The sequence below is a fragment of the Eurosta solidaginis genome, chromosome 1 (genome assembly GCF_040869045.1).
Source record: "Eurosta solidaginis isolate ZX-2024a chromosome 1, ASM4086904v1, whole genome shotgun sequence".
Lineage (NCBI taxonomy): Eukaryota > Metazoa > Arthropoda > Insecta > Diptera > Tephritidae > Eurosta > Eurosta solidaginis.
The window spans coordinates 352,487,684-352,746,402 of NC_090319.1; the positions used below are offsets into that span (position 1 = coordinate 352,487,684).

General features: G+C 37.1%; 1 protein-coding gene and 1 pseudogene across 1 annotated transcript; both read left to right on the plus strand.

The window, feature by feature from the left end:
• Window positions 1-24,027: 24,027 nt before the first annotated feature.
• On the plus strand, window positions 24,028-26,190 carry LOC137244701 (phosphate-regulating neutral endopeptidase PHEX-like). Its single transcript, XM_067774099.1, has one exon. The coding sequence runs from the start codon at window positions 24,128-24,130 to the stop codon at window positions 26,150-26,152; it is 2,025 nt and encodes a 674-aa protein (XP_067630200.1). The 5' UTR covers window positions 24,028-24,127; the 3' UTR covers window positions 26,153-26,190.
• Window positions 26,191-95,407: 69,217 nt separating this feature from the next.
• LOC137241028 (uncharacterized) lies at window positions 95,408-232,182 on the plus strand (annotated as a pseudogene).
• The last annotated feature ends 26,537 nt before the right edge of the window (window positions 232,183-258,719 follow it).

The window sequence follows — 258,719 nt, forward strand, 5'->3', positions numbered from 1 at the left end:
CAGAAAATTACAATTCAAGTTCAGAATTTCCAAATTAAATTCAGAAATTTACAACTCAAAATCAGAAGATTACAATTCAAGTTCAGAAATTCTAACTTAAGGATTCAGAAAATTACATTTCAATTTCAGAAAATTACAATTCAAGTTCAGGAAACTACGATTCCATTTCAGAAAGTTTGTCGGGAGTTTGTTGTTTCATGCAATGGAAATAAAACTATGTAAGATGGTAAACGTTAGCGCTAATAATTTGATACAAAGAAATGAAGGACTATTATCTGTTAAGGAAGCATTGAACTTCTTACTCACTTAAATCAATTTTGCTCACATGAGATAGCGAAAAACCCGCTTCCTCTCACAAGCATTGATCTGCATTGAGTATGACAGCAGTGATGACGAAATCAACGGAGCGTCCACAATCCCGCAAGTAACTTTCAAGTACTGTGTGCACAGATCAAGTCTTTCTCCACCTGTTTCTCGCAACTCTGTGCAGGGCTCTCGTTTGATTTCTTAGCTCGGGATGTACACGCTTTGGAGAAAACTTGAGGTACAGTATATCCAATCCACCATTGTCAACGAAGCATCAACACTTCCGAAAATAACATATAAGTATTACATTACGTAGTATAAATTAGAATAACTTTTGAAAAATAACACCCTACTTATAATTTTCTGCATAAAATTGTAATTTTCTAAACATGAAATACAATTTTCTTAATTTGAGTTGTAATTTTCTGAACTTGAATTATAATTTTCTGAACGTGAAATGAAAATTCTGAACTTGAGATGTAATTTTCTGCACTTGAATTTTAATTTTCTGAATTCAAATTGGAATTCCTGAACTTGATTTGTAATTTTCTGAACTTGAATTATAGGTATCTGAAGTTTAAATGAAAATTCTGAACTTGAATTGTAATTTTCTGAACTTGAATTTTAATTTTCTGAATTTTAATTGGAATTTCTGAACTTGAGTTGTAAATTTCTGAATTTAAACTGGAAAAGGTGTAGAGGAAAACAGCCGAAATACATGAGTCTTATGATTCGAAATATTTTCCACATAATCTGGTGGATAAAAGAAGAGTAGTCTACCGAATGATTATGAGGAAGTGGCTGTGGGGAAAGTGGTTGAGATGTTCAAACACACAAGTGTAAAGTTGCTATCAATTAAATGTGGTGAACCGAGTACCTGCCTGTTCAACGTCAAGTTGCAGTTAGCGTAATATATGACGGCCCTGGAATACTATCAACTAGACTTTCATGTTACTCCAAAGCCCAAATCCTTCGTCTCTTTGTTCATTTTTCTGAGAAGCTTTTCATGGCAAGAAGACATTCTAATTGCCAAACTATTGCTAAGGGGCAACGCCGTTTCTTGAACCTTACACACAGGTTAAGCTATTGTAACGAATTTACTTGCAAATCCTCTTATTTGCCCTTTTGCTAAGTTCGAATCACTAAACTGTTGAATAAATAACTCCAATATTTAATAATGTAAAAATGGCCTTTTTTAAAGTACTTCACAATAACCCTTATACTTTGCAATTAGCTGGCATAATAACCAAACTGACTGATAGCTTAAATGAAACTGACTTTCAAAATAATACTGCTATTGCTCGCTAGATAGCGTCTTAATCGAAACTGCTTGACAGCTCAAATCAAACTGAGTTCCAGCGCCTCTACATTTGCTGCCTTTTATACTCTCTGATTTCAACGTTGCATCTTCTAGCACCCCCTAGTTTTGCTAATATTCGTAACACTATGTTACATTGAGCGCATAGAAATTTCTCACACTGCTTCTGGGAGACTTTTGCTCTACTTTGTACACCTTCGGTGGGAGAAAATTTGTTCAACCAGGTACTTCTAAATAAGTGTTCAGCAAAGATCCAGCTTCGCAAGCCTCTGTCTAATTGTCGAAGAACAGCGTGCCTAAATATCTGGGCCCGTATTACGTTTTACGATCCGTGATTGAAACTCATGTTTTAAATCACAGTAGCTCTGAAATGGTGGATCAGATTAACAGCATTTTCGAGCTAGCGACAAATAGTACTCGTTAGATCCTAACCGATTATAATTTTTAGAAATAATTTCACAGTTGCATAGTTATCGCTTGAGTGAAGATGGATTTCAGTCACTGATCGTAACACGTAAAACGGACCCTGAGTTTTTTTATTGGTTATCAAGGGCATCGGCAGTGAAAGTGGTGATTGGACTCATATTCCTCCTCATAGAGTCAGCCCTTTCAGAGATAGTTTTTTGACATACAGTATTAAAGTGACCCGTGATGACGTCTGTAGGATTTCTTACTGCAGATTTGTTAAGCTCTCGAAGGTATCTTTTTCTCTCCTTACCCAAACATGGATTTAGGAACATTGAGATTTTACTGCAAATAAATAAATACAAGGCGCAATATACATCCGAAGAGAATTAAGGCCGAGGTTCTCTTCCAATTTGCGCCGTTCTCCTTTTAATTTTTCCTACACAGTGTTGAGACGGAACCTACATGTTTTATGCCAACTCCGAATCGCATCTACAAATCAAATGACCTTTCACTGAGAATCTTTTCATGGCAAAAATACACTCGAAGTGTTAGCCAAATCTTGTTTCTAAATGTTTGATGTTGCTTTGCCCGGGACCTTAACCCAGGATCTTCGGTGTGATACTATAGTAGTGGCAGTGGCCAATAAACTGGATCTGCTCCAAGCATATTTTAATGACGCCGTGCGAAGAATAAAGCAATATCTGATGAAAATGGGGCTTGAGATGGCTTGCAATAAAACAGAAATGGTTTTGGTATACTCAAAGCGAAATGTGAATGAGTTAGTCCTAACTGTAGAAGATTGCCGAATAAATTGGAAGTTTATTTTTAATATTAAGGACTAAATACTCAAAATTAACTTATAAGGGGTACTTTAGTGCGGTGGCAGAGAAAGTTTTCAAAGTTATCGGAGTCCTTATGCTAATGATGCCCAACGTCGGAAGCCCAAGTGACGCTACCCATCAGCTATTCTCCAACGAAACCAGCTCCGACGACGCGATCCTTGTTTTATCACGGAAAATCCCAGTAGATCTGATATCGAGAGAATTGGACGATCTGTATGACATTGCAATCGGGCGACCATCGAGAGATGCCAAGTATAGCGCAATGTCACGAACAAAATCTAAGCGACAAAAGCGATGGGAAGAAATGAGGAAAGAGCGCTGAACCTTCATGTTGATCGGGAATATGGAGGAGTTGCATGAGCAAAATAAACTATGACCTGACGAAGATATTGAACCCAGGATCTTCAGTGTGGAAGACGGAGCACAGTTCCACCATTCCGTAGCGGCCACGACACTATGGTTAATACCCAGCAGCTTCGTTGCCCTCGTTCCTTTCCTTGCAGAAATTGCACGGTTATATCAGATGGCGTTAACCATCAGATCTGTCTAACCTATTTTTTAAACGAAGTTTTCTAACTGTCCGTATTATGACGCGGTTTAATATGATTTCCGAAACTTTATGCTGGAGAAGATAATTGTAACAGCACAGCCAAATCTTAGGATTTCTCTGAACAGGATGAAAAGCTCAAACAAGTGGCTTTGTTCTCAAATATTCACCACTGTCTTCAAAATAGAGTAGACGCATTTGCATATTATTAAAATGTTTAGCCCAGATATCCAACGAATAATCACTTTTGCTTATAACAGCTGGTTAAGACTGAGCAGGCCATTGACAAGATAACGGCTCGGCTTACGAACAAATACCATCTCGGTAAGAATTTTATATGACCACATTGAACCTTCGAGGCCGTCCCGCCCTCGGACTTCGATTTTTCAATATGTGTCAGTTATTACAGCGAAGAAGACTCCTTGCGGACTTTCTTTCGAAACCTCGGAAATTACCTTATTGGATAAAGTTGTTTAAAAAAGAAGAAGACAGAAGTTCCCCTTATAATAAGATATAAATATTATAACGAATATTAGCAGCACCGATAATATCATCTTTAAGCCGATGCTAAGCAGTGACTTGATGCACATCAATAATTCAATCATTATGCCTACACGTATGTACATACATACACGCAGCAGAGAAGCAACGCACAAACACATGCATATATCTTATCTGAGTTGCTCACAAGAGAGGGCAATCATTTGTGCAAGTATTACTCACGTAGTTGCGTCTGGTGATTTTGTATCTGATAACTAACTAGTAAGTTCTGGAATGGAAAAGCCTAGAAGTATGCAACGAGAAATCAAAAAGTATAAAAGGCGCGACAGTAGAGGCGAAAGAAATCAGTTTCATTTAAGCTATCAATCAGTTGAGTTAAGCAACATATCAGTAAGCGAAGTATAAGTGTTATTGTGAAGTACTTTAATAAAGGCCATTTTTGCATTATTGATAATTGGAGTTAATTATTCAACAATTTAGTGATTCGAACTTAGCAGAAGGTTGCAAATAAGAGCACTTGCAGTAAATTCGTTACAATATCATAACACTTTGTGACTACCTTTTCTTTCAACATTTCAATCCTTTGTTTTCAACCGGAGACACTGATAGACTCAACACATTTTTTTGCAGGGTGGATATGCATTAACGTGTGGCGATTTTTTGTAGAAATGTTTACGCTGAAATAATAAAAAAAGCTGTGATAATGCTTATCATAGGATTTCCTTTATGGCTTTTCCAAGAGGGGTGATTCACTGAAAGCGAATTAGCTACATACGAATTGAATAGGAATTGAAGGCAAAGTTGCTTAGTTGTTTTTGACGTACCATATATATGTATTGGGTTGGGTCGAATTGTATGGACGAAAGTTAGCCGATATCGCGCCATCGATTTTTCGATAGGATTTGGGCTCAGGAAAAAAAAAAAAGTTCCACTACGTATAGCCAAAAGAATAATTTTCGCTGGACTACGTTGATATCTGCGTATAGCTCGTACAGCTCATCGTTAAATCTTCTTCGGAACTCACCATCACCAACGCGTAGAGGTCAATAAATCTTTCGAAGAACTTTTCTCCCGAACACTCCCAGAGCCGCTTCATATGCTCTTGTCATGGTCCATGCTTCTGCGTGTATCGAAAATCAAGATCCACGATAGCTTGCCTGCACAAAAGAATTGCTAGTTATTTTATCGACAGAGTACTTTCCTTTGATATGGACGAGGGACCAAGAAAGCACAACATTACCAGCAGCGTCCCTCAAGGATATGTTCTAAGGCCAACGCTCTGGAATGAGATATCTGAAGGTGTGTTACAAACCTACCTTCCCGCAGGCACGCATATTTTCGGATTTGCAGATGATACTATAGTAGTAGCAGTGGCCAAGAAACTGGATCTGCTCCAAGCATTATGTAATGACGTCATAGGAAGAATAAGGCAAGGGCTGACGAAAATGGGGCTTGCGATGGCTTGCAATAAAACAGAAGTGGATGAGTTAGTTCCAACCGTAGAAGATTACCGAATAAATTGGAAGTCTTTATTTTAGTAGTAAATATTGACACAAAACTAACTTTTAAGGGCACTTTAGGGCGGTGGCAGAGAAAGTTTTCAAATCTATTGGAGTCCTTATGCTAATGATGGCCAACATCGGCGGCCCAAGTGAAGTCATCTGTCAGCCATCATCCAACGAAACCAGCTCGATAATATTAAATGCTCCCATACCAGTGTGGCGCGGATTTAAGTGCTTATCGGACGCTATCCGACGACGCGATCCTTGTTATATCACGGAAAATCCCAGTAGATCTGATGTCAAGAGAAATGGCAAATCTGCTTGACATTTAAATCGGGCATCGTGAGATGCCAAGTAGAGCGCAAAAGCTAGGTGAAGAGAGGGATGGGAAGAATTAAAGAAAGGGCGCTGGAACTTCACGATACTCCGTAATATAGAGGAGTCGCATGAGCTAAAGTATTGCGAAATAAACTATGACCTCACGCAGATATCGAGCAGGCACGGCGTTTTGAAGGAGTAGGATCCTTTCTGTCCACACTGTCTTACCTAATTGGCAAATAGGTTGTTGGACCGCTGTGAGCAAAATGGCCTTTATAGTAATGGCGCAATTGCAGGAGAGTTAACCTAGAACAGCCTGATCTTTCAAACCATCCTTTAAAGAAGACCCACTGGCACGAATGTTACCTTGGAAAGATGTAACATTTCTTAGGCCAATGTAAGATAACAAATTTACCAGAAGCAAGAAAGTGGGGAGAAGTGTAGCTGAAGAAGTTTCGCCGGGAATGACAATTAAAATTAGATTAGACTGGTAATATATTTGGTTGTCACTTTTAATCTCAAATAAAAAATTTTGCACAAAACAATGCAACAGAAAAATGTGACCATAAGGCAGATATGAAAATCGATTTATAATTAAGATAAATGCGCTTTCTGTAGTCAAGAATACGTAGTACGTCGAATATAAACTCTCCTTTCCTTCCATTTTGTTTTGTGGAACTCTCCGTCTTACAATTATAACTTTTTTAAAACATAAAATAGGGCGTTTCGATTTCTGCAAGAATTATTGGATTTGCTTTATTTGCTAACACCCAATATTTAGATGTAATCACAAATGCCTAGCGGCGAAGTGTCAACCCTTTCAGACGGAGCAAGCAAAACAATATGAGATATTTTATACCCAGATGTTTGTTTTAACAGAAGATTACTTACAATAGATAAACAGTAAGCGTGGGATATTTAGTTATATGTCACAAAAAGGATCAAAACTGTATGGCGTTTACGTAAGATTCGTTAAATATTGTTATAAAAATGTTCCACTTCGTAGGTGCTTGAAATTTGGCCATATCTAGCGCAAGGTTCATACATACAAGCTACATGGCTATCCTACCATCGATGCGCGCAATAAGATCGACCCTACATCGCCTCGGCTCTGTGCGGTTAAACGCAATGAACAACAATTAAGGAAGACTAAGTTCGGGTGTAACCGAATATTACATACTAAGCTGAGAGCTTAGCTGCGTTGGTTTCGTAGGGTTTCGTAGATGGTTTATAAGTGGTTTTTAATTTCATATCACATACGTTTGGGAAATATCGACCAAATTGTAGACCAAGGGTGACCTTTTTTGGAACTATTTTCCTTGATCATTTGTCAAATAAGGGAAAATAACCATGTGGGAAAATTAACCTATGGTAACCCTGGAATGTGTTTGTATGACATGGGTATCAAATGAAAGGTATTAAAGATTATTTTAAAAGGGAGTGGGCCTTAGTTCTATAGGTGGACGCCTTTTCGATATCGCCATAAAGGTGGACCAGGGGTAACTCTAGAATGTGTTTGTACGATATGGGTATCAAATTAAAGGTATTAATGAGGGTTTTAAAAGGGAGTGGCACTTGTTGTATATGTGAAGGTGTTTTCGTGATATCAACTAAAATGTGGACCAGGATGACCCAGAACATCATCTGTCCTTTACCGCTACTTCAATTATGCATGTAATACCACGAACAGAATACCTACCATGATTGCAAGGGCTTTTGATTTCGCCCTGCAGAACTTTTTAATTTTCTTCTACTTAATATGGTAGGTGTCACACCCATTTTACAAAGTTTTTTTCTTAAGTTATATTTTGCGTCAAAAAACCAATCCAATCACCATATTTCATCCCTTTTTTGGTATATGGTATAGAATTATGGCAGTTTTTTCGTTTTTCGAAATTTTCGATATCGAAAGAATGGACGTGGTCATAGTCGGATTTCGCCCATTTTAAATTCCAAGATAAAGTGAGTTGAGATAGGTAGCTAGGTAGGTGAAATGGCTGCGAGCCTGGTCGCCCAAGTAGCTATTTAAAGCCTTTTTGATGCCATGTAACTCGTCTAAAAACCTACGGATTATTACGGTCAATGTATTACAACCAGCCAGAGTTGTTGATAAAATTAAGAATATTCGGGATTGCTATCATAGATAACCCTCTGAGGTCTTCTAGAAGCGGGATTCCAAGGAACCTTAGCCGGGCTCTAGCTAGAGCCGGGCATTTACACATAAAGTGTTATACTCTCTCCCTGGCATTTGGATCTTTGCAGCTTCTGCAGTATTCGTTATACGGAAAGCCCATCTTTTCCGCATGCGCACCTACTGCACAATGAGCGGTGCAGACTGCTATCAGTTTGCGTGTGTTAGCCCTGGATTTGTTCAGAAGACTTTTCGTCCTCTTTCCATCATAATTTGGCCAAATAGATTTTGATATTGCACAGGTGGTGATGTTATTCCACTTTGTTTGTGCTTGCGTCAAGTAGAAGCTTTGAATATTCCCCTTGGCTACTGCTAAGGGCATGCCTATTTGGACACTGGTTATTTCCTCGTTCATCTCCGATGAGCCCCTGCGAGCTAGCTCGTCGGCCTTCTCGTTACCCTCTATCCCCCTATGACCCGGGACCTAGATAACGCGTAGTTCTAGATGGGTGGATAACTGGGATATGAGTCGCTTACAAGCCCACACTAATTTTGAGTTAAAGTGTGGCGAGGAAAGTGCTTTTATCGCTGCTTGGCTATCCGACAGGATGCAAACTTTACCAACTATATTCAATCCCCCAAGGAATTTGCAGGCTTGCGAAATCGCGAGGATTTCTGCTTGAAACACGCTGCAATGCTATGGGAGTCTGAATGATGAAAAAGAATCTAGGGACTCAGAGAAGACTCCGGCCCCACTCCCGATTCCATCTTGGAGCCGTCAGTGTAGATTTGGATGTCATCGACCCTTATGCCCGGGTTTCTCTTCCACTCGTTCCTGCTTGGAATGATAGTATTACAACCGTACTCAAACTTCAGTTTGCGGGGGTAGTAATCTGTCTCGGTACTACATGTACCATCCGGATGTTTATTTAGGATACTACTATGCCCTTGCTCTGTATCTTCCCAACACCTAGACTCCCTGAATCTCAGTGCGGTTTATGACGATGTACAAAGTATATGCAAGTCGATCGGAAGCAGGTGCAAAATGGGGTCTAAAGCAGCTGTGGGGCAAGTGCGTCCAGCCCCTATGGCCCCAACACACGCAGGGCGCTAAGTACAACTAATTTTAGTAAAGATATGTCGATATTTGCTCAAGTTATCGTGTTAACAGCCGAGCGGAAGGACAGACGGTCGACTGTGTATAAAAACTGGGCGTGGCTTCAATCGAGTTCGCCCATTTTCACCTTACCAAATTTCACAAGGATTTTTGTTAGACTTATGGCATTAAAGGTATTCTAGACAAATTAAATGAAAAAGGGCGGAGCCACGCCCATTTTGAACTTTTCTTTTATTTTTACTTATATACTGTAAATATATACAATTTTTTGTTAAAATTTGACTTAAATATTTGTTTTTTAAAGTGGCGTGTTCGTCATCCGATTTTGCTAGTTTTTATTAAGCATACGTATTGTAATAGGAGTAACGTTCCTGCCAAATTTCATAATGCTATCTTCAACGACTACGAAATTACAGCTTGCAAAACTTTTAAATTACCTTCTTTTAAAAATGGGCGGTGCCACGCCCATTGTCCAAAATTTTACTAATTTTCTACTCCGCGTCATAAGGTCAATCCACCTGCCAAGTTTCATTGCTTTATCCGTCTTTGGTAATGAATTATCGCACTTTTTCGGTTTTTCGAAATTTTCTATATCGAAAAAGTAGGCGTGGTTATAGTCCGACGTCGAAAGGCTGCACTAGAAAACGACCAATGATTTCGCTACTCGACTCTCATACCTGTGATCTCAGAGGGACACAAGTCAAGCCGACGGAATAAAGGAGCAGTGGGAGCATATTTCTAAAGAATTTCGTACCGTTACCGAGGAAAAAATTGGTTACCAGTGGGCACGGAAAAGCAGCTGGAAAGAAAAGATACTGCATAGAGGCCTACGTCAAAAATGAGAGCAAACAGAAGAGCGTGTGAACGCTACGGTGAGTTGGAAAGGGAAGCAAAGGGCGAAACAGGCAGAGGCAGAAAGACGTGAGTGCGAGGAGATTGAGCTGACTGCTATCGCCAGCAGTATTTAGGTTATGAAGGGAATATTACCCTGATCTCCTAAACGGGGCAAATGGAGCTAGCAGTGTACGCTCCCAGGGATGATGAACCCGATCCCACTGTCAATGATAATGGAATTAATGTCTTTTCTTCCGATTACAACGAAGTCAGAATAGCAATATCCAGATAAAAAACTAAAAGGCTTCGGGTACTGATGGATTGCCTGCGGAGCTATTTAAATACGGCGGTGAGGAGTTGGTAAGGCCCAAGCATCAGCTTCTTTGCAAAATATGGTCGGACGAGTGCATGCCTGACAATTAGAACCTAAGTGTTATTCCCCATTCCACAAGAGGGGAGATCCTGCAAATTGCGCCAACTATTGCGGAATCAGGGCTGACTCGTTACATACGATCCGTGACCGAATGCCATTTTATAAATCACTATAGCTCCGAAACGTTGCATTATAATAATGAAATATCTTAACTAAGGACAACGCGCACTCACTAGATCCATAATATATTTTTATTTTTTTAAATAGTTGATTAGCCTTATTTTTATCGCTTGTGTGAAACCCGTTTTCGATCCGTGATCGTATGTTACGATTCCATAGCAGCTTTCTTAATATTGCATATAAGGTTCAGATTGAATCGGCTGATTGGGCCTTATCAGTACGGTTTCAAAACTCTTCGTCGATTTCAAAGCTGCTTTCAACGGCACGAAAAGGCAAAACCATGAGCTCAATCAGAATAAGAAAGGACCTTCACGAACCATTCAGAGCTATACGTGCTCAGCGTGATTTTCTAAAGATTTATTGGCCTCTACTCGTCGGCTTTTTAAGTTTATACAGAAAGCCATATTTTCTAGGACACCATAGTAGTAACTTGAGACCTGCTTATCTTGGTTTTACTAATGATCATTGATACATTTTTTCGAATTTTACTTCTAACTTTGCTCAACGCCAACTAAAATGTTTATTTCAAAAGCTTCTGGTAAAAGTGGGCATGGCTACTTGGTGCCTTAACCAACCGATTTTTATCATGGGGACCGACTAATGTTATTGTGCCGTAGCAAACCACTGTAATGGGGCAGAGTTTCAATATTCTTAATATGCTACACTCTATGGCAACTGGGTATAGAAAAACCATGGAAATGCAAATGATGCTTTGATTGCATATAGGTTCAAAACATGGTAAATTTGTATAGCGGAATCAATTTGGGAATGCATACATATTTATACATAAGTATATTTGTAACGACACCAATTAATCAAACTTCGCCCTTACAATAAATTTACAAAAACGCAAATGTTACTAACGATTCATGTAAACAGACAGCCTTGAGCGTTGAAATAATGAAAAATGAAATTAATAAACTTTGAAGAGGGCGAATACAAATTTGAATGCATGAAAATTAAATATGGAAACAGTTCACAGAGTGATCCATATATTCAGGCGTTTTTTATTTTAAAAATATTTAACGAAAGTGTGACTTGATATTGGTCGTTGAAGTTATTTCGACCACTGACACAACTCCAATATACATATATCCAAGGTTACCAATTCGGTCCATTTGGACGAAAAATGATTATTTTTGATTAGATTTGGTTCGGTGGTCCCTTTTTTCCGATGTAGTCTTTATTATGAAAGTGTTTGAGATTATTGTTTTTAGCTATTGCCATTGAATTTTTGTGCCCTCTTCAGTGTAATTTTTTGTTCAATCACTTTGTCCACAATTTTATAATTCTTCTATGAAACTCACCGAAAACCGTAGCCATAACAATATAGCCAGTGTAGCCAGGTATTTCGATATTAGGGCTTTGTAGAGATTGATACTAACTGAACATAGTTATATAACAGAGTAAAAGGCTCATAATATTTTAAAATTGTTTATCCTTTTGTCATAGTTTTGGCTTTTTTCATGCTGAATTTTGATCCCGAAAAAAAGGTATTTTGGCAATCATATATGATACTGATTTTTGTAAAGATTTTCAACTGAAAAATCTATCACTACCAAAATAACATTACATAGGAAATAAATACACTACCCTTAAATATGTATTACAATTGAAATTATATGGGCAATTTCCAGAAAATGGCAATGTGTTAAACCGAAATTGTCTAAAATACATAAATGCTTTTTAAGCTTGAAATACACTTTACTCTGTGGGGTTAAGTGTTTTAAGAAGTCAATATCAAAGGCTAAGTCAATATCGAAGGCTGGTACCACTGGCACTTAAGTAAAACTACCAACTACACTTTCTTTTACAAACTTTGTCTCACCTTCATTAATATCTTATTACTTATATCTTAGTATTCAAGTGATATGGTTTACAAATGAACACTGCCTTGTAGTTTTGCAGATCTGCCACTTGGCATGAGAATTCTCATGCCCGTTGTAGTAGGAGCAACCCCCATCTATACACATCATAATCCCTTTTAACATTGGCATGTCATTAGAAGTGTCGTCTCGCCACACATTGAAAATAAAAAAACCTTTAGAAATATCACGCCCCGCGGCGTTCTGCCACTCAATGTAAACTTTGGCGTACACTTTTTCTCACAATCTCCTATATTTTGACCTTAATGCTTTGAAAAATATCCACCGAAGAGGTTTAAGAATGGACATGGTAACAGGTTAATGAGAAATTGCTTATAGAAACAGGTATCTTCCCATTCCTAGAACAACAGGGTGGTTGAGGCACACAAAAAAACTTTGGTGTCGAAACGAAACTTTGTGGTGGTTTTCTTTATTAAAGCTTAAAAAGGTGTTTTTAGTTCCCAAAAAGTGCTGGAAAAAAACTATTCCAAAATAATATAATAATATAATTTTAATTTGGGAGTTCGGTTTAAAAGACGGTTCGCGCTACCACCACACACAGCACAGCGGTTTGCTATTCACATCTGGCATTACTCAATACAGCAAGCAACTTCGTTGACTACAAAATTGATAAAGTATAACACTGTTCAATTACACCAAACTTTTTTACATTGCACTATTTTTGCGCTTAATTTGAAATTGCCCCAAATTCAGTTTCAATATTACTACAAACTTTACTTTTTGTGTGTTAATATTATCTCAAAATAATTCTAAAAGCAATCCCAAAGTGACCCTTACATTGTTACAGATTAGTTCTGAAAGTCTACAAAAAATCCCGAGGTGCTCCTGTAACTGTTCTGAAGTTTTTCCGTGTTGGTTTTCAAATAATCTCGAAATGATTCCAAAAATAATCCAGGGTGTACCCGAATTAATGCTTAAACTGTTCCAAAACAGTCTCGAAATGGTATCGGAGTTTTTTCGAAATTATATCTTAAATTATCCCAAATCGTTCCCCAATTAGTTTCGAAATTATTCTGAACTGATCTTGTAAATGTCCCGAAATGGTCCTGATATAGTCTCGAAATGAATCAGAAATCATCCAGAAACGGTGCCGAAGTAGTCCCAGGTAGAATGGTGAGGTAGCAATTAGCTCCATATAAGTTGATATGTAGCGCACTTTCTGGAAAAATTAAGAATCCAACTCTTCTGGTTTACTTTAACAAGGACATAAAGGTTAAACTGGTCACATATGTAATGTGAGCGGAATTCTGCAGAGTTTAAGCTTTAACTTTTCATAAAAACATTTGGAAATACTACCACTTGACCTTCTACCACGTCTTGCGTTTTCCCGTAGAAAGTGGCTACATGTTGATGCAACATGTTGCAAAGGCTTTACTTGGCATTTTCATTTATGGGATAAAAAAAAAACAACAAAAGGATGAATAGTATAGAGTTGAAGTGTAAGTAAGAAATCTTAAGCTTTGGGAATGCAGCTTTATTTTCTAGGATACTAAAGCCAAAATTAAAAAAAAAAAAAAATGACCGAAGATCCCCGGCCATTTCCTAATTCTTAAGTGCAAAAAAAAAAGCTCAGACGTGCTACACTATAACTAGTTCAGCGACAATGATCTGCACGAAGTTAATTTTTTTTAAGTACCATGGTTACTATGTTGCAAAAAAATGTTTTTTAATTCAACAAGACCCCGAATAAACCACTCACTACGTGGCGCAATTTTTAAAATTTTCAAAAAGTTTTAACAAAAATTGCACTGCACTTTTGTGGCGAACAGTAAAACATTGGAGACGCTGGACTTGCCCAGAAGGTAGAGTTAGTAGAGTTGAGAATGCCTTAAAGGGTGGATATTTAGAGCGGTTCCAGTTTGTACCTCGCCTTAAGCTATTTATACCAAAATAAGAAAAACGAAACATATCTCAATGAAGTTATCAATAACAAAGCGTTGAAAATTTAGAAAATTTTAAAAACGAAATTGGAAGGAGAAAAGCTAAAGGGGGCGTAAATTGTGCAAATTGCCAAACATCAAACAGCAATCCGATTTGGGGGTTGATGAAATTCAGCAGCAACGCAGCACTCTCAATGCTTATGTCGATAGTGGTAAGAGGTTGTTATTGTTTTGGCAATTTTTTGTTCGTTTGTATAATAGCTTCATGGATGAAGGGGTGTGCACTAAGCACCCTTCATGTAAACATGTTGCAGCATTGATTTCTTGGTTTTTTTTTTTTACAGCACTTTCCCTTTGCTTAGTATTTCACTCTTCGCTTTCATTTCAATGCATTTGAAAGCGTTTGCTTTCGAAATTCAAAGCATTACCTAATCTATTTGCACTTAATCGACATATTTATCACGCTACAGTGCAATTAGATTTCAAAATATTGAAACTTCTAAATGTGAGGGGGTGCAAATTTTGGAAAAGCAAAATAGATTTAATGAAGTTCTTTACGTGTTTATAAATGTTTTGTACGTATTGATGTGAAAATATTTACATATTTCAGTTACGTAGCTCATTGTTTCAAATTTGAAGTGTTGCAAGCGCAATTGGTGTTGACTTAAGCACAATTCATGTAAACGAGGCAGTCAACATAGTTTGAAAATCATTATTACATTTTGGGTGGAGTAAAAAAACATTTAGACGGCTACCATTATCTTTTACCTTGGTCGCGGTATTGAAAATATATTAAACTAATTAATTGTTAACTTGACTGTTCTCTCTTCTCTGTAAGAATTCGTGCGGTGCTTTTTCTGCTATTTTTGCTTACTGAAGTGTGTGCTGATGTTTTGTTGCAGTTGTCCACTATTATGTTGGTAAAACGGATAGCTAGTGCAAACGATTCCTAATTGTTGTAACTACAAGAATCTGCCTGGAAGGTTTTGGGAAATATTACTGATATGGGCAGTGTTCAATGTTCTGGTACTAGCCCGACTGCAGCGGCAGCAAGTTTTATTGCGTCTGTGAATTTTAGCCGCCTGTTGCGACCAGAATGCTGGGGATCATCGAGACGCCTGTATTATCAATTAATCCTTCCACTCAAAATTTAAACAACTTGTTCTATGAAATCAGCTTGCGGATGTCGAAAAATCTTCCATTCTCGCCTCTTACCGCGTGTAAAGGTCCATAAACTTTACTTCCCTTTGTTATTCCAAAACGCCTGTATTTATCTTCTTCACCGAAAGGTGATTTAACTTCATTTATAATCAGTCAACAGTTGTAATAGTTTGCAAATGTGGTTCTGCGTTACAATTCTGACTGCAACCATTCACGCTGATAACTTTGCTTCTCTATCAGAAGAAGTCCAGAAAATCTATATTAATAACTTATGCGGTTCTAGCAAATGATTTTTATCAGTCCGTAAAGGGTTAATGCATTTGTTTAAAATTTTATAAAATAAGAATTCCTATACAACCTTTACCCCAGTCATTCCCACGAGAGAGGAGTGTGGAACTTGTTCACAGATGGCTGGAAGTTAGACGGAAAGTTTGGTGGGAGGTCTTCTGTTAAGAGCTAAATGTAAACCGCAAGTTTAAGTTGGCTGATCAGTGTATTCCAAGCGGAAGTTGCTGCGATTAAGGTTGCGGTGAATGAAATGCAATCCAGTGCTAACTATTTTATAATTAAGATTATCTGTGTCCCGGGCCATAGTGATATCACGGGCAACTGTCATACCCGCATCGGTACAACTGAACTGGATGAAGATGGCTGTAGGGATTTCGGGACTCTGCTGGCCACCTGCGGTTTGCTCCTCCATAGCTGGGCCTCGAGTCAGCTCGGAAAACGTTGGGCCAACACCACCCCTTGCGCGGTAGCAAGATCTTTCTGGCCGAAAATGGATGTCAGGAGATCTGCCGAAATAATTTGGTTCACTAAGGCTCGCCTATCGGGGTTTTGACAAGGCACTGTCCCATGGGAATCCATACGGTACGTCTCAATATACTGGAAACTCTATCCTGCTGCAGCTGTATGGAGGATCATGAGGCGGAATCATTAAATCACTTTATGCTTGATTGCCCAGCTTTTGCCAGAACTAGGCGAAAGCACTGCGGTCGCGACTCACTTGGATCTCCCGAGGATTTATCCAAGATTAAGGTCGATATCATTCGGAACTTTATCGTTGCTACCTAACGATTCTCTAAGTAGCTATATCTACGTCACCGTTATTTTACTGTATGTGGTATCACAACGGACCTTCGTGTTGTCAAATTGAGCTTCCCTTATCAGGAATGAAGGGATGAAGGGGTGTGCACTACCACCTAACCTAACCTAAGAATTCCTATAAAATCAAAATATTGTAGTTGACAATTCTACGTTGTTTGATTTGCACTGGCGGTAGTTTACCAAATAGCACCGCGCTATATGCAAAACCCGACAGGTGAATTCAATCATATATATTATTTCTAATTTCTGTTTTTATGTACGGGTCCTTTTTTCGCTCTTATTTGGAATCCAAATCTATAAATAAAGTTTTGGTTGTAAAGATGGAGATTCGGGCTATTAGCGAGCTTTGGGTAGTGTTGGTCGTAGTGCTTTTGTTTAGCTATATTTTATTAAAATAATTGGTTAAAAATAAACGATTGCGAGCACACAAAGAAATCTATTTGTACTATGGCACTATTGTGAATATTTGCACTGCATTACCGACAGTTGCTACCAGATGCCAGCTCAAGCTGTAAGTTTTAATTGGTTGATACAACAGCTGATTTCTGTTGATATTTGATAAGAGACTTTTATATTGGTTGCGCAAGATGCGCACGGGTTCGGCTGGTATTACAAAATGTGAGAGGTCTTATTTCCTTTTCCTCGAGGAAATGGAACAGTTTTAGTGAACTGAACAGCGAAGGAATATGAAAACATACTAAGTACTTACGTCAATGAAATTATTGACGATCTGGATGTTGCGGATGAGTATCTGAAAGGCTTGTTAAAGGGTTTGTGTTCCCAGGATTTTGCCATTTATTTTATCTGGGATTGTAGTTGAGACACTATTGAAAATATTTATTTATTTATAATGTTATTTAATAAAATTTGCAGTGATAAGCTAGTGGTAGGTAAGGAGTGTTCCTGTTATGAGTCTGACATGCGATCGCTGTGATTTGGTCACAGGACTTAGGCAAGAGGTCTTGTTAAGGGCTGTGAGGCGATACTTGCTGAATATTGCAAAATAATGCGTATATGCCTTTTTTTTTGTGATTGATTGTGATTGTGGTTTATATTTTGAAAAGTTCAAAAACTATTTAAGTAATGACTTTTTATTCCACCCTCCTATTATGCCCATTTGACTTCCTACAGCCAAAGCGTAGTTACGTGAAGGTTTAAATTTGACAGCTGCAATGATGACTGATGACAGCCAAATTAGTAACAAACATCTAAATAAAAAGGAATACTTATCATATCCTATGTTTGAATATACTCCACTCATATGAGCTTCAACTATACATATTTGCATAAAGAAAGGAGCGGATCACTTGAAATCCATTTTGTCTAAAGGAAGTAAGGTGCAGAGTTTTAAATATGTTATATTGAAATAAACTTGCTGGCTTACATACATGCATTTGTACATCCATAATTTTTATGAGACGTGCAGGGTGACTTTTACAGATCAAAATCAATTATTATTCGAAAACTTTACTTATTAAATTTAGAAATATCTAAGAGTACGTGAAAGCACTTAATGATACAGAACATTTTATTGAGTGCATATTTTTGACTGGATGTAAGCTCACAAATATGCTTAAATATATTTCTTTAGATTGTTAATTTCAGTTATTATTAAGTTATAAAAACTGCAAAGCTACGTTCCTCCCTAGCTATTGTATAAGTGTATGCGGTTCGTCATACCTTATCAAATTTTGTTCCGAGATAAACCGATTTCGGCGGTGTGCCATCATCAGCGTCGACTTTCGTTCTGATCTGTTGTTCTCGTTCGTTGTCTTGTATTTATAGTTCGTAGGTACATGATCAGGTATATTTATGTGTATGTGCTGTGTGTTCATTCAGAACCGAATTTGGTTTTTACTGATCGATTTGTGTGGCTGACTGAGGCAGGTAAAAGTCAGTAATTTTATTCGTTTGACCTTCTTTGTGGGTTTGTTGCTTTGGTGCATTTATTGCTTTGAGATTATTTATTGTTGTGTATTTTTCTGTTGTACCTTTGTGATTTTTTGTTTGTCGTAAACAAGTTTTAAAAGCTCAAATATTGTGTCTGAAATTGTGTTTATCTGTTCGTTTATTATTCTACCCTCGGATGTTTTCGGTTTGTAGATTTCCATGGTTTCGTGTACGTTCAGACATCGGCCTTTTGCTTGTACGTGCTAACTGTTTTATTAATGTTTGCTGGGGAACATTCATTCTTGACCATGCGAACTTAGACTATGGTATAATGTTTGGATTCTGTGTTTTTTATTGTAATCTCTAATGTGTTCTCTGAACTTCGTTCTTATTTTCAGTCCTGTTTAACCTATTTAACTGTGTTGGCATCCGCAGGTAAGCTAGTGGTGGTTCTTAGTTTTCACCCTAGACCGAAGAACTATCGTAATAAGGTCGGTATTACTTGCATGCTTGCACGACCCTGCAAATTTGGAACTAAGCTTTCCTTAATAAACTGCGTTAGTCTTACCCGCAAACAACTGAAATGTGTTAATCTTCCACGCGAATAACTTAAATGTGAGAGAAGCTGAAACGCTCAAGTCTTTCACGCGATCAACTGAAATGTATTTTGCTTCCACGCGAACAACTGAGACGTGTTAGTCTTCGTTGGGACCGATGAAGAGAAGGCGAGTATTGCACAAAATCAACAAAGCAGAAAAGGCGTAAACCCAGGCGGAGTGCTGTAAAGCCTTAAAGATAATGTATAGGTCTTACAACCTTAGACTAACAAAACTACTGTTATCGTTAAAAAGAGTGTCTATTATTCTGACTGCATACTGCCCTCTGTCGTCACATGCTTTCTCCTGTGCTATCATCTTGTAAGTGCTCAGCTATTACGAGTGATGCAGTTATCAGATGTAGAAGCGATATGTGGCATATGTCCTAGAAAGCTTCTGGTATTTGCCAAAGAGGACGGAGTTATTTTAAACCATAGGTCGTGGGTTTTAATGAGATTTGTAGTATGGTCGTTAGACAAACTTCTGGTAACACCATTGCGTCAGTCAGCCAATGTAAGGTCCCTACAGACCGCCTAGTTCAACCTAACCTAACCATCCATAATTTTTGATGATCCCCCCATAGATTTTACCCAGGGTGATCTAATATATTTTCAATGATGGAATCTATTATTTTATTTGCAACAAAAAGTATTTATGCCAGCATTTATGTGTACGCATTACACCCAGTGCGTGGTGTCAAAGCGGCAGACGTTATGGCGCGGTCGGATTGTAACTGCTAAGCTCTTTAGCATGGAGAAAACGGGTATTTCGTTAATTTAAAGAGAAGTAACTAATTGAAGATGGTGAAAACTGTCCCAAGAGCTTTTGATATTGGCCATTCAGGCATATTGATCAAAAAGTTACAATCACTGTAACATTTTAAGCAAAACTTCCAACTTTCCAACAGTCGCTCGCTAAGCCACATTCCTTTTAAAATACACTTCATTTGAACAACTAACCACACATTATATAAACAATGCAAAATTGCTTACTATTTTTGTTTCTATTTTACTTAGTATGTAATGAGTTAAGGAAACCTCAAGTACCGAACATTGTAAGACGACACTTGGATATAAACATTAACCGCAACTGTGATGCGCTTGAATTGCGCATTTATGCAACAGACATAAGAGAATTTTGTTGAGTTGTTTGTATGGCTAAAAAGTGTTGCAGACAGAAAGTTGCAAGTGCAGAACGACATACATACATACATGCGTACATTTGCACAAACTTTTCATAAGTATGTATGAAATTCTTCGTGTTGGCAAGAACTTATGCACTCGTATGCCACAGACGTTGCATAAATACTCTTGCTTTCCACTTGCCACTTGCTCTTGCACTTGCATGCCATTGCAGCATCTACAAGTATGTGCATTGCTTCTTTTGTCTTAACTAAATACGTAGATTCAAAACTCTACAATGTGCATGAAGTTGCTTGTTAAGCAGCATAAATACTTATGTAAAAATATGTAGATGACGGACATAAAAAGATATGTTTATGCGGCACATGGGAGCAAAAATGAAATCTTTTTATTTATTTAATGAAGGTAAAAAATGGAACGCAAAACTGTTTTCTAAAGTCGTCTACATATACATATTTACATTTAAAACAGCGCCGCGGATAATGTTTTAACTGACAAAATTTTAATTTTACAGTAAAGCAGAAAAACTAAATGAGTCCGTGGTGTTACTAGAAGTTTAAATATGTTTATATATAACTCCGCTCTCTTGTCTGCATCGCTCGTAATATCTGCGATCTTAGCCTAGCGAGCGCAGGACAGGAGCACAGCACTGCTTGTGCAGATCATGTACAAATTTCACCTTATTTGAATCCAACATATATTTACGGTACAAGCTTCGAGTATACATGCTTTTTAGCTGGTTCATTCGCTTTTTTAACAAAATTTTTTCCCATATGCCGGAAGATCCAATAGAGATGTATATTTCCAGCCCTACCCAGTTTATTTTAAAGGGATTGCTTACACCTGCATCTGCTGCGCAAATCTTCCATATTTATAGTTGATCTAGACTGACAAGCAGCAGTCTTTTAGATGCATAAAGTGCCGTTGAAGCCTTCTTAACTCTGCCCTCCATGTTTAGCTTCCACGACAGCTTACTAGCTAGAATAAAAGTCCAATGTGGGAGCTTACAACTTTTAGTAACTATGATGCGTACGTCGTAAGTCTGCCGGGTCTCTCGTCGAACTGCCTGAAAAGTTGGTTGATAACCATACAGCCGATCCATCTATTCAAGGCTATATGTAACTATAAATAATAAACAAATAAATGCAAGGCGTGATAACCTCGGCTTCTTTTCCAATTGCCGCCGTGCGAATTGTCAGGACGGGACCTACAAATTTTACGCCGACTCCAAATGGCATGAAAGGTAGTTGAGTTTTCACTGAGAAGCTTTTCATGGCGCAAATACACTTCGAGTCTTTGTCAATTCACTGCTGAGGGGCGATCCCACTTAGAAGCATTTTTTTCTAATTGAAAATAACTTGTTTCTAGATTTTTATTGTTGCTTAGCCCAGGAATTGAATGCTGGGTCTTTCGTTTGGTAGGCGAATCACGCTACCACCACACCACCGCGGCCGCCTTTAACTACTTAAATGTAACTAAGACCAGTCGTAATCGCCCATTTAAAGACATTGTTAAAAAGTTTATAACTACCCCCTGCAGTGGCCCAGCGGGTTAGGGAGCTTAAAATATACCCGCGGTAGGTATGCCTGTCGTAAGCGGCGACTAAAATACCAAATAAAATACCAAATTGATTCAAGGGGTTGTGTAGTGCAACCTTCTGAAGGGGTTGCCAGCGCAATATATAACTTCTCCAACCCAATTGTCAACCTCACCTACCCGTGGCGAATCCTGTTTCATTGACAGCCGAGACTCTGGCGACCCCAAGTTCCACATGGAACTAGGGGAGAGGGGGGATGGCCTAGAAGGTTTAATGTGAACATATAAATGGTTCCCGAGATGGTGCTTTGTTACCGGAAAGTACCAGGTCTATATCCGGTAAATGACCATCAACATCGATAACACGCCCCAAATATCGTTAATACAACAACAACCCTATGTAGTGCGGTGTCTATTGACTTGCCAACGGCATGCTCGATGGGAATTTAACAATGAGCTTTACGAACTTTATGTATATACAAATATAATACTACGAATAAAATTCCAAAGTTTTCTCTAACTTTGTCATTTTATGCGGATTGATGACGAGAATCTGGTCCAGAAAATACTTCTTTCAACAACCGAATTGTTTGTAGCAGTTTTGAAAAACCTCGATTGTTCGTGATAATCTCAGCTATTAGGAAGCTCTAGTAGGCAGACATGGCCACCTTGAGGATTATAAAGGCACCATGAGATTATAAAGGCACCAAAAATTCTAGCAATTTGTAGATGAAGTTGAAGGGATAGAATTTGAAAAGAGACTTGTCCTTCTTGCTATTGTAGTCCGATCCAAACCATTCTCTCCATTCTTCCTTGCAAATCAAATAGCCTAGACGAAGTCAACTTTTCGAATTGCATATTGTAGACTGAGGCTATTTTGATTTCGAGCACTGTAAAATATAGTTACCAACGACAATCTGTAAAAACATTGCTCTTGTAACATTTTTCGTGGCTAAGCCTCGCATTTTTATATACAGGAGTAAATGTGATTATGTAAAATTTTAGAGCTTTCAATATATGTTGACGCTTTGCTTTTAATTTATACTTATGATAATGAAATTCAATATTTTTTATTTGCATGCGCTTTATTCCTTTTGAGATATAAAGCTATTTAAATATTTCAGCGGCATTTCAGGCGTTCTGGAAACCTCCTGCAGCTTTTATTGAAAGCTATCGAGGTCCCTTTCTAACTGCTTCGGTCTTAAGTATTACTTCGCTGAATAGAGGGATGGAGGTGGCTTGCTCGGACAGGTGGACGTATGACCAGGATAAATTACTGAGAATATGAGAAGCTATGGAAGATGGACACGTTACAAGCGACGAGTCGGACTTGGAGAGGGAAGGCGAGTTCGATTATAAATGAAGACAGGAGAAGGGTATGAAATATAGTAATAAAGCCTTTGCACAGCACGCCGGAGCAATAAAAAAGGTCCCAGCCCACTGGAAGCATAAACGCTTACTATGAGGCCCTAGAAGTCGGTCGACTGGTTCGCTGACACAAGAGCTAAGTCACGAGAAACCCTCCAGTTTACATAAATCTTCACATTTTTCGCAACATTTGGAAAAGGAAATTATATATAATTATACACTATATTTAAAAAACAAAACAATTTCCATAGATTTACGGCATTTCTCTCCTTTCTTTGCGTCGGGTAATGAAAAGCTCTCAGTAAAAACTCATCTGCCTTGCAGATGCCGTTCGGAGTCGGCATAAAATAAGTAGGTCCAGTCCAGTCAATTTGTAGGAAAAATTAAAAAGGAGCACCACGCAAACTGGAAAACAAGCTCGGCCTAAAAACCCTTCGGAGGTTTTTGCGCCTTGTAAATTGTTTTTTTTTTTTTTTTATCTTTAAAATAAGCTCACTGGATCTGCTCATGCAAATGGTTCGAAGTTTTTTTTGTAAACTGAGCAACTATAAAAATGTTATATTTAAATACTTCTCATACAATACTTAATGCATATGTAGACTGGCCATGTACAAGGTTAAGATACCAAAATAAAACTAAAGAGCTGTATTTTGAATAGGCTTACGTTAGGTTAGGTCGAACTGGCCGGTCAATAAATACGTCACATATACTGAATGTACCCATAGTGTTACCAGATCCCCAATCATGTGTCAACAGATCGCACTTCGGTTTACGTTAAAAACATACATAGTTTTAAATACATAACTATCAGTATTTTGCATTAGTTTCCTGCATTGTTGTACTATAAAAGATCTATAATCTTGTTGTACCAATACTTCTGGTCAAAAACCTAAATATAAACATTGTCTGTGGTGATCGCTATTATAAATTTTTGTTTTTGTTTTTCAAGTGAAGCTTTGACCTAGAACAATTTTGTTTAAATAATAAAAACAAAAATATAACAACACGTTTTATATGAAATTAGATGAAGAAAGATAAGAATATTGAGTTGATCATATTTCTAGCAAATAAGTTTCAAGCTTTGTTTAGTGACTTTAGTTAATTTTATGTTTTGATTGTTGCTATACGCAGTATAAATAGAGCTCTATAATTTTGTGCGCGTTTTTTGCCAAGTTTAATACGAAATGATATTATTTTACAAGTTTTTACTAACAAGTCTTCTGCTACTACAAATACATAGTGAATTTACTTTAGCCAAGCCAACTACGCGTAAGTATAACAATGCGACACTACAATTAGCCAAAGGCACACAAATGGCGACATATATGAATTTGGATGCTGATCCTTGTGATGATTTTTACGACTGGGCATGTGGAAAATGGCCACTTAGCCATCCAGCGAGTGCAACAAAAGACAAAACATCATTCGTCAAACTATTGGAAGATTTGTATAAACAAAAATGTGTTGACGCCTTAGAACAGAGCAGTGACAATATCACATCTGATGATGCTGCTGTTTTCTTCTTGGATAACATGCTGAAAACAATATACGCATCCTGTCAAAATACATTTGCTATGAAGATCGCCGGGTTTGCACCCATTTGGCATGCCTTAGAATTTCACTCTAATTGGCCACTTATATCCGATACGGATTGGTTTGATATCGAATATGATTGGTTGAAACTTGTTGCGCTTGCGAAACGTAAATTTAATACAGAAGTTTTCGTTGGATTCAATGTAGTTAACAACCTGCAACACCCTGAAAGCAAACGCATACAATTAGGGGCACCAAAATTGACATTAAATGATACGCGAATGTACTTGGCTGCAGAGCATGCAGCGGCAAGAGACGACTATCGCAGCTATATTGAACGTAAGCTAGAGTTATTCTTTCCTGCTATGTCCAAAGTATGGTCACATGAGATTGCATCGCAAGTGCTGCAAGTTGAAACTAAATTAGCGCAGGCTATAACAAATAGAACCAATGAAGTGACTCCGCTCGAGCGTTATGTTGCCGAGCTGAAGGTTTCATACGGCAACTATGTGGACCTAAGTCGTTATCTGCAGCTACTGCTAGATCGTCAAATTAATGATAAGGTGTATGAAACGCCCAAGGGGTACTTCAAAAGCTTAGTTGACATCGTTAAACTTACACCCAAGCTGACGCTCGCTAATTACACGCTATGGAAAGTTCTCGATCAATTCGATATGGGTGGTGATAAATTATTTTGTTTACATAAATTAATGAATATCTTCCCACATGAAATTGAATACCTTTTCTATCGCAGTTATAAGGATACAGATTTAGAACAAGCATTGCAAACAACATTCGTTAATATAAAAAACAAACTTTATGATGAACTACAATATTCGAAACGATTTCAATGGATATTGCAACAAAGCTTAAAGCACATAAGAGACAAGCTGCGTTCTATGCGTTTGGAGATCGCGCAACCGCAAGATCATATAATATTTTTCCATGGTGCTGTTAGGCCCAGCCACATGAGAGCAGATCAATATTTCAATAATATTATTAACATACTAGAGTGGCAAAATATGATGCAACTTTTAAAATTACATCCAACTGTAACGGTGCTAAGCACACCACCAAACAGTCAACTATTACCAAGCTACAATTCACAAACGAATACAATACAAATACCTGTGATCTTTATGCAACCGTATTTTTTCACTGATCCTACATATCCATCGGGCATTGAGCATGGCACTTTCACATTTCTATTGGCTCAACAAATTTTCTATGGCCTCAGTTATGACGATAGCGATACGGATGCGAACAAAATTTGGGATATTGCCTCAGAGCTACGTTTCACTAAACGTTCTAGTTGCTTTGCACAACAGTCACATTATTCAGCAAAAGAGTTTCGCAAAAGTAATGTAACTGATCGCCAACGTCTAAAAAAGGCAATCATAGATAATGGTGGACTTGCTCTAGCTTATCGTATGTATGAGCAGCAAAATGATTTCAAAATGCTGCCAAGGTTACCCAACTCACCCATGCAACAATTTTTCCTCGCTTATGCACAATTGTTTTGTGCAGATTACGCTGATGTAGTGGCGGAGTATGCAGATTTACCGGAAGCTTTGCGCGTAAATGGGGCAGTGTCGAATTTGAAAGAGTTCTCCAAGGAATTCAAATGTAGTGATACAAGCAATTTAAATCCTAAGGAAACATGTCTTATATTTTAATTTTAAGGGGAATAAATAAGTATTTAGTGTTATGCTGATCGGTGTTGCCATATTTGTTATTTTTGGAATCGTCAACAGCTGTCTTAAATATCACTTTTGTTCTCGAAATGGCGTCACAAAAATTACTAATTAAACTTTATGTGTATACGAAGAAACACTTGCACTAATGAACACTCGTGGTATACAGAAATCTAGTAATGGAACTGTTTTCAAGGTCAAAGGAATGATATTTAAGAAATTCCTCTCAGAGTTTTTTTCAATGATTTGTGGGTTATATTGTAACGACCGAGAAGATTAAATGGTAAGGTATTCGAGATGCTTTAAAAAATATTAATTTGAAAAAAAAAATTTAAAAAAGTAAAACATTCCAAAGCCTACTTTGTTCATTGTTTCATAACTGCCGCTGCTCGTCGCTCAAAAAAACAAAAACAAAAATTCTCAAGATCAAAGGAACCCCAATGCTTACACTCTCTTCAAATGCTGCAATGATTCCCTTCAATAATAATCGTGTATTTTTATATCTTTCATGAAAATGAAATGGTATATTAATTTCGTCACGAAACCGAAAATTGTAAGTCCTTAAAGGAAAATAGATAGACCCACCATTAAGTATACCGAAATAATCAGGTTGAAGAGCTGAGTTGATTTAGCCATGTCCGTCTGTCCGTCTGTCCGTCTGTCTCTTTGTATGCAAACTAGGTCCTCAATTTTTGAGATATCTTGATAAAATTTGGTGAGCGGGTGTATTTGGGTGTCCGATTAGACATTTGTCGGAACCGACCGGATCGGACCATTATAGCATATATCCTCCATACAACCGATTTTTCAGAAAAAGAGGATTTTTGTAATATCTTATCCAATTTAACAGATTGAAGCTTCAAACTTCACCATATACTTTCGTATATTGCACATATTGTTGCCTGAAAAAATTGATGAGATCGGTCGTATATAGAGGATATATCCCCCACAACCGATTGTTCAGATAAGGAACTTTTCGTAATTACTGCCCCATTTTAAGAGCTAGAGGTTTCAAATTTCAACGAATGCTTAGGTATATAGCATATATTGTTGTCTGAAAAAATCATAAAGATCAGTGGTATATATAGTATATATATGGTGGTATATATAGTATATATATATAGAATATATATATATATATTTTCGCAAATTTTAGCCCCATTTTAACATCTAGAAGCTTCAAATTTCACCGAATACTTACGTATATAGCATATATTGTTGTCTGAAAAAATCATAGAGATCGGTTGTATATATAGTATATATCTCATACAACCGATTGTTCAGATAAGAAACTTTTCGCAATTTCTACCCCATTTTAACAGCTATAAGCTTCAAATTTCACCGATTGCTTACGTATATACCATATATTGTTGTCTGAAAAAATCATAGAAATCGGTTGTATATATAGTATATATCTCATACAACCGATTGTTCAGATAAGAAACTTTTCGCAATTTCTACCCCATTTTAACAGCTATAAGCTTCAAATTTCACCGATTGCTTACGTATATACCATATATTGTTGTCTGAAAAAATCATAGAAATCGGTTGTATATATAGTATATATCTCATACAACCGATTGTTCAGATAAGAAACTTTTCGCAATTTCTACCCCATTTTAACAGCTATAAGCTTCAAATTTCACCGATTGCTTACGTATATACCATATATTGTTGTCTGAAAAAATCATAGAGATCGGTTCTATATATAGTATATATCTCATACAACCGATTGTTCAGATAAGAAACTTTTCGCAATTTCTACCCCATTTTAACAGCTAGAAGCTTAAAATTTCACCAAATGCTTACGTATATAGCATATATTGTTGTCTGAAAAAATCATAGAGATCGGTTGTATATATAGTATATATCTCATACAACCTATTGTTCAGATACGAAACTTTGCGCAATTTCTGCCCCGTTTTAACAGCTAGAAGCTTCAAATTTCACAAAATGCTTACGTATATAGCATATATTGTTGTCTGAAAAAATCATAGAGATCGGGGTGTATATTATATAGTTCATATAAACTGTCATTTTTGCCCCTTTTTTACGGCTAGAAGCTTCAAAATTCATCAAATTTCATCAAATAGTTACGTTTACGTCATATATTTTTGAAATACGTGATTCGTAGTCATAGTTTTTACATGCAGACCACAAAAAACGTGAAGCTTTGCATCCTCACACAGATTACCTACCTATTTTTATACTCAGTTGAGCAGAGCTCACAGAGTATATTAAGTTTGATTGGATAACGGTTGGTTGTACATATATAAAGGAGTCGAGATAGATATAGACTTCCATATATCAAAATAATCAGGATCGAAAAAAAATTTGATTGAGCCATGTCCGTCCGTCCGTCCGTCCGTCCGTCCGTTAACACGATAACTTGAGTAAATTTTGAGGTATCTTGATGAAATTTGATATGTAGGTTCCTGAGCACTCATCTCAGGTCGCTATTTAAAATGAACGATATCGGACTATAACCACGCCCACTTTTTCGATATCGAAAATTTCGAAAAACAGAAAAAGTGCGATAACTCATTACAAAAGACAGATAAAGCGACGAAGCTTGGTAGGTGGGTTGACGTTATGACGCAGAATAGAAAATTGGTAAGATTTTGGACAATGGGCGTGGCACCGCCCACTTTTACAAGAAGGTAATTTAAAAGTTTTGCAAGCTGTAATTTGGCAGTCGTTGAAGATATCATGATTAAATTTGGCAGGAACGTTACTACTATTACTCTATATGTGCTAAATAAAAATTAGCAAAATTGGATGAAGAACACGCCCACTTTTTAAAAAAAAATTTTTTAAAATTCAAATTTTAACAAAAAATTTAATATCTTTACTGTGTATAAGTAAATTAAGTCAAAATTCAACTCCAGTAATGATATGATGCAACAAAATACAAAAATAAAAGAAAATTTCAAAATGGGCGTGGCTCCGCCCATTTTCATTTAGTTTGTCTAGAATACTTTTATTGCCATAAGTCGAACAAAAATTTACCAATCCTTCTAAAATTTGGTAGGAGCATAGATTCTATGACGGTAACTGTTCTCTGTTAAAATGGGCGAAATCGGTGGAAGCCACGCCCAGTTTTTATACACAGTCCACCGTCTGTCCTTCCGCTCGGCCATTAACACAATAACTTGAGCAAAATCCGATATATCTTTACTAAACTTAGCCCACGTACTTACCTGAGCTCACTTTTTCTTGGTATAAAAAATGGGCGAAATCTGACCATAACCACGCCCACTTTATCGATATCGAAAATTACGAAAAATGAAAAAAATGCCATAATTCTATACCAAATACGAAAAAAGGGATGAAACATGGTAACTGGATTGGCTTATTAACGCAAAATATAACTTTGGAAAAAACTTTGTAAAATGGGTGTGATACCTACCATATTAAGTAGAAGAAAATGAATAAGTTCTAAAGGCGAAATCAACAGCGTTTGGAATCTTGGCAGGAATACTGTTAGTGGTATTGCATATATAAATAAATTAGCAGTACCCGACAGATGATTTTCTGGATCACCTGGTCCACATTTTGGTCGATATCGCGAGAACGCCTTCACATATACATCTAAGGGCCACTCGCTTTTAAAACCCTCATTAATACCTTTAATTTGATATCCATATCGTACAAAAACATACCAGAGTTACCCCTGTCCCACCCTAATGGCGATATCTCGAAAAGGCGTCCACCTATAGACCTAATGCCCCCTCCCTCTTAAAATGCTCAGTAACACCTTTCGTTTGATACCCATATCGTACAAACATTCTAGAGTCACCCCTGGCCCACCCTAATGGCGATATCTCGAAAAGGCGTCCACCTATAGACCTAGTGTCCACTCCCTCTTAAAATGCTCAGTAACACCTTTCGTTTGATACCCATATCGTACAAACATTCTAGAGTCACACCTGGCCCACCCTAATGGCGATATCTCGAAAAGGCGTCCACCTATAGAACTAAGGATTACTCCCTTTTAAAATACTCATTACCACCTTTCATTTGATACCCATATCGTACAAACACATTCTAGAGTCACCCTGTCCCACCCTAATGGCGATATCTCGAAAAGGCGTCCACCTATAGACCTAATGCCCACTCCCTCTTAAAATGCTCAGTAACACCTTTCGTTTGATACCCATATCGTACAAACATTCTAGAGTCACCCCTGTCCCACCCTAATGGCGATATCTCGAAAAGGCGTCCACCTATAGACCTAATGTCCACTCCCTCTTAAAATGCTCAGTAACACCTTTCGTTTGATACCCATATCGTACAAACATTCTAGAGTCACCCCTGGCCCACCCTAATGGCGATATCTCGAAAAGGCGTCCACCTATAGACCTAATGTCCACTCCCTCTTAAAATGCTCAGTAACACCTTTCGTTTGATACCCATATCGTACAAACATTCTAGAGTCACCCCTGTCCCACCCTAATGGCGATATCTCGAAAAGGCGTCCACCTATAGACCTAATGCCCACTCCCTCTTAAAATGCTCAGTAACACCTTTCGTTTGATACCCATATCGTACAAACATTCTAGAGTCACACCTGGCCCACCCTAATGGCGATATCTCGAAAAGGCGTCCACCTATAGAACTAAGGATTACTCCCTTTTAAAATACTCATTACCACCTTTCATTTGATACCCATATCGTACAAACACATTCTAGAGTCACCCTGTCCCACCCTAATGGCGATATCTCGAAAAGGCGTCCACCTATAGACCTAATGCCCACTCCCTCTTAAAATGCTCAGTAACACCTTTCGTTTGATACCCATACCGTACAAACATTCTAGAGTCACCCTTGGTCCAGCTTTATGGCGATATCTCGAAAAGGCGTCCACCTATAGAACTAAGGATTACTCCCTTTTAAAATACTCATTACCACCTTTTATTTGATACCCATATCGTACAAACACATTCTAGAGTCACCCTGGCCCACCTTAATGGCGATATCTCGAAAAGGCGTCCACCTATAGACCTAATGCCCACTCCCTCTTAAAATGCTCAGTAACACCTTTCGTTGGATACCCATATCGTACAAACATTCAAGAGTCACCCTTGGTCCACCTTTATGGCGATATCTCGAAAAGGCGTCCACCTATAGAACTAAGGATTACTCCCTTTTAAAATACTCCTTACCACCTTTCATTTGATACCCATATCGTACAAACACATTCTAGAGTCACCCCTGGCCCACCCTAATGGCGATATCTCGAAAAGGCGTCCACCTATAGACCTAATGCCCACTCCCTCTTAAAATGCTCAGTAACACCTTTCGTTTGATACCCATATCGTACAAACATTCTAGAGTCACCCCTGGCCCACCCTAATGGCGATATCTCGAAAGGGCGTCCACCTATAGACCTAATGCCCACTCCCTCTTAAAATGCTCAGTAACACCTTTCGTTTGATGCACATATCGTACAAACACATTCTAGAGTCACCCCTGGCCCACCCTAATGACGATATCTCGAAAAGGCGTCCACCTATAGACCTCATGCCCACTCCCTCTTAAAATGCTCAGTAACACCTTTCGTTTGATACCCATACCGTACAAACATTCTAGAGTCACCCCTGGCCCACCCTAATGGCGATATCTCGAAAAGGCGTCCACCTATAGACCTAATGCCCACTCCCTCTTAAAATGCTCAGTAACACCTTTCATTTGATTCCCATATCGTACAAACACATTCTAGAGACACCCCTGGTCCACCTTTATGGCGATATCTCGAAACGGCGTCCACCTACGGAACTAAGGATCACTCCTTTTCAAAATACTCATTAACAGCTTTCATTTGATACCCATATCGTACAAACACATTATAGAATCACCCCTGGTCCACCTTAATGGGGACATCTCGAAAAGGCGTCCACCGATAGACCTAAGGCCCACTCCCTCTTAAAATGCTCAGTAACACCTTTCATTTGATACCCATATCGTACAAACAAATTCTAGAGTCAGCCCTGGTGTACCTTTATGGCGATATCCCTAAATGGCGTTCATCCATAGAACTATGGCCTACTCTCTCTTAAAATACTCTTTAATACCTTTCATTTGATACACATGTTATACAACCACATTCCAGGGTTACCCCAGACTGATTTTCCTTATTTTCTCCATAGCTCTCAACTGAGTATGTTATGTTCGGTTACACCCGAACTTAGCCTTCCTTACTTGTTTATTTTATATTTATCTTAAAAATCGTTTAGATATGTTCAAATTTCACTAAATGCTTACGCGTATAGCATATATTTTTGTCTGATAAAATCATAGATACCGGTGGTATATATAGTATATATCCCATACAACCGATTGTTCAGATAAGAAACTTTGCACAATTTCTTCCCCATTTTAACAGCTAGAAACTTCAACTCTCACCAAATGCTTACGTGTATAGCATATATTGTTGTCTGAAAAAATCATTGAGATCGATGGTATATATAATATATATCTCATACAACCGATTGTTCAGTTAAGAAACTTTGCGCAATTTCTGCCCCTTTTTAACAGCTAGACGCTTCAAATTTCACCATATGCTTACGTATATAGCATATATTGTTGTCTGAAAAAATCATAGAGATCGGTTGTATATATAGTATACATCTCATACAACCGATTGTTTAGATAAGAAACTTTTCGCAATTTCTACCCCATTTTGACAGCTATAAGCTTCAAATTTCACCGATTGCTTACGTATATAGTATGTATTGTTGTGTCAAAAAATCATAGAGACCGGTGATATATGTAATATATATATGATGGTATATATACATAGTATATATATATTTTTTTTACGATTTCGGCCCCATTTTAACAGCTAGAAGCTTCCAATTTCACCAAATGCTTAGGTGTATAGCATATATTGATGTCTGAAAAAATCATTGAGATCGGTGGTATACATAGTATATATCTCATACAACCGATTGTTCAGATAAGAAACTTTGCGCAATTTCTGCCCCGTTTTAACAGCTAGAAGCTTCAAATTTGACAAAATGCTTACGTATATAGCATATATTGTTGTCTGAAAAAATCATAGAGATCGGTGGTATATATATTATATACCCCATATAAACTCTAATTTTTGCCCCCTTTTTACGGCTAGAAGCTTCACAATTATCAAATTTCATCAAATAGTTACGCTTACGTCATATATTGTTGAAATACGTGATTCGCAGTCATAGTTTTTACACGCAGACCACAAAAAACCAGAAACTTTGCATCCTCACACAGATTACCTACCTGTTTTTTATTTTATATTTATCTTAAAAATCGTTAATGTATGCAGATCTGTTCACTATATATTTCTTATCTTATACATCCGATTATTCGGAGATTACGAACGGGATAAGATTATTGTTCAGCCCCATTCATGAAAGGTATGAAGTCTTCAGCACAGCCGAAGACAGTCCCGTTCTTACTTGTTTTTTTTTTGTCTAGGGGTCAAGCTGTCATAAAGATATGAGTCATTATCCACTATTTTTTAATAAAAAAATGCATGTTTTACTGTATTCTGAATAGATATGTATGCACATAAATCGTGCTAAAGCATATTATTGACCATTGCGTTTTCATCCTGAAGGAAATTTCCATGCAGAAAACCATAATTTCGCCTCAAACAATGATGGTATGGCAACGCTTCTAGCAAAACAACAAACACTATGAATGCCCAAAAATTCCCAAATACAAATTTTAAGTGGAACTACCTTCTTTTTTATACAATGGCGCTCCTACCATTTCTAAATTCATAGATGACAGATGTTTTTTGAAAATTTTCCTGTTTATATTTTTGTTCTATATTCTAAAAGTCATCACACATAAATTTTGTGGAATAACAAAGATAGCTTGGCGACCATGTCCACTTAAAAAAATTGATATCGAAATTTCGATAAATGAGAAATTCATACCCAAAGCCAGATAAAGCGATGAAACTTGAAATGTGTGTCGATTTCATAACGCAAAATAAAAATTTTGAATTGGATTAAGAAAATTTAAAATGTTCATACCATAAGGCCCTAGTATTCAGTAGGAGTTTAAACTACATTTAAATGTAAATATTTTTATACAAAACTAGCAGAACCGGCAGACGTTGTTCTTCCCTAAATTTGGTTTTTCTGCATACATTTTAATAAGCTTTTTCAATCTAACTCTGCCCTCCCCCCTCTACACTTTTTCCTATATAATAAAAGGATATTTACTCCACCCTCTGTCTTTTTCGCTTCATCTACTTCGTCTCATTCTATCTCTTTCTCAGTCTCCTCCTCTCCTTTCTCTTCTGTCTTCTCTCAAGTTCTTCTTATTCTTCTTCATCCCTTATTTCCAGTCCCAGAGGGTGGTATGTATTTTGTTCCAATCCCCTTCCGAGTCTCAGTCCCAGTCCCACTCCGAATCTCAGTCCCAGTCCTAGTCCTAATCCCAGTCACAGTCCGTCTCTGGTCTACTTCCCGAAAAAAACGATCGTAAATACTAATATGGGCAAATTTATATACCAAACTAAAAATTTCATGGCAATTTTTCTATCCGTTCTCGAGTTATGGAGTGACAATCAAAATGTACACTTCTTTTTATTTATTTTTTTTTTCAAATTTTGAATTTTTTCTAAAAAAAATCATAACTCAAGAATGGCGATTTGGGGTTTCAACTAACCATCATCTCTCCTTCTTCTATCTTTCCTCAAAATTTCATGGCAATCTTTCTATCCGTTCTTGAGTTATGGAGTGACAATCAAAATGTACACTTCTTTTTATATATATAGATACGGATACCAAAATAAAAAGGTAAGAACCAACCACTTAATGGAGATTTCACGGATGTTATGTGACAAATCATACGAATTTTTAGAGTTTTTTCCTTACTTAAAGACAAGCCGTAACTCAAACAAAGTATTAAGTTGAATTTGTTTAGTCACTTCAATAGACGAGAAGCTTACGCTCATGTTGTTCACTACTTTGTTCGTATGAACATGGTGCTGCAGATATCTCTATCATCTGTCATATCAACAGCCTTTACTATTATTCTTTTATACTGAAGAAAACCCATTATTTTTAATATTTGTTAATTTAAAAGAGCTATTGCTTACGAATGATGCAATTTTTATACCCAGCTGAGCAGAGCTCATAGAGTATATTAACTTTGTTGGCAAAACGATAATCCGTAACGGCATAAACTAATCGATATAGATATAGACTTCTATATATCAAAATGATCTGGGCGAAAAAATAAATTCATTTAGCCATGTCCGTCCGTCCTTCCGCCCGTAAACACGATAACTTGAGTAAATTTTGAGGTATCTTGATGAAATTTGGTATGTAGGTTCCTGGGTGCTCATCTCAGACCGCTGTTTCAAATTAACGACATCGGACTACAACCACGCCCACTTTTTCGATATCGAAAAAGTGCGATAATTCATTAACAAAGACGGCTAATGCGATTGGTAGGTGCATTCGCCTTATGACGCAAAATAGAAAATTAGAAAAATTTTGGACACTGGGCGTGGCACCGCCCACTTTTAAAGGAAGGTAATTTAAAAGTTTTGCAAGCTGTAATTTGGCAGTCGTTGAAGATATCATGATGAAATTTGGCAGCAACGTTACCCCTATTACTATATGTGTGCTAAATAAAAACTAGAAAAATCGGATGACGAACACGCCCACTTAAAAACAAAAAAATTTAAGTCAAATTTTAACAAAAAGTTGAATATCTTTACAGTATATAAGTAAATTATGTCAACATTCAACTCCAGTAATGATATAAAAATAAAATAAATGTAAGGCGCGATAACCTCCGAAGAGATCTAAGGCCGAGCTTCTCTTCCAATTTGCGTCGTGCTCCTCTTGATTTTCCCTACAAATTGGCCGGACGGGACCTACATGTTTTATGCCGACTCCGAACGGCATCTGCAAGGCAGATGAGTTTTCACTGAGAGCTTTTCATGGCAGAAATACACTCGGAGCGCTTGCCAGTCACTGGCGAGGGGCGACCCCGCTTAGAAAAATTTTCTTCTAATTGAAAAACCTTATTTCTAAAATTTTGATGTTGCTTTGCCCGGGAGTTGAACCCAGGGCATACGGTGTGATAGGCGGAGCACGCTACCATCACACCACGGTGGTCGCCAGTAATGATATGGTGCAACAAAATACAAAAATAATAGAAAATTTCAAAATGGGCGCGGCTACGCCCCTTTCATTTAATTCGTCTAGAATACTTTTACTGCCTTAAGTCGAACAAAAATTTAGCAATCCTTGTGAAATTTGGTAGGGGCATAGATTCTATGACTAGAACTGTTTTCTGTGAAAATGGGCGAAATCTGTTGAAGACACGCCCAGTTTTTATACACAGTCGACAGTCTGTCCTTCCGCTTGGCCCTTAACACGATAACTTGAGCAAAACTCGATATATCATTACTAAACTTAGTTCACGTACTTATCTCAACTCACTTTATCTTGGTATAAAAAATGGCCGACTGTGGCCACGCCCACTTTTTCGTTATCGAAAATTACGAAAAATGAAAAAAATGCCATAATTCTATACCAAATGTGAAAAAAGAGATGAAACATTGTAATTGGATTGGTTTATTGACGCAAAATATAACTATAGAAAAACTTTGTAAAATATGTGTGACACCTACCATATTAAGTAAAAGAAAATGAAAAATTTCTGCAAGGCGAAATCAAAAGCCCTCGGAATCTTGGCAGGAATACTGTACTTGGTATTACATATATAAATAAATTAGCGGTACCCGACATATGATGTTCTAGAGTCACCCCTGGTCCACCTTTATGGCGATATCTCGAAATAGCGTCCACCTATAGAACTATGGCCCACTCCCTTTTAAAATACTCTTTAATACCTTCCATTTGATACCCATGTCATACAAACACATTCCAGGGTTACCCTAGGTTCATTTTCCTACATGATGATTTTCCCTTATTTTGTCTCCAAAGCTCTCAGCTGAGTATGTAAAGTTCGGTTACACCCAAACTTAGGCTTCCTTACTTGTTCTTTTTTAATTTGGCTGCTGAAACGGTTCATGCAAAAACAAAATTTTTTAGCGAAGTTGGTTCAACAGCTTTTTGCGTTGATGAAAATCTGCAGAAAGTTCGGTTGAATTGAACCGTAATTTAGTTGATTTTACCAGCTTATTTCTTTCAGTGTACCTACATCCGTTATCAATTTAGCGCATAACATCTACTGATAATAAGTAGTGACAAATAGGTTTTATGAAAAGCGAAACTGAAGGTTGTTGTTTTAAATTTAAGCTTCCCACACTACGCTACGACAATAGATTTGACCATGGTCAGTAAGGAAGTTGATGCCAGTGACCTATCAGGGTAGAGCCTTGGACATTCCAAGTTTTAATTAATTAGATTTTACAATATCAAGCCCGATCACATTACCATTTGATATGAAGCCATTACAAAATCTTCCCAAAAAGTGCGTTGAAAGCAAATAAGAAAATTTCCAAACCTTGTAAAAATTGTAGTGGTTGTTAAGAGAAATATTTTCATAATGTTATAGTAAATAAAAGTTTAGATTTTGGCATGTATTTTTAACGAAAAGAGCTATTTGCTAAATTTAATAGCGTTTCCTTTTCTGACAAAATTGTTGCCTAATCAAATATCAAAACCTTAATAGAGTTATTCCTTTAAGCTTTTCAATCTTTTTAAATACACAATACACGCATTCTATTATTAAATTTTGGACCTCCATGAAGAATCATATGGAAAGGATATTCCTTGTGAAAGGACTGCGTTGTCTGAGTGTTGTATATTCTGTCTAGAAAACTGATAAAGTGGTGAAATTTAGCGAGTGAATTAGTTTTATAATACAAAATAGAAATTAAGTAAAATTTTAGAAAAGGGCGTGACACCTCCTACATTTACCTGAGGAAAACTTGAAAGTTTTGAAAGCCATAAATCGTGTAGGGCCGCTTTTAGCTCACCTTCACTTAACGGCTGCACATCGTGGTCTTCATGAGCGACGTTGTCACCTTCTCTGTTTGTGCGAATGAGGAACGGGGCATCTATTATACTTCGCATCTTTTGCTCATCCATCCTTTGGGTTGAAGGGTGGAATTTCCCCATTACTATTTTATACACTTGATCCCAAGGATCATGAATTTCCCCATTACTATTTTATACACTTGATCCCAAGGATCATGAACAACTTCTTTCCAAAGCTTTTTCCAGCTATTAAGTCTGCTTTGCTTTATGGCGACACCGATGACATGTTAGCTCTTTTGTATGCCTCCGCATGCTTTAGCGCGTCAGGCCTGCTGCGCGCGAGTTGCCAGCCTGCGCTTCTCTGGCATACCCTAGGTAGTTCGTTGTTTTTATCCTAGTACAGCTTTCAAAACAGTTAATATTCGTAATATTTCTATATATGTAAATGTATTCTTATTATAATTGGAAGAGACACAGCTGGGTATACAATTTTCTGTTTCGCCCAAACTTTGATTATTTGTTTTAGTTATGGTTTTGCCTGGTGACATTTTTGGCACAAACACAAGTACGGCTTGTTATTCTCAGCTCAGCAGAGCTCACAGAGTATACTAATTTTGTTCGCATAACGGTACCCCGTAACGGCATAAACTAATCGATATAGATATAGACTCGTATATATCAAAATGATCTGGGCGAAAAGAGATATTCATTTAGCCATATCCGTCCGTCCGTCTATCAGTAAACACGATAACTTGAGTAAATTTTTAGTTATCTTAATGAAATTTGGTATGTAAGTTCCTGGACACATGTTATTTAAAATGAATGATATCGGACTACAACCACGCCCACTTTTTTGATGTCGTAAATTTCGAAAAACTGAATAAGTGCGATAATTCATTACCAAAGACGGATAAAGCGATGAAACTTGGTAGGTGTGTTGACCTTATGACGCAGAATAGAAAATTAGTAAAATTTTGCACTATGGGCGTGGCACCGCCCACTTTTAAAAGAAGGCAATTTAAAAGTTGTGCAAGCTGTAATTTGGCAGCTGAGTATGTAATGTTCGGTTTCACCCGAACTTAGCCTTCCTTACTTGTTTTTCCATCAAACTTGTATAATGTGACGCACAAGATTTTTGTTTTGTCTGTGAATGTGAAAAATTTCCTCGTAGATTTCGAGCGATTTCAATGATGAGTCGTACGCAACAAGTAAACTCAGAGGGAAGCTGTACGAGAATCTCTTCAATGTTGCGTACTTCTTGCAATAACGAAGTGAAAAATGTAAAGCTATCTCTCTCTAAAGTATAAGCTGTTATAAAACATCAAACAACGTGTTTAAATCCTCAATAATGAGGAGTGTGATTTTATTTAGTTCTCCTAACAGATTTTTGTACAATTTGATGTGGCAACGAAAACACACAACATTCAATGGTTTTAAAGCAATTACGTTAAAGTTTGCAGCCACATTTCTATGCTCTAAGCTCATCCTACTTTAATTCATAATAAATGGATATGCTTGGTCGTTCATTCGTTTAAAATAACTGCATTTGGTATGAATCCAATGAGCGTTTAGGAATCGCAGTTAAGAGAATTAAAAGATATAAACACTAACCTGAAACTAAAACCTTAATGCATTACCTACGATGTATTGGTAGACATAAATACATTTGACAGAAAGCAGGTAAAACTTGAGGAAAGTCCTGAGCACCTATATAAAAGGTGTAGTATTTTAATCACGTACCGACAGCAGCATTGATTGCCAATATAACATTAACAACTGCAGGTAGCAGGTCGACTACAGGCCTTACAGCCATATCAGTATGTCGTTGTCTTATATAGGGCATATAAACTACATGGTTCCGCTGCTGAGCTTCGAAAAGGGTCATGGAGTCACAATAGAGGCGGAGAGGTTGTGCAAGTGTGCGGAAATGGCAAAACATACCCTACACATGTATACCGACGGTTCTAATTTAACGCAATGGGACGGGTGTGCCGCAGAAATTCTGCTTCGTGCTTAACCTGCAATTGTGTCCATATGTGTATATACTGATTGTCAGGTGGTCATCAAGAAGTGTCACAAGTGTCGATAAGTAAAATCTTCTTTTGCCGATTAACAATCACACTAAATTCTTGTCGTACCTATGTAGGTGAGCACTTTTGATGATGCACTTTCGGCTGCTGCTTTAACATCATAGGCGAGTAAACTACTTCTTAAGGAACGAAGCTAAAACTCCGTAGAGTTGAGAATCAAATGCTCAAAATATTTCCTTTTATCCTCTTATTGACAAAAAAACTTCCTTTTCACGCATTTAGCAAGTGACACTTTTCCGCACTGTGTACGTCTCTTCGTAGGAATTGTGTGCGACTAGATCAAGCTTCAAAAGGTTAGCTGGGACACAACTGACCACATACAGAATTCCTAAATTCCTACTAGAGTGATGAAATGTTTGCCGATGTTTTAGCCTAAAGCTATCATTACCATATTTTACACACACATGCATGTCATACATACAGTTATGTGTAGGCTAAAGATGTACTGACGTGAACAAAAACAAATAACCACAACTACACATTCACATATGTAAATATGTTCAAATTGACTGGAGCTTCATTAACAGCTGAGGTTATTTGTACAGGGTAGAGTACTCAACTCGGAACTCTCGTGCTACATTTCTTGTTACTGTTGTTGCTTTTACTATAACCAGCACAACTACTACCAACATAAGCGCTTCCAAAGGCGTTGTTATCCTTACGTAATATTTGTTATGTATGTATATCCAGATGGTCACGATTGTCGTAATCACCATCGGTTTGTTCATTATTGCATTAGCTCTCCTCGAAAGGCGAAAGTGACCAGAATAGCGTAAAATAAAAAGCATCAAATGGCTAAGTTTATAGAACGAGACTTGCTGCTGCAGCTAAATATATTCCCACAAGCAGCATGTCGATCGGCGAGCTGCAAGTCAAAGTAGCAGATGAGACGTTTTACCAATGTCTATCTGTCCGCCTATTAAGAGTTCCACTGCAATGAGAGTAAAAGCTATTAAGTTTATACTTGTTGGACAAGTGAAGCGCCATGATGGCCTGGCTAAGATTAAACTGATTTACCCGAGAGGCCTTACCGTATAGAAGAAATATAATTACGATGCAAAACTCATTAACTTGCTTTGTCAGTTTTCTACACCGCATAGGTTGACACAAGTCATCACTTAATCCCTTTAATCTAAGCTAAGTGCTAAGACTGAAATTAGTTCTGGTACAGGCAAGTGATAAGGTTAAACAGCGCGATGGCTAAAATAAATTAGGGAAAACAAATTATAACAAAATTCAAAGTAAAATAATTCCTTCACCAGGAAATTACCCCGCTCTTACTTATTAACTTTACATCAGAAACATACTAACTAGATAGAAAAACTAGTTAAAACAAGTAAGGAAGGTTAAGTTCGGGTGTAACCGAACATTACATATTCAGTTGAGAGCTATGGTGACAACATAAGGGAAAATAACCATGTAGGAAAATGAACCGAGGGAAACCCTGGAATGTATTTGTATGGCATGTGTATCAAATGAAAGGCATTAAAGAGTATTTTATGAGGGAGTGGGCCATAGTTCTATAGGTGGACGCCATTTAGGGATATAACCATAAAGGTGGGTGAGGGTGACTCTAGAATGAGTTTGTACGATAGAGGTATCAAATTAAAGGTATTAATGAGAGTTTTAAAAGGGAGTGGTGTGAAGGCGTTTTCCAGATATCGACCAAAATGTGGACCAGGGTGACCCAGAACATCATCTGTTGGATACCGCTAATTTATTTATATATGTAATACCTGCCAAGATTTTAAGGGTTTTTTATTTCGTCCTGCAGAACTTTTTCATTTTCTTCTACTTAATATGGTAGGTGTCACAACCATTTTATAAAGTTTTTTCTAAACTTATATTTCGCGTCAATAAAACAATCCAATTACATTACCATGTTTCATCCCTTTTTTCGTATTTGGTATAGAATTATGGCATTTTTTTCATTTTTCGTAATTTTCGATATCGAAAAAGTGGGCGTGGTCATAGTCGGATTTCGTTCATTTTTCATACCAAGATAAAGTGAGTTCAAGTAAGCACGTGAACTAAGTTCATTAAATATATGTCGATTTTTGCTCAAGTTATCGTGTTAACGGCCATGCGGAAGGACAGACGGACGACTGTGTATAAAAACGGGGTGTGGCATCAACCGATTTCGCCCATTTTCACAGAAAACAGTTAGCGTCATAAAATCTAAGCCCCTACCAAATGTCAAAAGGATTGATTAATTTTTGTTCGACTTATGGCGTTAAAAGTATCCTAGACAAATTAAATGAAAAAGGGCGGAGCCACGCCCATTTTGAAATTTTCTTTTATTTTTGTATTTTGTTGCACCATATCATTACTGGAGTTGAATGTTGACATAATTTACTTATATACTGTAAAGATATTAAATTTTTTGTTAAAATTTTACTTTAAAAAAAATTTTTTTTCAAAAGTGGGCGTGGTCCTTCTCCGATTTTGCTAATTTTTATCAAGCGTACATACTGTAATAGGAGTAACGTTCGTGCCAAATTTCATCATGATATCTTCAACGACTGCCAAATTACAGCTTACAAAATTTTAAATTACCTTCTTTTAAAAGTGGGCGGTGCCACGCCCATTGTCCAAACTTTGACTAATTTTCTATTCTGCGTCATAAGTTCAACTCATCTACCAAGTTTCGTCGCTTTAGCTGTCTTTTGTAATGAATTATTGCACTTTTTCGGTTTTTCGAAATTTTCGATATCGAAAAAGTGGGCGTGGTTATAGTCCGATATCGTTTATTTTAAATAGCAACCTGAGATGACTACTCAGGAACCTACATGCCAAATTTCATCAAGATACCTCAAAATTTACTCAAGTTATCGTGTTAACGGACGGACGGACGGACGGACATGGTTCAATCAAATTTTTTTTCGATCCTGATTATTTTGATATATGGAAGTCTATATCTATCTCTATTCCTTTATATATGTACAACCAACCGTTATCCAATCAAACTTAATATACTCTGTGAGCTCTGCTCAACTGTGTATAATAACCACTTAACTACCCTAATCCTCCTAAATCGCCACACCGAAATGATTATCTTCTGTAATCCTGCAGTTAATCCCTATTAAACAGTTATTTACGGCCTAGTGTGTTATGTACCAACCCTTTAAAAGATTTGGCTTACCTTGGGAAAAGCCCTAACATCGCTTCTAAAGACCTAAGACCAATCAGGCCATCCTTGTTTCAATGAAAAACGCAGGAACACCCTATCGATCATCACATAAGAAGCAATGCTCCTAGAGAGCGATTTTCGGCAACTTTACAGACCAACGGGGCAGGTCTAGGGAAAAAGCTCTGCATTATGTTGTGCAACTTATAAAGGAGTCCTTCGAGAAAAAGGAATTTGTGCTGGGTAACTTTATTGAAACTTGGACCTTAACGCGTTGCCGACGGCAAGTACGGAAGAAGATTTTATGATGAACTGTACGAGCTTTACGCAGACATTAACATAGTCCATCGATTTAAAATCCAGCTGCTAGGCTCTAGGCCATGTTATGCGAGTTAAAGATCATGCTCTAGCTAAGAAAGTATTTTTATGGGAACCTGCCTATGGAAGCAGAGGAAAATGGCAGCCCTACTACGCTGGGATCACCAGGTTAACTCAGTGAGGAAGCGACTGGCGTGCCTTGTTGGACGGTCATAACCGTTTAAACGGTTCAGCGACATTTAGATAGGTAAGTAAGTAAATAAGACTTTATCGGCATAGAAGGAGTTTTCAGCTATGTCCTGCCGGTGGCAATTGAAACGGCCTCTCAAAATTGGCAGTGGAGTCGACTCTGATAGAATTCATAAGCAGACTGTTGAGTGACAGACCATTTAGAACAACCTCTATTGGGAAAGTACCTCTGGTGTTAGGCGAGGGGATTAAAAAATTTGAGATTACTTCTAACAGAAAGCTTCGGTTGCTTTGTACTGCTCTCCAGGGGCAATTGGAAAAACGCTGGAGGCTCACTCCAAAGGTGGTACATTGGCTGTACGACGTGGTGGTCAAACCGATTCTCTTCTATGGTGTTCTGGTCGTACAACACCCACACTGCCACTAAACGTGATGCTGAATCTTTACCCGGTTCACATCTTAGGTAATATGGTTAAGATTTAAGTTAGTAAATTACGGGCGCTCCAGCATTCTGACTGATTTCAATTTCATTACTGACAGGACAGGAGTTTGTACGTCTGCTTACACTCCTGTTTTTATATTCACCACTCATGTTCCCTCAAGGGATGAAAGTAGTGTGGTATTAAAATGGGACGAATGTCTGGAGAACCTGTGCAAGGATGGACCAAGAACTATTCTGCCATGAGCGCGGTGCAAGAAGGAAATTTAAGCTGGCCTATCACTACACCGTGTTCTAAGCGGTGATCGCCGTTATTGTTAGGAAATTTAACATTTACTCACATAGTCAGTCAGTTATCCTAGCGCTAAGCTTTGCCACGGTGAAGTCGAGGGCTGTTTCCCAAACTCACTTGTGGTGTCATCTAAGTATTTTTTGATACAAAATGTCTGGGTGCTAGAGCATAAGGACATCCCAGGCAACTGTCAGATTGGTCTCTTGGGGCGGTATGGCACAGCCGACTTGAAGGTGTTTGTCATTGGATACTGTGGGACTCCGCTTGCTAGCTTCGGAAACGCTGGGATGACGCTACCAAGAAATTTAATCGATGTCCCGGCCCCGTATGTACTGTGGCGGCGAACGTACCAGTGACGGGATATATGAACTGAGCTCATACACGCCCGCTTTCGGATCATTTCAAAAGAGGTCGACAACCGAATTAACCAACCGGGTTGTCAAAAGTTGAGGGTCGTGTAGGTTATCAACGAAATGTCCAGCATTTTTAGTCAGAGCTCCTGGACAAACAATGATGTGAATCACAATCAATGATGATAGCTTATTGAAGCTTCATGAAGCGTATTTGATTGTATGCATATGTTTGTAGGTATGTAAAAATAGAAGTGTGGCAAGCTGACAAATTGAAAGAATAAAATGTGCAGCAAATGACGACAACTTGCTCAATATCAAACCCGATAGCACAAGGCTATTGAAATTGCAAAAGAATTCTAAAAAATCTGCTAGATACGCTACAATGACCAACATTACCAGCCATCGAATTACATGCGTTCATACAAGCAAACATAACTTTAATACAGTCCTCGAAGTCGACAAAACATTTGAAGCAGACACCACAGACAACTTAAGATGAACATTAGTTTACGTTGATGGGTTTTGCGTGACCGAAATTCAGAGGCTCTTCAGCATAAAGGAACGGGCTGGGCTACTAGGGGCAATATTTGTGAGTGTTAAAATAAAAAAGAACATAGAATCCAAACAAAGATTTTGATAGGAGGGCGAATAAGTATTCAGTGCATGGTCTACAATAAAAATTTGTTGGCTAAGATAATTCGAGGGTTAGAAACTGCCAATATGAGCTCTACCATTAAGACGCAGTGCACGAAATGAGGCAAATAGACTTAAAAGATGTACAATGTACATGAAATTTTGTTACTCCTAACTACAGTTGTTGTGTTTTTTTACTGAATGGATTTTCAGTGGGCAGGTATGCAATAAAAATAAATTTGAAAATTTCAAAAAAAAAATATGTACAATAGGGTGGCCCTTATTTTCCAAAGTGTTCCGATTCTCGATCTCACCCCCTAGAAATATGCGAATAGCCTAAAAACTGGAATATACGATTTTAAGTCAACCGAAAAAGGGTTAGAGGTGGCGCAAAGAGCTTGAAGTCCTGAAAATTACGAATTTTACAATTTCTTAAATTTGGCCAACTCTACTTCATTTGTTATGGGCGAAACGTAATTTATCGTGTTATTAGTAAGTTCTAGAGATATTTGACTTTCAAATAAATCTAAAAGAACAAAAATTAGTAAAATAATAATAAAGTTATTAAATAAATTATGCCTTAAACCCCGTGTCATTACTTCAAGAATGTGTATATAATGAATATACGTAAATGTGTTTGTTTCAAACTTTTTTCGAAATACATTTTTAAAACATATACATATATCTTGTGAAACTTTAGCTGACACGTATATAATATGACAGTATTTCCTAGGATCTAATTAATGATGATTTATTATGTGATTCAAATTGTTTTTTGTAATCAGTTACAACTTGTAATAAATATTGTTGTTCTTGTTCGTCATTTGTAAGTATTCTATTATTTTATTCTCTAAGTTTTACTCCCCGTTCTGCTGTGTCGTTAACTACTTTTATATTTATAACAGTATCCTTAGCCTTTTTATAGGTTTTTGTATCTCCTTTTCTCTTTTTCTTCATGGTACAAGAGACGTCATCATCGAACAATGCCAATGCAATACATTCTTCAGACAGGTACCATTAGGTGGTTACAAAACTTTTTTATTGCAATGTCAGATATTTTTATACTCAGTTGAGCAGAGCTCACAGAGTATATTAAATTTGATTGGATAACGGTTGGTTGTACAGGTATAAAGGAATCGAGATAGATATAGGCTTCCATATACAAAATCATCAGTATCGAAAAAAAATTCGATTGAGCCATGTCCGTCCGTCCGTCAGACCGTTAACACGATAACTTGAGTAAATTTTGAGGTATCTTGATGAAATTTGGTATGTAGGTTCATGGACACTCATCTTAGATCGCTATTTAAAATGAAAGATATCGGACTATAACCACGCCCACTTTTTCGATATCGAAAATTTCGAAAAATCGAAAAAGTGCGATAATTCATTACCAAATACGGATTAAGCGATGAAACTTGGTAGGTGAGTTGAACTTATGACGCAGAATAGAAAACTGGTAAAATTTTGGAAAATGGGCGTGGCACCGTCCACTTTTAAAAGAAGGTAATTTAGAAGTTTTGCAAGCTGTAATTTGGCAGTCGTTGAAGATATCATGATGAAATTTGGCAAGAACGTTACTCCTATTACTATATGTCTGCTTAATAAAAATTAGCAAAATCGGAGAACGACCACGCCCACTTTTAAAAAAAAAATTCTTTTTAAATTCAAATTTTAAAGAAAAGTTAATATCTTTACCGTATATAAGTAAATTATGTCAACATTCAACTCCAGTAATGATATGGTGCAACAAAATACAAAAATAGAAGAAAATTTCAAAATGGGCGTGGCTCCGCCCTTTTTCATTTAATTTGTCTAGGATACTTTTAATGCCATAAGTCGAACAAAAATTTACCAATCCTTGTGAAATTTGGTAGAGGCTTAGATTCTAGGACGATAACTGTTTTCTGTGAAAAAGGGCGAAATCGGTTGAAGTCACGCCCATTTTTTATACACAGTCGACCGTCTGTCCTTCCGCCCGGCCGTTAACACGGAAACTTGAGCAAAAATCGATATATCTTTACTAAACTCAGTTCACGTACTTATCTGAACTCACTTTGTATTGGTGTAAAAAATGGCAGAAATCCGACTATGACCACGCCCACTTTTTCGATATCGAAAATTACGAAAAAGGAAAAAAATGCCATAATTATATACCAACTACGAAAAAAGGGATGAAACATGGTAATTGTATTCGTCTATTGACGCAAAATATAACTTTAGAAAAAAAACTTGGTAAAATGAGTGTGACACCTACCATATTAAGTAGAAGAAAATGAAAAACTTTTGCAGGGCGAAATCAAAAGCCATTGGAATCTTGGAAGGAATACTGTTCGTGGTATTACATATATAAATAAATTAGCGGTACACGACCGATGACGGTCTGGATCCCCCTGGTCGATATCTCGAAAACGCCTTCACATATACAACTAAGGGCCACTCCCTTTTAAAACCCTCATTAACACCTTTCATTTGATACCCATATCGTACAAAAAAATTCTAGAGTCACTCCTGGTCCACCTTTATGGCGATATCTCGAAAAGGCGTCCACCTATAGAACCAAGGCCCACGCCCTTTTAAAATACTCATTAACACCTTTCATTTGATACCCATATCGTACAAACAAATTCAGGAGTCACCCCTGGCCCACCTCTATGGCGATATCTCGAAAAGGCATCCACCTATAGAACTACGGCCCACTCCCTTTTAAAATACTCATTAACACCTTTCATTTGATACCCATATAGTACAAACAAATTCTAGAGTCACCTCTGGTCCACCTTTATGGCGATATCTCGAAAAGGCGTCCACATGTAGAACTAAGGTCCACACCCTCTTAAAATACTCATTAACACCTTTCACTTGATACTCATATCGTACAAACCAATTCTAGAGTCCCCCCTGGTCCACGTTTATGGCGTTATCCCGAAAAGGCGTCTACCCATAGAACTAAGGCCCACTCCCTTTTAAAACACTTATTAACACCTTTCGTTTGATACCCGTATTGTACAAGCGCATTCTAGAGTCAACCCTGGTCCACTTTTATAACGATATGCCCAAAAGGCGTCCACCTATAAAACTAGGGCCCACTCCCTTTTAAAATACTCACTAACACCTTTCGTTTGATACCCATATAGTACAAACAAATTCTAGAGTCACCTCTGGTGCACCTTTATGGCGATATCTCGAAAAGGCGTCCACCTCTAGATCTTAGGCCCACTCCCTTTTAAAATTATTATTAACACATTTCATTTGATACCCATATTGTACAAACAAATTCTAGAGTCAGGCCTGGTCCAGCTTTATGGCGATATCCCTTAATGGCGTCCATCTATAGAACTATGGCCCACTTCCTCTTAAAATACTCTTTAATACCTTCCATTTGATACACATGTCATACAAACACATTCCAGGGTTACCCTAGGTTCTGTTTACAACATGGTGATTTTCCCTTACTTTGTCTCCACAGCTCTCAACTGAGTATGTAATGTTCGGTTACACCCGAACTTAGCCTTCCTTACTTGTTTTATTAACATTTCAATATTTATAAATTTTTTTAATAAAAGATAAGTCTTGAAGAGCCAAAGCTTAACATCGAATTGTATAATAAACGCGCATATACTTGCTATCGAATTCTCTTCATACTCCGCTAGTTTAAACTGTTCACGAAATAAATAGATTTTTAAGCAATACAATGCCTTAGACATCCACCGAGCATGAGTGGAACCTGGTACACGAAACTTTATGCCATCACTTGCTCCTAGACATATAGACGTTAATTCCAACAATTCCCTATAGTCATCTCTTACTATTTTCTTTTTCAACTCTTCCTTAGAGAAATTTAGAATAGTATCTTTGCTATCGCTTAAACGTAATTTCAATTCGTTATTTTGTAGCAAATCTCTAAAACTATTTTTGACGATGTTTCTACAATTTTCTTGAAATCGCTGAAATAACTGGACGTCCTTACTAGTATTTACTGGAAAATAACTCTCAGCAAAACTTCATAAATATGATGACAACAAGGTAGATACAAAAGTTTTCGCTCAAGTTTTTTTTCTAATAACATTGCAGCTCCTTTTATAACGCCTGTGTTAAGTAACAAACACTGGAAGGCGTTCCACCTTTTCACGACTTCTTATTTCTGGAAGTGGTTTTCCATCCCAATGCAAAGTGCCTCAATTTATCTATTTAAAAAAACATACTTTTCAAAATTTATCCATTCAAGAGCAGTATTGTTTTAATAAGAAAACGTCAAAGAAATTTTTTGTAGTTGTTTGCAATTTTAAAATATATATTTTCATTTGAGCGTTTTTTACCCGAATACCACGATTCACTGATAAACACATTTGCACAGACTTATGCTTTGTTTTCACTATGTCAAAATCACTGACATCAAATACTGGCATAACTGTCACCATGGTGATTTGGTGTCAAATGTGTTTTCATTACATATTAAAAACTGGCATGAAGTCGTGCCAAAGACTGTCATCAAATTGTGGTTTCAGTCGACTGACATCCAGTTTTCACCACTGACGTCAAACGTTAAGTAAATATTTTTGACAGCGACGGGGTCATTTCGGGATCATTTGGGGTACCTACCGGCATCATTTCTGGTTGTTTTTCGGGTTCCGTCCGGGATCCCATCGGGGTCATTTCGGGACTTTTTCGGGATCATTTGGGGTACGTTCCGGCATCTTTTCTAGATGATTTTGGGTATCCGTCCGAGCTCCCGTCGGGGCCATTTGGGGACTTTTTCTCGACTAATACGGGATCATTTGTGGGGTACATTCCGGCTTCATTTCTAGATGGTTTTGGGTATCCGTCCGGGATCCCGTCGGGGTTATTTCGAGACTTTTTCGCGACTAATACGGGATCATTTGGGGACCCTTTCGGCATCATTTCTGGAGGGTTTTAGGGATCCGTCCGGGATACCATCAGGGTCATTTTGGGACTTTTTCGGGATCATTTGGGGTACCTTCCGGCATCATTTCTAGATGGTTTTGGGTATCCGTCCGGGATCCCGTCAGGGTCATTTCGGGACTTATTCGCGACTAATGCGGGATCATTTGGGGACCCTTTCGGCATCATTTCTGGAGGGTTTTAGGGATCCGTCCGGGATCCCATCAGGGTCATTTCGGAACTTTTTCGGGATCATTTGGGGTACCTTCCGGCATAATTTCTAGATGGTTTTGGGTATCCGTCCGGGATCCCATCGGATTCATTTCGGGACTTTTTCTCGACTAATACGGGATCATTTGGGGTACCTTCCGGAATCATTTCTAGATGGTTTTGGGTATCCGTCCGGGATCCCGTCGGGGTCATATCGTGACTTTTTCTCGACTGATACGGGATCACTTGGGGACCCCTTCGGCATCATTTCTGGAGGGTTTTCGGGATCTGTACGGGATCGTTTGGGGACCATTTCGGCATCATTTCTGTGTGGTTCTCTGGATAAGTCTAGAATCGTGTCGTTGTCATTTCGGGTTTTTTTTTTTTTACTATTCCGGGAACTTTTGGAGACCCTTCCGGCGCATTTTTGGATGGTTTTCGGGATCTGTACGGGATCGTTTGGGGACCCTTCCGGCATCATTTCTGTGTGGTTCTCTGGATAAGTGTAGAATCGTGTCGTTGTCATTTCAGGTTTTTTTTTTTTTTTTGACTATTCCGGGAACTTTTGGAGACCCTTCCGGGGCATTTCTGGATGGTTTCCGGGATCCGTCGCGATATCGTCGGGGTAATTTTGTGGCCTTTTCTGGATACATTCGGGATCATTTGTTGGATCCTATCAGGTTATCAGCTCATATAGATCTTTTTTTACTCATTTACAAAAACAAAATGCATTAGACAGAAAAAAATGTTTAAACAGATAACTTGATAAGCAGGCTAACGTGAATAGCCCATATATTTCATTTTCTCCTTTCGGACGGGGCCGCGGGTAAAGGCTAGCATATTTATAAAGAAAAAAAGAGCTCACGCGGAAAGAGCAGCGCAGGCTGTTCCACTTGGCAGATACCTCAAATCGCGACATCTTTAAAATATTCGCCACACCTTGCCATTGAGCCTCCCTCAAATTCCGGTCCCTGTATTGAGGCGAAAGAAAATTCAAGGTCCCCTCCCTGACCTCTACTTCCTGCAATAGCCTCTCCGTTTGCTCGGGTGTCCATTTTTCAGTCAATTTTCTCACCCGCTTACTTTTTTCAGTGGTACTACAGACTGGGTAAACGAAAATTGCAGAATTTGAAGCTGACTCATCCATTACGTCCTCCAACTACACCAACCCCAAACGGCAACCCTACTAAAAAATATTCCTATTGTAATGCGGAGTGAAATACCTTTCGTTTGGTACCCATATCGGCATATCTCATGCAATTTTTTTTTAGTTTCGAATAGGTGGCAACCCTTAATGGCAACCCTACTCAAAAATTCTGCTATTGTAATGCGGAGGGAAATACCTTTCGTTTGATACCCATATCGGCATATCTCATGCAATTTTTTTAAATTTAGAATAGGTGGCAACCCTAAATGGCAACCCTACTCAAAAATTTCTCTATTGTAATGCGGAGTGAAATACCTTTCGTTTGGTGCCCATATCGGCATATCTCATGCAATTTTTTTTATTTCGAATAGGTGGCAACCCTAAATGGCAACCCTACTCAAAAATTTTCCTATTGTAATGCGGAGTGAAATACCTTTCGCTTGATACCCATATCGGCATATCTCACAATTTTTTTAAATTTCGAATAGGTGGCAACCCTGCTCAAAACGTTCCCTATTGTAATGCGGAGTGAAATACCTTTCGTTTGATACCCACATCGGCATATCTCATGCATTTTTTTTATTTCGAATAGGTGGCAACCCTAAATGGCAACCCTACTCAAAAATTTCCCTATTGTAATGCGGAGTGAAATACCTTTCGTTGATACCCATATCGGCATATCTCATGCAATTTTTTTTTTTTTAATTTCGAATAGGTGGCAACCCTAAACGGCAACCCTACTCAAAAATATTCCTATTGTAATGCGGAGTGAAATACCTTTCGTTTGATACCCATATCGGTATATGTCATGCAATTTTTTTTTTAATTTCGAATAGGTGGCAACCTTGTGAAACATTCTGAGTGGCAACACCTAAGCAGGAAGTCTTAGAAGGTGTTGCGTTATCTCTGTGCCGAATTTCATTTAAATCGGTTGAGCCGTTCCCGAGATCGTTCGGCTATACAAACAAACAAGAATTGCTCGTCTAATGACAGATTTGCCAGCATGTTGGCAAATCTGTTTTGTGTGTCAAACGTTTCCAACTGCGCTGGCAAACTGAAATTTGGTCGTTTTCACTTGGTTGCCATTTTGTCTGACAGTGAGCTGTCAAACCTGACTGCAAACGGAACTGACACTATTTGGCAGCCCGTTTTCATTATTTTGACAACATTTGACAACATATATGCCATAATGAAAACGAGGCTTTAGGCTGTGTGCGAGTTGACCTAAATTTCTACCTAAATAAAGAAAAACCCTAAATCACTGGAAACTGTCGGCAAGGCAGTGCAAAATAAAAATTTAGAATTTTTATGAGCATACTTTTCAACCTAAATTCAAATGTCAAATTTCAAAAACAAAAATATTGATTTTTCAATATTGTATATGTAAATAAATGGCTCTTGTCCATTCAACTTAAATAAATCATAGATCATAGAACGATGATCCCTGCTGCGATTACGGTCTGATCGATTGTACGTGACGGTAAGATCAATTTTGTTCAAGCTGATGTTGGCGACATAAGAATTGGATCCTTCTCAAATATGGACCGCGATCTGAACAGCAGCCAAGCGCAGCCAAGTGCATTAATTGGCATAAAGAAGTTATGGGAGGCGTACCAACCTCACAGTATTGAATTTGAGATTGTGGAAAAGGTCGTTGTGCACGTGCTCCACTATGTCCGAAAAAAGCCTTATAAAACGAAGCAACTCCATTTTCTTGAACTGCTATCTTGGGATAGGTACTTACCGCGGACCCTAATTGACCTTTGTTCTTTATAAGCGTGAAAGCACATAAAAAATAACAAATTTCCTGTTTTATTATTATTTTCTTAGCAGAAATAAACAATTTAGGTTTTCAAATCAACTCGCACAGTTTTGAAAGCTTTTTCCTAAGTTATTGCAGTGCTGGAAAGTTCCAGTGGATTATTAGTTTAGGTACCTAAAATTTAGGCGAACTCGTACCCAGCCTTAATTTACTTTTCATATTTGTTTGTCGAAAGCAATATATATTTTGCCCTGTAACTCTGTTATCGATAGACCGATTTTGAAGATTTTGACCATTTTAGAAAAGTAAAGAAATACAGATCTTATTACGGTATGGAAAAGCAGTAAATTTTCGTAGGGTTTAGAAATATGGAAGCCTGAAACACGAAATTGTAAAAATGCGTCATTTTTCAGGGTTTCAAGCCCTTTGCGCCACCTCTAAATCTTTTTTGATTGGCCTAAACTTTGTATATATTCGGTTTTGAGCTATTCGCATATTTTTAGGGAGTGATATCAAGTATCCAAACACTTTTTTCCCCTCCATACAACGAAGGGCCACCCTAATGTACATATGTATGTATCAAAGTAAGCGAGTTGGGATCTCTTAGTGCGAGATACCTGAACTTTATATATCTAATTTCAGTTTTAAATATAGTGCTAGAGAATTCAACTTTCAAGACGACTGCGGTAGACTTCGGAAGGCTCCCTGTCATTTTGCATGGAGGTGGCACCCTGAAATATAGTCTTTAAAATCTTTGCCGCAGTTTCCATCAAAAAACGAAATGTCACCCGAGGTTGTAGGAATTTTTTTATTTGTTGGGTTTTAAAGGTGGGGGTTCTCAAGCACAACGCTCAGTTCGTTTGACGAATTTGATTTTGTTTCATCTTAATGCCGGTTCTGCTAAATATCACATAGTTACTGGTAAAAGAAAGTGATTTCCACAATTTACCGGGATCATGTACCCACAGCGGGGAGCATAAATGAGTACAAGTTTGTGCTTCGTGCATTAATAACTGCATAACGAAGAAAATTAAAATTTGTTTGTTTCATTGTATTTTATGTTCAATTCAAAACAGAACGGTCCATAACACAAGATAGAGAACAAGAAGTTATATTAAAAAAAATATATATATTGATGGTCCTTTGCCCGATTTAGATCTGGTACGGTCCGGTAACAAGCACCATTAAGCTACTAGCCCGACCATCTCGAAAACATTACATTAAACCTTCTAGGTGATCCCGCCCCCACCGCATAGTTCCATTAAAAGCTTGGGGACACTAGAGCCTTGGTTGCTAGATATATGTATGGTACATTCATCTTTGTACTAGGATTACCCTCTCGTAGGTGAGGTTGACAATCGGGTTGTGGAAGCTTTGAAGCTTATCAACCCTTTAAATCTCCTCTTCCGGATTTGTTAAGGTTGACCGGTGCTGTTCTAGAGAGATTTTAACAATGGACCATATATTCCCCAACGGGTTGAGTTCAAATTGTGCGCTGGCTACTGTATCAATAAGAATTTTTGTTCCGAAAGCCATTTCTTACCGATTTTGGACACATGCTTTGGCTCGCCATCCTGTTGAAATAGGAGTTCTTCCACAGGATAGGCGATCCTTTTCACAAAATCGGGTAAAAGGGTCTGGAATATATACAATTAGCCTCCTTTCTTCATTACTCCATCGATTTCTTGCAGTGGTCGAACATGCCACAATGTGAAGCAAACCGATATCATGACAGAGCCTCCACCGCCCTTCACTGTAAGAGAGGGATTTGATTGCCTTCTCCCCTCTTTCGAAGTCTGGTTGAACGAATGCAAGAACACCTATGTCTTTACCTTTCAGGAGCTTATCAGACCAACGTTTTCGCTTAGTATAAACTTATTGGGCAAACGCGCCTAGAGTGTATAAAGTGTAAAACGGAAATAAACAAAATGAAGATAGAGTGTTTTGTAAATGTGTCCATCCACCCACATTTTTTTGCTATCCTTTGTCGTTATTCTTTTATTGAGTCAAACGACGTGCCGAGATTTAAAGCGTTGCAGTTGAATAAGTTGAGAGCTGCCTGAGTAGAGTGAATGCGTTGATGGATCATTTTTGCATCATTTGTGGCATATTCCAGTCAACGCTTCTGCTCTACTTTCAATATATGTACAGCTGTGGCAGTAAAAATGGTACTTGAAGGTAAAGCGAATTATATATATTTTTGATAATTTTCATTTCAGCATATTTGAAGAGGTAAAAAGGCTGAACAAAGTGTAATGGTGATGAATTTTGATTATATAATTTTAATAATAGCACTTGTAAATACACTCAGAGAAAAACGACGTTCTAAAATCCAGCACCACCGGACTCAACTCAAGCTTTTCATGTTCTTACTTTTTTGTTCTTGAAAAACGAACGACCTGTTCTTAAAACAACAACCTTGTTCTTGAACTGACACCATTTTCTTGAAAAAAGAACGGCCGGTCTTAAAATATGAACAAATGTTCTATTAATGAGAACGATGTTCTTAAATCAAGCCCAAGAAAAAAAAACGGTACAATTCGTGTGCACTACAATGTTAAATACACCGTTTGGCACCAGCTATCAAGCAGTTGTAGTGGCCCAGCGGCTATGATGTTGCGCTTGCGATCGTGTTGCGCGAGTTCGATCACCGCCAAACTCTGAATTTTTTAAAACAGTTTTTTTTTGTTCTATTTTTTTAACTCTTATTTTTCGTTCAGTTCCATTCACATATCCACAGGTAATTCTCAAACTTGTTATGAAATGTTTTAAGTATATATGCAGATTACATCTTTAAATAAGAATAATTTCTCAATAAGAGAAAGGTATGAGAAAATGCTTATTATGGATTTTTTCTTAAACTTTTGAATTTTAATAACAATTTTTTTGTTGTAAATATTCTTTATTTATGACAAAAATATTATTATTAATAAAAATTAAATAAATATATTTAAAAAATACTTTCCCTCCCACCAAAGATCAAGCACGAACCGTTCTTAAATTGAGACCGAAAAATGTTAAATCGGCCCCAAATCGTTCTCGAAGCATGAGAACGAAAAATCCTAAATCAAGCCCAAGTAGTGCTTGAAATGAGCACAGAAGGTTCACACATCAATACCAAAGTGGTCATAAAATACGAACGGTGTGCTTGGAAAAACTGTTCTTAAAACAAGCCCATCGGTCACAAGTTAAGAAAAAACGTACTTAACAGACTTTTGTCAACGAATGTTCTTAATTTTGAACTTGTTTCGTTCGTTTTAGAACGATTTTTTCTCTGAGTGTAGCTTATCAGAAACAAAGCAATGAAGGTAAAGCGCAATAATCGAACTTGGGTGAACAATTACTTAAAGCCCACCTCCCTAACTAGGGTAGGCATCTTGACGATGCTGTGAGGGCTTGGCCGAACTCAATCGCACCTAACTATGCTACTAACAATTTTGTAACTGATCGCAATATTCCCCCGTGTAGTAAAATTTTAAAATATCTCGCTATAACCGTTGTTGTTGTTGTAGCGATAAGGATAAAGTTTTGAATGGGAACGAAAATGGAGCCTTCTAGGCCATACCGTCCTCCCACCCCCTAGTTCCATGACGAGCTTGGAGTCGCCAGAACTTCGACTGCTGAAGAAACAGGATATTCGATGAGTAGGTGTGGTTGACAATTGGGTTGGAGAAGCCTTAAACTGCGAAGAAAACCCGTTGCGCTACACAACCCCTTGAATCGTTATTTATTCGCCTCTTTCGACAGGCATACCTGCCGCCGGTATATTCTAAACTCCCTTACCCGCTGGGGGTCACCTATAAAAGTTTTCTCCCTTATTAAATGCATTGTCATCGGGATTTCAATCAAGTGTGCCTCTCAAAAATTTATTGCAAGATTACATCCCTTTCATATGATTTTCTAAAAATAATATTTTCTTAAATTTAATCGGCTTAAAAGCCGATTCCAATACTCATATGGCGGATAGGAATCTCGTGAATTGTGTAATAATTTTCAAGCAATAACATTTCTAACGACGGTGTTGTTTTTCAGCCGCCACTGTATCTATTTACGAATAGGCAGTGCAATGGGCTTGGATGTCGTTGATGGTAGCAAATTCATATGCAAGTGCAAGTTTTTTTTTTTTTCATAGACATCTCTGTCATAGTGACAGTTACGCCATTATTGTTAAATTACGTTTTTAAGTTGCAGCAGATAACAGCTTTTATTTACAAAGCTTTTACTTTTTTTATAACGGAAGAACATTCATGGTGAACAATTATTGCATACAACTATTAAAATGCGTGACCTTGGATTGACCGTGATCTAGTCGTTAAGTTGTCATATGGAACCTAAGATAGAGATTAAAAACGTCAAACAGTCTTGAAAATTCATATCTGTTTATCATAACTTTAATATATTGTTTTTTTTTTTTTCACTGGAGGAAGCTGCAGGTCAGTCAAAACACTGCGCTCGGAACTACCACGGAATGTCTTCTTATTTCCCCAGAACATCACTCACACAGTGACGCGAGAATACTTCCCATAGAGTAGAGAAGTGAAATGCTGAACAAACAGTTTTTTCTAAATGGCCAGAAACCTGGGTGTCCCAACAGATATCTGATTGAAGAGGATGTGCCTCTCAGGAACATAAGACGTAGTCTCCATAAACATTATGTATGAAAAATATAAGCATAACAGAAACATCCTTCAGAAACATCCATAAAATGTGTCGAAGCGCTATGCCTAGGATTAACCGGTAAAATCTGTTCTTAAAGACAAATTTCCTAAATTACAGTTGAGTAAAGCAACCTCCACAGGTGTACATGTGAGACTCTAGATCAACTTCGATTTGAATACTATAATAGTTTATTCTCTCACTTATCCAGAATCAATCGTGAAACGATGGTCTTAAGAATTTAGTGACTCTTATGTAACCAAAGCACTTTTTACCACATTAGTTAGATTGATACTAGAATACGTATCAATAGTCTGGAATCCACGGTATCAAGTTCATGCAGATAGACTTGTGTCAATACAGTAGCAATTTTTACTTTTCTCTATAAGGAATTTCCGTTGGGCCTCTGCGTATAATCTTCCACCTTATACTAGTAGGTTAAAGCTTATAAGTTTTCCAACTCTTGCTTTTTCTCGCTATTATTTATGGCTAAACTACTGAATGGACTGATTTCTAGCCCCTTTCTTTTGAACGAAGTAAACCTCAATGTCCCGACACGAGCGTCAAGACAAACCTCTTCTTTTGAGTCAGTTCAGAACTAGTTTCGAACTAAATGAATTCTTCGTTGTTTGTATCATGATTTTAACTCTCATTCGAGTTCATTTGGTATAACGGATTTACTTTTTACTATAAAGAAAACTGTCCTATTCTATCTTAACTCGTAAAAAAATTAAAACAAAAATCTTTATATACTAAAAGTGTTCACTTATTTAACAATATATATAATTTCCTACTGTTGTGTATATTACTCAGGTGATGACTTTTATTCTGTAGCTGAGCAGTTTTAGATCTTGACGCTTAACAAACCTCCTCTCGAGTCGGTTGGGCGGGCTTTGGAGGGTACTAATCTGTTGGGTTTATTATTATTATTATACTCGTTGTATGTTCCGCATGTAAAGTGTCGCCACATTACAGGAAACATCTTTTCAATTGCAATGTGGAATCAATGCCTCTAACACCCTTATAACTTTGAACCAACTCTGTTGAAACTGCAAGTTCCCTCGGACTACCGTTAGAGGCTAGTAATGACAATTTATGAGTGGTCGCATCTATTGGATGGTGCGTAGCACTTCTGCAATAACCATAACAACAATAAAACGCCTTGCCGCTTTCTACGATTTGAAGCGACCAAAGCGTTAATTTAAATCCGGCATTCCAACTGAATATAAATACCTTTAACCACTTTAAGTTATCGCCAATTTGCGTTCATTTATTCAGGTCTAGGGACTGCCATTATAATTCACCTGTCCTCGCTAAGAGAGCTTTTCATGACATAAATTTTTTTGCTTCCTGCAATACTAACTCGTATTTTGTGCTAAATGCTAAGGAAAGTTTTAAATAACTACATAGACATAAATTGCTACTAATACCTTAAGGGATAGAAAATGGAAAGAACATACTCGCAATTACTACATTAGGTATAAATATTGCACAATACGCTTGTATTTATGTATTAACGATTATAAGCCTTTACTGTGAATGACAATCATGCCATTGTTGAAGTGTTAAATACCGCTATTCAGAGCATAGAAATCAATTGGAATTTATGGCAATTGCAAACTCGTCTGCAACTAGCAAGGACAATGAAAGCCGTTATTCCACTTCCTGATTTACACACTTGAATGCAGTTGCCACTCAAGATGGTCATGAACATTAGACTGGTTATATAAAAACTGGGGCCAAATCGTAACATCCGTGATCGTATAACTCGTCACATAAGAACATGATTTTCGGATTACGACATACGTGAACGTACTAATTCGATCGTAATTTTGGATGGCAACATACGTGACTACGGCCGCAGAGAGCCGAGCCGGCCCCCCTAAAAAATAAACTCAATCCAGTAAAAAAAAATAAAAATAGCATAACATACATATGTACATTTTTCAATTCACATTGTCAGTTTTATTACATATAAAATAAGATTTACTGGAGCACTTACATAAATGAAATATTAGATTTCATTATTTGTTTTGCTTACATTAACTTTTTATAAATATGTACATTTAAAAAGCTTGAATCAGCCAAGGAAAACCTTCCGTGCTTTTTGGTCTGCGTATATGGAAATTGCCGATACAAAACTAATGCTGCGAGCACGGCTGGACTCCAACGCCAATGTTCCAAGGCTTGTCAAGCGATTTTGGCTCATAGTAGAACATAAAAAATTTTTAACGCGAGACAATAGACTAAAAGAACTCTCCCCTTCAGCCACTCTGTTCAAAATATTATTAATTCTATGCAGATGTTAGGAAATAATACTTCCATCTTCAAGTCATGAAACTTGTTCTGAAGTTGAAATGGTGGCAGCGAATCACATCCTAAACTTGCTAAGTGGATGGCTTTGAGATGAAAGATATCCTATATTAGATCCGTAGAAATATCGATGCCATAAATCGAGCAGAATGCCGCTGCCTTTTTTCAGAGCTCTTCCTCCGTCAGATCTTTATACTTCCACAAAAAACTAAATTTAATCTCCATGTCATTTACGGCTTGGAAACGTCTTGTCATGTTACCAATCAAGCAGTCCAAAAGAAAGTGAAAAGCTTGCTGTTTGAATTGAGTTTCGGAATCACACTCACGTGATTCGCCAGTTAATTTATCGAACTGTCGCTTTTTTATCTTCCTTCTTTTCTCTGCGAAGGTATTCACAACTCCTATACTCCCTGCCAGAACCTTACATTCTTGAAGTATGATCGACCATTGATCGCTAAACTTCTTCAGCTCATCAATTAGGCTACGTATATTTTTGGTTTCCACGTCCAGTGTGGCATTTCGAGCTTGCAGTACCAGATTTCGATGTTTGATTACCGTCAACACTTTGAGCCAAATGGAGGCTAAGAGGACACACTCAAATTTCCCCATATATGCTTCAATACCTTTCAAATCCGTTACTGTCTCTGAACTCAGATTCAAAAGCTTGATTTCACCAATAGCTTTCAATATTTGGGGAATGTGAGTTGCGAAAGGTTCACACTATCCACACGAGCAGACCATCGTATTTGTGACATGCTGTGCAGGGACCAATTAGTTTTTTCCTTGAGAATTTCCCATCTCTGAGAGCTTGCGGTAAAGATATTATACAATTTCTGCATAATACCGAAAAACGTGCTGACTTCTGCACAACATTCAGCAGCTTGCACTCCACATAAATTTAAACTATGACAAGCACAAGGTGCAAATATGGCCAGGGAGTTATCTCTCAGGATATGACTCTGCGCTCCTTTGTAATGACCGCTCATATTACTGCCATTATCATACCCTTGCCCACGGCAGTCATCCAGTGGAATATTGTGCTTTTTTAGAGTGCTGCGAATTAGCTAAGCGATAGCTTCTCCTGTTTTTGCATTACAATCGACAAACCCTAAGAAGCGTTCTTGGATTTTCCATTTTCCGGAGTCCCTGTCTAATAAAACAGAAGGCAATATAAAAACGGTCTGCTCAATATGCGCCGAATCAGGTGTTGCATCCAGTATTAATGTGTAATACTTGACTGACTTTCTCTCGCTTTCTATATGTATGTATCTATGAAATCCTAGTTAGAGTACTGTCAATACTACTTTGCCTTGTCGGGCCCCAAAAACCTTCCGGGCCCCAGGGAAATTGCCCTGGCTGCCCCCTCCCCCCTCTCCGCGGCCCTGTACGTGACGAGTGACTGAACGTACACGTTACGTTCCACTTCCATTCGAACACAAACTGGCGATCGTATACACACATATTTCATTGACAATGTAAAACAATTTTTAAAATAGATGAATAAATAAAATATAATAATACATTTCAAACTCTTATTTTTAACAAAGGTCGAATTCAAAGAAGCTTAATCCAAGCCAAAAGGAAATATTGGCGGAATTCATGGAGAGACCCCCGCTTTGGTATCGGCTTTCTTCAAACTTAACTTCTCCAGAAAGTAACTAAAAGCTTCTTATTTCTCTAAAAGAAACTGCAATAATTTTTTGTTACAAAGAAATAATACATAAATGATGTGCTTACGCCAGCAATTGTACACTCTTGGAAAAGTGGAAAGAGCTTTTTCGTGGCAGGTCGCAAGGTAATTTGGATTTTAGTTGCCTTTTATAACCAGCATACCAGTCACTCTTACATTCTAAGTCCCCTTAGCCTCTAACTGGCAGGGGTAGTAAATAGGTTGAAATTTATTTACACTGTCGTTATTTTTTTATAAAAGCATCTTAAAGCTCACGCTGGTTGTTTCAACAACTTGCCAATCGTATCCTTAGCACTTCGAATTCTCGTCCAAAAAACTTAAGAATGAGTTAATCAAAGGAGAAAGACATTGTCTAGATGCCGAAATTCTCTTATCATCATAAGCTTCACAAATAGGTTTCAAGTTTTTTCACCAGTTTTATAATTTTTGTTTACTTATTTTGTTTGGGTATTCAGAATTACCCAGTCTAATGTCGTTGTTCCTCAATGGTAATCAATGGTAATATATCGCGATTAGGTGGAAGAGTTTTATGAAAGGGTGAATCAAGCGGAGTGAAATATAGCAAATCTCTAGATTACACTAGGGTGGTTCTTATAATATTAGGGGGGTTAATATAATATTCTTTCCAGTTATACCCCTTCAAACGGTAACACTAACATCCAAAATATTACATGTTAATTTCGTGGTTAAGGGGTGTCACAAAGCCATGAAAGTTAAGATATCTGTACGGATACAAAAAAGGAATTTAAGATTTGCCTTTTCGAATACCCAAACTCGATAATAATATACTGACGTACATAAAAGCCTTGGAACACCAAGAATATGTCCTAGGTTGGCTCCTGGTCCACATGCCAGAAAAAAAGTTTTCTAAATATTAATCTTGTCGAAAAGGAACGCCTGTGCGAGTAAATCGCACCATGAATAAAATGTTTTCAAGTAGGTCGGTCACTGGCCCCTTATGTTGTTGTTATTATTGTTCTTGTTGCGGCAGCGATAAAAACAACGTTTTGGAGAGTATTATCGATGTTTATGATATTTTGCCGTATATAGAACCGGTCGTTTCGTTACCAAGCACCATTAGGCTACAAGCCTGACCATCTCGGGAACAATTTTTAATGACCACATTGAGCCCTCTTGGCCATCCTGCCCCTACCCTTTATTTCATGAGGAACTTGGGGTCGCCAAATCCTCGCCTGCTAAATATGTGTATGATACATTCATATTCGTAAGAGGATCCCATCCGTAAATCGCAACATAAGTCTGATTTTTTAGAACATGTTGGCCGCTGGTCCACTTCCCGGATAGAAAAGTTTCTCAGAAAACAGACCACATGGCAAATCTAAAGCACCCTTAAATCCCTTTGAATACACAGACAAAATTTCATAGAAATAGCTCCAGTCGTTTAAGATATATCACGCTCCGCGAAAATGGGCCACAAACTCGAAAAAAAAATTTTTGTACGATAAATTAGAAATGAAAGTTTATTCTAGAAATTGGCAAAAGTCCTGCTTTGTGGGCTCACTGTAAACTTATGATGTAAGAATGAATGGTGCGTAATGAGAGAGAAATATGCTCTTAGTATTCGGTCACATCTTTATGTCGAAGATCGCTCTCAGTTAGCCGGTTTGAGAGGCGAGTGGAATAAACATAAACTTTTTATTTCGTGAGCAGCTTTTTGACGGCAAACTTTCATTGTGTGACTACGCGCTTGTTCTTTACTATAAAGAGTCGTGTTCTTACATTGTCTGCCACAAGGTCGTAATTTGAGCCGATATTTGGACCTCGTAAGGTGGGCACATCCATTTCACTGGAACTATGCCCGTCGTCGAACACGGCGTAATCGATTTGATTTCCTGTTCTGCATTCAGGAGACAGTCAAATAGCTTAGTGTACCTTGTGGTGCTGGAACCTGATAAGCAAATGAGCATACTTCGAACCGCGGCGAAGTCAATAAGCCTTAACATGTTGTGATATGTTCCATTGTGGAGGCCACATTTCCCGACTATAAGGCCAAATACCCCTTTTTTGCCTACGCTGACGTTAGAGCCGCTCAGAATGATTTTAATATCATGGCGTATTTTCGTATCATCATAGTCACAGCAGAAAAATAAGACCTCGTAAGTATTGGCCGTCTTGTCTTAGACATCGGAAAAAATGAAAAAGTGCGCTCGCTTATAAACATAAACAAGTAAGGAAGGCTAAGTTCGGGTGTAACCGAACATTACATACTCAGCTGAAAAATTTGGAGACAAAATAAGGGAAAATCACCATTTAGCAAAATTAACTTAGGGTAACCCTGGAATGTGTTTGTATGACATAGGTTTCAAATGAAAGGTATTAAAGAGTATTTTAAAAGGGAGTGGGCCATAGTTTTATAGGTGGATACCATTTAAGGATATCGCCATAAAGGTGGACCAGAGGTGACACTAGAATGTGTTTGTACGACATGGGTATCAAACGAAAGGTGTTAATGAGTATTTTAAAAGGGAGTGGCCCTTAGTTGTATATGTGAAGGCGTTTTCGAGATATCGACCAAAATGTGGACCAGGGTGACCCAGAACATCATCTCTCGGGTACCGCAAATTTATTTATATATGTAGTACCACGAACAGTATTCCTGCCAAGATTCCAAGGGCGTTTGATTTCGCCCTGCAGAACTTTTTGCTTTTCTTCTACTTAATACCCACCCATTTTATAACGTCTTTTCTAAAGTATATTTTGCGTCAATAAACCAATCCATTTACCATGTTTCATCTCTTTTTTCATATTTGGTATAGAATTATGGCATTTTTTTCATTTTTCGTACTTTTAGGTATCGAAAAAGTGGACGTGGTCACAGTCGGATTTCGGCCATTTTTTATACCAAGATAAAGTGAGTTGAGATAAGTACGTGAACTAGGGTTAGTAATGATATATCGAGTTTTGCTCAAGTTATCGTGTTAAGGGCCGAGCGGAAGGACAGACGGTCGACTGTGTATAAAAACTGGGCGTGTCTTCAACAGATTTCGCCCATTTTCACAAAAAGCAGTTCACGTCATAGAATCTATGTCCCTACCAAATTTCACAAGGATTGGTAAATTTTTGTTCGACTTATGGCACTATAAGTATTCTAGACGAATTAAATGAAAAAGGGCGGAGCCACGCCCATTTTTAAATTTTCTATTATTTTTGTATTTTGTTGCACCATACCATGACTGGAGTTGAATTTTGACATAATTTACTTATATACTGTAAAGATATTTAACTTTTTGTTAAAATTTGACTTACAAAAATTTTTTTTTAAAGTGGGCGAGTTCGTCATCCGATTTTTCTAATTTTTATTTAGCGCACATATAGTAATAGTGGTAACGTTGATGCCAAATTTCATCATGATATCTTCAACGACTGCCAAATTACAGCTTGCAAAACTTTGAAATTACCTTATTTTAAAAGTGGGCAGTGCCACGCCCATTGTCCAAAATTTTACTAATTTTCTATTTCGCGTCATAAGTTCAACCCACCTACCAAGTGTCATTGCTTTAGGCGTCTTTGGTAATGAATTATCGCACTTTTTCTGTTTTTCGAAATTTTCGATATCGAAAAAGTGGGCGTGGTTATGGTCCGATTTCGTTCAAATTAAGTAGCGATCTGAGATGAGTGCTCAGAAACATACATACCAAATTTTATCAAGATACCTCAAAATTTACTCAAGTTATCGTGTTTACGGACCGACGGACGGACGGACTGGCTAAATGAATTTCTTTTTTCGCCCAGATCATTTTGATATATAGAAGTCTATATCTATCTCGATTAGTTTATGCCGTTACGAATTACCGTTATGCGAACAAAGTTAATATACTCTGTGAGCTCTGCTCAGCTGAGTATAAAAAGTGGGCTGAAAATAATAACAATGATGAAATCGATTTGGTTTCTTGTGAGTGCACGTGAATTATTGCGTTGGCGTTGCTTTTTGCCATTCGCGTTTCCAATATCTCGGTTGTAAAAAGAAGTTCAAGTGAAATGTTCTTCTCTTCCGTAAAGCGCCTTTCATACATACATACATACTTGTATAAAAAAATGCTATTAATGGCAACATTCCAAACAACGCAGCAATAAAAAGGTAGAAATTCAATTTACAAATTGCAAGTCTGAATTCACCTGAACACACACACATATTCGCACCGATATTCATGAATAAATTTGTTGCCTTCATTCACCTGCTACTGTAAAACCATTCCAATTCGCTTTGCACTTTCCCTTTACTGCCTTTACAGTCTACAATTTGTTATCGACGGCCGTATTTCTTTGCTTATTTTATGCATTCAACCAATTGTAGCAGTTATCTTAATGTGACACTGGCACAATGCCGTTATTCCCCTAAAGTAATGCGCGCATAAACATACATATGTAGATAGTATATAACTGTTAAGGTTCACATCAGACTTTTGCACTTGCATTGATTTCTTTAGCATCGTTGCACTTAAAAACGTACCTACAGTAAGCTAAAACTAAATTTATATATACGCAAGTACCTACTGATTGTCGCTTTGCTGATGATAAGATTAGGATTAAATTGATTTAATTTGTGGCATTGAAGTGGCGTCAGCTTGAGGTTTTTAACACTGATTTTCTAAGTTAACTTCCATTATGCTATCTGTGCTTTGCTGCCATTGCAAGAAGAAAATCTAACGAGAAGTGTATCAACATACATATCTTTTGTATATAATGTGTTTAGAAATCATGGTCGTTGATTTGTTGTAACTTAAATCAATTGCAATAAATGGAATTATTGCATACATCACTCTTGAAGAATTAAAGCTTCTATATAATGCATAGGAGATAAAAGTATTGAGAATGAGCTAGACGCACTGATGGGCTCAGGTTAGATTGGGTTAAACTGCAGATCAAAAAAGACATCACATATAGATACTGAGGGTGTCCATAGTGTTATCAGATTTTTTTGACGATCAACCCCAAAAACCCCCAATTAAGTAGCAGGACGTATGTAATGTTATGAATAATTTCGTCCACTTGGCAAGTACTAGATGTTTTCTTGGACTTAATTGAAATTCTAGGACTTAGTTGAACTGGCGCACAGTGGACCGAAATTGAAAAGTTGGGAGTTAGGACTTTAAATGTACATTTTCGTATTCTGTGATCTTTTCCCATAATTTATTGTTATATAACATTTTTTCGTAAAACCTAATTTAAAAAAGTTATGAAACTTTTAGTAACCGGGTTTCATATCGATATACCCTAACGAGCATATGTGTACATCTAGGTATTTTTTCCAATTTCCAGCAATTTTGGCTTCACTGAAATAATTTGTACTATTTCTCAATAAAAATATGTATCAAGGTCTAACCCAGAAGCTTTCAATTTTGTTTTAAAATGTGTGCAAAATTCGCGAAAACTCGACGAATCTTAGAAGCTATACAGAGTTAATAGTTGGCCATGAAATCAAAGTGGCGGATAGATTTAGTTGCTATAAAACAGGTGGCAAAGAGTTGATAGTAGGCCATGAAACAAAACTTGAGAAAATTATTGAAGTTTTTTTTTGGTCATATACCTATATGCATGTTTGGAGAGATTTCATGGACTATTGACCGATCGAATAATCTTTTGGTACTAACGAACAAACTGTAATAGTAAGCATCATATAAAGGAAAAAAAAAAAAACAAAAAAATTTACGAACAAGCTGGAATAGCTAAATTTTTGATTTGAACCTTTTTTGGATTGTTAAATGTAAATTCAATATAAAAAAAATTAAATGTATAGTATGAATTATCAAATATCTTTGTTTTTAAATATTACCCAGAATTAAAAGTGATTCGCAATACTAACATATAAAAAAAACAAAAAAAAAAAAAAAACAATATTTTTGTTTTCAAATTCTACCCAAAATTAGAAAGTAATTCTCAATGCAAAAAAAAAGAAAAAACAAAAAAAACGCGAACTTTTCGAACCATGAAACCGAGTACATTGCATAGTATATAACCCTAACTATATAAATAAATTAATCAATTTTTGAGGAAATGTGAGGAAAATGAGTTAACGGTAAAAATGTGATTTTTCACATATATAAAAAAATTTTTTATTTGCTATAACTTTTTTGTTTAAGACTTTATGAAAAAATACTCATATATAAAACGTCATGTAATGAGACTTAAAATCGATCCCCATCAAAGTTTTTGTGTTATTAACTAATATTTTTTTCATTTCTCTAAGTCCACTGAAAGCCAAATCCAGACCACTGTGTGGCGGCCGCCGTGGTGTGATGGTTGCGTGTTTCGCCATTCAAACCGAAGATCCTGGGTTCACGCCCCGAGAAAAGCAATATGTTTACATGCTGGGTCATCCCTGGGCATTGTTTGGCAAGCACCCCCTGTGTATTTCTGCCATGAAAAGCTCTCAGTGAAAACTCATCTGCCTTGCGATGCCGTTCGGAGTCGGCATAAAACTAGTAGGTCCTCTGCCCCCAATTTGTAAGAAAAATTTGAAGGAGCACGGCGCAAATTGGAAAAGAAGCTTGGCCTAAAATCTCTTCGGAGGTTATCACGCCTTACATTTATTTATTTATTTATTTTTAGTTGAAATGAATTGACAACACTCCCGCTCATAGTATCTGGAGCCTTGACCTCGCGAGCGTATGCCTTAAGTCTTCTCTCTTTAGAGAAGTTAGTAAATTTGTGAGTCTAATGACGTAGGATTTTTAGGATAAGAGAAGAGAATGAAAGGAAAACGTTGAGAAGGAAGGGAAAGAAGTACGGTATTTTGCAGAAGGATCGTTATCTAAAATTTCTGCGAAACTGGTAGCAATCTGTTAATTCGCAAACACACGTTCCGTATTTGCTAAAAGAATTATTAATTAAATAAAATGAAAGCCCATGTTAATTATTATAGAATACATATTTAGTTCTCATGATTTTCATCACAGTTATAGTAGTTTATTAAATCAGAAAACAAGCAAGTACGTGCGGGTATATGCATTTATTTGGCAACAAATATTCTTCTGAAAGTTATCCCCAAATTTCCTTTTAATTAAAATTCATAAGAGGTGGCCTTCTTTGCAGAACTTTATTGAGAAGAGTCTATAATTGCAATTATAAAGTTTGTTAAGGAAATATGTTCGGTAAGGAGTAGAATAAGCAACAAAAATGCCGTGGCCAACGTTTTTTAGAGAGTGAGCAAATAACTTTTAATTGTAGCCAAAAAGTGCTTAATTGCAACTAATGAATACGAACCAACCGAATATGTAATGCAATGTGTACTATGCGATCCTTTGTGTGAGTGTAAATGGTTGGGAAATTGCAGTTTCTATAATTTTGTATGCAACGTTCAAACAAAAATGAGGAACGAGTAAGAAGTAAGCACGTGTAATAATGCACAATTCCACTAAAATTGTAGTAGAAGTGAACTGTTCTAATTCAATGAATTATTCAAACAACAGTGTTGAGTTACCATCAGAGCTGGGTAAGTTCAATTGCATTACATTACCCATTACATTCATCAGTAATTGGAAAATGTAATCAATTCCTGTTCTGCACAGCAAAGGAATTGATTACATTTCAAGTCCCCAAAAAAAAATATTAAAAGTAATTTCGTTTTTTGGGGATCAATTACAAAAATTTTTTGTTTGTAATTAAAAATAAAATAATTAAAAAAATTTGTTAAGTTAACCGGTTTTATTGAAAACAATACTTACATGAAGTAATAATAATACTAAAAGCTAGAAAATAATTAGATAGGTCCTAGGTATTAGTCATCATACCCCTCATCAATCTAATAATTAGGTAGGTCCTAGGTACTAGTCATCATACTCCTCATCAATCTAGGGGGTTGATCAGATAATTAAATAAAAGCGTTGGACGCGGAAATTTCTAAAAATGTGATTGGGTTTCAGTTGGCCTTATATATGACTATCAATAGTAATCAATGTAAGTATTGTTTTCAGTAAAACCGTTTAACTTAAAATTTTTTTTAAATTATTTTATTTTCAAGTTTTTAGTCTTTATTTAATTGCCTATTATTTCTCGATCTATTTAGTTCATTTAGAGACTCATTAATGCAAGGACTTTCCTGAAAATTTGTTACAATCTAATTCCTCAATACATAATCCTTCCAAAGATTTTACTCGACTCTGCGCCACGTATGCTTGTCCCTCCTCCAACTCCAAGATATTTTGATGTCATTTCTACCAGACTATATGTAATATTTGTTCCAAATATGAGCCAAATCGGACATCATGGTCGCTTTATATTCATGTATGTATAGTGTGTTTCAAATATGGACCAAATCGGACCACAAATACGACTTTTTGTATATCTCGATCTTTGCGCCACCTAGCGGCGATTTTTTTTCTAAGGTCGGTTTCTATTCTTGTATTTATTATGTGTTCCAAATATGAGCCAAATGGGACCACAAATATGATTTTTGTGAATATCTCGATCCTTGCGCCACCTATCGGCAATTTTTTTCTTATTATTGCATTGTCATCGGGTTCTGAACTATATTCCAAGTTTCAAGCTTGTAGCTTATCAGGAAGTTACTTATATTTCAATTACAAAATTCGTGCCAGCCATCCAACCAGCCAGCCTTTCAAGTCAACCTGATAACACCGGTTAAAAATACTTTTCGGAATTGTAATTTCTTTCCCAGTACTTTCGGAAGGAATGGGTAATGTAATCGAAATTTCTATCAATTACATGACAAGGAATGGAAAAAGTACTTTCGATTTTCCCATTCCATTCAAAGAAATTGAGAAAGTAACTGAAAAACTACAAGTTAGCCAGTGTATAAAAACTTACTCGGGTAATGTGGGTCACTTTTCGGGTTGATAAATTCTCTGATAAATTCTTTCTGAAAAATCGGTTGTAGGGGGGATACATGCTATAGTGGTCCGATCTGGTCGGTTCCGAAAAATGTATAATCGGGCACTAAAAAATACCATTTCGTCAAATTTCATCAAGATATCTCAAAAATTTAGGGACTAGTTTCTTTCAAACAAACAGACGGATATGGGCAAATTAAAGAGATTTTCAACATGATCAATGCAGTATACTTGTTGGGGGGTCTCTCTCTCTTCTCCTATAAGGACTTACAATTGCAAGATTCGTGACACAGACTTAATATACCATTTCATTATCATAAAAGGTTTAAATGTGTATTTAAACAAAAAGCAAAAACTTTTCTTCTAATTTCTTTCTTAACGGAAGGGTTATATGTGTGTCATAAATTTTATATTGAAGTTTTTAAGGTATTTGTTTCGTAACAAAGCGAAGAGTGTACGTAAATAACTCTCTAATATGGTGAAGAAAAAGTGGTAGCACTCATATAAGAAATGGATAACTTTTCGGTAACATATCGATACATTTCTGGTAATAATAAAAAAGATAAAATTTTTCGTTAACACGTCGATATCAAATTACTAACACTCTGCTATCAAATCTTCAAGTTTACAAAAATATATTGATATTTTTTCGATAACAAACTGATAGCGGCTTTAATTCAATTATTGCGTTTTCTTCTCTGAAAAAAATTGTTGTCTCAATAAATGGTAAAACCTTAATACAATTACTCCTACCCTGGAAAAGTGTCAACTGAAGTCAACTGAGTGCATGAAAAGAACACAAATGGCTACCAGGTGTGTCAGCTGATTCACACAAGCGCGTTTTCAATAATAATACAAACTTATTAGCAATTATTGCCTTCGTTTAAATTTTCTTTGCTAAAACAACTGTTTTTTTAATTTAAAAGTATTTAAAAATATCAATTAAATTTTATTTTATTTCATTTCGCTTAATTTTATTTAAACATTTATTTTTATTTTTTGTATTTCCTTTTTTTATTTCTCTTTTTATTTACTTTTATTTCTTCTTAATTATTATCTATTTTATTTTCTTTTTCAATTATTATTGCATAAAAATCCAACCAAGTAATATAGAAAGATGTTACAACCAACAAGGTTCTAGAGAGAAACAAATTCCAACTTACACCTCATACACAGCTCAGTGCTCTGTTTTTGAAAAACACTTTGTACATCAGTCAAAGAAGTCAGGCATTTGCTCATATTTGCCAATGTCTCTCGGGTTTATTTCCAACATAAGAGCAGTGTATATACCTCTTGAACTTGCATGCACAAAAATTGTGTATATGTTCAATGACTTTAATATATGTATATGTATGCATGTATGTATGTATGTAGGTGACGTCCCTGCCAAAAATATGATTAGTCTAGGCTGAGTCCGGGATGAGTCGCAAAGGGTTGTGTAGCTAATGCCAGTTTTGATCTCCTTGTATGCGTTGAACTGTTCCTTTTTGTTTTCACCATGTCCTATGAAGAGACTAATTGTACCCATTTATACCCGAACGGGAAACATAGGACCAATAAATACCCTTTGTACCCTTATGGGTACGAATGACGACTAATCTCTTTTCTCATCAAAAAGTGTTAGTGTTCGTATGGTACACGGTTATGTACTTTTTAAACGCAATATTAAAACTTGCAAAAATGGTTATATACTATATATAAATGGTTATGGATATATATGTAAAAAAAATTTTAAGTCGCCAACTCATTTCGAGAGATATGGGTCCACGATACTGAAACATATCATCCAAGTAATTTAAGTCCGGTATAGGGCTCCGCATTGTTCTTAAATAATTCAACCATATATATAACCATTTTTATTTAACTCACTTCGTTGCCGTTTTTTTTTTATGTTTGTTAAAATGGGCTACAACCTGGGCTTTCAACCTGACTAATCACAACTGTACCCGAAAGGGACTAGAGGGGAGCATGCCCTAATGTAGAAAAAGTGATCATTCGGAGGCCGTAATCTTTAGAGTTAGTCGCACGATTTTTTGCAGGGGTTTTGGCTTGAGTTTTTGTGTGATTTCAATCATATCAAGTCTATCATGTACTATGTTCCAACATTACGCTGCAGTGTAGTAGCTGCACTTACGCTTCCATTTTTATTACTCCATATAGCATACTAATATCACACCGAATGCCTTAATTTCTTCCTCCCGCTAACAACAAACTACGCTAGTCTTCTACGCTAACAACGGATTTGCTATTTTTCCCACGCGAACATGAAATGTTTTCCATGGGAGTATAAGACGTGCAAGTCTTCCATGAGACCGACGAGATAATGCCAAGCTTTTAAAACGCGAGTTTCATTCTAAATCTTTTATGTAAATATTTCCATGAATTAACTATTTCTCATTTCAAAAGTATAAACAAACAAGAAAGGAGCAATCTTACATACATGAGGAAAATGACGACCGTAATGAAGCAAGAACATTTGAACGAGTACGCGAAGCATACGAATAGTATGAGGTTCTCTATTTAAAAACACTTATTCGACATTTTATTCTTAACAAATAATTAAAATTTCAAAAACCTGCCATGTCAGACAGCCGAATAAAAACGTTGAGCAAATGTTGCGAAAAAAAGTTCTGCTCACTAATTTGACATAAATTCCCGACCGTTGCGTGGGTGAAAAATACTGAACAGTGCGTTCAGTGCGTACTCATCGACTGATCAGTAGTTGTGTTTGTTTAACCTTCGATAGACACACTGGGTTGTGAGTCACCCCACAAAATGTTTGCTGGGTTATTGTTTGCTTATTTTTAACATCTGGAAATATACCGTTTGCTGTATTTTAGCAACGAAGATTTTACTCTTCGAATTCAGGAAGTTAGTCGTCAGAAGTTTGTGAGCACCAAATTTATGCAGATCTAAAAAAGTGAGCGGGTGAAATTTACCCCAGTGTGTTGTTTTTTCTATAAGGTGAATTTTTATCTTTTTTCAATTCCTTTTCTATAGGGAAAGATTTTGTTTTAGATCAATAATGGCAATGTGGTCTAGAAGCCGTCCTCTAAACGAAATCGAGGTGGAACGTTTGTTATCGGAGCGTTAAAAGAGCGCTTAGTATGCGTATAACTGCGTATTCAAATACAGCAAATATTATCAGTGCAGGAAATTTGCTCAACTCGTAACACAATACCTCCAAAACTTGTTAGATGTGAGTTTTGTGACAGAAAAAAAAGACCGGGAGACGCCAAGGCCTGTGCTAGCTGCCACTTACCTATGTGTGAGGAACATAGAGCTACGACTTGCTACCAATGCGCGGAAGAAGATTGAATAAATTTTATAACCTCAAATTGTCTTACTTGTTAGAGCGTTTAGCTAAGCTAAGTAAACTTACCAATTTTTATGAATTCGCTATTCTTTTGTATATTTACTTACTTGTTTCTAAATTACAAAGTTTTTTGTAGTCCAAGATAGTTTCCTCATATTCTTTTTTCTTCAGAACGCAAAACCTATTTCTGATAGAAATTTTCTTTATGTCAATAAAAACAAAGTATGTTATTATATTATTTTATTTCCCTGAATTAATTAAATTAAACTTACTTACAAACAAAAATTGAAATAAAAACTTTAACTCTGTTTGTGGAAACATGTTAATGAATTGGGGTAAAACTTACCCAGTATGTCGTTTACGTAAAAAAAAAAAGGTGTTTCTACCGAAGGTTAAAGCACCATATATTGCAACTATAAGAGTAACGTTTTCTGATCTGCTGACACCAAACGACATTCGAGTGAATTAAGGTGCGATATGTGGATAAGGAATTTCGGGGTGAAAGTAGTGAATTTATTCGAGCATCAATTAGTTATTATTTATTTATCTTTTTGTTTTATTTTCAGTCTTCAAGTATCCAGGACTTGAATTCCCTGGAATTTACAACACACAAATAGAATATTGCGTATACTTAATAATCTTATCCCGTTTGTAATCTCCAAATAATCGGATGTAAAAATAAGAAATATACTTATACCTAAACGATTTTTAAGATAAATATAAAATAAAAAATGGCAAAAAACCCCTTATCTGAACGATCGGTTGTATGGGATATATATTATATATAGCTCCGATCGAAATGATTTTTTCATGAAATCTTTTATGATATATTAGAATAAATATCACCAAGTTTAATGTTTTTATATTGGAAATTAAGGGACAAATTGCCAAAAATCTTTCTATCTGAACGATCCGTTGTATGGGATATATACTATACATAGCTCCGATCAAAGTGATTTTTTCAGGATATCTTCTATGATACATTACAATATATGTCACCGATTTTCACGTTTATACTTTCCAAATTCCGGCAGGAATGACCAAAATCGTCTAATCTGAACGATCGGTTGTATGGGAGATATATGTTATAGTGGTCCGATCCTACCGGATCCGACAAATGTCTAATATAATACAAATATACATTCTTGTGCCAAATTTCATTCAGATATCTCAAAATTTTAGGGACTAGTTTGCGTTCAAACAGACAGACGGACGGACGGACGGACAGACGGACATGGCTATATCAACTCAGTTCGTTGCCCTGATCAATTCGGTATACTTAATGGTGAGCCTATCTTCTATATTTATCAATTTTACAAACATCGGACCAAAGTTAATATACCATTTCATGTTCATGAAAGGTATAAAAATTTAAAAACCCATGCCAATAACAAATATTTAACGAATTAATATATGTACCTACTTAGGTTATTGAATATAAGCCGGTGTTATGTAATGGAATTTATTCTTTGTAATATTCCGACTTAATCTGCAACATAAAATTTTGCGACCTTTGAGATAACATTGACACTTTCGCTCAAATTGGATTAAATTTTTTTACGGTTTGGCATTTTAAATTTTATTCAATATCAATGAACAATAAAGCATGCAAGCATGTTTTGACTGAATTCCAACACACCCCGTTACTTTTGTCACCACAGATATTGTATTGGTTTGAGTAGCAAACAGTTTTTACAAATTAGCACGAATTTTGCTGAAGTCGTGTTCACTTATTTCGTTCGTTTTTAACGATAGAGCCCCTTTCAACATTTCACTTAGAGAGGAGATTGGAAAATTTTGTAGTGAATATTTTATACAGCCAAATCTTTCAAAAACAACGAACGTGAAATTATATAGGCTTGGTGGTGAACAAAGCATGACCTACGTGCAGAGTATCCCCTATTAAGTAGAAGTCATTGGAAACTTTGAACTTAGGTCACTAAGATTTTTATTCCACTGAGAAATGAAGGTTTCTTTGCTCTTAAAATTTGACAACATCTTATACACTTCCTGTTAGACTCGGTCGCCCAAAATATCTGCAGTTTGAATAGATCATGCCTAAGAATATTTTTTAAGACACTTCTTTTAACATATTAAAACACCTGTGTATTTTTATTGTAATAGCAAGGACTTCCTATGTGTCACATACACAGAGATTATGTGCTAGTAAAGAGTCAAAGAAAGCATTTATTCTGTAATTTATTCAATTGGGCAAACTGTTTTATAATTATAGGGCCGGACTTATATCTGTCCTTAAAAAGGCTCGAGTTTACTTTTATTCGCGTTTTTTTTTTTTTTTTTTGTTTTTTTTTTTTTTTTTGAAAAATCCCGAAAAATAAAAAAGATGCATGATTCAAAATGAAAATACTATGGGTATCTCCAGAAACATATAGACTGTCACGTAGGACAACTTTTTGTCCGGACTTTATCGACACAAAAAAAAATTTATAAATATTGAAATGGGTTTTCGAAAAAAAAATTAAAAATGGTTGATGTGTAAGCTAATTAAAAAAAAATTAAGTACTTATCTAACCTGATTTTCTTCACCTTCTGATTTATTCTTCTGCCACTTCTAAAAATTTAAGTTCATTTTCCAAGTGATTTTATTTAGCCATTTTCACATCACTTACCTTACACATTCACATACATTTTTCCCTCTACCTCAAATGATGCAACTGCATTACTGGCTAATATTTTATTTAATAGAAAAACGTTGAATATATGTTGTCTCTCTAACTTTACAGAAAAACACTTTTTAACGGATTCGAACATTTTTATATAGACAAAAGTATGTATGTATTGTGACGAATATTAGCAGCACTAAGGGATACTATCATCTCTAAGCCGATGCTAAGCAATGACTTGAATGCACATCAATAATTCAATCATTATGTCTACACATACATATGTACGTACACGCAGCAATGCACAACCACATGCATATTTCTGAGATACTCCCGAAAGTATGCAATGGTTGTGCAAGTGTCGCTCACATATAAAAGCACATGGGTTTGAGAGAAGCTATAAAATCATGCATCTGTAGTTACAGCTGAGTAATTTTATAGCTTATAACTAACTGGTAAATTCTAGAATAGAAAAGACTAGAAGTATGCAACGAGGAAACCAGACAGTATAAAAGGCAGCAACAGTAGAGGCACGACAATCAGTTTGATTTAAGACGCTATCTGGCGAGCAATAGTAATGTTATTGTGAAGTACTTTAATAAAGGCCATTTTGTATTATTGAAAAGTGGAGTTATTTATTCAACAGTTTAGTGATTCGAACGTTAGCAGAAGGTTGCAAATAAGAGGAATTGCAGTAAATTCGTTACAATTGGTGTCAGAAGAGGAATTGTTGAATAAATTCCAAAGACTTCGAATACAACTTGGACATGGCCAAGTGGAGTGAATTTAAGATCCAGCAACAGAAGAAGGAGTTGGAGAGCCGTGGATTGAATACAACTGGCAATATACTCGAACTTCAGGCGCGATTACGAAAGGCAATGGAATTAGAGGGAATTAACGTGGAATAGTATGTCTCTTCATCGCAGACAGTTACAAGCACAGACTTTAACGCGATTTTGGTTGCAATATCTGATCAAACATCGACAATGGCATCTCAACTGGAATCACAGGAGGCACGTATAACATCAAAGATGGAAACACAACTAGAATCACAGGAGACACGTATAACATCCAAGATGGGACCTCAACTGGAAGAACAAAAGACATATACAGCATCGCAACTGGAATCACAGGAGGCACGTATTTCAGAAATGACGTCGCAAGTGTCATCTCAACTGGAAGACCAAAATACATATATGGTATCTCTATTAGAAGCGCAAGAGGAACGTATATCTCAAATGTCGGCAGAAATTTTGGAACAGGTATCATAAAAAGCGCAGGATGCAAAAATGGCTCAATTTCAGGCAGAAGTAGATGAATTAAAGGGTCGTATGGAGCAGTTACACCTAAATCGCCCAGCTGTTTCAGCAAGCAATCCGAAGGTAAAAACTCCATCTTTTGACGGTTCTGTTCCTTTCCAGGTCTTTAAGCTTCAATTTGAGAAGACATCAGCAGTGAACAACTGGAATACTGAAGATAAATTTGATGCACTGTTCATGGCATTGAAAGGGCCAGCAGCTGAGATCTTACAAACCATTCCAGAGGGCGAACGGAACTGTTGTGAAGCATTGATCGGCGCTCTAGAGAGACGGTACGGAACTGAGAATAGGAGACAGATATACCAAATGGAGTTACTGAACCGCTTCCATATGCCTGGTGAAACATTGCAAGAGTATACGTATTCGGTCAAGCTAGTAAACTATTTTCAATTCGAAAAGGCCTCAAAAGAGTTCCAATAATGTAAAATCACTGAAAAAGTTAGTCGCAAATATATCTACTTTGTGATACAAGAAAAAATTATTAACAAGAAAGAAAATAAGGAAAATTTTAACATTGCTTAAAAGACAGTCTAATGCACGTACATGCATGCATCCATACTAGAGATGTACGCTACCACCGCCGCCGATTTCATCGTTTTTCGCACGCCGCCACCGAATGTCAAAAATATCGGCGCGGAGGCGGCGGCGTTCGGCGCGTTACTATATTTTCTACTCTTTTTAGACTGTCTAGGCCATTTATTGCTCATGTCGAAAATTGGCCGGATATGGTCGAAAGGGGTATCAACGGATGCGCATCACTACCAGTTATAAGAATCCATATGCGAAATTTAACTCTTTCCACCCATTCAAAAGTTATTTAAAGAAACAGCCGCGTTTAATTCCAGCTTAACAGTTTTGCATCACCCAATTCACAAAGTTATAAAACAAAGTATTAAAAGAAACGTTATATAAAAAATTTAAATGCTCTCTTTATATAATTTTTTCAAAAAATTAATAAGGAACAATGAATTCAAATAAAATGACCAAAGTCGAGCATGTTTTTAAATTGCCCTTAAGTTGGTCAAAAGCAAGTTACCCGAAATAGTGCAGATTTTTTCAAAAAATTTTTATTCCGATTGGCTAATATAATTTTACGAAATCAGTGATGCAAAATCCTTTCGTAGGTTTCAGGGGTTTAAACACTCCTTTGAAATGTTTTCCGCCTCATACTTAAGTTGAAGATATAAGTACGTATGCGAAGGCCTTATACTGAAACATCTCTTGTTTATTTGCAAAACATTAAAATATCGTCTGAAAAGTTAATTTTGATTTTCATACTTCATCATTCAATACCCAAGCCTCTTGATTTGACACATCTTAAAGTTGGCGGCCATATCCCCCCAACTAGTCCACACAGCTCACATGGTTTATAGCCTACCAACCAAGTTTAAATATAACCTACGCGTTACAGCTCCTGTTAAATATGTGAATACGTATGCACATACATTTACCAGTTGCGGCTTTGTCCTTCGCAAGAACACTCAACTGGGTGAAGCTAAAGCTTTCCCAAGACAGTCGCGCAATTGACCGAGTGTGCTACTAACCTAACGTATTGGCAGTCAAACTAGGCTGAAAACTGAAGCTACGCGGTTATTTATAATGAATTCTGGTATCAAAAGGCATGAAAACAATAGTTCGGACTGAGCCTAACATTAAGATCCTTCAACTTAAAATCGGTCGACTTTCATTCTTAAATATCGTTTTGGTTTAACGAAGATTACTGAAATCAATGTTTCGAGCACAAACGTCTGCAAATTTTGGTCTACATTTAAAAAAATTATCCAGGGTCTTTGTAAAATATGAGAAAAACAAAGCGAAAAGGGTCCCTAAATGAGCTTAACGTAACAGAGGAGCTAGGCATTACATCCGAAAATTTTCTTTTGTTATAAACGATATTCGTAGACTTCCATCCAATCGAAATAAAAATATTTTCCGAAAGGGATACACAGCTTCTTTATATTGATCTAAAGTAGCTGTTTGGATGTTTCGAAAACGTACCTCATATTCGGAGTGACATAAAATTTTTTTAGAATATTGCGAAAGGTTTTATGCTGCATGAAAATGTTATAGGAATGATAAATAAAGAAACATACAAAGATTATATCTGCATTACTTTCATACCATCTTTTTTTTTTTTGTTGGTGAAAACCCAAATATAACCTCTTCGGATATTGCTTTATTTCGTCGTAAATGTGCAAAGCTATGCCAAAAATCGCATTGAATCTATAAAATTAAAATTTCAACTTGCATTTTCAATTCGAATATGTTACTTTTAACTTAGTTTATTTTAATGCATTGCTGAATCTGTTTTGCAGGAAAGGGACGCCGCTATATAGAGAATAAAGAGATAGAGGATATAAGAAATTTTCTTGAGCCTTTTCTTATCACGTGGATACCGAGCTTAACATTGAAAGTATGTTATAGGTAATCTTTCTTCTGATTTTTCGCCAAAAAATTTACCAAATTGAGATATTGCTTTGACGATTATGTATACAAAAATTTCGTTTCATTTGGATGAGTTATTTCATGGTTATAGGACCGGACTTTTATTCTGTCATTAAAAAATATTTATTTTCGGAGTTATAAAGTACTAAGCCTTTACACGCGACCCCGGCCGCAAGTAGAAAATAAAATTTGTGCGCTATTCACGTTAGCCTGCTTATCCCGGACGGATCCCATAAACCATTCAGAAGTGATTTCGGGAGGGTCTCTAGATGATCTCGGAATAGTCCCGCGAAATGAATCCGACGCATTCCGGGACGGCTAGCGAAGACCTTCAAGAAATGATCTTTGAAAGGTCCGCAAATGACCCCGAAAAAATCCCGAAATGACCCTGACGGGGTTCCGAACGGATCCCGGAGACCATCCAGAAATTATTCTGGAAGGGACTCAAATTATCCCGAAAAATTCCCTAAATTCCCCTGACGGGGTCCCGGACGGATACCAAAAACCATCCAGAAATGATGACGGAGGAGTCCCGAAATGATCCCGAAATGATCCTATCGGGATCCCGAAAACCATACAGAAATGATCCCGGAATAGTCCAGAAATAACTCTGACGGATCCCAAAAATCTTCCAGAAATTATCCCTGAAGAATCCCAAAATAATTGACGGATCCCGAAACCCATCCGGAAATGATCCCATAAGATCGTAAACCACGATACGGGCCCTGCAGTATTCGAACTTTACATTTGAGTCTAATTAGAGCATCGCGTTTGAGAACTATCGTGTTTCCGCATTCACAAACAGCACTTTTTCCATATAAAAATGCCTTCTTTGTTCAGAACCAGATGATTCCTAAGTTGGGCCATTGTTGAGTAGCAAGGCTTGATATGTACGTTGCTCCGCTTCTTGAGCTCCAATGTAACTAAATCCTAAATTTTAACTGGGATTGCTCGAAATTGTATTAAGTTATAACAGTCCCAATTCTGTGCTACCTATGCAATTCTTTTTTTTTTTTTTCACAACTTATAGAACTTTGTTCATCGCTGCCTAAAAGGTCAATTGCAAAAGAATTGCTGATATATCTATCGTCCAAAGGGCGTAAAGGTATGGAGAATAGCCAAAAACGATTAGCAATGGGAGGTGTCATCACATTTCCTGCATAAATATCATAAAAAAGCTTGGGTACTAAGGTGTACGTCTGGAAACTATTTTTTTTTTTGGGATTCGCAGTGTATCTTGACGGAATGATGTCTGGAACATTGAGGTATCAGTGGGGATATCTTCGCAGTAATAATGTTTCTATGGTTTTGTGATTTGTTTGAGATATTTTTAGAAAAACGTTGATACAATTTTCTAAAGCGACGTTTCGGTGCAATCTCAGTTATACTTGGGAAACTTTTCGGAATTAGTTCCGGACATACCAGAATAATTTTTGGACTTTTTCGGTACGATTTCGGGACTATCTTCGAAGGATGCAATCAGCATGATATCTGCGATAATCGATATTAAAGAGCTTTCAATTTGTTAACGCCTTGCTATCGGCGTGTTACAGATTTGTAATATGTTTGTTATCATGAAATGGTATGAGCTTGCTGGCGACTGCCGTAGTTTTGGGCTGGCAACACCTTGAATTGCGCTACACAACCCCTTGAATATATTTGGTATTTTAGTTGCCTCTCACGACAGGAATACCTACCGCCGATATATTCTAACCCCCTAACCCGCCTTTTTCTCTTCTAAAGTCATTGGGGTTTTCACATAAAAACTAAATTTAAACAACGTGTACCGTGTCGAGGACCTTGATGTTATTTAAAACACAATTTTTTTTAATTTTTGCTTCAAGAACAAAAAAAGACTAAATATAATTATGTGTAAACACAATACTTATTTTTTTGTAAAGTCATGGCAACAAATTTCCTTAATACTTTCCTGGTTTTGCGTACATATTAACGAAACAAATAAATGTGGATTTATATACGTAATAAATTTTGTGCTTATGCAAAATTAACAATTACACTTATCAAATACTTTAAAAGATCAATTTTCGGGAGTACTAACTCAAATTTCGCTTCTTTATCAACCAAAATGCCTCGTGCGCGTATAGTGCAGCTTATTTAACGAATGTTGTGGGCTGGTATGTTGATGTTGTAAATGGTATTGACCTAGGGAGAACGGATATGAAATGGAATGTGGCTGATATGTGAGGAAGTTGTGAGGGCGTCGAAATACTTTATGCACAATCGTCTTAACAATGGGTACCTGTACGGGATAAGGATAGTAGATAGGTTTCGCTACTTGCTTTTCAACCATATAGGGAACACGACGCTCCACAACGAATGGTACAGGTCGTTCAACCGGATACGTTTTCACCCTCTCCACTGGTATACGCACATCCTGCACCTTTGGTATGGCAATTGTTTTTGTTACAGGCACATGTATGGCATATGGACGCGGTATAGCTGTAACAATGGTTTGTGGAATTTGAATAGGTACACTCTGGTTATAAGGCACGTGAATGCGTTGGTAATCCGTAATGACGGGAATATGCTTGGTCACCTCAACGTGACGTGAGAGTGGTATGCCAGCAAGCGCCGCAGAACTAGCTGGCGTATGTCTGATAGTCGAAGTGATGGGTGGCAATGTATATTGGGGCACCAGTGTGCTGCTGTGTTGCTGCCACGGCATTATTTCTTTGTGTTCTTGAGTATGTGTCGTTGTCATGAAATACTTATGTTGGTCATGGCTATTGTTGGTGGTGGTGGTAGTGGTGGCGGCATCATCATTGTTGCTACTGCTGCTGCCCGTTTCGTCGATATTGTTATGCTTGTCATCAATTTCGTTTACGCTGTCATCGCCGAGCTGTGACGATGATGGTTGTGTGTGTGCGTATGCCTGTGTGTATGCATAATGGTATTGTGATGGTGAATTCGTGCTGTCGGCAAAATTATCGCTGATGCTACTATTTTCATTGCTGTCACTGAAGCTGCTGCCGCTTTTACTGCTGCTTTGGTTGTCACTGTCAATATTAAAATTCAACTTTGTTGGTTGCAAACGACGTCGCGCTACATTGCCAATCACCTGCAACGACGACACAGCGTCACGGTTCTGATGTTGTAATTGATGTTGTTGGCGACGGCGCGCGGATAGAATGGTTTTGTCATTTGGTCGTTGGTTGGTTGCTTGTAAATTTGCTGGCGCTAGTCGATGTTGTGGATGCTGCTGAATATTCAGATTTTGCATTGAAAATTGCATCAACTGTGGAAATTCACGTAGCTGATGTGACAATTGTAGTTGTTGTTGTTGCTGATGTTGTTGTTGCTCTCTTACTTGTTGTTGTTGCTGATGTTGGCGTTCGCGCTCTAGTTGTTGTTGTTGTTGCGGTGGTTGTTTTACGTAGTAACGCAATTTTTCCCTGTCATTTGCATAATTCTCAATATTCTCGCCATTATTAAATTGCTGCAATATTGCATTGCTGTCATCGCCACCAGCGCCACCGCCTCCATCGAACAAAGCCAATGGCCGTATTTGTTGTTGCTCATGCACTTTTTCTCGATTTGATTTTTGCTGTTGCTCCGCTTCTTGCTGCCCCTCTGCTATTGAGGGCGCGTGCTCTGCTTGATTATGGTAATTGGAAAATTGTTCAATCTGGTAAGTGGGCATAAAATAATTTTGCAAGCCCGACAAACGATTTTCGAAATATGAGCCACCTCCTTGATTGCTACTGTCAACGTCAGTTGTCGCTTCATCATAACTCCCCTCCGAACTGTCGGCCGCACTTTCAGCGATGGCGCGTTGCATTTCCTTCGCATATTCATTCATGTGATACTTATGCAGCTCATATACATCAGCTGTGCTCATTTTAATGTTGGCGTCGCTCTCACTGAAGGCTTCTCTGCCGCTATTAGTTACAGTGCGCTCGTAATTATCTTCATTGATTTCGTAACGTTCGGGTGGTAAATATCCATAGCTATCACCGTTATTAACTCTAGCTGCGCCTTCTCTATTACTTGCATCTACGCCACCAGCCTCTGCATAGTTATTACCTCCCTGCACAACATCTATTGCCGTATTCATTCCTGTTACATAATGCCGCCCTGCAGCAGTTAAAGTTGTTGGCACAAATCCAGCTACTGTCATTGTTCCCTGCTCTGCACCGCCATTGGCCATTTGTCTACCGTTTACAGCCGGTATGCTCCAATGCGCCTTTTGATCGCGCCTAATTACAGTCGTTGAACCAATTTTGACTCTGTCTACGTCACTTGTTTCAAAATAGTTTTGGTATGAAGGTTCGGCAGGCACATTTGCGCTACCGCCGCTTGTGGCATCATGTCGGCCTAACACCGCATTTACCGCGGATGACAATGGATAGTTCTGCGGTAATTGTTGCGGGTAATCTTTTACAGTTGCCGCCGGAGGCATCTCAGCTAATGGCAATGCGGCTGCAGCCGCCACATCTTTATAATCTTTATTTTGGTGATAATTAGTTTTTTCGGTGTTGTCATTGGAAACTGTTGTTTTAATTGTCGCCACTGCCGTGTTCGTTACTAATGGCAACAACACCCACACGCTTATCAGAAGCATACTAATTGTACGGTACATATTATGCAAACAGTACATTTTATTTTGTGTGGCAAATATCCATTTGGTTTCAGAAATATCCTTGAACTTTAAAATGTCTGATGTTGTTGCATGTGTCACGCAATGAGCGCTAAAACGTGCTATGCAGGTCTTCAAAGTCAGCTCGTCTCTGAGTGCGATTGAAGTATTTAGTTTTTCGTTTACAAGTTTTAACTCAAATGCGTTAAGTATATTTGCAACATCAACTTTTATATAAATTTTAGAGATATCGCATACGAACTCGCCTTCTGTGGAATCGAATTTCATATCGCCATATATGCACATGTCTAATTTGTTTTTCTACAGTCGGCTTCGTTACATTTCCCTCTTAATTCATAAACTTTACCTTCACCTTTGTGGTTTTACTTTTACTCTTAGTCACACTTGTTACATTTACTAACAAATTTTATGTAACTCGATGTCGTTTACATAGAGACGCGTTACATTAAGATGGTCCTTACAAAAACAAATAAACCATACTTCCAGTTAAAGAGTCTCACCCAGTGGTTAAAGTTTAGATTTTAAAATACGGAGTCTTCATAGGGTAGTGCGAATTTTACCGCTACATTCAAAAAACTACTTCCTCAGAACGTTAAATATGGTATACGAAATTATTGATAACGAAGAAAAGTTTCCTGGTCTTTAGGGAAAATTCATAATTTTTGGGAAGAATTCTTATGCCGAAAACTCACTGCCATTTTGCAATAAATGTTTTATAAGAGTATACAACACGTTTTAACCGCTTCAGGTTAGGACCAAAATGTATTGGGGTGGGAGGGACGCAACAAATTAAATGTGGTTACACTGAAATGACAGCCCTTGATCGAGAAAAATCCCATTCGCTCCTGTACATAGAACCGGCTGCCTTGGGAACCACTCTCCCTAGGGAAACGCGCATTACTCTAGCTCAGCTTCGATCTGTATACTGTAACAGGTTAAACTCTTACCTATCCAGAATCAACCCCGACATACAAAATGTATGTCCTGCTTGCAATGTGTCCCCACATGACACGAACCACCTCTTTAATTGTAATGTGGAACCAACGCCTCTAACACTCTCTCATTATGGTCCACCCCTGTTGAAACAGCAAGTTTCCTTGGCTCCCGTTAGAGGACACTGATGAGAATTTGTGATTGGTCGCACCTATTTGATGGGACGAAGCACTGCTACAACAACAACAACCAAAATTTATATGTGTAAAGCTCCGTAAATTTTTCGAAGTGCTGTTATTTCGAACACTCCCAGAACCGTCTCATCTGCCGTTGTAATGGTCCATGCGTCTGCACCATATAGCAGGACTGGTACGATAAGTGATTTTCGTTTGCGGAGAGAAGACTTAGCTTTTCAATTACCTACCTAGCCCGAAGTAAAATTTTTTGGCAAGGGTCATTCTTTGCTGGCCACATTTCGTCCTGTCGAAGGCGGCTTTAAAATCGACAAAAAATGTATACCTTTTTTTCAAAGATTTGGTGCATTTTGAAAATCTAGTATATGATAATTTTACAACGCTTGATGCTGTTCTGATATATTTTAATCAGCGCATTCAAGGTGGGATTAAATATTTCGCACAATACGCTTGATCATCAATTCGATATTAAAAAGGCTTATTTCGCGACAACTGGCGCAGTTTGCAGGATTCCTCTTCTTGTAGCTGATGCTTGCGCCTTATCCACTGCTCGCCGCCATATTTGAGTAGCTCCGCAGGCAATCCTTTATGCCCGCGATCTTATTCCTATTCTGACTACGTCATAAGCGGTTGGCGGCATTAGTTCCATCATCATCGATCGTGTTCACGTACGTGACTTTCACCAATCGCTTCATTTAGGAGAGCGGAGAAGTTTTCCCCCCATAACATAAGTACACGGTTACAAGGTCGCCTTTTTTGTTCTTACAGGAGTTTACCCCGTACTTAGAGCGTTCACGCTGCCGAAGAATTTTGTTTGGTAAAATTTGCAGGCGTTATTCCTGCTCGTTAGCAGCTCAAATTCTATGCACATGCGCCTTTTTACCTTTTCTTTTCTCTTGCTATAAACGCCTTTACTCTCGTTTCGCTTTTCAACTCGTGGTAGCATTCACACGCTCTTTTTGTTCGCTCGCTTTTAACGTAACTTTGCAAGCAACGTCTTATCTTTCGGTTTAAATGCGGCACCCTTCATTGTACCAGTTGTTTTTCCATTGCCACCGGTAAGCTATTTTTTCTTCGGTGGCGATACGAAGTGCTTTAGAGATATGCTCTTGCATACCATCGGCCTGACTGTGTGTGAGAGTCGATTTGTGAAATAATTGGCAGTCTGTTGCGATTGCAGCCTAACCTAACCCGACCAATACGTTTTGAATGGGTGAGACTGCAAAAATCTTTTACTTGGTATATAAGCAACACCCTAATGTTAAATTTATGCGGATGACCACTACATAGGTAAAGCTACCTTTTTATTACGTTACCAACCAATGACATCTCTACTGCTTTGGAGCTAAGGTTGCATAATTTTATATTAAATAGCTGCTTGTTTTAACGCCGCGGATATGGGAAGTGTTGAGCAATTTCTATCTATGTTTCTTTCCCGCTTTTGGGACTGATCGCTGTCGAAGGCGTTGAAGAGTTTCCCAATGAGTAGCGACGAATTGTCGCGATTTTTTATACACGCACAAAGAGAAACGTGGTTAACTTATATGCGAGATTCCGAAATATGTGTGGATCACTAGGCTACGGCAGATAACGACACCACTTGAACGGCTTATCGAACCTGGAGATTCGGTATCACACGATGTCTGTTTTGGAGCAAACAGATCTTTCGCAAACATAGAAAATTCAACTTTCTTATGTCAAATCGTTACCTAGAGTATCGGGGTAGTACTTCGTTATTGCTAGTTTTCGGAATGAACCATATCTCTATATATCCAGCAAACATATGATAAACATTGTTAACATACCCCAAAAACATTCGGTCGGGGGTAGCTCTATAGCTACCGAATTGAAACAAGGAAAGCCACACATCACCGCGCTACAGGATGGCTATGAGAAATAGAGTGCGTTGACAGCATAGGTTTCGTCGTTTTTGGTGTACTGTCGCCAAATGTCATAAATATGGATGCGAAATTGGCGGGGTACGGCGAGGGGAATGTGAAATTTTGTGCATGTTTTAGAATTTCTAGGCAGTTTATCGTTCACATGGAAAAATGGTATAATTTCTCTGAAATGGATATCTTGGAATTCATAACTAAATTATTTTCTACTGTTCAAAAGTTGTTAAAAAAAACTAGAGAGGTATAGTAATTCATATACAAGTATATGGGACTATCCATGCGAACTGAACCAACTAATGGTATTGCAATAGGGATTTTGCTGAAAATTGCATAGATTGGAATAGGAGTATGATTAAATCTAATTTTTCACGAAGTTATTAAGAAAGAAAGGCGGTCACCGTGGTGTGATGGTAGCGTGCTCCGCCTACCACACCGTATGCCCTGGGTTCGCACCCCGGGCAAAGCAACATCAACATTTTAGAAATAAGGTTTTTCAATTAGAAGAAAATTTTTCTAAGCGGGGTCGCCCCTCGGCAGTGTTTGGCAAGCGCTCCGAGTGCATTTCTGCCATGAAAAGCTCTCAGTGAAAACTCATCTGCCTTGCAGATGCCGTTCGGAGTCGGCATAAAACATGTAGGTCCCGCCCGGCCAATTTGTAGGGAAAATCAAGAGGAGCACGACGCAAATTGTAAGAGAAGCTCGGCCTTAGATCTCTTCGGAGGTTATCGCGCCTTACATTTATTTTTATTAAGAAAGAAAGTATCTTAGCAATTTGAAAATTCAAAAATGTTATAACCCACGATTATCCCATTCCAAAATGGACTTGAAATCGATGTTTCTGAAAAAGCATTTTTGGGAGTTCGAAGTTTTAAGGCTTTTATGCAGAAACGGTTGACCCTATGCCAAAGACTAGAGTGGTGTAGAATGTTATGGTCTACCACTTTTGATGGCTGGATCTGCATAGTACCACATTATCCAGAATCAAAGAATATGAGAAAAATTTCCAGAACAATATCATGAAGTTGCGGTCGAATATCTGACTGGTTTGCTTATTGTGCCAAGACTCAAAAGGCAAGTGAGCAGAAAGAGGAGAATGGTGTAAACGTATAAAGATGCAGTGGTTTTACAGCAATGATGCTTCAAAAATAAAAATGCATTTAGAACAGGGCTTTTCATTTCATAGCACAATTGTGCCCTCTCAATTCACACGCATATGACGCACTCTGTCGTCGTTAACTGAGTTAGTCGCCGCTTGGCACTTGGCGTAGCAACATCGGGAATGGGTATCGGCTTATTGGTATCAAAATATGTATGAATAATTATTTGCGATACATATGTTTGTGTTAGCTCCTTGCTTGCTAGTAAGCGAATAAATGAAACATCAATTCACCCGCACCATCATCGCGACGATTGCGCTCTCACTAATACAGTGCGCCAATTTTGAAAAGCCCTGATTTAGAACAACATGAAAGTCTCCAACACTTATGATCAAACCCGTCAGACATTGTTCAGACTTTCTCTATCTATCCACCTACCTCTAATCTTTCTCACACTCTTCTTCATCTACCCTTTGTTTCTTTCCAGTTAACTTTGATCGGCCTACATAATGTCCCTGTACTTTTCATTCTTCGGTAACATCTTTCTCCCTTAATCTTACTGTTCTTGCTCTTATCTAAATCTCCCTCATTATTACTCTTTATCTTTTCTTCATCATATTATTAGTCTTCCTGTTATTCTCTTCCTCTTATTTGTACTTTTTCTCAAACTATTATACTTATTCTTACTTTTACTATTACTCTTCCAAATCTCCCGTTTTCTTTACCTTTCCGACTCCTCTCCAACTAACTCAACTTTCCTTTCACTATTTCTTCTTTTTTCTTTTTTTATTTTTCTGATTTTTCGTTTATAATGCAGAGATAAATCGAGCTTGGCTTTTTTCTGATCATTGCATTACTAAAGTAGTATAATTTATGAAATAGGGTGTTATTCAAACATTTTCTGAGACAGGCCGTTATCGAAACGAGAGCCGAGATAGGGTGATATTCCACTCAGCAGTCGAAATATGAATCGCTACTAGTTTCTTTACCCATTCATATTTTGAAGCTCCTCACAGAAGCTCGCAAAGCCCTCAATTTAAAATCTTCTAGTATTATTCTTCATCCACCTAGACACATTTTATCACACTCTGTTTTCCACTCCACTCCCACTCCCCCTCTCACTGCCGTTTCAATTCCACTTCGCCCCCATACCCTCCTACGTCCACTCTCATTCCCCCTTCCCCTCCTACGCTCTCTGCCACATTTGAAAATTAGTTCTTCCTCCACACCTTAACATAATCTCCTTTCCTCTTCCTTTCCCTCCATTCCACCATCACTCACACTCCTACTTAGATACAGTGGATAATTTTTCATGGGTGGAATACCTAACAAATGCATAACTTAGCGCTCATTTTCAAAGAAAGCACAGATTTATTGTGTGCGGAAATTTTGTATGAAAAACGGAAATATTTTTTTGGTGCACTGCGATATTCTGTAAAAACAGTTAACAACACTGTGCAAGTACAAATGTACATAACAACAACAAACGCTTACTGATATTGTTGCATAAAAAGTGAATACGACGTCGTATGTGTATGTGTATGTAAATATGTATGTGCCTAAGTGCATCATGCCACATTTTAGAGCTTTCAAGCGCATCGCTGACGAATGGATACAATTTCACTTAGCGTTCGTTCCCTTTGTTTCATTCAGTTGTTTTGTTTAAGTATGCGGGTGTTTTTGTGTTTATTGTGGCTGCAACCTTGCCACTGAATCGCCGCAAAAGTGGTTCACGCGCACTCAATGCACACGCGTTTTCTATGCCCAATCATCGCTCCAAAGCTCAGTGGCACCAATTGTTGCCTCCGCTACAAGTGCGAGTAAATATGCAAGTGTTCATGTGTTTGGTTACATGAAAGTGAGTGAGGTTACCGTTGTACTATAATGAAACCAATTTCCGGTTTTGTTTAGCTTGCTGAAATATGTTCACAAAACTGAAATTGATTTGAACAACACTCAAGTGTAGGATTTAATATTGAGTTTTAAAATTTAATTTATAACATATTTCCAAACAGTTTTAGATCAATGAAGGGTAATACGGTTATTGCTTTTAAAAATATCGGTGCCCAAGCTAAAAGAATGTATTCTTTTTTTTTTTTTGTAAATACGATTTGTAATACCTGGAATGGTATATATTCGAGCACACAAATTGGTTTTGGGCCTCTCAATATTGCTTGGTGCTTCGGCGACTCTGGACGTTGCTTTGCCATAACTGACCCCGACTGTGAGCACAAAACAAGACCTTCCTTCGCTTTTTCCCAAATTAGTAGACGTCTTCGGGTTCCTCTGGTGCTGAATCCGGTTGTGGATTAGAATAATTGTCGCAGTCAGTTGTGCTTTAATACGATGCACTTGTATGGCATATTTTTAATTTTTTTTTCTACACGTCGCTGGCATCATAGTAAGGCCGTTCGATCTTCTATAGCAGTGACTCTCTACGACTCACGGTCGACTACATTTAGCGGGTGGAGTTGCTCCTCATCATCAGAATGTCTCTCCTGCTAAAGACACATTATCTGTCACAAATTGACAATACGACGCTGCTCCGGGTAATAACAAAGATCACGGTTCTCCTTCAGGTATTTGTCCTAGGTGATAGCTCCGATGTCTAGACTGAAGAAACAAATAAAATAACTCGTAACATTCTGATTTCTTTAACAAACTCATTGCGAATAATGCTTTTGACTTATCCCTTATCTAAGAACACTGGCCAAGCGTTGCTTCAGAAGAATAATGCTCATCATTGGTAATTAAGTCGAAGTTTATCGCTGTTTGGATATTCAAGAAGTTCAAGCAAGCCAAAAAATTCGCAAGTAATAAGTGGAGGCAGTAAATATAACTAGTCCACGCACTTAAACTGACGGTCTGGTAGAACGCAGACGTGGAGCAACTGTAATCATTGATGAGAAAACTCTTCAACAAAGCTAACACAATTGGTTGCCTAGAAGAGGAGGGGAATACAACACGAGTGTAAATAAGAAATCATGGGATCTATTCTATTTTATAGAGCAAATGCTGAGAAACCAAGGAAGGCCTTGGTTGCCTTGTACTTTTTCAGGGGGCTATCGGCAAGAGCTGGTGTCCCTCGCCAGCAATAGAACGCTGGCTTTGTGAAATGGTAGTCAAGCCGATCTTGCTCTATGAAGTATTTGTCTGCTGGAAAGCTCTGAACACGGCGAGTATTACCCAAATATTTGTATCAGTACCCCACACGGTGCTGGTCGGTATCACCGGCGCTGTTACCTACCATGAAATTGAATGTCATGCTATTGCGGGCAAGGCAGCTGTTGCCCGGTCACATTCAAGACAAGATAAATTATCAGCTTTCTACAACTTGTCCAAACTTTATTCATACCCTCGAGAGAGGAGTGAGGGAGGAATTAAAATGGGGCAGAGGACGTGTTAACTGATTCACGGATGGATCGACGTTGGATGGGAAGGATGAATGGGGGTTTTTCTGTCGGAATTGCGATATAAGCTGCAAGTTTAAGTTGCCTGACCGCTGCAGTGTTTTCCAAAAGCAGATTGGGCAATCAAGGACTAAGGAGATTGGATGCTTCTGGGTTTAGATAATTCTTTATCTATGCCGATAGCCAAGCTCAAATATGGGGCGATCGAGGGTGGTATCGGACTTCCTGAACTCACTGCATCGAAGTATTTTAATACTAAATTAATCTGGGTTCCGTGACTTAGCAATATACCAAGCAACTGGCATGAGGACCTCCTAGCGCACATGGGTACAACTGAACACAATACGTGGTACTCCTTGCCACCCGTGGTCTGCTCCTCTCTAGATTGGCCTCGAATCAGCTAAGAAAACGCTGAGCAGACATTACCTCTTGTAAGGTAGTGAGATTTAAGGCTCATATTTCAATGGAGTGGGGCTTTAACGGGTTACTGTTCAATGGGAGTCCATGCGCTATTTCTCCAGCTGTTTACCAGAACAAGGCAAAACTATTTCTGTATCGGCTCACTAGGATCTCTGAACGAGTTATCCAGGATCGAGATCAGTCTAAATCGAGACGAAATGGGTGTCAATCTATGGTTCTCTAAAATAGCTTAAACTAACGTTGCAGGTTGTCCAAGTGAGCTTCCCCTGCCGAAGTGGCTACTACTCAACCTTACCTAATTCTTGTAGTATTATAACTTTCGGAACTAAAACTTTAGCTCTTTCCACCGTTTTCTCCCACTCGTCATTTTCCATTCCCTCCCCTTTCTATCACACACTCCGCAGCCTTTTTCTATATGAAAGGCTGAGGGCACAGTAGTTGCTTTAACCTATGCCAAGTTTGAAACTAAAATCTTGAAATTTTGATGGCACTCTGACACCTTTCAGCAAATTTTCAATAAAAACAATACAAACGTAGTTTTCAATCTTTGAATTATAACAACGCTTTTGTTTCCACCCTGCTTTCAGCCTAATAGATACCTGCAAACACTCAAAACTTTCATTGGTGTTGACAGTGCTGGATCAAGGGTAGCGCCGACGCGGCTTCGGCTCGGGCCCCCAAAGTCACTCGACGAAGCGCACCTTGATCAATTGACTATAAGTTAGATGGAAAGCCTCAAGTTAATCGGATGGTTTCTGACTTTCATCCCAAATTGTGGGCCCACGGGTTTAAACTTGGCAGGTACTTAACTTCTGTTTTAACAAGAACATAGCACCGATATGCGATATGCAATACTGTCGCAACCCAAATGAGTTTCAAGATGCAAAAAAAAATGCCAGAAAAAATCTTGGGACATTCTACAAATCTAGCGTGTGATGCAGCAGCCAGCGCGTACTCCTATAAAGTGCTTTCTTCAATTTTCTAGAGGAGCTTTATTTCACGAGTTCAACGATGAGGTACCAGACAATAATGAGCGAATTAACATCGCTGTGGAAGTTGGTTTTTTATCTATCAAAAACACACTGACTACAATACGCCATGATGCTGAACAGAAAGACGTTGTTAGAATTCAATCACAGTGACTAGCAAAGAAAGTGTTCTCTCTCGAAACATTTTTATATTTGGCATGACTTCAAATATTTGATCAACCAATAGATCTTTTCAAAGTCTTGTGATGACCCTGCGAGCTGCTGTTAACATTCAGACTTCTCTGCATGTCTGAGTCTGCACGATTTCTTACAGCCGTATGGAAGATTTTCTTTCTGCATTAATAGGTGCACTTGGAGCCAGATTTATTTGAGAATTGATGCTCATGCAATCAGAAGATATCGAATGAAGGGTAAATAGTGTAGAGAAAATCATACGGAATTGAAGACACTTTCAAAAACGAATTGATCCAACAAGAATATTTTACTATTCATGATCATATCATCAAAAAAGGGCTCCACAAGTAACTTGGTCCCGGGCCTCGACATTCTTAATCCAGCCCTGGATGTAGCCGAGTTGCAATAATGAAGTATGCTTGTGCAACAATTTTCCTAGGAAACTTCAAGACTGCAAGAAGCCAATGTTTCATAAACAAAACTAAAACTCCCTAAATAAATTCTTTTAAAATATTTTAAATATAAAAAAAATCTAAAAATCGTTGCTAAATTTTGCGCCAATCTATCAATTTGCATAGTTTCCGCGAACCTAACTGTTACGAGAAAAACAATTTTGGTTTTAAAATATTTTGAACATCAATCACAAAAAACTTTTTCAGCAGTAAACTATGTTCAACACAATGACAATAGCGTAGAATGAACTACAACACCAACAACGAAAATCCTAATAACATACCTAAGAATATATATAGCAAGAATGCAACATACTGATTCTATTTACTAAAGCAGACTGAAAGTACTGGGAAAAGCTGGCTGACGTTGTGTGAACGACAAGGAATTTATCAACTTCCTTCTAATTACATCCGTTGAAACATCACGTGTGCATATTGTGACCAATATACAATGACTATGCGAAGTACGAACAAGAAACTATGCCGCAGGTATAGTAAGAAAATAACAACAACAACTGCACTTGTAACGGTCTTAGAAATATGTCAGCAAGTACAAGGTAAAATAATAAATAAATACTTGGCGGTATATACCTCCAAGAAAATTTAGGCCGAGCTTCTTTTGCAATTTACGTTGTGCTCCTTTGAATTTTTCCTACAAATTGGCGGAATGTGACTTACTTCGTTAGCTTAATGTGAAAATGTGCTAAGTCACTTTTTACGAATTTTACAGGAGACGAAAAAAACTGAAAAATTTTTGAAATAACCTGTTTTTTCAAAACTGTGAATGAGGATACCTTAGTTGCAATACTTTTGAGCGTAGAAGCTTTGAAAAAGATAAATAAAAATCATGTATGCTAACCCAGCAGCTATTTTATGACTTAGCACAATTTCCTCACTCAAAACAAATTTTTTCTCCTAACTTAGCACTTTTTACTCAATATGTTTCCCCATCACTCCTCCCCTTTAATGATTGAAATATAACACTAAAACGATATATTTCACAAAAATTCTATTTATTTGCCAAACTATTTCTAACTATTGGGTTCACACCCCGGGCAAAGCAACATCAAAATTTTAGAAATACGGTTTTTCAATTAGAAGAAAATTTTTCTAAGCGGGATCGCCCCTCGGCAGTATTTGGCGAGCACTCCGAGTGTATTTCTGTCATGAAAAGCTCTCAGTGAAAACTTATCTGCCTCGCAGATGCCGTTCGGAGTAGGTCCCGTCCCGCCAATTTGTAGGAAAAATTAATAAAAGGAGCACGACGTAAATTGGAAGAGAAGCTCGGCCCAAAATCTCTACGGAGGTTATCGCGCCTTACATTTATTTATTTATTTTATTTCTTACGGTTTGATCTGAACTCTTTTGCCGGATGGTGCGCAGACATTAACTTATTTTTAAATTCAAACAAGTGCTGTGTTGTGCCTTATTCCATAAAAACAACTGCCACATACTTTATCTACAAACTAAATGCTAAATCTCTTAGTCGTTGTCAAGAGAGTAAAGACTTGGTTGTAATTTTTGACTCCAAGCTCTCCTATTCTAGTCACATTGATTTCATTGTTTCAAAATTTGTTGCTATGGTTGGGTTCAGTAGATGTCAACTCACCTAACCGTGGCGAATTCTGTTTCTTTGAAAGCCGAGGCTCTGGCGACCCCAAGTTCCTCATGGAACAAGGGGGTGGGGAGGGCGGGATGGCCTAGAAGGTTTAATGTGGTAATATAAATCGTTCCCGAGATTGTCGAGCTAGTAGTACCTTAATAGTGCTTTGTTACCGGAATTTACCGGATCTATATCCGGCAAAGGGCCATCAACATCGGTAACACTCCCCAAAGCCTTCGGAGAGTGTCTTTATCGTTAATACAACAACAACAACAACAACAAAGCATGTACTTTTAGACTGAATGAATTAAATTAATAAATAAAATGCGCTCACAAAGAAATGACTAGTAATTCAGATTGATATTATTGGCAGGTTGACTTAGTACATTTTTTTTTAACAGCTGACGACTTAGCATATTTACACATCATTGCCCACAGTACGTAAAAATGAAAAATTTTAATATTTTTTTTTTTTTTTTGTGATCGATGTGTTTTGAATTCAGTTTTAAAACTGCATTAAAATACAATTTTTCAAAAAAAGTGACTTAGCACATTTTCACATTAAGCTAACGACTTATTTTATGCAAACTCCGAACGGCAGCTGCCAGGCAGGTGCACTTCCAAAGACAAGCTTTTCATGGCAGAATTACGTTTAGAAAAACTTATTTTATAAATTTATGTATCTCTGATTTGAAGCAAAAAATTATAAGCCCACCTTTTACTGCCGTTTTGTTTTTTTTTACCGCACTTGTACGAATTTTTTTTAAAGGTTTCTCTTTTATTCACTCTTGAAACAAATACATTTGTTATTCCCGGCCTTTCATACAATTCACTATTTTCCAAATATTTTTTGGAAATGCCAAAATATTAAAAAATTCTTATCGAGTTATAAATAATTCATAAAAGGACGACAATATTTAAATTTTAAAATATTTGTATGGACGATTTTTTCTGGGTTTCCTTCTGCATAAAATTCTCTATAATTATTTCTTCCCAAATTACTTGTTTCATTTCTGGCTCTTAACCGTTTTTAAATTCTGTCGGCCTTTGTTTTCAATGTAGCGTTATTTCATATGTATGTATATGTAATTCCTCCTCACTTTAATGCGGCAGTTACCCACCGACGTGTGCCGTACGTAAGGACGTTTGTCATACGAAGCACGTTTGACCGAACTATCAAGCCCATAGGAATCAATGTGTGCGTCTGTGTACATGTACATAACATATTTGTGTGTGTATTGCATACAGATAAGCACTGTTGCCATTGACCATTTTGCGTGTATGCTTATGGAAACATCAACTTTTTCAAATTTAATTTTTGATATTGTAAAAGGCCGGAATACATATTAAATAAGTATAAATAGATAAAATATTTATATTCAGCACTTTTGCATAATTATTTCGAATTATTTTCACAATTTTTCAAACTTTAATTAGGCGTTTTTGCATAAAATTGGCAACGGTCAAAAATTAGCGTACAAAAGTTTACTAGGCATCTCTGTCTAGTGAGAGAGCGATCAGCTGACACGTTCTTACGGAAAAAATCAAAATTGTTTTGATATCTACGTTCCCGGCCTACGTACGTACGGGCGTTGCGGAGTTCGGTGAGTTTTCGTTTACATTGCACACTCATAAGATAGGTCGTGTCAGCTGACACGTTTTTGGTACGTACGTTCGTGAGTAACTGCCGCATAAGTCATCGGTAACCTTTAAGTAACTTTTTTCTAAATATTCTAGACATGCATCATTTATTTACTCGTTCTATACGCAACCCTTTTGCCAAGCATTTCTCGTTTACAATTTTCATATGTTGCACTTTATTATTGTATACCTCGTAACGCAACTCAGTAAAACCGGTAGTGTCTGCCATTATTTGCGCTTAAAAAAAACAATAAAAATATATTTTATTTATCGTTATGCCGCAAGTTTGCTTGTACTTTATTTTACGCCGATTCCCGCTTGAACAACAAACGAAACAATCGCTTCCTGTGCAGCGCACTCGTGGTAAGCATGATTTAGAGAACATTAACAACAATAATAACAAAAATCTTTAATAGAATATTATGTACGAGTACCTTAAAAGATAGTCTACAATTTGAGTTCACTTGAAGTGGCGTTGGTTGCGGCATACGATGGTGCATGGCGCTTGTGGTTGTAATGCTAAATGTTGCATAAACAGACGGTAACTGCTAGGTGGCGACACAAGTAGCAGCAAAAACAACAGTAATAGCAAAGGTGTTCTTTAAAAGTAACAAAGTGAAGTCAACGTTTTGCAATAAGTTACATACAAGCATATATTATCTACAGTCAACACTTTTGTGCTCTATAAATGGTGTGAAGGGAACGAATGGTAAAGCAAAATATGTTGCAACCAATGTTGCAAGAACTTTTTCAGAAATAAAGCTAGAAGGCCAAGAAACAGCTAAGAAAGAAACTGATACCTACATATATATATGACACTTGCTTATTTTTGTGTATTTTTCCAGTATTTGTTTTCAATTTTGCCTCTCCCTCAACCCCATTACAATTTCAGTCTAGTGCAAGTGTATCAAGGCAAATCTATACAAGCTGATAGCAAAGCAAATTCAACCCAATTTGCCGTTCAGAAGCATGTCAAGTCAAAAGAAAATAAGCATTGAAGAAGAAGCAACAAATTGAGCGTGCAGAAGAAAGTTAAGTCAAAAGAAAATTTGCATTGATTTAGATTATGGCCCGGGTTTTCAGTACAAGTTCAACTCAGTTTGTCAGTTACACTACGCTTAAACTTATTCTGCAGTTTTGCAGTCTACTTTAACTGAGGTTTAAGCCGAACTTAAGCGGCCGATCTGGCTGGGTTAAACTCTAGTTAACCTATCGGTAATTTGCGTTCGTTCGAAATAGCGTCGAATATACCCAACAAGCATTTGGGCTAGAGTAAAATTACAGCTCATGCTGATTAATAGCATACTTCTAAAAACTCAAGAGTTGTTTCGAAACAACTGCTAAACTTGAGCATCAGCGTACTCATCAAAAGAGGGAATTTTTTATAAAGCGAAAAATGTTATTACTTAAGTTGAAAAGATGATAGTTCCCAACTTGTGGTCTTTTAACTGGATTCCAATACAACAGTATATTAACGAAAATAAAATAAAATATATATAATTTATTTTTGATAAATTAAGCTTCATTACTGCTACCAAGCAAATGTTTTTTTTCTCACAATAAATAGCTGTTGGCTTTGGTAGTACCACCTTGGAGATTTTTTTTCAACTTCACCTCAACTCGATATCCAATATAGGATATCAATTGGAGAAGCATGTCGAATATTCATTTGAGAACTGTATATTTCTCAAAAACTCTCAATGGTTGGATAATAATTTGAAAATACTAATGACATTGGAGATTAACTAGAGAACTATAAATTTAAAAAATATCCCAAAGTTTTTATAGTGATTGTAGAATGACGTTGGATATCAATTTAAGAACTATCTGGTTTAAGAACAACTAGATAATGATGTTGGATTTTACCTCCGGAACTAGATATATATTTCGCTGGAGAAATATTTTGAAATGCTTGCTGTGTAGGTAAAATCCAGTTGTTGTCGTATCTGCAAATTATCTAGATAATAAAATACCAATGTAGCCGTATAAAAAAGCTTACCCTAAAGGCGGCCTTAAACTGTGACTGAAAAACTACTCAGTGGTTTAACTGCAGTTTAAATTTGCCTAGAGTTTAAGCAAACATAGTTTAAGCTTAGCTTAACTAACTACTGAAAAACCGGGCTTAACTGTGATTTTGTTATACAAGGCGCTGTATGGAAATTAATCAAGAAGGAGCAATCAGCTGTTGGAATAACTACACTTGGTATTGAATTCGCCTTGGATAACACCACTGTACTGAATTCCTACTTCATTAGAATAATACCACATAGTTTGTATTTCGTAAGGTTTTTTGACATTCGCTGTATTTCATTTTTTTTTTTCTTACAAACATTGTGAATTCAAACAAGTGGCAAAAAACGTTCACAATCGTAAACAGCCTGAATTACCGTTAAATATCTGTTCGACTACATAATATTCAATATTCTATATAGTTTGTTAATAAATTTGTACATTTGAGGCTATTGTCTCTTAACGTACATCAACACTCGAATCTAATACAATATTTCGAATTTCTAAATTTGTTTTTAATATATATTATGTTAAATAAGTAATTTATTAAAACTAATCGTAGAATTAATATCAACTATTCTATGTGTATATATTTGTATGAATGCACAAAAATAAAACAAAATAAGAAACAAAAATAGAAGAATGGCTCTGATTCAGAAAAATTAAAAAAAGATATTATGCATGTATATTTTGCAAAAATTCTGATAAAGCCAATTTAAAGCGCCTGTTATTGCGTTAATTTTTAATGTCATTTGGTAGTGAGATCCATAATCTTATAGCACTGACAAAGAATGTTCTGGAAGATGTAAGATACTTATAGTGTGGAACAATAAGGTTGCCAGTTCTGTCGGATTTTGAAAAACGTAAATTTTTAAAGAGGTATGCCGGTTGCCTTTTATGGATTAAATCGTGCAGGAACCTCAAATTGCGATAATTCAGAAAGCTAATGAGACTGCAATTAAGTATCTTGGAGGAAAACTGTGATATATGATCAAATTTCCGCCTAGAAAATATATATCGAGCGCAGCTGTTTAAAGCTAGCTGCAGCTTTTTCAGTGACTCACTGTCAATATTTCCGAAAACGATCCCCCCAAACAATATCAGTGGAACTATAAGAGTTCTCACCAATTTCAGTTTCACATTAATTGGAATTAGATCTGCTCAATGCCACAACTTTCTTAGGACGTAGAATATTTGCTTAAGGTATAGTTTACATGGTCCTTACATCCAAGGTATGAGTTCAACTTAAATCCAAGGCTCGTAACCACAGACTCATAATTAATATCAAGGCCTTGCAAGGATAAAGTAGGCAATGTCGTAACGAGCTGTTGAGAATACGCCAAACACATAGCCTTGGTCTTGGAAGCATTTAGATTTAATTTATTGTCATTTGCCCATGAAGATATGTGCTGAAGGTCTTCATTTATTCTGCACACCAGATCATCAGATAGGCCAATCGGATGAGAAAGATATACTTGAGCATCATCAGCATACAGATATATCGATACGCTCTTGGTAATATAGGTCATATCATTAATAATAATTGAAAATAGTATTGGACCGAGAATGGATCCCTGTGGCACCCCTGAATCAAGGCGTTTCATCTCCGAGCAGATCAGAAAGATTTACTGCTTTAAAATACCTGTAGTGGAACTGTGTCCTATTTGTGCAACTTAGGGCTATGTTATATGAAATAAACAACATGTCATGGTCAGATAATCCGGCCAGGGAGAATTGGTCATAATGGAGAACTTCGGAACTGTTGGATGTGCACATCAAATCTAGCAAACTAGGTTTACAATTGGGTGAAAATCGCGTGGGATATTTGTTAACGACATCCAGTCCTATGGAGTTGAAGTCATCCGTTAATTTTAGACATCGTGAGTCATTGTTGAGTATATCCGTGTTGAAATCTCCACAAAGTAATTATATATAAATAAACCATTTGATCAATAGTGTTTTTCAAACATTTTTTAAAAACGACTGGTATGTATATTGCGTTATTTACATATGTATTTTAAAATATTTAATTGACAGGCTGCTTATATTTTTCCTATTCATTTGATTTTTTAAACGAAAATTAATATTTAATTTGCTTTACTATGTCCACATTTGAAGGAAAAATCCGTTTAAAACACGAATGGGCAATTCATGGCGATTCAGTTTATTTACCACCAGCAAACAAGCAAACCTTTTTTCCATTCTCTGGCCATTCGTGACAGCCATTCTCCCTGTTAGCCTTCTTTGACAGGTAGGTATTGCAATGGAGGAGTAGACAGATTTTCACTTCTAGGAATTTACAATTCTATCAATTTATAGTTTTGTTGTTATTTTGAAAATTTCGTTCACAGCTACATAATAAAAGCAACGCGCTGGTGATTGTAGAGCACGCAATAATTTTCCCGCTTTATAATCATTATTCAATGAAAAACATATCAAACTCATTAATTTCGTTTGTAGTATTGGCCTCGCTCTTTGGTAAATGGTTTTTGTAATTTTCTATTTCGATAAAGTTTCGTCAGTATTTCAAACTTGGAATCCAAGCAAAAATAAGGAAGTGTCATATTTGTAGGTATGCATAAATAAGAACTGTTACTTATTAGTTGGCGCTAAACTGTTACAAGACGTGCCGTCCTGCTAGCTGGCACAAATTGGTAGCACCAACGAAATTTAAGTCATTTTCCAACTGGTTCTTGGAATGGGAATGACCGCAAGTACGCAAACTTCCCGAACCGTTTATGATGATTCTCAGTTAAGTAGAAGGAGGTGTTTCCAATATCCCATATTTACGAGACCATATAAATGACCTGGCTATATATCCACCCATTCATCAAATGCAACTTGCCGGTCATCGATTTCACCAAACACTGGTTCCTTGGAAATTGATAAACTTATTCGATATCTGCGCATCGCTGATTCACATATCCTATGCAGCGATCTACCGATTCTTGAGCAGCGACTGGCCAGAAACCGACTTGCTTGGAAATCGGTCAATCTATTCGATATCTGTGTTTCGCCGAGTCACCAATCCTATCCACCGACATCCGCCGATTCGTCATATGCGATTCGTCGGATATCAAATACATCAAACACCCGTTGCTGGGAATCGATCTACTGATTCGACATCACCCATCCACCAACTCCGGTTGCTTGAAAATAGATCCACGGCATCATAGTCACCGACTCAAAATCCTATTCACCGACATCTACAAATTTACCAATGCATTATCTACGACTCGCCGCATATCGGTTCCACCAACCACCGTTTGCTTGGTAATCTATTCATCGATTTGTCATCGCCGCCACCAATTGCAAGCGCCTTCCTAGTAAACCCCCCTACTGATGATAAGATACTAGGATGCTGAAAACCTCGTCACCGTCAATCGATACACCGTTCACCGATTACACCAGCAACCGTAAAATCAGCGGTTGGTTACAGTTTCTCTGCAATATCACATCTAGATACAATTCTTCTTCACGGCGTGTGTGTGTGAGTACGTCTGAACGATGTTACAGTGTATTCATTAGGAAAGGAAATAGGTGCCTATCGATTGACTGAATGAAATTACACGATATGAGGCCACCCCGTCGGAAACCTCGTTTAGTTTCGACGGGACCAGACTTATCAGTAGCTCCTTTTTGAACTGTCGAAGGCGGTTTTAAAATTGATGAAGGGATCATGTGTGCCAATTATTATTTCGCGGGTTTTCTGAAAGAAGAGAAGCATAGACTGTATCAGTCCATAGTGCTACCAGAAGTTGTTCAACGAGCAAACTGAAAGTTCCCATCAAAAACCCAGACCTATGTTGTAAAATAATATAGTTGGAGTCTTAGCTTGGCAAGCGCAGGGCATGAGCCCAAACGTGCTCGATCGTTTTCTACTCCAACCCGCACTTATTCATCTGCTTTCACTAGCAAAGCATAATTTAAGGGCATGTGACGCCAGTAGTCAGTGTTCTATTAGAATACCATTCATGTGTCTTCAGTCCTCTCTTTTAATTAAAGTAGTAAATTCATTAGTCTAAGGTTGTAAGACCTATATATGAACTTCGCCACTTTGTAGTCTTTTCTTATAACTCGAATCTAAACCGTGCGAGCAAAGGGCACGATCAAAAAATGTTCTCGATCGTGCCAGCACTTTTTTTATTTGCTAACACTGACAAGACCTTATTTAAAGGCATCTAACGAAGGCACTGCCCAGTGAGAAAACCATCATGACCCTGCAGTACCCTTTATATGATAAGGGTAACTTTGTTAGTCTAAGGTAATAAACCTGTGCATGATCTTCAATACTTTGCAGCACCGCGCTTGGTTCCACGCCTTTCCTGCTTGATAGATCAGCTGCAGCCCTCGCCTTTTTTAATCTCGTCAAATCTGATGGGAATGTCTTCATACAAGTTTCGATCGATGCGCCCCTTTTTGCTGGCGCAACCGCTTTTACAGCGATGAAACTTCGACAGTGGATTGCCCTGTTTACATAAAATGGAAAAAATTTAATGACGTACGTTTCTCCTATTTTGTAAATCTCTCACAAAACTTTTAACGTAATAATTCGAGCAAAAATCACCCAATTTTAACAAAATTTGGTAAAAATGTTGTTTTTGTAACCGCATGTGCTAATTAACAAATGTTGGCTTAATAGATATAGGAGGCAGGCTGAAATTATTTCGCCCTTTCACTTATGTGTGTACATAGTTGTTTCTTTTTTTAAGAGTCGCAAATATGAGTAATTGTGTAATTTCCTTTGATGATATTCAAAGTGTTTACAAGAAAAACATGCCAATGATATTTACAAGTAAGTACATTTGAACCTTTCCATATTGAAATTGTGGTATAATATACGAAATAAACATTAAGCTCTAAAGTATAAAATTATCAAGCTAATTATATGTTGAGGACAAACATACATGCATACATACTGACATAAAGGCAAAATGGGAGTTATGAAGCATCATATAGTGGCATTATCAAATGTTTAAAAAGGACTGGCATACTCACATTCTCGATCTTCCGATGCCAATCACAACATATAAGCGTGCATATGTATGTAAGTAGGTAGGTACATATGTATGTACGTGCGCATAAATTCTTGAGCCTGCTTATGTTGTTTGTGGCTCGGTAAAATGATACAAATCACTCATACGCCGTGTGTTTCATGCAAATTAACTGCATACTCATATAGCGTTTAGGGAAATATAAATAACATACAACAACAACGTCGGTGTTGTAGCCGAAAAGACACTCCCCGCAGGATTTGGGGAGTATTATCGATGTTGATTGTCCTCTTCCGAATATAAACGCGGTACGTTCAGGTAACAAGGAACCACAAAGGCTCTAGCCCAACCATCTCGGGTATAATTTAATAAGACAATATTAAACCTAGGCTAGACAAGTTAAGAAAAAATCCGAGAATTTCCCATATTTTCAAACATATTTCGAAAAAGATGATCAAATTACTCATGCTCCATAAAAGCGAAACATGAGATACGCAAGTAGGTTAATGCCATTGTCCGATCTTCAAATCCGCAATCAAACTCGTCAGAGTGGAAAACGGTGAACGTTTATTGAGCGCCGAATATTATTTCTAGAAGTGCACGAATGTCTCGGTGTGGGGTATTATTCCTCTCAAAACTCATCCTAAAATCGCATTCCGCTTAGGTGTTCATTTCTTTTGTGTTTTATTAGCTGACAAGGTATTCTATCGTATCGTCGAAGAGTGAGATATCACATATGTTCACATGATGAATAAATACAAGGCGCGATACAACTCCGAAGATAATGAAGCCCAAGCTTTTTTCCAATTTGCGTCGTGCTCCTTTTTAAACTTTCCTAGAAATTGGCGGGACGGGACTTACATGTTTTATGCCGACTCCATATGGCATCTGCATGGCAGATTCGTTTTCACTGAGAACTTTTCATGGCAGGAATACACTTGCAGTGTTTGCCTATAGGCGCCTCCGCTTAGAAAAACTTTTTTCTAATTAAAAAAAAAAAAACGTGTTGACTTGCCCGGATCTGGACCCACGTTCTTCGGTGTGGTAGGCGAAGCAGCTTTTGTCTTCGCTTTGACAAATACACTGGATCTTGACCTACCTGATTCCCAGTTTACCTCCTACCTCCTCGAAGCTTAAATCTTTCCCTTTTAACAGGTTCCGCTATTTTTGAGGCGCTAATAATGTGTTCGCCGTTCGAGTAGCAGAGAAGCAGCATTATTTGTGGGTGCTGGCTCAGAGAGAATAGGAGATAATCCCCCATATGAGAGAGCGAACAGATGGCTCTGAATTCAGCAGAATCTGCGATGTGTACCAAGGGCCTACTCTATCCTGAGGATTCTCCAGCTATGCGCTGGAAGGCCTAGGTTGCAGTATCTCACCAACTCGACAATCTTTTCCGCCTGTGAGGGTGCCGTAGCTAGCCACAAGTAAGTCCTCGGTCGAAGGGGACAACAATCTGTTTCAATATCTCGAGGCTGGCCCCTCCATTCCTCCACAACATGAGAGATCATCATAAGAACATTATCTGACCATGGTACCTTGATTAGTGAAAGGCTTACTGAAGTTCAACAATATGGCACTGGCCACCCACATTTCCACTTCCCATGTGATGGTACCTCTGTCGAGAGCTCCCGGTGTAACGGCGTCCGCTCGTTTAAGGGTTTTGCTGACTGTCGAAGCGTTCTCACCTCCCCAGATTTCTTTATTCAAGGAGTCGTTTGCCTCCAGCTACCAAAGATTCCCGCCGGAATGGCTCTTCGCAACGGGATTTTTCCATTACTGCTTAACATATTCGTCGCATTTGCCGATCCTATGGACCCTTCAGCTTTATTCCATTTAACCTGCCCGAAGTTTGAACGTAGTCGGTTGACGGTTCCGACTTTCCTTTGTCAGTCTTTCTATCTCAGCTGAAATTTACACTGCTACAAATGACCGATTTTGGAGCCTTTTCTCGCCTTTCTGGAGGCGCAGTTGACTTCGACACCTTTTGTCATTCATCGGCAGAGCTGAAGACAAACCTGTCTTTTCTTGTTTATTTTATATTCGTACTCGACGCACGAAAACCTATAAAAACCGATATGACAAACAGTTGCTCAACTTTTGTTATTCTGTGTTATCTATCAAATTTCTTGCCAAAAAAAAAAAAACTTTAAAGAAGAAAGTAGGCTTATGAGTTCGAAATTCTGCGGCTTTTTATAAGTTTTTATACTCATCCTCCTATTGTAAGAACATCAAAAAAAATTTTGTCCAACCTCGGAGGTTAACCAGAAAAAGCTCAACCCGTTGCAAAAGATACTCTCAGCACTACCTTTTAGAAGATATGAAATTTGACGATCCAGCGTTAATTAGGGATGACGATTTTCGAAATTTTTTGCTTCCAGAATTGTTGAGATCTGAAAATGCGATACCGGAATACCGGGATTGTCCCGAAATTTAGCTTGTATAGATTTGGGGTTTTTGACAAAAATTGCAACACATATCGTCGCTGCGCTAACGAACAGTTATGTGTTTTTCTTTAAAATTTTGTTTATTGCATATTTTATTCTCATATTTTATTTATATATAGAGCCCACATTTCTACATATGCCGTTTTTTATATCTCTTTTAATTTAGAAGTGATCGAAAACAGCTAAGTGCTCGCAGTAATAGAAGTACTCTGAAAAACGGTTATGTACTTACTCACTAGCTTATAATTTTTTTTAATCGCTGACGAATGTGCTTTGATTTGAATGTAAAAAGTAATTACAAACTATCTCGCTTCCCGAGGCAGCCGGTTCTATGAACCAGAGCGACTCGGGATTTTTCCCGGCCAAGGGCTGCCATTTCAGTGTAACCCCATTTAATTTATTGCGCCCCTCCCAAAAATTGTTATCCTCCCACCAGATACTTGCAGTATGACTGCGCTATATTCTCCTGCTCCGGGAGGGTATCGAAACCAACCTAGGAACTGTCCCTGACCCCGATCCGGAGAAATGGTTTTGCTGAGTTTGCTGTAAAGGAATCTTTTTAGGATGGCCACACTCTTGTCAGAGGGTCACTTGCAAGGGATATTTGCATCGGATAGGATGTTCTGGGCTAGAACCCAAAACCCGAAGTCCTCGTAACTTTTATAAATTTTTTGTGGCTCATTGCTGTTTACGCCCAAGGGCGTCACGTAGTCTGCGCCTTAGATTATTAGGTCTCTACCACCTTTTGCACCGTTTGCCAGTACAGAATATATATGTTTGCAATATCTGCCCAATGCAGCTCCTGCCTTGGACGATGCCACTTTCCTAGATGTTCTGGTCTCAGCGGCGGCGTCCTAGCTTCCCTCAACTCAGAAGCAATCACCTATCACTTACCCATAGAGTGACGATGTCTCCCCCGTTGCACTCAAGAATTCTGCAGTTAAACTGTTGTGGGTTAACTGGGAAGAGCACGGATATAGTTGATTTCATGAAGCGGCATAACATCCGCATTGCAGCGATCCAAGATACCAAACACACACCAAGATCTGCTCTGCAGAATAGCTCTGGACATAAAGTTCACAGAAAAGATCGCGAGAGCGGAAATGCAGGTGGTCTCGCGTTTATCACCCACCACACAGTGCAATATAATCTATTTGATCCCGACATCGGCATTACGCTACCGACTGTCTTACATCCTAAAATCTTGGGTGGGACGTTCGACCAGGATCTACATTTTGGATTATTCGGAAAATCTAAAGCCGTAATAAAATCTTCAAATCTCTTTCCGGCAGCACTTGGGGTAAAGACAAAGAAACGCTCATTACTACTTACGAAGCAATTGGCCGGCCGATTGCTTGCTAAGCGTCATCGATACGGTCGCCAAGCCTAAAGGTTACTCCCTGGAAGAAAATACAGGCCTGCCAAAATACTGCCCTCAGAACCACTACGAGCCCTTCTTATGTCACCCTTCTTATGTCTCACCACGTACACAATGAGGCGAGCGTACTCCCCATTAGGGAGAGAAATGAAATGCTAAACAAACAGTTTCTCTTGAATACCCAGATACCTGGGCATCCCAACAGGCACCTGATTGATAAAGCTACACCTCCCAAGGGCTTAAGAGGTAATCTCCATAAGCATTATGAGGAATAACGGCAAAAGTTGCATGCATTTCCCTACCGCCAGAAGCAAATTTGAATCATGTTTGAAGCAGCTATGTGCTATAAAACGGCGCAAATCTTTATCACGTCGTAATGGGTTAAAGAACATTATTTTTTCCTTTACACATCAATAACGTACTTTCCATAAAATATTCCAAAAATACGACATTTGCAAAATTTTGCAAATGGACACCAGAAATAAGTTTTTTTGATCTCCTGAAAAGTAACTGAAAACGCATAACTGTTTTTGTAAGCGCAGCGACGATATGTTCTTTTAAATGCTGACAATTTGTCAGAAGCAAAAAAGAATTTCCGAAAACTTAAAAAAAAAAAAAATTAATGAAGTGTAGTGTAGAGTACTTTCGAGTAAAACAAAAAAATTCTAGAATTAATATCGAATGTACATAAAAACATGTTTTCAGCACTTTAGGATTCATGTATGTCAAAAAACTGAATTTTGAGGACTGTATTGAGTCCAAAATCAGGCTTACCACTTAGAAAACTTTATAAGGGTAAAATCCTGAATCTGCTTACAAAATTTATCTAGATTTTTATACTCGTTTGATATAGCAATTTCGCAATTTTAGACACGAACATCTCGTAAGCCTGAAGCTATTTGAAAAATCTGACTTAAGATTTAGTTTCTGTGCAATAAAAACTTTTAGAAACCGCTAGCAAAAATCTCTCCTTAGATTTTTTTTAAATTTTTTTGTGTTTCCTAGTCTTATGTTTTTATTTGTTTGTAAAAGAGGAACTTGTTTTATGTAAATGGATATTAAGGTGCTATTTTGAAAAATCTCGGGACTGAGGTCTAATGATCCCGAGATATTTGGGACTTAAAAAAAGCACGGCATTCCGGGATCATCATTCTCAGTTTTTATGCTTCACAAACATATGTATGTATGTAAGAATGTCAGTTTGTAATGTAAACTGGTAGATACTCTCCCACATCATTCATCATCTATCATTATGCCTTACGTGGAGTTGGAAAAGTTTGTGAAAACTTTACACTTGATTCTGTTTGAAAATGGCTTAAGCACATTTTAACAATTGCAGCAAAAGCCAACATTAGCTGCAGCCAACAACAATATTGACAACAAAACCCACGTACACATATACAAACATAAATGCCAAACTACCATATAATTCACTATGATGACTGAATAGCGTATAAACGCGCTTTAGTTGCGCATAAAATATTTCCTACACCGCACCGTTAACGCAACTTTTAAGCAGCGAAATTTCCGCCAAAAAACGAAAGCTAAGTTAGAGGGAAAGTGAGTGGAAAGTAAGCCAAAGTAGTCTCAGGCAGCTAAAGGTGGAAAGGAAAGCACAAACTGTGGCGTGGTTCGGCTTGGCTGAATTTAAAATCCTTTCAACAACTTTTAACAAACACTGAAATATACACACACACAAGCAGACGCACATGTATATCCGCATTGAAAGGCTTCATAAGTGTTGCTGCTGAAAATTTGCGGTGTTGAAAACTAGCATAAATGTGCGACTTGCTGGTTGCCATTTCCACACTTTATACAACATTTTTTTATTCGTCTTTATAGTTTCGCAATTTTTCATTTTTATTCATCTTTTCCTTAAAATTTTTATTTTTTTTTTTTGATATAATGGGGTTTCGAAAGTCTTCGCCAAAGTGTAAATGACGCGCGAATTGTATAAGCTAAACGTTAGCAATGTGCGGTTTAAGCAATAAATTGATGCTTTATAGCAGTTTTGAACAGCACATCATAGAGAGTTTATACATACATACAGAATATGTATTACATATGTATGTACTTATGTTGGTATGTTGATAGCTTCCCAGCTAGCAATTTTAAATATTCTTCAAATATGCTGGTGGAGCATTCCACAATTGGTACGGCACAAATCTTGCGCATTTTTGTCAGTTTTAAACTTTAAGTAAAGACAAGCTCGTAAGTTCTTCTATCAAACTTTTTAATGCATAGATATGGTGTAGAATATGCCTAATTAAAAATTGAAACCTGCTTTTGAAATTAACATATGTATATTGTGCTGAGAAACCAACATAACATCGGATTTTTTAGTTACATTGAGTCAGGTGCCATTTGCAAAATATAAAAACTAGAGCTTAAAATTTCTTCTCGACGACAAGCGAGATTTTCAAGACCCGAGAAACGAGAGTTCGATTTCTCGCCAGATTCTCGTGCCTCGGAGTACTCGTAAATCTCACGAGCTTCTCGACATTCCTACTTAAGCGCTGTATGGACAGTATTTATACACAATTTTTTTTTTTTACTTGTGACTTTTTTGTTGATTATATTGCTACCAATGACATTTAACTCAAAATTTATTTATTATACATATAATTTTGTTCGCAATATTTTATTTTTCAACGAGACATCAAGAACACGGCTTCTCGCGCGATGCTCGAATATCGAACTACTCGCAATTTCTCGACTTTCAATTCAGTCGCTGCATTGGCAATATTCTATACAATTCGGGGTTTTGTACTTGTGGTTTTGCGGACATTTGGCTTGTGCTCCAGAGGAAATCGTAAGCTCTATATAAAACAGCCAATTAATCGATTAAGTTGAATGTCGAGAAGCTCGCGAGCCTTACGAGTAATTTGAGACTCGAGAATCTCGCGAGCCTTGCGAGTAATTCGAGATTCGAGAATCTCGCGAGAAATCTCTTCTCGAATATGTTCGAGAAATCGGAGGATCTAATAAAAACCTATAATCAAAAAAAAAAAAAAAACAACACTTACACATTTCCCGAAAAGTTGAAGAAAATCTCAATATAATGAGAAAAATTACTGATTTATGTTAAATATATTTCTTAAATTTGAGGGAAAGTTTTACAATCAAGAATACTTGAATCAGTAGTTCTTAGATGGGTGAATAGGAGTACTTGACATGTTAATTTTTTAATTTAAATTGTTTTATGCAATCATCTCTATTTTTAAGAAAATTATTCCTATAACCAAGAAAAAAATAGATTTCATTAAAAAAAAAAATAATTACTACTACAGATTTAAAGTAGGATTTTGATCATATGCTTTTTCTTTTTTTCTCTAAATAGCTGTTTTCCTGTTTTTAGGAATATTTTTTTTTTTTGTCAGTTTTCATTTGTAGAAATTTTATCAAAGTTTGTAAAAATAATAAAATAATATTACCAGCTCTATCCTGAAAAAAATTACGGCGTAATATTTAAATCTTAGTATTTTTCGAATAAGCAGAAAAAAAATAAAAAGAAACAAATTATTTAAAAGTTTACTGGAAAAAATCAGAAACTATTGGAAACATTTTATAATTATACTAGAAGACCCGGCAGACGTTGTTCTGCCCTAAATTTGGCATATCTGCATACATTTTAATGAGCTTTTCCCGTCTAACTCTGCCCTCCCGCCCTCTTCACTTTTTCCTAATCCTTCTATTCACTCCCCCTTCCGTCATTTTCGCTTCATCTATCTCCATCTTCGTCTAATTCTATCTCTTTTTCAGTCTCCTTCTCCTTCTCATTTTTCTCTTCTCTCAAGTTCTTCTCATTCTTCTTCATTCCTTATTGCCTGCCCAGATAGTGGTATGTATTCTGTTCCAGTCCCAGTCCCAGTCCCACTCCGAGTCTCAGCCCCAGTCTGTCTCTGGTCTACTTCCCAGAAAAAAGAATCGTAAATACTAATATTACTAATATAGGCAAATTTATATACCAAATTTCAGGCAAATCGAATAGGACGTATGTAAATAGGTATGTTTGAACAAAATCGCCCGACGCATCTCTTCAAACACCGGCGATCTAACACACTAACACACATTTTAGCCTTTTATTTTTCACACTTAACTATAATATTAAAACGAAATGCAGATATTCATTGCTTTTGAAATTCGGTTTAAAAATTGCCCATGGAACAACTAAAGACTCTCCTGAATTAAAAAAAGGTCTTAGTACCTCAAATCGCGGGCCCCCTGTCGCCGGCCATAGTGATGTGCTAGTGATATATATATGTATGTAAATATATATGTATGTAAAGTTAAATAAGCACGTGCACAAACATATCCGTACCAACTGAAAATAGGTATATCACTGCGTATACGTAACATTTCATTATTACGTATAAACAAATCAAAAAATTTGCAATAAAATAATATTGCGACTATAAACTGAGATATAACCTATCATATCTCTCAAGTTAGATCAAACTACACACGGGTGCAAAACAAATTCAAAATCGGTTCAGTAGTTTAGGAGTCCATCGCGCCCAAAAATGCTGTGACATGTGTTTAATATATGTTAAAAAGATTTCTTTACAAATATAACAATTTAGCCTGAAATATCAGAAATTATTATCGCTATTTCAAAAAATAAATGAGATGCGAAAAAAAAAATTTTATAAAAAAGTAAATAAAAAGTTTTTTATTTCCTTTATATTGGGTCGGTTTAATGTTTGTCCGCTTTTCATACAAACCTTGCAATCGATTTTTAAGTAATTTCTCATTAAGCTACAAACGTGAAACTTTACACATAGGTTAGAACACCGTGACAATGCAACAAAAAGAAAAAAATCCGTTAGGTGGCACATGGATCGAAATACTTAGATAAGAATTTTAAAATTCTCAAACCAGTTTTTAAGTAACTTCTCGATGAGCTAGATACTTGAAATTTCAAACTTAATTCAATTTAGAACAAGTAAAGGTGTTTAAGTTCGGGTGTAACCGAACATTATATACTCAGCGTGAGCTTCAATTGCACATTTCATTTCAGATAAATGTTTTTTCTACATAACACGTGACACCGCCCTCTTACAATAAAACTTGAAAATTGAAATATCATTGATTCGAAACTATTTTTTGCTAAGTTATAGCTTATTATTTTAGTCTACGACCCTTTTAAAAATCTTTTATATAAAAATGGGCGTGGTGTTTAACCGATCTCGTGCATTTTTTCTAGAAATATTTCCTACTATAGGGAAATACTTTGTACCCAATTTTATTACGATCCGTAAATTTTTCTTCGAACTATGGCTCCCGAAACATAGAAAATTGCCTAGTGAAGTTTTTCCAATTTATTGTTATAAATCCACTTGGGAAATGAAATACCATTGATATAGAGCTTTTTTCTTGCAAAGACATATCTTATTTTATTGGTCCGCGACCTTTTTAAATATCTTTTATACAAAAGTGGGCGTGGTCCTTAACCGATTTCATTAATTTTTCTTCAAAGCATTCCTTAGAGTAAAGGCAACCTCTCTTCCGAATTTTGTTACGATAGGTTTGACGATTTTTGATTTATGATTAATAATATTTGTAAAATTGATTTTATTACAAGTGGGCGGTGCCACGCCCATTTAAATTTTTTTTTTTTTAATTTTTATCAAGAGTCTCAATATAAGTCCACACGTCAAATTTCAACATTCTAGGTGTATTATTTACTAAATAATCAGGTTTTTTGTGTTTTCCAAAATGTTATATATATAAAAAGTGGGCGTAGTTATCATCGGATTTCGCTCATTTTCAATGCCAATCTATTCTTGGTCCAGATAAGCTCGTGTACCCAATTTGGTGAAGACATCTCAATATTTACTCAAGTTATCGTATTAACGGACAGAAGGACTGACGGACGGACGGACGGACATTACTTACTTACTTACTACTTAATTGGCGCTTAACCGTTTAAAGAGTTATGGCCGTTCAACAAGGCGCGCCATTCGCTCCTTCTCTATGTTAACCGGCACCAATTGGTCACACCAAGGGAGTTTAAATCGCTTTCCACCTGGTCCTTCCAGCGGAGTGGTGGCCGCTCTCTACCTCTGCTTCTATAGGCGGGTTCCGATAGAAACACTTTCTTGGCCGGAGCATCATCTTTCATTCGCATAACATGGCCTAGCCAGCGCAGCCGCTGCGTTTTAATTCGCTGGACTATGTTGATGTCTGCGCATAGCTCGTACAGCTCATCATAAAATCTTCTTCGGTACTCGCCATCGCCAACGCGTAGAGGTCCATAAATCTTTCGAAGGACTTTTCTCTCGAACACTCCCAAAGCCGCTTCATCTGCTGTTGTCATGGCCCATGCTTCTGCCCCATATAGCAGGACGGGTACGATAAGCGATTTGTAGAGTATGATTTTCGTTCGCCGAGAGAGGACTTTACTTTTCAATAGCCTTCCTAGTCCAAAGTAGCATTTATTGGCACGAGTGATTCTTCGCTGGATTTCGAGCTGATGTTGTTGCTAGTGTTGACGCTGGTTCCCAAATAAACGAAGTCTTTTACTCTTTCGAAACAGTAGCGTGGTTGCCAAGGCGCATATGCGCTGACTCTTTGCCCGATGACAGCATGTACTTCGTTTTGTTCTCATTCACCATCAAACCCATCCATTCCATTCCATCTTTACCGCGGACGGACGGACATGGCTCAATAAAATTTTTTTTCGACACTGGTGATTTTGATATATGGAAGCCTATATCTATCTCGATTCATTGATACCTGTAAAACCAACCGTTATCCAATTAAAGTTAATATACTCTGTGTACGAAACGGAGGGACAAGCAGGTAGAGACAGGTTCAGATGCCATGACAAAGGAACAAAAGAAGAAAAAATTCCGTTAGATGGCGCACGAATCGAAAAAATTAAATAATAATTTGGAAAATTCCACCTTTATATTTTTACTTCTCATAAATATTTTTGCAATCACTATGTCAAAATTTAAAAATCAAAGTTTAGTAAGAATATGTCTTTATAAAAGGAGACATTTTTCGGAAAAATGTTTTATTTATATTCCTTGCGCATTTCTAGCACTTTGTCTGTTTAAGTTTTTAATATGAATAAGTAAGTAAGAAAAATTAGTTTAAAGACTTTAAACCTTAGAATGGAAATAATCAGAAAATACTGGAAAAAATATGAATACAATTTTTATGCATTTCTAGCACAATCTTTTTCAAAAAATTTTAAGAAAAAAGTTTTTTACGCAAAATGAAAGAGAAAAAATAGTCAAAAAAAAAATTTTTAAATTGTACTGCCAAATATCAGAAATGACTGGAAAAATTTTTTATTTATACTAATATGCATTCCTTGCATTCTTTTTCTGTTTTTACAAGTTTCTTGTGTGCATAAGAAGAAAAAAATTAGTGCAAAATAAACGTTTCAAATTTGAATGGAAGTTTTCAGAAACCAATGGAAAAATTACAATTAAAATTTTTATGCATTCCTAACGCAATTGTATACTTGTTCACAAATTTGAGGGAACAAAGTTTTCTTACAAAATGAAAAAAGCAAAAAAATATGAAAAAAATTTCATTTAAAATTTTACTGCAAAAAATCATTAACTACTGGGAAAGTATTTTGTGTATATTTTTGATGCATTTCTAGCATTATGTTTCTGCTTTTTATAGTTTTTGGTATGAGTAAGTGAAAAAAAAAATTGTTAAAAAATTTTAAATTTTAACGGAAAAAATTGTTAATACAATTTTTTATTATTTCTAGGACAATTTTACTGGTTTTTTTTTCATTTAAGAAAGGAAAATGTTTTTGAAAAATGAATGAGAAATTAAAATTTTACTGCAAAAGCTGGAAGTTACTGGAAAAATATTTTATTTATATTTTTTATGTATTTCAAGTATTCTTTTTTTGCTTTTTAAAAAGTTTTTGTATGAATAAGTAAAAAAAATTAGTGCAAAAAAACTTATAAAATTTGAATGGAAATTATTTGAGATTACTGTATTACGAATAAGTTTTTGATGTAGGAATACAATTTTACTGCTTGTTCAAAAATTTTAAAGAACAATTCCTTTGGAGTAAAATCAATAAGCAAAAAAGGAAATCCAAAAAAACAATCATTAAAAATTACACTGCAAAAAATCAGAATTTACTGTAAACATTTTTTAGTTTTATTTTTTACAAAATTAAAATTACTTGAGACATTACAATATATTTGCTTTAGTTTCAAAAAGTAGGAGTAATGCAGTTTTATTTGCATCCCTTGTAAAATTGTGTGCACTAAAACTTAGTTTCGAACACTACAAAATCTTACCAGAAAAAAGTTCTTGGACAATTTAAAAAAAATATAGTTAAGGGGTGATCGTCGTGCAGTTTTGTCTGCATTTCTACTTAAAGTTAAGTGCTTGCAGGGAAAATTCTTGTGAAACTTTTCTGAATCAAATAACTAATTACTAGAAAGATGCTAATTTGTTATGGGCGTGTTGTTGTTGTATTAAACCATATAGATTTTTTTTTTTCATTTTCGGACTGTACAAACTACGTGTTTAATGCCGACTCCCTACGGCATCTGATAAATTTTCACTAGAAATCTTTGCCATATCTATGCCGAAGGGCGATTATATTCAGAAAGTCTTTTTTCTAAGTAAAACAACTTGTTTCAAAATGTTTGGTGTTGCTTTTGCTGGACTTGAACCCAGAAGGCAGAGCATGCTACCACGACACCACGGCGGCCGATTTCCGATATCTTTACTATGATAAATGTTACAAATTCTGGGGAGTTCCTGATAATTATGCACCTTCTGCTAACGTTCGAATCCTGAACTGTCGAATAAATAACTCCAATATTTAGTATTGCAAAATGGTCTTTATTTGGACTACTTTGGGAGTAGTACTTCACAATTATACTTCACAACTAAAAGCGTGTTTATATCAAACTGATTAGATATCCTCAGCCCGCGCTGCTTTTATACTCTCTGTTGCCGTGCTCGCATATTTCTCCTAAGGTCTAGACGTTTCACCTTCTGGAACAGTTGTACCTCCTGCTTGGTTATTTAGTTATATGCGTGTATATGCGTGAGTAAGAATTTCGGCTGATGACTACATGTGTGTGTGAGATATCTCTTCAATTCGAGGTGATAGTTATGTTCTAGTTTTTCTAGGTACTTCTGTCGATCAATTTATGAATTGGCCAATTGCCGGATATGTTTATACCTCGCTACAGGGCAGGTTTATAATATTATTTCCATAAAAACTTGTATTAACAGAAACAGAGCACATATAAAACTGAAGTACTTTTAATTTACGCACGGGTCAATTCACACAGCTAGCTCATAATAATTATTATAGCACTTTACGCTATGCTTCGCTAAATGCCATACTGAGCGTTCGAGTTCATTAAGTCAAGCTGCAAGTTTTCTCTCTTCTCTCTTCCTCGTTTTAATTTATTTTTGTTTAACTATAAAACGAAGCAACGAATTTTATTCTTACATATAAAATAAAAACTCCACTTTATATACCAATAAAGTAAAAGCCAAACAGTTCTTCACTTTAAAATCAGCGGGGTGCCTTTTGATTTCACAGTAAGTACATAAAAAAAAATAAAACAAAATAAGACATGCACTTTCAAACAATACAGACGGACAAGCGGACACTCAGCCATTTGCACACATGAAGTTGTGTGTAAGGCCAACTGGCAGTCAGTCTACTGCAACGTCATCCTTCTTCAGCTTGAGGCCCTATAGCAAACTTCAGGCATTCGTTAAGATCCTTTAAACAGACTTTGTACCTGGTTTGGTTTTGATTCTTATTATATGTAGGCACTCATTACGATCTGAGTTTGCTTCACCTATGTCTTGTTGTCGTGTTTACTGTTGGCCGGCGAATTTAATCAAGTCATGCAATAATATTTACGGTTTCTGATTTTCAAACCAATTTCGTTTTATACTTTTTTTATTTTATTCTTGGCTTTGTGAAGTGCACTACTTCCACAACAACTGCTGGTGGCATTTGTTCGCTTGCTGTTGTCGTTTTAGCTTTTTGCCATTGTTTTAGGCAGACCTGTGGTAATGGACTATTTGTTTGTTTTGGCGTTTGAAACGTAGAATTTTCGGGGAAAAAATGCGCTACCTTAAATTTTTAAATCCTACTTTTCAACTTAGCTGTAAGCTAATTTTATGTTTAGACCATCCCGCTTTAGAGGTAAAATATAGTAAATTTTTGAAGACTTAGGGCAGTTTGCGCGTGATCCTTTTTAGTTTGTTTTACAAGTTGGTGCGATGGCACCTGCAAGGTGGCATAACTTTCACTGCGAAGCTATTTATAGCACAAATAAACTCGGAGTATTTGCCAAATCACAGCTAATAGACGACCGCGCTATATTTTTTAAATTTGTGACGTTGTTTTGCCCGGGACTTGAAATTGAGTAAAAATTGAGTTATCTTTAGGAAATTTGCTACACTGGAAAACATTGACACAGAAAAGTTTGAGTTGAACCGGCATGCCAATAAGGACCTAACTTGTATAGTATGGGTCCATAGTGTTATATGAAATTGTTTGACGACCAAAAGGAAAGCCCCAATTGGGCACCAGAATATGTTATAGAATGACTCCTTCCTCTTCAGAAATACTAGAACTGTCCTAAGACCAAGCTTAATAACTGCCTAGAGAGCTGGCAAATCTCCCGCCCTAGTAGTTGGAGTTCTGACCTCGCCAACGCAGAACACAGAACATGCTCAATTGTTTTCTCCTAAAGCTCGTACTTTCTACAACTGCTGTTACCGGCGAGGTAGATGTATTTTATAAGCATATATCGCTAGAAGGCAGTGTCCAGTAAGTATGCCCTTCGTGAGCCTTAAGTCTTATCCCGTCAGAGATATGAGCCGCTTTGTGAGTCTAATATTGTAAGCTTTGCACATGATCTTAGAATTTGTGCAGCCCCGCGATTCTTTCCACGCCTTTTCTGCTTGATGGATCATATGAAATTCCTGTCTTCTTTTAATTTCCCCAAACGGATTGGGACGTTTATCGTGGTTTAAGTGTGTGTTGCACCTTCCATTGCCAATTCACTGGCCATTTCGTTACCAGTATACTAGTAAAAATGCATGGTTCGGCCTGGGTAAAGTCTCTCCAATGCTTGTTTGCATCCCAGTAAAATTCTCGATAAGGTACTCTTTGAAATTGTTGCCTTAATGGCCTAAATATCTATAAATATATCGACGCGACCACAGCCTAAGCACGCTTCCTCCATTAATCCTGCTGCTTCTTTTTTGGCTTCAACTTCCGCCTGAAAGATACACCCTTGCGCTAACCTTCCGGCTCTATTGTGGCGCAAGATCTCTTTCGAAGCTCAGGCGCGGGACCATGTAGTCCGTTCGTCCTATATTTAAGGGCGCTATACTGCTGTGGCCATTGGTTCCGATAATAGCGCTATATTTTTGGACATCAAGTCTGCAAATAGGAATTGTAGAATGGCATGCAATGTCGCCGTCGAGGCAATTTTCAGAGTTCCTGTTATGCTAGTCATTGATTATCTTCATGCCCCTTCAAATTGTTTTGGGAAATGTACAATTTTGCGTGGCTTTCCAACCATACTTGGACCCTATAGAAAGGTATGGGCTTGATGATTACAGTAAATACATAGCATGAATGGAGAAAGGCCCCTCCGTTATCCCAGCATCCTCTTGCATGCATACAGAGGCTTTCTTCGCTCTCTCTTCCACATGGAGTTTTCACAAAATTTTTCTATCGCTATATACAAATGTGAAAGTATGAACGGGTCGGCCTAAACCATACCACAGAATAACGCGAAAATGTACACAGTTATATATTCTGCCCCAGAACGGTAATAGGCATCTTTTGTCACAAAAAATCACAATTTGGCCCGGGAAGTGGACCAGAGGCCGATCCATTCCAAATAGCCTAATTTATGTAGCGATGAACTTCGGTGGACCAGGGGCCGACCTTTTCTGAATTAAATAGTGAATAATGCGATTTCCTTGAAGTTTGGTATATGGCTACTTCCATGACTAGTTCATTACTTTAAAAACTTTATTTTCCACAAAATAGACCAGAGTCTGACCTAGTGCAATAATTCGTATTTATTTTGCGACTTTTTGGAAATTTAGTACATTTTCTTTCTGGAAAGTGGAAGAGGGCTTCACCTATTGTAACAATTCGTATTTATGTTGTGATTTGTTTAAATTCGGTACAGGGGAATATCTTTGTCTAACTTAATATTGAAAAACTGTTTTCTTCCGGCAAGTGAAGGAGTGACCGACCTATTTGAAAAAATCTTCTCTCGTGTGGTGCGATTTGCTTTATATTTAGTAAGGAGGCTGTCTTTCGACAAGCTATATACTTTTAAAAATTTCTACCTCTTCCAAAAAATCACCATTTTGGTGCAATTTTGTTTAGGCAGTCTTTGGAAAAGAAAAATAAGAAATCAGAGTTTAGTTAAAGAACGGATGAAAGAGAAGGGAGGGTTAGGGAAAAGAAAAAATTTATAAAAATAAAGAAAGTGAGGAGGGAAATGGGAAGGAACCCTGGGCAAGGAAGGAGATGAAGAACATAGAAAGGTTAAGGCAGAGGAAAGAAGTGGCAATGGAAGAAAGACAATCGATAATGTTTAAGGGAATAGATACGGAGGAGAGACAGCGATCAGATATGGAAAGAAGGAGGGAGAGGCAAAAGGTCATATTTTTTTTCCGAAGCTACAATATGACCAATGCGTCTGTTTACTTAGAACGGGCCAATTATCTATATATAACTTATTTATAAAAAATGAAGTTTATTCATATATTTTCGATATACAAACAAAGATATTGAAATCGGTCGATCAGAAGAAGCAAGTATTCGATACGTGAGGGAATGTGAGTAGAAGAGAGAAGTGTACCGGGGGTGGGCCCAGGACTGGAAGTGTGTATTAGTATTTAAAATGTATCCGCAATCGGGGTGGGTGTGGAAGTAAGAATTGGGTTGCGGGTGGACGTGGGATTAGCGGGTGTGTTTAGGAGTGGGAGACAGACAAATGGAATAAGGGATGGACAACAATTACAAGAAAAGTTTAAAATATAAAAGAAGATAATGGGATAGTGAGTAAATGAATGAGTAGGTTCACTAATTTTCAGGCAGAATCAAAAATCAAAAAAATTATTTTTCCGCGCTGCTCAGCAAAACAGTGTTTTTTAATATATTCAAAGTATGTTTGAGCTCTAGGCCAATATATGCATATGTTTATTACAATACAGCAAATGTGTTTAAACAATGTATATTTATTTGTCGAATGGTTTGTCTTGCCAATATTTCGAGTGTTTTTTAATATAAAAATTGCAGATCATACAAATTAACAAGGGGGCACATACACTTACTTGTAAGAATGTGCTGACACCACACTTTAACAAACACGAGCGAAGCCAACGCAGGTAACTGATCCGATATCATATTGCGTAAGCAAACGAAATGCAATTCATGGGAACTGCAGCGTAAGCGATATGATGTGCAGACAAAATGCAAGTCGTGTGATTTTCCCCGCAAGCGATAAAATATTATTTTGGCCAATCGTGGGAAATGCCGTGTCAGCAAATAAGAAATCAGTTAAACTAATGCAGAAGCTAAGAGTTAGCTTTTAAATGAAAAATAAATAAATGTATGGCGGATAATCTCCGAAGAGATCAAAGGCCGAGCTTCCCTTCCAAATTTCCGTCGTGCTCCTATTGATTTTTAGCAGATTAGTTTTCACTGAGAGCTTTTCATGGCAGAAATACACCCGGAGCGCTTGCCAAACACTGCCGAGTGCCGACCTCGCTTAGAAAAATTTTCTTCTAATTGAAAGACCTTATTTCTAAAATTTTGATGTTGCTTTGCCCGGGGTGCGAACCCAGGGCATACGGTGTGGTAGGCGGAGCACGCTACCATCACACCACGGTGGCCGCCATAAATATTATAATAAAATTCAGTCTGTTTGGGAACATCAAAGAGAATAAATGGTAAATATACTTAAGTGGAAATGAACTATTTTTTATTGGATCTTTGCAGTTTATAATGAAACCGCGGGGCGGCCCACAACATTAATTTTTTGGAGCCCTAGTCCTTGGGCTTCTTAACTTACATTTTCTACAAAAAACGTCTCAATGATTTTTTGCTCACGAGCCACCCTTTCTGATATATTAGCTTCCGAAAAGTAGTAAAATTTTTGAACGTCATAATACGCACACTAACCGGGGTCGATTTGTATGGACGAAAGTTAACCGATATCGCGCCATCGATTTTTCGAAAGGATTTGGGCTCAGGAAAAAAAATTCCACTACGCATACCCAAAAAAAATAATTTTCGAACCTGCGAAAAAAAAATGGCGAAAGGGTCACTTTTTCGACCAAAACACTCCCCAAAACCCCAAAAATACATAGTTTTTTTCAAAAAACTGTTATCGCCAACGTTTTTACAACAGTTTTTTGAAAAAAGAAATATTTTTTGGGTTTTGGGGAGTGCTTTGGTCGAAAAATTTACCCTTTCGCCATTTTTTTTCGCAGGCTCGCAAATTATTTTTTTTGGGTATGGGTAGTGGAATTTTTTTCCTGACCTTGGATCTTCATATCTCAGGAATTTTGGCTCGCAGGGAAAATATCAGGTGTTTCCAATTAAGCACAAAAAATATTGAAAAATTTCTCAAACTGATGAATAGGGACTCAAATTTTCGGCCGTCTACATGTCAAATTTGTTACTCTTCTGCTGTCGCACTTAACGATCGGCCCGACTCTGTATGCGTGAAGTCTAAGGGCATAGTTTTCGCTCCGTGAAGCATATGTCCGTTCCGACAATGGAAGCGAAAACACTTTAATAATTTTGAAGCGAATAACAATTCAGAAAATATTTGACGAAAAAGCGGTTGAAGCGGAATTGAAAAAAAAACAACAAATCTGCATGAAAATTGTTAATATAAAAATTCCCCAATTGTGACGAAATTCCCACATGTGGCAACTCTGTTAACGGGAAAGCAACGATTTATAAGGAGCAATTAAATCCTTTCAATGCAACAGCTAAATGAATGAGTGAATGTTAAGTAAAATTTAAATTTACAAATGTGTTTTGTTTTTTTGTTCATAGTGAAAAGGTTTTGCATCTGCTTTTAACATAAAAAGTCTGTTTACAGTTTCTTCTTGGTATTTTAATTTTCTATTTTCTTTGTTGCTATTGCAAAATAACTGTTGCCCTTAAAGTGGCTGCCAAGTGCAATAGAAACAACAATAACATGATGATTAAGGACAATACAGAGTCTGTATTAAAGAGTGTAGTATTTGTGTATGTATTTCAATTGAGGCAAAGGAGCTTTTAGAACTATCATAGTCTTTTTGAGTGTTTTATTATACTCAGCTGAGCAGAGCTCACAGAGTATATTAATTTTGTCCGCATAACGGTAATCGGTAACGGCATAAACTAGTCGGGATAGTTATAGACTTCTATATATCAAAATGATCTGGACGAAAAAAGAATTTCATTTAGTAATGTCCGTCCGTCCGTCCGTCTGCCTGTTAACACGATAACTTTTGCAAATTTCGAGGTATCTTGATGAAATTTGGTATGTAGGTTCCTGATTACTTATCCCAAATTGATATTTAAAATGAACGAAATCGGACTACAACCACGCCCACTTTTTCGATATCGAAAATTTCGAAAAACGGAAAAAGTTCAATAATTCATTAACAAAGACGGGTAAAGCGATGAAAGTTGGTAGGTAGGTTGGACTTCTGACGCAGAATCGAAAATTAGTAAAATTTTGAACAATCGGCGTGGCACCGCCCACTTTTAAAAGAAGGTAATTTAATAGTTTGCAAGCGTTAATTTGGCAGTCGTTGAAGATATCATAATGAAATTTGGCAGAAACGTTACTCCTATTACTATATGTATGCTAAACAAAAATTAGCAAAATCGAATGACGAACATGCCCACTTAAAAAAAAATTTTTACGTCAAATTATAACAAAAAATTTAATATCTTTACGGTATAAAGGTAAATTATGTCAATATTCAATTCCTGTAATGTGCCCCATATCAATGTACAAAAATAAAAGAAAATTTCAAAATGGCCGCGGCTACGCCCCTTTCATTTAATTTGTATAGAATACTTTTAATGCCATAAGTCGAACAAAAATTTACAAATCTTTGTGAAATTTGGTAGAGGCATAGATTCTGTGACGTTTACTGTTTCCTGTGAAAATGGACGAAATCGGTTGACGCCACGCCCAGTTTTTTTACACAATCGAACGTCTGTCCTTCCGCTCGACCGTTAACATGATAACTTGAGCAAAAATCGATATATCTTTACTAAACTTAGTTCACGTACTTATCTGAACTCAATTTATCTTGGTATAAAAATAGGCCGAAATCCACGCCCACTTTTTCGATATAGAAAATTACGAAAAATGTAAAAATGCCATAATTCTATACCAAATATGAAAAAAGGGATGAAACCTGGTAACTGGATTGGTTTATTGGCGCAAAACATAACTTAAAAAAAAATGGGTGTGACACCTACTATTAAGTAGAAGAAAATAAAAAAGTTCTGCAGGGCCAAATCAAAAGCCCTTGGAATCTCGGAAGAAATACTGTTCGTGGTATGTCATATGTAAATAAATTAACGGTACCCGACAGGTGATGTTATGGGTCACCCTGGTCCACATTTTGGTCGATATCCCGAAAACACCTTCAAATATACAACTAAGTGCCACTCCGTTTTAGAACCCTCATTAATACCTTTAATTTGGTACCCATATCGTACAAACACATTATAGAGTCACCCCAGGTCCACTTTATGGCGATATCTTGAAAAGGCATCCACCTATAAAACTAAGGCCCACTCCCTTTTAAAATACTCATTAGCATCTTTCGTTTGGTTCCCATATCGTACAACCACATTCTAGAGCCACCTTTATGGCGATATCCTGAAATGGTGTCCACCTATAGAACTATGGCCCACTCCCTTTTAAAATACTCTTTAATACCTTCCATTTGATACCCATGTCATACAAACACATTCCAGGGTTACCCTAGGTTCTGTTTAAAATATGGTGATTTCCCTTACTTTGTCTCCACAGCTCTCAGCTGACTACGTAATGTTCGGTTACACCCGAACTTAGCCTTCCTTACTTGTTTTTAATTTACCTTTAAAATCTGAATTTTTTTTGCTGAAATTTTTCTTTTACTCTTAATTTTAGCACCTTCAAATGCATATCTCATTGCAGATTTTAATTTCTTAATGGAAAAGTAAAGCAGTCATGCAATTTTTGTACCGTAACGTTTTACGCGATTCACTGTTATGCACTTCAATTTACAAGATTTTTGTTTTTTCATCAAAGGTTTAGAAAACTACATTGGTACCTCTTAGAAATTAATTACTCTAGCAAAAGAGAAAAAATTTAATTGAGTTAGATATAATGATTCCATTAGAGGTTTTACTAAAGAGTTAGCAGAAAGTGTAGTAATTTCATCCTATTGGTAAAAACCTCCGAAATTTCATTAAACATTTTACAGAAATGTTAATTATACTAAATAACATTAATCAAATAAAAAAAGGAGGTGTACTAAGTACTCCTGGAGTTCGATATATAAACTTAACGAAGCGATTTTTTTTTTTAAGACTTCTAGAGCTCACCCCGGTGTTGAAGTTAAAACACAACTGAGGTAACCTTACCCTGTCTTTGTCTTCTTTTTGGTTTCTTAACGACATGCTATCTAAGTGTTATACATATATAACTTTGCCAGATCAGCAGCTTAAGCTCACCTCAAAATTTAGTTCAAGTAGACTGAAAAACTGCAGAACAAGACCGAACTGATTTGGAATTGTACTATAAACCGACCCTAAGCATTTTGTTTGTTGATTACATAAATAGATAAGTTAATGCAAATAAAAAGTGATCCCTTTTTCAAAACATTTTGAAAAGTGAAGTACCCAAAATAAACTACATGATTGAAACTTTAAAAAAATATAACTAAGATAAATCTAAATCTATAATTAATCTTAATACGAATAACTTAATTTTTGATGTTTAGGATAGTAACAACGCCCATATTTTCTTTAACGGTGGTTTTAACACATATAAAAATTTACTTTTCTATACTCCACATATTTTCGAGATTACATCGTATATAATTAAAGCTTTATTGCTAAAGTTCGCTGCTGGATCTATTATGATTTATTAGACCGGTACATTAAGCAACCTTAACTGCACATTTTTGTGAAAAATTTATTCATTTAATTTCGATAGTATGAGATCATAATATTCCTATTTACAACATCCCTACAAAAAATGCGATTAGTCTAAGATGAATCCGGGATGAGTCGCAAAGAAGTATGCGACCAATGCCAGTTTTGGTCTCTTTGTACGGGTTGAACTGTTCCCCTTTGTTTTAACATGTCGTATGAAGAGACTAATTGTACCCATTTATATCCGAGAGATACCGATAAGGCGAACCCCTTTGTACCCATATGGTAACATATGAAGACTAGTCCCTTTTCGCATTTTTCATGGCAGAAACACAATCGAAGGGTTTGCCAAGCCACCAAAACTATTTGATGCAAGTTGTTTGCCCGCTTTTCAAAAAGGAAAAAAAATGTTCTCCGAAAATTTAAACCCAACTCCGGTGTACTAGTTAAGTCCTAGTAATTTAGGTTCGGTATAGAGCTCCGCATTTTCTTAAATAATTCGATTCAATTACCTGTAATCTTTTATTATTTTACTAATTTCGCTGTCGGTTTTTAATATTTATTAAAATGGGCTACATAGATTTCAAACTGACCAATTCCGACTGTACCCGAAAGGGACTAAAGGGGATCAATTATGCCCAAAGGTAGACAAAATTTATCAATCGGAGATCAATCCTTTTAGAGATTATTCGCACGATTTTTTGCAGGGATGTTTATATTAATTTCACTAATATGTTTATATGTATGCACGTAACTCTCTTTTGTTTATACCAATTAAATGTTACGTATACGCACTGGTACCCATCTTTTCAGGTAGTACGAATGTACATATTTGCCGGTAATTGGTTGGCTTTTAATGACATATCGCAAGGCAGATGAATTTTTACTGAGAAGCTTTTCATGGCAGAAATAGACTCTGAGTATTTGCGAAATCACCGCCGAGGAGCGAGTTCGCTTAGAACTTATTTTTTTTCATTTCAACTTTTTTTCTAAATTTTCGATGTAGCTTTGCCCGGGGCTTGTATCCAGGATTTGGGTGCACGCTACCATCACACCAAGACGGCCGCAGACAAATGCAGAAAAGCGTCTCGAAATCAAATTTGAAAAGGGATGACGGAAAATCGTTCCAATATACATCAAAAGCGCACGACTTTGATTAGACGTTTGCTAAATCAAAAAAAAAAAAAAAATACCTAAACTTCTAATATTCAGAAAAACTTTTGTTTAAAGTTTTCAATACAAATCTACCGGCGTAAACTCATTAACGAATTTATGCTTTCTACAATTTTCATGCTATTTAATAGCTGAGAAAACTTTATGTGCATAAAATCTTTCTAAACTTGCATTAAGGAGCGTTATTCCAAATGTTTGACATAACACTTTCATCCTTTAAGTTATTGTTATGTTTTATTGTGATATTAGAGATAAGATAGAAAACGGCAATGCCATCAAATCCAGTACTCGGTTGTAAGGCCATAATAACAGATAATTACAGTTTGGAAGCTTGCGCCGTTGATTTTGTTGAGGCAACTCTAAGCCAAATGAATAAAAAGATGTTTTCACGTGTTTCCTAATGACTTTACTCATTTTCTAAGTATTTATTGGGCTGTCTGTATTATGTTTATTCTAGATATCTGCCATGAAATAAGCTGTTAAAACAATCAAAACGGCAAATTTTTGCTAGAATGTTGAAAATTCGTTTTCTACCTACTTTAATTAGGTCGATTTTATGTTTGCACGCGCATTTGAAATCCTTCAATCGAGTTTCAACTAACTGTTCGTGGAGCTAGAACTTGAGAACTTGAAATATACTGCCGAACTCAATAATAATATTAGGGGAAACAATTTCGCCAGGTGATGCTGGGAACGTGCTATTTAACAAAATCGCTCGAAAATAATTCAACAAAAGAAAAACTTGGCACGATTCACCCCGAGGAGATTAGGGCTGAGCCAGGCTTCAAAATTGGGTCGTGCCCTTTTTTAATTTTTTCTAAAAATTATCGGATTTCTATGTAGACTCCGAATGGCAGCTTCAAGCAGGAGAAATTTCACTAAGAAGCTTTTCAGAGTGTTTGCTAAACCAATGCTGAGGGACGACCTGTTGTTGTTGTTGTTGTTATAGCGATAAGGACACTCCCTGAAGGTTTGGGGCAGTACTATCGATGTTGACGGTCCTTTACCGGATATAGGTCTGGTACGTTCCAGTAGCAGGTTACATTAAGGTACTAACCTGACTATCTCGGAACGATTTAATAAGACTACATTGAACCATCAAGGTCATCACGCTCCCCCACCCCACAGTTCCATGAGGAATTTGGTGTATGAAACATGCATATTTGTAACAAAATTCGCCTCGCATAGGGGAGTTTTAGAATTCGGTGGCGGAAGCTATGAGTTGCGCTTTGAAAAAACGTTTTTCCAAATTTTGTTGCTGCTTTTCTCAGGACTGGATCACAAGACATTCGGTGTGGTGGCCAAAGTATGTGTGGTGGACCACCGCCGCATGAAATTTAAAAGCCTGAGATTTCGAAACTAGTTTTGAGCTCTATGAAAAATTAATATTTCGTATAAAAATTATTCTAGATAGGGATGGAATCGAGATATTTAAAGAACTGTTTCATCAAAGCAGGGGGTGTTTTGCGATCAATTTTTAGGTAGCTTCTTAATGAGCTAGAAAATTGAAAGCTCACGCATCATTTAGGGCACCCAGGCAATGCAACAAAAACAGAAAATGTTAATAAGAAAATTTATACGAACTGGATTCTTGGATCTGTCTTTAAGTTTATTCCAGGTGAGGTAGAGACTTTAATTTTAAAATGTGGTTGAGATACCCGTGACAGTGAAATTCATATGAACAAGTTCTGCTATTGGGCGCAAGTATATAGATATTAAGGAAAACTGTACGGATCCAATGGAATCTTGCGATCAATTTTTGGGAGACTTCACACTAAGCTAATCATTCAGTACCTTACTTGTAGTTGACGGAGCGGCCAATGGGAATGCGATATTAATTACAAGTATTTCATAAGGGTGAATTGCTACGAGTTTTCTTATTTTGCGATCGACTTTCAAGTAATATCTCATTACACTAAAGACTAGAAATGTAAAAAGTCATGCATAGGTCAGTAGCAGTGCAGTACATATCATAAAAATTAGGCTGATCGATAGGCGGATGGAGAAATCGTACGAAACTGAAGAAGCTTGATAAATATTTCTGTAAGACTTTTTTCCAGCTAAGGAATTGAAACCTCTCAAATAGTTTAGAAATCGCTGATAATGCAACATGTGGAGACGTCGATTAAGGATCGCAGTAATAAGAAACTCGTCCGATATTTTCATTCTTACTACCGAGTTTTTAGGGGATTCCCAGCGAGTCACAGACTTGCCGCTCATTCTCTGTTGCGAGACGCACGTACGTTTTACCTCAGAGGCAAAGCATTATGCTAAACGATAGCAGTTCCCCTCGCCTTCCTTTTTGACATTAACGTAAGACTCTAACAAAAGTTATAGAAACGATTCGAGCCGTTCCATGAGGACCCCAACTAGACTGAGTAACTCGACGAGCAAACTGAACAACCCTTTGGCAAACACAAGAAGCTTTCCAGAATCTATGCCACTTGCTGCTGCTAGATCTGACAGATGTAGCACTTCAAATAGCTGGATTATTTAGTCTCTGTATAAGATTGGTATTAGTGTGATATAAATAGAAAGAGTACGTTGAATATTTTGATTACTATTTTATTTTGGCTTCTTCCAAAAATGTTGTCACCCTAATGATTTGAACCAAAACAACCTGTCGTTGCGCCTACTCTAAATATTCACATTGTGTTAGTAGAAATTATTCATGTGGCAATTAAGATTTGATATGGTTCAAATAAAATTACTAGAAAAATATAATTGACAGAATTTACTAACCCCTAAATTGAAAAATGTGTTTTTGCAAAAAGAGTTAAAGAACTTAATGCTTCTTAAAACTTTTGAATATTGAATGACATTTGTAGAAGATCTAAAACTCTTTGTTGTTTCTGCCTTTGGTTTTTTCTAGTATGTCTTTTAGTGCGGCGTAACCCGAAATAGAAACGGTTCACCACATTTGTTTGTAAGTGTCCACAAACCCGAATGCAGTAGCCACAAGAATTACCGGAATTACCACAAGCTCAAACACAATGATGAAGTGAAGTCCACTTCATCGCATTGTAAGCGCCTGAAAGTAGATAAAGTTTTTTTCTTTGTCTTGAACTTCCGAAAACTTCGTTGCTTAAGTTTTTGTTGCATGGCGAGGAGGAGGACACATGTAAGTTTCTGAAACGGATTTGATAGTGTCATTTGTTATGCAGCTAACCATTTTGGCTTTGGTCATTTGTTTTCTAAATTAAATTCAAATTTATGCATTTGAGAAAAGAAAAGAAAATAGGTTTGGAATTTAAGCAGTCGACTTGCTTAAGTATTAGCCAACAGCAAATGAAATGAGACAAAATTAAAAGAAAACCTGCGAACATCTTCTAAATAAAATTTTTTTAATTCTTGTTCAAATTTAATTACATGAAATAAAAAAAACTTGATTTAAAAGTGTTTTTTGTTATGATAATTTGTGGATTTCCTACGTCATTTTGCTTTGCGCTAAGTGGTAAATTATCGTGGAAACTCCATGCGAAAGAGAGAGCGCATAAAGCATCACCGGTACTGTATGCATAAAAGAGGATGCACGTCTGGCTTATCGCCCAAACTCTCAAATCGGGCATTTACAGCAACTGTCAAACCCATAATTTACTATGAGCTCCTTATTTAGTCGACAGCCACACAAATAAGACGTATACCTAAAAACTTGAGGAGGAATGCAAATTATCAATAATTATTGTAACGTAAAACCTGAGAACAACCCATTCTACACATCACACTTGCAGACCCATTGGCAAAAATATAGCGCTAGCAACTGCAACAAGGTTTATAGCGTAAAAAAGGGGCGAACGTACTACATTGACCCGTGCTTAAGTTTCGAAATATATGTTTGGGGCAAAAATGGAGGCAGGGGCTTGGCGTAAGGGGACAGAAAAGGCAAATGAGTTACCAAAAGAGGGTGAAGTAATCGATGATTTGACGGCAGACGTCCCATTTGATTTGGAAGAAATGAAGAATAAACATGTTGCACACGATCTATCAAACAGGGAAGACGTGGACCTGCAAAATATCTAATATCATGTGCAAATCTTATGGCGCTAGACTCACAAAGTTGCTTATATCTCTAAAGAGGCAAGACCTAAGGCTAAATCATGGGCATGTGAAGAAAGTGTGAGCTTCAGGAAGGAACGGCTGAACAAGTTCTGTGTTCATGTGTGCAATAGTGGTGGGGAAACTACAATTTCAAAGCTGCTGGTTAAAATATTTTCAGCTTTTGCTTTGTGCACAGCTTTTGTACACTCATTTCAGCGGCGCATAGAAAATTTCCAAAACAAATTTTTTTTCGAATAAACGTATTCAATTTTTTTTTTTTTTTTTGTTATTTTAGCAAATCTTGTTATAAGTATTGGTTTTTTTTTTTACGAATATTAACACTTTCACTGAAATTTCACCCGGCTGGCCGCAAAATCTGGCATTTTTTGCCATCCCGTACAAAGGCACGCTTATTTAGGAGCTTTCGCACACTTATACAAATATTTCAAGCGCAGGTTTTTATCTTTATTTAGACATTTACCATATATTATAAATGCACTAAATAGTTTGTGTGAAAAAGTTAAATTTCGAATGGCTACAACAATTTTTTAATTACTAAGGATTGGAGTCCGATTCAAGAGCCATGAAGAAACCTAGTTCACAGATATCGTATTTCGATACAAAAGGCGTACTAACAATGAATACTCATTTCCAACAATAGTTTCTGAGTACACGTCACGGCTGGAAATATATACATATATTGCTATTTCACTTATGGACCTTAAAAAAAAAAATAAATAAATAAATAAATGTAAGGCGCTATAACCTCCGAAGAGATCTAAGGCCGAGCTTCTCTTCCAATTTGCGTCGTGCTCCTCTTGATTTTCCCTACAAATTGGCCGGACGGGACCTACATGATTTTATGCCGACTTCGAACGGCATCTGCAAGGCAGATGAGTTTTCACTGAGAGCTTTTCATGGCAGAAATACACCCGGAGCGCTTGCCAAACACTGCCGAGGGGCGACCCCGCTTAGAAAAATTGTCTTCTAATTGAAAAACCTTATTTCTAAAATGTTTGATGTTGCTTTGCCCGGGGTTTGAACCCAGGGCATCCGGTGTAGTAGGCGGAGCACGCTACCATCACACCACTGTGGCCGCGCACTTATGGACCTTAGTTTAATAAAAACTTTCAACTTTTTGATGTAAAAAAACGTCTTTGCTCACGGTATCGGGGAATCTTGATTATAAGCGTAAGATATAAGTGTAACCGTAACCACAGTCTTTATAAAAGTTACGCTATAGAGGAGATACATATAGAATTTAGATGCAGGGCTGGTGCGTAATATTGGTGCATGTATGTACTGTATGGAATACAAGAGAATGTAAAGGTTTTAAGCGTAGTGTGTGTTATTGGTATGCTGAATGGAGAAATAAAGAATGAGAGCGTAAGTATAGTCACTACAGTGTAGCAGAATGTGGGAGCAAAGAACACGGTCGAAATTCTTCGTTTAAATCTTAAACTTTTTCGCGGGTTAGAGGGCTTGGAATATACCCGCGGTAGGTATGCCTGTCGTAAAAGGACACTAAAATAGGAAATTGATTCAATGGGTTGTATAGTGCAACCCTCTCAAGGGGTTGCCAGCGCAACATATAGCTTCTCCAATTCTAGAAGGCTTAATGTGGTCACATAAATCGTTCCCGAGATGGTCGGGATAGTACCTTAATGGTGCTTTGTTACCGGAACGTACCGGATCTATATCCGGCAAAGGACCATCAACATCGGTAACACTCCCCAAAGCCTTAGGGGAGTGTCATCGTTAATACAACAGCAACAGAGAACTGCTTTTTGGTTTTAAATTCAGATTCCGCAAAGCTTAGAACGAAACGAGATCATATGAATGGTTTTGAATTAAAACATTTTGGTTTAAATTTAAGTCCAGGAAATTTTTATTTAACTCTACTTTATTCTATATCAAACTTCTGGATTTAATTAAAATAGAAATATTTAAAAAATTTAGTTTATCCTGTCATAGTTCATAACATATAGAGCAAAAAGTTTAAAAACGCGGCATGAGTTAAATTTTTTGGTTTAATTTTAAACTTTTCATTGAAGCTTTAAAAATAAACTAAAATTTTTGACCGTGTACTTGATGGAGTTGCTAGGGGCGAAATCACACAGCAACTAGTGTAGCCACTCTATCACAATTCATGAAAATTTACCTTTTTAATATAATTACCTTTTTTTTGAAAATCTACTACAAACTACAAATTTATTTGCCAATATATTGATATCAAAAGTCTTTTCTATACAAACTACAATTTCATAATAAAATACCATTGCCATGACGCCAGCACAGGAAATTTTTTTCAATAATAACTAGCTAAATTATTTGCTAGAAATTGGTTTTTTTAACTTAAAAGTTTAAGTTTCATTAAAAGAAATTCGTTTTACTTTTAAGACAGCTGTAACGGCGAAAAAATTCACAAAAGAGAAATATTGAAGTCAAACATTTTCAAAATAAGTTTTTGTCAACAATTAGTTTATTTTTCTTCTTTTTTTACCCTAAGATATTTATAATTGCCCATTTATTGCAATTAGATGCATTTTAAAATTAAAAAACTTCCTGCTGCTTTGCCAGTTGTCGAATAGCAACTTCTGATAATTAGTTTCTGTGTGGGCGCGCATTTAGCTTTTGCTCTCCGCACCATCGGCTGCTGTTAGCACAGTGTGCAACCTCTTGATTTGCTGTTGGTTAATTTTTAATTTCAATTTTACCCACTACATACAAAGCTTGCCTCCTTTGGCGCTATTTTGTTTTCTTATTTTCATTTTTTCTTTTTTTTTTTTTGTTGCTGCACCTGCAAACTAGCAACTTCCTCTGTGCAATTTGCAATTTGTGTTCGCATAATTATGAGCAATCAGCACCTTGACTGCACAGTTACAAAGGAAATATGCGGTGCTTTAAAGGGTAAAATCATGAAATAAGAGAAGGATAAACAAAAGCAACAACAACAAACGTGACAATTATTGGTTGGCTAAACAGTAGAAAATATAGAACAAAAAACACACAGATAAAAGAAAAAATATGAAAATAGAAAAAAAAAAACAAATTCCGAGGTTAAAGACAAGCCAAGTATCTTCCTCTTACTCTATTTACCCTAATTGCTCTATGCTTGGCCTTTCAAATTATATGTGTTTGCATATCAACAGAGTTGTCAAGTTAACAGTAAAGAGGCTGGGTAAAGGAAATTAGAAAACAGAGAAAATTCACTCAAAATCAAAAGGCAGTGTCACCGAACAAGCAAAATTCGAAAACTTCAGCGTCAAATGAAGTGCTGCTGCAAATTTTGTTTTTGTTGTTTCTCTTAATACTTATGCGAAATGCACTTCAAGCAATTATAATTAGAAGTTGTTGTGAAGTAGCAACAGCACAAAAATAGCAAAAATATTTACAATTAACTGCATTTAGTTGAAATAGTAAACGTCTTTGTGTGTACACTGCAAAAAAATTGTACGACTTCTCTCTCGGGAACTGTCGCGGACAACTTTCTTAGGCCCGGTTTTTTAGTACAAGTTTAACACATTTTGTCAGTTACACTACGCTTAAACTTATTCTGCAGTTTCTTAGTCTACTTTAACTGAAGTTTAAACTTAGCTTAAGCGGCCGATCTGGCAGGGTTAAACTTTAGTTAACCTATCAGTTATTTGCGTTCTTTCGAAATGGCGTCGAATATACCCAACAAGCATTTAGGCTTGAGTATCATTAGAACTCATGTTCTCATGATCTCAAAAGTTGTTTCGAAACAGTGGCCCATCTCGAGAATCATAGCGTACTCACAAATAAGGGAATATCTTATAGAGCAAAAAATGATATTACTTAAGTTGAAAAAATTTAATTCCCAAATTGTGGTTCTCTAAATGGACTCAAATGTAAGATTCCATAATACGGTATTATCACGAAAATAAAACAAAATATGTATAATTCATTTTTAATTAATTACGCTTCATGACTGCCAAAAACCAGGAGTTTATTTCTCACAATAAACACCAGCTTGGAGATTTTTTTCCAACTTCACCCCAACTCGATATCCAGTGTAGGATATCAACTGGAGAAATTTTTGAATATTTATTTGAGAACTGTACATTTCTCAAAAACTATCGTAAGTTGGATCATAATTAACAAAATAATTTTAATGACATTGGAGAAGACTTTTAATTTTACAAAATAACTCAAAGTTTTTTAGTGATTAGAGAATGTAGTTGGATATCAACTCAAGAACTATCTGGTTTAAAAATAATTAAATAATGCTCTCCGAAACTAGATATATATTTCGCCGAATAATTGTTTTTTTTTTCATGTTTGTTGGGTAAACAAAAGCCTTAAACTGTGACTAGAAACTGCTCAGTAGTTTAACTGGAGTATAAATTTGACTAGAGTTTAAGCAAACTTATATTAAGCTTAGCTTAACCGAGTACTGGCAAAGCGGGCTATAAAAGCATAATAATGCGCTAATTGGATGCCAACATATCAGTTTTGGGCGACACTGGACGTTAAACTAAAACACTTAGGGCATACAAATAATATCCAGAGACCCAATTTAATTATTGTTTCAAATTTGGTAATTAAAAACATTGCACCAATTCAAAAATGTATCAAAAACGTTCTTTGTAATATTTTTCAAACGAAAATACCAGTACTATTTTGAATAATAATTATAAATGAACGTTAATTTTTTACGTTGCTTAGTAATTATTATAAACGATAAGTATTTTTTCGTTGGCAATAGGAAAATAATTTGATTTTTTTCTTTTGTTTAATAGTGGTGCTAGATAATGCTGTTGGGGACATTAGTATTTTGCAAGATCTAAGCATACTGACTTTTTGTCTGTGTGAGCATGGGTGGCATGCGATCATGCGACCACAAATTGTCATCAAAATCCTCTAACGAGAATTCAAGGCAACTTGGACTTTCAAGAGGGTTGGGCTATAGGGAAGTTGCTGATAGAGGGAAAGGTTCCTCATATGGTTGCGTGCATATGTCGGGGTTGATTCTGAACAAGTAAGAGTTTAAACTGTTACAATACCCAGAACAAAGTTGTTCCAGGGTGACTGGTACCTCCCTTGATAGTCTGCTTTCTTCTTCGGCAAGGGTAGCATAGTGTATGTTCCTACGGCAACCCGTTCTATGTACTAGAGCGATTAGGGATTTTTTCCCCCGACCAAGGGCTGTAATTTCAGTGCAACATCATCGTGTGACTATATTTTGTAAAAGTCTTAATACAGGCACGTTTGAACACATGGGCAAGTAGCGCATAATTTCCTAAGCCAGTAGTATTTGCCAACCCATATATTACTTTTCTCATAGTCCGACGCACGGTGGGGTATTTGATCAATCTAGCTGGCCAAAATTAAAACAGCAGTTATTTCTGTATAAATGTGGTTGCCTCACTTCATTGTTATGAAAAGAAATATTTGACAGTAAATTTACCGTGTTCCGCGCAGAATTTCTATATTTCAGGCCCCGGATTCGGATGAACCCGGGGTCATTTTTTGGCATTACACGAGGTATGCCAATATGGGTATCAAACGATAGGTATTTTACTCCGCATTTCTTTTGACGTTTTTAAGTAGGGTTGCCACGTAGGGTTGTCACCTCACCTTCGTTTTTATATTTATTTGTATATACAGTACCATCTCTTAGCAACATAGTATGTTTAACCGAAAAATCTTTATCATCTATCTTAATATTTGTTTCCTCTAATTACGCTATTGAATTCTCTATATGAGAAATTTCCGATTTTATGATGTCAGCATTTTCCTTAACGAAATTTATTCTAATTGGGCGATAATATCGGAGTGACGAGGGTGTTGGATTTTGCCGAACTACTTTTTGGTTATAATCGGAAATTAGTTGGAGTGGCACAAACGAGCTCTGAACTATGATCGCAGCGGAGTCTTCATCGTTGACAAATTTTTGTTTGTACTGCTTTTGTTGCGATCTATTTTGAAACCAACCTCAACGGGATACACTGTTCTTTTCAGGCCTTTGAGTGACGTCATTTAAATAAAGCAGGAGACGTTTTGCGGTTAAATCCATTAAAGGTTGCAACTTTATTTCTGCACGTGTTTCAGTTATCAGATAAGACGGCTCGTCTGGATATGCATGTTTTTTTTTTTTTGTACGACACTGTAGCATGGATAGAAAGTTATGTTCGTAAAACTAACAACTTCATACTGTCTTCTAGTGAAACCGCCTTCAACAATCATCCAAAGAGGGGATAATTTTTTACATAATTCTCATTTATTTTTGAGTTTCCACTTTCACACTCATTTGGGATATTGACAGAATTCATCAAATTTTCAAATACCTTCGCTTCTGCTCTTTTACCTTCTGCGTAGAGCTTCATCTTTCAGCATACGTTAAAAGATCAGTACCCATTTTTTTCCTCAAATTTTCAGTTTTTCTTCGCTTACTTCTTTCGCTAGACTGGTCAAAACTCAAGGTCGACCTTCACGTCTTTTAAAATCCACACTATTCAACTTGAGTGACCCCTGAAGCCAATCTTGATTATTTTTGAGAAACCTTTTACTTTTTCTTTGTGCCGCTATCCATATTCGTTTAAATTCTGACTTAAGGAATGAAATCTGATGTGAAATTTCTTCCTGTTCAGATCTATTATAGTTCAGTAACCATAAGTAATTATGCACAAATTCTAACCTTTCGTCAAAAGTTTTGTCATTATTTTGCTGCATCTTTGTGTACAACTGAAGACGAGTAAATGTAGCCATTTATTATAAATTTTAGTATACGGTTGATTGGAGAATATGAAACTGTATCACGATAACTAAAAAAACACTGGTTTTCACGACTGGGCTTTACAAAATTGATCACCACTCAAAAAAGCGCAGGTATGCGCAGCCATTTTTATTATTTTACTATAAAACAAACCCAAGCTTATATATTTCCAAAAAATTACTGACATGATATGAAATTAAAAAAAAGATATATCTTTTTGTTTTGAAGGTTTTTAGAAAATTTAATATTGAAAAGGAGTAGTATTACAAGTAGAATAACTCAATTAAGTCATGCGGTATAAAAAATTTAACATATGAATTAAAAACACATTTACCTGTCCTAAAAGAAAATGTAACTAGGTTTGATTAAGGCTAAACAAGTGAACAAGTATTTAGGTTAGAAAGGTGTGTTGCTTTTTAACCCATAAATACATCGAATTGCACAAAATTTGTATACAACTTTAGATGTGCGCGGCTAGCTCCGTTGACGTTGCAGATGGGTTTTGGGGTATGTATACTTTTCAGCGGACATCTAGGAACGCCAGGGAGTATATTTAAAAAAAAAATTGGAATATTTTGAAAAATCGAATTTTGGCCAGCTAAATTGATGAAATATCCCACCGTGCAACGGTACGTTCAAGCTAAGGAGTTGGGAAATCGGCATTGCTGTTTAGCAATGAGAAAAAGTGTTACCTCCATAACTTCAATACACTCTGCACATCGGTTTTGAGACATTCCGCCATTCGTTGTATTTGATGCATTTTCGTTAGTTTTTCCGATTAACCTCCAAATCATGCTTATGGGTAAATTTTTTTGAGCTGTTGAGGCTTAATATGATGGTCACAGTCGATATATGGACCTTCTAGGGTTCGTAAAATGTGTTCACCCGACATCGATCATTTTGTCATTGGTTGATCATTGAGCAATAGATTTTGGATTTATGTTCAGGGCAAGACCAAATAGCTTTGTGGGTTTTCCGATCTGCAACATGATAATACTGATACCTATAGATCAAGTTGTGTCAGTCCAGTTATCAGATAAAGTCCTTAATTTTTCGAAATTATGGAAACCAAAAATAACGTGTGTACCAAGACGAGATTTCGATGATTCCTTTCAAGATGACTCTTTACATATTACTATTTGATTTAAGATGTGTGAAATTGAATTAATTATTTTATCGAATGTCTGTGGATAGAATCATAAAGAACTTTTCGCATATCTGGCTGATATTTCTGAAAACTCACGTTTACTCGTATATCAAGAAACAATTTTGCTGAAATATTAAAGAGCTAGCGATCAATCAACAGGCTAACAGTTTTAGCCGTGGTGGTTATGTCTACATATATATATATGTATATTACATACAAGGAGGCTTACAAATCGGTGTCCTCCTACGAGTCTCACAGACAAATTTACTAACATTCATTAACTCATTAACACAATCTCAACAACTCATCAATCCTAATCATGCAAAAGTGAATGGCACATAGAGTTCCCTTGTCACGTGTACAACCATGTTCAATACCTCCCTATTTGTGTATGTATGTATATTCGGACAAGTGCTCGTTTGCATAAACTTCCTATTCCCACCAACAAATATGAGCTACAAGAATACGAGTTATGTGGCGCAACATGTGCACCGTTATTATATTACCATAAGAGATATTACCGTATACCATAGAACATACACAATGTTGTATATAATTAAGATGTGTATATACAGAAATCGTATTATCATTATTATATATACATACGTATATACCTAGACACATTTGTGGGAAATTATGAATGTATAAGAGCTCATAAGCATCCCGAATTATGCTCGTACAAAATCGATGAGGCAGAAGCACCACAAATGATGGTCATATGTGGCGAAGAAATTAGATACTGTTCCCGGTCAGTAATCATTTCCAATACATTCAAAACAGATTTAATTAGATAACTTTGTGTAAATATATGTATGTATACCTACTCTATTTACATGTGTGCGTTTAAAATTAAATAACTTTATGTTGTCTGTTTGTATGAGTTAATCGGGGATTGCCCGTATTGCTTTAAATGTATGAAAACATTTATTTCAAGCAATTTTTAATTTTATAATTTATTTAATAATTTGGGAAAATTTTAAACAACGTGACATCAGGACGGACAAGATGACAGCTGTTTCGATTATACCCAGTAAATCTCTTCAAAGCTTTTTCTCCCGGGAGTGGGATTCGAACACGCACTCCTACGATAGTTGAAATGGTAATCGAAACAGCTGTCGCCTTGTCGGTCCTGATGTCAACCACTACAGACGCCATTATATCTTCGCTTTCTTTCCTTTACTTTGTTTTTTTTTTTTTCTCCTTTCTTTATTTTCCTTTTCTTTCCTTTCCTTTCATTTCTTTTACTTTCCTTTCCTTTCTTTTCCTTTCCCTTCCCTTTCCCTTCTTTTCCTTTCCGTTCCATTCCTTCCTTTAGGTTTCCTTGTTTCTTTCCCTTCCTTTACCCTATATTAATTTTGTTCGCATAACGGTACCCCGTAACGGCATAAACTAATCGAGATAGATATAAACTTCTATATATCAAAATGATCTGGGCGAAAAAAGAAATTCATTTAGCCATGTCCATCCGTCTGTCCGTGAAAACGATAACTTGAGTATATTTTGAGGTATTTTAATGAAGTTGGAATGTAATTTCCTGGGCATTCATCTCATATAGACATTTGAAATGAACGACATCGGACTATAACCACTCCCAATTTTTCGATATCGAAAATTTCGAAAAACCGAAAATGTGCGATAATGCATTACCAACGACGGATCAATCGATGAAACATGGTAGTTGGGTTTACCTTATTACGCAGAATAGAAAATTTGTAAAATTTTGTACAATGGGCGTGGCACCGCCTACTTTAGAAGAAGTTAATTTAAAAGTATTGCAAGCTGTAATTTGGCAGCTGAGTATGTAATGTTCTGTTATAGCATAGTTTTAGTTTTAATTCATTTTATTTTGTTTTATTTTATTTTAAGATATTGTATTTTCTATCATTGTTGAACCAACTAAACGAATATCTACTTCAACTTCAATATTCAGGTTCGTTTTTGTAAGCATGTATGTGTATGTGATTGTTTATACCTTGTTACACCTCACCGTAAAAGGGGCGCAAACTTTTCAACACTCCTATTTATATAAAGGTACGCTGACACGCTCATTGCACAGGTAGATAAATGGAAGACCCAATAAAAAAATTTAAAAAAATGTTTTAGTTAAACGGCTTTATTTAAAACAATACTTACATGAAGTAATAATAATACTAAAAGCTAGAAAGTAATTAGGTAGGTCCTAGGTACTAGTCATCACACTCCTAACCAATCTAAGGCGTTGATCAGACAATTAAATAATTGGGCGCGTGAAATTTCTAAAAATGTGTGACATAGCATAACCTTATTAAGGTTCAGTTGGTCTTATAAATAGAAATTTCACGCGTACAATGTTTTTATTTAATTGTCTGCCCTAGATTGATGAGGAGTGTGAAGACTAGTACCTGGGACCTACCTAATTATTTTCTAGCTTTTAGTATTATTATTATTTCATGTAAGTATTGTTTTCAATAAAACCATTTAATTTAAATATTTTTTTTTTTTTTAATTATTTTATTTTCAAGTTTTTAATCTTTATTTAGTTGCCTATTATTTCTCATTCTATTTAGTTCATTTAGTGACTCATTATTACACGGCCTCTTTCCTTTTTTACAATCTAAGTCCTCAATACATAATCCATCCAAAGACTTTATTCGACTCTGCGCCACGTATGGTTGTCCCTCCTCGGACTCCAAAATATTTTCATGTCACTTCTTCCGGCCTATATGTATGTAATATTTGTTCCAAATATGAGCCAAATCGGACCACAAATACGATTTTTGAATATTTCGATCTTTGCGCCACCTAGCGGCGATTTTTTTCATAGGTCGCTTTCTATTAATGTGTTCCAAATATGAACCAAATCGGACCACAAATACGACTTTTTTAAAGATTTCGATCCATGCGCCACCTATCGGAGTTTTTTTCTTCTTACTATTGCATTGTCATCAGTGGGAAAACCTTTAAAGTGTAGAGATAAAAAGCATACTAGTAGTGGAAGCTCCCTAAAAAAGTAGCAGTTTGTTTTTTGTAAATACCCTATTTATCAAATATCTATATGTTAAATATGAAATATGAAAACCCAAACATTCGATTTTAGAGATAGGGAAAATCTAGTTACTATAGCACTAGTACATATTAAGTACTTTGGGTCTAGTTCTGAACTAGAAATTTGTATCACTTGCTACAAACTTCACTTCAGGGAAAGTATAAAACCAATTAAGAAACTAATTCCAAAATAAATTGACTTACTTTCTGTTTGAAAGCAATTCTTTAGACTTGGCTGAATGCAATCTTAAACTAATCTAACATTCGTCATTTATTGGGTGCAAACAACTGGCATAGGCACATCGCTACATATCTATATATAAGAGCAAATAGTCAAGTGCACACAAGTAGCTCAACAAGTTGTTAGTTAGGATATGACAGTAAAGATGTTAATGATGAGAGTGTCAAAGAAAATCGGATTGTCTCACCGGAATTGTCGTGTAATAATTTATACTATAAAGACGTACATGTTTAAAGATAATTTTCACGTATGTAAGAATCTTTGCAAGTGAATCAAATTTATGAGTTCCTAGGGATTGGAAATTTCTGACCATCGCAATGAATGCACGCAAGTAGCGGCTTGAACTTGATGCAGCTGATGGGCCTAAAAGTGTATTTGGTTTTCGTTTGCAGAGTTAGTTCAGTAGAGCAAACCATGGCTATTTTCCTCTTATACGGTAAATAAACCCTAGGTCTTTAATGGAACCTCTTTAAAAAATACACCATTACCCGTCCTATTGAACGAAATTTGAGGACCTGATAAAGACCACCAAGTACTTCATGTCATACTCCAATATCTGGCGTAGCATATCCAGAAATGAAGCTTCAGGCAACGCTATGTGGCGCAAGTTACTACCGGGTAGTTTTGAGTGAGACGGTCCACCACTTTCGGCTCTTCATTACCGCAGCAACGATAGGTGTGTCCTAGCCTTACAGCGTGCCTATCAGTAAGGCAGTAACCAGTAAGTACTCCTACTACTTTTATTCCTACTTTGGGTGTAAACGAGACAGTATCTCTTAATGTTGTTGTTGGATACTCCCCGAAGGCCTTGGGGAGCGTTATCGACGTTGATGGTCCCTTGCCGGATGCAGATCCGGTACTTTCCGGTACCAAGCCGGACCATCACGGGAACGATTTGTTATGATCACATGCGACCTTCTAGGCCATAACGACCTCCCACCCCCTAAATCCATATGGAGCTCGAGGTTGCCAGAGCCTCGGCTGTTAATGAAACAGGATTCGCCACGGATAGGTGAGGTTGACAATTGGTTTGGAGAAGCAATATATTGCGCTGACAGCCTGAAAAGGTTGCGCTACAGAACCCCTTGAATCTATTTGGTATTTTAGTCGCCTCTTACGACAGGCATACCTACCGCGGGTATATTCTAACCCCCTAACCCGCTGGGGGAAGTATCTTTTAATTACCTCTTATGGCAAGGTTCGATATCGGTTTTATTCGAAAGTATATAGTGGGTACGCGCGATCCTCTATAGCTAAAGTCGCCGTCATTTTATTTGCCAAATTTCAAAGCTTCACCCACCGGGTTGGCTACTACTCACTCTAATGTAACCTATAATTGACGGACTGGTCTTTATGGGTACCACAGCTAGCACGATAAGGTTAGAAATTCAACGGGAAAACGGTATATATTAATAATAATCACATTAAATTGAGGCGATAGATCTTAAGAGAGCTTCAGAGCGAGCGTTTCAATCAAGTTGTGCTCAACTGCTTATTCTTCGGGTACGCGAGTTTGAAATATTTTTTGCCGACTTCAAATGACACTGCTAGTCACATAAATTTTTTTTGAAAAAACGTTTATTGGCGGAAATTCAATGTCGAAAACGATTTCGTTTAAGAAATCTGTGACGAGCCTACGATATTCGGAATGGTAGGCTATCTATTCTACTCTACATCGGTCACCATGAAAAACGAAATTATCCCTCAGCGGGTTAGGAGGCTTAGAATATACCTGCAGTAGATATGCCTGTTGTAAAAGGCGACTAAAATACTCAAATTATTCAAGGCGTTGTGTAGCGCTACCCTTTTAATAGGTTTCCAGCGTAATTTATAGCTTCTCCAACGCAATTGTCAACGTTAACCACCCGTGCTGAATCCTGCTCCTTTACCAGCCGAGGCTCTGGCAACCCCAAGTTCATCATGGAGATAGAGGGCGGGCGGCGTGATAACGTTGAAAGTTCAATGTGGTCATATTAAATCGGTTCCGAGATGGTCGGGCTTCTATCTTAATGGTGAACAAGGGTATTTTGAAAGTATTTCACATGCTGGTTACCGGAACGTACCGGATCTATGTCCCGTAAGGACTATCAATATCGAAAGCACTCCCCAGGACTTTCGGGAAGTGTCTTTAGCGCTACATCAACAAAAACGCAAATCTTTTCCACATTCATACAAAAAGTCCTTGTGACATTTTCCGGCACTGATATGCTTGCCAATAAAGGCAAGACGAAAATCTTCGCCATATTTTTGTTGTTGTCGGATCTGCGATATGATGTAGTAATAAGAAAAATATGATAAACATTTTGAAATAAGTTAATAAAGTGATAATTTTTTCTTTGACATGATTTGCTTTATATAAACACAACTTGAAAAATCTTCAATCATGCTTGAAGCGACCGACATCCAGACAATGCTATTATGGCAGGGACACAAAAAGGTAAGCAAGCCAGTGATACTTCAAAGTTATTTATGTATGTATGTAAGTGCATACTGTCTTTGCGAGTAGAATTAAAAAAGAAAAAAATTAGATTAGATTTATTTCTATTTAATTTAATACGCCAGTGGAGGCAGACAAACGAATATTAAGCATCACATCTACGCGTACAATTGCGTATACAAAAATTATGTTTATTTTTTATACCCAGCAGCGCTAGTAGACTAGAAGAGTAGTTTACACAATGTACTATCGAATGCAATTAGATAGGAGGTTTGATCTCCACAAATCCATACACCCGGCATGAAGCTCTCTACAGAAAGGTATTACTGGTATTCAAGAGGTTGACAAGCGCGCGCAGTTCACAACTTCCGAAACTCAATTCTGAATCCCACCTAAGTAAGATGAGTCCTGTAATAAATACGAATTTGTCGTACACATATTTGTCAGACGAGACTCTGAGGAGACCAAGTTCCTAATGGAGTGGCCTAGAAGATTCAATGTTCTCATATTAAATATTTCCCAAGATGATCGAGCTAGTACTTTAATGATATTTGCTACTGAAACGTACCTGATCTATATCCGGCCAAGGACCATCAACATCGATAACACTCCCAAAACTTTTGTGGCAATTTTGTAATTTTTAGTATTTGATGCGAATCGCTATGGTACATTGACCATATTGCCAGAACAGTCACATTAGTGTGTCAAACCAATGTTTGTATTGTAGGTTTGTATAAAGCATGTTGCCATGTGATGTTTTTGTTCCGTTATTTCATTTACCCGTTGGTTTTACCTGATCCGTTAGTACATAATTTTTCCGAGATGATTCCTATTGCAATTGCAAAAACTTCCCCTAACTCTAGTTCAGGGAAGCATTGCAATTTCCAACTCCGCCAGACCTCCAGACCGTGAGAAGGGAGCCAACCAATTTGTATTTGCAGCTCAACAAACTCAAGCCCAGGTATGTTTTAGTTGCGCTGAGGGCGGTACTGCACGTCCACTGTGGCGAAAAGGCAAGCACGGAATGTACAACGAATCTCAAAGAACAACTTGCACGATTGAGACAGTCTCTGAAAAGAGTGACTCTGCCTACAGTACCAAACTAGTTCCGGGGGCACATCAGTGTCACATATAGACACTTTTGCGAAAGTACGAGAGACACCCAATTAGGCAAAAATGAAGATGTGCTCCGACCATAGTATATATAACGGACTTATTTATGGCGGTATATATGGAAAGAATCGGGATAGGGAAAAGTATACATATATTTTGGGTCTTTGGGAATATAAGAATAGCTGGAAACGAAAACTCGGAGCAGAGAGCTCACCCCACGAATGCTGTACCATAGACGTCCTTATCAGATTGGGCGAGACTAAACGAAGGAGGGATTTGGACATGATCGATCAAGCGGAAGAAGTGTGAAGCTAAGCGCGGGTTTCGAAGACTATGTGCAATTATTACAACCACAGACTAACAAGGTTACTCTTATTATTGAAAATATGAATCTGTAGGCTCATGATGGGTATTCTGACTGGACGCTGACTTCTGGCTTCATTTGCTTTTAAACTATGCCTAGCTAGTGATAGCAGATGCAGGAAGTGCTGGCTTCGTGCTCGTGCTCTGCGGTCGCCAGTCGTATATGCCAGCTGTTTCGGAGTGACACAGCTTTCAGATCTTGAAGCAAAAAGTAGCTAAGATCTTAGAAATCTTCTAGTATTTTAGAAGAGTGTGGAGTTATTTTATAACATAGGCCCTAGTTTCTGATAGGGTTTTCAGTTTGGTTATTGAGCCAACTTTTGGCAATACTGTGGTCTCATTCAATCTAATTGAAGTTTCTCATTGACCGACCAGTTCAACCTAACCTTAACTTACGGCTCATACAATGCTTGCTGTCACATTAACTTACATACTTTTTTTATTAAATTGTCGACACACGTATACTCAAGAAACATTATTACTACAAGGCGAAATAGCCCATTAAATAACTTGTGACAGCAAGAAATAATATTAGATTGTATAAAATTAAGTGAGTAGAAAATGTGAAGAGAAAAAATATTTAATAAAATGGTGGAATAAAAATAAAGAAAATGTCCGTTACAAAAAGTACGTTAAAAGCGCATTTCACACTCAAGCGCACACACAAAAAAACTGAGGATGACGGTATGGAGACTCTGCTGCCCAAGTGACAGATGAAAGAAATGCTCTCTTACATAGTTGGCAACGCGTTAAGCATTTAAGAGCGCACCTAGATTATCACCACACAAAGTGGCAAAACCCAGCTAAAAAGCGCACCAAGGGTATACTCAAGTGCTTTGCAACAAAAACAACTGCAAGAAGAAGTATGTACCAAAAAAAAAACAAGTACAAACACTGTAAAAACGTGAACTCGTTATCCTTGCGCAACTACTCGTACTTTGCAATATCCATACTTATTTATTTGCGCCTCAGTGGCTAGTGTCAGGCGGTGAGTACAGGGTGTTGGCAGGGTGCCGACTGATGTTGGGTAATTTTGTTTTTGAATTATGGCAACGAGTAGAAAATGAAGAGCCACAAGTGAGCTAAAGGCAATGGAAAGTGTGTATGTATTCATGCGAAGCTGCACAGGTACGACGTAGGACAATTTAAGTGAATTTGTGTGCGTTCGTATGAAAACGTAACCAAATTGCAAATCCTCATGTGCATAAAGTACTTTTAAATGGTGTGCGCACACAAACAATAGCCGTGTTTTTTAACACGCGCGTATACGTTTCGTTTGCGCGTGTTAAAAAACGCCTATCTTCGCTTAGATAATGCTTAGGAGACCCATCTAGCGACTGTGGTAAAACAACTAGCTACAGCAACAGGGTGTACCGAAAAGCGGAGACGCAACGCTCTGATGGCCATAGGGTATAACATATAGCTGAATCAGTTGCGATGAATTGTGGACACACATATAATACATAGAATTAGTGTACAGGGTTAAACAAAGACACATATTTCAGTTACATCTGAGTATAATGCGTATTGAAATTTAGTAGGACAAAATTTATGCGCAGCAATTTCAGAGGTGTATTTATAGTTTGTCTCTTAGCAGTCAATATAAAGTTTAAGCGTAAACGGATATACGCGTGTTAAAAAACACGGCTAATAACAATTTTAGGTATGTATAAATGTATTCAGTATTCTCAATGACGCCAATGGCTTTGGGTTGTAAGATTGGTTTTATATGTATGCAAATTGCTGTTAATTTGTAGGTGCATATGTATGTATGTAAATGTGCTAACATATTTTGTGTCGTATTCGATTGTTATATTGCAGATTTCAATTGCGAAAAATGTTAGAAATTTTACCAACCAGTGGGAAAAATAATTTCACTTGCAAAGTGTACCAACACCCTCAGCCAAAGCAAATGTCAAATTCTTCTTCTTATGATTTTCTTGGAACAAAATTTGGGAGTTGGCTACTTTTCAATATCAGATGGCGCCAGTGTCGCTCATTCTACCGTTCTCCATAAAAATACGTGCAATCTACACATTATGCATAATATTGTGTTAAACTCATCTATATGAAATAATTCTTATGTGTCGGAGCTATTAGAATATGTTGATCTTATGAAGTGATGTGTTCATATTAACTTAGTATGTAGAGATATATTCAGATCACTATACTTCCATTTTTCTAGTAAGATGAATAACTCACGTACTTTGTTGCCAAATACTGATGTTCACGTCCGTGGACGAATGTATCGCCAATATCCAAATAAAAGAAAAAATTGTAAATATATCATTCATTTGAGCCATTGTAGCGACGGAGGAGAAGGACAATGAGGTGAAAGAAGCGAATTAAACGTTGTAGAGACTCGTCCACTTCAGACCACATCCACGTAGTTTAGTTTCCAATGATATGTAGCATATAATTGCCTACAACTTTATTTTCTTATAAAAATATGGAATGAGCACAAAAAAATTTTTTAAATATGTGCATCACTTTAAACATTCTAACAAATACCCGTAACACATAATGGCTTACATAATTTGGCACACTCTAAGAAAGACGCTTGCCGCTATTGGCAATCGAGCTTTCGGTCGTCAGCACATTTTTATAAGAACTTAGTTTTAGCCAAACTTTCTTAAAGTATACTTACTTTGCATTATTTCTTATTTCGAATTATGGCACTTAACCACTTTTCAATGCACACTTACGCCAAAAAATTCGTTAAACTTGCCTTTATCTTACATAACCAATTTAATTTTTCGTGAAATATAAAGATTTATTTGACTCTCACAAGCGATTGCTGCTCATGAGTGCAAACACGTATCAAATGAAATTGTGATGGTGATAAAATTTGGTGAGTCGTAAAAGAAATGTGAATTTGTAAGAAAAGATAAGAAACTCGCCAGTATCATCTAGGTTTGATAGTAATGTGGTTAATAAAGATCTAAAGTTCAAATATTTTGGAATTTAACTGCTCCGAATGAGTTTCTTATGCTGATTATTTTTTAGAATTTGAAATGCAATAAAATTTCATTAATATTATAATTGTTTAGAACCACTTCTTCATCATAGCATTTTACCATAAATCTAAATTTTCAGAGAGTCCTTAACATATCATTCTTACATGTTTTTCTTATATAACACGGAATCTTGACATCTGAGTTTCACATAGTATTATAGGTCGAGCAAGCAACTGACTTGGTTAGATAGCGTAGATAGTCCTCATTTTTAATTTCCAGGATTTAAGTTATTTGCAGGTATTTGTATATATAAAAGTTAAATTCTGTGTGTGTGTTCGCTATGGAAACGTATTTCCCACACTTCAATCATCACCAAATTTTGGCTATAGGTTCCTTCGATCGACACGAAGGTTTTAGGCCAAAAATAATTTCGATATATAAAAGGGGCGTGGCACCTCCCATACAAATGGAATTTTTGGTACTGCATAACTCTGAAGGTATACTTGCCACAACATTGAAATTCAGTAAGGAGTTATATGGGGTCAATCCCTAACACCACCAAGAAAATGTGTAATTGGGAAAAAGGGGGCGTGGCTCCTCCCATACAAATGGAATGTATCACACTGCATATCTCTGGATGTAGTAATGGTAGGATAATGAAAATTGGTAAGGAGCTATGTGACGTTAAGTCCTAACACCTCCAGTAAAATATGAAATTGGAAAAAAGGGGTGTGGCACCTTCCCTAAAAATGAGATTTTTCAAAACTAGGGCTGCCGTGCAAACTTAGGTTATTTTAACATCTAAAGTTTGACTGCATTGTTTAGTTTGGCTGTTATTCCTTTTGAACGTTTAGTAATCTTCCGCCGTTAAAAAAAATTCTGTGTTTGTGTTCCCTATGGAAACGTATTTCTCACGCTTCAATCATCACAAAATTTTGGCTATAGGTTCCTTCGATCAAGACGAAGGTTTTCCATATTTCAGAATTAAGAATTGTAAATTTAAATTTTTTTTGGCTATGCGAACGAGCAATCTTAGCTCCCAAAAATGATCATGTTAACAAATTCAAAATCGCATTCAAAACCAAATTCCTTGTGAAGCGACGAAATATAAATCGATCGAATTGTGCAATGAAACCAGAATTAATGCCGAATGTAATCGAAGCAACAATCATCAGCGGTAAAAGGAAAAATGAAGATGTGCTCATACCACGGATCCCAATGATTCCTACAGATTTACTTACTTACTTACTTAATTGGCGCTTAACCGTCTAAACGGTTATGGCCGTCCAACAAGGCGCGCCAGTCGCTCCTTCGCTCCGCCAACCGGCGCCAATTGGTCACACCAAGGGAGTTTAAATCGTTTTCCACCTGGTCCTTCCAACGGAGTGGGGGCCGCCCTCTACCTCTGCTTCCATAGGCGGGTTCCGATAGAAACACTTTCTTGGCCGGAGCATCATCTTTCATTCGCATAACATGGCCTATCCAGCGCAGCCGCTGCGTTTTAATTCGCTGGACTATGCTGATGTCTGCGTATAGCTCGTACAGCTCATCATTAAATCTTCTTCGGTACTCGCCATCGCCAACGCGTAGAGGTCCATAAATCTTTCGAAGAACTTTTCTCTCGAACACTCCCAAAGCCGCTTCATCTGCTGTTGTCATGGTCCATGCTTCTGCCCCATATAGCAGGACGGGTACGATAAGTGACTTGTAGAGTATGATTTTCGTTCGCCGAGAGCGGACTTTACTTTTCAATTGCCTACCTAGTCCAAAGTAGCATTTATTGGCAAGATTGATTCTTCGCTGGATTTCAGTGCTGATGTTGTTGCTAATGTTGATGCTGGTTCCCAAATAAACAAAGTCTTTTACTATTTCGAAATTATGGCTGCCAACAGTAGCGTGGTTGCTAAGGCACATATGGGCTGACTCTTTGCTCGATGACAGCAGGTACTTCGTTTTGTCCTCATTCACCATCAAACCCATCTTTACCGCTTCTTTTTCCAGCTTGGAGTAAGCAGAACTAACAGCGCGGGTGTTTAGGCCGATGATATCAATGTCATCAGCATATGCCAGTAATTGCACGCTTTTATAGTATATTGTTCCAGTGCGGTTAAGTTCTGCAGCTAGTATAATTTTCTCCAGCATCAAATTAAAGAAATCGCACGATAGGGGGTCACCCTGTCTGAAACCTCGTTTAGTTTCGAACGGCTCGGAGAGGTCCTTCCCAATTCTGACTGAGCTGATGGTGTTGCTTAACGTCATTTTGCACAGCCGTATAAGTTTTGCGGGGAAACCAAATTCAGACATAGCGGCATATAGGCAGCTCCTTTTCGTGCTGTCGAAGGCGGCTTTAAAGTCGACGAAGAGGTGATGTGTGTCGATTCTCTTTTCACGGGTTTTTTCCAAGATTTGGCGCATTGTGAAAATCTGGTCGATGGTAGATTTACCAGGTCTGAAGCCGCACTGATAAGGTCCAATCAGCCGGTTCACGGTGGGCTTCAATCTTTCGCACAATACACTTGAAAGGACCTTATATGCGATATTAAGAAGGCTGATTCCACGATAGTTGGTGCATTTTGCAGTATCCCCCTTCTTGTGGACTGGGCAAAGAACACTTAGATTCCAACCGTCGGGCATGCTTTCGTCCGCCCATATTTTGCTAAGAAGCTGCTGCATGTGCCTTACCAACTCCTCGCCGCCGAACTTGAATAGCTCCGCAGGCAATCCATCAGCGCCCACGGCCTTGCTGTTTTTCAATCTGGTTATTGCTATTCTAACTTCGTCATAATCGGGCGGGGGGACATATATTCCATCATCATCGATTGCGGGATCGGGTTCTTCATCTCTGCGCGGTGAATTGCTGCCTCCATTTAGGAGAGCAGAGAAGTGTCCCCTCCATAATCTAAGCACTCTCTGGACATCAGTTACAAGGTCGCCGTTTTCATTCCTACAGGAGTTTGCCCCGGTCTTAAAACCTTCCGTCTGTCGCCGTATTTTTTGGTAGAATTTTCGGGCGTTATTCCTGGTGGCTAGCAGCTCAAGTTCCTCGCACTCACGCCTTTCTGCTTCTGCTTTTTTCTTCCTGAAAAGGCGTCTCGCTTCCCTTTTCAACTCACGATAGCGTTCACACAATCCTCTTGTCGCGCTCGCTTTTAACGTAGCCCTGTAGGCAGCGTCTTTTCTTTCGGTTGCAACGCGGCATTCTTCATCATACCAGTTGTTTTTTCGTGGCCGCCGGTAACCAATTTTTTCCTCGGCGGCAGTATGAAGTGCTTTGGAGATATGCTCCCACTGCTCCTGTATTCCTTCAGGATGAGTTGTGCCCCCAGAGAGCAGGTGTGAGAGTCGAGTTGCGAAATCATTGGCAGTCTGTTGTGATTGAAGCTTTTCGACGTCTAGCTTTCCTTGTGTTTTTTGTTCCTTGTTTTTAGCCGCGTTGAGGCGGGTGCGTATTTTGGCTGCAACGATATAATGGTCCGAATCGATGTTAGGTCCTCGGATCGTTCGCACATCTAAAACACTGGAGGCATGCCGTCCGTCTATCACAACGTGATCGATCTGATTGCGAGTATTTCGATCAGGAGACAGCCATGTAGCTTGATGTATCTTTTTATGCATGAACCTCGTGCTTGATATGACCATGTTTCGAGCACCGGCAAAGTCAATCAGCCTCAGTCCGTTAGGAGAAGTTTCATTTTTTAGGCTGAACTTTCCGACTGTAGGGCCAAAAACACCTTCTTTGCCCACCCTGGCGTTAAAGTCGCCAAGCACGACTTTTATATCATGACGGGGGCAGCGCTCGTATGTGCGTTCTTATTGTTCATAAAAAGTGTCTTTCACCTCATCGTCTTTCTCCTCTGTCGGCGTATGGGCGCAGATGAATGATATATTAAAAAATTTTGCTTTTATTCGAATAGCGGCGAGACGCTCGTCCACAGGCGTGAACGCCAGCACTTGGCGACAAAGTCTCTCTCCCACCACGAATCCGACGCCGAAACTGCGCTTATTCGCATGGCCACTCCAATATATGTCACAATTTTTGATCTTCTTTCTTCCTTGCTTCGTCCAACGCATTTCTTGGATGGCGGTGATGTCAGATTTTGCTTTGACGAGGACATCAACCAGCCGGGCATCTGCACCAATCCCATTCAGATTTGCCACTCGATTTTAGGCACTAACAGTTTCCTGTAGGGCTTTCTTTTGCAATTACAATGAACAAATCACAAGGACAATTGCTTACGTGATTAAATATAGAGAGTCCGTGCTTATCCCAAGGCCAGCAATATGTTCACTGCTCTAGAGTTGGAACGCCAAATAATTACTTTATCTTTGCACCGAATGAAAAAATCAAAAATATTATGTACCCACTTGCATTACAATAAGATACAACAATAAAATGTTTTAAACGAAAATTTCACCAAATATGCGTACAAAATTCAATTCAATTTACAGATCAATAAACTAAATTATCAACAAACAAAACAGAAAAAATAGCGCAACATTCATTCGATCTCGGGCGTTACAACGTACGCCGGGTAAAGCTAGTTATTATTAGGCCTCGATTCACTGCGACCTGTATATAGAACTATAGCGCTTGAAATTTCAATCTATAACTGTATGTAGAGGCTTTCAATGTATTTAGGTACGTCTTCAGGCTTATTATTCCTTAATACTTAGGAATTATTAGTCACGCCACCTAAATGGGAGAGTCTCTGTCCTGCCGAAGCGAAGCATTTGCAAAGAATGTGAGCCGGTGTTTCATCCTCCAATAATAGTTTTGTTTGTCGGATAGATTTAACTTACTAAGGTAATATCGTAGACTACAGTGCCCCGTAAAGTATCCACTGAGGGTTAATAGGTCTTCTCTGATTAGATTAATAATTTTGGCTGATACCCGCGTTGCATGAAGTAAGAACGATTTGGCCTGCCTGTCCTGAGTGCAAAGTGCTGTGAGTCCACATAAGGGCTCTGTATCATACAATGTTGCTGTAACACCCTGCTTGGCTAGGTAGTCCACATGTGCATTACCAAAAAGCGTATGGCCTCGCCTCCTAGGCACACAAAAATTCAGCTGTTTGAACCGCATGAGCACAAACAGGCTCTCAGCTTCAGAGCTGAGAGCTCCGTTCTCAGAATTCGATACTCGAAGATCAAATAAGAGGAAAAGAGGTTTCGCAGGGACTAGCGCGTCGCGCAGAACTTCGAACTGAATGCTGTAATAGGTTAAACTCTTATTTATCCAGAATCAAAACTGTCATATGCAATATGTCCTGCATGTATTATGTCGCCACATTGCACCAATCATCTTTACAATTGAAATGTAAAATCAGCGCCTCTAACACCCATGTATCTTTAGTTCAAACCCATTGAAATTGCAAGCTTCGTACGTTAGAGAATAGCGATGACAATGAGTGAGTGATTGTAGCTTTTGGTTTAGGTGAAGTACTGCTACAAAAGCAGAAGGAGTTAAAATAGATTTTTATTCCAACTATATCACTATATATACTTAAGACTACTCTGTGGTTCAAATTTCATGCAGAAAATGTCGCTTACTTGGCTACGTTTGTAAGTCCCATATTTATACCTTCCATGAAAATGAAATGGTATATTAATTTTGTCACGAATCTCAAAGTTTCTAAGTCCTTAAATGAAAAGAGATAGTGCCACCAATAAGTATACCGAAATGATCAGGATGAAGAGCTGAGTTGATTTAGCCATGTCCGTCTGTCTGTTTGTATGCAAATTAGTACCTCAATTTTTGAGATATATTGATAAAATTTCGTGAGTGGGTATATTTAGGTGTCGGATTAGACATTTGTTGGAACCGGCCGGATCGGACCACTGCAGCATACGGGGGATACAACCGATTTTTCAGAAAAGGAGATTTTTCTCATATCTTCCTCAGTTTATGAGATTGAAGCTTCAATCTTCAACATATGCTTTCGGATATTGTACATATTTTTGTGTGAAAAATTAATGAGATAGGTCGTATATATAGCATATATCCCCCACAACCGATTGTTCAGATAAGAAGCTTTTTGTAATTACTACCAAATTGTAACAGCTAGCGGCTTCAAATTTCACCGAATGCTTACATATATTGCAGTCATTGTTTTCTGAAAAAATAGTATAGATCGATGTTATATATAGTATATATCCCATACAAGCGATTTTTCAGATAAGAAACTTTTCGTAATTTCTGCCCCATTTTAACAACTAGAGGCTCAACATTCCACAGAATGCTTACGCATAGAGCACTCATTGTTGGCTAGAAAAATTGTATTGATCGGTGGTGTATATAGTATATTTCCCATACAACTGATTTTTCAGATAAGAAACTTTTCGTAATTTCTGCCTAATTTTAACAGCTAGAAGCTTGAAATTTCACCAAATGCTTACGTATATAGCATATATTGTTGTCTGAAAAATCATAGAGATCGGTTGTGTATATGGTATGTATCCCATACAACCGATTGTTCAGATAAGAAACGTAATATCCCCCCTTATATCAGCTAGATGATTCAAATTTCACCAAATGCTTTCTTATATAGCATATCTTGTTGTTTGAAAAAATCATAGATATCGGTGGTATATATATTATATAGCCCATATAAACTGTAATTTCTGCCCCGTTTTTAACGGCTAGGAGCTTCAAATTTCATCAAATACTAAGGCTTACGTCATATATTGTTGAAATAAGAAATTCATGGTCATAGTTTTTCATGCAGACCACAAAAACGTGAAACTTTGCATCCTCACACAAAGTACCACCTATCTTTGTATTTTGTATTTATCTTGAAAATCGCTTAGGTATGTACATCTGTTCACAATAAATTTTTTATCTTATACAGACGATTATTTGAATATTACGAATGGGAAAAAATTATTGCTCAGCCTCACTCATGAAAGGTATGAGTTCTTGGGCAGAACCGATAACAGTCCCATCCTTACTTGTTTTAATATATATTTAAACATCCGCATATGCTTAAGCTTCTTGTTTGGTTATATGAAATCCACTAAATTGCTTCGATACTAATATTGTAACAGTTTAAATAAAACAAGTGTTTACTGAATTGAGAAAGAAATATAATAAAAGAAATATCATAATATAAAAATTGTAGAATCAGTGAAACTTACTCGTTGAGCGCTAGACAAAACAGTCAAATAGAATAAAAAACAGTCTAAATTACTCAAACTATATACGTATGTATAAAAATGTAGTTGGCAGAGTGGATGGGCGAATGGAAAACAATTGCCGTCAAGTACAAAAAATAAGCGCTAACCAACTTACTATCAGCAAAAACCGGAAAGTACTGACTGCAAAAACATGACACGACCTTAGAGCTAACTAAAAAGCTAACAACACCCAACCTCCTTTAGATGCTTTATCAAGAACGTGTTGTTCCCAAAGGCGCATTTGTTAGACAAGCTGCATAACATAAGGCCAACACAAACTTGCAAAGGGCACACGGACACAGACTCTACATACATAGAGTACAAGGGGTTTATAACTTAGCTTAAGTAAGTACACGGTTGAAGCGCTGAAGACGAGAAAACTGCAATTCTATAGCAAACTTATGTTTTTTTGTTTAACATGAAAAGTACATAATGTAGCAGCAACAGAACGACTGTATGAAAAAAAAAACCCAAAAAAAAAATTTGATAAATATAAGCTTAAAATTGTGAAAAATGTGAAAAAGTAACGAAACCCATGATTGAAAGGATATATGTATATTGTTGTGTTTGTATGCATATTTGTTTATATGTTAAACGATTCGAGATGAAGAGAAAGCCACTAAGAGCTAAACGACGCAGCGAAGATTTATTTATGTTGAAATTAAGTTGCTTTTTAGCTAACGCAGCGACGCACTGTGAATTATTTTGTGAAAATTTCTAAATATAATTTAAATATAATGATAACTATTAGAAATCTATATATTTTTACTGTGGAATACTTAAATATATTTAAACATTTGCTATTAGAAGCCAAACTTATGTTTCTGTGGAGCATAAATGAGTGAAATTGGTTATCTTGTTATACGATCACGGATGAAAAACCAATTTCACTCAAATGATAAATATGAATCTGTCCAACTTTTTGTAAACATTAGCTGTGTTTTTTTTCACATCTATATACATATACGCTTAAATTCTATAAAGAATGCTAAGCGTTAAACTTTATCTACATTTCTGAAATTGCTGCGCCGAAAATTAGTGCTCCTAAATTTCAATAAGCATTATATTCAGATGCAACTGAAATATGTGTCCATGTTTCACCTCTACACTATCTCTTTGCATTACCTCTACAAGTTGTGTGTGTCCACTATTCACCGCAAACGATTAAGATTAAACTATAGGTTATACACTATACTATGGCCAACAGAGGTGTGTGTATCTACTTTTCGGTACAACAACATGTTCTGTAGCTAGTTATTTACCCACTGCCGCTAGATGGGTCTCCTATACATTATCTAAGTGAGGATAAGCGTTTTTTTACCCGCAAACGTTGACGTATATACGTGTAAATAAAATAATAAAAAAAAGTTTAAGTTAAACGGTTTTATTGAAAACAATACTTGCATGAAGTAATAATAATACCAAAAGCTTGGAAATAATTAGGTAGGATCTAGATACTAGTCATCACACTCCTCATCAATCTAGGGCGTTGATCAGACAATTAAATAAAGGCGTTGGGCGCGTGAAATTTCTAAAAATGTGAGGCGCACCATAATCTTATTAAGGGTCAGTTGGTCTTATATATGACTACCAATAGAAATTTTCTTTTCATCGCACAGAAATAAAACGGATTAATACCCTCCAAAGTCCACCCAACCGACACGGGGGGCGCATCCGCATGACGCACGGATTTTGTTTTTGCCGAGTTATTGATAGGAGGAGGTTTGTTAAGCGTAGAGATCTAAAACTGCTCGGCTACAGAATAAAAATCATCAGCTGAGTATTATAAATAACAGTTAGAAATTATGCATATACTACATTGTTAAGTAAGTGAACTTTTTAGTACGTAAAATTTTAATTTTTATACTCAGTTGAGCAGAGCTGACAGAGTATATTAACTTTGATTGGATAACGGTTGGTTGTACAGGTATAAAGGAATCGAGATAGATATAGACTTCCATATATCAAAATCATCAGTATCGAAAAAAAATTTGATTGAGCCATGTCCGTCCCTCCATCCTTCGTCCGTCCGTCCGTCCGTCTGCCCGCTAACACGATAACTTGAGTAACTTTTGAAGTATCTTGATAAAATTTGGTATGTAGGTTCCTGGGTACTTATCTCAGATCGCTATTTAAAATGAACGAAATCGGACCACAACCACGCCCACTTTTTCGATATCGAAAATTTCGAAAAACCGAAAAAGTGCGATAATTCATTACCAAAGACGGATAAAGCGATGAAGCTTGGTAGGTGGGTTCACCTTACGACGCAAAATATAAAATTAGTAAAATTTTGGACAATGGGCGTGGCACCGCCCACTTTTAAAAGAAGGTAATTTAAAAGTTTTGCAAGCCGTAATTTGGCAGTCATTGAAGATATCATAATGAAATTTGGTAGGAACGTTACTCCTATTACTATATGTGATCCAAATAAAAATTTGCAAAATCGGATGACGAACACGCCCACTTTTTAAAAAAAAAATTTTTTTAAGTCAAATTTTAACAAAAAATTTAATATCTTTGCAGTATATAAGTAAATTATGTCAACATTCAACTCCAGTAATGATATGGTACAACAAAATACAAAAATAAAAGAAAATTTCAAAACGGGCGTCGCTCCGCCCTTTTTCATTTAATTGGTCTAGAATACTTTAAATGCCATAAGTCCAACAAACATTTACCAATCCTTGTGAAATTTGGTAGGGGCATAGGCTCTATGACTGTAACTGTTTTGTGTGAAAATGGGTGAAATCGGTTAAAGCCACGCCCAGTTTTTATACTCAGTCGACCGTCTGTCCTTCCGTTCGGCCGTTAACACGATAACTTCACCAAAAATCGATATATCTTTACTAAACTTAGTTCACGTACTTATGTGAACTCTCTTTATCTTGGTATAAAAAATGGCCCAAATCCGACTATGACCACGCCTAATTTTTAGATATCGAAAATTACGAAAAATGAAAAAAATGCCATAATTCTATAACAAATATGAAAATAGGGATGAAACATGGTAATTGGACTGGTTTATTGACGGAAAATATAACTTTAGATAAAACTTTGTAAAATGTGGGTGACACCTACCATATTGAGTAGAAGAAAATGAAAAAGTTTTGCAGGGCGAAATCAAAAGCCCTTGGAATCTTGGCAGAAATACTGTTCGTGGTATTACATATGTATATAAATAAATTAGCGGTACCCGACAGATGATGTTCTGGGTCACCCTGGTCCACATTTTGGTCGATATCTCGAAAACGCCTTCACATATACAACTAAGGGACAATCCCTTTTAAAACCGTCATTAATACCTTTAATGTGATACCCATATCGTACAAACGTGTTCTAGAGTCACCCCTGGCCCACCTTTATCGCGTTATCTCGAAAAAGCCGTCCACCTATAGAACTAAGGCCCACTCCCTTTTAAAATGCACATTAACACCTTTCATTCGATACCCATATCGTACAAACAATTTCTAGGGTCACCCCTGATCCACCTTTATGTCTATATCCCAAAATGGCGTCCACCTATAGAACTAAGGCCCACTCCCTTTTAAAATACTCATTAACAGCTTTCATTTGATACCCATATCGTACAAACAAATTCTAGAGTCACCCCTGGTCCACCTTTATGGCGATATCTCGAAAAGGCGTCCACCTGTAGAACTAAGGCCCACTCCCTTTTAAAATACTCATTAACACCTTTCATTTGATACCCATATCGTACAAACGCATTCTAGAGTCACCCTGGTCCACCCTTATGGGATATCCCGAAATGGCGTCCATCCATAAAACTATGGCCTACTCTCTCTTAAAATACTCTTTAATACCTTCCATTTGTTACACATGTCATACAACCACATTCCAGGGTTACCCTAGGTTCATTTTCCTACATGGTGATTTTCCCATATTTTGTCTCCAAAGCTCTCATCTGAGTATGTAACGTTCGGTTGCACCCGAACTTAGCCTTCCTTACTTGTTTTGATTTTTTTTCTTTTTTTTTTTTTTTTTTTGTTACGAGTTAAGATAGGATAGGACAGTTTTCTTTATAGTAAAAAGTGAATCCGTTATATCAAATGAATTCGAATGAGAGTTAAAATCATGACACAACAAAACGATTCACTTAATTCGAAATTAGTTCTGCACTGCCTCAAAAGAAGAGGTTTGTAATGTCTTGATGGTCGTGATGGGACATTGAAGTCTACTTCGCTCAAAAGAAAAGGGATAGAAATTAGTCCATTCAGTTGTTTAGCCATAAATAATATGACTAGCGCGAGTTGGAAGATTGATCAGCTTTAAACTACTAGTATAAAGTGGAAGATTATACGCAGAGTCCCAATGAAAATTCCTTAAAGGAAAAATTAAAAATTACTTCTGTATTAACTCAAGCCTATCTGCATGAACTTGATATCGCGGATACCAGACTATTGACCCGTTTAGTATCGGTCTAACTAATGTGGTAAACAGGGCTGTGGTTACATAAAGGTCACTAAATTTTTAGACCATCTCTTCACGAATACCTCCAGCCTTATTGGCAATGGCCATAATATGAAGGTTGAAACTAAGTTTAGCATCCATCGTGACTCCCAGGTAAACAAAATAATTTATTGATACAAGACAAAAATTATCAATTACGTAAGAAGCTGCTGGCACACATCTCCGAGAGAGGCACATGAATTTACATTTATTGAGGTTCAGCGACATTAAATTCGCGTTGCATCAAGCAACTAAGTAGTTTAAATCCGCTCCAAGCTTCGGACGTTCTTCAATAGACGCATAAAATGTTTTACATCATCAGCTTACATTAAGATTTTGGAATATTTTATTGTAGTACAGCTATCATAAATAAATGGCAAGAACAGAATTGGACGGAGATGACTGCCCCGTGGGACGCCAGATAGAACATTAATGACATCTGAAAGAGTATTTTTAAAAATTAATTGTTGCGTTCTACAGCAGCGATACGAAGATATCCACTGGGTGAGACCAGGTTGGAAGCCAAGCCGATCCAGCTTGTAGATAAGCAAGGAGTGGGAAACTTTGGCAGATACTTTACTTAAATCAGTGTAAATAACATCGGTGTGAAGATTTTATCTAAATTCATTAGAAACATCCGAATTGTCAATGCACTATGTACATGTCCTAATCTGTGGTGATTTTAATGTAGATATATTATCTGATAGTAATAGATCCAGGAACTTGCTATGTAAATTTAACTCTGTTGGTATTACCATTGTTAACAAATACGCTACACGTTTCGCGCCTCAATGCAGACCAAGTATGCTGGATCTCTTTGGTGTAAGTGGCACTAGAAATATAATGCATATTGACCAATTTCCTTTAGCTGGAATTTCTGACCACGAGTTAATCTTGTTATCTTACGATGTTGAGTTTAGCAAAACTAAAAATGCTGTGGAACTTATGTATAGGGATTTAAAAAAAATAAATATGAATGCTCTCCAGTATGAAAGTTTCGCAATGGACTGGAATTACTGCTATCTTCTTCCGCATATTGAAGATAAGCTATCATACTTCGTAATTCTGGTGAATTATTTATATGAAAAGTGTGTTCCTATTTCCGCTACCAATGCAATTGACAATAAAAAGCCTTGGTTCAATAATAGAATATTACAGCTTATCAAAAACCGTAATAATGCTTATAAATATTGGAAGCGTAACCCTACTACTGAGCGGTGGAGAGAATACAAAAAATTAAGAAACAAATTAACAACTGATTTGCGTCAAGCCAAAATAAATTATCTCAAAACCAAATTTAATGATAACGTTCCTTCAAAAATTCTGTGGAAAAATTTAAAATCGTTGGGAGTTCGTCCGAAGGCTGATAAAACTTGCGTTATTGATGCAAATTTAATGAACTCGTATTTCATAGGAATAAATAGAGGGCATGACCATATTTCAAAATTTGTTGTGGATCAGAGCTTAGAATACATCCACTCTAATAAATTAGCATTTGTTTCAGGCACTGAAGATGAGATCACCAAGTGTATATACAACATCAAGTCGAATGCTGTGGGTGTGGATGGACTTAGTCTACGCTTTTTAAAATTAATATTGCCCTCTGCACTCCCCTCTCTTACACATCTCATAAACTTTGCCATAACCTCATCTACGTTTCCAAACCAATGGAAAGTAGCAAACATTGTCCCTATAGCCAAGAGCAAAAACTATGTCTGCCCTCAAAATTATAGGCCTATAAGTATTTTACCAGCTTTATCGAAAGTGTTTGAAAGGTTTATTGCTAATCAAATAACATCTCACCTGAGCAAGAATAGCCTGCTGGCTGACAGTCAATCTGGCTTTAGAGCTGGTCACAGCTTTCCACAGCCATGCTCAAAGTAATGGATGATATTCGCCCCAGTCTCGATGGCAAATTACTTACATTTTTAATTCTTTTAGATTTTTCTAAAACTTTTGATACTGTCGATCACGATATATTACTTTTGAAGCTGAAACATTATTTCGGTTTTGACTCAACTTCAATTAAGCTTATTGAAAGTTACCTCTCGAGTAGGCAACAACAAGTTCAGTGTGGTGAAGTAATTTCTGCACGTAGTGAAATTCCCTCAGGGGTACCTCAAAGATCAAACTTGGGTCCTATACAATTTACAACTTTTATCAACGACATCGTTCATTGCTGCCAAATTCGTCAATACATTTATATGCTGACGATACTCAGATTTATTTTTCACGCCCAATAGGACTTGGGGAAGATCTTGTCTTTAGGCTAAACGAAGATCTTGATAAAATATCAGTTTGGGCAGAAACAAATGGCCTTTGCCTGAATGCGGAAAAAACACAGGTCCTGCCAATATCGCACGATTCGGTTTATCTAACTGCGCTATCACCCATAGTTCCCGATGGAAATATATTACAGTATCAATCCGTCGTTACTAGTCTCGGCTTTAAAGTCAACACCCGCTTAACATGTACACACCACATTTCCTGTAGTATATCCAAAATATACAATACTTTAAGAAACCTGTGGCATACCTGTTTTTGCCTACCTCATAACATAAAACTTAAATTAGTTAAGGCTCTGATTGTGCCTCAAATAAGATATCTTGAAAATGTGTATGGAGATTTAGACTGCGAATTTAAAAATAAACTAAGTTTGACTATTAACAACGTGGCAAGAAAGTTTTACCACATTTAACCATACTCAAAAAATGTACTTGGATTTAGCATAGAAGTCTATCTAAATGTCCGAAATGTTTTGTGTTTATATAAAATAATTAAATTTCAACAACCTAGATATCTTTATGAGGAACTAAAATTTGTACAATCTTCGCGAACTCACAACTTCGTAGTCCCTAGGCATAGCACAGTAGCGGCTTCTAGATTATTCTTTGTTAGTGCTGTGAAATTGTGGAATTCTCTACCTATTCCAATAAAATGCATTAAGTCATATGGATGCTTCAAAACGGCAGTAACAGATCTCTTCAAAAACTAACCCTCCCCTCCTCCTGTTTCAACCTACCTACCTACAACGCCTGTGTCGTATTGTCTAGAACTAATGTTAGCTTAAGCTTAAATTTAAGAAGACAAATTGTAATTAACCTCGTGAATATGTGCAATGAAAGACTCCAAGTCTTAATGTACTTTGAGATAAATAAATAATAATAATAATAATAATAAAACATGAGTTGTGAACTCAAGTAGGTTGGTAATGGTAGATTTGCCTTTACAGAATCCATGTTGGAGTCTGCAATCAATGTAGAAATGGAAAATGTTAGCTGATTGGTAACAGTGGCTTCAAATACCTTTGGGATGGCAGACAATTTTGCAATTCCTCGATAATTATCTACATATGACTTACTGCCATTTTTGTGAAGGGGTATTAGAACCATTCCTTCCAAGCGATAGGAAAAAAACCATGTTTTAGGGACACGTTGAATAAATCAGTTAGGAGCTAATAAATGTGTTCAGCGCTTTTTTGAGAAAGCATGTGGGAATTAGTTCAGGACCGTATTTATGAGATTCCTTCAAGCACGTTAAATATGTAAAAACCTCTTCTGGAGATATTGCTGAAATATTAATTGCGTTAAGTTAGTTAAGTTGATACGGGTATTCACTAGACAAAGAAATTAATTCAGCGGAATAGTTAGATTTGAAAAATTCTGCAAAGAAGTTAGCAATATCTTGATCGTCGGTAGAGAAATCATCACGGTATTTCATACTGGAAGGAAACCTTTTAAACCTACGTTTAGAGTTCACGAAATCATAGAAAGCTTTCGGATTGCAAGTTAATTTATTTTTCATCGCACAGAGATAGGTATTATAACAATTTTTATTTAACTCAAAATATTTATGGCAATATAATGTACTTCAAGTAGTCGGAGTGTGAACCCGTACAGCTTGAAGGAACGCGGTTTTTTGTTTTTTAGAGATGTCCGTTCTTTGGTGTACCATATTTGGGCTAGCTCAGTGAAAACACGTTTACGCTTAGGTATATGTCTTTCCAGAATAGCGTGAATTATGACACTGAATTCAGAAAAATTTGTGTCAATATCTGCGCCGTATTTGGGCCAAACTACTGTAGATAAAATTTGGTTGAGTTTACTAAAATGTGCCTTCGCGAATTCGAATCTAAAACTATAGTAATCTGTGCTAGTGCAACTCCGTAAACTTTCTTCCAATTCTTAAACTATTTCCAGCGAAGGATGGTAAGGGTCCTCAGGTACAGTAAGAGGTTCAACCCTCCTAAGAATGGATTTTGATGTATCGTCAACAAACACCAAATCAAGTACCCTCCCGAACATGTTTGGAACTATATTTATCTGTCTTAGGCAAAGTTCAGTTATTTCGGCTAAAAAGTCGATGCTGGACAATTTAGGTGAAACCGGTACAATACCATGGTTGGATGTGCTCCATGATACGTGCGGAAGATTAAAGTCACCCAAGACAATTATCGAGTCAATAGGCTTCAACATTGAATTGATATATTTCAGTAACGAAACATGATTCATATAAACCGAGGGTTCTGAATATGGTGGGATATAGCAAATGGCAGTACAGGTAAAACCTATTCCTAGCTGGATTCTAATGCAATACCTAATTATTTTCTAGCTTTTAGTATTATTATTACTTCATTTAATTATTGTTTTCAATAAAACCGTTTAACTTAAAATATTTTTTTTTTTAATTTGTAAACTGGATGTTTTTAGCGACCTTTTTATATGTAAATATGTTGAACTTTAGCTGGCTCGATGTCCATAAAACTACCTGTGGTTTTATTCAACGTAGTTTTATGGACCTCGAGCCAGCTAAAGTTCAACATATTTTTTTAATTTGTTTATTTTCAAGTTTTTAGTCATTATTTAATTGCCTGCTATTTCTCATTATATTTAGTTCATTTAGTGACTCATTATTACAAGGACTCTTTTCTGACAATTTGTTATAATCTCTGTCCTAAATACATAATCTTTCCAAAGACTTTATTCGACTTTGCGCCACGTATGCTTGTCCCTCCTCGAACACCAAAATATTTTGATGTCACTTCTACCGGACTGTATGTAATATTTGTTCCAAATACGAGCCAAATCGGACATCATAGGTCGCTTTCTATTCATTTATGTATTATGTATTCCAAATATGAGCTAAATCGAACCACAAATACAATTTTTTTGAATATCTCGATCCTTGCGCCACCTAGCGGCAAATTTTTTTCTTATGTCGCTTTCTATTCATGTATGTATTATGTGTTCCAAATATGAACCAGATAGGACCGCAAATAGGATTTTTTGAAATATTTCGATCCATGCGCCACCTATCGGAATCTTTTTTCTTATTATTGCATTGTCATCGGGTTCTCAACTATATTCCAAGTTTCAATCTTGTAGTTTATCGGAAAGTTACTTAAATCTCAATTAGAAAATTCGTGCCGGCCAGCCAGCCTGTCAAGTCAAGCTAAAAAAAAACGTTTAAAAACACGGCTATTGTATCAAGATTTGGATCTTATGAATACGCTTGGCCACTAGTAAATATATGTCATTCAAAGGACTCACAAATTCAGAGCTATTGTTATTTAAAAAATATATTTCGATTACGGAACATATAACACGATGTGGGCCCTGGTGTCGGCTTTTTACACCAATGCTTGATTTTAGAATTGCCCCGTAGATTTTATTAAATTAAATTATTTTCATATATTTTTAAAAAGTAATGTTTTAAAAACTGCAACTGCAACCTGCGCCAACTATCGCGTAAGCAGTATTCTTAATATCTGTTACAAGGTCCAATCAAGAGTATGGTGACAAAGATTGAACCCCAACGTGAACCGGCTGCTTGCACCTTATCAGTGCGGCTTCAGACCTTGTAAATCTATCTTCGACAAGATTTTCACCATGCGCTTAATCTTGTAAAAAAAACTGCGAAAAAGAATCGACACAAATCACCTCTTCGTCGATTTTAAATACTATGCCATGCTATACGAATCAAATATGATCGTCCGGCTAAGAAAGTATTTTGATCGCAACCCGCCAATGAGAGCCAAGTGAAACATTTGTTGGTTGTGCTCATTTTGGGGTGCTTCGCTAAGCTCATATGAATTTAGCAAACCATTCTCCTAAAAATTCATCCATTCAACACTGGCTGAAGTGCGACTTAGCTGATAATTTGGCGCTTATTAACCGCTAATTAATTGTGAAAAGAAAAATTGTGTCACTCTTATTTAAAAGCTTTTTTTGGGTGCTTCGTGGACTTAGCAATGCACCCTCCTAAAAACTGACAACCTTTACTTATTGAAATGTAAGTTAGCTGGTTCTCTCTTGCCTAGATATTAGTCGCTAATTAGACGCGAAAAGAAGATTGTTGTCTAACTTCTACGTCAAAAAGCACTTAAAAAAGAGTGACAATTTATCTTTTCGAAACTAATTAGCGACTAATATACAATAAAATACCAGATAGGTGCAATCAGTGATTGTATGAAGGGGGTACCCAATGTTTTGTACATAGATTCAATATATGAGGTCATTAAGGTAAGAGAGGTAACAAGGAGTAGAAGTGGGTGTGACAGTGGAAGTGGAAAAAGAAATGAAAGGCGAAGTAGAAATGCAACAAAAATTTAATGCATAAAGAAATCACCCCATATAAATTCTATATATGTATGAGGTTATTCAGGCAGAAGGCGTGGCAGTGGAAGTGGAGGCGAGTCTGGTAGGGGGAATGAGAGTGGATGGCGTGGAGGGGCGTATAATGTATAACGCAACGGGTCATATTTTGTCGTGTGACAAAAATTCCTGTGATATAGGAGCATTCATTTCCTTCAGTGAGTGACAGTTAACCTTAGTGCACTTGTGAAATTTTTGATATTATATTGTGGGGAATGCAAATGTTAGTGAATGTGATGGAAAGTGTTACGGCGCCACACATAGTCTGGCCCTTAAATTCTCCGTAATTTTTTGAAGAGGTATGCAATATCTGGTATATTCTATAAGTAGATTCTATATACATGAAAGTTAAGGTGAAAGAGGTAGAGGGAGTGAGAGTGGGAATGGGAATAGAAATGGAAGTAGGAATGAGATTGGAAGTATGAATGGAAATGGGTTTGGGAGAGAGGGAGAATTAGAATGAGATGGGATTATCGATAAAGGGAATAAGGTAAGGATGGAAAAAATTAGGAGAAATGGAAGAAAACGTGGTAAGGCCGAGCATCTCTCACAATTTATGGCGTGCGACATTTTCCAAATTTCTTCAAATTGTTAAATCTATTTATTTCATAACGACACTGAATCTGGACTGCTCAAATAATTTCTAAAGTATTTTTGTTTGAAGATGCCCCACTGCAGTGCGTAAATAGCAAAGGGTGAGGGTGAGCTAACTGAAGTAAAATAGCGTTGAATTTTTTAGTATGATTTTGGGTATTTGCCGGTGGAAGCTCTACCTTTTTGAAATGTGCAAACATGTAAAATTGGAAAGAAATAAGTACAGTGAAACACTTTCGACTAAAGCAAGCGATCGAGAGAGTGTGATTCAAGCAGAATGAATAAGCAGCAACAGAGTAAGTGATGACGTGATGGAGAATCATGCTGTTGATGCAGAGTTGACGAAACAGTTGAGGTGGGGCGCCATGTTAAATAGCATGTCAACCACAGCTACACATTGTAAGAATTTTCTTTTCCGTATTTTTTTGGACTTGTAAAATTCGCTGCGAACACCACGCTACACGCATTATATTTGTTGTAAGATTTTTTTATCTTATCAGGTTTTTATTTAAATAAATGTTGCATATTGTGTTGAGCGCGCATTTTTCCTTTCAAAGCAAAATGTTCTGTGGTCACAAAGTGATGGTTAGTCAGCGCCAATTCTCAGCGCGATAGTTGGCACCCAGCAGCTGTGCGTGCAGCCGTTGAAAAGGAGTTTGAAAAAAAAAATGCACAAAAAATTATTTAAATAAAAAAAACATTTAGTGCGATCTTTTAAACGTAAATCCCTTTCCGTTTTTTACGCAAATCTGACCTTTAAAATGAGCACATAAATCTCAGTGGTTAACATAAATGCTCCAGCTGTGTTGGGGTGGTATTAAATATTAGCACAATACTCTTTTCGACTGTTTTCATTGCCAATGAATAGAGCGAAGATTTTTTAAATAAAATAAAGAGAATTAGAGCAAGATTAAATAACAAGCGTAAAAATATTTTGAGCTTTAAGTTGAACAGTAAGTGTTTACTGAATTACTAAATTGACGCTTAGCCATTTAAACGGTTATGGCTGCCGCTTCTTCGCTCTGTCAAGTGGCGCCAATCGGTCACACTAAAGGAGTCAAAGTTTTTTCCAGATGGTCCTTCCAGGGTAGAGTTGGCTGATAAAAATACTTTCTTAGCAGGAGCGTCATCCTTCATTCGTATAATATGGCTTAGCCAGCGTAGCCGTTACGTTTTAATTCGCTGGACCATGTTAATGTCTGCATTAAGCTCGTACAGCCCATCACTCGGTACTCGCCATCGCCAACGCTTAAAGGTCCATAAATTTGCTTTCGAATGTGGCTTTAAATAGAAGAAGTGGTGATATGTGTCATTTAGTTTTTCTCGGTTTTTTTTCCATGGTTGATTTACCAGGTCTCAAGCCGCACTGATAAGATGCAATCAGCTGATTCACGGCGGGCATCAACCTTTCCAAACTGCGGTGTTGACAGATATACTTTCTTCGCCGGAGCGTCTTCGTCCATTCTCATCGCATGACTTAGCCGGCGAAGCCTTTTGGCTTTTAATCACTGCACTATTGTCACATCTGCGTAAAGCTCATACAGCTCTGCATTATACCTCCTTCGATACACGCCTTCATCATGGACAGGAACTCAAATCGTCCGGAGTTTTTTTTTCTAGAACACTTCAAAACACATCTTCTCTTTTCCCGACACCGTTCATGATTCTGAGCCACGCATCAGAACATGTATAGTGAGCAACTTTTAGAACGTGATTTTTGTTCGTCGAGAGAGGAATTTACTACTCAATTAAAAGTATAACTTGTTGGCAAATGTGTTTATCCGTTTGATTTCTCAGCTGACATTGTTTTCGCTGTTATTGCTTGCTCTCAGGGAGACGAAATGATCCACAGTCTCGAATTAGTATCAGTCAAAAGTGACGTAGCTGTTCTTTCTTGGATGGCAACACGTATTTCGTCTTGCCCTCATTAGACGCAAGCCAAAATGTTTTTACTTCTTTATCTTGTCTAGATAAGAACGAACTAACAGCATGTTTGTGTAATAGATTGTGTCATCACGGTCAAGTTCTGCTGCTGAAATTGTCTTTTCCAGAATAAGTTTAAGATAATCGAACGAAAAGCACTTGCCACCCCCATCGGGTTAGGGCGAATCCTGTTTCATTAACAGCCGAGCATCTGGTGACTCCGAACTCCCAATGGATCTAGGCGGTGGTAGGACGATATGGCCTAGAAGGTCGCATGTGGTCATAATAATTCGTTCGCGAGATGGTCGGACTTGGCACAGGAACTTACCGGATCTGCATCCGGAAAAGGGCCATCAACATCGATAACACTCCCCAACGCCTTCGGGGAGTGTGTTTATCGCTACAGCAACAACAACAACAAAAGGGCTTGCCTTGTCAGAAGCCTCGTTTGATGTGATTGTGTGGTGTGATTTGCAGAGCCCTACTTAGGTTAGGTTAGGTTGCAAGGACTGTGCTGGACAGTATGGTAACAGCTCACTACTGAGGCCACCAATGGGCCCATTGTAATAATACGTCTAAAATAGGACCCCTACCCTGCCTAAATTGGGTCAAACCATCTCGTGGAAATTATAAACTTTGCTAGAGCCTTTACTTCATAGCTAGAGACCTCAGCGAGGTCATGTAGAAAAGGTTTACAAAGAATGGCCAACCTACGCCTACTGCTGGACAATGACAGAGAAGGTGCTGAACACTCTCTTCCTCTTCTGTACATCTCCAGCTGCGACAATAGTTGAATGTCGTTGCCCCCATTCTAGCACCATGCGTGCCTATTAAACAATGCCCTGTTAGAACCCTTATCAGGGACGATAGAACTGATTTGTTTAAAATGAGAAGCGCTCCTGTGCGCCCCTTGTCATATGAGGGCCAGGTTTGCCTGGATGTCTCACACGATGATATGGCTGACCATAGTCCATTTGCAATTCTTATAGTGCTTGTGTTCACACGAAACCTGAAAGTGGCCATGGGTATACCTACCGCATCATTTCCCGGAAGGATATGGTCGGTGGTGCCTCTTCTGGCCAGCTCGCCTGCTCTGCAGTTGCCTTTAATATCCCTGTGCCCAGGCACCCATATAAGGCTGATACTGAAGTGCTGAGCCATCTCGTTAAGAGACCTGCGGCATTCAGTGACCGACTTTGCGTTGTCGACGAATGAGTCCAGGGCCTTTAATGTGGCCTGGCTGTCTGAGAATATAAACACCGGTTTACCATCCTTAGGCATAGACCCGAGATGGTTCACAGCCATGTGTACTGGTAAACACTACAGTGATCTGGTAGGCGAAAAGAGACCTCTAGACCCAGATCCGGCGAAAAGAGGCCTGCTCCCACCTTCCCGTCAGAGGGCCTTACTTATTTTGAAGGGAACTTAAAATCAGACAAAGCAGCATACAAGCAAATTAATTTTACGCTGCTGCCGGCTGATTTACAGTCAACAAAAAGATGGTGACTGCGGACTGAATCTTTCCAAGATCTTCTCCGGGATCTGGCACATCGTTGAGATCTGATCGACAGTAGATTTAACAGGTTTGAAGTCGCAATGATAAGCCCCAATTAGTTTATTGACTATGAGCTTCAGTTCGTTTTACAGAATCTTATACGCGATACCAAGCAAGCTGATTGTGTGGTTTGCGGGATCGCCTTCCTTGTGGATTGGTAAGTATCTTGTGTGCTGCGCGTTACCATTATGGTCGCCGAGCCAAAAAGAAATGCACTGAAGGAGACTGCAGATCTTTCAAACCAATGCGCTTGGAACTGCCATGGCATATATCTTCTAATATCCTGAGAACATCATCTACTTAGTGAAGCGAAAGTACTCCCAATAAAGGGGAGGAGTGATATGCTGAACAAACAGTTTTTGCGGAATATGCAGACACCAGAAAGACATCTGATTGAAGAGGCGGCGACTCTTAACTGAAAAAAAAACAAATCCAGCACTTGAGAATTCCGCTGTTTGAAAAAGAGAAACATGACAAGCACCTCAAAAACATCCGTAAAAAGATGCCGGGACACTATGACAAACATAGCTAAGCCAGCTGAAGGATATTGCTCCCCCTCTTGCTGCGTGCAAATACTGGCTCACATCATTTTTCACCAAGAAAGCGAATTCCAGATGGACGCTGAAACTCACATGCGAGGTGTCCAAACAAACCTGGCCTCGCATAAATGAGAATCGAACTAGGTTGCTCATTAGCCTCAACCGTCTCTCTTTACGTCCACTGATCGGGATACTTTTGGGCCACTGCCTGATGGGAATACACGGCGAACGCATGGGAATTCCAACCAATGATTTTTGTCGGAGCTGCAGGTATGAAGAGGAGATAAAAAGTGTCGAGCACTTCCTCTGTAGATACCCTGCTCTTGCCAGTATAATTATGGAATGTGTGAATAAGTATTTCATCGAGCGCTTAGCAGAACTTGGCTCTGCGGAAATCGCAAATATTCTACGGTACATCAAAATGCCAAATTAGTTCAAATTCCTACACGTCTAAAGGAGGAAGGCCATAGCCCACATAGTTGTATCACAATGGGCCTGACGGCCTAAGTGTGTCCCTTACATTTCTGGGGGGGCAGCCACTTTAACCTAACGTAACCTAACTATGCCAACAATTGCCCGATGACCCCATTCTCAAAGACAAATACTCTAAACTCTCAGTTGAGGAAAGCAACCTCCCCGAGGAGACGCGCATCGCTCTAGCTCAACTTCGGTCTGGTTACTGTAATGGGTTAAACTCTTGCTTATTCAGAATCAACCCTAACGTACCGAATGTTATGTATCCTCACATGACACCAGCCGTATTTTCAATTGCAATGTGGTACCAATGCCTCTAACACTCTTATCTCTCTGGTCCAACCTTATTAAAACGGCAAGTGGCCCGCGTTAGAGGACATTGATGACAATTAGTGAGGTGTCGCACCTATTGGATTGGGCGAAGCAATGCTACAATAACAATAACATTAAAGCAAAGAACAAAACAAAAATACGAGACTGTTAAGAGCCAATAAATCAAAGAATGAATGAAAAGCTTAACTACGTACGTTATATAACCAATCAACTTTAAATATTTACAAATAAATTGTTATAAATTTTCCTCATCACTCGTAATATAAATACAACAAATCAATAAATGATACAATAAAATGAAAGCCATTTACGTCGGTACTTAGTGGTGAGGTAAACAAAAAATAACGTAAATAATTGGCACTTAAACAATTCTTTGAATATTTTTTATACAATACATGGTTGGTTATATTCGATGCGCACCAGAAAAACTATATGACTTTGGATGAGCGAGTAATTTTTTTTTTCATTGCCACATCAAATTGCTGTCAACTAAATTGAATGCCATTTAACAGTGCAGCAGTGGCAACAACAAAATCCCATTGTTATAAAAAAGTATTAAAAATCAGAATTAAATAAAACTACTCGAAACAAGTAAGGAAGGTTAAGTTCGGGTGTAACCGAACATTACATACTCAGTTGAGAGCTATGGTGACAACATAAGGGAAAATAACCATGTATGAAAATAAACCGAGGGAAACCCTGGAATCTGCTTGTATGACATGTGTATCAAATGAAAGGCATTAAAGAGTATTTTATGAGGGAGTGGGCCATAGTTCTATAGGTGGACGCCATTTAGGTATATAGCCATAAAGGTGGATCAGGGTTGACTCTAGAATGCGTTTGTACGATATGGGTATCAAATGAAAGGTGTTAATGAGTATTTTAAAAGGGAGTAATCCTTAGTTCCATAGGTGGACGCCGTTTCGAGATATCGCCATAAAGGTGGACCAGGAGAGACCCTAGAATTTGTTTGCACAATATGGGCATCAAAGGAAAGGTGTTAATGGTGGGCCTTAGTTCTATAGGTGGACGCCTTTTCGAGATATCGCCATAAAGGTGAACCAGGGGTGACTCTGGAATGAGTTTGTACGATATGGGTATCAAATTAAAAGTATTAATGGGGGTTTTAAAAGAGAGTAGCCCTTAGTTGTATATGTGAAGGCGTTTTCGAGATATCGACCAAAATGTGGACCAGGGTGACCCAGAACATCATCTGCTGGATACCGCTAATTTATTTATATATGTAATACCTGCCAAGATTTTAATTTTTTTTATTTCGCCCTGCAGAACTTTTTCATTTTCTTCTACTTAATATGGTAGGTGTCACAACCATTTTATAAAGCTTTTCTAAAGTTATATTTCGCATCAATAAAACAATCCAATTACCTTACCATGTTTCATCCCTTTTTTCGTATTTGGTATAGAATTATGGCATTTTTTTCATTTTTCGTAATTTTCGAAATCGAAAAAGTGGGCGTGGTCATAGTCGGATTTCGTTCATTTTTCATACCAAGATAAAGTGAGTTCAAGTGAGCACGTGAACTAAGTTCATTAAAGATATGACGATTTCTGCTCAAGTTATCGTGTTAACGGACGGACGGACGGACATGGCTCAATCAAATTTTTTTTCGATCCTGATTATTTTGATATATGGAAGTCTATATCTATCTCGATTCCTTTATATATGTACAACCAACCGTTATCCAATCAAACTTATTATACTATGTGAGCTCTGCTCAACTGAGTATAAAAAATCTCATTGAGTTTGCTGTTGTTATTACTCAACAGTATTTAGTTTTGTTGGTTTGTTGTTGTTGCAATTTTTATCGAGTGTGTTATTTGTTCAATTTTTTTATTGCAATAAACGCGAGTTATCACCGATTCACAATGAGTGCATCGTGTCAAAACGAAAGAGAGAATTGTAAAAAAAAGATAAAAATCAACAGTTGATATCGCAAGCCTCGTTGTAATTTTTTATAAAATTCTATCACAGAGTACTGAAGTGCATGCGAAACCATTGATATGTACGACTAACCAGTAACATCCCAACAATATTGCAGTTTTACAACAAACATAACCTCTTATGAGTTGCAACCCTGCAAAAAACGCGAGCACTCCATAAATAGTGCACGAAATAGTCCTAAAGGAGTATAGGAGTGGTCCAAAAGAAATCTTTATTCATACAAAAAATGTGGTCGAATTAACATTGCGATGTCCTAGGTGAAGACCATCTACTCCTACTTTCGTTTTGTTTGTGAGTACTCAATGGAGAGCGTGGAGCGAGTGAGAGTACTTTCCAAAATACCTTCAGAGCAGTACTCCATGTGGCATTCACAAAAGATAATATGCCAAGTACTGTAGAAAAACCGATCTATGGAGTGTCTGCGGGACAGCACACTTTTAACTGCTTCTGAAACATTACTCCATGTAGTACCGATAGGGGATTAGTTGAGAATCTACGCCGAAAGCAGTACTCCTTGGAATACCTACGAAAGAGTACATTTAAAACCTACCCTAGAGGAGAAACCACTCACACTAAAATAGAAAATTTATAGAAAATTCATGTCAGTTTCTTTATTCCCTTATATGCTAAACAATAGTACTAAATGGTACATTATTTTTTTTTTTTTGTTCATCCAAATATAATTCCAACAAATAAAGGTGCCTAAGTTCGGGTGTAACCGAACAATATACACTCAGCGTGAGCTTCAATTGCACATTTCATTTCAGATACATTAATTTTCTATATAACACGTGGCAGCGCCCGTTAAAAAAAATGTCTCCCCATTTCTCTCTTACAATAAAACTTTATAAGTTAGATATTATTGATTCAAAACAATTTTTTGCTAAGTTACAACTTATTATTCTAGTCTACGAACCTTTTAAACTTGTTTTGTATCTAAGTTGCCGTGGTCTTTAATCGATCCCGTCCATTTTTATTTGAAATACTTTCTGCTATAGGGAACATTTTTGTACCCAATTTTATTACGACCCGTTAATGGAAAATTGCTTATTCATAAAAGGGGCGGTGCCACACCCATTTTCAAAGATTTTAGTGTTTTCCAATTTAATGTTATAACTCAATTTAAAAAGTAAAATTCTATTGATGCAAAGCTCTTTTTCGCTAAGATATAGCTTATTATTATTTTCGTAAAAGTGGGCGTGGTCTTTAACCGATCTCGTCCACTTTTTCTAGAAATATTTTCTGCTATAGGGAAAGTCTGTGTACCCAATTTGTTACGATCCGTTAATTTTTCTTCGACGTATGGCTCCCGAAACATAGAAAATTGGTTAGTCACAAAAGGGGCGGTGCCACACCTGTTTTTTTTTTTGAAATTTGAGGGTTTTCCTATTTATTGTTATAAACCCACTTGGGAAATGAAATACCATTGATATGAAGCTCTTTTTTGCAAATATATAGCTAATTTTATTCGTCCACGACCCTTTTAAAAATCTGTTATATAAAAGTGGGCGTGGCTCTTAACCGACTTCTTTAATTTTTCTTCAAAGCATTCCTTATTGTAAAGGCAAATCCTCTGTCGAATTTTGTTACGAAATGACTAACGATTTTTGATTTATGATTAATAGTATGGGTACAATTGATTTTATGACAAGTGGGCGGTGCCATGCCCATTTTAAAAAAGTGTTTCAAATTTTTATCAAGAGTATCAATATCAGTCCACACGTCAAATTTCAACATTCTAGGCTTATTATTTACTAAATAATCATGTTTCTTGTGTTTTCAAAAATGTTATATATATAAAAAGTGGGCGTGGTTATCATCCGATTTCGCTCATTTTCAATACCAATCTATTGTGGGTCTAGATAAGCTCGTGTACCGAATCTGGTGAAGATATCTCAATATTTACCCAAGTTATCGTGTTAACGGACAGAGGGACAACGGACAGACGGACGGAAGGACGACATGGCTCAATCAAATTTTTTTCGACACTAATGATTTTCATATATGGAAGTCTATATCTATCTCGATCCCTTTATACCTGTACAACCAACCGTTATCCAATCAAAGTTAATATACTATGTGTGCAAAGTACGCTGAGTATAAAAATGGAGAAAAATTATCGCCTTTTGGTGCTGTGCTAGGAGAGCAAACCAATTCCATTTGATCTGTTCCTGTTGCATAATTAGAAAATTCTATTTGGAGCGTCATATTTTCTGCATTTGGCAATCTCAGCACGCAAACTTTGTGCCTTAATTTTCTGAATAAGTCATATTGTTTTAATTTAATATATATATTTAATATATTTTTATGATCATTGCAAGAAAAATTTAGTTCGACATGATCACGCTTTCTTACAACACAATTCAACTTTGAAAATTTCTCTGCCTCACATACATGGCTGAACTATACAATGTGGAAGCGCGGTGACATACATACAATATAAAGGATATGTAAATAGAAATATCAGAATCGTACTGCGCCGGAAGTTGAAATGTCAAATCATACTTAAAACGTACCAGTAAGCTAATTTCCAGCGGTCACCTGTGACTGGTTTCGCCATAACTACATAAAGCCAGTTGCGCGGTTGAGTTTTGCAAGAGTCGCCATTATGGTATTGCATTGAAACTTATTTTTGTATACAATAGTGGAAAAATGGCCTTTATTAAAGTACTTCATAATAACACTTATACTTTGCAACTAGCTGGCTTAATAACCAAACGGACTGATTGAGAGCTCAAATGAAACTGATTCTCGCCTCCACTGTTGTCGCCCTTTTATACTGTCCGACATCTTCATTGCATATTTCTAGGCTTTTCTAATTCCAGAACTTATTAGTTAGTTATAAATTTCTCAGCTACAACTACAGATGTATAATTTTTATAGCTTCTCTCATACCCCATGCGCTTGTATGTGTGAGCGACACTTCCACAATTGTAATTGCATACCTTAAGGAGCTTCGAAAATTCTTTGATGAAGGATAAGAATGATCCGAAAAGTTTCAGGCAGAGAGAAAAAAAATTTAATCAAAAGGACAGTCCGAATCCATAAACTCTTTGACACCGTCCCGGGTCCAAAACCGAGAAAAAGGGGAAAGAAAAGTACTTCCTCCAGACAAGTAAAGAGTTTGCGCATTAGCGCCTTAGTAGCAATGCCACTTATGAGGTATGTAGATTCGAAATTGCAAAGAGCTTCGTTTATCTGTGCGTCATAACTAAAAGGAGAAACAATTGAACACCCCCTTTTTCTCTTTGTACCAACCAGGCATTCAGTTGCATGTCCAAATATATGGATTGGAATCATGAACGATATCGGGAGACGATGGTGTTGACATTGTAATATACTTTTCATGAAAATTAACAGCCGTTCTAAGAATGGTATTGATATTTTTCAAGAAATTCAATCATGATCGGTACGCGCTTTATGCAGACATGAACATGTGGCAACAGTGAAATGCAAAATGAAATCTCTGCCAGACAATGCATTTTTTTCAATACCTCAGTTCAGCACAAAATGAGGAGAAGTTTTGCACTGAGTTATGAAAAAAAGCCTTTGCCAAACAGGTATGAATAGCGTCAGTTATTTGGAAGAAATTCGCTGAAGAAAATGTCTTTGGAGAGGCCTATCCTCGCGGAGTATCCTCAATATGTTAGACAATCAGGAAGCCTTATGTGGATGAATGCATTGGGGCATCAGGAACAATAGGGTAATGAGCAGAGTACTATATCAGCTTTCTATGGTCCAGAGCTCTTCTGTGGACTCACAAAAACACATACTACGCAAGCCATAACTAACTAGAAAACAAAGCAGGTAAGACAACACTGGATCGAATTCGAAATTAAACGATTTGATTGAAAACAATACTTACATGAAGTAATAATAATACTAAAAGCTATAATCTAATTAGGTAGGTTCTAGTTACTAGTCATCACACTCCTCATCAATCTAGGGCATTGATAAGACAATTAAATAAAAGCGTTGGGCGCGTGAGATCGCTTTCTATACATGTATGTATTATGTGTTCCAAATATGAACCAAATAGGATCACAAATACGATTTTTTGAATTATTTCGATCCATCTGCCACCTATCGGAGTTTTTTGTTATTAATGCATTGTCATCGGGTTCTGAATTATATTCTAAGTTTCAAGCTTATAGCTTACCGGGAAGTTACTTAAATTTCAATTACAAAATCTGTTCGCCCGGCCGTTCAAGTCAAGCTAAATAAAACCGTTTAAAAATACACCTTAAAAGTACATTTATTGAATATTTTGTATCACTGGGCTTGCAATACTTATCCAATATGCTGTTCAGTAATGCCAATCACATATCAGCCTACGGCTCTGTATTTCACTTTGCTTTCTGTTTATCGCTTGAAATCGCGCGAAAAAACTGGAACGAATGCACTTTTTTGCCATTAATGGATTGGAAAATGTTTGTAGTTAGTATAAGAGTGTAAGTGCAAGTATTTGTAAGTGAGTAGAGTTGTACTGATGTGTGCTCATGAATGATATTCGAGTAGTTTGGAGTCGATGCATTATTTTTGTAAATCAAGTCAGCGTATACGCTTTTGCCATAGTCAAGGCGCTATTAGTAATCTACGAGACCAATTGCTGCTCTCCTGAGTAAAAGCAGGAAAAACTAATATTTTTGAAAAGTTGGCTTGGAGCAAAAGTGGTGTGTGTAATTGTATAAGTGGCACTACTAAAATTGATTTGCTTTGTAAAAATCCATATATATATGTGCGAATGACTGCACAATTACAAAGAGCACACTGGGTTTGAATAGTGATTGCCAAAATGGTAAATAGAGCACTTAACTGCACTCAGCCTAATTTGTGTACTTGCATACATATACATATATACTTTTTTACAAACCTCGAAGTACGAAACATGAATCCGGGAGCATGTGCAGCTCATAAGGTTGACGCTATAACCAAAACATATAAAATCTTGAATTAAAAGGAAACATTAAAATAGGTAGGGCCCAGGTACTAATTGAAGTGCGATACTCCTCATCAATCTAGGGCGTTGATCAGATAATTCAGTTAAAGCGTTGGGAGCGTGAAATTTGGTTCAGTTGGTATTACTTATCACTATCAATAGAAATTTGACGCGTCCAGTCTTTATTTAATTGTCTTATGAATGCCCTGGATTTTTGAGGAGTGTAGTTACTAGAACCTAGGGCCTACCAAATTATTTTCACGCTTTTAGTATTATTTTTGCTTAATGTAATTTTCAATAAAATCGTTTAACTTAAACAAATTTTTTTAATTATTTCATTTTCAAATTTTTAGTCTTTATTTAATTGCTTATTATTTCTCATTCAATTTAGTTCATTTAGTGTCTCATAATTACAAGGACTCTTTCCTGAAAATTTGTTACAATCTAAGTCCTCAATACATAATACTTCCAAAGACTTCACTCGACTCGGTGTTCCAGATATGAGCCAAATCGGACCACAAATACGACTCTTTTGTATATCTCGATACCTGCGCCACCTAGCGGCGATTTTTTTTTTCATATGTCGCTTTATATTCATGTATGTATTATGTATTCCAAATATGAACTAAATCGGACCACAAATACGATTTTTTGAAATATTTAGATCTATGCACCACCTATCGGAAATATTTTTCATATTATTGGATTTTAATCGGGTTTTGAACTATTTATATTCCAAGTATTCTGAGCTATATTTTGAACTATATTCCAATGTAGGGCACGATAACCTCCCAAGATATTTTAGACCGAGCTTTTCTTCCAATTTGCATTGTGCTCCTTTTAATTCGTCCCACAAATTGGAGGGATATTTTTGTTGCCGAGCTAAAAAACTACGGAAAAACTAATGTGGACTAATTATAAAGAGTCGAGATTTGGGTTATGTTGAACTAGCCGGTCAATAAAGACCTCACATAGACTGACTGTTTCCACAGTGCTACTAAAATCTGTTTAACGACCAAACGGAAGAACCCCAATCATGTGCCACGACATATTTTATAGAATAACTCCGTCCTCTTGGCAAATAATAGCAGATTTTAAAGACCTAGTTTAATTGCTGCTTCGAGATCTGGCAATTCTGCCGCCCCTTATAGTTGGAGCCTTTAACTCGTCAGCGCAGGACACGAACACAGAATGTGCTCAACCATTTCTGCCTACAGCTCGCACTTCCTACATCTGTTGTTACTGACGAGGCCTGACTTAGAAATATATAACGCAAGAAGGCAGTGTTCAACTAGTATGCTCATCGTTAGCCTTAAGAGTCTTCCCTCTTTTTGTGAGCCTATTATCGTAGGCTTTGCACATGATCTTAGAAATTTTTGCTGCCCCGCGCTTCTGTTCACGTCTTTCTTGCTTAATGGATCATATGCAACTCCTGTCTCCTTTTGATTCTCCCGAATGGATTGGGACATATATCACCATTTTAGGGAGTGTTGCACCCTCCTTTGACAACCCGTCAGCTTTTCCGTTTCATTCTATCACTTTTTCACCGTGAACCCAGTAAAAATGTATGGTCTGGACTGATCATAGTTTTGCTTTGCTTTCAGGAACACTTCTTGAAGAAGTACTCTGTGAGATTATTACCCTAAACGCCGCCTCTCCATCAATATATTTATTGATGCGACTGCGGATTAATCACGCCTTCCCCAGCCGCTGCAGTAATATCGCTGCCTATAGAATCTCCTTATTTCTGAATCAACACAATTAGCCGCAGACCCGACCAGAGTATGCAGGTAATGTTAAACTTTATGTAAAAGTTAATATATTCTTGGACGCCAAAGTTTGAACTTTTTTCTATTTTGTATAATAGGACTAAAGGCTATTTGTGGCCTTTCAACTTTTAGGAATAAATATGAACTAACGTGCTAGACTATAAATATGTTCAAAAAAAATATTCTGTATCCATGATTTCCCTTTTGCCAGAGAAAGTGGTTGTTGTATTGTATTATTATAAATCATCTTTATCTCATACAATTTACTAAAACATAAAAAAAAATTCTGTAATTCCGATTGCACTCGAAAACGTTTCCACCGCAAACTGTAAAACAAAAGCAAGTAAGGAAGGCTAATTTCGGGTGTAACCGAACATTACATACTCAGCTGCCAAATTGCAGCTTGCAAAACTTTTAAATTACCTTCCTTTAAAAGTGGGCGGTGCCACGCCCATTGTCCAAAAATTTTACTAATTTTCTATTCTGCGTCATAAGGTCAACCCACCTAGCAAGTTTCATCGCTTTATCCGCCTTTGGTAATGAATTATCACACTTTTTCGGTTTTTCGAAATTTTCGATATCGAAAATGTGGGCGTGGTTACGGTCTGATTTCGTACATTTTAACAGCGATCTGAAATGAGCTTCCAGGAACATACGTCCCAAATTTCATTAAGATACCTCAAAATTTACTCAAGTTATCGCGTTTACGGCCGACGGACAGACATGGCTAAATGAATTTCTTTTTTCGCCCAGATCATTTTGACATATAGAAGTCCATATCTATCGCGGTTGGTCTATGCCGTTACGAGGTACCGTTATGCGAACAAAATTAATAGACTCTGTGAGCTCTGCTCAGCTGAGTATACAAATTGTGTAATTCCGATTGCACTCGAAAACTTTTCCACCGCAAACTGCAAAACAAAACAAAAAACTTTCGAATGCATGTTTAAGCTTGTACTTACTTTCACGGCTAGTTGCACTCATATTTTGCTGTTTTATTTTCATTCATTCATTTATTATTATCTGCGATTCGCTATCGACAATCTTAGCATTCAGAGTCATTTGTTAACGAAAATATGCCCTTCAATAGTACTTACATACACGTATGTATACCGGCATATTCTATACAAATCTCAATGTTTTATACAACATACACCAACAGCTGTGCAGTACTAAACAATGCTCGTAAATCTTGCTGTCAACATGTGCAACGGCGGTCGCCCCTACATTTAGTACCTACAATTTTATTTATGTACAAACCAACAATATTGTGGTGCAATGATTTTTTATGATCGTCACTATTCAAGCGCAATGCATTTCGATGAAGTTATTTGATAGCAATAAATGGTAAAATAGCACCTGTACACAAATACATACATACACGTAATGTATGTACAGACAGGCGTAAGTGTATTTGTATGAATATGCGCCAATACAATAAAATAAAGTAAGTAAAATTTATTCAGACAGATGCGGGCTTTACACTTTACATTGCGGAAATGGTAACCGAAACTGAACAGGGGCAGAATTATTTTAGTTTCCTGTTTCTTTTTGTTTGCATACTTACATATGCATACATATGTGAAATAAACTGAAATATGTGAATATGTATGATATAAAGAAATTAGGGTGCATCGTTCATTTATGATATTTCTCTTTTTTTATTAGTTAATCTATTACTATTTAAAAATAACCGGCGATAATCAAAAACGGGTTTCAATGTAAAACTTTCTAATTCCCTATTTGTACAGCCAGCTAATCCTCCTTACGTCCATCATATAAAGATGTAAAGATGTTGCTCATACGTCATGTCAACCTAACACAAAGTTCACCACACATTCATTATACACTAGCATCGGCCGAGGTCGAAAATTCGACAAATCCAATATATCAGAAAAGATATATCACAATTAAAAATTGCATATATATCTCTAAACATTGCACATACAAATAACGCTTTATATGAGCCACAAACCCTTTCCCATACATTTCACTCTTCTGTAAAATACGGGGCTAAAGTTGTGTAGCTAAAATCCAACTTTTATTTCGCAAGTGTAGGTGGTTTAGATGTTTGTTGATATCTTATATATAAAATTAAAGAAAAAAAAACTTTTTTAAAAATAAGCTTTTATTATTGGTTAATAAAATTAACTAAAAAGTAAACAATAAATTGACTCTAAAGAAATATAACACTTTATAAGTTAATTGTAAGCTTTAACGATAATTAGGCTTTTTCGTCTGCGACAAAAAACTTCTATATTGTACATAATTATATATTTTTAACATTAAAACTTTACACCTAAATTATTAAACCGTACAGTTTATATCACAGTCCTAATTGTTCTAATAAAAAACGTGTTGAATTTTGATGGTATAATTAAGAACATTTAGGATCTCCTTTCCTTGCTATCGCAATGTAACACGCTTTTATTTGAACAATTAGAACTGTGATATAAACTGTAAGATTTAATAATTTAGGTGTAAAGTTTTAATGTTAAAAATATATAATTATGTACAATATAGAAGTTTTTTGTCGCAGACGAAAAAGCCTAATTATCGTTAAAGCTTACAATTAACTTATAAAGTGTTATATTTCTTTAGAGTCAATTTATTGTTTACTTTTTAGTTAATTTTATTAACCAATAATAAAAGCTTATTTTTAAAAAAGTTTTTTTTTCTTTAATTTTATTTTTTACTTTTTAGTTCGCTTTATTAACAAGTAATACAAGCTTGTTCTTAGAAAAGCCTTTTTCTTAAATTTAATTTAAATATGCATTTTTTTTAATTTTTAGTAGGGTAAAATTTTGTTTAAATTAGTTATGTAACCTTTACTTAGTTATTTGTAACGTTTCTCATCCTATCCATTTGTTTTAATGCATCAACTTACTTTTTAGTTAATTTTATTAACCAATAATAAAAGCTTATTTTTAAAAAAGTTTTGTTTTCTTTAATTTTATTTCTTTCTTTAATTTTATTATATCATAATCCGAATATATTGGGGCATATTCATAATCGAAATAAAATGTGACTAAGTCAGTTGAAGCATTTTTGACAGAGAGCACATATAAAATTGAGTCAAACAGTGTTAAATAACTTAACTTTGCCTATGCCGCGTTCTGTTTACAACTACTTATTGCAGATATCTCATCTGTGGGTTAAATCTGTTTTAAAATAAAATTCTAACTTTCGCTTAGCTAAAATTCCATCTCCAAAAATCTGTAAAACAAAATCAAGTGCGCAGAAAAGTATGTAACACTTACCGATAACAGCCTAACGGCGTTAGCGTTCATTGTATCACAGAATTTTTACACTTTGAAAATGACGGCTGCTGTTTGCAAGGTTGCATTCCTTTGAGTCTTCGTTTTCACCATCTGGATTAACAAAGTCATGAGCCTGGACATTCGTGCAATTTTAGTGATGTAAATTGCATGGCGCCAGCGCCAATGCGGTGCCAGCTCAATGGTAGCTCATTGACGAAATGACTCCAATCGAATTTTTGACGCTACTTAGTAGTGAGTGCGTAGTACGTTTCACTTGCACTATTGAGTGAAACGAATTTTGTTTGTCAGGCACGAGTTTGGTGTTATTGGCGCTACTGACAATGATGACACTGAGCTGATGGCGGTAGCGCCGGTAGTTCAGCTTTTGAATCAGAGAAAGAATTGATGACCCGTGCAAATTATTATGGCTTTGGCCGTGTAAATTATTATGTTGTATTTGCACCAAATAAATGCTGCGGATATAACAACCGGAGTCATTTTTGAGTTGTATATTTTAAATTTAATGCAAATTAATATGGGTGTGTTTGAGCCGCCAAATTATAACAGTAGTATTGCTAAAGTGCTGCTAAGTTGATGGAATGTCTCTAATTTCCTAGCGATGATCAATAGATTTTCAATATTTCGTTCAACGGATACGCGAAATTGTCACATCTGCTCAAATTTTTCAAGTTTTTCCATTCTTGATTTAACTTAAGCTGTTATGCCAATATTTTTCAGCCAGCTTTTTTCAAATAGGTAATTTTTCCAAAAACAAAATAAATTACAGAAAAGATTACAGAGTTAAACAGCCTTAAAATTTCAGCTATGTTGGTTATACACAGAAATACAACAGAGGGTTGTGTCTCCGCTTTTCACAAGCGTTGAGATTCACCACGCGTGATTCACCACGTCCAAATATCACAATCCACGGATAGGTACCGGCTGGTTTGTATGGGACTTAGGCTGTTATGCCAAAGTAAATACAAATCTTTACCGATAACTGTGTTATCGATTAATTTATCGAATTCTAACAAAGTAATATTGCATTGTCATCGGAGTTATACATGTGTGCAAAATTTCAGCTCAATCGGACACCGGGAAGTGTATCAAATTTAACTTGCAAAATTCCATTACAGACAACAAAAGTGAAACTAAATAATAGCTTATAAATAAAATAAATAGACAAGATGAAAAAATATGAAACCGTTTTCTGCTAAACTAAATTTTTGAGGTGAAGTGTTATCCATAAATAAAAAAAATTAAAAATCATTTTAGTATAAAAAATTTAACATAAAAGTCACACCACTACACATACACTTATTCATACTATACACACGCTGTGTGTGAGTGTACTTGCTTTTTGTGTACTTATTGAGAATGAGTGAAGCGAAATCATTTCCACGCCGTTATTGCGCACGAATGTAGTCTTTGTTTTTGGTTTTGTATGTTTTCTGGATATTCGAAAAACTACTGTATTTATATTGCTATTTTTTCACAACTTTATACTGTTAGCACCAAAAGGGGGTTTTGGCGTTCTTTCACTTTAGATAAATTTATTTAATTAAATTACCGATACGTGTGCCAAAGTGAAAACCTCTTTTATCTCTTTATAAATAGTACATTAAATAAAACGCGAATTTACATAAGCTATAAGTCTTATTAGTAAAATTCAATTTAAAAAAAAACTGTCATAATTTTGTTTACAGAAGGTAAGGAAAAAATGTCTTAATTAATATGTTAAAATTTGTGATTTTAATTATTGCATTTGCAATAAGTCCAAATATCCGTTCCTTTCCTTTCCTTCTATTTCTTTTCTTTCCTTTCAATTCTATTCTTTTATTTTCGTTTCCTTTGTTTGCTTTCCTTTCCTTTTCTTTCCTTTCCTTCCTTGCTTTTCCTTTCCTTCCCTCTCCATTCCTCTCCTTTCCTGTCCTTTCCTTTCATTTCCTTTTCTTTATTTTCTTTTACTTTCTTTTAATTTTCTTTTTATCTCCCTTCTTTTACTTTCGTTTCTCTTCCATTCATATTTCTTCCTTTCCTTTCATTACTTTCTTTTCCTTTCCTTTCGTTCCCATTCCTCTACTTTTCTTTTCTTTCATTTCTTTTATTTTCATTTCCCTTCCATTGTTTTCCTTCTTTTCTTTCCTTTCCTTTCCTTTCCTTTCCTTTCCTTTCCTTTCCTTTCCTTTTCTTCCTTCCCTTCCGTTTCCTTTCCTTACCTTTCTTTTCCTACCTTTTGTTTACGAGAAGCAGATTGATTAAATCATACCCTTCCTGCCAGAGCAATATAAAATGTCCCTATTTTGAGCTTACTTATTCATTATATTCCCCATCGAATGTTCCTATTATTACATTTATTTATTTATTTATTTAGAATGTTGGGTGTACATGTAAGACTGAGTCTTTTAAAGTACAATACGAAATTGGAAATTCAAACAAAAAAAAAAAACAAATTTTAAATCTTAGGTCTATTACAATTCTCAAGTAATTTACAACATAAACGTATTATTTTAAATTAAAAACTGATTTAATATTAATATTATGTTTGTAATTTTAAAGTTAGAATTTGAAAAATTTAGTAAAAGGAAAAATAGAGGAATGAAATATGCATAGAGCAAGTCAGATCGCAATCACTTTCACACTGTAGAAATAAAATAATTGTGAATTATCCTTCTGTAGTTACATGTACCCATAACAGCTTTGACATCTTCTGGAATTGAATTCCAGAGCCTAGCAGCATTTACGAAGAAAAGCCGTGAAGAGGACAGGTATTTATATTTAGGGATTATCAGAGTTTGATGCCTTCTGGATCTTGTTAGCATTAATTTAACCTAAAGGTATTCCGTAGCTTTATATTCTAAAAGCTTATACATGAACGTACAATTTCTAGCAGCGTGATAGTTGGAAATAGTACACCCCAGAATTTGGGTCTTCCATGCAGTGATGTGATCATATCTTTTGAGTCCGTAGACGTAACGCGTAACATTGTTAAACGCAACATCAATTTTGCGCGACGAAGCAGAATCTAGCTTGCTGTATACAAGCTCAGAATAGGTGATGTGGGGTAGAATTAGTTGAAGTGCCAGTTTCTTTCTCGTCTCAAGAGGCGTAAATGAAGCGGACATTCGTAATCTACGTAGAGCAATATACACTTTGCTTACAACTTTGTTTATATGGTCTGAGCAAGTCATCGTAGAGTTTACAACAAATTCCAAATTTTTAACCTTTCCAGTAATTACTAAATCAGCGTTACCAATATACAACTTTGGGATATCTTCTACATGCACTACACTGCTACCTATAGGCAACACATATGACTTAACAGCATTCAAGCAAAGACAATTAACAGTAGCCCATTGTGAAATAGATGAGAGATCACAATTAATTTTATAGCACATATCTTCAACAAGACCGACACGACTGGACAAATACAGTTGTATATCGTCAGCATAGGCGTGAACCTGTACATGCTGACATACGGAGAATACAGCATTGACAAAGAGACTAAATAAAAGGGGACCAAGAACAGATCCTTGCGGTACACCAGAGGTAACGATACTAGACAAAGAGGACGTAGAGCTGCAGGTCACTTTCTGAGTTCTTCCAGCAAGGTAGCTAACCATAAGGTTAGAGCACTATCAGAAAACCCGAAAAAATAATTGAGCTTTTTGCAAAGAATATCATGATTCACTAAATCAAATGCTTTCGAAAAGTCTAAAAGGCAAAGGAGTGTAAGATGTCCTTTGTCGAACTCCATCCTTATGTCGTCCATTATTTTTATCATAGCTGTAGAACAGCTGTGTTTAGGCCGAAATCCATATTGCAATGGGGAAAGTAGTTTATTCCGTTTTACAAAAGCAGAAATTTGTATTGCTATTAAGGATTCACACACTTTCGAAAAAGTTGGCAGTATGCTTATCGCTCTATAATCACTTGGGCTCGTGGCATTCCTCTTTTTTTGAATAGGTATTATGACAGCTTTTTTCCATTCCGTTGGGAAAATCGCAGTTGTGAAGGTGTGATTTATTATATGAGTCAGAGTTCCTATAATAAACGGCAATGCTAGCTTCACAAACTTAAGAGATATCCCAACATTGCCTATAGCAGTTGATTTAACCATAGTAAGGGATTTTAACACCTCAGACTCGGTTACTCCTTTCAAATTGAAAATTTTCATTTGTGCTAAGGTTATCTACAAATATCTGTGGAGGGGAAATGGGCATATCTCTAGTGGCACTTGCGAAGTAATTGTTCAGTACATTGGGGTCTATTTTACATTCCTCCTGTGCTTCACCATGAACATTCAGCCTTTTCAAATTGCTCCAGAGTTCCCTTGTCGGTAACGACGGACTAAGTTTGGCATCGCAATGCACGCAAGATGTATTTAAAGCTTTAATATTTCTAAGGGGTACATGCTTATTAAATAATTGGGTTAAATTTGTATTTAAAAAATCAAGTTTTTCGTCTACAGTCTCATATAACCAACATTCAGACCAATTAAAGTAAGACAGACTAGCGTGCAAATCACTGACGTTCACCGACTTCAAGTAACGATACACGAAAGTACTACAATTAGGACAATTAAATGACACATCAACTGAACAAAAAAGCAAGTCATGGTCCGATATAAAAAACATTTGATCAAATTTTAAAACATGGTCAGAACTGGATGTAATAACAAGATCTAATAGGCTAGGACTAGAGTTGTTGGCATATCTCGTTGGAATGGATCTGTTTACTACAGTGAGACCTGCAGTATATACATGGTCAAGTAGTTTAGCTGTGTAAGAGTCACTTAAAAGAAGGTTTAAATTAAAATCACCACATATAACATAACGCTCATAATCATTTATATACGTAGATAAAACAACAAAAAACGAATCTAACATGCAGAAGTTATGAGGGTTATACACACATGATACTAATGCTTTAGTTCCGTTGTTAGAAATTTCTGCAATAATAAATTCCGTTTCATTGGGATTTGAAACTGCCAAGGTTTTAATTGACAGGTTAGACCTGCAATAAATTGCCACACCTCCGCCTCTTCTGTGTGAGAGGTCATGCCGTATTAAATTAAAGTGGGGAACACTGTAATGGAAGTCAGAAATAGCAGGGTTAAACCACGTTTCCGACACACAAATGACATCAACTCTAGAGTTTCCAAAAATATCCCTAACATAGTCCAACATTTCACTGTTGAGACTTCTTGTATTAAAATGTATAACATTAAATCCATTGGACTGGCGGCATAAAATTTCTATTAACGCTTTATGGCTTCCATTAATGTTGCCAGTCGATGTCCTATAGGGGTTTAAGTCCATCACACCGAATGCTTAAAAGAGCAACCACAAAATTCATGTAACACAAAAACAATATAACACAACAGAGATAAAATATGATCGCGGCTTAGAAAAGCATATACAAGTTTAGAGTAAAAAGAAAACAGAAGAGCAGATGAAAGAAGCAAGAAAATTAGCAGAGAACATAAAAATGGGAATGTAAAGAGAGGAAGAAACAATAAGTAGATAGATAGATAATTAATTGAGGATCGCACTGCGACCATTGGTCTATTGTGCCCTCATCTTCTTCACGGCAACTCATCCGAGCCGACATCTCTGATGAAACCAAGCAGTTCACCTGGCTTAAGGGATTTAATGTGGGAATGCTCTGGCCATGGAGAGCCCATAATCTTAGCTCTACGACTTGAGATTGCGTCACATTCCAGGAGGATAAGATCCTCCGTCTCCGCTGATCGATCACAAAATTGGCATGTGTTGTTCGATAGTATGCCCAGCTTCTGCAAGTGGCTGTTCAGTCTACAATATCCTGTAATAATAGCTGTTAGGAGTTTTAGGTTATCTTTCGAGATGCCTATTAATGCCCTATATCGAGTTGTGCTTTAACCCTATAACAGTAACTTTGATTGTCTCAGGCCAGGCATATTACGCCAGTGTTCTTCCCTCTTTTGCCTCTCTTCTACTAATAAATTTCCCTAAATTCCTGGCAGGAAAGGCTCGGGACAGATAAGTCGTGTCGTTGCTTCCTCTATGGCCAGGCTGTCGGCCTGCTTATTACACTCAACTCCACTGTGGCCAGGAACCTAGGCCAACAGTAGTACGTTGTGTGCTCCTAGTTGATTTAAGTTTTCATCGCACTCAAGGACCAGTGCTCACTTTATGTCGAATGCTGAGATAGCATTGAGGGCGGCCTGACTATCACTGAGTATGGCGATTGTTTAATTGGAGTATTCGCGCTGGAGGTTCAGGTCAGCGCACTGGCTTATGGCAAATCCTTCCGCTTGAAAAATGCTCTGGTATGTTATCAGAGGTATTGATAACTTGGCTCTAGGTCCGAAGACTCCAGATCCAATCCCCTCTGGCGTCTTCAAGCCATTGGTGTACCATACTATTTTATATAGTTGCTGAATGCTCACCATTCTGCTTTCCTTCCATGTACCCTTGTCTCACAATTCTACTTCATAACTTTTCTCAAAAACTTTCTGCCTTGGGATGTCATCTCTCGGGAGTTGAGGACGATAATATGTTAAGTATATGAGTGCACATTTCCTTTTCAAGTCTTACTATATTACCATTATCAAGTATCAGCTTTAATATTAACAATACTCGCAGCTACCCCAAGTTTCGGTGTAGGGGGTATGCAATATCGTAATCAAAATTGCATGAGGGTGCCTTACCTAAAACAATTCCTCTATTAATAAAATATCGGTGTTGTATATCTGCCTGCCAAATATAATTTCCCCGGTATTCCTGCCATCTATAATATTTGGTCTTGCATATGTTGGTATACATATCATCTGGCACCCCCCTGCATATAGAAAATAACACCTCTGCACTGAAGAACTCCATTTCCTAGAAGGTGGTGCATATTTAATTCAAATTGGCCAAACGGTGCGTTCAACAAGGGAGTTGAAAAATTTGCATGCAGCGTATTTACTTATGGATAGAAAATACAATTCCTATATGTAACATTGTTTTGGGCCACATACTTGCATGATCCCGAGCTCTATAGCTTGAAAGATCACAGAATACTTTCCGATAGCGATAGGCAAACAAATCATCTAAACAAACGACATAGTGAGGTCCCACAGTGGTCCCAATCCCATTTTTATTACTTTTATGAAAATAAAATGGTATATTAAGTTATATTAAGCTTGACATGAATTTTCAAATTGTTAGCCATGCTTGTCTGTCTGTTTCTCGGTCTGTCCGTCTCTCCGTCCGTATATATGCCCGTCTAACTGTATGTTTGAACACAAACTTGTCCCTCAATTTTTGAGATATTTTGATGAAATTGGGTGGGGGCATATTTGGGTATCGTATTAATCATTTGGCGGAGCCGATCGGGTCGAATCACTGTATTATACATAACCCATACACTGATTTTCGAAAAAGAGGTGTTCATTTTAAAGCTAGAACATTGAAATCTGGCAGGATGCTTAGACATAAATCACACATCGTTGCCTGAAAGAAAATTGTCAAGATCGGTCCTATGTGTATATATTATGATTCCTATTTAACCGATTGCTCAGACAAATGATATCACTTTCTTCCTAAGTTCAACCGCTAGAAACTTGCAATTTCATGTATTATTATCTAAAAAATCTGCCAAGATCGGTCATATAAATAATACATATCCCATACAACCGGTTGCCTAGATTTTGGGAATTTTTGAAATTTCAACATAGCATAGCCGAAACTCCATTCCGTTCTTACTGGTTTTGATATAAATTAAACAACAGGTGCTACGAAGACGAAAGATGACATGGCCAATAGTGATTGTATACGAAGGAGCCAGATCTTATAAGGGGAAAATTGGAGCACGCTTACATTCACCGCCACTCCAAATTCATATGTAGAACTTTGGATTTTAGAACAAACGGAGTATATTGTATATAAATTGCATATAAAATCAATCGAATTATATTACATGCTTTTGTTTCTCATAGTTCGAAAATTATACTACACATATTTCCATTCACCATCAAACCGATCTTTTTCGCTATTTTTTCCAGCGAATGTTCAGGCCGATGATATAAATGTGGTCTGCATACGCCAGTCATTGCACGTTTTTTTACATTAGCGTAATGTTAAATAAATCGAATGAAAGAGAATCCCCTGGTGTGAAGCTTCGTTTGGTTTCGAATGGCTTTAGGAGGTACTTCCCAATCCTTCCAGAGCTGGCAACATGCTATTTGGCAAAGCCTTATTAACTGTGTAGGGAACTGAAATTCACGCATAGCAGCATACAAACAAATGCTTAGTTGAAGTCGGTAAAAATATGTCGAGTGTGTATACTTTTATCGTAAGTTTTCTCCAGGATATGGAGCACTGTGAAAATATGATCGATGATAAATTCACCAGATGTGAAGCCTCACTGATAAGGTCCAATGATTTCGTTACCTTTTGGCTTCAGTATTTCACACAGTACGCTAGACAGAACCTTAAATGCGATATTATGCAGTCTGCTTCCACTGTAATAGGCGCGGTTTGATTTCGATATAATTAAATATAATATTAATATAATCAAATATATCGAGTAGTATCGAATGAAATGGAACCACCCTATTCCTATTTCTTTTTGTTTATAAAAATTTGCATCGATTGTTTATCCAGTACAATGGTTAAAAAAAATAATTTACTTTAGTCTTTTTAAGTGCATGTATATTTGTAGATTGGTGTGGTTCAATAAAGTAGATCGCGGTATTTCCCTGCAGCAATCAAACTGATTTATCAGCTTCACTAACGAACGAGCTTCAACTTCAGTCACATATACGCAAGCAGGCACGTTGTGGGATATTTTTTCAACTGTCGATAAACTTATTTTTTTTTTTTTTTATATAATTTAAATTTTTCATTGCTCACTCATACAAAATCGTATGTACTAGAGTTTAACGCACAGCTATTACCTTCCCATTACAAGCAATGGTCTTACATTTTGTGCTGGTGAAAGTGCAAAACCGCCCATAATTTTTATAACAAAAAAATCGCCACTGCTTCGAATACGCATTTCTCTGCGCTTCATTTCAGCGTGCATCAATTGCGTCATAACTAGAAAGGCCATTTTGCTCACAGCAGTCCAACAATCTATTTGTGTGCATATTAGAGGAAGTAAAAACCTTATGGAATGTTCCTCCCCAAAACCTCTGTGTATAGAGAGTCTCCTACCGAGGCCGAGAAAACGGGGGCAATGAGAGCGTAGTGCTTATGTAAATACTGCTTGAAACTGCCGTGTCCTCTCAATACTAGTGGTGAGGTGGTAGTGTACTTCCAACCAAACGTGAAGGTACAACGCTTTTACCTCGATTCTTCCCTCCGTTCATGCCATCTACCTATTGCTCGTTATCTTGCGTTTTTTTCGACAACTTTCTATGGTCGTCCGACTCTAATGTCGTATAGATCGGTCATTTCCCTTCACAGCTGATCGAATGCGGTTTTCTAAGATAAAACCAGGATCGTGTCGTTGGACATTAGCACTTGCTATTCATATAATAGTAATTCGGTAGGCTGCTTATAGTTTTTTTTTTTTTTTTTGTGGGACAGGGCCTAACCTAATTTTATAGCGGCCATCTATGGAGCTGAGTAGGTTAAATTTTTGTATGCTTGTGAAAGTATGAAAAACTTAGCGAATATAGGGGGGAAATTTTACATTCCCTAAACGAGAAAATGAAGGTGAAAGAAAACCCTATGCCTGTAGATTTACGAAATCTAAAAAATCTTTTTAAAATGATGGATATAAGCTTAAGAACAGATTGTGTATGACGCCGTCACGAAACTGTATATAAGAAAGTATGTTATAATTGGTGTTAAAACAGAAAAATTTGCCAAATGGATGCAGCCTTTCTTTGAAATAATTTTTCTCTGACGTGTGGAGAAAAAAACTTTAGTAGATGGTCCAGAGACCGTGAATATATTAAAAAACCTTCAAACTGTTAAATTTTCCTTTTCAAAGAGCTTCCCGCTAACTCAGAGATCTTAAACTTTGAACGAAGATTCGGGTTTCATTAGGTTGTAATATTTATGATAAAAGATTTTTATAGATGGGTTGGAGAGCGAGATATTTAGAGATTCTTAGAACGCCTCCTTACAAAATGTGGAACTTTCCGACCGATATTTGAGCAACTTCGAGTAGAGCTAGGTAATTGGAACTAGGATAATAACTCAAAAACCCTATGACAATGCAACATGAGGGAACACATTTTGTACTAGGTGTTCCAGGGATCATGAAAATTCAAAAAGATGCTTCGCAATAACCCAGAGACCTGAAACGTTGAACGAAACTTCGGACTTTATAAGGTTTAAATATTAAAGATAAAAAAGCGTTGTAGATGGGACGTATATCGGGATATTTAGGGGTATTAAAAAGTCCATTTAAAATTCTGGAATCTTACGATCTATTTTTAAGTAACTACTCACTGAGCTACAAACATGAAACTTATATGAATACATAGTTCATTTCACTTCGACAATGGAACAAAAGGAGGAAAGAAAAAAAAATGCTTAAGTATTTCCTTTATATAAATGGGCCGAAATAAATGAAAAAAGTATATTCAAACAAAGACACAATCTTGTTTAACTTTGGTATTCAAAATTTTAACATAACAACTGTTAAATTTTTTTGAAGAACAGAAATATAATAGTGGACTGCAGTGAATTAAAAAACATTTTTTTTTTTTCTTTAAAATCAGTCGAGAACTGCTACATCAGCCGATCAACTAAACTTACATTTGCACAGCGGTAATATATTAAAAATATTTCTTTTAGCTTGCAAAGTAATTTCGCCAAACTTATTTTTATTAAGAACATCAATAACTTATGTAACTTTACGAAATTGTTTTGATATCTTATGCTTATTTCCCATTGCCACTGATATCCAGTAAAAAGTTGAATTTCAATCAGTTTGAAATAAACTTCCACCGCTGCCGCGTATGAGCTCATCCCAAATAGTTTGTATGAAAGAAAAATATTAATTTTGTATCAATTTCCAAGCAGATGTTAAGCGGTGCAATATGTAAGTATGCGTGGGAAAAGATTGAATATGTAGATGGATTAAAGAAATCAATTCATCCAACATTTACGGAGTCTATCAAATCATTTTTACAACTCAGGTATTTTAAATGAACTACACCAATAACAAACTAAAGATATGCGGAAGTTAAGAAGGATAAATGATGATAGATATGTATGTATTTAGCTATTAAAGCGACAAGCTGAAGTGAGGTAAGGTGTGGTGATAATGTATGAGGTGCATTGAAAAGAAAGTTGAATGGATAGAAAAACTCTTGAAATGTGCTGTTATATTTGCATAAATTTGCTTCATTTCCAGAAAAGTTGTATACACATATACATTCATACATATGCATGCATGTATATACTTACATAAGTGAGAAATTCAAGAGCAAATGCAACTGTTTTTATGTGTTGTTGTATAGAGCACGTGCAGAAGCATTGCCTCACGTTGATATGCCACACGTGAACACATTTCCTTATGCAAAAATTACATACCTACACACATGCATACATAAATATGCTACGTAACGCTGAATAGATCAACATTTGAAAGTGCGTAAATATGTGTGAATGTATTTGTGAGAAAACTTACAGTGAAAAAACAGCATTGCAAAAATAAACCTTCCCCCTTACCATGACTGATTGGCGTTGCCAACTTCAATATTGATGTGAATGTTGATTGCGCTATTGAATTTGCCATCGGTCGGCGGATGCATTTGGTAAAATCGCAGCCAAAGTTTACCACAAGTTTTGCAACGATCAAATTCTTTTTTCACTGTAACACAACTTGCAACATTTAGCCCGCATACAAACACACACATCTATGTAACCCTGTAGTGCAAGGAAGTTGTATCGCGTTGGTATGATGTTAGCGCTGCATCAACTATAACTGGTGAGTTTTCGAGTATAAATTTGATTTAGGATTTAGAAAACCTAAAAGGGCGCGGAATGTCGTGGGTAAAGAAAATCATACAACAACCTCTGGCCAGAAGTGGATAGCAGGCGATAAGTCGAAAATATTGCGTTCTCCAAAGGTTATTTACACAGGGCGGACACTACTTCTTGCAGGTTTGCAAGATCGTTCTGGCCGTAAGTGGATAGCAAGCGGTCTGTAGAATTGTTGGGTTCACCAAGGATAATATACGCTGGGTGGGCACTACTTTCTGCAGTATTTTAAGTCCTCCTGTGCGAAAGTTGATAACAGGCGTTCTGTCCCAATTTTTCGCTTCAGTTTATCTTTAGTGCCAAACTTGAAAAAATACTAACCTGGTAATATTCAGCAACTTAGTAGCTTGAAAGTTTAATTAGTTTAAGGAATATGGACGCTATATATTGACAAATACTTGTATGTTTGTTTGTTAGTTTAATGCACGCATGCCGTCAGTCGCGGTAAGAGTGTAGAAAGCTCCTAAAGCAACACACCGGGAAAGATGCAAAGACGATTTCGACGAAGGGCGGAGGCGGAGTTTGATAAAAGTTCAAAATTAACTTCTGTTAAATTCTGGCTCTTGACTTATGAGACTGGCAGTAAATCGATTACAGCTTTCAGTTACACAAACAATTTATAAGATATACATATATGTACATATCTAGAAATCTTTGCATCAATATAACATGGCTTACCGTTTGCTAAATGAAATGTTGTGAGCTCTGAAATGGTATCACTCGCAAAAAGAACACGTTATCGAAAAAAAAGTTATTTTTATATTCAATATGTGGGAAATGGAAAGCAAATCAGTTGATGATCAACGAATTTTATTATAATGGCTGTTTTAAAACTTGCCCAAGAGCATACTAACAGGCCCAGTCAGAGATCAATGGTAGGCCTGCAGTTTTAGAACTTTGACAACTAGAGTTCAAATCTCAGGTCAGGGAAAATATACTTTCAATTGAAAAAAAAGCAAGAGTAAGCACAGGAATGTCTTTGGCTGTACCGAAGACATTATACCTTTCACGAATGGAACTGAACAATGACCTCATGAAAACTCAAAAATTTATATAATCTGAACTATCAGTTGTATGCCGTACATATTATATAGCCTCTTTAACGGTTTTTTAAACAACAAAGTATGTCTTACATATAAGCATGCTTGAGCGATTTTTTAAAAGACATTAATTAACACATTAATGGTGCAAAAGAAAGTACCTTCCGCCACTGGAGCAAATATGAGTCGGTTCTATGACCATTTCAGAGAAGCAAAATAGTCATATTTCCATTCTCTTTTACATTTTCATCATCATCATTAATTGGCACTTAACTGGCCGTTTTGTAGCAAGTCGCGATAACTGGCACCATCGCTAATTACCACCAGGAACTCAAGGTATAATATAAGATAAAGGCAATATAAAGCTTCTTAGCTTCAGAGCTTACGCAACCTAATTGTCAACCTTAGATAGGTGAGGGGAATCCTGTTACAAATATGAATATATCATTCACATATTGAGCAGGCAAGGCTCTAGCGATCCCAAGTTCTTAATGAAACCAGAGGGCGGGGGCAGTGTAGCCTGGAAGACTTAGTGTGGTCAGATTAATCGTTTCCGAGATAGCCGGTGCTTGTTACCGCTGATTGTTACTGGAACTTACCTGATATGTATACCCCAAAGATCATCAACATCGATAACACTACACAAAACCATCGTTAATATAACAACAACAACAACAACAATATAACTGGCACCAATTGAGAGTACCAACTTCCTCCCCCAACTCGGTTGAGGTCTCTCCTTTCCTCTGCTTCCAAACTGGGTTGTGTACTGAAATACTTTCTTGGCTGGATCTTCGTTCATTCGCATAATATGATCTAGCTAGTGAACCCTTTGGGCTTCTATTCGCTGCACTATCTTCACATATGCTTAAAGCTTATACAGCTTTTCATTAAACCTCCTTCCCTACTCGCCATCGGCATCACGGACAGGGCCATAAATCTTAGGGAGAAAATTTCTCGCCAGCACTCTCAGAGCCATAGCATTTTCTTTCGACACCGTCCATGATTCTGGGCCAAACATCAGGCCAGGTATGATGAGCGACTTGTAGAGCGTGATTTTTGTTCGTGGATAGAGGATTTTACTTAACAATTGCCTACTCAATCCAAAGTAGCACTTATATGCAAGTGTTATTCTTCGTTGGATTTCTACGCTGAGACTGTTTTTGTGATTAATGCTGGCGATTCTTTCTTGGATGACAACAAGTACTGCGTCTTGATCATATATACCGCAACACCAACTTTCTTGCTTCTTTATCTACTCCAGAGAAGACAGCGCGCTTGTTCAGGCCTATAATATCAATATTGTAACGAATTTAAGGAAAATCATGATTATTCTGCCACTATGTTATCGCTTAAATCTCTGAACTGTCGAATAAATAACTCAAATATTCATATAACAAATATACTTTATTTACACTGCTTTGGTAGTAGTACTTCACAATTAGATTACTCGCGTACTTTGCTTATAGCGGGTTAAAATCAAACTGATTGACGAGCAGCCTTCTCGAATCTCATATCTAGTATCTCATATTTGGTTATTTAGCTATTCACATGTTTATGTGTGAGTAATATCATCTTCGCTCTTAACTGATGATTACATGATGTGTGACTGTTTCCCTTTCGTCCTCGCTTTTAGCTGCTGGCTACATATATGTATGAGTGCTTGCCTTGTTGTTGTTGTGTATTTATTTACTAGCAGCATAGAGATGTATCGAAATGCTAATATCACTATATCATCAGCATACGACAGTTATTATACGCTCTTATAATAGATTGTACCATCATGGTTTAGTTCTGCTACTAGAATTATCTTCTCCAACGTTAAATAAAATAAATGTAAGGCGCTATAATCTCCGAAGAAATCTAAGGCCGAGCTTCTGTTTCAATTTGCGTCGTGCTCCTCTTGATTTTCCCTACAAAATGGACGGACGGGATCTACATGTTTTATGCGGACACCGAACGGCATCTGCAAGGCAGATGAGTTTTCACTGAGAGCTTTTCATGGCAGAAATACATCCGGAGCGCTTGCCAATCACTACCGAAGGGTGACCCCGCTTAGAAAAAATTTCTAAAAAAATTTTGAAAAACCTTATTTCTGAAATTTTGATGCTGCTTTGCCCGGGGTGTGAACCCAGGACATACGGTGAGACAGGCGGAGCACGCTACCATCACACCACGGTTGCCGCCAACATTAGGTTAAGGGAATCGCATGAAAGGTAATCACCTTGTCTGACGCCTCGTTTGGTTTCGAATGGCTCGGAGTGGTCCTTTCCAATCCTAATATTGGTGGCGGTGTTGCTCAACGTCATTTGACAGAGCCTTTTGTTTTTGCAAATCAAATCAGTTTGCTCACTATGGGCTTCAATCTATGCCGCAATACGCTAAGTAAAAACTTATACGCGATATTTAGCAGTTTTATTCCAGCTTGGCTTGTATTCGGTGTGTAAACGTGTGGCATCTCGAAGGCAAATAATAACAACCCTGATACGATCTTCAGCAACGCCATATATACAACCCTGCTTCGAACTTGAGGAGAACAGTCAAATAGTTATTTGGTTCCGAGAGATTAAACAAACAAGCTGGAAAACTTAATAAATATATATATTTTCCATTAAACTAATATTCTCACATCATTCATTAACTCTGTTCAATAATTAATCACTATTATTAAATATATTATAATTAAACACGGTTTCGTTAGTTCATTCCAAAATACGGTATTCCTGACAAGTGCTTATCTGGCGCCTTGTGATTTTTTAGTTGGGATATTGCCTTTCTCACGTTGTCCCCAATTGGATATGTTTTCTGTCATCGGTGATTGAGATATCGCATTTATGCTTTCCCTCGCTAGCTAGGAATGAGGAGAAGATGTATCTTCACAACTTAAGCAAATTCTGTACGTCAGTTATCAGGTCACCATTATCGTATGCCCGGCTCTTAAAACTCTCCCTCTTGCGCCGAATTTTTTAATATAATTCTCGGACATTATTCTGTCGTTGATATGGTAACCATTCGAAATTTTACGTTATGGTTATTTAAAGATCTTTTAAAGTAAATTGACGTTATGGCCATTGATCTTATATCCCACACCCGCATCGATACTAAGTGGACGTGAGATAAAATTTTGTTCAACATAGCATCTTTATACGTCCCACTGTGCCGTGGGGCGACCCCGTTAAGTTATAAACTTGTCTTGTTAGTTATCCCGCCACATCGGTTCGTACGGTTCAGTTGGTCATTATCTTTGGACTTTGCTCGCCATCAATATCAGATTAATGAGCGAATAACAATTTATTAAGTTGTTTCAAGAGTATGGTGAGTAAAATATTACAGGAAAATTTTTATATTAAGCTAACAACTTCCAGCTTAAATAATAAAATGACAAGTATTTTTGTAGCAGAATTCATTTCGTGTTGGTGAGTTGACGAGTGCACGACAGCAGATTTTTTTAAGATTCATGCTATAAAAAATTTCAATACGTCATGCATTTTTATACTCAGCGTGCTTTGCATACAGATGGATATCGGTTGGTTGTACAGATATAAAGAATCGAGACAGATCAAAAAAAAATTTTATTGATCCATGTCCGTCCGTCCGTCTGTCCGTCTGCCCGTTAACACGATTACTTGAGTAAATTTTGAGGTATCTTGATGAAATTTGGTATGTAAGTTCCTGAGCACTTATATCAGATCGTTTTTTAAAATGAACGATATCGGACTATAACCACGCCCACTTTTTCGATATGGAAATTTCGAAAAACCGAAAAAATGCGATAATTCATTATCAAAGACGGATAAAGTGATGAAACTTGGTAGGTAGGTTGATCTTTGGACGCAGAATAGAAAATTAGCAAAATCTTGAGCAATGGGCGTAGCACCGCCCACTTTTAAAAGAAGGTAATTTAAAACTTTTACAAGCTATAATTTGGCAGTCATTAAAGATATGATGATGAAATTTGGCAGGAACATTACTACTATTACTATATATGTGCTAGATAAAAATTAGTAAAATCAGAAGAAGAACACGCCCACTTTAAAAAAAAAAGTTTTTTGTTAAATCAAATTTTAACAAAAAATTCAATATCTTTGCAGTATATAAGTAAATTATGTCAACATTCAACCCCAGTAATGATATGGTGCAACAAAATACAAAAGTAAAAGTAAACTTCAAAATGGACGTGGCTCCGCCCTTTTTCATTTAGTTTGTCTAGAAAACTTTTAATGCCATAAGTCGAAAAAAAATTTACCAATCCTTGTGAAATTTGGTAGGGGCATATACTCTATGACCGTAACTGTTTGCTGTGATAATGGGCGAAATCGGTAGAAGCCACGCCCAGTTTTTATACACAGCCGACCGTCTGTCCTTCCGCTTGGCCGCTAACACGATAACTTGCGCAAAAAACGATATATCTTAACTAAACTTAGTTCACGTACTTATCTGAAGTCACTTTATCTTGGTATCAAATATGTCCGAAAACCGACTATGACCACGACCACTTTTCCGATATCGAAAATTACGAAAAATTAAAAAAAATGCCATGATTCTGTACCAAATATGAAAAAAGAGATGAAGCATGGTAATTGGATTGGTTTATTGAGGCAAAATATAACTTTAGAAAAAACTTTGTAAAATGGGTGTGACACCTACCATATTAAGTAGAAGAAAATGAAAAAGTTCTGCAGGGCGAAATCAAAAGCCCTTGGAATCTTGGCAGGAATACTGTTCGTCGTATTACATATATAAATAAATTAGCGGTACCCGACAGAAGATGTTCTGAGCCACCCTGTTCCACATTTTGGTCGATATCTCGAAAACGCCTTCACATATACAACTAAGGGCTACTCTCTTTTAAAACCCCCATTAATACTTTTAATTTGATACCCATATCGTACAAACACATTCTAGAGTCACCCCTGGTCCACCCTTATTGTGATATCTCGAAAAGGCGTCCACCTGTAGAACTAATGCCCACTACGTTTTAAATAATCATTAACACCTTTCATCTGATACCCATATCATACAAACACATTGCAGGGTTACCCTAGGTTCATTTTGCTCAATGGTGATTTTCCCTTATTTTGTCTCCAAAGCTATCAGCTAAGTACGTAATGTTCAGTTACACACCCGAATTTAGCCTTCCTTACTTGTTTTTTTTTAATCTTACTAAGGCATCAATGTCCAATGCTCTAGTTTTTTTTTTTTTGTATCTATCATGTACAGATATTCTGTTGCTCTTTATAATTTTGAACCAGAAAATTTTTATTTATTTAATAAATACATAAGTGTAAGCAACTTTTCACATAACTTACCACAAATCGACTACGAACTTGGAACTCTGATTTAATTTTATATATTTTCACTTTGCAATCATAAGGTATGTGCACGCTGGGCATTATATGAGCGTCATGTTTTTGATAGCACACCGATACTTATACGAATATCAAGAACTCGAATGCGAATGTTCACAAATAAAATGAGTAAAATTATTTTGCAACGATTTTCCGTCATACCTTATCTGTTTTGGTTTGAAGAGAACCGGTTTCGGAGTTGTGCCATTTTCAAAACTAAAACTTAAGCGTATTTAACAGCGTCATTCTGTTTGGCGTTTAGCAAATGATACTTACTTTGGCGATATCGTCTGCATATGTTACTCTGAAGCTTGCGGTGGCGTTTATGGTCTATCTGAAGGTTAAAAGCTTGCAAACCTTTGTTTCTGACACTTTGCTAGTGTTTCCACAGCAGCTGTTTGTGAAACAAAATGCCGAGATAACGTAGGATTCAGCTGTTATCTTTATGAGTATCGTTTCACCTAAAGTTTCGTAAATCGTTGGAGAGACGAAGGACGAACGCCTTGGACGCGATAGCATCAAAGGTAATGAGGCTGCAAGTAAAAGCATAAATCATTTGAAAATTATAAAAAAAACTTTTGAGCTAGCTCTATATATACATTCTGTACTCATGTCCAGCACTCGCAAGACTATAAATCCATTTATAACGATAGACACAGCTGTCAGATCTAGAAGCAGCAAATAAACTAGCTCGTAGAAAGCTTTACACTTTTATTATAAACAAGTAAAGAAGGCTAAGTTCGGGTGTAACCGAAAATTACATACTCAGCTGAGAGCTTAGCTGCGTTGGTTTCATAGGGTTTCGTAGATAGTTTATAGGTGGTTTTTAATTCCATATCACATACGTTTGGGAAATATCGACCAAATTGTAGACCAAGGGTGTCGTTTTTTGGAACGATTTTCCTTCATCCTTTGTCATAAAAGGGAAAGTCACCATGTAGGAGAATGAACCTAGGGCAACCCTGGAATATGTTTGTATGACATGGGTATCATATGAAAGGTATTAAAGAGTATTTTCGAGATATCGCCATAAAGGTTGACCAGGGTTGACTCTAGAATATGTTTGTACGATGTGGGTATCAAATGAAAGGTGTTAATGAGTATTTTAAGAAGGAGTGGGCCTAAGTTGTATATGTGAATGCGTTTTCGAGATATCGACCAAAATGTGGACCAGGGTGGCCCAGAACATCATCTGTCGAGTTCCGCTAATTTATTTATATATATAATACCACGAATAGTATACCTGCCATGATTCCAAGTTCTTTTGTTTTCACTCTGCAGAACTTTTTCGTTTTCTTCTAAATAATATGGGTGTCACACCCATATTACAACGTTTTTTCCAAAGTTTTATTTGCGTCCGAAAAAACAAAAAATTTTGGCATTTTTTCATTTTTCGAAATCCTCGCTATCGAAAAAGGTGGCGTGGTCATAATCGGTTTTCGCCCATTTTTAATACCAAGATAAAGTGAGTTGAGATAAATACGTGAACTAAGTTTAGTAAAGATATATCCATTTTGGCTCAAGTTATCGTATTAACGGCCAAGCGGAAGGACAGACGGTCGACTGTGTATAAAAACTGGGCGTGGCTTCAACCGATTTCACCCATTTTCACAGAAAACAATTATCGTCATAGTAGCTATGTCCCTACCATATTACACAAGGATTGGTAAATTTGTGTTCGACTTATGGCACTAAAAGTATCGTAGACTAATTAAATGAAAAAGGGCGGAGCCACGCGCACTTTGATATTTTCTTTTATTTTTGTATTTTGTTGCACCATATCATTACTGGAATTGAAAGTTGACATAATTTACTTATATACTGTAAAGATATTAAATTTTTGTAAAAATTTTACTTAAAAAAATTTTTTTTAAATAGTGGGCGTGTTCGTTATCCGATTTTGCTAATTTTTATTTAGAACACATATTGTAATAGGATTAAGGTTCCTGCCAAATTTCATCATGATATCTTCAAACGACTGCCAAATTACAGCTTACCAAACTTTTAAATTACCTTCTTTTAAAAGTGGGCGGTGCCAGGCCCACTGTCAAAATTTTAATAATTTTCTATTCTGCGTCATAAGGTCAACAAACCTATCAAGTTTCATCGCTTTAGCCGTCTTTGGTAATGAATTATCGCATTTTTCGGTTTTTGAAATTTTCGATATGGAAAAAGTGGGTGTGGTTATAGCCCGATTTCGTTCATCTTAAATAGCGATGTGGGAGGAGAGCCCAGGAACTTACGTACCAAATTTCATTAAGATACCTCAAAATTTATTCAAGTTACCGTGTTAACGGACAGATGAACGTACATGGCTAAATTAATTTCTTTTTTCGCCCAGATCATTTTGATATATAGAAGTCTATATATATCTCGATTAGTTTATGCTTTAGGGGGTACCGTTATGCGAACAAAATTAATATACTCTGTGAGCTCTGCTCAGCTGAGTATAAAAAAGCAGATGCTGCAAACGTTGTTCTGCCCTAACTTTGGTCTAGCAGCAACACTTTTAATATGCTTTTACCTCTTACTCAGACCCAGTCGCAGAGGGTTGTATTTATTTTTGAATACTGTTTCATAAAATATGTATATAACAACTTTTTCGAAACAAAAAATTAAGGGGTGGACCACCCTTAACATATTGGGTTATGAAAAATATATAAGATCCGATACTCAGACCCACTCAATAAGCTGACAAATATTCATGAGAATCGGTCGGGTCGTTTCAAAAGACCTCAACCAATAAAATTGTGACACGAGAATTTTATATACTTATAAAATTGATGCTGATTGATAGCGTCTTTCAGTTTGATTGTCGAGGAAGTTTCTGGTGTCATTTTGTGATCGTGATTAATGTCCTTAAAGGTCATGTTCTCTAACGTTATACCAATGTTCTGATCATTCATAGCCGCAACGAAGTTCATTTTCAGTATTGTTGTAGAGATAAGGACACTCCCCGAACGCCTTGGCGAGTTTTCATCGATGTTGATGTCGTTTTCCGGATGCAGATCGCATTCCGGTAACAAGCACCATTAAGGCACCAGCCCGACCATCTCGGGAACGATTTAGTATGACCAAAGGAAACCTTCAACGTCATACCGCCCTCCCACCCCTAGATCCTTGAAGAACTGGGGTCGCCAGAATTTCGGCTGTTAAAATAACAGGATTCGCCATGGGTAAGGGAGGTTTGAAAATTTGGTTGGATAAGCTATATTTTGCGCTGGCAACCCCTTGAATCAATTTGGTATTTTAATCACTTCTTATGACGGGCATACCTGCGGCGGGAACGCGAATGCTGATGCTAACATTCGCAACATACCCAATGCTCAGATCGTTCCAAAGAAACTGACTAGAGGAATTGTGAAAAAAAACTAAATAAATGTTCAATGTTGATAATAGAAGTATAATGGAAAGCGAAATGTGTTAGACTATGATTGCAAGCTTCATCAGAAAGGAATTGTATGTCTCTATGCACATTTTACCTGCAGAAAATCACACATACATACATACATGCGCATACAAAGTGAAAACAACTTTTACTGTTATGTCGCACATTATTGCAATAATTTCATAAACTAGTTCACGTTCTCACCCCGCCCCCCCCGCCCCCCCCGCCCCCCTTGCGAGAGTTTGTACAGCAAATGTGACATTTGGTAAAAGTGAGTTGGCAGCCAACATTGACAAAGTTTTCCAGGCATCGACATTAAATCAAATTGAGAGGATGACTACACGTCGTTGAGTGGCTAGAATAGTCGTCATAAATCACATTCAATCATGTCAATTGCTAATGAAATAAGTTTTCAACGCATTTTCATCACAGTTACGTAGAATTATGTTGTGAACAACTTAAAAATAATGCATTAAAGTTGGGAATAACTTATTTTCGAGTTTGATTATTAAAATTTTAATCAGCGTAATTGTTGTGAGATAGAATAAAATGCATTCGAAACTTCTTTTTTTTTAACTTATATATAATTTTTTTTTAATTGGTGAAATTTGCCATATCTCACTTCTTCACTACAGATTGAGCTAAGCTCCACTTACTTGAACCGCCCGGTCAATAATGACTAAATATATACTGAATGTATGCATAGTGTTACCAGTATTTGTAAAGCGATGGAATGGAAAATCCTATTGGAATATACTGTAATTATCCTTATTCGAGGATTCGTGTCTCAAGCTCCGACAGCGCCGACAGCTTTGCCGCTCCTAATATCTGGAACCTTGACCTTACGAGCGCATTAAATAAACACAGAACGTGCTTAGCCGCCTTCTCCTGCTGCCCGAACTACCTATTACTGTTAGTACGTTATTTTAAAGCATGTAATGTCAGAAGGCAGTGTTTCGTTAGTATGTTAATTAGGAGATTTAGGTTATTTCTCTTTAAAGACCTGAGCGATTTTGTGCTTGTAAGTAATATCCTACAATTTGCACATTATTTTAGAACATTTGCAGGTATGCTCTTCGATCCACACTTTTGCTGCTTGATAAATCATATGCAACACCTGTCTACTTTTAGTTTCTCTCAGATGTGTAACGTAGCGTTACAATAGTATGATCCCACTGTAACCCTTTTTCTCCTACGCCCGAGACCCCACTCTAACCCTTTTTCACCTACGCCTGAGAGTATACATACATAGTACATTATCAGGTAGCCAACAGCAGCAGCTACATACCAATGCATGCGAATAGCATTGGCGATAACAATAATATGCACACAGTACGCCAACTCACAGTAAATGACAAACTGAAGTACTCAATTAGTGGTTCATTTCTCACTTCCATCGTAGCAGAAGCAGTATACAAGAGAATGAATTTTCTGTTGTCGATTCATTCCTCACAGGTCCCCCCGCCGTCGCCACTGGGACAGCGTCATCACGGGAAGCCGCCACCCGCCACCGCCGCTACTGGTAACCCTCCCGAAAAGGTAACCAAGTAGAACGTTTGCACCGCCACCTCGCCTTGGCCACGCCACTGGTACGCGTTCCGTCGCCCTGTTGTTGCCGTCGCTATCCTACCGCCGTTGCGCCGCTGCCTCGACGACCGTTTGGCCGCCTGCCATCCTACCGCCGTTGCGCCGCTGCCTCGACGACCGTTTGGCCGCCTGCCATCCTACCGCCGTTGCGCCGCTGCTACGATGACCGTTAGCCGCTGCTACCTCACCACCGTCTAACCAGCTCGCTGGTACTGTCACTGCGTCCATACCACTACATCCATCCGTCCGCTAATACTGTCCGCCGTCCAGCCGCCGTGCTAATCCCGCCACTGCATACCGCTGTACCAATCTGTCCGCTAATACTGTCCGGCGGCTGCTGCCCTCACTACCCGTCAAGCCGTTTGTGTGTGCGTGTGTTCGTCATTAACACATAACAACTGTGTTCTTATTAAGTGGGGGTTTGTGGGACCTCTGCTTGACCCTGGATTGACTGAGTGCTACCTCAGCCTTCTACAAAACCCACCTCATAGGTGGATAAAACATCTACCATACGAGTATATTCATCTAGTGATACACCTCCATTAGCCAACTCATCGGCCTTTACCTTACCTTCTTGACCCTTAATCTGATATAAATGTACGCTCCGGCCTGAGCGGATTCTCTATAATGCTTATTTGCATTTGAGGACATTTCTTTATAAAAATCTGTGACATTATTGCCTTGAGGGCCGCATAATTATTAAAATATATTTACACGACTGCATCGTGAGTTCATAGCTACAATTTCCGTCAGCGGACCACACCCTTCCATTAGTTTGATACTATAGACATACACGTGCGTAATATGTTCTACTCTTGATGGGGAGATTAATTTATAAAAAGCAGGGGCACTTCTATTAGAATTTTTTTGTAATTTTTAAACTTTGTCTTACCATATCACGACTGGTAACGTAGTTGCACACCATAAAAAAAATAAATTAAAAAAAGGTTTAAAACAGGTTTTTTGAATAAAGTGGACGTGGTTGTCAACCGATTTAGGCCAGACCTATAATTAATATGAAGAACGATGCCTCTGCTAAATTGCTTCAGTGGATTTTCAATTTAAGGCTTTGAAAGCATTTAATTTTCTTCAGTATTTTCAATGCATTATGCTATTTTTTGAAATGCTCGAAATCGAAAATGGGGTAGTGACTAAAATCTGATATCGACCATTTTAAATGGATGCAAGGGGTTGATAAGCGCAATACAAAGCTTTATAGCTTCAGAGCTTCCGCAAGGCAATTGTCAGCCTCACTTACGCGAGGGAAATCCTGTTACAAATATGAATGTATCATACACATATTTAGCAGGCAAAACTCTGGCGACCGACCCCAGGGAGTGGAGGCGGTATGGCCTAGAATGTTGGGTGTGGTCATATTAATCATTCTCGTGATGGTTGAGCTAGTACGGCAAAGAACCATCAACATCGATAAGATCCCCCAAAAGCTTCGGGAAGTGCCTTTATCGTTAAATATCGCGAGGACAGGCGGATGGTTGTTTGAAAAAAATTGAGGCAATTTCCAACCGATTTCACTTTTTTTATAAGAAATAGTTATTGTCATAAGAACAAACTTCATTGTCGTAAGAACTGGCTAAATTGCGTAAGGTTGCTATATTTATGGGATTAAGAGTATAAAGTAGAGATTAACTTAAAAAGGGCGGGGCCATGCCGATTTTCAAAACTTGTTCAACTCTCTTACCTCATTCCACCATATCTATACTGTGATGAAATAAAGAGTGTAATTTGTTTAAATAAAGTGGGCATGTTCGCAAGACCGATTTTGGTGGCAGCAAGACAAACAGCCCTGCTAAATCTTTACATATAAATCTTCCGTACGCTTGTGTGTCACGGAACTTCCCCTAAACGATTGGGCCAATTTTGAATAAATTGTGTGTGTGTGTGTGTGTGTGTTCAAGGCCATTTAAGGATGAATTAAATTCACAATTTTATAGACTTTTTCCCCAGGAAATGAACCCGTCGGGCTATGGGCTCTTCAGAAAAGTTCAACTTATGGTGCGATTTGGCTGGAATTTGTTACAGCGGTACCTCTTGACCAAGTAAATATTTGAGAGGAAAGAAGGTGTGAGTAGAAAATGAAAGAGGTGCGAGGGTTTAATAGGAAAAAGAAAAAGCAAGAGAATTAAAAAGATGAATAACAAGTACAGCTGGGTATAAAAGTAGAGAAAGCTTGAGCCAGAGAACATAAGGTGCGAGTAGAAGACAGTAAAATCGAGACAGTAAAATGAGGAAAATACGGAGGAGATACAAAGATCCAACATGGAGAAGAGGAGGTGCAGGTAAGAATACACAAACACGTTTTTTTTACAGAAGCTAAAATATGACAATGGGCTTTGCTTACTGAAGGAGTAGGTACATCGTAAGAGGAATATTTTCGGTCAGAAGAACGTCTTGTGCTCGTAACTGAAGCATTTAAAAAGCACCGTTTTCGAATCCGGTTTTTATGTTCTTGCACATTTATAAGTCAGAATAAAATCAGCTCCAGTAAAAAGTCTTTCACTAGTGTTTCTACCATAAGTAGCCGCGGAACAGTAAGGCGCAAGTTTTATATGAGACTGATTTCAAAATTTGTTGCTGTAGGTGCACAATTAGGAGTAGGTATAGTCCCAAGATGTGCTTATATGCTAAAGATAACAAACACATGGTGTTAAAGAATGGAGAAGGAGAAAATTGTATTTCCATATTACAACCTATTTAGGAGATATCAGCCAAAAGGGGACATAAGCATAAGTTAAGGGCGAATTAATGGTGACTTATAACCATAAAGCTATAACCAGATAAAACAGCTGATCGAACCTACCTTATGGAAATCAATGTAATCGATTAATGGTGCCATACCATAACGCTAACGCCATAGCCAATCAATTGGTTTTTGGTTTCTCGCCATATCAATAACCTAAAAATATTTGAGTTGATGAATTTAATAACTTTTTGTAGATTTTCTTCATTGTTTTGAATACGTTATGACTAAGAGACTTATTTTTTGTGGAATATGTCTGTAATTTTTTGCGTTTTCTTTATTTTTATGAATTTTTCACGATTTTTGGGTTAAGGCACCATTAATCGATCACATTGAGATGGTTATGGATATGGGTATGGTTACGACTATGGCGTTAGGGTTAAGGAAGTTTAATTTGGCTTTTACTTCTTGCAAGGAGAACTTAACGGCAGCTGTTAGTGGGGGTTGCTTATATAAGTGTTTATAACTACCAGTCTGGAATGGTTTAACAGAGATTTTTTGTATAGAGGGAGCTTCACGCAGATAATATTGTGCAACGAATAAGGGCTCAAAAGCATTGGCTAAGTCATGGACACCCGTATTTTGTAGAGGAGGTTGGGGCTGGTAAAGAACAAAATTTGTAAGATTTATGAAGAGAATCTTAATGACAATTACCCAGTTTCATTAGAGTCGCCAGATTCAGTTGTTGCAATAAATTTCGATTATAGAAAGTACCTTTACAACTCTAGACCATGTTAATAATCAGAAAAACAAAAATAAATTACTAGCAAGATAAAACGTCAGTCAGAAAAGGAAATTCCTAGTTTTCGTATGGAACGTCGATATAAACTTTATATGTAGTATACTAGCTTATGCCCGTTGGTTTTACTCAACGTTTCTATAAAAATATGCATATTTTTGGTTTTGTATTTGCAAATATATGTATTGCTGAAAACCGTAGGATAAACAATATTTTTTGGAATAAAATTTGTTGTATAAATTTAAAACTTTTCGATGAGTAAACTCTGGAGCAGGCTTGGAAATGGGTGCAACATGAGTTGGTAAGATTGACTCTTGCTACAGCTAATGACTGTACTTGAGCTTTATTGATAGGAACAAAAAATGGGAAAAATATATCTTTCCAAAGTACGAAGCATAACTTATATGGAACTTTTTTAAGAATCAATCGATGAGGAGGAATTCCTGATGGCTTCAAGGAGTTTAGAAACTCAACCAAATAGTACACAGCTTAGGGTTCTTCCACGACTGTGTCAATAGATTGATACGTTGTCCCGGCTATGAAAGTTGTTCTTGAATTTTGGTATAAATGATATTTTAGGTACCAAAATTGCCCTTTCTTGAAGCCATTTATAGTTTGTATATTTTGCTTTAAATGGAAATACATTAGAGGAAAATAAATGAAATCTGGTAGTAAATAAGTAGAAATTTGGACTCTACCGATTTCAAGAAACGGTCACACAAATGCTTCTGCTGAAGTGTCTCCGCACGAATGAGCTCTACTATTTGTAGAGAGAGTTAATTTTTGTACATTCTATAGATTTGACGATTTTAAACACGCACTCAGTTTATCTGAGAGTGTTCCTTTCCAAAAAACCTCCAGAATTTGTCGGATATTTCCATCTAGTAAGAGGAAAGGAGCACTCATGGGATGATTACTACCCCTCAAGTCCTAAAGGTTTCGGTCCAAAGTTTCCAGCGACTGTTTATGAGCCATGGTACACTCATTTTAGATTGTAAGCTTACATGTGTTTTTAGAACCTCACTTTGGCTTCACCTTTTGATTACGTTGCTCTTTGTTATATCGGATGTTTGCAGAAACAGTGGAAATTTAAATGAGTAGTGAGCTGTACGTCCACCACATAAGTGATATCCGCGATTCCTAAGGATGTAAATACCATAGTGATTTCTCTCTTCGCTTTTAACTCAGTTAATATCAACTTTTGAGGAAATGCTTTTCCGGTTCCTCCAGATGCATCCTAAAATACCAACCCTAAAGATTAGAAACCCAAAAAGATTACTAAACATTAAAAAGGAATAAGAGCCAAATCCAACTCTGCTGTCGAATTTGTGTGTTAAAATAACCTAAGTTGTTGCGGCAGTGATAGTTCTGCAAAATCCAATTCTTAAGGAAGGTTTCGCGTTTGCTTTGTGTTCTGTAGTTTTTATTATTCTACTGCTACTACATCCAGAGATATGCAGTATAAAATACTTAATTTGTATGGAAGGTACCACGCCCCTTCTTACTCTCCCCACATCTTCTTGGTAGTGTTAAGGATTGACCTTCAACTCTAACAGGAATATTTTAAAAGTTATGCACTATCAAAGATTCCATTTGTATGAAAGACGTCACGCTCCTTTCATATACTTAAAGTATTTTTATCCTATAATCATCCTTGGATGCTTTCAAGTGGGTGGTTCCAATTTGATTGTGATCAGTAGATTCGTTTTGGATCCAACCCGATCCATACCTACATACATACAAAGCTGGTAAAATTTTATGGATAGATTTTTTTTCATCAGGATATAGCAAAAACGTAATCAACATATGATTGTAAGAAAAATTGTTGAAGACGCCATAGCTGTAAGTCCGATTTCGAGTCCCCGACTGTTGCAAACTAGACATTTTGCCATATGAATGTATGGTTTGGCTTCTGATAGAATTATAGAAATATATCATATTGGGCTTACTGTAAAGGTATTTTACGTACATTTCAGAATCTGTATTAATATCTATAGTGTTTTTGAATTTTAGTAGAGATATCAGGCTTAAATTATGAGAAATTAGCCTAAAATGGACTTTTAATTACTATATCGTAATTTTTAAAAAATTTCTTATGGAAAATTTTTGTTTTCTAAGCAAAAAAACACAATTTTTATAATTTTAATGTAATTTATTTAAAAAATATTTTTTTACTTAGAATTGACCATTTTAACGTGTTTTTCAAAATAAAAGTAATTTTATGTTATTATTTTTTTAAATTTTTTTGCTCTCCCTTCGTGGTTGTTTTTCACGACTTTCTGCTGTAATAGCCATAACACCTTCACGTTTTTTTTTCTATAACACGTTTGGAAACAGATGTTAACAACTGTACATATCTTTCTGTTCCTTGTATATGCATTGGAATATTAGGATCATCTAGTGTTGGCTCATCATAATCTAAGAATTGTACCAAGTGACCGTATGGAATATTTCTTGTGAATGCCGGTTTAGATAGTAAATTATCGTCATTCAGATCAATCATATCAGTATAAATAATATCATACATATTTTTTGTAAACTCTGAGTTTAGTTGGATCAAGTATTTTTCTCGATAGTATACAATTTTTTGATAGCTCTATCACGTATGGCCTTTCTATCATCAAATAACATTGTTAATAAAATGTTTTCTGGATGAGCGTAATATGAATTATTTTGGATTACACTATCTCCAATATTAAGTAAATTACACCGCCGTATGCAACAGAAATACATTGGCATAAGTATATGTGATAAAGTGGTGAAGGCGTAAAAGGATTTGGTTCATCCATTTTAAATTTAAATACCAAAAGCTGTAAAAAAAAATTCCATAAGAAATTTGTTAAAAATTATAATAATACAAAAAGTATAATAATAAATAATAGTTAAAAGATCATTTTGGGCTAACTTCTCATAAATTAAGCCTGATATCTCTACTAAAATTCAATATTAATACAGATTCTGAAATTTACGTAAAATACCTTTAAAGTAAGCCCAACAGGATATTCCTTCTATAATTCTATCAGAAGCTATGAAGATTTTTTGGCCAAACCCTACATTCATATGGCAAAATATTTATTTTTGCAACACTCGGGGACTCGAAATCGGACTTACAGCTATGGTGTCTTCAATAATTTTTCTTAGAATCATATGTAGATTACGTTTTTGCTATACTCCTGATGGGAGAAAAAATTGACCCGCTCTAATACATACATACAAATAATTAATTGTGTATACATGTATAGATTATAAGGGCTGATGCATTTCTATCTTTGTGAAGCACTTAATATTTCAGCATGTTTCGAGTTTATATAATTTATGATCGAATTTAAAAGTCAGTGCTAATGACTCAATCAGCGAGCTACACAAACAAATTTTAACTTTTGAGCTCGAATATAACCGCAATAAATTGCACATGGTAATTAAATTTCGCTAAACCGCTAATAACAAAGCACTAAATTTTCGATAAAATATGAGCTGCGGTCCGTTTTATATTTGTACACAAATCTTATCCCTTAAATTTTCTTCGATTATACAAATATACATACAGGATGCTATGCTACGAGGCTTAAAGCTTTTAGCGTTATAATCTGTGACTAAATTTATGATGCCAAATATCTGAAAGCTCAGAGTAATCATATTGAGGCTCAATCTTCTTTTTTAAAATTCCAAACATAAAAAATTTTTATGACTTTGCAACATGCTTACTAACTTCATTGGCGCTTACCCGTTAAAACGGTTATGACCTTCCAACAAGGCTAGCGAGTCGCTTCTTCGTTGAGCTAACCTGTCCAAATTGGTCACACCAAGCCATTTTAAATCGTTTTGCACCTGGCTCTTCCAGCGATACATCTTATCTTTAAAACTTCTTTGCGTAAAGACCCATAACTCCTACGAAGAACTTTTCTCTTGAACACTCCCAGAGTCGCCAATATGACTTTTTGACTAATATGTTATTCAATTTACAGTTTTGAACTATAAGCAGAGCTCCCTGCATACACTTCAAAGTATAAACCAAGAAAATTTTAAAATCAAACTTGGTAAGGTTGAACTGGCCGGTCTGTGAGGACCTCACATAGACGGAAGTGTCCAGAATGCTACCACGAGTTTTTTAGCGACCAAACTGAATAGCCTTTCAAAACCCAAAACATATGCTACAACATTACATCATTACATTACACAAGCTCAGGCCTATGTCACTAGCTACTTTAGATGTGATAGCTGTGTCACTCCCTTTAGTTGGAGTCTTAGTCTGGCGAGCGTAAGGTGCAAGCACTCACAGTGCTTGACAGTTTCATCTTCCAGTCCAAGTTTTTTACATCAGCTTTCACTGACTAGGCCTGGTTTAGGATCATGTCACGAAAGAAAGCAGTCCAGTCAGAATACCCGTCATGTGTCTAAATACAACCTCACTTTTTAATGATAAGAGTATTTTTTTTAGTCCAAAGTTCTGAGATTTACTCATGGTCTTCGACACTATATAGTCCCTCGCTTTAGTCCACGTCATCGGCAGTACAAGCTTCGATGGATGAGCCCCTTTTAGCTAGCTCATCTGCCTATTCAGTAGTCGATGCTACGCCTCTTTTTAAAAATTTTCAAAAGTAAAATGGGAGAGGTTAAAGTGAGATCTAAATAAAGCTTTGATAAGAATGAAACGCATTGCTGATTCTATTTCGCTCATTTTAAACAGCGATGGGATTGCAATACCAGGAAACCAACACACGAAGTTTTAATAAGGTGTCTCAAAATTCAATCAAGTTATCGTGTTCACAGTCGGACGAACATGGCGGCCGACACGGCTTAATGGCCACTTTTGTCACCCTAATGATTTTGATAACTTAACTCGATATGTTTATGCCGTTCCAAACAATCGTTATGTAAACAAAACTTACATTCTCTTTGTTCTTTAGGGTGGCCCGGTTTCCAGTTTCGATAAACAGTATGTAAGTTTTGGAGACTGTAATAAAAAAACTTCTAAAATTGAGGAAAATAGCTATTAAAACAGAGTAAACTTTTATATGATATTTCGCTATAGAAATCCTTCTCTGAATCTGGATAGAAAATTTCTTAAAATTAAAATTTTTCCTCAAAATAATGAAAAGTTGTATACAAAAGTAGGAAATTATTACTCATTGAATTTAAATTCTTCTCATTTAAAAAAAAAACTTAGGAAATATTTTCTCATACTAGGAAAAAGTTTTTTTCTGAGTATGTTCGAAAAACGGGTAAAGTGCTGTTTTTCTTGTGGATTCATTTCTTAAGAAAACTGTTTTGGTTCAATACCCAGCCCAGTGATGAATAAGGTAGTGAAATCATTACATACATCTTCTCTTTAATTGTTTTATACTTTTTTTAAACGGTTTTATTTAGGTTGACTTGACAGGCTGCACAGCCAGCGCGATTTTTGTAATAAAAATTTAAGTAAATTCCCGATAAGCTACAAGATTGAAACTTGGAGTATAGTTCAGAACCCGATGACAATGCAATAATAAGAAAAAAAATCGCCACTAGGTAGCGCACGGAACGAGATATTCACAAAAATCGTATTTGTGGTCCGATTTCGCTCATATTTGGAACACATAATACATACAAGAATAGAAAGCGACCTATTAAAAAATCTCCGCTAGGTGGCGCATGGATCGATATATTCACAAAACTCGTATTTGTGGTCCAATTTGGCTCATATTTGGAAATCATATTTACATACAGAAATAGAAACCGCTTTAGTAAAAAAAAATTTATAAAAAAAAATGTATATTAAACGGTTTTATTGAAAGCAATACTTACATTTATTAGTAATAATACAAAAAGATATAAAATAATTAGGTAGGTACTAGTCATCACACTCCTCATCAATCTAGGGCGTTGATCAGACAATTAAATAAAAGCGTTGAACGCGTCAAATTTCTATTGATAGTCATTAAGACCACTAAACCTAAATCAGGTTATGCTAAGTCTCACATTTTTAGAAATTTCACGCGCCCAACGCTTTTATTTAATTGTCTGATCAACGCCCTAGATTGACGAGGAGTGTGATGACTAGTACCAATCTAATTATTTTATATCTTTTTGTATTATTACTAATAAATGTAAGTATTCTTTCCAATAAAACCGTTTAACTTAAACATTTTTTTTTACTATTTTATTTTATTTTAACTTTTGAAGTTCATTTAAGTCGAAATTATCTAAGTTGCAACCTTTAAAACACTATAGAAAGACATGATCACCTGGTCTTGACAGAAATTCTTGAATACTGAACAATTTGGCTTTTATCTTTAGCGTGCTAGACGCAAGAGAGTTTTAACAATCTTAATGAATTCAATCATATGCGCTGCTAAAATTTTCGCTACTCTACATTTATTAACAATAAACTCTCTCAAAAGCCGAAAGCTGTTCAAAACAGTAGAAGGATTCAAGCAAACACGCACCTATAGAAAATATTAAAAGAAAATGTACACAGTTAAGTACATGATATAAAAGATCAAAAGCACATAAATAGAGATAGTGAAGTTGAGAAAGCAAAAACGAAGGAAACGAGAATATAATAAAATATTAAAATCTTTAAGTCACCAATGAGTATATGCAATGTGAAGGATAAAAACTTCAAAATTCTCAGTTCATGAAATTAAGAAATTGTGGACTGAAAATATATAAGTATATGTAGCGCGAATACTGCATGGAACGTGCAAACTGAACTTCACTTGCAACTTCACTGCATTCACACAATTATTGCTGGCCAATCGCGAAATCAGTAAAGCATTCGAAAGTATGTTGAAGAGCGGTAAGTGCCTTAATACTTGCAGTCGCTGTTGTGAATATGGTTGGTGCATCTCACCTCCATACTTCAGAGCGCTTGGTGGATCAAAATCCACTCCAATGCGTTATTACCGTTGTTTCTGTACAGTACTGTCGCCACATTGCCCCTGATAGTTAGTATGCACAATGTGGCCACTCCATTTCCATCATTTTTAATCTGGCAGCTCTTTAATCTATTTACAATTGCGGATTTATTTATTTATATTAAGAAGTGGCCGATCCAGGGAGGGAGAGGGGGCGATCGCCTCCTCTGCAATTTATAATACTTCGGTTGAAATATTTTATGAAATGAACAGTTTAGCTATATATTCATTTCCAATTTCCATTTGTTTCGCTGTGGATAAAATCAGCAGAAAAAATGTACCATTCTAGTATCTGGCGAAAGAATTGCGTACTTTTCGCTGAAATTTGGCAGCCTTGGTCACTATTTCATGATCACGGTTGCCACACCACATCTTTGTTTTGGACAAAAATTCATTTTGAAAAAACAAAAGAAGGAGCAATATTTTTAAAATGTCACAAAAAACTTATTTATATAGGCCTTCGCGAATTTCAGTGCCTACATCGCGTTAATGTGCTACTATTTGGCAGCAGTAATACATTCACGCCAGGAAATATCCATTATTTTGGGAATTGTGGCACGCTCTGACTCATACTATACATAATTCTACATAAAGATAAAAAAAATATGTAAAATTAAGTCAACCTGTAGTTCTTTGGGCAGTTCTTAGTAGTTGATGGAACCTATCTTCCTCCGGTCCGAAATTCGGTTAATGCAGAAGAAATTCATTGAAAGTCGAGGGCTCGTACTTTATGAACAATGTGTAGAGTTGCTTAAATGTGGATAAAATTTTAGTATTTTTCAGCTAAGATAACTAATAAAAAATATTCGTGAATTAGCCTAATTGACACATTTATAATGTTTCAAAATCTGTATAAGAGCTTTCAATACACGACCGGAAAAACGGAATAATATGATGCCTTTCCAACAGGTTGTTTATGGTTCACAATAAGCGTAAATTTTTCATGAAAGTGAACACTTGTTATTTTCTTCTTATAATTATTTAACTGGAATTTAAGCTTAACTTATTATTTTGCGGGTTCGAGGCTCTGGCGGTGCCGTGGTGTAGTGGTAGCATACTCCGCCTACCACACCGAGGGTGCTGGGTTCAAGACCCGCGCAAAAGCAACATAAAAATTTAAGAAAAAAGTTCATTCAAATACAAAAAAGCATTTCTAAACGGGGTCGCCCTCGACAGTGGTTTGGATAACACTCCGAAAATTGTCTGCCATTAAAAACCTTCTCAGTGAAAACTCATCTGCCTTCCAGGTGCTGTTCGGAGTCGGCATAAAAAATTAAAGCCCCGTTCCGTATATTTGTAGGAAAAACTAAAAAGGGACAAGATGCAAACTTGAAGAGAAGCTCAGCCTAAATATATTCTGAGATAAATTGCGCCAAGTATATATTTGTTTTTATTTATTTTTTACCACGATTCAGGCCTGCTTATTTAGTCGTTTATTTGTCAATTTAGCAATGTCTGGCTCCGTCTTAAAATGCTGTGATAATTATTTCTTGGTGCTAAAAAATCTGAGAACGTGCGTTAAGTGATCCTATTGCCCTACTATGAAAAAAGATATACACACATAAAAATAAATATTGTATTTCATTGTTTTGATATCGACTGACACTTCGCCAAAAGGCCGCCTGAAAATACATTATAAAACATATTTTTATAAAAATATTGAAAATAATGAAGGTCGAAGCAAATCTTAGTAAAAACTGGAAACTGATGATGACTTTTGTAGATGAGTGTAGATATGTGTGTGTGTTTTTATGAAAAATTTTAAGGTCACTTTATCTTACTTAAAAAGTTGACTTAAATCCCCCCGCCCCTCCCCCTACCGAATCGTGCTGGATCCGCCTCTGATAGTAAGTCCTTTTTTGTGAATATACCTTTTGTATGTTATCCTTAAATATTTTTTTCCAAAGGCTAATGCTTTTCTGCGAAATTTTTCGTACCTTCTTATCTCTCTTAATTTTGGTATTTTCCAACATTTATGTTTTTAGTCTTTTATTAGCCGTTTAATGTATATTTTTTATATTTCATTTTGATTTAAGAATAAAGTCATTCAAGTTGGACTACTTAGGACAGCGCCCTGCAGTGCTCTGTATATATGCACATGTGAGGTGTGTATAGCATTGAAGATAATTTTTTTGCAAACTATGTACATTTTGTAAAGTGCCAATTGAGATGAAAATTGGTTATCTTGGTTTCGTAAGCGATACTGAAAAATAATATTGTTCTCCGCTTGAGCTAGTAACTAATGTCTCACCCTTTAGAAAATTCAGTGGATCGAAGTCGAAAACAGCGCAAAAGTTTGAAGTCAAAAAATAGTGAGAATGTTGCATGTGAGATGCTGCTTTCGAACGATAAAGAGGCCTCCGATGTACTTCTTTCAAAGTCTTACTAAATTTGGCAGCGTTTGTCTATCAAGAAAAATACTGCTGATGGGGCATGGTTTGAAGTTCGCTAGTCATATTTTTATTTTTCGACAGGCTGGAAAACAGGTGTATGATGGAACGACTTTCCCTGAGCTCCTGCCAAATTTGATTTGGAGACAAACCGTTTTTAGTGATATGCCATCTTATGCCCAAACCAAACTTGGCAAGGGATGACGAAAATTGTTCCAATACTAATATCCTACAGTCATTATATGAAGGACTTGTGTTGTGTTGTATTTTGTGATTTGCTCTTGTTTAGCAATAATTTAACGTGATATCAACTCTTTGAATAACAAGTAAGAAATTCTTAGTTCGGGCGAAAACGAACATTATATAACCAGCTGTGCACTTGAAACGCTGTTGTAATGTAAAACCTTTAATGGCTTTTGATTTACGGATTTTTAAATAGCCAGAATTTGTTTCTCCTGAATGTTTGTGATGCCACGCCCATATTCTAAAATTTTTGAAAATTTATGTTTTGCGTCATTTGGCCTACCAAATTTCATCATCATACCGGTATTCGTTTTTGAATTATCTCACTTTTTCATTTTTACAAATTTTCGATATCGAAAAAGTGGAGGTAGGTATCATCCGATTTCGCTCGTTTTCAATACCAGTCTATTCTGGGACCAGAGAAGCCCGTATACCGAATTTGGTGAAGATATCTCAATATTTGCTCAAGCTATTGGGTTAGCGGATGGAAAAACGGACAGACGGACGGACGGACTTGTAGTCAAATTTTTTTTCGATACTGCTGATTTTGTTATATAAAAGTCCATATTTATCTCAATTCCTTTATACCTGTACAACCAATCAAAGTTAAAAAATACCCTGTTTACAAGTACAAGTAAAAATCTCTATGTATACTTCAACAAAAAGGGTCAAATATGACGCACAATGTTAATAAAAAATGCATAGGTATACCATATTTGATAACGATAAAAAGCGCTTTCACATTTTATACATATATATGTATGTAGATGCTGTGTATGACAAACTGGATTTAAATTGACAGTGTGGTGAGAAATTATAAACGCACCTCGATTTAAAAGTATGCAACTTGACAAGTGTACTGAAGTAGATAAATATGTACTAAATCCGTATTCGCCACGATTAAACCATTTTTAAAATACATTTTTAAATTAATAAGAGCTTAAAATGATAAAAAGTCTTGCATAAATGGTAAATCATTGAAAGTGTTCACCAAATATGTACTTTGTATAAGTCGAGTTTCGATGAAGCTATGTAGAATTGCTGTACTATTCCTTACTTACTTACTTACTTATTTAATTGGCGCTTAACCGTTTAAACGGTTATGGCCTTCCAACAAGGTGCACCAGTTGATTATTCTCTCTGCCAACCGACGCCAATTGGTCACACCAAGGGAGTTTAAATCGTTTTCCACCCGGTCCTTCCAGCGGAGTGTGGGCTGCTCTCTACCTCTGCTTCCATAGGCGGGTTCCGATAGAAACACTTTCTTGGCTGGAGCGTCATCTTTCATTCGCATAACATGGCCTAGCCAGCGCAGCCGCTGCGTTATAATTCGCTCGACTATGTTGATGTCTGCGTATAGCTCGTACATCTCATCTTTCTTCTTCTTCTTTCGAAGAAATTTTCTCTCGAACACTCCCAGAGCCGCTTCACCTGATGTTGTCATGGTCCATGCTTCTACATCATATAGCAGGACGGATACGGTAAATGACTTGTAGAGTATGATATTCGTTTGCCGAGAGAGGCCTTTACTTTTCAATTCAGAGCTGATGTTGTTGCTAGCGTTGATGCTGGTTCCCAAATAAACGAAGTCCTTTACTATTTCGAAAGTATGGCTGCCAACACTAGCGTGGTTGCCAAGGCGCAAATGCGCTGACTCTTTGCTCTATGACAGCAGGTACTTCGTTTTGTTCTCATTTACCATCAAACCCATCTTTGCCGCTTCTTTTTCCAGTTTGGAGAAAGCAGAACTAAGGGCGCAGGTGTTTAGGCCGATGATATAAATGTCATCAGCATATGCCAGTAATTCCCCGCTTTTATAGAACATTGTTCCAGAGCGGTTAAGTTTTGCAGCTAGTGTAATTTTCTCTAGCGTCAAATTAAAGAAATCGCACAATAGGGGGTCACCCTGTCTGAAATCTCGTTAGTTTCGAACGGCTCGGAGAGGTCCTTCCTATTTTGCACAGTCATATAAGTTTTGCGAGGAAATCAAATTCAGACATAGCGGCATATATGTACCTCCTTTTTGTGCTGTCGAAGGCGAGTTTTTTCCAAGATTTGGTGCATTATGAAAAACTGGTCGATGGTAATAAAGTCCAATCAGCCGATTCACATTGGGCTTCAATCTTTCGCACAACACACTTGACAAGACCTTATATGCGATATTAGGAGGGCTGATTCCGCGATATTTGGCGAAGTTTGCAGTATCCCCTTTCTTGTGGACTGGGAAAAGGACACTTAGATTCCAATCATCGGACATGCACTTATCCGACCATATTTTGCAACGAAGCTGATGCTTTTTATTATTTTAAATCTTATTTATTGTAAATATATTTAAAAACAAGTGATGGGATAGGCTATGCTGAACTGGCCGGTCTGTGGAAGCCAGCCTAATGTTGTTGTTGTAGTTGTTGTATAATTAATAAGGATACCCGCCGAAGTGTTGTCGAAAATGGTTGTTGGCAGACACATAAAATGCAGAACATAGTATAACGCGTAGGTTTTCGACCTTGATTCTAGGTAAGTAAATGTTTAACCTAATGCAGCATCCAGATCGAAGTTGGGCTAGAGTGACCATTGTCTGTCTACTTTCCTCGTGAAGTCTACTTTCCTCAGTTACTAGTTTCGGGTATTAAGACACTGAAAAAAGGAATGCACGGCAATTTTTTGCGCTCTTTTGGCATATTCCAATGGCTAAATTGTTGTGGGCCGAGTTTTTTCACAGAGCTCACATAGATTACTTCTTATATCCCTGAAAGGCGTGGTCCCATCAATAAGTTGTCTCTTAGAATATCAAGGCTTCCGAGTACTAAAGAGAAACTGTGTGCGTTTTGCTTCCGCCTTTATGAAAAATATTCGCTTTTTCATCTGCGTTTGACTAATCCAGCATTGCATTAATGTGTACGTAACGCACTCAAGCATAGAGGTGGAAAGATAGCCAAGATTTATGGGACTTGGTCAATTTCATACTCCATAAAACATCGTTAGCCCATTTCGAGGATAGAAATTGTTATGTCCAACAAAGATCCTAGTATAGTAAGGACCTAGGTTAGGTTAGGTTAGATGGTAACTGCCCTGATGTGGGAAACTCACTTGGAGAACATGAAGGTCCATTATGATACCACATAAAATAAAGTAATGATGACGTAGCTAGAGCTACATAGAGAATCGTTGCGTAGCAACGATAAAGTTCCGAATGATACCGATCTCAACATTGGATAAATCCTCCGGAGATCCAAGTGAGTCACGACCGATGTACGTTCGCCTAGTTCTGGCAAAATCTCTACCTCTACCTCAACATCCTCTATACAGCTCAGCAGAATGGGATTTCCAATGTACTGAAACCTACTGCAGGGATTCCAATTGAATAGTGCCCTGTGAAATCCCTAATGACCATTGATAGGTGAGCCTTAGTGAACAAAATTATTTCGGCAGACCTCCTGCCATCCACTTCCGGCCAGAAAATCTTGGTACGCTGCCAGGGGTGGTGTCTGCCCAATATTTGTTCAGCTGACTCGAGGCCCAACTATGGAGGAGCAAACCACAGGTGGTCAGCGGAATGCCGAAATACCTACAGCCATCTTCATCCGGTTCAATTGTACCGATGCGAGCTAAGAGATCCGCTTGACAGTTTCCCGGGATATCACTTGTACCGATGCGAGCTAAGAGATGCCCTTGACAGTTTCCCGGGATATCAATATGGCCCGGGACCCAGATAATCTTAATTATAAAATAGTTCGATGCAATCGCAAGCGAGGTCAAGCACTCCCAGAACACCTTCGATCGCACTGTAGTTGAACTCAAAGCCTTGATAGCCGCTTGCCTATCAGAGTAGATGTTAGATTCCCTAACCTTATTAGCACTGGATAGTATTTCATCCACCGCATCCTTAATCGCAGCACCTTCCACTTCGAAGACACTGCAGTGATCGGCCAACTTAAACTTGCGGTTTACATTTAGCTCTTGACACAAGACCTCCCCCCACCAACCTTTCCGACCAACTTCAACCCATCCGTGAACAAGTTAAACGGTCCCCGGCCCAAGATGAGTCCTCTTCCCCACTCCTCTCTCGGGGGAATGACTGGGGTGAAGGCTGTTTATGGAGCACTTATCGGCAAACAATAGTCCGTGCTGTCAGGGATAAAGTCGAACCTGGTAAGAAGGCTACAGTGTCCGAACTCAGAAAGCCCATAACCCGTATTACGAAACCTGACCAACGACCTTGCCGCGGCGGCCTTTACCGCAATATCTACTGGATGTATGTTCAGCATGACATTCAGTGCCAAGGTAGGTGTTGTTCTAAGAGCGCCACTGATGCCGACCAGCGCCGTCCGTTGCACTGACACTAACATTTTGGAGGTGCTCGCCGTGTCCAGTGCTTTCCACCAGACCGGCACCCCATAGAGCAGAATCGGTTTGAGCTAATGTGAAATACCTTTTAATCGGCCAAGAGATTCCTCCAGCCATCTTATACATCTTATATATCTTCTCTGAACTGAAGAACTCTCAAACAGTCGGGTGTGCTTATACTAATATACCATAGTGTGATCAAGTGCTTTGGATGACAGGCAACAGACTCATCACAAAAAAGCGGTATCAAAACGACAAAAAGTTTAAAATATGCGACAAATCAATGACAAACTGTTCTGTACGTAAGCATTTAATGTGACAGGAAAAAACCAGCAACAAATATGAGATTGATGTAGGCTTGTATGCACTTAAAGCTGAAAAGATGAGCAGATATATGTGGTATAGGGAGTGGAGGTGGAAATAGAACGCGTTTAGGGCAGACTGGAAAAAATTCAGCGTGTGACATCTACAGAGTTTTGCTTATGGGTAGGCTGTTTGAAGAAAATAAAATTGGGAGGAGGACTCTATGCAACTTGCGTAACAATTGAACCAACACAAAAATAAATAAAAAAACAACGAAAAAAGCACCTGGACGAACCGCAGCGAGTGAGCAACAACAAAAACAACAAACAAAAATATATATATTTAAACCGCCAAAAAGGCGTAACGGAACAAGTTAAAAAATAACAAACCAAGTGGATAAACAAAAACAGCAAAGCGCATTCACACGTACGAGCACTCACACACAAGCTCAAACACAAACGCATTCACATGTTGACAGTGTTTAAAGAATTACAACGCAGCGACAAAAAGCTGACAGGACAAACAATGCAGAGGAAATGACGCTGAAACAAAAAGAGAGAGTAGACGTATACAAATTTGTTTAGGGGGGAAGTGGGAGTAAATGTGGAGGAAAAGGTTTTGGAAGAAAAAATAAAAGAACAAAGTATGCGCACTTCTTACGTGTGAATACGTGGTTAAATAAGTGGGCGCGCGGAAACCACCTGGCAGGTGTTTATACATATACGTGAACAAAAATACCTTCAAGCTGATTTGTATGACTAGGTATTTACATACATATGTATGTGTTCATATATTTATTATTCTCATACTACTTGAATACATAAAACATCTACATACCTTGCAAAAAATGCGATTAGTGCTGGATAAAACTGGGATGAGTCGCAAAGGAGTATGCGACCAATTCCAGTTTTGAACTCTTTGTATGTGTTGAACTGTTCCCTTTAGTTTGATCATGTCCTATGAAGAGACTAATTGTACCCATTTATACCCGAAGGAGATCGATAGGATCAATCCCCTTTGTACCCGTATAAAGTCTATTCCCTTTCCGGTTCCATAAGGACTCAAATAGAGACCAGTTGCTTTTTTCATGGCAGAAATACAGTTGAATTGGTGATGCAAAAGCGTCAATATGAGAGTAGTCAGTTTACAAAAAAAAGTCAAAAAATTATAAGGTGAAAATGCCGCATGGGAATGAGGAAGCGTCAGATGTAAATGCGAAAGTCTCATACAGAAATGACAAAAGTTAAGTGTTAACGAGAAATCATAGTTTAGAAAAGAGAGATCTTAGGCGGAGATTTAGCTCCAATTTACGTCGTATTACTGTTTAATCTCTACAATTTTTCGGGGCGAGGCCTACACGCTTCATACGGACTCCGAACGGTATTTGCAAGGTAGATAAATTTTCGGTGGGAAGATTTTCAGGGCCGAAAAATAATCGTACGGTTCCATCTTCATTTTCCTTTTGAAAAATCAACAAAACAAAATGAGTCAACTGGGAAGCTTAAGTAGCGTAACACTTGTAAAGCAGTGATGTCTTCAACCTACCTTTAGGGCAGGGCTCTTCATTTCATAGCACAATGATGCCCTCTCAATTCACACGCATATGATTCGCTCTGCTGTTGTTAATTGAGTTAGTCGCCGCTTGGCACATGGCGTAGCAACTTCGATGATGGGTATCGGCTGATCGGTATCAAAATATGTATGAATACTTATTAATTACGCACGATCATCGCGACAATTGCGCTCTCACTAATACAGGCGCACTTTCAATTTTGAAAAGCCCTGCTTGAGAGCATTGGTGTACACGAGAGCTTTTCAGAGTTTCGGAAAATTATTCGGCGGCCATCTACTTGTCATGTGAGCGCAGCGACGAGAGTGTCATCTTTGTATGAAAACCTTAGTGGTTTAATGCAAGTGTCGGCAAAAATGTTGTGTGAATGTATTAGTGAGAGCGCTTTGACGCACGAACTAATTGATTCACTGGTCATTCGCTTGTTAAACTGCAACGGCTAAGCACGCAATAAATACTAAATTATTGATGCGCACAAAGGCAAGCGAATATTTTATGTTAAATTCCACTTGCATATACAAATAGATCCCATTAATTTTCCTAATAGATACATACGTTTTTTACTATTAATATTTACGAATTTAAGACTGACACCTGATTTTTCTAGAAATAAATGGGCAACAAAACTATATATACACTAAAAAATTAAGAATTTTGATGAAAATTTACAGTTTCTCTATTAGATCGTGTTGCATTTTTTTATATTAAATTAGTTAAGTTCATATTAATAAAATGTATTTACGTAAATACGTGCATATATTTTTCGCTGCGCAACTAGCGATACCAACACTCGATGTTGACACGCAATTGCTCATTGCAGACTGAACCATTCACTAAACAAAGAGCGCAGGCTATCTTTGTGAGTTGCTCACCATTTTAAGATGTATGAAACGCCGATGTCTGGTTTAATGCTACTCAATTACCATATAAAAATCGCAAGTAGAACAATATCCACTCTGGTCGTCTTAGACCCTATGCCTCAAAGCATGGTGTCTTCCGAGATTCTGAACACTCTTTTATTTTACCTCAGAGTAGGGTTTAAGTTACTCTTATGTGGCTTCTATATGACTTAAGTACGAAAATTATTGCTGTAAATTATTATATTTTCTTACTAGTGATTCACTCATGGGATATGACTATAATGCACAATTCTGTGTACATGGCTAGGATATAAACATAATATGCGTACAAATATATTTGGGTAAGTGTATTTCACTCATTTTATTCTGCTCACATATGAATATAGTTTTCGCCTTGTAGCATTTATGCAAATTTAATGAAATGTAAAACCAAGAAAAAATCAGGAATTTATATCAACAATTTGTGCGCTCAAAAGCATTGAAAGAAAGAATGTAAATGAATGTTAAATATTTACTGCGTGTTGAAAGTTAAAAATGAATAAATAAAACGTTACGTAAATCAAAAATAAACGCAACAGCTACATACGAATATTTACATACATGTTTGCTTACAAAATTTTAAAACTATACAGAAAATTCAATCTACTTGAAGCATGTGAGCTTTATTTAATTCGCTTCAGGTTGAGAGACTCAAATTAAATCAGGGCAAGTATATTCTTATAAATATATACATTTGTAGCTATATGAGTACCCCATTCTTAGGAAATATGCTGCATGTAACAGCCTATACGTTACTAATTTAGAGTTTTATCATTCAAATAAAAACAGTCTTTTCAGTCGTTAGTTTCTTTCTAGTCTGCGGTTTTGAATTTTCTTAACCATTTTTTTATACCCAGCGTGTACTTGTAACTTTGGTTGGATAATGGTAGTACATAATGGCATAAAGGCATCGAGATATGTATAGACTGACACAAAACAAAATTATCAGCATAGAAAATAATTTTTATTTAGCCATTAAAACGATAACTTGAGTAAAAATTGAGATATCTTAAAGAAGTTTTGTGTACTGGCTAACCTCAAAAGCCCCAAATTCCTACTTTCGCTAACGCTAAAACTCCATCGCCGAAAATCTCTAAAACAGTATGAAGTGGTCACAAGGAATAACAACCTAACTCCTATACATTTACATAGGAATTAGGCGGTATTCCTTATGACCACATGATACTTAATATTTCATGCTATTCTGCGCAATTGATATTCTTTTAAAAATTTTTGATGATGTAGTTTTGGCGTTAGTCAAGTTTGCAGTTTCGGTGAAATTGAACTATAACCGGTTCCCTGTCCCATATAACAATATCCGTAAAGTGCTCAAGGCTCAACGAATCTTTTTTCAAGATTCGTAATTTCGTTGGAACAAATATTGAAGGTATAAGTTTTTTAAAGATAATAGTAAAAAATATACAAAAACAAAAAAAAAGTTGACTGATTTTTAGGAATTATTTGAAAATCACCAAATTTTTTTTTAGTTTTTTTTAAGCTTACAGTTTACAAAGTCTATACAGCCATATCCCATACGAAAAACAGAAACAGCTAGTCACGTTAAATTAATTTCCACAGTATAAGGTATATCTATGAGAAATGCGATGAAGTGAAAGACACTTTTTATGAACAATTAGAACGCACATACGAGCGCTGCGCCCGTCATGATATAAAAGTCGCGCTTGGCCACTTTAACGCCAGGGTGGGCAAAGAAGGTGTTTTTGGCCCTACAGTCGGAAAGTTCAGCCTACACAATGAAACTTCTCCTAACGGGCTGAGGATGATTGAATTTGCCGATGCTCGAAACATGGTCATATCCAGCACGAGGTTCATGCATAAAAAGATACATCAAGCTACACGGCTGTGTCCTGATCGAAATGCTCGCAATCAAATCGATCACGTTGTGATAGACGGACGCCATGCCTCCAGTGTTTTTGATGTGCGCACGATCAGAGGACCTAATATCGACTGGAATCTTTATCTCGTTGCAGCCAAAATACGCACCCGCCTCAGCGCGGCTAAAACCAAGGAACAAAAAACACAAGGGAAGCTAGACGTCGAAAAGCTTCAATCACAACAGGCTGCCAATGATTTCGCAACTCGACTCTCACACCTGCTCTCTGAGAGCACAACTCAGCCTTAAGGAATACAGGAGCAGCATATCTCCAAAGCACTTCGTACTACCGCTGAGGAAAAAATTGGTTACCAGCGGCCACGAAAAAACAACTAGTACGATGGAGAAAGCAGCGTTGCAACCGAAAGAAACGACGCTGCCTACAAGGCTACGTCAAAAGCGAGCACAACAAGAGGAGTATGTGAACGCTATTGCGAGTTGGAAAGGGAAACGAGACGCCTTTTCAGGAAGAAAAAAGCAGAAGCAGAAAGGCGTGAGTTCGAGGAGCTTGAGCTGCTAGCCGCCGGGAATAACGCCCGAAAATTTTACCAAAAAACACGGCGACAGACGGAAGGTTTTAAGACCGGGTCAAACTCCTGTTGGAACGAAAACGGTGACCTTGTAACTGACGTCCAGAGAGTGATTAGATTATGGAGGGAACACTTCTCTGCTCTCCTAAGTGGAGGCAGCGATTCACCGCGCAGAGATGACGAACCCGGTCCCGCAATCGATGATGATGGAATATTTGTCCCCCCGCCCGATTATGACGAAGTAAGAATAGCAATAACCAGATTGAAAAAGAATAAGGCGAGGAGTTGGTAAGGTGCATGCAGCACCTCCTTAGCAAAATATGGGCGGACGAGTGCATGTCCGATGGTTGGAATCTAAGTGTTCTTTACCCAGTCCACAAGAAGGGGGATACTGCAAAATGCACCAACTATCGTGGAATCAGCCTTCTTAGTATCGCATATAAGGTCCTTTCAAGTGTATTGTGCGAAAGATTGAAGCCCACCGTGAACCGGCTGATTGGACCTTATCAGTGCGGCTTCAGACCTGGTAAATCTACCATCGACCAGATTTTCACAATGCGCCAAATCTTGGAAAAAACCGTGAAAATAGAATCGACACACATCACCTCTTGGTCGACTTTAAAGCCGCCTTCGACAGCACGAAAAGGAGCTGCCTATATGCCGCTATGTCTGAATTTGGTTTCCCGGCAAAACTTATACGGCTGTGAAAATGACATTGAGCACCACCATCAGCTCATTAAGAACTGGGAAGGACCTCTCCGAGCCTTTCGAAACTAAACGAGGTTTCAGACAGGGTGACCCCCTATCGTGCGATTTCTTTAATTTGATGCTGCAGAAAATTATACTAGCTGCAGAACTCAACCGCACTGGAACAATATTTTATAAAAGCGTGCAATTACTGGCATATGCTGATGACATTTATATCATCGGCTTAAACACCCGCGCTGTTAGTTCTGCTTACTCCAAACTGGAAAAAGAAGCGGTAAAGATAGGTTTGATGGTGAGGACAAAACGAAGTACCTGCTGTCATCGAGCAAAGAGTCAGCGCATACGCGCCTTGGCAGCCACGCTACTGTTGGCAGCCATAATTTCGAAATAGTAAAAGACTTCGTTTATTTGGGACCCAGCATCAACACTAGCAACAACATCAGCACTGAAATCCAGCAAAGAATCAATCTTGCCAATAAATGGTACTTTGGACTAGGTAGGCAATTGAAAAGTAAAGTCCTCTCTCGGCGAACGAAAATCGTACTCTACAAGTTACATATCGTACCCGTCCTGCTATATGGGGCAGAAGCATGGACCATGACAACAGCAGATGAAGCGGCTTTTGGAGTGTTCGAGAGAAAAGTTCTTCGAACGATTTATGGACCTCTACGCGTTGGCGATGGCGAGTACTGAAGAAGATTTAATGATAAGCTGTACGAGCTATACGCAGACATCAACATAGTGCAGCGAATTAAATGCAGCGGCTGCACTGGCTAGGCTATGTTATGCGAATGAAAGATGATGTTCCGGCCAATAAAGTGTTTCTATCGGAACCCGCCTATGGAAGCAGAGGTAGAGGGCGGCCCCAACTCCGTTGGAAGGACCAGGTGGAAAACGATTTAAATTCCCTTGGTGTAACCAATTGGGGCCGGTTGGCATAGCGAAGGAGCGACTGGCGCGCCTTGTTGGACGGCCATACCGTTTAATCGGTTAAGCGCCAATTAAGTAAGTAAGTAAGGTATATCTAAGGTTGCTCATATATGATACACGAGTGTATCGGACACGGTACAAAATTGTTAACATGAATCATATATGACACATGGGACAGGGAGCCTGATAACGTAGACTTTTTCGATTTTCAATTTTTCGACGTCAATTGGTAATACCATGCGAGTTTAAATCATGTTGTGGGGCCGCTATAAAAATTTCATAGCCCGAGCATGATCTTTGATACGCATAACACGGCCAAGACAGCGTAGCCGCTGCGTTTTTATTCGCTGCACTATATTGATGTCTGCTTAAAGCTCGTACACCTCATCATTGCACTTGCTTTAGTACTCACCGTCGCCAACGCGTAGAGATCTGTAAATCTTTCGGAACACTTTTCTCTCGAGCACTCTCAGAGCCGTTTCATCTGATGTTATCATAGTCGATGCTTCTGCACCACATAGCATAACGGGTACGATAACTGCCTACATAGTCCTAAGCAGCATTTCAGAGTGATTATTCGCAAGATTTCAGAGCTGGTGTTGTTTTTTGAGTAAACGCTGATTCTCAAATTAACGAATTTATTTAATATTTTGAAATTATGGCTGCCAACAGTGGCGTGGTAGCCAAGGCACAAATTTGCTGACTTTTTGCTCGAACTTACGGCGTGGGTGACATGATCAATTATATCAATTTAAACTGTTAAGCGCTAATAAGGTAAGTAAATTTAACATCGTTAAAGAGGCTAACTTCAAAAATGGAGAAGATAATATATTACTTATAATTCTTTTTCAACGAAATGGGTTTGGTTCAATGTCTAGCCTGGTGTTGTATGGTGCAGTTTATAACACTTGAAAAAATTGGCAGACAAACAAAAATTATATCTCTTATGTGAGGATATTGACATCATTTATTAAAAAGTATCCAAATTGATGATATATTTTTTATTGCAAACACCATTCTACTTTTGGCTTTAGGATACGAACATGTTTTGCACTTCATTGTTTTTCAAAATACACATTTCCCAAAATTCACTTACTTTTAGGCATCACCTAAATTTAACTACAAACGTGAGATTGTGATAAGCGTAAAGGCACTCGTTTCATGCAAACAAATTTTTCTTTTCATTGATTTATGTAAATGTACAAAAACATATTTTCAAAAACACACAGTGCCTCAAGCAATTTATGTACATGTACATATGTACATGGAGCAATATAACTTTATTTGGCAAGTCAATTTGTCACCTTCGTAGACAGTTCTTAAAAAAAAGAACCTTATCTAAACGTAGAAGTGAGCTCACCAGATTTGAGTAACCCTCGTCAGTTCCATATTTACATACGTGCCTATGTGTTATACCTATATATATATACATTATTTGTATTACTCATCGCATTAATTGGCATGTGAAAGAATATAACTTTTTATAGAATTTTTTTTATTCATAAAGAAGGTACACGAGCAAATTGTAACTTCCTCAAACCTTTACGCATTCCTGACACATTAGACGAACACGTCTCACGCATTATTTGCAAAGCAATTTAAAATATTGCTTTTTACAAATTTTTCAGAAGTAGATTAGCATACTAATTTGGAAAATAAAAAAAAAAACTCAGTTGTTCTGCGTATAAATAAATGTGACTTGTCTGATTATTTCACATTTGACGAAGTGAAAGGTTTGTAAATACAACAAAGCCGTGCCTAAATTATGGTGTGCTTGTAGAGAAGTTTCAGTATGGTTACGAAAAATTTTAAAAAATTATCGTAACTGGTAGCTTTTCAAGTGAGAAAAAAAGAGGCGTGAGTACCAAGTACTCGTGAAATTAGATGTGTAAATACATATGTGTACGTCTGAAAACTCGTTCTTCTAAATTGACTAGAGCTCGCCGAAGCGTTGAAATCAACCCACAACAGAGGTAACTTTACCAGAAACAAAAAGTTCCGCGCTTTCTGAGAAGAGCCTCGTCGGCTTTCCCCCAGCAGGTTAGGGGATCAGAATATACCCGCGGTAAGTATGCTTGTCGTAAGAGGCGATTAAAATACCAGATTCAAAGGGCTGTGTAGCGCAGTCTTTCAGGTTGCCAACGCAATATATAGCTTCTCCAAACCCAATTTTCAACCTCACTTAGTCTCCAAGGCGAATCCTGTTTCACTAGCAGACGAGGCTTTGGCGACCTCATGCTCCTCATGGAACTTGTGGGTGGGTAGGGAGGGAATGGCCTGAAGGTTTAATGTGGTCACATAAATCGTTAACGAGATGGTCGGGCGAGCACTTTAATGGTACTGTGGTACCGGAGCGTACCGGATCTATATCCGGCAAAGGACCATCACATCGATAACAGTCCCCAAGGCTTCAGAGAGCAACCTTATCGCTACAACAACAACAACAACAACAAAGCTTCGTCGTCTTCTTATTGGTAATAACCCAAATGGTTTTATAATTGGCTTATAATCTTTAACGAATGTCGGTTAGCAATCGGCTTCTATATGCGGATTCTTATTGGTTTTTTTATCGGCTTGTCATAGAAGTGTTACATATTTGTCAACGATTTTTTATAGTATCTGCACCATAACAAGCCGATGAGTCGTCGTAAACCAATCGATAACATGCCTATGACAAACTGCGCTTAGAGCACTATTTGGGCTCCGTCTCGCTGGCCAGGCAACGGAGCAACCAATCAACCAACAAACAAGTGCGCATTGAATATAAAAACCTAAATTGATAATTCAAAGAAAATATGGGGTTCAAATAGACCAAGAACAGTATTGGACCTAAAACAGATCCTTGGGATACTAATACTAAGTTGATTGTATCACAATCACTTAAACAACTACCAACCTTTACTTTCCCGAGTATTCCTGATACAATTTATCCAAATGGATTTGGTGATCAACTATATCAAAATCTTTCGTGATATCCACAAACAGGCTAGTATAATTCTTTTTTTGTCTAACTCGCTATATATAATGGAACAAAAGTTCAGCAGGACAACTTCTATGGAAATTCCACATCTAAATCCATATTGCATTGAGCTGAAAAAGTTTACTTATCAAGGAAAGAAAGAATTTTACATTTAGCAAGCTTTTTAGAAGTACACGAAAATAAAGAAATCGGTAGGTAATTGTTATTGTCTTTTTTGTTACACTTTTTAAATAATGTAATGACAACAGCGCATTTTAAATCGGCAGAAATGGGTTTTGGTTTTGGTCGAAATCTCATCAGACCCGCAAAAATTTGATTACCTTTAATATATCAGTGCCGGTAAAAGTTTCCAAGAAAAAACTGCTAACCAAATTTTAAATCACTTTGGCTTTTTTCTCGGACGTTGTGGCACTGCCATCAAGTGGCCCGCTGAAACCAGGATAATACTGTCAATTTTTTTTTTTTTTTTTTTTTCATACATAATTTTAAATTTTTATTCTAATTTCATTTATTATTGTAATTTATAATTTTAATATTTATTGTTGCCGAGTCTTTGAGAGGCAGTAAGCGTCGAGATCGAAAACTGCTCAGCTACAAAGGAACTCATCAGCTGAGAAATACGGATATACAAAATACAATAGATTAAAAGTATATATATAATTTTTTATACTCAGCTGAGCAGAGCTCACAGAGTATATTAACTTTGATTGGATAATGGTTGGTTGTACAGGTATAAAGGAATCGAGATAGATATAGACTTCCATATATCAAAATCATCAGTATCGAAAAAAAATTTGATTGAGCAATGTCCGCCCGTCCGTCCGTTCGTTAACACAATAACTTGAGTAAATTTTGAGGTATCTCGATGAAATTTGGTATGTAGATTCCTGGGCACTCAGCTCAGATCGCCATTTAAAATGAACGATATAGGACTATAACCACGCCCACTTTTTCGATATCGAAAATTTCTAAAAATAGAAAAAATGCGATAATTCATTGCCAAAGGCGGCTAAAGCGATGAAACTTGGAAGATGGGTTGACCTTAGGACGCAGAATATAAAATTAGTAAGATTTTTGACAATGGGTGTGGCACCGCCCACTTTTTCAAGAAGGTAATTAAAAAGTTTTGCAAGCTGTAATTTGGCAGTCGTTGAAGATATCATGATGAAATGTGGCAGGAACGTTACTACTATTACTATATATGTGCTAAATAAAAATTAGCAAAATTGGAAGAAGAACACGCCCACTTTTTAAAAAAAAATTTTTTTTCATTCAAATTTTAACAAAAAATTTAATATCTTTACTGTATATAAGTAAATTAAGTCAAAATTCAACTCCTGTAATGATATGATGCAACAAAATACAAAAATAAAAGAAATTTTCAAAATGGGCGTGGCTCCGCCCATTTTCATTTAGTTTGTCTAGAATAATTTTAATGCCATAAGTCGAACAAAAATTTACCAATCCTTCTCAAATTTGGTAGTGGCATAGATTCTATGACGGTAACTGTTCTCTGTGAAAATGGGCGAAATCGGTTGAAGCCACGCCTAGTTTTTATACACAGTCCACCGTCTGTCGTTCCGCTCGGCCGTTAACACAATAACTTGAGCAAAAACCGACATATCTTTACTAAACTTAGCCCACGTACTTATATGAACTCACTTTATCTTGGTATAAAAAATGGCCGAAATCCGACCATAACCACGCCCACTTTATCGTTATCGAAAATTACGAAAAATGAAAAAAATGCAATAATTCTATACCAAATACGAAAAAAGGGATGAAACATGGTAACTGGATTGATTTATTGATGCAAAATATAACTTTGGAAAAAACTTGGTAAAATGGGTGTGACACCTACCATATTAAGTAGAAGAAAATGAAAAAGTTCTACAAGGCGAAATCAACAGCCCTTGGAATCTTGGCAGGAATACTGTTAGTGGTGTTGCATATATAAATAAATTAGCAGTACCCGACAGATGATTTTCTGGATCACCTAATAGACCTAATGCCCACTCCCTCTTAAAATGCTCAGTAACACCTTTCGTTTGATACCCTTATCGTACAAACATTCTAGAGCCACCCCTGGCCCACCCTAATGGCGATATCTCGGAAAGGCGTCCACCTATAGACCTAATGTCCACTCCCTCTTAAAATGCTCAGTAACACCTTTCGTTTGATACCCATATCGTACAAACGTTCTAGAGTCACCCCTGACCCACCCTAATGGCGATATCTCGAAAAGGCGTCCACCTATAGACCTAATGCCCACTCCCTCTTAAAATGCTCATTAACACCTTTCGTTTGATACCCATATCGTACAAGCGTTCTAGAGTCACCCCTGTCCCACCCTAATGGCGATATCTCGAAAAGGCGTCCACCTATAGACCTAATGCCCACTCCCTCTTAAAATGCTCTGTAACACCTTTCGTTTGATACCCATATCGTACAAATATTCTAGAGTCACCCTTGGTCCACCTTTATGGCGATATCTCGAAAAGGCGTCCACCTATAGAACTAAGAATTACTCCCTTTTAAAATACTCATTACCACCTTTCATTTGATACCCATATCGTACAAACATTCTAGAGCCACCCCTGACCCACCCTAATGGCGATATCTCGGAAAGGCGTCCACCTATAGACCTAATGTCCACTCCCTCTTAAAATGCTCAGTAACACCTTTCGTTTGATACCCTTATCGTACAAACATTCTAGAGCCACCCCTGGCCCACCCTAATGGCGATATCTCGGAAAGGCGTCCACCTATAGACCTAATGTCCACTCCCTCTTAAAATGCTCAGTAACACCTTTCGTTTGATACCCATATCGTACAAACATTCTAGAGTCACCCCTGACCCACCCTAATGGCAATATCTCGAAAAGGCGTCCACCTATAGACCTAATGCCCACTCCCTCTTAAAATGCTCAGTAACACCTTTCGTTTGATACCCTTATCGTACAAACATTCTAGAGCCACCCCTGGCCCACCCTAATGGCGATATCTCGGAAAGGCGTCCACCTATAGACCTAATGTCCACTCCCTCTTAAAATGCTCAGTAACACCTTTCGTTTGATACCCATATCGTACAAACATTCTAGAGTCACCCCTGACCCACCCTAATGGCGATATCTCGAAAAGGCGTCCACCTATAGACCTAATGCCCACTCCCTCTTAAAATGCTCATTAACACCTTTCGTTTGATACCCATATCGTACAAACATTCTAGAGCCACCCCTGGCCCACCCTAATGGCGATATCTCGGAAAGGCGTCCACCTATAGACCTAATGTCCACTCCCTCTTAAAATGCTCAGTAACACCTTTCGTTTGATACCCATATCGTACAAACATTCTAGAGTCACCCCTGACCCACCCTAATGGCGATATCTCGAAAAGGCGTCCACCTATAGACCTAATGCCCACTCCCTCTTAAAATGCTCATTAACACCTTTCGTTTGATACCCATATCGTACAAGCGTTCTAGAGTCACCCCTGTCCCACCCTAATGGCGATATCTCGAAAAGGCGTCCACCTATAGACCTAATGCCCACTCCCTCTTAAAATGCTCAGTAACACCTTTCGTTTGATACCCATATCGTACAAACACATTCTAGAGTCACCCCTGGCCCACCCTAATGGCGATATCTCGAAAAGGCGTCCACCTATAGACCTAATTCCCACTCCCTCTTAAAATGCTAAGTAACACCTTTCGTTTGATATCCATATCGTACAAACACATTCTAGAGTCACCCCTGGCCCACCCTAATGGCGACATTTCGAAAAGGCGTCCACCTATAGACCTAATGCCCACTCCCTCTTAAAATGCTCAGTAACACTTTTCGTTTAATACCCATATCGTACAAACATTCTAGAGTCACCCCTGGCCCACCCTAATGGCGATATCTCGAAAAGGCGTCCATCTATAGACCTAATGCCCACTCCCTCTTAAAATGCTCAGTAACACCTTTCATTTGATTCCTATATCGTACAAACACATTCTAGAGACACCCCTGGTCCACCTTTATGGTGATATCTCGAAACGGCGTTCACCTATGGAACTAAGGATCACTCCTTTTAAAAATACTCATTAACAGCTTTCATTTGATACCCATATCGTACAAACATATTCTAGAGTCACCCCTGGTCCACCTTTATGGCGATTTCTCGAAAAGGCGTTCACCTATAGAACTAAAGCCCATTCCCTTTTAAAATACTCACTACCACCTTTCATTTGATACCCATATCGTACAAACTTTCTAGAGTCACCCCTGTCCCACCCTAATGGCGATATCTCGAAAAGGCGTCCACCTATAGACCTAATGCCCACTCCCTCTTAAAATGCTCAGTAACACCTTTCGTTTGATACCCATATCGTACAAACATTCTAGAGTCACCCTTGGTCCACCTTTATGGCGATATCTCGAAAAGGTGTCCACCTATAGAACTAAGGATTACTCCCTTTTAAATACTCATTACCACCTTTCATTTGATACCCATATCGTACAAACACATTCTAGAGTCACCCCTGGCCCACCCTAATGGCGATATCTCGAAAAGGCGTCCACCTATAGACCTAATTCCCACTCCCTCTTAAAATGCTAAGTAACACCTTTCGTTTGATATCCATATCGTACAAACACATTCTTGAGTCACCCCTGGCCCACCCTAATGGCGACATTTCGAAAAGGCGTCCACCTATAGACCTAATGCCCACTCCCTCTTAAAATGCTCAGTAACACTTTTCGTTTAATACCCATATCGTACAAACATTCTAGAGTCACCCCTGGCCCACCCTAATGGCGATATCTCGAAAAGTCGTCCACCTACAGACCTAATGCCCACTCCATCTTAAAATGCTCAGTAACACCTTTCATTTGATTCCCATATCGTACAAACAAATTCTAGAGTCAGCCCTGGTCCACCTTTATGGCGATATCCCTAAATGGCGTCCATCCATAGAACTATGGCCTACTCTCTCTTAAAATACTCTTTAATACCTTCCATTTGATACACATGTCATACAACCACATTCCAGGGTTACCCTAGGTTCATTTTCCTACATGGGGATTTTCCTTATTTTGTCTCCATAGCTCTCAACTGAGTATGTAATGTTCGGTTACACCCGAACTTAGCCTTCCTTACTTGTTAATTATTAAGAGAATATAGAACCGTTCTTTTCTTGGCAAAGAGCGAGTCCGAAATGTCAATTATTTTCGAATGAGAGTTATAATCTTCACACAATTGGTTCTGCACTGTTTAAGAATTATAGGTTTATAATGGCTTGAAACTCGGTATGGAACATCCAAGTTAACTTCGTTCAAAAGAAATGGACTTGAAATCGATCCATTTAATAATGCCATAAATAACACACCAAGCATTTCTGTACGACTTGCAAGGCTAGGAAGATTTACTAGTTTTAACCGATTAGTGTAAGGAGGCAGATTATACGAATAGTCCCATTGAAGATTTCTCAAGGCGAAAAGTAAAAATTGTTTTTGAATTATTCTAGCTTATCCACATAAACTTGATAACTCAGATTCCAAATTATGGATCCATATTCTAGTATAGGCCTCATCAATGCTATAAAAAGGGTTTTTGTAACGTAAGGATCGCAAAACTCTTTTGACCATCTTCTCCCAAATGTTAAAACTCCTCACGCTTTATTGAATGTGGCATTAAAATGAGTGTTGAAACTAAGTTTTTAATTCATTGTAACTCCCAATTCAACAAAAACATCAACTCTTTCCAGAGTTTGGCTATTAATTTTGCAAGAAGCTGGCCGTACGTTCCTACGTGAAAACCGCATTGATATTTGACATTATTTTTCTCTTCATCTCAATGGGATAGGATTATTGCTCTGCTCCTTTCATGAAATGTATATTGCCGAGTGGCGACCCTGTTTTAGAACTATTTTTTTAAACTATTTGTTGTCAGGCATCCCGTCACTTGAGTAAGGCAATACACCAAGGCAGCTTAGTTACTTAAGCGCCGTTTTCTCATGTGAACTCTGAAATTTATCTGCCCTTTGAATACAATTTTTGTTTGCAGAGAATGTTCCCCAAAAACCTTTAAGTTAACTTAAGAAAATTGCTCTAAAAGTAAATTAATGAAAAGATAGAATTTGAGTTTAAGTATGCAATAGAAATCTTTGACAATTAAGAAGGTACGAAGAATGATTTTAGAGCTAAACGCTGTGAATTGATACTCTTTGCTCCACCCAGCCAGCAGTTCGAACTGAAGGAATTAACTTATTAGTATACTTCACTATTCGTTATACACTGCGTAATCGTTCCACTAACAAAAAAAAAGTAGTTTAGGCCCAGAATTTTGATAAATTGTAATACCATGAGCTAAACTGAGTAGAATGTGTTTAGCGTAGGTGATGTGGCAAGTTTGATAAATATTAACAGAAAAAAAAATATTAATGCCACCATCAAGGGTATGTGTAAAACCCCATTAATAATAGGTATCAACGCAACTACAGGCAAAAAGTTTCACTAAAAAATTCAAAAGTTTTCTAATTGCTGGGCAAGTGTCAAAGCTACTTTTGTGTGCACCAATGACACATTCACTATCTCCACGAAACCAGTACTTGCCTTCTTGTATACAAACATACATATATACATTATAAAACATGCATGGGTGTATTCTCTTAATATCCTGTCAAGCGTTAAATATGCTTGAAGTGGCTATTCAACCCAAGTAATTTACCGAAATATTCATATGCGGTCTTTGGGGAGCGCCCTAAAGTATACTTCATAGGACATATTATAAAAATGTATGTATGTATATGTGTATGTGCGCATAGTTCTAAGTTTATGTAGATGGTCATTGGCCACCGATAATGTTAATGAAAGCAATGCTACTGGCACTGTTAATCCTTTTTGGTACTTTTAGTGGCTTTTAGCTTACATACTTTTAGGGCAGCCAATTATTGGGGGTGGCATGTTGTCGGTTGCCTTGTAATGTGCCACACACAAATGTGGAACTATTATAGAAAGGAAGGCGAGAGTAAGTGATGCTACGGCTGCATCTAGCAATTTTTGATACGCTCTTTAATAGCAATTATCCGCTTGGATTCATATTCGAATTAGTAAAGTGTGCAGGACTAAAAGTAGCAAAACGTATACAAGCATACTAAAAAGGATTTTCATCAGATCAAAAACGATAGACAGCGTAAAGTTGTTTTCAACGAGTTGGATATACATAATAAATCCCAGAAAAAGAAACAGAAAAGTAAAGAGCATTACGTATTATAACATTGTTTTGCTGTCATAAAAATAGTAAATGCCGTTTGAGTGATGAGTAAGGTTAGTTTGGAATTTATGCTATATCTTGTACATTTAGATTTAATGTGGGTTTGATGCATTTAAACGAAAACTGTTGCACAAACGCCCGCATGTATGAACATTGGGTTGGATCCATTTGTATGGATGATAGTTAACCTATATCGCGCCATCGATTTTTCGATAGGATTTGGGCTCAATAAAAAAAATTCCACTACACATACCAAAAAAAAATAATTTTCGAGCCTGCGAAAAAAAGTAGATTTTTCGACCAAAATTCTTCTAAATCTCCATAAAAGAAATTTGTTTCAAACAAGTAAGGAAGGCTAAGTTCGGGTGTAACCAAAAATTACATACACAGCTGAGAGCTTTGGAGACAAAATAAGGAAAAATCATTATTAAGGAAAATGAACCTAGGGTAACCTTGGAATATGTTTGTATGACATTGGTATCATATGGAAGGTATTAAAGAGTATTTTAAAAGGGAGTGGGCCATAGTCATATCGGTGGGCACCATTTCGGTATATCGCCATAAAGGTAGAACAGGGGTGACCCTAGAATGTGCTTTTACGATCTGGGAATCAAATGAAAAGCGTTAATGAGTATTTTAAAAGGTAGTGGGCCTTAGTTCTATAGGTCGTCGCCTTTTCGAGATATCGCCATAAAGGTGGACCAGGGGTGACTCTAGAATGCGTTTTTACGATATGGGTATTAAATTAAAGGTATTAATGAGGGTTTTAAAAGGGAGTGACCCTTAGTTGTACGTGTGAAGGTGTTTTCGAGATATCCCAGGGTACCAGGGTAACCCAGAACATCATCTGTCGGGTACCGCTAATTTATTTGGTTATGTAATACCACGAACAGTACTCCTGCCAAAATTCCAAGGGCTTTTGATTTCGCCCAGCAGAACTTTTTCATTTTATTCTACTTAATATGGGAGGTGTCACACCCATTTTACAAAGTTTTTTCTAAAGTTATATTTTGCGTCAATAAACCAATCGAATTACAATGTTTCATCCCTTCTTTCATATTTGGTATAAAATTATGGTATTTTTTTTTTTTCATTTTTCTTAATTTTCGATGTCGAAAAAGTTGGCGTGGTCATAGTCGGGTTTCGGCCTTTTTTTACGCTAAGATAAAGTGAGTTCAGGTAAGTACGTGAACTAAGTTTAGTAAAGATATATCGATTTTTGCTGAAGTTGTCGTGTTAAGGGCCGAGCGGAAGGACAGACCGTCGACTGTGTATAAAAACTGGGCGTGGCTTCGCCCGATTTCGCCCGTTTTCACAGGAAACAATTATAGTCATAGAATCTATTCTAGACAAATTAAACGAAAAAGGGCGCAGCCACGCCCATTTTAAAATTTTCTTTTATTTTTGTGTTTTGTTGCACCATATCATTACTGGAGTTGAATGTTGACTTAATTTACTTATATGCTGTAAGATTATTAAATTTTTTGTTAGAATTTGACTTTTTAAAAATTTTGTTTTAAAAAGGGGCGTGTTCGTGATCCGATTTTGCTAATTTTTATTTAGCTCACATATAGTAATAGTAGTAATGTTCCTGACAAATTTCATCATGTTATCTTCTAAGTTACGGCTTGCAAAACTTTCAAATTACCTTCTTTGAAAAGTGGGCGGTGTCACGCCCGTTGTCCAAAACTTTACTAATTTTCTATTCTACGTCATAGGTCAACCCACCTACCAAGTTTCGTCTCCTAATCCTTCTTTGGTAATGAATTATCGCACTTTTTGGATTTTTCGAAATTTTCGATATCGAAAAGTGGGCGCGGTTATAGTCCGATTTCGTTCATTTTAAATAGCGATCTGAGATGAGTACCCAGGAACCTACATACCTAATTTCATCAAGATACCGCAAAATTTACTCAAGTTATCGTGTTTATGGATGGACGGACGGACGGACATGGCTAAATAAATTTCTTTTTTTCATCCAGATCATTTTGATATATAGCAGCCTATATCTATCTCCTCGATTAGTTTATGCCGTTACGGATTGCCGTTATGCGAACAAAGTTAATATACTCTGTGAGCTCTGCCCAGCTGAGTATAAAAACTGCATTTACCAATTTTGCGTTTGCCAACTGACACGAAAAAAATACATAAAAAGTGATTTGGAGCCTTGAAAATTAAAAAATGCATAAAAAATCGAAAAAATCGATGAAATTTCGGAGGCTCGAAAATTATTTTTTTGGGTATGCGTAGTGGAACTTTTTTTTTTCTGAGCACAAATCATATCGAAAAATCGATGGCGCGAAATAGGTTAATAAATCGACCCAGTCTAATGTACATACATATACGAATAAATTACAAGTAGATATTTATGGTATTATCGTAAGGGACAAACCCTTTGCATGAGATAATAAGAAATAATTGGGCTTGAGAATTAAGACAGATTCCGCATTTCCAATGAGGCGTTATAAAAAATTTCCCTTGAGAAAGTTAAAGTCATTTGAATATGGAAGAGCAGTCTCATGCACGTGCACGTGCTGATTTCGAAGCCCTATCTGCACCTTCCAACCAATCAAGCCTCGGGTAAAAAGAAAACTCTCCTTCGATGACATCGGCAAACGCTCAAAACTGTTTGCATCATGCACCTGGAATGTACGTCCCCTTAATGGTTTTGGTGCCGATGAGCGACTGGTTGACCTCTGTAATAGGCTGAGGTTGGTCGACTTCGCCGGTCATAGCTAGCACCTGTATCGCATATAAGGTTCCGTCAAGCGTATTGTGTGAAAGATTGAAGCCTACCGTAAATAGGATGATTGGTAAATCTACCATTGACGAGGTCTATGATGTTGGGCAGCAACGCCAGCTCAGCCTGAATTGCGAAAGACTTCTCCGAGCCGTTCAAAACTAAACGAGGTTCAGACAGAGTAACTGAAGAAATTACTGACGCACGCTGACGAAATTGACATGTTGTTGTTGTTGTTGTATTGTTGTAGCAATAAGGAGACTCCCCGAAGGACTTGGGGAGTGTTATCGATGTTGATGTTCCTTTGCCGGATGCAGATCCGATACGTTCCGGTAACAAGAACCATAAAAGTATTAGACCGACCATCGCGGGAACGATTGGGTATGACCACATGCAGGCCATATCCGCCCTCCCACTCCTTAGATGCATCAGGAGTTCGGGGTTGCCAGAGCCTCGGCTGTTAATGAAACAGGATTCGCCTCGGGTAAGTGAAGTTGACAATTGGGTTGGAGACGAGGCTCTGGCGACCCCACGCTCCTCATGGTATTTGGCGGTGGGGAGGGAGGGATGGCCTGAAGGTTTAATATGGCCACATAAATCGTTCCCGAGATGGTCGGGCTAGCACCTTAATGGTGCTGTGTTACCGGAGCGTACCGGGTCTGTATCCGGCAAAGGACCATCACATCGATAACACTCCCCAGAGCCTTCGCGGAGCAACCTTATCGCTACACCAACAACAACAACAGAAGCTATATATAATGCTGGTAACCCCTTGAGAGGGTTGCGCTACACAACGCCTTTAATCAATTTGTTGTTTTATTCGCCCCTTACGACAGGCATACCTACCGCGGGTGTATTCTAAGCCCCCTAACCTGCTGGGCACGACATTAACATCATCGGTCTGAGTACCCACGCCGTAAATTCTGCTTACTACAAACTGGGAAAAAAAGCGGAATATATAAGTTTTATGGTTACTGTTGGCAGCCATAGTTTCGAAATACTAAAGGACATCTTTTATTTAGGAATAAGCCTTAACACAAACAACATCATTAGTCAAGAAATGCATCGAAAAAGCAGTCTTGCCAACAGAAGCTCATTTAAGCTGAGTAAACAATTGGGAAGTAAAGTCCTCTTTCGGCAAACGAAGATCAAGCCCCTACAAGTCACTAATCGCACACGTTATGTTATATGGTGCAGGAGCATGGCCAGTGACAACATCAGATGAAGCGATTCTGGAAGTGTTCGAGAGAAAATTCTTCGAAAACCTCACGGACCTCTACGCGTTGGCGTTGGCGATTACTCAAGAATAATTAATGATGAGCTATACCAGCAATACGCAGACATCGCCATAGTCCAGCGTGTTAAAATACAGCGGCTATACCTTATGTTTTGCGAATGAAGGATGATGCTCCGGCCAAAAATCATTATTATCGGAGGATTGCTTTTACATGTCAAATTTATAGCCGTAAACGGCATTTTAATATAGTTTAATGGTTCCATTATTGGCATTTTCGAAAAGTATAAGTTAGTTTTTTAAGGATGTCAAAATTGGGGAACAACTTGAGCTAGCAGACCATGAATTGGAGGAAAGTCTTCAAGTAGATGTGCAAAGGGTGAATATTTAAAGGCGAAAACAAAAAGGGATCATGACCGGAGTGATAACGAAGGTGAGAAAATGAGTGTAATCAAATAAAATAAAAAGAGTAAAAAAGGGATGGAAAACATTTGGGAAATATATATTGTCTTTGAACGTCCTTCCGTTCTTTCTGCATTTAGATTAGTATCTTTCCGATATGCGCAAAGCCGAGTGGCAAAGACAGTGTCAAACTAAATTTCTGGAGGGGAAAACAACCAAACGCAGTAGATGACAGAATGGCAACTTACCATAAATTATTAATATTTGTCACAAAAACACCAAAGTTTTAACCTGTTTTACCTCATGATATTTTCAATACACTTTGTACCACAGGACGTATGAGTAACATTACTCAGCCACATTTTCAACAGAAACACATATGCTTAATAAAACAAGTAAGGAAGGCTGAGTTCGGGTGTAACCGAACATTTCATACTCAGCTGAGAGCTTTGGAGACAAAATTGTCCTTTTCATGGATACATACAAATGGTAATTTTAAAAAAGTAGAGCAACTTACCTTTGCTATCTTTCTTCAGTTATCAATTCATTTTATTTGAATATATTTTTTTTTTTAATGAAAACTCGGCTAAATTTGAACGCATTTCATTATAATTTTTTTTTTGAATCACCCCTGAAATATTTTCGAAGCGCTCTTAAATATGAGTGCGATAAGAGTCCCGAATTTGTAGACCAAGAGTGACGTTTTTTAGAACGATTTTCCTTCATCCTTTGCCAAATAAGGGATAATCACCATGTAGGAAAACGAACCTAGGGTAACCCTGGAATGTGTTTGTATAACATGGATATGAAATGAAAGGTAGTACAGAGTATTTTAAAAGGAAGTGGGCCTTAGTTCTATAGGTGGACGCCTCTTTTAGATGTCACCATAAAGGTGGACCAGGGGTGACTCTATTATGTGTGTGTACGATATGGGTATCAAATTAAAGGTATTAATGAGGGTTTTAAAAGGTAGTGGCCCTTAGTTGTATATGTGAAGGCGTTTTCCAGATATCGACCAAAATGTGGACCAGGGTGACCCAGAACATTATCTGTTAGATAGCGCTAATTTATTTATATACCAGCTTTTCCCAGCGTACGTTGTAACGCCCGAGATCGAATGAATGTTGCGTAATTTTTTTTCTTTTTTGGTTCGGTGCAAAGATAAACCAATTTTTTTGGCGGACTCTCTAAATTTAATCCTGTAATAGTAAACGATTGTCCTTGTGCTGTAAGAGCTTAAAATTGAATGCCAAATCTGTAGGAATCATTGGATCCATGGTATGAGCACATCTTCACCTTTGCTTTTGTCGCTGATGATTGTTGATTCGATTACATTCAGCATTAATTTCATAACCCAAAGTCTGTTTCCATTGCACAATTTTGGTGGGTCTAAATTCCGAAGAAATATGATGAGCCAATTTTCAAAGTTAATATATGCGCAGGCATTCCATATGGTTCTAAAGAGTTTAAAAATTCAATTGGATACTTCACAATTTGATTTTCATCTGCGACTGTGTCGATCGATTTATATTTCGTGGCTTCACCATGAATTTGGTTTTGAAAGCGATCATTGGTTTTGTTAGTATGATCATTTTTGAGAGCTAAGAACCCGCCCTCCCGAGTGACTAAGCATAAAAATAAATATAATAATAATTTTATGCCGACTCCGAACGGCATCTGCAAGGCAGATGAGTTTTCACTGAGAGCTTTGCATGGCAGAAATACACCCGGAGCGCTTGCCAAACACTGCCGAGGGGCGACCCCGCTTAGAAAAATTTTCTTCTAATTGAAAAACCTTATTTCTAAAATTTTTGATGTTGCTTTGCCCGGGGTTTGAACCCAGGGCATCCGGTGTTGTAGGCGGAGCACGCTACCATCACACCACGGTGGCCGCCGAGTGACTAAGCATAGCCAAAAAAAAAAAAATATGAAAAACCTTCGTCTTGATCGAAGGAACCCATAGCCAAAATTTGGTGATGATTGAAGTGTGGGAAATAGGGAGTACACACACAAAATTTGATTTTTATAGAAGATGTAGATAGACTGAAGCTAACACATTTTTTGAACGGCGGCAGATTACTAAGCGTTCAAAAGGAATAACAGCCTAACTCAATATGCAGTCAAATTTTAGGTGTTAAAATAACCTAAATTTGTACGGCAGCCATAGTTCTGAAAAATCCCATTTGTAGGGAAGGCGCCACGTCCCTGTTTTCCCAATTCCACATTTTACTTGAGGTGTTAGGACTTAACCTCATATAGCTCCTTACCAATTTTCATTATCCTATCATTACTACATCCAGAGATACGCAGTATGATATATTACATTTGTATGGGAGGTGCCACGCCCCCTTTTTCTTAATTCAACATTTTCTTGGTGGTGTTAGGGATTGACCTCATATAACTCCTTACTGAATTTCAATGTTCTGGCATGTATACCTTCAGAATAATGCAGTACCAAAGAATCCATTTGTATGGGAGGTGTCATGCCCCGTTTATATATACCGAAATTATTTTTAGCCTAAAACATTCGTGTTGATCGAGGGAACCTACTGCCAAAATTTGGTGATTATTGAAGTGTGGGAAATACGTTTCCATAGCGAACACACACACACACAGAGAAATTGATTTTTATATATATAGATGTAATACCACGAACAGTATTCTTGCCATGATTGCGCCCCGCAGAACTTTTTCATTTTCTTCTACTTAATATCGTAGGTGTGACACCCATTTTACAAAGTTGTTTCTAAAGTTATATTTTGCGTCAATAAACCAATCCAATTGCGATGTTTCATCCCTTTTTTCGTATTTGGTATAGAATTATGGCATTTTTGTAATTTTTCGTAATTTTCGATATCGAAAAAGTGGGCGTGGTCATAGTCGGATTTCGGCCATTTTTTATACCAATACAAAGTGAGTTCAGATAAGTACGTGAACTGAGCTTAGTAAAGAAATATCGCTTTTTGCTCACCTTATCGTGTAAACGGCCGAGCGGAAGGACAGACGGTCGACTGTGTATAAAAAATGAGCGTGGCTTCAACCGATTTCACCCTTTTTCACAAAAAACAGTTATCATCCTAGAATCTAAGCCCCTACCAAATTTCACAAGGATTGGTATATTTTTGTTCGACTTATAGCATTAAAAGTATCCTAGACAAATTAAATGAAAAAGGGCGGAGCCACGCCCATTTTGAAATTTTCTTCCATTTTTGTATTTTGTTGCACCATATCATTACTGGAGTTGAATGTTGACATAGTTTACTTCTATACTGTAAAAATATTAAATTTTTGTTAAAATTTTACTTAAAAAAATTTTTTTTAAGTGACCGTGTTCGTCATCCGAGTTTGTTAATTTTTATTCAGAACATATATAGTAATAGGAGTAACGTTGCTGCCAAATTTCATCATGATATCTTCAACGACTGCCAAATTACAGCTTGCAAAACTTTTAAATTACCTTCTGCGTCATAAGGTCAACCCACCTACCAAGTTGCATCGCTCAATCCGTCTTTGGTAATGAATTATGGCCCCTTTCCGGTTTTACGAAATTGTCGATATCGAAAATGTGGGCTTGGTTATTGTCTGATTTCGTTCATTTTAAATAGCGATCTCAGATGAGTGCCCAGAAACTTACGTACCAAATTTCATTTAGATACCTAAACATTTACTCAAGTTATCGTGTTAACGGACAGACGGACGGACGGACGAACATGACTAAACGAATTTTCTTTTTCGCCCAGATCATTTTGATATATAGAAGCCTGCATCGATCTCGATTAGTTTATGCCGTTAAGGGGCACCGTTATGCGAACAAAATTAATATAATATGTGAGCTCTGCCCAGCTGATTATAAAATAGATACAAAAAAGGAACATTCCGGGTATTTTCCTGGTATTTACTCATAAAAATGGTAAATAAAAGGCAGAATCACATCTCTATGCATCTTCAATAGAAATTCATATACTTAAAATAATTGAACGAAGAAAAAAGGCTCGCTTCGCCCACTTTGGTTTTAGAAATTTAAGGCTCTTGCCATAAAGATATACTTATTTATTCACTTTATTGTTGTATTATGTATGAAAAGAATTTGTATAAAAACTAAATTTGAAATGAAGATAAACTGCGTTTCATATAATTTTTCGAATTTATTTCGTAATCTACAGTAAAGCACCTACAACATTCCTTTACTTAATGACAAAGTGTGTTGTGTGAAAAGGTGTCTGGTAAAAGGCGGAAAAACATTTTTGTCCCGTTATTGTTAAACTCTTTATTTATACGTACAATTTAATTGCACATTTGTGGTATTGTTCTTGTATAACCACTGTGGAAATTTTAACAAGTTGTTAGTTATTGTCGACTGACAATGCGCAATTTTAAAGCTAGCAATGACACATACAACATGACTTAACAACAACATTCAACGCTACCACTGAAAAAATGTGTTAAAGTTATTACTGTGCAGATAATTTATATACCTCAATGCATATATTTAACTCACTCAAAACAAGAGTATTGTTTCAACTTTTATAACAAAAAAAATATATATTCCTTAATAACTGCGTAAATTTACGGTCTACAGGTTTCCGAAAATTTTAATTTAAACTTATTTTAAAAAAGAAACAACGCAAAAATTAAAAAAAAAATTGTTTTTAGTACATTAAGGCCTGGTTTTTCAGTACAAGTTCAACTCAGTTTGTCAGTTAAACCACGCTTAAACTTATTCTGCAGATGTTTAGTTTACTTTAACTGAAGTTTAAGTTGAGCCAAAGCGGCCGGTCTGGCAGGGTTAAACTCTAGTTACCCTATCAGTTATTTGCGTTAAATAGAAATGGCGTCGAATATACCCAACAACCGTTTGGGCTTGAGTTCCATTAGAGCTCATGTTGATAAGTAGGTATACTTCTAAATGCTCAAGCGTTGTTTCGATACAGTGGCTCAACTTGAGAATCATAGCGTACTCAGTAAAAGATAAAATTTTTTATAAAACAAAAAATGCTATTACTTGAGTTGAAAACAAGTAATTCCCAACTTTTGGTTTTTTAACTGGACTCAAATGTAAGATTCCATACTACAGTATTTTCACGAAAATGAAATAAATTATACATAATTTTTTTTTTGATTAATTACGCTCCATTACTGCTATCAACCTGTAGTGTAATTCATTTACTTAGTTTTAACGACTTGAAATAGTTGACATTTAAATTTCGTTTAATAGCACAGCTTAACGAAACCTAAAAAATGCGAAAAGCACAAAAGGAATGCCAAAAATAAATAAATTCCGTATACTAACTGCTTTTAAAAGTCATTATTGTGCAAGTTTTTACATATTTTAAGTTAATGCGTTATTAATTTCTTTTTTTTTTTCTCTGTTGATATCGCAGTTATTTTTGTACCCCTTAATTGACCTTCAAGTTGAGAAATAATATCATGCATGAGCTAAGACTGGGGAAAGTCGGTACAGCTATCGAAACTCATTGCATTCAAGTGGAATGGGTTATCTACTTCTCTAAGAAGGTGTCTGTCCACTAGCTATGGACTTAATAATTCTTCATCTTGTGATAAAACGTACGCCAAGTACTCAAATGCCATTTGATTTAAAAACCAGCTTTTTGCGTTTGCAAGTATTTAATTAAACTTCCGATTTTCCTTTTTAACTAAATTTACCAGAAATATTAATTTCGTGATTTTTAACGCAGCCAATTTACTTGCCGTTTATTTAACAACACAGCTGATCGTCCATAAACAAATATCGATACAAAATAGTTACTGAATAACGAAATGTGAGTGAATTCCACTACAGGTTTTTATTTCTCACAATAAACAGCTGTTGGTTTTGGTGGTACCACCTTCAAAATTTTTTTACAAATCCACCTAAACTCGATATCCAATATAGGATATCATCTGAAAAAATGTGTTGAATATTCATTTGGAACTGTACATTTCTCAAAATCTCTCAAAGGTTGGATAATAGTTTGATAATGATAATAACGTTGGAGATCAACTCGAGAACTCTAAATATTACAAAATTTCCCAGAGGTTGGATAGTGATTGAAGAACGATGTTGAATATTAACTCGAGAATTACCTGGTTTAAGAATAATTTAATATTGATGTTGGATTTCACTTCCGGAACTAGATATATTTCGCTGAAGAAATTTTTTTTTCATGTTTGTTGGGTAAACAAAATCCAGCTGTTGCCATATCTACAAATTATCTAGATAATAAAAAACCAATGTTGCCGCAAAAAAACCCCAAAGGCGTCCTTAAACTGTGACTGAAAAACTGCTAAGTAGTTTAACTGGAGTTAAAATTTGACTAGAGTTTAAGCAAACTTAATGTAAGCTTAGTTTAATCAACTACTAAAAATCCGGGCCTAAATGTTAGTCACACAACGCGTTAGTATTACGTCGCTTGAAAGTCGTTCATTTTGTTGAGTTATTTTTTCCAAATGTTGTTTATGCGTTGTTATAAGACCATAATTTAACTAGCGACGAAACCGCATTAGGTTTGTTTTATTTTTATTTTTAAAGACGCATTTTTATATTGTGCTTTTGTGTTTTAAAAATTATGTAAGCCCGTGCTTGGGTTGAGATATTAGAGTCTCAATAGAACTGTAGGTTGAAGCAAGGAAAACTGCGCAAACTGCAGTCGCGTAAGCGTTTGTATTGGCAACCACGTGGTCTTTGGATGATAATCTCGCATACCACATCAACTAGAAGTGTGTAGGGGTGCACATAAGCACTTGAAAAAATTGTAACAAAGAGAAACTTACAATGAATGTAGGGCCCTGATCAAATAGCAATATATTGTAAGGAAAAATTCGATGAACTGAAAGGCAATAAATAGCTGCATATGATCAACCAAGTAGGAAAGTTGTAAAATCAAGCATAAGGCTGCAAACTGTCAAAGATCACGTCAAGTTCACGTGCCCGCAACCAGTAGGACGTCTTTTAAACGTACAAATTGATATTTTTTCTCTAACTAAGTTCGCTTACGATAAGTTCGCATTCATTCAATAGAGGTTTTCGAATGATTGATAAAAGGATCTTGTCCACTCAGTAGAGGTATTTCATTTCAATTTATAGCAAATAGTAGGAGTCTACCAAACAGGGGGCAATGGGTTTTAAAAATTGTATCTGAAACTTGGTGCATGAAAAACTATCCGGCCAAGAGAGGTGTTCACCTAATAGAGCTACCCGTTAGGGTGTCTCTTTATATGCGAAGAAAATTGCGAAATTAGAACGGGTTTATATACAACATTAAAACATTTCTTACCGCAGCGGGTTATAAATATATATTTGGGTATATGTTCTGCAGAAATGTGCGTTATCAGAAAAGGTTGAGGCGGCAACAAAATGAAGGCTCGGTTTATGTAATGACCATGCAAGACAGATATTTTCGATGATCGCACGAACTTTGACACAGCATGTATGTACTTACTTTAGGGTGAGCATAATTTGTGTGACGGAAAATCATACCCTCTAAGAGAAAATAGATAAAATAAATAATTTTATAATTTATTTAATAATTGGTAAGAAATTTAAACGGACATCGAATCAAGCGGTAGTTACCCACGAACGTACGTAGAAAAAAACGTGTCAGCTGACACGACCTAACTTATGAGTGTGCAATGTAAACGAAAACTCACCGACAATCAACGCACGTACGTACGTAGCCCGGAACGTAGAAATCAAAACAATTTTGATTTTGTCCGTAAGAACGTGTCAGCTGATCGCTCTCTCACAAGACAGAGTTGCCTATTAATATTTTGTGTGCTATGTTTGGACCAATTGCAGTTATTATACAAAAAGGCCTAATGATTGTTTCAAATTTTGTTGAAATATTCTAAAATTATTATATAAAATTGGAGGTTACAAACAAATGAACTAGAAATTCTTATTCAGTATTTGTTTCTGCCATTTGCACCATGAAAAATTGTAGTTCCAAAAGTTCATGTTTGCATAAGCATGCATGCAAACTGGTCAATGGCAACAGTGCTTTGCTGTAAACAATACACACACAAATATGTTATGTACATGTACACAGACGCACACATTGATTCCTACGGGCTTGAGGGTTCGGTCAAACGTGTTTCGTACGACAAACGTCCGTACGTACGGCACACGTCGGTGGGTAACTGCCGCTTCAGCTGTCGCTTTATCCATCCTGATTTCTTCAAATAAATGTTTATATACATTAAAAGGAATAGGGGCAATCCCCGCTTAGTTCAGAAAGATTTTATGTTATCCGTTTTCAAATTTTGTTTGGAGACAAATCAGTTTGCGTTTGGAAAAAATTTACGAAATCAGTAAAACACAACGCCCCTTTTATATAAAAGAGTTATAAAAGGACCGTAGATGACTATAAGCTATATCTCTACGAAAAATAACTTTATCTCAATGCTATTTTACTGCTACAGTTATTCCAATAAAAAGAAATTACTAGCGAAATTGGAAATCGGCGTGGCACCGCCCTTTTTGACCAATCATTTTTACAAGTTTCGTAAGGGATAAATCGAAAATAGCTGATGTATCTTACATACAGTTCGGTAGAATTAGAACTCCAAATATTTCTCTCAAAAAAGGACAAAATCAGACAAGGACCACGAGCACTTTTGTGTAAAAGAGGTAGGACCGTAACTTAATATCAATTCTATTTGACTACTTAAGTGTATTTATTAAGTTGTTTCATTTTGGAAATGAGCGTGGCCACTTAAATGGGGGCAAACATTATTCTAAGGTCCAAGACAGTAAAGAAGTGCCACAAATCTCTTAAGGAGATAGCTGAGCAAATTTCCCTTAGTCTGGTATGGGTGCATGGATACTCGGATATACAGGGCAATGAAATGGCATCCGTTCTGCTTTCGTCTTTCTGGAAGGGATTGAGCATGCCGCTCGCAACCTGTAAGGTCATTATGAAAGGGATTCTCCTTAGGGAGAGGGATGTGAGATGGAGGAATCTTGAGTCGTGCTATTACACTAAGCTTGTATGGCCTGAATGGAATGGAAACGCACGAGAAGTGTGCTTCTTTTTAGAAGGGGAAGATATATCTAGTGGTCAGACTTATAACCGTCCACATAGCAATCGGGAGGCGTGTACAATGGCTGCGTGCTCCCTATAATTACTACAGCTGGAGCTGTAGAGGGGAGGATTTGGAAACAGCTAAGCACTTCGATTGTCCTTCGCTTTGGCACAAGAGGAAGAAAGTTTTGGGATCTCTTTTGTTTGATGATCTTTGTGATCTGGCTGCTTTGGATCCAGAGAAATCCCTGAATTTGCTGAATCCACTTGTTGGTTTGAGTAAGGGAGAGATCCACGTGATATTGCAACGTGACCTTTATGGGCCTTACTGCACTGGTTCTCGCAGCGGTGGCTATTCTAACTTAACCTAAGCTATAACGGGCAGAAAAATAGATCTATCGGGGAAAAATTCGACACACATATTTCCAATATAAAGACGAATATTTTAAATACACACTTTTGAGAACACTTAGTATCAAAAACGGAGGCCACATGAACGGTTCGATTGGAGCTCTCAGCTGAGTATATATAATATTCGATTACACCCAAACCTAGACACATTTACTTGTTTAAAAATGTTTTTCTGAAGCAACAATGCACCGAGTAAAAGTAGATTTGGACCAGGGCTCTAAGTTCCTTAGTACAATTGTGCTCGTCTTGCAAACGCGAAATTGTAATCACTTTAATTTTCGAATACCCATTTATTAGACATTAAGGTGTATATGCTTTATGCTACATGAGCTTTTTAAATATTAAAGAAAAAGTAAGGAACACCATAATTTCTACATACACATACACAATTTTTTATTCGTGCGTCCGCTTTTATATGCCCATGACACTATTATTGAAATGAAAAGCAACCGTGTATATCTGTAAATTTGTATATGTAGTTGCGAATGTGGTGATTAAATTTGTATTCGAATACCCATACACACATACACATGCAATTACTAACAAAATGTGTTAACACCACTTGTGGCAACAAATAACGTATAAACTGATTTTTCTGTTATTCACAGTATAATTCTACATGCAATTCACATTTAGCAAATTCACTTCTGGAATGACAATATATAATTGCATTGCTGCCTGCGTACTAATGAGCGGTTCGCAAATGGCGTATGTTAATGATGTACCATAAAGGCAAAAATTAATAAAACTGAAATGAACAATGACATTATATATATTTGATAAATTTAAAGTTAAAGAGATTAAACAAAGTCATGCACGTTTGGAGTATGAACCATATCGTGTTTCGAATATATCGGTATCTAACGCCTTAAGCTCTGGTATCAAGTTCGAAACATCTTGCCTAAGTGAATTTCGCTCAAAAATGGTTTATTAGTATCTAGGCTAACTGGTGTCAACCAGTATAACGTCAATGAAACTTAGATCGCTTTTCTCCTGCTCGATCGAACAAAGTGCGAATCTCCCTCTTTGATTTTTTCCATAAGAGGATTCCGAAAAGAAA

Bases quoted from the DNA above. Each gene is read 5' to 3' on its own strand.
- LOC137244701 (XM_067774099.1), top strand. From the start codon at position 24,128: ATGATATTATTTTACAAGTTTTTACTAACAAGTCTTCTGCTACTACAA.